Here is a 288,358-nt window from a genome sequence, read left to right on the forward strand (position 1 = left end):
AAAGCATCTCACATTACTACTAGTTTAATTTAATTATATTTTTTTAAAGTTCTTTTTTTTTTACTTTATTTTTTTAATGGGGCGACATCAATAAATCAGGATAAATATATTCAAAGATAACAAGTCCAGGTTATCTTGTCGTTCAATTATGTTGCATACCCATCACCCAAAGTCAGATTGTCCTCTGTCACCTTCTATCTAGTTTTCTTTGTGCCCCTGCCCCTCCCCCCTTTCCCTCTCCCTTTTCCCCCATAACCACCACACTCTTATCAATGTCTCTTAATTTCACTTTTATGTCCCACCTACGTATGGAATAATGCAGTTACTGGTTTTTTTATGATTTACTTATTTCACTTCGTATCATGTTATCAAGATCCCAACATTTTGCTGTAAATGATCCGATGTCATAATTTCTTATGGCTGAGTAGTATTCCATAGTATATATGTGCCACATCTTCTTTATCCAGTCATCTATTGACGGGCTTTTTGGTTGTTTCCATGTCCTGGCCACTGTGAACAATGCTGCAATGAACATGGGGCTGCATGTGTCTTTACGTATCAATGTTTCTGAGTTTTGAGGGTATATACCCAGTAGAGGGATTGCTGGGTCATAAGGTAGTTCTATTTTCAGTTTTTTGAGGAACCACCATACTTTCTGCCATAATGGTTATACTACTTTACATTCCCACCAACAGTGTATGAGGGTTCCTTTTTCTCCACAGCCTCTCCAACATTTGCTATTAACTGTCTTGTTAATAATAGCTAATCTAACAGGTGTGAGGTGGTATCTCATTGCAGTTTTGACTTGCATTTCTCTAATAACTAAAGAAGATGAGCATCTTTTCATATATCTGTTGGCCACTTGTATTTCTTCCTGGGAGAAGTGTCTGTCCATGTCCTCTTCCCATTTTTTTATTGGATTGTTTGTTTGTTTGTTGTTGAGTTTTATGAGTTCTTTGTATATTTTGGATATTAGGCCCTTATCTGAGCTGTTGTTTGAAAATATCATTTCCCATTTAGTTGGCTGTCTGTTTATTTTGTTATCAGTTTCTCTTGCTGAGCAAAAACTTCTTAGTCTGATGTAGTCCCATTCATTAATTTTTGCCTTCACTTCTCTTGCTTTTGGAGTCAAATTCATAAAATACTCTTTAAAACCCAGGTCCATGAGTTGAGTACCTATGTCTTCTTCTATGTACTTTATTGTTTCAGGTCTTATGTTTAGATCTTTGATCCATTTTGAGTTAATTTTAGTACAGGGGGACAAACTGTAGTCTAGTTTCATTCTTTTGCATGTGGCTTTCCAGTTTTCCCAGCACAATTTATTGAAGAGGCTTTCTTTTCTCCATTGTGTGTTGTTGGCCCCTTTATCAAAAATTATTTGACTATATATATGTGGTTTTATTTCTGGGCTTTCTATTCTGTTCCATTGGTCTGAGTGTCTATTTTTCTGCCAATACCATGCTGTTTTGATTGTCGTGGCCCTATAATATAGTTTGAAGGAAGGTATTGTAATGCCCCCAGCTTCATTCTTTTTCTTTAGGATTGCTTTGGCTATTCAGGGTTTTTTATAGTTCCATATAAATCTGATGTTTTTTGCTCTATTTCTTTAAAAAATGTCATTGGAATTTTGATGGGAATTGCATTAAATTTGTATATTGCTTTGGGTAATATGGCCATCTTGATTATATTTATTCTTCCTAACCAAGAACAAGGTATATTCTTCCATCTCATTATATCTTTTTCGATTTCCCTTAACAATAGTTTATAGTTTTTATTATATAAGTCCTTTACATTCTTTGTTTTCTTTATTCCTAAGTACTTTATTTTTTTGTTGCAATCGTGAAGGGGATTATTCTTTTGAGTTCTTTCTCAATTGTTTCATTGTTGGCATATAAAAAGGCTATTAACTTCTGAATGTTAATTTTGTATCCTGCGACCTTACTGTATTGGCTTATTGTTTCTATTAGTCTTTTTGTGGATTCTTTGGGGTCTTCGATATATAGGATCATATCATCTGCAAAAAGTGATACCTTTACTTCTTCTTTTCCGATATGGATGCCTTTTATTTCTTTGTCTTGTCTGATTGCTCTGGCTAGAACCTCTAGTACCACATTAAATAAGAGTGGAGAGAGTGGACAACCCTGTCTTGTTCCTGATTTAAGGGGGGAAAGACTTCAGTTTAGTGCCATTTAATATGATGTTAGCTGATGGTTTATCATATATGGCCTTTATCATGTTGAGATATTTTCCTTCTATACCCATTTTGTTGAGAGTCTTAAACATAAAATTGTGTTGTATTTTATCGAAAGCCTTTTCTGCGTCTATTGATAAGATCATGTGGTTTTTGTTCTTTTTTTTGTTGATATGGTGTATTACGTTAACCGTTTTACGTATGTTGACCCAGCCTTGAGATTCTGGGATGAATCCCACTTGATCATGATGTATTATTTTTTAATATGTTGTTGTATTCGATTTGCTAGTATTTTGTTTAGTATTTTAGCATCTGTATTCATTAGAGATATTGTTCTGTAGTTTTCTTTTTTTGTGCCATCCTTTCCTGGTTTTGGTATGAGGGTTATGTTGGCCTCATAAAATGTGTTAGGAAGTATTGCTTCTTCTTCAATTTTTTGGAAGACTTTGAGTAGAATAGGAACCAAGTCTTCTTTGAATGTTTGATAAAATTCGCTGGTATAGCCGTCAGGGCCTGGACTTTTATTTTGGGGGAGGTTTTAATGTTTTTTTTTATTTCTTCTCTACTAATAGGTCTGTTTAGGCTTTCTGCTTCTTCTTGACTCAGTCTAGAAGGTTGTATTGTTCTAGGAATTTATGCATTTCTTCTAGGTTGTTGAATTTAGTGGCATAAAGTTTTTCATAGTATTCTACAATAATTCTTTGTATATCTGCGATGTCCGTGGTGATTTCTCCTCTTTCATTTTGGATTTTGTTTAGATGACTTCTTTCTCTTTTTTCCTTGGTAAGTCTTGCCAAGGGTTTGTCAATTTTGTTGATCTTTTCAAAGAACCAGCTCCTTGTTCTATTAATTTTTTCTATAGTTTTTCTGTTCTCTATTTCATTTATTTCTGCTCTGATTTTTATTATCTCCTTTCTTTGGCTGGTTTTGGGTTGTCTTTGTTTTTCTTTTTCTAGTACCTTAAGGTGTGAGGTTAAGTGGTTCATTTGGGCTCTCTCTTGTTTGTTCATATATGCCTGAAGTGATATGTACTTCCCTCTTATCACTGCTTTTGCTGCATCCCATAGATTCTGATATGTCGTATTGTCATTTTCATTAGTCTGTATATATCTTTTGATCTCTGCACTTATTTCTTCTTTGACCCATTCATTTTTTTAAAGTATGTTGTTTAGTTTCCACATCTCTGTCGGATTTTTTCCCTCTTTTTTGCAGTTGAATTCTAGTTTCAAGGCTTTATGATCAGAAAATATGCTTGGTACAACTTCAATTTTTCTGAATTTGCTGATGTTGTTTTTGTGGTCCAACATATGGTCAATTCTTGAGAATGATGCATGTACACTGGAGAAAAAAGTATACTCAATCACTTTGGGATGAAATGTCCTGTAGATGTCTATCATATCCAGGTGCTCTAGTGTTTTGTTTAAGGCCACTATATCTTTATTGATTCTCTGTTTGGATGACCAATCTAGAGCCGTCAGCGGTGTATTGAGGTCTCCAAGTATGATTGTATCTTTGTCAGTTTTTGTTTTAAGGTCAATAAGTAGCTGTCTTATATATTTTGGTGCTCCTTGGTTTGGTGCATATATATTAAGAATTGTTATGTCTTCTTGATTCAGTGTCCCCTTAGCCATTATGAAATGGCCATTTTTGTCTCTGAGTACTTTTGCTGTCTTGTAGTCAGCATTATCAGATATGAGTATTGCTACGCCTGCTTTTTTTTGGATGTTATTTGCTTGGAGTATTGTTTTCCAGCCTTTCACTTTGAATTTGTTTTTATCCTTGTTACTTAGATGAGTTTCCTGTAGGCAGCATACAGTTGGATTTTCTTTTTTAATCCATTCTGCTACTCTGTGCCTTTTTAATGGTGAGTTTAATTCGTTTACATTTAGTGTAATTACTGACACTTGTGAGTTCCCTATTGCCATTTTATATATTGCTTTCTGTTATTTTTGTGTCTTGTTTGATACTTCTCTTTCGTTTTTCTATCTTTTGTTTTATTTGGTTGTATTCCATACATCTTTCCTCTGTTACTATCTTTTTTATCTCATGTGCTTCTGTGGTGGTTTTTACAATGGTGGATACCTTTAAGAAATGAAAAGGGTTCCTACCCTGTTCATTGTAGCACACTATTTTGTGAGTACTTTTGCAATCCATCGTCCTTTGCTACTGTTAATCTCCATCCTCTCCCCCCCCCCTTTCTTTTTGTTGTTGTCACAGTTTAAATTTGGTTTTATTGTGTTGTTCTTGGAGCTTTTACTTATGGCTTTCTTTTTGTTGTTGTTGTTCTTTGTATCTGATTGGAGAACCCCCTTTAGTAATTCCTGGAGTGGGGGTTTTTTGATGATAAATTCCCTCATCTTTTCTGTATCTGTGAATGTTTTTATTTCTCCTTCATATTTAAAGGATAGCTTTGATGGGTATAGTATTTGTGGCTGAACGTTCCTCTCTTTCAGGACTTTAAATATTGGGGTCCACTCTCTTCTAGCTTGTAGAGTTTCTGCTGAGAAATCTGATGATAATCTAATGGGCCTTCCTTTATATGTTGTATTCTTCTTTTCCCTGGCTGCCTTGAGAATTTTTTCTTTGCTGCTGGTTTGTGCCAATTTCATTATGATGTTCCTTGGAGTAGGTTTGTTGGGGTTAAGAAAACTCGGAGTTCTGTTTGCTTCTTGAATTTGAAGCTTTAGTTCTTTCCACAGGCTTGGGAAGTTCTCTTCTATTATTTGTTTGAGTATGTTCTCCATTCCATTTTCTCTCTCTTCTCCCTCTGATATACCTATTATTCTTATGTTATTCTTTTTGATGGAGTCAGATAATTCTTGTAGGGCTATCTCATTTTTTTTATTTTTGAGTCTCTTTCTTCTTCTCTCTGTTGTGCCTCAAGTTTCTTGTCTTCTATTTCACTAATCCTCTCTTCTATCTGGCCTGTTCTATAAGCTAAGCTTGTTACCTTGTTTTTCAGTTCGTGAATTGAGTTTTTTATCTCTGTTTGATTTGTTTTTATAGTTTCAATTTCCTTGGAAATATATTCTTTGTGTTCATTGAGTTGTTTTCTGAGCTCCCTAAATTGCCTTTCTGTGTTTTATTGTATATCTTGGAGGATTTTTAGGATTTCTATCTTGAATTCTCTGTCATTTAGCTCCAAGGTTTTCAATATATTAAATTTTTTCTCCATAGATTTTTCCTCATCTAGCTGTGTTACCTCTCATTCTTTTGTATCCATGATATTCGATTTTCTCTTCCTTAATGGCATCTGAGGGTGGTTTTGTTGATAGTATTAATGGGATTTAATAAAGAATAAAGAGTTAAAAAATAAAAAATTGAAAAGAGTTGTTTTTTTTTAAAAAAATTAATAATGAAATAAAGAAAACTAAAATAAATTTAAAATTTAAAAAAGGAAATTATTCCCCCCCTCCTTTTTTCCTCTCCTCTCCTCTTCCCTCTTTCTTGAGAAAATCTTGTAGTGAACTGTGAATTATATTGTATTAAATAGAAAAACAATGCCTGTAATGGAGGGCTTGAATTGGGGAAAAGTAATAAAGGGGCAAAAAAGAAAAAAGAAGGGGGTATGTACCCACAAAAAGCAAATAAGGACAAAATTTGGGTCAAGATTTAAATGATTTGTTTTTAGTTGCTGGTTGACTAAGAGTTATGATGAGAGGAATAAGAGGGAAACAGGAAAATGGGGGGACAAATTAAAAAAATTACTATTGTATTTAGTGGAACAAGAACTAGATAAAATGGAGAGACAGGGATGGGAGCACTGCTAGTGAGTTAAAAAGGTGAAGTAAAACCCCCCAAAATGCCACAAACATAAGTTTGAGTCCCAGACAATATAATTTGTTCATTATTGAGGTTTGATTGAGAGGAGACATAAAGGAGAAAGGAAGAAACTAATATAGAGGGAGAAAAGAAAGAGAGAGAGAGAACAAAAAGGGAACCACTAAAAGAAGAAAAAAGAAAAAAGAGGAGAGAGAGAGAGATAGAGAGTTAAGGGTTTTGGAATGCAACCCTCATAGAGAGAAAGGAAGAGGAAAGAAAAGATAACAGGAGATGTAACACTTATGGGTAGTGTAGTTCAAGGAGAGGAGAGAGTAAGACCGGCAGAGAGTTAAACGACCAAATTAGAGGAGGAAAAAAAAAAATCAAGAATGAAGATAAGAGAAACAAACGATCAAATAGAATAAAATGGGATAGGTTATAAAGTCTGCAGATTATTCTTGATTTTGAGAGGTTATCTTCTTGCTTTTTCTTTTCTCTCCCTCTTCCTGATCGGTGACTCTGTACTTCGGGTTCTGCCCCTTTGGCACGCTCAGGTAGAGGTTTGCAGTTGATAAGTCTCTATGGCAATGTCATGTATTGTGCTTTCGTCTCGTTGGCAGTTGAGGCTCATTAGCATTTATAGGCTCCGCCAGTGAGAGAGTCTGTGTTCCTGGAGCCTTTCTCCTAGTCTTTCCTTCCTCAATTAGTAGCCTGATAATCCAGTTATGGGGTTGCTGCTGCCTCTGCCTGGATAGTAAGAGGCTCAAAGAGCTGGCAACTCCCCACTCTATTCCCACTCAGCACAGGGCTCTGGGTAAGGCTCAGTCAGTCAGAGCTGCTAGCATAATCAGGCAGGGCTTCCGCCCACTCAAAGACCTCTGGCTCTGCCACTCTGTTTGGTAACATGGGCGGGAGCCCACTCCCGGGGCGCTTGGAGGAAACTCTTGCTCATTATCTGCCTGCACGGACCAGGATATCAGGCCGGCAGTCTCACACTCTGAGTGAAACCCCCACCTGCATGGAAAAGTTCCAGCATTGGAATTGGCTCTTGCTCTGTCCCCATGCGTGGCTTTTTCAAGGCGCTGGGGTGGCCCGAGATTCCACTTTTGGCCCACACAAAGGCCTTTGACTCTCCACCTCTGTGGGATAACACGGGCGCGCCCTGCCGAGGCACTCGGAGGAATCTCTCGCTCACTCTCTGCGCGCGCAGACCAGGATATCAGGCCGGCCGCCTCACCCTCTGAGTGAAACCCCCACCTGCACAGAAAAGTTTCAGCGTTGGAATTAGTTCTCACTCCCTCCCTGTGCGTGGCTTTCCCAGGGCACTGGGGCGGTCTGGAGATTCAGCTTTCGGCCTACACAAAGGCCTCTGACTCTGCCTCTCTGTGGGATAACACAGGCGCCCACTCCCAGGGTTTGGAAGGAATCTCTCGCCCACTATCTGTGCACGCCGACCCAGAGATTGGGGGAAATGGCTGCCCCACTTGTCTTTCTTTGTCTGGGTTTGGCGCGAGTGTTAGCTTGTATTGCCCGGGTTGCCACAGGAACAGTTTTTCCTCGGCTTGGATCTCTGTGCCACAGCCTGGTTCGGCCGTTTGTGCCACGGCCTGGATCTATTCACCCCCTTTGCCTGCCTTAGTTTCTATATTCTCAGTTCCCAGTGAACGCTGCCCTGTTTAGGTTAGTGAGAAGGCGGAGCATTTCTTGCTCCATATTTCCTTTGGGGTTTGATTATATATTTAGCCAATTTTTCGCTCGACCATACCTTCGGGTGTATTGAGAAACATCTGGAGGCTCCAAGGATAGGTTTTTCTGTTTCTGGTTGAATATCTTGTTGAGTTTTGGGGGAGATTTATCAGTATCACTTCCTACCCCGCCATTACTCTGACATCATCTCCTTTTTTAAAGTTCTTTTTTTTTTTAAATTTATTTATTAAATTTAATACAGTGACATTGATAAATCAGGGTACATATGTTGAGAGAAAATATCTCTAGATTATTTTGACATTTGATTGTGCTGTATACCCCTCCCCCAAAGTTAAGTTGTCTTGTCACCTTCTATCTGGTTTTCTTTGTGCCCCTCCCCTCCCCTAACCCCTCTCTCCTTCTTCACCCCATACCCCCTCCCCCCACCCCCCACCCCTGTTGCCATCACACTCCTGTTCATGTCTCTGAGTCTCATTTTTATGTCCCTTCTATGTATGGATTCATCTTAGTTTTTTTTCTGATTTACTTATTTCACTCCGTATAATGTTGTCAAGGTCCATCCATGTTATTGTAAATGATCCAATGTCATCATTTCTTATGGCTGAGTACTATTCCATAGTATATATGTACCAAAGCTTTTTAATCCACTCGTCCTCTGACGGACACTTGGGTTGTTTCCAGATCTTCGCTATTGTGAACAATGCTGCCACAAACATGCGGGTGCATTTCTCCTTTTGGAGCCTTTCTATGGTGTCCTTGGGGTATATTCCTAAAAGTGGGATAGCTGGGTCAAAAGGCAGTTCGATTTTCAGTTTTTTGAGGAATCTCCATACTGTTTTCCACAGTGGCTGCACCAGTCTGCATTCCCACCAGCAGTGCAGGAGGGTTCCCTTTTCTCCACATCCTCGCCAGCACTTATTCTGTGTTGTTTTGTTGATAAGCGCCATTCTGACTGGTGTGAGGTGATATCTCATTGTGGTTTTAATTTGCATTTCTCTAATGATTAGTGATGTTGAGCATTTTTTCATATGCCTATTGGCCATCTGTATGTCCTCTTTGGAGAAGTGTCTATTCATCTCTTTTGCCCATTTTTGGATTGGGTCGTTTGTCTTCCTGGTGTTGAGTTTTACAAGTTCTTTATAAATTTTGGTTATTAACCCCTTATCAGACATATTGTCAAATATATTCTCCCATTGTGTAGTTTGTATTTTTATTCTGTTCTTGTTGTCTTTAGCTGTGCAAAAGCTTTTTAGTTTGATATAGTCCCATTTGTTTATCCTGTCTTTTATTTCACTTCCCCGTGGAGATAAATCAGTAAATATATTGCTCCGAGAGATGTCCAAGAGCTTACTGCCTATGTTTTCTCCTAAGATGCTTATGGTTTCACGGCCTACATTTAAGTCTTTTATCCATTTTGAGTTTATTTTTGTGAGTGGTGTAAGCTGGTGATCTAGTTTCATTTTTTTGCAGGTAGCTGTCCAATTTTCCCAACACCATTTGTTAAAGAGGCTGTCCTTACTCCATTGTATTTCCTTACCTCCTTTGTCAAATATCAGTTGTCCATAGAACTGTGGGTTTATTTCTGGGTTCTCTGTTCTGTTCCATTGATCTATATGCCTGTTCTTATGCCAGTACCAGGCTGTTTTGAGTACAACGGCCTTGTAGTATAACTTGATATCAGGAAGTGTGATACCTCCCACTTTATTCTTCTTTTTTAAGATTGCTGTGGCTATTCATGTTCTCTTTTGGTTCCAGATAAATTTGTGGAATATGTGGTCTATATCTTTGAAGTATGTCATTGGTATTTTAATTGGTATTGCATTGAACTTATAGATTGCTTTGGGTAATATAGACATTTTAATGATGTTTATTCTTCCTAACCATGAGCACGGTATATGCTTCCACTTGTTTGTATCTTCCTTGATTTCTTTTATCAATGCTTTGTAATTTTTTGAGTACAAGTCTTTAGTCTCCTTGGTTAAGTTTACTCCTAGGTACTTTATTTTTTTGGTTGTAATTGTGAAGGGGATTGTTTCTTTAATTTCTCTTTCTGACTGTTCATTGTTGGTGTATAAAAATGCCTCTGATTTGTGAGTATTGATTTTATATCCTGCCACCTTGCCAAATTCATTTATCAGGTCCAGGGTTTTCTATATACAATATCATATCATCTGCAATTAATGATAGTTTTACTTCTTCTTTTTCAACTTGAATGCTTTTATTTCTTCTTCTTGTCTGATTGCTGTGGCTAGGACTTCCAGGACTATGTTAAATAAGAGTGGTGAAAGGGGGCACCCCTGCCTTGTTCCTGATCTTAAGGGTATTGCTTTTAATTTTTTCCCATTGAGTATGATGTTGGCTGTGGGTTTCTCATAGATGGCTTTTATCATGTTGAGGTATGTTCCCTGTATTCCCACTTTGCTGAGAGTTTTCATCATGAATGGGTGCTAGATTTTATCAAATGCTATTTCTGCATCTATTGAAATTATCATATGGTTTTTCTCCTTCTTTTTGTTTATGTGATGAATCACATTGATTGATTTACGAATATTGTACCAGCCTTGCCTTCCCAGAATAAATCCCACTTGATCATGGTGTATGATTTTTTCCATATATTGTTGGATCTGGTTTGCTAATATTTTGTTGAGGATTTTAGCATCTATATTCATCAGAGATATTGGCCTATAATTTTCTTTCTTTGTGTTGTCTTTGCCTAGTTTTGGAATCAGAATTATGCTCGCCTCATAAAAGGAGCTTGGAAGTCTTCCTTCCTCTTGAATTTTTTGAAATAGTTTGAGAAGGATAGAAGTTAGTTTTTCTTTGAATATTTGGTAGAATTCTGTTGTGAAGCCATTGGGCCCCGGACTTTTCTTTGTTGGGAGTTTTTTGATAACTGTTTCAATCTCATTTGGTGTAATCGGTCTGTTTAGGTTTTCTGATCCTTCCAGATTGATTTTTGGAAGATTGTATGTTTCAAGGAATTTTTCCATTTCATCTAGGTTGTCTAGTTTTTTGGCATACAGTTCTTCATAGTATTTTCTTACACTATTTTGTATTTCTATTGTGTCAGTTGTTATTTCTCCTCTCTCATTTCTAATTTTATTTATTTGAGTCCTCTCTCTCTTTTTCTTGGTGAGTCTACTTAAAGGTTCATCAATCTTGTTTACCTTTTCAAAGAACCAGCTCCTAGTTTCATTGATCCTCTGTATTGTTTCTTTAGCCTCTATGTCATTTATTTCTGCTCTGATCTTTATTATTTCCTTCCTTCTACTACATTTGGGCTTTACTTACTGTTCTTTTTCTAATTCTTTTAGATGCAGGTTTAAGTTGTTTATTTGAGCTTTTTCTAGCTTCTGAAAGTGTGCCTGTAGTGCTATGAACTTCCCTCTCAGCACTGCTTTCGCTGTGTCCCATAAATTTTGAGTTGTATGCTCATTGTCATTTGTTTCTAGGAATTTTTTTATTTCTTCTTTGATCTCATTCTTAATCCATTCATTATTTAACAACCTGCTATTTAGTTTCCATGTGTTTGAGAATTTTTGAGCTTTTCGGCTGTGATTCATTTCTAGTTTCATGCCGTTGTAATCGGAGAAAGTGCTTGATATGATTTCAGTCTTCTTAAATTTGTTGAGAGCAATTTTGTGCCCTAACATGTGGTCTATCCTAGAGAATGTACCATGAGCACTTGAAAAGAATGTATATTCTACTGCTTTAGGGTGAAAGGTTCTGAAGATATCTATTAAATCGAGTTGATCTAGTGTTTCCAAAAAGTCTGCTGTTTCTTTGTTAATTTTCTTTCTTGAGGACCTATCTAGTGATGTTAGTGGGGTATTGAAATCCCCTACTATTATAGTATTGCTGTTGATCTCGCCCTTTCAATCCATCAAAGTCTGTTTTATATATTTGGGTGCTCCTATATTAGGTGCATAGATATTTATAATAGTTATATCTTCCTGTTGGATTACTCCCTTTATCATTATGTAGTGGCCTTCTTTATCTCTTACTATATCCTTTGTTTTAAAGTCCAATTTGTCTGATATAAGTATTGCTACCCCAGCTTTTTTTTCATTTCCGTTTGCATGAAATGTTTTTTTCCATCCTTTTACCTTCAATCTATGTGTGTCTTTTGTTCTAAGGTGTGTCTCTTGTAGACAACATATGTATGGGTCCTGTTTTCTTATCCACACAGCTACCCTATGTCTTTTGATTGGATCATTTATTCCATTTACATTTAAGGTTATTATTGATATGTAGTTGTTTATTGCCATTTTCTTCTTTAAAGGTGTATTCCTTTTTTTTGCTATATTTTTTTCCCACTTTGATCTGTTTACAACAGGCCCCTTAACATTTCCTGCAGTATTGGTTTGGTTGTAATGAATTCCTTGAGTTGTTTTTTGTCTGGGAAGCTTTTTATTTCTCCTTCGATTTTAAACGATAGCCTTGCTGGATAAAGTAGTCTTGGTTGTAGGTTCTTATTCTGCATTACTTTGAATATTTCTTGCCATTCCCTTCTGGCCTCAAGTGTTTCTGTTGAGAAGTCGGATGTCATCCTTATGGGGGCTCCTTTGTAGGTGATAACTTTTTTTTCTCTTGCAGCTTTTAATATTTTCTCTTTATCGCTTAGCTTTGGTATTTTAATTATGATGTGTCTTGGTGTTGGTTTCTTTGGGTTTCTCTTTAATGGAGTCCTCTGTGCTTCTTGGACTTGTGAGAGCTTCTCTTGCATTAATTTAGGGAAATTTTCAGCTATGATATGATTGAACAACATCTCTATTCCTTGTTCCTTTTCTTCTTCTTCAGGAACCCCTATGATGCGGATGTTATTTCTCTTCATGTTGTCATAGAGCTCTCTTAAGAGTTTCCTCTGACTTTTTGAGTCTTTTTTCTCTTTTCTTCTCTTCTTTCATGCCTTCATTCCAGTTGTCCTCTAACTCGCTGATTCAATCCTCTGCTCTATCTATCCTGTTTTTAATTCCTTCCATTGTGTTCTTTATTTCTGATATTGTATTTGTCGTCTCCAACTGATTCTTTTTTATACTTGCTATTTCTTTATTTAGGTTTTCAAACTGCCCCTCCATTGTTGTTCTAAGATCCCTAAGCATCCTTACAATCATTATTTTGAACTCCACATCTGGAAGTTTGATTATTTCCATATCACTCAGTTCATCTCTCGAAGGTGTCTCTTGTGGTTTCATTTGGATTGCACTCCTTTGTCTTCTCATCTTCTTTTTTGTTTGTTTTATTTGTAGAGTTGGTTGAGTCTAGGCTTGGTGTTGTCTGTCTCCAGTTTTCAGTTGTGTTATTTCTAGGTCTTCTTGGGTTGGTATCAGCTATTATTTGTAATCCACTTTCCGATTTGGGCAGCTTTGAAGTCTTGATTTGTTTGTTTTCTTAACAGGTGATAGTCTTGTTAACTGATCTCAGCAGGGGGCTTCCTTTAAACTGTATCCAGGAATGCTGTGGGTGTAACCTGAGACTCTGAAGGTCTCTTCCACCAACTAATCTCACTGGGGGCAGGGTTTTTTCTCTGCTTCAGTAGGGGGAGGTGTATCTCAGATCTCCATGCAGACCTGAGTTACTGCCCCTCCTCCCCACTTCTTGTTTTCAGCTGTGTCTTGTTGCGCTGATTGGAGCTGGATAGATGTCCGGAGATCTCTGATCCGGAAGCACTTCAGCTCTGTTTTGTGAAAGGTTCAGTCCCTCCCCCAGCTATGGCCGCCTCCAGCATGAATGAGTCAGCTTTTTTATTTCATTTCTTGCATTCCTTAGCCCCTCACAGTCTGTCCCTCTCCCTGTCCTTTCCATTTGGGAGATAAGCTGGTCTTTTCAACCCACCTTGCTCCCTGGTCACCAGGTAAGTGGCTGTGAGCAGTAGTTTCTGCTCTTTTTCCTGTGTGAAATCCTCACTGGGCTCTCAGCCTCACCCCCCCCCCCGTTCCTGTAAGCAGAGGAGATTCAGGCACTCCTTACCAGGATTGTGGCTTCCTCTTTGCTCCTTGGTTTTTGAGAGCTGTTCTTGCAGTTCAGAGTTGGTTTTTCATGCTGATTTTTCCTAAATTGATTTGTATTCCAGTTTGGTGGTGAGAGCTGGGTGTCTGTGCATCCACCTACTCCACTGCCATCTTAATCTCTCTTAAAGTTCTTAACAGAAAATATGTTTGTTTTGCCTGGGTTTACAAAAGGTTCCTGTTATCTCTGTTATATCTTTTGAAAATATAAGTTTGTTTGCTAATGAAATACGTTCTGTCAATGTAAAACAACTTCCAAACCTGTAAGAATTTTTTATGAGTTTATTTGAGCCAAACTGTCAATAATTGCTGGGAAGCAAACAGATGGAGAAAGTGCTCTGGAAAGTGGCAGTTTCACTACTTACTTTATTCATCAGAATCAAAGAGGAAGGTGTAAGGGGGTTATGTCAAATGGACTGGTGATAGATTAGGGAGCCAGGAGAAGGCAAAGTGGGGAAGTCTGTGGGATTGGGTAAAAAGTAAAGTGTATATACTGAAACTTCTTTTACATAGGCAGGAACAAGACAGTTAACAGATAATGGTTCACATAACAACAGCAATGAGGGTGTCTGTCAGCTCCTGCTCTGGTGGGAGGTCTGGCCTGATAGAAAATGTAAAGGACTTCTATAACTGACATGATTCAACATCAAGAGTAATCACCAACCTAACAGTTTTGCATTGGGCTGAGCTCAGATGATTTAAAATCCTGAGGAATAGTGTTAAATGGCAGCTGACCCAGGTGCTACAAAGAAGTGGATTCAGTGAAGCTAGGAAGACAGCAACAGACAGTATTCCAGGAGCCAGTGCAATGTGCTGATGTCAGCATGAGATTGGGCTACCATGTGGAGGCAGCTAGCGTCCAGTGTGAAAGGTGGCATGCGGGCAGCCAGTAGTGTGGTAAAAGTCCAGGAGGTTGGCATGTTCAGGTTTTTGGCAACACGAGTATGGTAACCTTTACTAAAGGTAATGGAGGAGCTGTGTCTTAAGCAGCAAGGGCTTTGTTATGGAATATAGGCCTATTTTGGGGTATTGTAGGTTTCTCTTTTTCAGGCTTATTTTCTCATGTATCTTCTCTGAAGCCTTTGAGGGAAGACTTTCAAGACCTGGAGGAATGGTAAATAGCAGGTTTTATGGACTTTATATTTTAACAAATTTGAGAGAAACAAATGAATTTGGGGCCAAATTAAGGCAAGTTTTTGTAAGCAGTCTTTGCTTTTTGCTTGGGGTGATGAAGCATTTTAGTTTTGTGACTAGATGTGAATGTCAGTTTGGGCATCTAATGCTGGAAGGAAAGCTTTTTTCATGGGGTTGGGTGCAAAATATGTTTTGAGTTCTTTAACAATTAGGTCTGTCTAGAAGAGGGGTCGGAATCTTTTTGGCTGAGAGAGCCATGAACGCCACGTACTTTAAAATGTAATTCCATGAGAGCCATACAATGACCCGTGTACATTAAGCATTACCAATAAAAATTTGATGTTGTCCCGGAGAACAGCTGTGATTGGCTTCAGCCACCTGCAACCATGATCATGAGCGGTAGGAAATGAATGGATTGTAATACATGAGAATGTTTTATATTTTAATGTTATTATTTTTTTTATTATAGATTTGTCTGCAAGCCAGATGCAGCCATCAAAAGAGCCACATCTGGCTTGTAAGCCAGGGATCAGGTCAGGTTCCCGATCCCTGATCTAGAATCTCAAAGGCAAATGATTTAAGGTAGAAAAAAAAATTCATTTTTTAAAGACTGATTCACAGATGCTATAGCACTTTGGACAAACTGGGTTAGAGAAGAATTTTACCTATATGCTGTTCACAACAGCACCTTTAGGGATTGGAGTGGCCTTTTTCCTTGGAAGAGTATTTCCAGTCGAAACTGAAATGTACAGCTGTAAGGCCAAAGGCCGCCGCCATCATGGCCATTCATGTGCAAGTTCCCATTGGATTCAGGCAGACGGTAAAGAAACAGTGGAGCCAAAAAATGGTGGAAAATGGTGGGCCATTTCTTTATTCAAGTCTCACACTGGCCGGCAAGCAAACACACAGGGAAAACACACTTCCCTTTCACTCAGGGCTCCCAGAGCCACTGACACATTCTCCAGTTCCACAACCAGGAGAATATTCTCCAGTTTGTCCTAGAATCAAAGGCCCCACCAGTCACAGCGGAGCTTGCAAAAGCCCCTCACCTCTGTTCCCAGTCTCCTTCTTCCTTCTCTCTGCACAAACTCTGCAAAAACATGTCTTCTTCTCTCTCTGCCTCTCCTCCAGCAAACATTAGCAAGACAATGGCCCTTCCCAAGCAGGAAGGTAATTTGCAATTTCACAGATCACATAACTGGCACTGCCCAGCACAATTTTTAACAATTAAAGTGAGCAAACTCAAAAAAATACAAATTTTACAAACTCATTTGCCCAACAACAGCATAGTGCAGCTTTGATTCACATTCAGTCATCTCAGAAGAAACTTCAGAAGAGCTCAACTAGGCCAAATGTTGAAGCTGAATTTTCAAATAATGTGACTTTTAAAATACCTTATATTTAAAGGAAGGGGAAATTTTTGGCAATAAGTCTTTGGCAATGGCCTATTATTGTTGGGATCAGGAGGGTTGAGTTCAGGTAATTTTTTTAGTTTACGATTTGTGATAATTCATACCAGAGAACTTAAATACTTAGGATGGAAAAAACTAAGAAAATGTGACTTCCAAGTTGGCAAGTAACTCCCTGTCCTCAAAAGTTTTTTTTTTCTCAACTTCTGAATTGTGTAGTTGGGAAAGTTCATGAAGATCCACTGGATTCAAAATGTTGCATCTAGAGAAGGAAAGTGTTGGACTGGGGGTTAGACTAGGCAACTGGGCTGACATAGATAACAGCTTGGGAATTTTTTGTTGTTGAAACACTAAAGTTTGTATGCAATGGTGTGTGGTTCTCTTTTAGAATTTTTTTTCAGGTGATTTAGTAAAACTTATTACTACTATAGGAGCTTCAGAGCAAAGGAAGGGGCTTAATGATCCTGAAGGGATTTCTTCTAATGGTAGTTTTTTGTATTATCAGTTTCTCTTGATTATCAGAGGAGGTGCTTCATTTCATCTGGGAGCAAAAAACAGCAGGCAACTGTTAACAGATAAGTTTAACTTACACCAGCAGTATTGCATGTTTGGGATAAGTGCTTATTTTTATTAAGAGCAATGAAAGTCTTAAGTATTGAATATGGCCACCTTCCTGATTTCTGCCCTAAGGGATTCAGGATTGTGAAGAATTTTCCCATTCAGCGTTTTTAAGATTAGAACTAGGGCTCCAAATTGAAAGGGAGCCTTCCAGGCCTCCCTCTGTCTAGTAACCATAGTAGAAGTGAAGGATTTAAAATAGACCCTAGCAATAGAAACAGGATACCAAGATGCAAATGCCTGGGTAGAATGGACCAAATATTCTGTTAGCACTCTAAAAACAAAACAAAACAAAAAACCCAACTGTTATGCTTGTGTTACAGGGAGACTGGAGATGCAGATAGTCCCATTTCCACTTGGGTGGCCCTCAGACTCTGATGGGATGAAATGTATGGTAGCCCTGTTCCAGCATGCCACTGCCTGGCAAAACAAGTCATGTAGGTCATTATCACTGCTGTTTCCCGAGGTCAATGGCCCTAAGGGTCAGCTCCTGAGGGCTATTAAATATTAAAGTGCCTGATCCTACTGCCAATTTCTCTTCATGCCCCTCAAGGTGGGGGGACAATTAGGCCTCTGTAGGAAACCTAACTCAGTGCAGTGAAAGCCGACAGTTTATAGGGCTGACAAATCAATCTTCCCTTATCATCCCCAGAGCTGATGTTTGGTAATACAATATAGTGGGGCAAGTATCTATGAGACTCTACCAGTCAACTGGGGTGGCACTTGCCCCCTAATACAATTGGCCATCCCTTTTACCCTGGCATTTGCCTCCCTTGCCTCTCCTCTTAGCTTGTCATGAGATGGGTGAAACAAGAGGAGTGTCATAACTTCCCACAGGTCATTTGACTCTTTATATATATCTATTATAATCAACAAAGATTCATCAATTACACTAGGGATGTGATTAAGGGAATCACAGAACAGCTTGGTCCTACCAGCCAAATGGCCTGGGAAAATAGACCATATCTAGATATGATGCTAACAGAGCAAGGTAGAGTGTGTGTTATGATTGGAACCCAATGTTGTATCTGTATCTCCAGTAACACAGCCTGGATGGTAGCATTATCAAAGCCCTGCACAGACTGAACACCCTAGCAGATGAATTAGCTGAAAACTCAGGTATAGATAACCTCTTCACTAATTTAATGGAACAATGATTTGGAAACTAGAAAGGATTAATGACTTCTGTACTCCTCCCCCCAATAATTATTATTGGAATCTTGATTCTTATAGGATGCTGTCATCCCATGTGCTCGAGTCCTAATTTAGAGACTGATCGAGACAGCCACAACCAAGCAGAGCCTTCCCCCTTACTCTAACCAGGTGATAGTAATGAATGCCAATAACCAGAGCCAAGTTCTGCTTACCAAGTTTAAGAAAAGAATAAAAATATAAAGAATAGGGGGGACCAAAAGAAAAGAACTTGTTTACCTCATGTTCTTTTCTTCAATGGGAATTTCCCCAGCCCCCTTCATCACATTTCAGGCGATCCCCAGCCCCCTTCATCCAGTTTCATGAAGTTAATACTATCCCCACCCTCTCCCTTCCCCCTTCACATGGCCATTTAAACTAGTTAATCAGAAAAGAATAAGATTGTATAGTCACCACCCCAGTCAATGGGGAAAGACCCAGCCTAGGGCTCATGTTAGGAACAAAAACAGAATTCAACCCCCTGCCCGTGCACTTGCTGGCCAAATTTCACTAGCAGCAGCATGCCCTTCTGCAGAAGTGTTAAAGTTGCCTTGCTGAGGTATTTTGTCTCCACCAGTCTTGCTTAATTGCAACTCTAACACCTGTATATAAGACCCAAGACCTTGCATGATGTGCTCTGAGAAAGCCTCATAGGGAGCAGCAAGATGGTGATGGAGTAGGTGGACATACTAACTTCCACCTCCCAGAACCAAAGTGGATTACAACTTAATTTTAAGAACCATCATCTGGAAAATCCAAACTAAGAGGACTCTTCAACCAAGGAACACCAAAGAAGCCACACTGAGACTGGTAGGAAAAGCAGAAACATGGATAGGGCAGCCCAGCTCCTGGGAGCAAACAGCATCTCAGAGAGACTCGTGTGGTGGGAAGGGAGTTTAGTGGAGAAAGGAGGGTCCTGGGCCACAGGAACAAAGCCCCAAACTGCAGCCCCAGAGACTAAAAGAGGTGTATGGACACTATTTAGCTTCAAAACAAGTCAGGACACTGTTTGTGAGAAAGAAACAGATTTCTCAGACCCAGGATTCTTCTTAAAGGGAGAGCACAGAAAACCTCTTTCACAACGACTCACCTGGGGCTCTGGGGGATGGGGAGAGTGGAGAGGACCAGAGTAGCAGAAAGAGAGTGTAATCCAGGAGGCACAGGCAGAAACTCTTTGAGGGACAGCCACCCTAATCCCTGGGCTGAGTCACTCCCCAAATCTGAAGTGAATACTTCCCCTGGAAACAGCAATACCAGCAAAGGGAAGCAGGACACCAGCCAAATAAGGTCTTTTGTGGTACTCAGAACAGAGTCGCTTAGAAGGAGAAAACCTTAAAGAATACAGTATTGAGTGCTAGGGTCTGAGGTGCCATGCCCCCCTCCACACTGCTGAGAGCTAGCCAGAGGGTGGGTGGCGGCAGGAGCAGAAGCCTGGCTGGACACAACTGAGGTCCCAGCATGAGCTGTCTCGCCTAGCGGGGGCAGAAGGGGTGCACAAAAGCAGTCCGGGCGGCTGCAGGCCTGCCTGAAATCCTGCCCACAGAGAAAAGGAGAAAGCCTGGGATCTGCAGAGACCCACAACTGAGTGTGAGCACACAGCCCTGCCCAGCCTGCATAGCCAGGGCTTGTGGCCTGCTGTGAGCACAACTTCGCCGGCCGGCGGGGGCAGGATGAAAGCCCGGGAACAGAGAACTGTGGCTGAGCACAGGTGTGCAGCCCTGCCTGGCACACAGAGCCCAGCGCTTGTGGCCTGACTCATGAGTGCAGCTCCACCCGTGGGGGCAAGGTGTAAGCCTGGGAATAGGCTGAGACCCGCGGCTGAGCAAAGGTGCTCACCCTTGCCTGCGGTACCGAGGCTAGTGGCCCTGGGTACAGCATAGCCCCACACGTGGTGACAGGGCGAAGGCCAAGGCTTGTAGACCCTGGCATGTGAACACAGTCCCTCGTGTGGAGGAGAGGCGGAAACTGCAGCAATAGACGTAGCCAGCCGACACTGGCAATGCACATACCCCAACGCCTGAACGCCCGAGGCAGTGGCAGAGGGGGTGATGGGCTTGCAGACAGACCACACCTAGGGAACACAGAGGCCACACCCACTGGACTACAGTAGCCATACCCTTCTTATACACAGACAAATTAGGAAGGCAGAAAAATGCAACCCAATTAAATCAAGAAAAATCCCCAGAAAAGGACTTGAATGAGTCAGATATAACCAAATTACCAGATGCAGAGTTTAAAATAATGATTGTTAGGATGCTCAAAGATCTTAGAACAATAGATGATCATAATGAACAACTAAATAAAGAGATAGCAAGTATAAAAAGGACATTGAAATAATAAAAAAGAATCAGTCAGAAATGACAAATACAATATCAGAAATGAAGATCACAATGGAAGGAATTAAAAGCAGGATGAATGAAGCTCAGGATTGAATCAGCGAGTTAGAAGACAAGATAAACGAAGGCACAGAAGCAGAGCAGAAAAAAAGGAAAAGAGACTCCAAAAGACTGAGGAAACTCTAAGAGAGCTCTGTGACAACATGAAGAGAAATAACATTTGCATCATAGGGGTTCCTGAAGAAGAAGAGAAAGAACAAGGGATAGAGACTTTATTCAATCAAATCATAGCTGAAAACTTTCCTATATTGATGCAGGAAAAAGTCACACAAGTTTAAAAAGCACAGAAAATTCCATTAAAGAGAAACCCAAAGAAATCTACATCAAGACACATTATAATTAAAATACCAAAGCTAAGTGATAAAGAGAAAATATTAAAAGCTGCTAGAGAAAAAATTGCTATCACCTACAAAGGAGCCCCCATAAGGATGACATCCTACTTCTCAACAGAAACACTTAAGGCCAGGAAGGAATGGCAAGAAATATTCAAAGTAATGCAGAACAAGACCCTACAACCAAGACTACTTTATCCAGCAAGGCTATTGTTAAAATTGAATGAGAAATAAAAAGCTTTTCAGACAAAAAAAAAAAAAAACCCTCAAGGAATTCATTACGACCAAACTGATGCTGCAAGAAATATTAAGGGACCTGTTGTAAATAGATCAAAGAGGGAAAAATATAGCAAAAAAGGAATACAGTTTTAAAGAATAAAATGGCAATAAACAACTCCATATCAATAATAACATTAAATGTAAATGGATTAAATGATCCAATCAAAAGACATAGGGTAGCTGCGTGGATAAGAAAACAGGACCCATACATATGCTGTCTACAAGAGACACACCTTAAAACAAAAGTTGCACATAGACTGAAGATAAAAGGATAGGAGAAAATATTTCATGCAAATGAAAAAAAAAAAAAAGCTGGGGTAGCAATAGTTATATCAGACAAAATGGACTTTAAAACAAAGGCTATAGTAAGGATAAAAAAGGTCATGGCATAATGATAAAGGGAGCAATCCAACAGGAAGATATAACCATTATAAATATCTATGCACCTAACATAGGAGCACCTAAATATATAAAGCAGACTTTGATGGATATAAAGGGCAAGATCAACAGTAATACTATAATAGTAGGGGATTTCAATACCCCTCTAACATCACTAGATAGATCCTCTAGAAAGAAAATTAACAAAGAAATAGCAGGCTTAAAGGACACACTAGATTAATTCGATTTAATAGACATCTTCAGAACCTTCCACCCTAAAGATGCAGAATATACATTCTTTTCAAGTGCTCATGGTACATTCTCTAGGATAGACCACATGTTAGGGCACAAAAGCAATCTCAACAAATTTAAGATTGAAATCATATCAACCATTTTCTCTGATCACAATGGCATGAAGCTAGAAATCAACCACAACAGAAAAACTGAAACATACTTGGAAACTAAATAGCATGTTATTAAATAACAAATGGATTAACAATGAGATCAAAGAAGAATTTTTAAAATTCCTAGAAACTAATGATAATGAGCATACAACAACTCAAAATTTATGGGACACAGCAAAAACAGTACTGAGAGGGAAATTCACAGAATTACAGGCATACATTAAGAAGCTCAAAAAAGCTCAAATAAACAACTTAACCTTGAATCTAAAAGAACTGAAAAAAGAACAGCAAGTAAAGCCCAGAGGTTATAGAAGGAAAGAAATAATAAGATCAGAGTGGAAATAAATGACATAAAGGCTGAAGAAACAATACAGAGGATAATGAAACAAGAAGCTGGTTCTTTGAAAGGGAAACAAGATCGATGAACCTTTAACCAGACTCACCAGGAAAAAAAGAGAGAGGACTTAAATAAATAAAATTAGAAATCAGAGTGGAGAAATAACAACTGACACAACAGAAATACAAAATATTGTAAGAAAATACTATGAAGAACTGTATGCCAAAAAATTAGACAACCTAGATGAAATGGACAAATTCCTTGAAACATATAATATTTTAAAAATCAATTGGGAAGAATTAGAAAACCTAAACAGACTGATTACAACAAATGAGATTGAAACAGTTATCAAAAAACTCCCAACAAAGAAAAGTCCGGGGCCCAATGGCTTCACAACAGAATTCTACCAAATATTCAAGAAGAACTAACTCCTATCCTTCTCAAGCTATTTAAAAAAATTCAAGAGGAAGGAAGACTTCCAAGCTCCTTTTATGAGGCAAGCATAATTCTGATTCCAAAACCAGGCAAAGACAACACAAAGAAAGAAAATTATACGCCAATATTCCTGATGAATCTAGATGCTAAAATCCTCAACAAAATATTAGCAAACCAGATCCAGCAATATATGAAAAAGATCATACACCATGATCAAGTGGGATTTATTCTGGGAAGGCAAGGCTGGTACCATATTCGCAAATCAATCAATGTGATTCATCACATAAACAAAAAGAAGAAGAAAAACCACATGATAATTTTAATAGATGCAGAAAAAGCATTTGATAAAATCCAGCACCCATTCATGATCAAAACTCTCAGCAAAGTGGGAATACAGGGAACATATCTCAACATGACAAAGGCCATCTATGACAAACCCACAGCCAACATCATACTCAATGGGCAAAAATTAAAAGCAATCCCCTTAAGATCAGAAACAAGACAGGGGTGCCCCCTTTCACCACTCTTATTCAACATATTCCTGAAAGTCCTAGCCACAGCAATCAGATAAGAAGAAGAAACAAAAGGCATCCAAATTGGAAAAGAAAAAGTAAAACTATCATTATTTGCAGATGATATGATATTCTATATAGAAAACCCTAAAGTCTTAGTTAAAAGCTACTGGACCTGATAAATAAATTCAGCAAGATTGTAGGATATAAAATTAATACTCAGAAATCAGAGGCATTTTTATACACCAACAATGCACTATCAGAAACAGAACTTAAGGAAACAATCCCCTTCACTATTGCAACCAAAAAAAATAAAGTACCTAGGAGTAAATTTAACCAGGGAGATTAAAGACTTGTATTCAGAAAATTAGAAAACATTGATAAAAGAATCTAGGAAGATACAAACAAGTGGAAGTATATACCATGCTCATGGTTAGGAAGAATAAACATCATTAAAATGTCAATATTACCCATAGCAATTTATAAATTCAATGGAATACCAATTAAACTACCAATAACATACTTCAAAAATATACAGTGTGTCCATAAAGTCATGGTGCACTTTTGACCAGTCACAGGAAAGCTACAAAAGAAGACAGAAATGTGAAATCTGCACCAAATAAAAAAAAACTCTCCAAGTTTCAAACCTATTCAGTGCAGTTCAGTGTGGGCTCACGCACAGATTTTTTAGGGCTCCTTAGGTAGCTATCCCGTATAGGCTCTACAGACTCATCATTGACTGATGGCCTACCAGAATGAGGTTTCTTCACCAAACTGCCGGTTTCCTTCAACTGCTTATCCCACCGAGTAATGTTATTCCTATGTGGTGGTGCTTCATTATAAAGGTGCCAATATTCACGTTGCACTTTGGTCACGGATTCGAATTTAGCGAGCCACAGAACACACTGAACTTTCCTCTGTACTGTCCATATCTCGACTGGCATGGCCGTGGGCTGCTCCGCTCGTATACATGGTGTTACGTCACCATCTGCGCATGTGCACATCCTGCCACATCATCCTATAGAAACTGAGAGGGTTTTTCTTTTATTTGGTGCAGATTTCACATTTCTATTGTCTTTTCTTGCTTTCCTGTGACCAGTCAAAAGCGCACCATGACTTTACGGACACACTGTAGAACACATATTCCAAAAATTTATATGAAACCAAAAAAAAAAAAAAACACAAATAGCCCCAGCAATCTTGAAAATAAAGAATAAAGTGGGAGGTATCACACTTCCTGATATCGAGTTATACTACAAGACCATTGTACTCAAAACAACTTGGTGCTGGCATAAGAACAGGCATATAGATCAATGGAACAGAACAGAGAACACAGAAATAAACCCAGACCTTAATGGACAACTGATATTTGACAAAGGAGGTAACAGCATACAATGGAGTAAAGACAGCCTCTTCAACAAATGGTGTTGGGAAAATTGGACAGCTACCTGCAAAAAAAATGAAACTAGACCACTAACTTACACCATTCACAAAAATAAACTCAAAATGGATAAAAGAATTAAATGTAAGCAGTGAAACCATAAGCATCTTAGAAGAAAAGATAGGCTGTAAGCTCTTAGACATCTCTCACAGCAATATATTTGCCGATTTATCTCCACGGGCAAGTGAAATAAAAGACAGGATAAACAAATGGGACTGTATCAAACTAAAAAGCTTTTGCACAGCTAAAGACAATAAGAACAGAATAAAAAGACAAACTACACAATGGGAGAATATATTCGACAATATGTCTGATAAGGTGTTAATAACCAAAATTTATAAAGAACTTGTAAAACTCAACACCAGGAAGATAAACAATCCAATCAAAAAATAGGCAAAAGAAATTAAGACACTTCTCCAAAGAGGACATACAGATGGCCAATAGGCATATGAAAAAATGCTCAACATCACTAATCATTAGAAAAATGCAAATTAAAACCACAATGAGATATCACCTCACACCAGTCAGAATGGCGCTTATCAACAAAACAACACAAAATAACTGCTGGCAAGGATGTGGAGAAAAGGGGACCCTCCTGCACTGCTGGTGGGAATGCAGACTGGTGCAGCCTCTGTGGAAAACAGTATGGAGATTCCTCAAAAAATTAGAAATGAAACTGCCTTTTTACCTAGCTATCCCACTTTTAGGAATATACCCCAAGAACACCATAGCACTGTTTCAAAAAGAGAAGTGCACCCGCATGTTTGTGGCAGCATTGTTCACAATAGCGAAGATCTGGGAACAGCCCAAGTGTCCGTCAGTGGACGAGTGGATTAAAAAGCAGTGGTATGTATATACAATGGAATAATATGGGACCATGAAAAAGAAGGAAATCTTACCTTTTGCGACAACGTGGATGGACATGGAAACTATTATGTTAAGTGAAATAAGCCAGGCAGAAAAAGAAAAATATCATATGACCTCACTCATTTGAGGAATCCAATGAACAATATGAACTGAGGAACGGAATTGAGACAGAGGAGGGATCAAAGGGACCAGAGGGAAAGGGGATGATAGGATGGGATAAACCTGAAGGGAAGGGGGGAGGGCGCTATGGGGAAGGGGGCATGGGATTTGTTGAAGGAATATGGGGGAGGGGGGATGCATTCAGGGCAACACTAGAATCTATGTAAACACAATAAATTAAAATCAATAAAAAAAAGAACGCCTCATAGGCTCTCCTGCCCTTCAATATTGATTCCACATTTGTGTTGGGCACAGTCCCCAAGAAATTTATGTCAGATTATACTTAAATGGCGAGAAAGAGATGTTGGCCTATGATCACTAATTACCACCTTTGTACTGCCAGTCCCCCTAATTAGAAGAGAGCTCCACTAGGACAAAAACACTGTTTGATCAAATAGGAGAGTCAAAAAAAGATACCAGAAATGGGCCTCTGCCTGAGGTCACTAGGTCTTGGTGGGACAATGGACGACACCTTCGTCTCCCCCAGTCAGACAGCCCTGATTTCAAAGCCAGCTCCTCCATTCACCTACAAGCTCTGTGATATTGAAAAGATTACTCAAGTTCTCTAAAAAAAATCTGTAAAACACAGATACTTCACACCTGGTGGTGCTGTGAGGATTGAAGAGGCTCACGGAGACAAGTACTCGAACAGTGCCTTTCTTCCGTGCGTAGCACTGCAGAGGCATCCTCTTGCTTGTAGTCTTTTTTGTTTTTGTTTGTTTGTTTGTTTGTTTGTTTTAGTGAGTGAGACAGACAGACAGGAAGGGTTGCGACACTTTAGTTGTTCATTGATTGCTTTCTCATTTGTGCCTTGACCAGGGGGCTCCAGCTGAGCCAGTGACCTCGTTCTCAAGCCAGCGACCTTGGGCTTCACACTAGTGACCTTGGGCTTCAAGCCAGTGACCTTTAAGCTCAAACCAGAGAACATGGGTCATGTCTTTGATCCCATGCTCAGGCCAGCAACCTTGTGCTCAAGCTGGTAAGCACATGCTCAAGCTGGCAACCATGGGGTTATGAAGCTGGAAACTCAGCATCCGAGTCAACACTCTATCCACTGTGCCACCACCTGGTCAGGTGCTCATAGGCTTATAGTCTTGTGAGTTCTTCAACGTGGTAACTTCTCCCAGATCCCCCAATCTGCCTTGCTCTTCATCAATGACAGATCAGGTCCATTCACTGAACGGTCCATTCACCAGCAACAGCGCTGAGCTAAAGTTGACTCTGGGTGCCACCTTGCCAGTAGCCCTGTGCTACACACTGGGGACACTAACAAAAACATATATGATGACCTTTTACCCCCAAGGACCATCTAGAAGGGCCACTAAGAAAGCTACATTTTTTTTTTTAGGGAGAGAGAGACAGGAAGGGAAAGAAAGAAGAAGGAGAAAGATGAGAAGCATCAACTCATATTTGCATAACTTTAGTTGTTCATTGATTGCTTCTTATATATGCTTTGACTGGGGTGGGGCTTTACCTGAGCCTGTGACCCTTTGTTCAAGCCAGAGAGCTTGAGCTCAAGCCAGCAACATTGAGATCATAACAATGATCCCACACTCAAGCCAATGACCCATGCTCAGGCTGACAAGCCTGAGCTCAAGCCAGTGACCTTGGAGTTTTAAACCAGGGACCTCAGCATCCCGTGTCAATGCTCTATCCACTGTGCCACCACCAGTTAGGACTACTTTTTAAACTGTTAGGTTTAATTGCAAAACTTAAAATTTTAACTTCTACAGACATAGTGAGCAGTCAATTCTCTACTTCATGTGAAGATATGAAAAGTTATAATATCAACCATCTATGAAGACCCTGCTGTTCTCAAGAACCAGGTTTGGCACTAGGAAAACAAAGTTTAAACTAATTTATGCTGTTTGGGTATTCACAGCCTAGGTGAGGAAAGACAAATTACATATAAGAAGAATGAAAAGTGCATCAAAGAGAAAAGTGTTAAGTGACAAACGGAAAGTCTCGTGGTGAGCCTGACAAGAAACCAACTTGTCTTCACAGACTCAGAACTGAAGGAAATCCAATTACTGAGGTAAACTACAGATTGACAAAGTCTCCATAAAAACAGAATGGTCCCAAGGAAAGGAGAGTTGACTGTGATCTGATACCAGGGATTCATATCTCAGGAATGAGTGTGTCAATCTAGAGTAAAGTGGGTTCCCAGAGGAAGCCTTGAAAAACTAAGAAGCAGAGAGATAGACATGGTAACTTCCAAGTCAGTGTTCCCCCCAAAGCAGGCACCTACATCCCAGGACATGCCCAAATGGTCCACTGAGCAATGCAACAAAAAATAGAACTTCTATTTGTGTCTTGTTTATACTTTAAATTTCTTATATTTGAGCATGCTTTATATTGTGCAAAAGATATCATTAGTTCAGTTAAATATTATTTATAAATAATTAAATAGATTTATTTGTATATTCATGCTCAAAATGTTTTCTTTTTCCCTGTGGGACCACATGATAAAATTAATCTGGAGATCACTGAAAATCATTGTGATGGGCTGAATATTTTGTCCTCCACATACATATGTTGAAGTCCTAACTCCTAGAACCTCAGAATTATGACTGTATTTTGAGACAGGGTCTTTAAAGTGGTGATTAAGGTAAAATGAGGTTATTGCAGTTGGCCCTAATTCAATCTGACCAGTGTCTTTATAAAAAGAGGAAATTTAGACAGAAACACAAAGGCAAGACCGTATAAAGACACAGGGAGTAGGTGGCCATCTGCAATAGGAAGGGATGTTGGCCTATGATCACTAATAACCACCTTTGTACTGCCAGGAGAGAGGCCTCTGAGAAAACCAACCCTGCTGACATCTTCATCTTTGACTTGTAGCCTCCAAAACCATGAGAAAATAAATTTCTGTTGTTGAAATCCCCCAGCTCATGGAACTTCATAGTGGCAGCCCAGCTGACTAATACAGCAGCCCTACTACTGACCCCTGCTGGAAAGAGGATGACAATCTCTCATGTCTGAATTACTTCCTTCCCTCTCTGTAGAATCCACGGAGTCCCCAACTCCTAGCCTGACTACCCAGTCTACCTTGCAGTAGAGTCCTCTATAAGCAGCAAAGACTACATCAGGAACTGCCTCTACTGCCTAGTCCCAAAATGCCCCATCCAGCATTTCGTTTGCCCTTCCTTTCATACACCTGACTGTGGAGACCTGTTCTAGCCCTTACCAGGACTGAGGTCATCGCTGGGTCAGTGACCTGTCCTATTTCACTAAAAGAGTTGGCCACTCAGTCAGGAATAGGGTCAAAATCCATCCTTAATTATTCAATCTATAACCTTAGCCAGCACATCTGCCCAGTGACTTGAAAACATTTTTGACTAACTTCACTTCTCCTAGAATTAAGAACCTATGAGAAGTCTGAAAAAACCCTAAGATTTCATTGAAATGTCACATGCCAGTGTGAAGTTCTTTCTTTCACCTGAGCTCCCTTAGCTGGAGTTTATTTATCTGCTACTATAGCCCACATTGTATAATTAGTTGATTGTTATACAGTCAAAACTTACAAGTTGTACAGCATGTCTGCTCTAAATTCAGGTAACAGTTCTGAAAAAGAAATCATTGAAAAGAAGTCATAGGTTTAGCTATACTACATTACCCTGTTTCTTTTCGTGTAATTACTCACGTGCATATGAACAGTATTTTTAATTGTTGACACGCCCTGTATTAAAATATTTGGCAATAAAGAAGCATGAGATATATTTATCTAAATTTTGTTTCCTGTATAAAATGCACAAACTTAAAAATTCTTCCTGGGAGGTGAGATTGATCACATAAGGGGCAGCAGACACTGCTGTGCAGAATGCTGACTGGCTGGGTTGTGTGGGGCGGTAAGAAAAATATTTAAGTTTTGTGGGGGGGGTTTTACCTCAGTTGCCTCATCAATAAAATGGGTGGTGTAAGCATTGTCTTTGGTACATAGTTTAAGCTCAGGAACAGTAAAGAAATAACTTTGAAAGAAATTGAAAGTTGCATGATACATAGGCATGATCCATGTCACTAATATCTTCTTACAAGTGAGGTGCAGAAATAAATGAAAGATACAATAGCAGCTGATTTTTCATTGAGATAGAAAAAGCTGTGTGTTTGTTTTTTTCCGTCACAGAATTATGCGTTGGTTAGAAGAAAGAATGGGGGCGATTTCGGCAAATAATAATTCAAATGTCTGAATAAAATTTGCAAAAAAAAAATTATTTTTTTGCTCAAGGACTGAAAGTGGCGTGGGCAGTTGGGCATTAGGGAGCAACCTTGATTTTCTGCTCCATTACTACAACAGCAACAAAAACGTGATGGTGGAAAGCACCGCCAAGTGATCATCTTCATTTTCTTCCTTGGGGGATACAAAAACACATCCATTTATTAAGTTTTTACAAACTGTAACCACAAATTGCAGCAATAAGACACTACAGAGAAAAGATTTGCTGAGTTGAGCCAACCGTATGTGGCAACCCAGTGAAAGATGGCTCCCGTCTGGCCAAAGCAGCGGGTCAGGCCTAGGGAAGAGTGCTCTCATTTACATCGGAAATGCTGACATGAGTGCGTTCTCCTCAGCCGACTGGCTAGTGCCCTCAAAGGGGATGATTAATGCAAGTGGGGAATATGAACCCTCTCTAGCAAACTGTGTCCATTTTCTGCCTGGGAAGAGCTCTGAGTAATGGCTGGCCAATGACCTTGTATTAGGAGGACTAGGAAGAGTTCTGCCCCAGTCCCATCCCCTGCTTCCCAATTCCTTCCATCTCGACTTAACACGAAATGAAGTCTCTTTGGTGCAACATCCGTGGACGAGAGCTAGTCCGCCTAAATTTATTTTACTAAAAACTGAGCCTTGCCCATTTAAATTTCAAGCATTTATTGATGTCAAGTTTAACCTTTATTTATTTATTTTTTTAAGAAATGCTTTTAAAATGAATATCTGATTCCCTGCCTTCTCAGGGTGTACACAGGCACACGGTGGCACACAGGGGCAACTGCAGCATCCCATGCTTGTTGCTTTACTCACTCATTTCTGTTTGTCGCTCGCGGTCCTCGATGGGACTATCACGGACAAAGAGATGACTCTGTGAAGCAAACAAGGTGGGAGATAAGGTTGGGGAGAGACCAAGGGCTCTGCATTTTGAGCATCTGCGGCTGTGATTTCTATCCTCTGTTCCCTTTCGCCTTTGGGCTTTCAGTGGCCTTTCCTGGTCCTGTTCTTTACAATACTTTGCTCCCTCAGGCTCCACATGCTCCTGCAGTTGTTCATGCAACTGCCTACTAGAAATCTCCATAAGGATGTTGCATCAGTAACTCAACTAAACACTCCCAGACATGGCACCAGCTCTAGTTCCAAACCTCCTCTCCCACTTGGCCCCATCTCAGCAAAGAAAACTCCATCCTTCCATTGTGACCACTTTCCTCACTCCCACCTCCAGGCTGTCAGCTATCTTACAGGCTCTCCCTTCCAATTTATACAGAAGCTAGCCACTTCTCACCTCCACTGCTACCCCTGGGTCCACTCCATGCTCCTCCATCCTAGATGACTGCAGAGCTTCCTATCTGGCTGCCCGTTTCCATCCTTGTCTCCTTGCTCTCAACCCATAAGCTGGAGCAACCCTTTAAATCATGTCACTCTTCACAGTCAAACTCCCCTCAGTGGCCCGTAAAACCCAGGACATCTGGATCCCCACGACCTCTCTGACCTTGTCTCCTTATATTCTCCTTCCTGGTTCGTTCAGTCTCACACACCACCCCAGGCCCCTTGCTGTTCCTCATACAAGTCACATACATTCCTGCCTTGAGGCCTTTGCACTTGCCCTTTCTTTTTCTTTTCTTTTCTTTCTTTTTTTTTTTTTTTAGGAAAAGAAAGACAGACAGACAAGGATAGACAGAAAGAAAGGGAGAGAGATGAAAAGCATCAACTTGTAGTTGCATCATTTTAGTTGTTCACTGATTGCTTCTCATATGTGCCTTAACCGGGGGGTTCCCACTGAGCCAGTGACCCCTTGCTCAAGCCAGCAACCTTACACTCAAGCCACTGACAATGGGTCTTATCTATAATCCTGTGCTCAAGCCAGCGGCCCCTTGCTCAAGCTGGTGAGCCTGCACTCAAGCCAGCGACCTTGGGCTTTCAAACCTGGGTCCTGAGTGTCCCAGGTTGACTCTCTGTCCACTGCACCACCACCTGGTCAGGCTACACTCACTCTTTCTTTTGTCTAGGATGCTGTTCACCTAGATAGGCACAGACCCTTACTCAGATCCTCAGCTTCAGGTGCTCACTCAGATGCGACATCCTTGCAAGGTCTTTTCTCTTTCTCTCCTTCATTGGATTTATTTTAAATTTATTGCTATCTAGCATAAGATATAGTTTGCATCTATATTTTATTCATACCAATTAGAATGTTAGCTCTGTGAGAACAGAAATTTTTTTTCCTACCTTTTTCACTAGCTGCCCCCAAGTACCTTGTACAGAGTTAATCATTAATAAATATTTGTTAAATGAAGATTTTTTTTCCTGTAGTATTGAGCTGACTTTTAGGTAGATAACACAGTGATTATGAGCATAGATTTTAAAGTCAAACTAACAAAGATTTAGGACTCTGCTTTAAACCTATTTTAGCTCCATGACCTTGGGCAAGGTATTAAATGTGGTGTAGATAAAAAGTATTCTAAATATAGTTTTGTCATCTTTAAGATAGGTATTTACAAAGGAGTATGTAACATAGTATGCCAGAAATGAGCAAACTGTAATCATTCAACACATACAAGTTACCAGTGCTATCCCCACTGCCTCCTTCATACAGGCACCTGTCATCTGTCACCTGTTGACAATCCAGCCACCTCTCTGACTTCAGTCTTCCCCAAACCTCAGGGTCCTCACACACTCGGGCCAGAGCGGTCTTCAGGACACAAATCTGATGGGTAAGAAGAACTTCCAAAAAGTCTCTCCTCTAAAATGGTAACAAGAAAACTCAACTTTGCCAGAATCTGGAAATTTACCCCAGGCTTGCAGTAATCCAGGAAGCTCTCATTCAATATAAAAGACTAAATTTTGGTCAGAACAGTGAGTCTGTGGTGTTCTACTTGCTTTTTTCCAATCTCCCCACTTCCAGGTTCACAGTTGCTTTCTGCGTCGAGCACTGCAGAGCGCTCTAGTTGTACTGGCTCATGTCCCTCATACCCACTGACTAAGGTATAAATCTTATTTTACCTTGCTGAAGATGGGACACAGCCTGGAGGTGGCAGCAACACAGGCCCTGGCCCGGGGATTCGGACTCGAACACTCTTCCCCATTAGGTAGGTCTGTGTGGGTTCCATGGGCATGTGTGCCTTTGAAATATTTGTGAACTGTTTGAAGTACTCATTAGTTACATAAATGTCTTTTCAGCAAAGGATAAGAATTACCTTAATTATAATAATAATAGGTGTTTTCATGTACTTATGTGCTACGTATGTCTCCATCCTTTTTACACACCCACTGTTGCACAGGGGTGGGCAAAGTGGGCTTACAGTTGTGAGTATGTAAAACAAAGTTTATTCTTGTATTATTATTTATTAATTATTGTATTATTTATTTGTGTTACCACTATAAACCTACTTCTGCCCATCCTTGTGTAATAGTCTTCCAGCCACACTGAGGATTCATAAAAGCTTATCCAACAGAAAAATCCTGTGGGCCTGTGAGAAGTCACTAGAGTAATGTTATGGAGGTTCATGTTCTGTCACGCATCATTTCCATGATTCTCTGTGGGGGGCCCCATGACTTTTACATCATCCCATCCTTCATTCACCAACTGACCACAGGTAGCTTTTAAAGGACCTGGTTAATGACATACTGGTAGGTGGCACCCAAGTGGCCATTTCAAAAATGGTTCAACTGTGAGTGGGCAAATTTGTCTTGTGCTCAATAATTTTTTAAAAACTTGGCTATGTTGTATAAACACATCCCTGTAGCCATACAGGGGCTGAGAGGTACCTGCCTTACTGAGAAGTACTATAGTTTCACAGTCCATTGTGTGTCCTAACCTTGGGATGGCATTCTGACCCGGCTTTGGAACAGACCAAGAACAGTATTTCATAAGAAGAAACAATTCTATTATAGCCTAAATTTTGAGAGCTTTTAACTTTGCCTTTTTTCCCCTCCTATAACAGTGTCATTTGCACATGGAATTAACTTGGGGGAGGGGTGAAGAACAGTGTCCTTTGTTTGCTAATTTTTTTTTCCTTTTAGTCATTATTGTGAAATGTAATTCTTTAATAGATGCTGTTTAATGTTCTATGGTAACCTCTCTTGAGGCTACATTGAGTGTGACAAATGTGTGGATGAGGACTTTTCCAGTTTTCATTGAGAAGATAAAACATTTGTATATTAAGTTTGTATTCTAATCAAGTCTTTCCACATGAGGCCTTTCATCTTTTAGTGTTGTCAGTGACAAATACGAGTTTCCCGTGGTCCGGCCGGCGCTGCTTCCTGTCCGCGCTGTCACGCGGAGCAGCACTGGCTACTGGGCAGTCCTGGTGTGCGCTGGCGTCTAACTCAGAGCCACGGAGCAGGGTCCTTCCCAGTTCGGGAGAGTGAGGGGCTCCTTTTGCATCAGACTCCTCTAGAAGGAACCCCTCAGGACTCACCAATGATTGCAAATGCACTTCCTGCTTCAGTAACATGTCACGGAAAGTTCTCGGCTGTGAAACAGACTTTCCTTTAATCTTCAAAGCTGGAAAGCTCTTGGATCTAAGAAGGAAGTAGCTTATTTGGGTTGAAAAAGACAATTTGATTTTGGGATGATTAAACAAGGGGTTACCAAAAATTAAAACCAAACAACTTATTTTTTTAACTAAACAACTTTTAAGTCTAATAAGAAACCCATATGTTTATAAATCTGTTTGATAACTATAAGGGCAGTGGCCATGGCCATTAGGATTCACATTAAATTCAGGCAGACAGTATTTACAATCTGCTGCCCGAGAGCAAGCACCGGCAGCCTTACATAGACTATACACACACACGTGGGGCTGTCCCGTGCTCGTGTACCAATCAGGCAAAGTACAAGTGAGCAAGCCTAACACACTTGTTTGCCCAACATTCCACCCCTTTAGGGTTGCTTGCTTTACAATCTACACGGCAGGTATCTTCCATAATAGTCCCTGTGTGAGGAGTGAGGTACATTACATAAACAAACAGACTACAGCAACAGCACAAGTTATACACTAATTACAAAGGTTCCCTTCACAGTGTTTCCCTGAGCACTCTGCCCAAGGCACTAACTAGAGGCCCATCTCTGGCCCCCTACCCCACAGTAGGTAGGAGGGCTTGTATAGTCCAGAGCTGTGTCCATGGAAACCATAAAGTGTCCTTGGTGCATCTCAGCAACTGGATGAGAGCAGCTTCCTCGTGCAGGAGGGCGTCCACCTGAGCTTCTGCCCCCCATTAGAGTCTCTCATACTGTCCAAAAGAGGCATGTCCATCCAACAAGGAAGCTGGTGCCACACTCTGGTTGCAGTCTAACAGTCCATTACACCGCTCAATGGTCAGTCCACAATAGACAGCCCAGCTGTCTGTGCAAATCACCAAGGTAAAGGTCCATTGCAGGCAACTAGGAATACAGCTTTATTAACAGACCTCAGCGTCATTCCATAAATACTCTGTCCATTGCCGCAAGCCCCATCCAAACCCTCAGCAAGCTCACAGGCCTGGCAGGGACAAACATATTCAAGGCCTGTGCTGCCTTGACAGTTCTCTTAACTGTTGCCACTGCTGCTGCAAAAAGCACTTATTATCTTCTAATGACAACACCTGTTACACATTAGAAGGGGACCAGTGGATTGCCAATTTCACCTGGGGCCTCAGGCCTCCCTGCCCATCCTTGTTAGGCAGGTTTTTCAGCCTTCCCCCTATTCAAACTGGAACAGTGGGTCTTGGGGGGGGATCCTCCTCTCCCACTACTGTCTCCAGCAAGTAATCCTGCAACCACGCAACCTGAATGCCAACCATTTTCTTGGCAGCTGCCAGGGCCGCTAATTTCCCCCACTTTTTCAGTAGCCAGAACTTCTGTTCAGGCTCAAGCTACCGCCAAAGCTCTAACTGGACTTTATTAGATCTGCCATCCAATTTCTCCCTATCTTCCCCAGGCACAATCAAATTTACCCACATCTGTGTTTGAGTAACCTTTACAGACCCATTTCCTTTGTTAGTTGGGGGGCAGGGGGAACCAGGGGAGCAGCCCTCACAGCTTTATGATCCTGTGCTACTTCCAGCTCCCCTAAATCTGCTACCATCTGCATAACTGCATTGATGGGCTGCCCCACATAGGGGCCCAAGATAGCCACTAGTGACCCAAAAATGGCAGATGTGGCACTGCAGAGAATCAGGTCCCTCATCCCTGTCATAAACACTTCCTCATCTGAACCACAGGGCCTTGCGTTGAAAGCAGTATTCTCCATACCTAGTTCCTGAAGGACCTTTACTAACTCACTATAGCACTGTCACCTACTCACTGCTCCTGGCAAGTCTCCAGCATTCTGCCAGACCTTACAAATGGCGTCCATCACCCACTCTAATAGGGTATGGTTTCCTGGGTTGTCATGGCAGTTCTGAAGATGCTGCCTTAAGATGGAGTGCATGGTAATGGTGGCCAATTTCTCCATCTTTGTTCCGGAGAGCATGATGCCATCCACCCCCTGTGTCCCACAACTGCAACAACCAGGCTACCAGGGGCTCTCTGGGTTTCTGCCTGAATTTTGTCCCCAACTCCATCAGCTCTGCCTGAGTGTAAGGATGGACCACAGAGTGCTCGACTACCTACAAAGGTGGCTGTGCCTGCCCTTGAGGGACTCTTGGCTGCTGGGTTTTTACCTTCTAGGCGACTGCTGGCCAGGCTCTGAGTCTGCAGATAGCAGCTTCAGCCTGAGCCTCCTCATCCTCAGAAGAGGAGGCATTGGAAACATCTGCTCCCACTGGCTCAGAGCCACTCTGTTAGCTTGAATGCAGCTTCATCTTCAGTGCCTGCTTTGGTTCCTGCAGCTGCCAGCTCTCGGACTGAAGCTGAGATTTCAGCTCTTGAACCCACAGTTGTTTCTCCACCAGTTGCTGGTACCAGTATTCCACTTCCTAGAGCTCACAAACCTGTAACTCCTTCTCTAGAGATTGCTCCTATTCCAGGCACCATTGGTGCTCAGTCTGCATCTCACACTGCAGCTTCAATGGCAGTCAGCCTCCATCTCCAGCGCTTGCTCCAGTTCAAGCCCTCACAGGTTCTCAGCCTGTAGCCTGATCTGCAGTTTTTGGACCTGTAGCTCTTTCTCCAGTGAATGTTCCAGCTCGTGCAGTCATTGCCACTCGGTCAGCAGCTCATACTGGAGTTTTAGACCTTGGGCAGCTTTTCACACAGAGCTCTTGGTTTCCTCTCGCAGGGTTGTAAAAATCACCCAGCTCATGGTCCCTGAAAGGAGAGCCATAGGGAACAATACACTAGAGAGCAACAACCACTCTTTCCTACACTTTAAGAGTGTTTGTGGCTCTATACCAATCTCATCCAAATCCTGCCAGCTGCACCATATGTAAGGCTAGTGGCTTTGGCCATGAAGATTCACATTGAATTCAGGCAGATGGTAAAGGAACTGTGGAGCCAGAAGATTGTGGGCCATTCTGTTTATTAGAGTCTTGCAACAGCGGATGAGCAAGCAGGCAGGAAAACCGCTTTTCTCTCTCTCTCTCTCTCTCTCTCTCTCTCTCTCTGGACTTACAAGCAAACAGGCCTGGGAAGAGAAAACCTCTTCTCTGGCAGACAATAGTAAAAATGGCCCCTCCCAATGGCAGCAGGCAATCTGCAATTTATAATCTGCCACCCTGAGGGCAAGCACCCACAACCTTACATAGACTGTACACACGTGGTGCTGCCCCGTGCTCATGCACCAATCAGGCAAAGTACAAGTGAGCAAGCCTAACACACTTGTTTGCCTAACAGTACACTATTTCAGTGTCTTTTGAAATTGCACATTTAAAGGGAAGGATAGCACTGCTGACTTCCTGCTCCAAGTGTAAGAAGTTTAGAAGTCACCACTCCATCCTGACAGCAAGGAAAATGCCGGAAAGACTGAAAATTGATAATTCTTCTTGTATCCATGGGAGGGGGAGGACACAGGGAAACTGCTGCCCCCATGACTGCAGAGAGACAGGCAGGTACCGGGGCATCATGGGGACCAGAGGAGAGACTTGAGAGAAGGAACCTGACCATGACTGATGAATGCTGGGGACTCAGTGCAGACAAGTCTGCAAGTGAAAAGTCCAGGGGGCCCACTGGGGCCCCCCACAGTATAATGAGATGTACCTCCAGGGACTTGACCAGGTTCTCACAATAAACATTGAAAAACTTCCCTTGGGCTTCCAGTGGGGAGGGAGAAAGAAACTATTGTGAAATACTCCACAGTACTCTGCTCTTCTTAATAAGACTGCCCTCGGGGAAAACTACCTACCAGAGCCTGACTGACCTGGGGAAAGGAAACCCCAACCCCAGCAAACTCTTGCCATCCTGTGCCACCTAAAGGAAGAAGAAACAACTGAAAAACATTTGTGATGTTCACTCTTAAGAGGCACAGCTCATTAAAGGCTGCCACTTTGTCATGGGACAATGGGCTGCTCCCCCCTCCCAGACCTCACAGACACATCACTAGAGGCCTGCTGACTGCAGTTCCTCTTAACCAGTACATTCTGTTTAGCTCTCAAGAAAAATTTCCAAGGCACACTGAAAGGCTCAAACACAATTTGAGGAAACAGAGCAAGCATCAGAACAGTCATGGCAGGAATGTTAGAATCATCAGAATGATAATTTAAAACAATTAGGATTAATATGCTAATAGATAAAGTAGACAGCATATAGGAATAGATGGGTAATGTCAGCTAAGGGAACAAAATGTTGAGAAAGAACCAAAAAGAAATGCTATGGGTCAAAAACACTGTATCAGAAATGAACAGTGGCCTGACCTGTGGTGGCACAGTGGACAGAGTGTCAACCTGGAACACTGAGGTCACTCATTCAAAACCCTGGGCTTGCCTGGTCAAGGCACATATGACAAGCAATCAGTGAACAAATAAAGTGAAGCAACTATGAGTTGATACTTCTTGCCCCCCCCCCCCCGTCCCTTCTCCTCTCAATAAATAAATCAATAAATAAAATCTTAAAAGAAATGAAGAGTGCCTTTGATAGGCTTATTAGTTGGCTGGACATGGCTGTGGACATATCAATAAAGGCCTCTAAAACTGAAAAGCAAAGAGAGCAAAGGCTGAAAAAAGAAATAAAGGACTGTGGGACAACTTTAAAAGGAGGAACGTACATGTTAATAGAAATACCAAAAGGAGAAGAAGAGAGAAACAGAAGAAAGAATTGAAATAATAATGACTTATAATTTCCCAAAATTAATGTCAGACACCAAATCACAGATCCAGGAAGCTCAGAGAACACCAAGCAGGATAAATACCCAGAAAAACTAGACCTCGGTATATCATTTTCAAATTACAGAAAATCAAAGATAAGTCCTGCAAGAAGCTTGAAATCTTAAAAGAGGGAAAAACACGTTACCTCTCAAGAAACAAAGAATGACACCAAACTTTTCATACCCATGCAGGCAAGAAGAGAGTTGGGTGAAATATCAATATTTAAAGTGTTGAAAGAAAGACCCATCAGAATTCAAATGGTGCAGGCAGCTAGGAAAACAGTTTGGTGATTTCAAACAAAACATAAAATCTGGCAATCCCACTCCTTGGTATTTACCCAAATGAGTTGAAAACTTATGTCCACACGGAATCCTGCACATGGATATTTATAGCAGCTTATTCATAGTTGCCAGAATTTGGAAGCAACTAAGATGTCCTTCGGGAAGTGAATGGATAAATACAGTGTGTCTGTAAAGTCATGGTGCACTTTTGACCGGTCACAGGAAAGCAACAAAAGACAATAGAAATGTGAAGTCTGCACCAAATAAAAGGAAAACCCTCCCAGTTTCTGTAGGATGATGTGGCAGCACGTGCGCATGCGCAGATGATGACGTAACACCGTGTATACAGCAGAGCAGCCCACGGCCATGCCAATCGAGATATGGACAGTACAGAGGAAAGTTCAATGTGTTCTGTGGCTCCCTAAATTCAAATCCGTGACCAAAGTGCAACGTGAATACCGGCACGTTTATAACGAAGCGCCACCACATAGGAATAACATTACTCGGTGGGATAAGCAGTTGAAGGAAACCGGCAGTTTGGTGGAGAAACCCCGTTCTGGTAGGCCATCAGTCAGTGACAAGTCTGTAGAGGCTATACGGGATAGCTACCTAAGGAGCCCTAAAAAATCTGTGCGTGAGCCCACATCGAACTGCACTGAATAGGTATGAAACTGGGAGAGTTTTCCTTTTATTTGGTGCAGATTTCACATTTCTATCGTCTTTTGTTGCTTTCCTGTGACCGGTCAAAAGTGCACCATGACTTTACGGACACACTGTAAATGTGGTCCATCCAGACCATAAAAGATTATTCAGCGCTGAAAAGAAATGGGCCATGAAAAAACAAGAAGGAAACTTAAATGCGTATTACTAAGTGAAAGAAGCCAATATGAAAATGCTACATACTGTACTGACTCCAAGTACATGACATTCTGGAAAAGAGGTAAACAGGCAGAGCACAGAGGACTTTGAGGGCAGTGAGAATACTCTGTCTGATCCTGTATGATGGAAACATGTCATTACTCATGGATATACAACACCAAGAGTGAGTCGTACGGTAAACTCTGGATTTGGGGTGATGACAATGTGCCAATGTAAGTTCACCTCTAGTAAAAAAATAAAAAATAAAAATGCGCCCTCTGATGAATGATGTTGATCATAGGGGAGCTGTCTATGAGGGGGAGGGAGAAAGGGTGATTTGTGTTCTTCCCTCTCAATTTTATTGTAAAACTAAAACTGCTCTAACTTTTTAAAATAAATAAAAATACATTTTAAAAAAGGAAAGAATACCTTTAAATAAAATAGCTTATAATCAAAGCCACTGTGTGAAATTATTTTTAGAGAACTGTTAACATGGTAACACGATATACCACCTATTTCTAACATAAAAGACACAGGCAGTGAAAATGAATAGTCAAAATATATATATAAGAATTCTTTTCTAAAAGTTTAAAAATAACAATTACAAAGCAAGAAAGACAGGAAGAGTGGTTGGTCCAAAACACTAGACCAATACATGTTCTGTGACTGAGCATGGTACTTAGCTGAGAACTAACGCAACACGAAAAACACACACAAACTGCATAGCTGTTATTATTTAGTGAAAGGAAGTCCATCAATGTGTAAGAACTGAGCTTAAAAAGGAACCAATCATATACAGGTTTTTATAGAATAGTGATTTGATATGATTTTTTTTTTTGCATGGGCCATCTTTTTTTATTATTATTATTGTGTGTTTTTTATTGAATTTAGTGGGGTGACACTGGTTAACAAAATCATACAGGTTTCGGGTACACAATTCCACAACACATCATCTGTACACTGTATTGTGTGTTCATCACCCCCAAGTCAAGTCTCCTTCCATCACCATTTATCCCCCTACACACTCCTTCACCTCCCTGCACACGCCCTACCCCGTCAACCACCACACTGTTGTCTGTGGCATGGACCATCTTTAAAAGTCAAGGGGATAACAGAGTTGTAGTTCTTTGATGAGATTTCTGGAAGCAGCTAATGCAATGTGGTCTGGAGTCATTGGCTTTCTGGAGATCAAGTTGACATGGTATGTGAGATGTCTATAAAAAAGGTTAATCAAATGAGAAGTGAAGTTCTCAACTGGCTTGTCTTCCGTGAGCTCAGGAAGTGAGGAACTGCTTGACATACTATGAATTAATGCGTCTCTAGTAGACAAGCCCCAAGCATACCACGGTTTTCCTAACTTTATGCTTTTGAAAATGCTGTTGCAACTGCATAGAAGGTTCTTTCCCACTCTGTCCTCCAATTAAACTTACGGTCTTCCTTAAGACTTCAGACCTTGCTAGTCTAGTTAGTGTCTTCCTTCCTAGGTGGCTGTAGCTGTGGTTATATGCACATATCAGGGCATATCTGTGGTACGTGTTTATAAACCCATTTCTCTACCATGTTTCACTCTTCTTTACAACCCCTGTGGGATGTACAGTGCCTGTCATATAGACACCATTCAATAAATGCTTGAGTAATTAATTAAATGAATGTCTAACTAGCTAATTAATCATAATGGAAAATTGTTCATTACTAGAAGATCTATCCAGGATGCTTCTCTAGAATTCCTGCCCTGAGGGAGGATGAAATTAGTTTAGTCTGACTCATCCTAGAGGTGGGTCAGCATGATTTATAGACACTTGTTATGCCTCCTTCCAACACCTGTCTCCAGTCAGAAGTTTCCCCTGAGAGTTCTCCAGATTATTTCTCAGCACTGAGGCCACCAACCTAGCAGAGCTGGCCAGTGTCAGGCAGTGAATGTGTCAGAGAAAGGGGGACTTCATAACCTTTCACAGGCAAAATCTTTGGCTGTTGGACCAGCCAGCACAGCTTATTTTCAGTATGAAGCTGAGCTGACTTCCTGGCCGCGGCATCATCCAGAGTGAGCCCAGGAGTCCTGGGTGTGCTCTGTCATCTCACCTTGCCCTGCAACCTCCCCTGCACAGAGCCCCATGCCTCTCCACTGAGCTCCCAGAGTTTCCTCTCCCTGGGACTCTCCATTTAACCCGGGGCATCACCTTCCTGAGGAAGCCTCTTCTGATCCCAGCCCTCCCACACTCCCAGGCCCCAGGAAACACTGACTCCTCCACCCTTCTATCACAGCACCTGTCATTCCATCATGGTATCTGTGGGATGTCTGCAGAGATCTTTGCTGTGAGGCCAGGACAATCAGGGACAAAGAGCTAGGTCCTCCCCTCGATCACAGAGGATGATCTTGGGCCACACCTGAGACACCAGTCCTAGATGAAGTCCAGACGGGCAGCCCACACACAGCAAATGGGGTTCCAAAGGTGCTCTGTGTGGCCCCGCTGAGCACGGGCCCTCAGAGGCCCGCGTGAGAACCAATGCAGGCCGGCAGCAGGAAAGCAGGGCCCTCTGGGGGACAGTGCAGCCAGGCCAGTGGCTCTCAGGCCTCGCTCAGGAGTCTGTCTGCTCTCAACCGCACATGCAGCTTTGAAGTACTTCTTTCTCCTCTCTTCTGCCAGAGACAGGAAGCAAACTTGGAGCATGAGAGCACTGCAAAAGAAACTGTCTTCCTTGCAAATAATGCAAACACATCCTTGGCAGGGTGTAGAGGCCACCCATGGTGAAGAAAGAGCAATGATGGCTCAGCCCTGAGAGACAGGGAGCCCCCAAGCCACAACAGGGGCCAGCCTGGGGCCCTGGGATACTCTTCAGAGCATTGAGATCCTGAGCCAGTTGACAAAGGAGATGAAGAATTAGAGAAAATGGTACCAACTGTTTTTAGGCATTTTTTCTATTAAAACTTGTTCTTCAAGAGCCAATCATCTGCATCAGGAGTTGATACCAAGTTCCACATTCTTAGAGACGAGAATTCTTTTCAAAAATTAGTCAGAAAAGCCTCTGGCATTCCTTCCCTGTCCCTGAAAGCTGGTTTTGATTTCAGCTTTTCCGCTTGGGCTGGGTGGCCAGGCACACTAAGTACAACACAACACAACAGCCCACTCCTAAAATGACAGAACCCAGTTTTTAAAAGCTGGCTTAGCTTTTAGAGATTAACCTAGCAAAATAATAATTACAGAGCGCTTACTAAGGGCTAGGCCCTGTTCTAAATGCTTTATATAAATTAATTCATTTAATCTTCTCAGTGACCCTGGAAGGACTCTTGTAGTGTCCACTGTATGGGTCAGGGCCTGAGGCTGAGCAGGGTCTCCACTTGCCCCAGGTCCCACGGCCAGAGAGACTGAAAGCTGGGGTGTGCAGCCTGGCAGGCACTGGGCTCCAGGATGTGCATTCTCACCACAAGGCTGTCCCACCCTCAGCCTAAAGGCCACACAGTGAGGTGTGTGGACGTAAAGGATGGTCAGCTGATGATAGCGGGCTTGCAGGAGGCTAGACTGGATTCTGGAGAGACGGTGCATGGTAAGGATGAATGAGGGAGAGTGAAAAGCTGGAACGTCCAGTGGGGACTCTGGTTCCAGAGGCTGCTGCCTGGGCCGGCAGTGACAGAAGCAGCCAGGCGGCCAGTGTGGGCAGGTCCAGAGAATGTCAAGGGTCAAAGCTAAAGAGAGTCATAAGGCCAGCAAAAACCTAGTTGCGTCCTAAAACTGAGGTAACAGACACATGCAGAAGCCAGTGAGGGCGAGAGAACAGCGTGACAAGGAGCGAGGACCAGGGCCCCACGTGGACAGGTGGCAGGGTGGCCCAGGTGAGCCTCTGGCGTGGTTGATGCCGACATCCGAAGCCCACAGGGTCAGGCCAGCTGTAAGGAGGAGGCCTGAGTTAGGGAGTGTCCTGGTAGGATGACCACAGACGTCTGAAGTCAGGTCACCAGCCATGGCACTGCAGGCAGATGAATCAGTATCCACTCCTCAGGAAACGTTTGGGCTGGATGCTTGAGCTCCTTTGAATGGGAGGCCACGATTTCATGCTTCTCCCTGAAAGGCTGCAGGGGAGAATATCCCTGCAGCAGCCACAGCCTTACTCCCGGGAGCCTTCCTTGCTGCGCGTACTCATAGCTTAGAGCAAACCTTCTGTCATGGCACGTCTTATACATTTTGGACACTAAGTAAAAACTAAGCTACAGAGGTCATCAGCAAAGTACCAATGTCACTATAGAGATTTCTCAAGTAAATAATTTCCTTTCCATCCACCAAGTATCATAATGATACAACTGAGAAAGGTTTTGATTTCTCCCCGACCGGTTTCTCGGATTTGCATTCAATCATGAGATTTCCCCCCTCCACTGCACTTCTATTCAGCGCTTAATCAAGGGGCGTGCGGGATGACCCCAATGTGTTTTCAAGGGAGGGTTTATGGCCATGATTGCTGGTAGAGGGTCGTCGTGGGGCCTGGTCTGCACACATCTCTCAGGAAAGAAGCTGAGAGTGATTTGCACAAGAGCCCTCAGGTTCCTTGGGAAGGGCTCTAAGAGGACTGTGGAGCAGCTGAAGGGAAGATTCCTCACATTTAAGGTCCAGCTAACCATGAAGAGACTCTAATCAAACCCCAAAAAAGAGCACTCTGGGAAAGCAAGTAACCACTCCCCCCACCCCAGACCAGGAGTGAGCCAGTCAGCACATGGTCTGCTTCACAGGGCAACTGTGCTGATGCCATGAGCCACCACTAAACCCCAGCTTCTCCGAGGCACTCCCTAGAGGAGAGGTGTACTGTGAGCCACACTGCAACTCCAACGGACTTACAAAACGTCTCGTAAGCCCTTCTTGGGGTCAGCACATGCCCTGGCCCTAGAGCTAGAGAGACAGAAAGCCGGGGCTTATAGCCAGGCAGCAACTGGGCTCCAGGATGTGCACTCTTAGATTTTTAAAACATAATTTTCTTAGGTATTTCTTTCACATAGATTGAACACTATATCATATGGTGTTGTAATTTTTGTTTCAACCATCAAAAATGTTTTAAGAAACTCATGAGAAGTAGGATAGTCTGTTTGCCCCATTTTTATCCATTCTGATGTTTCTTTTTCTTTTTTAAAGTTCCAAGCCTCTGTTATCATTTCTTTTATTTATAGAGAACTTTATTTAGCCATGCTGAAAAGGATAGGTGTACTAACAATAAAATCTCTTAGTTTTTCTATATTTCCTCTTCATTGAAAGATATTTTTGCTGGATACAGAATTGGTGGTTGACAGTTCTATTCTTTTAAAATGTGAAAAATGATGTGTCATGTCCCTCTGGCCTCCATGGTTTCAGATGAGAAATCTGCTGTCATTTAAATTGGTGTTCCCCAATAAATACTGTGTTATTTCTCTCTGGTTGCTTTCACTTTTTTTTTTTTTTTTTTTTGGGGGGAGGGGGAAGGGCAGTTCTTGTTAGTTTTTAAAAGTTTAATTATGATATGTCTTGGCATGGATTTCACACCATTTGGGTGTATCCATGTTGGGTTTCTTTAGCCTAAAGATTTAGGGCTCGACCCCACTGATACTTTCCCAGCAAAACTAGGCACCACTTCCCACTGCCCCATTGCCGCCAAGGATGAGTGTGAGCTCAGATTCCCCCAGTGGGGAGGTGGGGACTGACTGACACTGCTTTGTTGTTGCAGGCTTGAGGCAGAAGCTCGGACCCTTGTTGGGCCGAGCTAGAACCAGGGACAGGGAGGAGAGGAGCCAGCAAGCTAGTCAGCCCTGCCTCTCACACCGTTCTGCCTCTTTGCTCCTTAAGTGAGGTCAGCTAGCTACTGGACTCCACTGTCACCACCCTGAAAGGAAAATTGGAGCACAGCCTACTTCTACTGAGCAGAGGCTAGGAGATCAACTACCCCCTTGGCCCATGGGCAGCACCAGTGGGGGACTTAGAGCACCACCTGCCTCCACCAAGTTGGCAAGGGAAGATGGGTCTGAGCCCTACTGAACAGCAGATCTGAGTGCTCCCTCCGGCTTCTGCATGGCCTGGGGTTGTGGTAGGGGATTGCCTCCTGTTTCTTCCTGCTAAAACTCTAGGGATTGGGGGGTTGTAGTTTGTTCACTGGTGTTTGGCTGCAGTAGGGTATTGCCAAAAATATTTTTGTTGTTAGAGCACCTCTTTCTTAGTCTTTTTGGCTATAGAGAGCAGGCTTTTCTTGAAGATTCTTTTGGGGTCTATGTCTGCTGGCGGTTCTGGGTTGGAGGCTCACATAGAGCCCTGTCTGGAGTACACAGAGGCAAGGAGAACCCTGGGGGATCACCACCGCGTCGTGTGACAGCCAAGGACCCTGGAGGTCTGCCTCCTCCTTCCCACCTTTCAGAGTCTTTGCTGCAACACAAGGATGCAGCAGAATCCTTGCATGCATCCATGGTCCTTTTGTTGTCAGAGGGAAGAGCTGGGAGGAATGGACCTACCTCATCTTCACTGGAACTGGAAGTCTGACTGTATCTGGCATGTTTAGGAACGGTCAGATATATTCCAAAAGACCTATAGTTCCTTCCGGGGTGACAGGTAAGGTCAAGGTTCCCGCACTATAAACTGGGTGGAAAAGCTGCTGAGAGACAACAAGGAGCTTGCCAGAAGCTTACAGTGACAGGGAAGAGAAAGCTTTTATTGCTTTGAATACAATGCCTTTCCCACTGATTCAAACTGAGCCGTGATCCAGGAACCCCACATGCCAAGGCAGCTTCACCATGTTAACTATGCTTTACAGGGCACAGCTCACGTCCCACATTGGACAGACAGGTTTGCTTATTATTATTTATTACTCAGAAGGCTGTCCAAGGTATACTTTAAAAAAACACCACCACCATAAGCACCATACGTAAGCCAACATTTCTAGAACCTAAATTCTAACTTTTCTTAACAGTGGCTTTTAAAAACACTGTCTTCAAAGGCCCTTTGTGAAGCATCCCGCACACGCAGCACCGCGGCTGCACCCAAGCAGGCTGGGGCAGCACGCGTGTTTAATTTAAACAGACTTTGCAGGGGATGTGGCATGAAGACACCAAATCAATAAGATGCCTATTGAAAAGGAAGGCTTTGATATGCTGCAAGGAACAGTGACTTTTATCCCCAATTTCTGACATCTCTTTTGACATGAAGTTTTTCAACATCTGTTTCTGAAGCCAGAGCAGGAAATCACTAAGCAGCCATAATTCTTTGGTCGTGTCACATGGCAACTACAGGCTGTCTGCACTCTTTTTAATCCTACCAGGAAATTTTTCTTTTTCCTTTTAAACTAGTTCAAAGCAGAGCACTTAATGGGCATTTGTATGTAGGGAGAGTTTGAAAGGCCACTCTTTCAAATGGTGTCATGAGATGAGTCATGGTCAAGGAAATGATTCTGCTTTTGCCAGGGTTATGAATGAGCTGCTTTATTAGCAAGCTCAAGATGGGGGTGGGGAGCCACCTGATTCTGCATCATTCTGAAAGGAAAAAGCGAGTTGCAAATGCATTTGTCAGGTACCTTCCTTCTAGGTACCTCTTTGAAGTAAGCATAACTGTTCTGGCCCTTTGTTTGATTGAATGGCTTTGGGAACTGTTTCCAATGGCTTTCACAGAGGCTTGTGTGCTTCAGTGTTCAGTGGCAGAGGATTAGACAGAGAAAGAGAGAGAGAGAGAGAGGGAGTGTGTGTGTGTGTGTGTGTGTGTGTGTGCCTATGCAATAGAGAGAGGTCAAGGTAGGCTTTTTTCCTTGATGAAATATATGAGGTACCATATGGTGAAGCAACCTGAGAATACCAGGTGTGCCCCTATCAGAGGCTAATGTGCTGTTACCATGGAAACCAGAGCTCCCTCAGCAATGTAAGGCCTCTATTTCCCTTTCTGAAGAGCTCACTTTTCTAATAGGAGCAAGTGCTGTGATTTGACATATAAAAGAAGCAAGTCTTAAAGGCAAGACTTGAGCAATTTCTAATTTCTTTCGCCTTCGTTCCTCCTGGAGAGTTTTTCTCCCCCTCTGCTCATGGCTCTTATCTGAGTTAAAGCCTTAGTGAGCTAGCCATAATAATAACAACATTTATTCAGATGATACTTCATGTTAAATACACACTGCATTCACTCTATGGAGTGTTTTATCTACACTTTACAGATGAGGAAAAACAAGGCTTCCAGCCAATAGGATGTTTTCCCAAAGTCATAAATCTCATAAATAGCTGCCAGGTTGGAGCCTGAACCCGGGCCCATCTGACTTCAGCCTGTACACTTAATTCCTGCCAAAGGGCGATGAGCGTACTACATCTGGAGTCATCTTTTCAAAGGAGCATCAAAGGGTTCTGCCCTATCTGGGCTTTTCTGAGTAAACCCACAATGAAATCAGAGATGGGAATGGAGAGAGCTGAGAAGGGAAAAGGATGAGAAGCTCCCGCTCTAAAATAGCCAAGTAGTGACCATCTGACAGGACGTGCTGGCCACAGAAGAAATGAATGGCTGAGGCTTAATAAGCATCTGTAGGTGTCCTTCATTCTTTCATCAAATGTGTGTTGAGACCTGCCATAGGCCAAGCACTGTGGTAAGTCTTCTGGATGAACAGAACAAACCAAGCAGAGGAAAGCTCCTGTCTGCAGGGACTCCCTGGACTTCCCAGTTTGTGCCTGTGTCAGGTTCTTGGCCCTGTGAACTCAGAAAGGAATAAACATGGTCCTTACCCTAGAGTTTACAATTGAGGCACAAAAACAGATGCACAAATACCCTAACAGGAATGCTGTGGTGAGTACTTGACTCCAGGGCGGCATGAAGTGCTATGGGCAGTAGATTATTATGTGAACACACGGTTCCAAGGTTTTTCTCACTAGCTGTAGATGACTATAACCCCCTCAAGGCATCTCAGATACATTGGCCTGACTAGTGGTCCACTGGGAGCCTCATGACAAACTTCTGAGAAGCTGGAACCCCTCGGGTAGCACATATGTCACAGGCCTGTGTTACATAGTGACTCTCATACCAGGGTTCCCTAACTTGTACATTAAGCATTTGGTATTAAGTACAAGACTTTACATCTGTCCTGACCTCATGTTACTTTTTTACATTTCATTTTGCTCCTTCCAGCTTTTCCTTCTACCTACTGTGCTCTTTTTAAATGTTGTTTCAATAATCTTAAATACAACCTGTCCTCTCCAGCTTTGGGTCACCAAGAAATTTGTTACCTTTATCTTCACATTCTATTAAAACACTTGGAGACCAGGGTCAAGTACAGGGTGGTATAGCACAGTATTAAAGCCTTCTTTCCAGTCCAGCATTAATTAATTAACACCCTCAGTGACTAATACGTGATATACCATATTTTCCCATGTATAAGACACTCCAATGTATAAGATGCATCTTAATTTTGGAGCCTGAAATTTGAAAAAGAATGTATTACATAAAGTTATTGAACTCAAGTTTTATTCATCATAAGATTCATACAACCTCTCATCTGTGTCTGATGATGAATCTCTGTCTTTATATATTGTCTCGTCCTCAGTTTCATCTATGGCATTTGAAATTCCACACTTCTTAAATGACTTGACAACGATCTTAATCTTGATAGTATCCCAGGATCTTTTCACCCAGGTACAAACTTCTCCTATAATTGGTTTCTTCACTCTTTCTACTGGTGTCAAATTGTCCCCAGAAGACTTCATTTATTGATTCCATTCATCTCTCATGGCAGCTTTGAAGGGTTTGTTAATGCTGACATCAAGTGGTTGGAGCTGGGATGTCAAGCCTCCAGGTATGATGGCAAGTTTTGTTTTTTGCTCTGCAGCAATCTTCTTTGTGTTTTTTGTTATGTGTGCCCTAAACTCATCAAGCAGATTTGCATAGGAGCCCACATGGTCTCCTTCTCCAGACTTTCTCAAACCAGATCTTCATTGCATCCTCATCCATCCAACTCTTGTCATGAACGTGACAATCATTCCTCGAGGAATGTCTTCTTTTGGCATTGTTTTGCGTTTCAAAATCAGCATAGGAGGCAGCTTGGTTCCATCAGCACAACAAACTAAAACAACTGTATAATGGCTCTTTTCATGTCCACTTATCTTCAAAGCTACAATTTTTACCCCCTTCTTATCAACAGTTCTGTTACTTGGGACATCAAATTAAAGGGTTGCAACCTGTCCCAACTCAAACTAATGTGTCTTCCGACATTGAATAACAAAACGATAAAATTCAAGGACCTTCTGCTTGTAGCTTTCAGGCGTCTTTTGGGCAAGTCTGGTGCGTGTACTCATGCTTAGTTTATTCTGTTTCATGAACCTGAAGCACCAACTATGTCCTCTTTGAAATCAGTAACTACTTTTTCATCAGCAATTCTTTTTGTCTCATGTTGAAACATCTTTGTGGACACAGGAATTCCCATTGCCCTCTGCTCTTCAACTTCTATCTTCAATTCCTTCTTGAAATCAGGCCATTTAGCTGACTTGCCTCTCATGGCCTCCCTCTGCTGTGGCATTTTCAGTAGGGTTTCTTCTTCTCATAGCCAGTGTCGGATTGATTTCTCAGTTGGACGAGGACCAAACTTATGTTCAGCAGCATGATTTCTGTTCACTTTTGCAAACTGCATCACTTCTAACTTGAATTCAGCACTGTATGAAAATCTTTTCTTAGCCATTTCTAGGCAGAATGTGGCAAAACGTAACCTATCATAATATACCTATAACCAGTGCGAAACGACAAGCACAAAGACATCAAGCATGACAAAGCAGGAAATGATAGTAAAAAAATCTACAACCACTGTATAAGACGCACCCAGGTTTTAGACCCCAAATGTTTCTAAAAAATAGTGCGTCTTATAGATGGGGAAATATGGTAGTCACTCAACCAGCCAAGGACCCACATAATAACCATCCAGGTTATATTCCTCTACTTTGTCCATCAGGGCATCATGGCAGATGTTGCCAAAGGCCTTGGAAAAGATCCTTCTTTCATCCTGAAGACGGATGGATAGACACTTGTGTATACCCACATGCACGTACACACACACACACACACCTCCATCTTAGTAGCAGGTTGGGGTGACTGCAATTGCTTTGAAATTCAACATGTGAGATGAGAATATTGAACTGTCTGACTGTAGCCACACCAGTAAGCTCAAGCCTGCCATCTACACCTGGATCATGCTGCAGTGGTGCCAAACTGTCAGGCAGACACAGATGAAATGGTACAGCTGTCCCACTTTGCTTTATTACTTTTTGAGTTGATGTGCATGGTATCGGAGCAATACATAAACAGAATTCAGTTCCAGCATTAAATAAAACTTATAGCAAAGTAAATCTAATACATTTTAATAAAAAGCATGGCCATAATTGTACTGTATGGTAATAACTAAATAGAAATAAATGAGATTAATTTATTCACAATTAAAATAACTTTCTTACACAGTAAAAAAATTCCTGGGGGTGAAAACTAGGTGAAGAGAGATCCTAAAATAAGGAAGAAGGGATATGGGGGAGGGAAATAGGGCCATCTAATAGGATTGGGTTTAGGGATGAGGTTTGCTCTCCTTTAAGTCAAGAATTTCCAAGGACTACAGTGTTTCCAATCCCTGCTTGAGGCTGAATTTATGAGCTAGGAATTTGGGCAGGGAGAAGAGAGTCTAAGAATATTTGTTCAGTTCTTCTAACAGAATAGGCACTAAAGAATTCTAAAAATCAACTAAATCTGTCCTGGGAGTATTGTCAGTTAGAGGTGGGGCCTCCCTCTCACATGGCAAGCAACAGGAGGAAAGCAGGCCTTCCACATGGGTGTTCCTTACCAGGAGGCCAAAAACTAGACAATGCGATCTGAATTATAGATAGCTTATTGAAAATTCAAACACCCAGAGCACTTCAAAATCTACCAAATAATGGGTCTCAAGGGAGGGTTTTAGGCATGCGTATTTTTAAAAGGTCTCTACGTGTTTTCCTAATCACTCTAGATTATTATTCAGAAACTTTATGTATATAAATTCTTGTACCTTAGGATTATTAGAAATTGCAGCCAAAGAGAAAGGAAAGATTGGAAAAAGCAAGCTGAAGAAGTAGAATCTGCAAAATGCTGCAGTGTCTGTGTGTATCAAGTTTAATCAGATTGCTTTCCTAATGCCTATCACTTGGGGAGCAGGCACTCTGAGTTGGTAGATGGGAGATTATTTTGATGCAATATGGAGAAGGCTTAGTGAGATATTAAAACATGACACTTTAGAAATCCTAAGGGGTCCTGGCCAGTTGACTCAGTGGACAGAGCGTCTGCCAGGCATATGAATGTTTTGGGTTCAATTCCTGGTCAGGGCATAGAGGAGAAGTTACCATCTATTTCTACCCCTTTTCTCTCCCTCTTTTCTTCCTCTTCCCCTCTGGCAGCCAATGGCTTGATTGGTTTGAGTGTATGGCCTCAGGCACTGAAAATAGCTTGGTATTTGAGTGGCCCCAGACGGGGTTGCTGGGTGAATCTCAGTTGGGGCACATGCGGGAGTCTGTCTATCTCCCCTCCTCTCAAGGGGAAAAAAAAACAAACTAGGGAACTGGGCACTTCCTGTGAAGGAAGATGTTTTAGGAGGTGAGAGAAAGTGAAAAAACAAAACAAAACAGAAAAAGGCCTTTTCAAAGTTTATTTGGACTGATCTTGCCCCCAGTCTCCAGCTGCAAAGCAGTTTTTAATACAGTCCTCTGAGGTGTGTCCTTTCCATCTCTCCCTCCCTTTCACTGCCAGAGGCTCAATAAAAACTGCATCCCATCCCAGGAGGGGTGCTCTCTCTCCCCCATGGCACATTTATACATGCCACCTATGAGAAATCCCCTATTGTGTGACGGAGGTTATCTAAGACGCTGACAAATGCAAACAAGTATATAAGTTATAGTGCACACAGATGTCAGAGCTTGTGCACATGAAGTCTGACTGTCCACCATGCAGTGCCATGACCCATTAGCGGCCACGTGCCTGGCAGCACCCCTGGGAGAAGAGAGCACACTGCACGTCTGCAGCTCAGCAGGGCACAGCTGCCAGCCCACCGCTGTCCTTTTGAATCTTCTTTGTTAGCCTCTTGTGCCCTGAGTGCCTTAAGCTGCCTCCTCCCTAAGGTACAGGCAGCATCGATTTGGCCTCTTCCTGTTGACCCCCAACCATAGTTCTCCACATGGGGGCTCCATCAGTAAATTCCATCTATTTTATCACTTTTCGATTGGCCACGGACCTTGGAATTTGAAATCTCTGAAAAGCAGGAGTGAAGTGCTGGTGAAGTCAGTGGCTGAGTGAAGGTTGCCCGCATTTCCAGCGGGAGTGCTGGTTGGGGGTGTTTTGTTTTTTTTATCAGTGGAACACAGTGCGGACATCAGAAGCCTGTGGAACTCCCACTGAATAGCTCTCACCCAGTTTAATGTCTCTAGTATTAAGAGTTGTCTACCTACTGACCTAGTGTCCCCACACAAAGGCCGAAAGAAAGCACACCACATATTACATATAGGTATTTTTAAAATCAAATCAGCACAGCTGCAGACTGTTTGTAAAACAGGGATGTAGTGTGCCTTGGCAAGGACTGTGACTTACTTTAGTGCTAACCATGGAAGTTACATGATGAACTTACATGAGTTGCCTCTAATGCAAATGTGGCTGGGAAAAAAACAATAAAAAATTGAGCTTAGGTTTGCTCCCAAGACTGATCACTCAGATTCTGCCTTATTTCTGTCTCTCAGAAGGGGTGTTACTTCACAAACAATGAAAGTGTTTTTGCCTGGTCTGTGGTGGCACAGTGGATAGAGCATCGACCTGGAATGTTGGAATTGTCTGTTCAAAACCTTGGATTTGTCCAGTCAAGATACATACAACAAGCAACCACTATGAGTTGATGCTTCCTGCTCCCCTTTCTCTCTCTCTAAAATCAATCAATAAAACCCCAAAAAATAAAAGTGTTTTCTTTTAGTTAAGTAAAGCAGTAATTCTGCTCTAACAACTTCACAAGTGGGTGTTGTGACGAGAGTACCTGAGTAGAATTCTGTTTTGTGACTTTGGGCACATAACCTCACGAGGCTCAGTTCCTCTACTAGAAAAGTAAGATTCCTAAATGTTCACCCAGCCTGAAAGCTTTCTCTGGCCTTCCAATTATAAAACTTCTAAGTAAGAAAAAAATTAAAATTAAAAACAGAAAGCCAAACACAATAGTCCTGTCGGCCAGAGTGGTGAGTGACTATGAGACATGCCGCTGCCTGGTGGACGTCACCTGTGGGAGTGTATTACTGTCTCCAACTATTTAAACCCTCCTGGGAGAGGGTTATACCTCTCTGCACACTGTCATGTGACATCCTGCAGAGAGAATAATATGTCCCAGTTCCACTGACAATGGGTTTGGCCAATGGAATGCAGCAGAAACGTGTGTGGCATCTGGAGAGAAGAGGTAAGACCCTGTGAATGCTCCTGCGCCCTCCAGCTTTTTTCCCTCTGCCATGAGGACAGGGGCTGCTGGAGGTATCAGGAACCTCAAACAGACAGAGCGCAGGCAGGATCCCAGTCAGAGCAGGCCTGCAGGTGACATGTGAACCACAAATTCACCTTTGCTAGTGCAAGGCACTGAAATTTGGGGTTATCATCCTACTCTTACCTAGAGAAAGCTGACTAATCCACTGTCCTCTATATGTCATTAAAACTCAAAGAATGACAAGGATGGCTTGGTTAACATGTGCTCCTAGAGTGAAAGCTTCCAGTGGCAGCAGCCTTGTAATTCAGATAGTACCATGAACACCGGAAATATGCAACTACTCAAATATGTGGCACCAGCCGCCTCCCACAGGAATTTGGAGCTGACATGACACTGTCACTATGGTCATGCCTTTAATACACCATATGTTTAATTGGAGTCTCAGGCTGTGAAGGGGGGACCTTGGAGTTGTCATCCAGAGGCCCCAGCCTGCACCCTGAGTGCTGCAGGAAACTTTGATCCTATCCCTGAAGCCAAGTCATGTGATCTTACAGACTTCATAGTTCTCCATATGGAGAGGTTGTTCATCTAAATGAAAACATAGAATTTAAAAATTCCTCATAGAACATATGGACTCTTTAGCTCAAAATGAGAAACACTGGATTACATGATCTGTAAGGTCCCTTTCAGCTCTAAAATACATTTGTCTTAAAGCGTTACCTAATCTGGGTACAAATTTCTTCACCATTTCACAGAGGGATATCATATCTATTAGGTGGCACATATCAACTCAATGCAATAAATTAGGGCAGAAAAACAGCTAAATTTTCCAAGGGATGTGACAGGATAATTTAAGATGAACACAGCTATAAGGCAGACCTGCCCCTACTTACCAGTCTTTGTTCAGGTGATATATGTGTCACTCTAAGAGAAAATAAATCAGAGATTAGATTTACAGTCTGTGAACATAGTCAAAATAAAGAGCTCAGATCTGTTTTTTTTTTCATTCTTCTATTGCCCAAGGGCAATAGCTAAAATAAATTACTATTAAGTGTAATGCAAATAGGTTGCACCTACAAATTTCAATCTGAAATGTGTGAACTTAATATTCAACTGCAAATGGAGAGAGCCTTTGATTTATGGAGTAGCTTGTTTATTCATGGAAAAACTCGGTCCTGTGGACTACTCTAGGGTGGGCTAACAGACTGCACAGCGGTCACACACATCAGCCACGGCATGTGGACATGACACTACCAAGGGCAGCAGGACCGCCGAGTCTGGGCAGCCACATCCCCATTGAGGAAGCCGGCAGAGCAGTTTATCAACTGTTCAATAACCAGCTATCACAATGAGGTGGCTTTAACCTACAAAAAAAGGAAAAGAAAACGGAAGCAAGGCTTTGCATTTATTTAGCCCATGGCCACAGACCAAACATCTAATTTTGCTACGGGCTTTCTGTTGAGGAGCTGATTTCAGTCCCAAGCTTGGCCATCTTCCTGCAGGGACATGCCATCCTTCAGAACAGTTTCGCTTACAGGGTCACAAAGAAGAAAGGAGAGCTTGTATGATCACAGAATCTCATGCTCACTGGGCATGTGAGCGCCCACAGCGTGCAAAGCCCTAGGGAGAAGGCTCTGAGCAGAGTGTGAAGGAAAAGCTGTAAAAGAACGTGTTCCAGTAAAAGGCAACCACAACTCTATGACAAGTCACCAGAAAGGTGGTGACAGTTCCCTCTATCTGAACCAGTATTCCCTCCCTAGCCACCTGGTAAGCTCCTCTTCATACTGCAGAACACAGCCAACATCACCTCCTCTGTGAAGCCCTCTTTGCCCTTTTCTCCTCCACCACTTCTCAGCCACATACCCACTGTTACCAACGCACAGGGTGGGCAAAAGTAGGTTTATACTATAATTGCTCACATTGAAAATAATACAATAATTAATAATACAAGAATAAACTGTGTCTCGCTTGCTCACAACAGTAAACCTACTTTTGCCCCACCCTGGAGTGATCTGTGGTGGCTTGTTTCCAGGCTCACTGCACTAGGACAAGGTCTGCAAGGAAGGGCCTCTGCCTAGAATCTGCTAAGCAGTCAATGAGCTATTCTGACTTTATAAAGGTCTGAATAATAAACCTACATAAATAAATATTTGTAAAAGAGTCAAATTAGACTAGATGGAAAACAAATCCTGGCTAGTCCTTCCAAACCCCCTTCCTGCACAATGTGCCAAGGATTACACAGAAAACCTCTTTACCTTGGGAACCTCTCCTTTATGGAACCTGAGACGCTGGGCATATGCAATGCTTTCTCTTTCTTGTGAAAAATAAATGGGACCAACCACTGTAACCCTATTCTGTGCTTCTTAAAGAAGGTACACAAAGCCATGTAGCCTTCCCAAGAAGATGTGCACATATCTGCAGTAAGGAAAGACAGCATGCAGTTTGTGAATTCCCTATTTAAAGTGCTTCTTTTTCGAGAAATTATGCTTGCTTTCTTGTTACTATTGCAAAAAGTGAAAATTTGATCTTTGGTGTGCTAGATGAGGCAAGAGAGTTCTAATTGGGTGCTACCACCAACCTCCATTTCTTGGTTCAGGGAAGGTACTAAAGGAAATGAGATGAGAGCCCCCTCCCACTCCGGCCCCTCGGTCTCTGCTGAAATAGCGGCTGCAGAACTCCCACCAGCACTTGTAACAATACTTCTGTGTGTACATGTCCACCACGACCACTAGGGAAGCCATGCCAGCTCTGAACTTCAGAATCTTCTGGACAATTGAAGAGCCTTACTTTGGCAAAAGGCTGAATGCTGTACGGGAATTGCCTAGATACAGCTCAGGCTGTATTTGTATGGACACTTCAGTCTGTTTCTGGTGTCCTAAGATGTATTCCATTGCAGTGAAGGAGAAGAGTGGTCCCTAATTTTGGCAGATCCAAAGCTGCTCTAGTAAAAAATGGCTCACTGCAGCGCTGGCCAGCTGGCTCAGTGGTAGTGTGTCGGCCTGGCTTGTGGAAGTCCCTGGTTTGATTCCTGGCCAAGGCACACAATAGAAGCGCTCATCTGCTTCTCCACCCTTCCCCCTCTCCCTTCTGTCTCTCTATCTCTTCCCGCAGCCAAGGCTCCATTGGAGCAAAGTTGGCTCAGGCGCTGAGGATGGCTCCATGACCTCCGTCTCCGGCACTAGAATGGCTCGGTTGCAATGGAGAGATGGCCCAGAGGGGCCGAGCATCGCCCCCTGGTAGGTGTGCTGGGTGGATCCCGACTGGGTACATGTGAGAGTCTGTCTCTTTGCCTCCCCGCTTCTCATTTCAGAAAAAGAAAAAAAAAAGCCTCACTACAAATCAAACTGACCCTATTTACAATGCGTGGCAAGGGTTAGGACTTTACGCATCATTGCATCTAACCAATTTCAGAGGGGCTGACAAGGAGCTGGGATGGACACCCAGAGCTGTTTATTTGCAGAAGGAAAGAGGGAAAATCCCACTCAAAACTAAAATAGCTAACCTGTGATGAGCTGATAAACTGGCTCTGTAATGGGGCTATGCGCAGGAGGAAGCCTTGACATGTCGTGTGTGCTGATTCCAGGGTGTGCATACTCTCCCGTGACCAATTTCAGGCTGTCCGCGGCTCAAAGACTGGCAACATTCCTGAGTATTCAAGACCTGGCTGTAGGCAGGCCCGTTAGGGGCCTGCTCTAATGCACTGCTGCAGCTACCACCATTTACTAAGGTTCATTATGGAACCCCAAAGTGATGAGCACTCTCAACTCAGGATCTCATTTCATCTTCACAAAGTTCTACAAGAAAGGCACTATTATTATCCTCTCCATTTTAAGGTGAGGCAACAGACGCATAAAGTCACCCACCTTGAAGCAGTAGAACTGCAACTAGAATCCAGGCTTCTGACCACAGAGCTGAAGTGCTCACAAAACCATAATGCCTCTTATGACAGACCCCTTGCCTAAACAGCTAACAGATCTCAAGCCAAAGAGAGGGAACGATGATTTAACCAAAGTACACACAGTCCAAATAAGACCAGGTATTGTGGTTCATGTCCATCCTCCCCCATCAATCACACACTACCCGCTCCAGGCTCTCTCACACCTGGTAATCACTGCTAGTACAGTCTCTGTTCCACTCTTTGTCCTCCCTTCAACAGTCCCACTCATCTAATTAAAGGACTCTACTCCTCTATGAACAAGGAGACATCAGCAAGCACAGTACTGCCTGCCTTAGGTGGCTGACAGCTATCTGAATGTCCCACCCAATGCCCGGGGAACCACACGCTTGGTACCTCCCTAAGGGACATTCTGAACATAAGCTGCAGAGACAACTGTGACACTGGCACAGGGATCACTGAACACTGAAGAGGAAGAAACGGACAGTGACATATTCCTATCACATCTAGAAGTCAGGATCTTAAGACTGAGGAGAAATAAAAACTCACCAGAGGAATTCAGCTAGTTCTATGTCATTCAAGCCTAGAGTGTCCAGACTCCGCAGAGCTGGGACACAGTCAGGATGAGCTGGCATTGGACCACGGGGCATATGGGGCGCAGGGAGGTAGGTGGAGGGCAGGCTCTCAGTCCCTAACGCAAAGATTCGTTTCCTTTTCCCCCACATTTTGTTGCCAAAAACAGTGAGTCTTTTCTTAAAAACTCTAATATGTGCAATTTAAACTTGAAACCATTTTTCTGTGTCTATAAAATCCTTCAGATGAAGAGGTTCAGCGGGTGTTAAAACTACTCATATTAAATGCACCTTCCAATTAATCTGTAAGAACTAACTGACATCAGGGAAGATGCAGATTTAACAAAATTAAATGAAAACTTCTGAAGTATTAGTGGGAATGAGTGCAAATGAATTGTAATTGCAGCCAGTGACTTCTTTCTTCCTCTTGGATCTTCATAGCTTTATGAAGTAATATTTTTACACCAACAACAGTTATTACAACTAAACACAGATATATACTAAATCACTATACCTAGTTAGTCGAAGGTGGTTTAAAAGCATATTTAATCTCAATACAAATATTCATAATTTTTCAAAGGCATTTTGTACCCATGAAATTATATTTCAGTGTTTTCATATTTCATTTAAATCTTCTAATTTTGTGAATATTTTTATAAATGACATACAAATACTGTAAATTATAAATATTCTATAAGTTATCAATATAGTAAGAGAGTAAAACTCACAAACATCTCAGCACAGGTTTGTGGAGCACTGTTCCAGGCTGCAGTGACAGGGACTAGCACAGTCCTGCCCTGTCGGTGAAATGACATGAGGGCAAGAGCCATGGTGGACTGTTAGGACAAGAGCTTCTAGGAGACAGACTTAAGAGCAGGTATTGGTTTAATTTCTATAAATACTGCTTTTTAAAAATGACCTTAATAATTTTGTGAGCATATCTCCTTTGTAAATAAAGTAATTATATGGGAAAATACAAAGTAAAAGGTTAATAAAAGTCTCTTCTTGGAAGAGATTTTTCCATTTGGTTTGAATAAAGAAAAATTTATCTGTTAATTTTTAAAAGAAATTCATCTACCATAAAAGTTCTTTCTAAGATATTGAGTTAATTTATAGCACTGAAATAATATATAAATGAATTGGTATACCTTGAAAAATACAGAAAAGATAATTTTCATTGCTTAATAATCCCACACTCAAAAATTCAAGGAAAAAAATAATAGTTTCCATTAAGAACAGGAACTGAAAAGGTTATTCTTATAATTAGCAAATAAGTATTTCACACACTTCCCTAATGAGAACCCAAGAAAAATGTTCACATTCATTTAATGTGAACATTTCTGAGTGCAGTTTCTAGCTGCCTTGAGCAAAGTCCATTCTTTTGTTGTTGTTTCTGCAAATCTTTCCCAGCATCTCTGTGGTGTGTGACATTCTGTCCAATTAGTTGTCAGCATATTTCCTTTTACCTCCACTACAGTAACCTTATTTTGTCTAAGAAGATTTCATACAATCAACCTGTTCAATTTAACTATACAAAACGCTGTTCTCAAAACCTACTGCTGAGCAACAGAAACCTTCTGAACTAAATCTCAGGTTAAAAAAGAAACAAAACAGTTCTGAAAAGAGAAGACAACAATTATAGTAATTTCAACAATGAATTATTAATTTATTCAGAATACATTAGGTCTTATTTGAATTTATAAGTAGAGGTAAAAACAAAAAGATAACCTGTAAGAATTTAAACATTTTTTTTATTGATTTTACTAGGGTGACATCAATAAATCAGGGTACATATGTTCAAAGAAAACATGTCCAGGTTATCTTGTTAATCAATTATGTTGCATACCCATCACCCAAAGTCAGATTGTCCTCTGTCACCTTCTATCTAGTTTTCTTTGTGCCCCTCCCCTTCCCCCTTTTACTCTCCCCTCCCCCCCCCCCGGAACCACCACACTCTTATCAATGTCTCTTAGTCTTGTTTTTACGTCCCACGTATGTATGGAATAAATGCAGTTCCTGGATTTTTTCTGATTTCCTTATTTCACTTCGTATAATGTTATCAAGATCCCACCATTTTGTTGTAAATGATCCGATGTCATCATTTCTTATGCCTGAGTAGTATTCCATAGTATATATGTGCCACATCTTCTTTATCCAGTCTTCTATTGAAGGGCTTTTTGGTTGTTTCCATGTCTTGGCCACTGTGAACAATGCTGCAATGAACATGAGGCTGCATGTGTCTTTACATATCAATGTTTCTGAGTTTTGGGGGTATATACCCAGTAGAGGGATTGCTGGGTCATAAGGTAGTTCTATTTTCAGTTTTTTGAGGAACCACCATACTTTCTTCCATAATGGTTGGACTACTTTACATTCCCACCAACATTGAATGAGAGTTCCTTTTTCTCCACAGCCTCTCCAACATTTGCTATTACCTGTCTTGTTAATAATAGCTAATCTAACAGGTGTGAGGTGGTATCTCATTGCAGTTTTGACTTGCATTTCTCTAATAACTAATGAAGATGAGCATCTTTTCATATATCTGTTGGCCATTTGTATTTCTTCCTGGGAGAAGTGTCTGTCCATATCCTCTTCTCATTTTTTTATTGGATTGTTTGTTTGTTTGTTGTTGAGTTTTATTAGTTCTTTGTATATTTTGGATATTAGGCCCTTATCTGAGCTGTTGTTTGAAAATATCATTTCCCATTTAGTTGGCTGTCTGTTTATTTTGTTATCAGTTTCTCTTGCTGAGCAAAAACTTCTTAGTCTGATGTAGTCCCATTCATTAATTTTTGCCTTCACTTCTCTTGCCTTTGGAGTCAAATTCATAAAATGCTCTTTAAAACCAAGGTCCATGAGTTTAAAACGTATGTCTTCTTCTATGTACTTTATTGTTTCATGTCTTATATTTAGGTCTTTGATCCATTTTGAATTAATTTTAATACAAAGGGACAAACTGTAGTCGAGTTTCATTCTTTTACATGTGGCTTTCCAGTTTTTCCAGCACCATTTGTTGAAGAGGCTTTCTTTTCTCCATTGTGTGTTGTTGGCCCCTTTATCAAAAATTATTTGACCATATATATGTGGTTTTATTTCGGGACTTTCTATTCTGTTCCATTAGTCTGAATGTCTATTTTTCTGCCAATACCATGCTGTTTTGATTGTCGTGGCACTATAATATAGTTTGAAGTCAGGTATTGTAATGCCCCCAGCTTCGTTCTTTTTCTTTAGGATTGCTTTGGCTATTCGGGGTTTTTTATAGTTACATATAAATCTGATGATTTTTTGTTCCATTTCTTTAAAAAATGTCATTGGAATTTTGATGGGAATTGCAATAAATTTGTGTATTGCTTTGGGTAATATGGCCACCTTGATTATATTTATTCTTCCTATCCAAAAACAAGGAATATTCTTCCATCTCATTGTATCTTTTTCGATTTCCCTTAACAATGGTTTGTAGTTTTCATTATATTAGTCCTTTACATTCTTTGTTATGTTTATTCCTAGGTATTTTATTTTTTTTGTTGCAGTCGTGAAGGGGATTATTTTTTTTACTTCATTCTCAAATGTTTCATTGTTGGCATATAGAAAGGCTATGTACTTTTGTATGTTAATTTTGTATCCTGCGACCTTACTGTATTGGCTTATTGTTTCTAGTAGTCTTTTTGTAGATCCTTTGGGGTTTTCGACGTATACGATCATATCATCTGCAAAAAAGTGATACCTTTACTTCTTCTTTTCCGATATGGATGCCTTTTATTTCTTTGTCTTGTCTGATTGCTCTGGCTAGAACCTCTAGCACCACATTAAATAAGAGTGGAGAGAGTGGACAACCCTATATTGTTCCTGATTTAAGGGGGAAAGCCTTCAGTTTAGTGCCATTTAATATAATGTTAGCTGATGGTTTATCATATATGGCCTTTATCATGTTGAGATATTTTCCTTCTATTCCCATTTTGTTGAGAGTCTTAAACATAAATTGTGTTGTATTTTATTGAATGCCTTTTCTGCATCTATTGATAGGATCATGTGGTTTCTGTTCTTTGTTTTGTTGATATGGTGTACTACATTAACCGTTTTACGTATGTTGAACCATCCTTGAGATTCTGGGATGAATCCCACTTGATCATGATGTATTATTTTTTTAATATGTTGTTGTATTCTATTTGCGAGTATCTTGTTTAGTATTTTAGCATCTGTATTCATTAGAGGTATTGGTCTGTAGTTTTCTTTTTTTGTGCTGTCCTTGCCCGGTTTCGGTATGAGGGTGATGTTGGCCTCATAAAATGTGTTTGGAAGTATTGCTTCTTCTTCAATTTTTTGGAAGACTTTGAGTAGAATAGGAAACAAGTCTTCTTTGAATGTTTGATAGAATTCACTAGTATAACCATCTGGGCCTGGACTTTTATTTTGGGGGAGGTTTTTAATAGATTTTTTCTATTTCTTCCCTACTAATTAGTCTGTTTAGGCTTTCTGCTTCTTCTTGACTCAGTCTAGGAAGGTTGTATTGTTCTAGGAATTTATCCATTTCTTCTAGATTGTTGAATTTAGTGGCATAAAGTTTTTCATAGTATTCTATAATAATTCTTTGTATATCTATGATGTCCATGGTGATTTCTCCTCTTTTATTTTGGATTTTGTTTAGATGAGTTCTTTCTCTTTTTTCCTTGGTAAGTCTTGCCAAGGGTTTGTCAATTTTGTTGATCTTTTCAAAGAACCAGCTCCTTGTTCTATTAATTTTTTCTATAGTTTTTCTGTTCTCTATTTCATTTATTTCTGCTCTGATTTTTATTATCTCCTTTCTTCGGCTGGTTTTGGGTTGTCTTTGTTTTTATTTTTCCAGTTCCTTAAGGTGTGAAGTTAAGTGGTTCACTTGGGCTCTCTCTTGTTTGTTCATATAGGCCTGAGGATATGAACTTCCCTCTTATCACTGCTTTTGCTGCATCCCATAGATTCTGATATGTCGTATTGTCATTTTCATTTGTCTATATATATCTTTTGATCTCTGCGCTTATTTCTTCTTTGACCCATTCATTTTTTAAAAGTATGTTGTTTAGTTTCCACATTTTTGTGGGGGTTTTTTCCTCTTTTTTGCAGTTGAATTCTAGTTTCAAGGCTTTATGATCAGAAAATATGCTTGGTACAACTTTGATTTTTCTGAATTTGCTGATGTTGTTTTTGTGGCCCAACATATGGTCAATTCTTGAGAATGATCCATGTACACTGGAGAAAAATGTATACTCTGTCACTTTGGGATGAAATGTCCTGTAGATGTCTATCATATCCAGGTGCCCTAGTGTTTTGTTTAAGACCAATATATCTTTATTGATTCTCTGTTTGGATGACCGATCTAGAGCCATCAGCGGTGTATTGAGGTCTCCAAGTATGATTGTATTTATGTCAGGTTTTGTTTTTAGGTCAGTCAGTAGCTGTCTTATATATTTTGGTGCTCCTTGGTTGGTGCATATATATTAAGAATTGTTATGTCTTCTTGATTCAGCATCCCGTTAATCATTATGAAATGACCATTTTTGTCTCTGAGTACTTTTGCTGTCTTGTGGTCAGTATGATCAGATATAAGTATTGCTACGCCTGCTTTTTTTTTTGATGTTATTTGCTTGGAGTATTGTTTTCCAGCCTTTCACTTTGAATTTGTTTTTATCCTTGTTACTTAGATGAGTTTCTTGTAGGCAGCATACAGTTGGATTTTCTTTTTTAATGCATTCTGCTACTCTGTGCCTTTTTATTGGTGAGTTTAATCCATTTACATTTAGTGTAATTATTGACACTTGTGAGTTCCCTATTGCCATTTATACATTGCTTTCTGTTAATTTTGTATCTTGTTTGATTCTTCTCTTTCCTTTTTCTATCTTTTGTTTTTGTTTGGTTGTATTTTATACATCTTTCCTCTGTTGCTATCTTTTTAAAATCATGTGCTTCTGTGGTGGCTTTTTCAATGGTGGTTACCATTAAGTAATGAAAAGGGCTCCTACCCTGTTCATTGTAGTATACTATCTTATGAGTGCTTCTGCACTCCATCATCCTTTGCTACTGTTAATCTCCATCCTCTCCCCTTTTTTTGTTGTTGTTGTCACAGTTTAAATTTGGTTTTATTGTGTTTTTGGTGGAGCTTTTACTTGTAGTTTTGTTTTGTTTTGTTCTTTGTATCTAGTTGGAAAACCCCCTTTAGTATTTCCTGGAGTGGGGGTTTTCTGATGATAAATTCCCTCATCTTTTCTGTATCTGTGAATGTTTTTATTTCTTCTTTTATTTGAAGGATAGCTTTGATGGGTATATTATTCTTGGCTGAAAGTTTCTCTCTTTCAGGACTTTAAATATTGGGGTCCACTCTCTTCTAGCTTGTAGAGTTTCTGCTGAGAAATCTGATGATAATCTAATGGGCCTTCCTTTATAAGTTGTATTCTTCTTTTTTTTTTTTTTTTTTTTTTTTTTGCATTTTTCTGAAGCTGGAAACAGGGAGAGACAGTCAGACAGACTCCCGCATGCGCCCGACCGGGATCCACCCGGCACGCCCACCATGGGGCGATGCTCTGCCCACCAGGGGGCGATGCTCTGCCCATCCTGGGCATCGCCATGTTGCGACCAGAGCCACTCTAGCACCTCGGGCAGAGGCCACAGAGCCATCCCCAGCGCCCGGGCCATCCTTGCTCCAATGGAGCCTTGGCTGCAGGAGGGGAAGAGAGAGACAGAGAGGAAGGCGCGGCGGAAGGGTGGAGAAGCAAATGGACGCTTCTCCTATGTGCCCTGGCCGGGAATCGAACCCGGGTCCTCCGCACGCTAGGCCGACGCTCTACCGCTGAGCCAACCGGCCAGGGCTATTCTTCTTTTCCCTGGCTGCCTTGAGAATTTTTTCTTTGTTGATGGTTTGTGCCAATTTCATTATGATGTGCCTTGGAATAGGTTTGTTGGGGTTAAGAAAACTCGGTGTTCTGTTTGCTTCTTGAATTTGAGGCTTTAGTTCTTTCCGCAGGCTTGGGAAGTTCTCATCTATTATTTGTTTGAATATGTTCTCCATTCCATTTTCTCTCTCTTCTCCCTCTGATATACCTATTATTCTTATGTTAGTCTTTTTGATGGAGTTAGACAATTCCTGTAGGGCTTTCTCATTTTTTTTAATTTTTGAGTCTCTTTCTTCTTCTCTCTGTTGTGCCTCAAGTTGCTTGTCTTCTATTTCACTAATCCTACTTTCTATCTGGCCTGTTCTATTAGCTAAGCTTGTTACCTCATTTTTCAGCTCGTGAATTGAGTTTTTCATCTCTGTTTGATTTGTTTTTATAGTTTCAATTTCCTTGGTAATATATTCTTTGTGTTCATTGAGTTGTTTTCTGAGCTCCCTAAATTGCCTTTCTGTGTTTTCTTGTATATCTCTGAGTATTTTTAGGATTTCTATTTTAAATTCTCTGTCATTTAGCTCCAAGGTTTCCAATGAATTAAATTTTTTCTCCATAGATTTTTCCTCATCTATCTGTGCTACCTCTCTGTCTTTTGTATCCATGATATTCAATTTCCTTTTCCTTAATGGCATTTGTGGGTCGTTTTGTTGAATGTATTAATGAGAATTAATAAAGAATAAAAGGTTAAAAAATAAAAATAAAAAAGAATAAAAAAATTATTCCCCCCCCCTTTTTTTTCTCTCCTCTCCTCTCCCCTCCTACTTGAGAAAATCTTGTGGTGAACTGTGAATTATATTGTGCTAAATAGTACAAAAACTACCTATAATGGAGGACCTGAGTTGGGGAGAAGTAATAAAGGGGCAAAAAAGGGGGTATGGACCCACAAAATGCAAAAAAGAAAAAAAATTGAGTCAAGAATAAAATGATTTGCTTTTAGGTGATGGTTGACTAAGAGATATGATGAGAGGAATAAGAGGGAAACAGGGAAAAGGGGGGAAAAATTTAAAAATTACTATTGTATTTAGTGGAGCAAGAACTAGATAAAATGGAGAGCCCGTGTTGGGAGCACTGTTAGTGAGTTAAAAAAGCGAATTAAAAAACCCCAAAGCACCACAAAGAAAAATTTGAGTCCCAGATAAAATAATTTGTTCGTGATTGAGGATTGAATGAGAGGAAAAGTAAAGGAGAAAAGAAGAAACTGATATAGAGGGAGAAGAAAAAAAAGAAAGAGGAAAACACAAAAAGAAGAAAAAAGAAGAAAAGGAGAGAGAGAGAAAGAGTTAAGGGTTTTGGAGTGCAACCCTCATAGAGAGAAAGGAAGAAGAAAGAAAAGATAATTGGAGATGTAACACTTATGGGTAGTGTAGTTTAAGGAGAGGAGAGAGTAAGACCAGCAGATAATTAAATGACCAAATTGGAAGAGGAAGAAAATAATCAAGACAAGAAGATAAGAGAAACAAACGAGCAAATATAATAAAATGGGATAGGTTATAAAGTGTGTGGATTATTCTTGATTTTGAGAGGTTATCTTCTTGCTTTTTCTTTTCTCTCCCTCTTCTTGGTCGGTGACTCTGTAAGCTGGGTTCTGCCCCTGTGGCATGCTTAGGTAGAAGTTTGCAGTTGATAAGTCTCTATGGCAATATCATATATTGGGCTTCAGTCTCGTTGGCAGTTGAGGCTCATTAGCATTTGCAGGCTCCGCCAATGAGAGAGTCCGTGTTCCTGGAGCCTCTCTCCTAGTCTTTTCTTCCTGAATTAGTAGCCTGATGATCCAGCTATGGGGTTGCTGCTGCCTCTGCCTTCGTGTTTAGTGAGGAACTTCTGGAGGCTCCAAGGATAGATTTTTCTGTCTCTGGTTCAAGATCTTGTTGAATTTTTGAGGAGATTTATCAGTATCACTCCTTACGGCGCCATTTCTCTGATGTCACTCCCTCAAGAATTTAAACATTTTTATGAGTGTATGCATCTATCTATATGTGACTGTGGAGAAAATATGTACACATATTCAGCATACATGACACATCCCTGATAAGTAGTTAATTTACTTTGACATATTTGATCAACCTACATTTGTCACCTGTGCTGTGAATTTGGGAAGACAGTGCAGTGTTACCTTGACACACGAGTTTAATTCGTTTCATGGCCTAGCTCATGACTCAATTTGGCTCATGTGTCAAATCTAGTGGAGGGTGGTGGATGCTCGTGATTCAAATATTCGCTCGTGACATAAAGCAAAATTCCCACAAGTGACTGATCCTCTCTCAAATTGCTCATGATTTAAAGAGCTCGTGTGTCAAGATACCACTATATAGAGCAGGGGTCTCAAACTCGCGGCCCACGGGCCGCATGCGGCCCGCCGAACAATTTTGTGTGGCCCGCAGACTAATCCACAAAGTTCAAAATATTTTGGATAAAATTAAGTAAGCCTAGGGGCCTACTTGTATTTTTCATTTCTCTAGCATCCTAGCTAGATATTAGCTTAGTTAACAGCAGTTGTGATGCGAACTACAGTTTCTGGTCGTTTTGTGACACTGAGTAAACTGCATGTACGATTGTGCTTGTTGTACTGATTTTTTTTTGTTTTCAACTGTAGTGAGAAAAGTGTTGCGTAACAGTTGCCTTTTGTAGACCTAGTGCGGCCCGCCGAACGGCTGTGATCTTGCTCTGCGGCCCACATGCTGAGTTGAGTTTGAGACCCCTGATATAGAGCATGTTAGTGCACTGTTTTCAAGAGAGCACACTTATTACAAGCTCTTCACATAGAAGAAAAACAAATGAAACCAATTCTTACAGGAAATGTGCAATAATTTATTACAGCACATTCAGAACTAGCTTAGATTTTGAAATAGGGGTTCTGCATTGTAGCCTAAACTAAAACATCATCCACATTTATCTTTGGGTAGGGGAATTTTGATTGGGAAAAAGGTTTTTAAAGGCTGGCAAAGTTCATGAGAAGAGTTCCTAATGCTTCTTGGAAACCAAATTGTTCTTAAAAAAAAGACTGATAAGTTCAGTGCAAATGAGTCAGAAACATATGGATTAAATTTTCCTTAAAATGCACAAGGTTTTTAAAATTAAAGAAAATATGCTTAGTAAAGAATGTTTGGAAAAATGTTACAAAATACATTTCAAAATGTTTTAAAAATAACTTGAGGTATTTTGCAAATCCCGAATGAAGCTTGATTCACTCATCTTTAATTACATAATAATCACTAACACTGTAGAATTTATGTTACAGCATACAGTAGCCATCCCATGATTGTTTGTTTAAAGAAGTTAAGATGTTCTCATTGAAAGCATTCTGATACTGTAAACCAGGGGTCCCCAAACTTTTTACACAGGGGGGGGGCAGTTCACTGTCCCTTAGATCGTTGGAGGGCCGGACTATAAAAAAAACTATGAACAAATCCCTATGCACACTGCACATATCTTATTTTAAAGTAAAAAAACAAAATGGGAACAAATACAATATTTAAAATAAAGAACAAGTAAATTTAAATCAACAAACTGACCAGTATTTCAATGGGAACTATGGGCCTGCTTTTGGCTAATGAGATGGTCAATGTTCAGTTCCATATTTGTTACTGCTAGCCATAACAAGTGATATGACGCGCTTCCAGAGCTGTGATGTGTGCATCCTGCATCACCGGAAGTAGTACTGTACGTGAGCGACGCTGCCCTTTGCGGTGCCGCCACACACAGTACTCCAGGACCTCTCACTGACCACCAATGAAAGAGGTGCCCCTTCCGGAAGTGCGGTGGGGGCCGGATAAATGGCCTCAGGGGGCCGCATGCAGCCCACAGGCCATAGTTTGGGGACCCCTGCTGTGAACCATACTGAGCTCTGGGAGTACTTCAAATATGGACCACTAGCCCAGGGCCAAGAATGCTGGGGCTGCTTTCCAGGTAACTGATGGCAACAGCACACTGCTCAGAACCTATCACCAGTGGGCAGAGACTGTAGGGAATCTTATTAATAAAAAGAACTGTGAGAACTCTATAACATCTAAGTTGGTGGTTTTTATAAAATTCGTAGAAACTCTTAGAATGATTGGCTCGTTTCATAAAGCCTGGCCTGCAAACAAGACATGTATTCACACTTGGATACAGCAAATGGCAGCGATAATCCAATTTCACTTTAATCTCACAATACGAGACAGTATTTGTTCCCTATCATTATAAGCATAAATACTATAATTGGGTATATCACAGTTGCCTGCTAAAAGATTCCTGGTAATATAGCATTTCAGGAAAGGGAAGGTAGAGTGATTAATATGCTCAGAAAAATGAGTGAATATAACATACTCATTTTACAAATTGAGTATTTTTGCACTTAACATTGTTGAAAGTAATCTTGGAATATGGCAAAGGAATAGGCTCTGGAACAACACTGACCTAGTTTCCTTCCTCCCTCCATCTCTTAAGAGAAAATGACTCTACAAGTCACTCTACAAACCTGTTTCCTCTTCTGCAAAAGGAGGACAATAGTGAATACATCTTAGAGCTAACACATGGATCTAATAAAATAATAAAAGTAAAGTCTCTAGCACAGCAAACATAAATGTTAGTTCCAATCCTATGATGTCAATTTAGCCTACATTTCTTATTCTTAACTATCATCAACTTGGGTAACTAGTCTATATCATCAGTGGTGGGATTCGAATAATTTAACAACTGATTCTCTGTCCTAATGACCATTTTAAGTATAAAAAAACCAATATACCAAAAGGTAGTTTATTATTTCATGCATTTAATACTTACATAAGAACAATAAAAGAGGTACACAAAACTAGATTCTGTTATGAGTTCTAAAATATTAATGAAAAAATACTAAATAATTTCTGACAAAAAAACAATAAAACTGTTATTTAAGATATTTCCATATTACTTTTTTTTTTTTACAGAGACAGAGAGAGAGAGTCAGAGAGAGGGATAGGTAGGAACAGACAGACAGTAACAGAGAGAGATGAGAAGTATCAATTACCAGTTTTTCATTGCGACACCTTAGTTGTTCATTGATTGCTTTCTCATATGTGCCTCGACCGCAGGCCTTCAGCAGACCAAGTAACCCCTTGCTCAAGCCAGCGACCTTGGGTCCAAGCTGGTGAGCTTTGCTCAAACCAGATGATCCCATGCTCAAGCTGGCGACCTCGGGATCTTGAACCTGGGTCCTCCACATCCCAGTCCGACGCTCTATCCACTGCGCCACTGCCTGGTCAGGTTCCATATTGCTTCTTAATTTTTTTTTTTTATTTTTTTTTTAGTTTATTCATTTTTAGAGAGAAGAGATAGAAGAGAGAGAGAGACTGGGGGGAGGAGCTGGAAGCATCAACTCCCATATGTGCCTTGACCAGGCAAGCCCAGGGTTTCGAACCGGCGACCTCAGCATTTCCAGGTCGATGCTTTATCCACTGCGCCACCACAGGTCAGCATATTGCTTCTTGATTGGCATCCTCACTTGCAATTTTTTTCACCTATGGACTGAATGAACATTACTACGGGTGCCTAGAATATGCTATTGCACAGATGAACATTAAAAAAAAGAGTAATAAATGTAAATCTGTGATTTCCACATTGGGCGGCTACCCAGGCTTCCACTTTGGAGAGAACTCTGATTACAAGTGGCATTTTATAAACTGGTTTGCCAAACTCAACAAAAAATTAGGTATCAGTTCTGCCGAACTAGTGTGAACAGCCTGAATCCCACCACTGTGTATCATGTACCAGAGGCTTAAACTTCCTTACAAGCTTTTTTGCTGCCTGGCTTGCTCTCCTTACCCTCCTCTGCAGCTTTCTTCAAGGTCAGGAATAGGCATCAGTCATTTCCCAGTTCAGAATGTGATATTGAACACATATCTTAAAATCTGCCTGGGCTCAGTTCCTTCACCTATGAAATGATGGGATTGGACCAAGTCACTCCCAAATTCAGGTCTCAATGCCCTGAACCTCTCAAAACTTACACAAAATGTCCTGAGAAGATCTTAGGAAATTTAAAGTTTGGAAAGAGTTGGCCACAAACCCTTCCTGATCCTAAAGAGGGCAGAAAGTGGGCACTGCACACGTGCTCCACTTCCTTCCTGCTCTTTCCCACCTGTTCTAGTGTTGTTGGCATGATGCTGTGAACAAGAAGCTGGGAAGTCCTGGGTGAATCCTCATGCCTACCTGAGCCAGGTGCAGTTGATGGCAACAGATAGAGAAAAAATACCATTGGCACCAGCTTCCAGCATCTGAACCTGCAGTGATTGAATCAGCCAGGTGGGATGTGAGTCTATTCTGCCTCTCTGCCTAGCCATTTGAAAGACAGCAATGGACTCTGGCCAGGTAAAGTTCCTTTCTTTTAAATTTAATTAATATTATTTTTAAAATTTTTTTAATTTAATTTTTTAATTGAATCTGTTGCAGTGACATTGGTTAACCTAATCATGCAGGTTTCAGGTGCCCAATTCTACAACACATCTCAGTACACTATATTGTGTATTCACACCTCAAAGTCAAGTCTTGTCCATCTCCATTTATTTCCCCCACACTACCTTCCCCTGCCCCTAGCAATCACCATACTGTTGTCCATGTCCATGAAGGGGTTTTATTTGTTCTGTTTTGCTCTATCTCTCCACTGCCCTCACCCAACACTCATCCCTGACAGCTGTCAGCCAGCTCTCTATGTATGAGACTGTCTATATTTTGCCTGTTAGTCCATTTTTTTTCATTAGATTCCACATATAAGTATTTTATGTAGCATAATAATGTCCAGGTTTATCCACGCTGTTACAAAAAAAGTAAGAGTTCCTTCTTTTTATGGCTGCATAATATTCCATTGTGTAAATATACCACAGGTTTTTTATCCACTCATCTACTGATGGACACTTGGGTTGTTTCTGAATCTTGGCTATTGTAAATAATGCTGCAATGAACATAGGAGTGCATATATTCTTTGAAATTAGTGTTTCAAAATCCTAAAAGTAAAAGCACTATGTCATAAAGCAGTTCCATTATCAATTTTTTAGATAACTCCATACTGCTTTCTATAGTGGCTACACCAGTTTGCATTCCTACCAACAATGCATGAGGATTCCCTTTCCTCCACACCCTCACCAACACTTGTTAATTTGTTGATGATAGCCACTCTGACAGGTGTGAGGTGATATCATATTGTGGGTTTAATCTACATTTTTCTGATGATCAGTGACACTGAGCATCTTTGCATATGTCAGTTAGCCATCAGTCCTCTTTAGAAAAGTTTTTATTTGAGTCTTTTGCCCATTTTTTAGTTGGATTGTTTTCTGATACTGATTTTTGTAAGTTCTTTATAAATTTTGGATATTAATCCCTTATCAGATGTACCAGTGAATATGTTACCCCATTCAGTGGGTTGTCTTTTCATTTTGCTGATGGTTTCCTTTGCTTGCAACGACTGTTTAGTTTGATGTAGTCCTATTTGTTTATTTTTGTTGTTGTTTCCCTTGACTGAGGGGATATATCAGAAAAAATACTGTAGCCCTGGCAGGTTAGCTCAGAGTATCATCCTAAAACACCAAGTTTGTGGGTTTGATCCCTGGTCAGGGCACATGTGGGAAGCAACCAATGATCAAACAACTAAGTGGAACAACAAAATAAGTGCTTCCCTCTCTCACACTCCCTGTGTCTCTCCCTTCCTTCCTCTGTCTCTCTAAAATCAATCAATAAAAAAAAGAAAGAAAATTTATTGCTATGAGAAATAGTCAAGATTTTACTGCTTATGTTTTCTTCTAGGATTTTGATGGTTTCCAGTCTTAATACTTAAGCCTTTCATTCATTTTGAGTTTATTCTTGTGTATACCAAGCTGTTTGGGTTACTATGGCCTCGTAGCATAGTTTGATATTAGGTAGCATGATGCCTCCAACTTTGTTCTTCTTTCTCAAGATTACTGTGACTATTCAGGGTCTTTTTTGGTTCCATATAAATTTTTTAAATATATGTTCTAGTTCTTTGAAATATAGCATTGGTATTTTGATAGAAATCATATGAATCTATAGATTGCTTTGGGTAATATGGACATTTTAATGATATTAATTCTCCCAATTCATGAACACAGTATATGCTCCCACTTGTTGTATCTTCTTCAATTTATTTCTTCAGTGTCTTATAATTTTCCGAGTACAGGTACCAGTCTTTTACATCTTTGGTTAAATTTATGCCTAGGTAGTTGTTTTTGAAGCAACTGTGAATGAATATCCTGTTTTCTTGGTTTTCCTTTCTGATAGATCATTATTGGTGTATAAAAGTGCAACTGATTTCTGGATATTTACTTTACACTTTTATGTATCTTATTACTTTACTGATTTCATTTATCAGTTGTAGTATTTTTTTTAAGTGAGAAGAAGCAAGACAAAGAGACAGACTCCAGCATGTGCCCCGACCAGGATCACCTGAAAACCCTCATCTGGGACTGATGTTCTAATCAACCAAGCTATCCTCAGTGCTTTAACCAACAGAGCTATTCTCAGTGTCTGGTGCCAATGCTCAAACCTACTGAGCCACTGGCTGTGAAAGGGGAAGAAAGAGAGAAGGGGGAGAGGAAAAGGAAGAGAAGCCAAATGGTTGCTTTTCATGTGTGCCCTGACTGGGGATCAAACCCAGGACATCCTCTTGCCAGGCTGATGCTCTATCCACTGGGCAAACTGGCCAGGGCCCAATTGTAGTAGTTTTTTAGTGGAATCTTTAGGGCTCTCCATATATAGTATCATGTCATCTGCAAATAATGAGTTTTACTTCTTCCTTTCCAATTTGAATGACTTTTATTGCTTCTTCTTGTCTGATTGCTGTGGCTCGTGTTTCTAGTACTATATTGAATAAGAGTGGTAATAGCGGACATCCCTGTCTCGTTCCTGATCCTAAGGGAAATGCTTGAAGTTTTTGCCCTTTGAGTATAAGGTTGGCTGTGGGTTTGTCATATAAGGCCTTTATTACATTGAGATATGTTTCCATTTTCCATTTTGCCGAGTGCCAGATTTTATCAAATGCTTTTTCTTCATCTATTGATATGATCATGGGATTTCTGTCCTTTAATTTGTTTATGTGGTGTATCACACTTATTGATATATAGTTGTTGTACCAACCTTGCACCCTAGAATAAATCCCACTTGATCATGATGTATAACCTTTTCAATGTATTGCTGATACAGTTAATATTTTGTTGAGAATTTTAACATCTACATGCATCAGGGATATTGGCCTATTATTTTCTTTCCTTGTAGTGTATTTATGTGGTTTTAGAATTAGGATAATGCAGGCCTTACAAAATGAGCTAGAGTCTTCCTTCCTGTGAATTTTTTGGAATACTGTAGTTTGAGGATAGGTGTCAAATCTTCTTTGAATATCTGGTAAAATTCCCCAGCAGGACCATCCAGTCCAAGACTTATTGAGAATTTTTTGATTACTATTTCAATTTCACTGGCTGTAATCTATCTATTCAGATTCTCTAATTCTTCCTGGTTCAGTTTTGGGAGATTATATGTTTGCTGGAATTGATCCACTTTGTTCAGATTGCCCCAAATTTTGGCAAATAGTTGTTCATAATATTTTCTTACAATGCTTTGTATTTCTTTGATATCTGTTATTTCTCTTCTTTCATCTCTGATTTTATTTGGGTCCTCTCTCTTTTTTTCTTGATGAGTCTAGTTAAAGGTTTGTCAATCTTGTTTTTCTCTTCAAAGAAGTAGCTCTTGGTTTTACTGATCTTTTGTATTGTTTTTTTAGAGTCTATTCCATTTATTTCTGCTCTGCTCTTTATTATTTTCTTCCTCTACCTACTTTGGGCTTTGTTCGCTGTTCAAGTTCCTTTAAGTGTAAAGTTAGATTGTTATTTCTTGTTTCTTTTTTTTTTTTTCTGAAGCTGGAAACGGGGAGAGACAGTCAGACAGACTCCCGCATGCGCCCGACCGGGATCCACCTGGCACACCCACCAGGGGCGACGCTCTGCCCACCAGGGGGCGATGCTCTGTCCCTTCGGGGTGTCACTCTGCCACGACCAGAGCCACTCTAGCACCTGGGCAGAGGCCAAGGAGCCATCCCCAGCGCCTGGGCCATCTTTGCTCCAATGGAGCCTTGGCTGCGGGAGGGGAAGAGAGAGACAGAGAGGAGGGGGGGGGGAGAAGCAAATGGGCGCTTCTCCTAGGTGCCCTGGCCGGGAATTGAACCCGGGTCCCCCGCACGCCAGGCCGACGCTCTAACACTGAGCCAACCGGCCAGGGCTATTTCTTGTTTCTTGAGGTAGGCCTGTAATGCTATAAACTTCAGCTTCAGGATTGCTTTCACTGTGTCCCACAGATTTGGGTCATTGCATTCTCATTTTCATTTGTTTCTAGGTATCTTTTGATTTGTTCCTTGATTTCATTTTCAACCCATTCATTATTTGGTAACATGTTATTTAGCCTCTATGTCTTTGTGTGTTTTTCAGTTTTTTTCTTGTGAATGATTTCGTTTTACACCATTAGAGTCAGAAAAAATGCTGATATGATTTCAATCTTCTTCAATTTATTGAGACTTGTTTTGTGTCCTAACATGTGGTCTATGCTAGAATATGTTCCATATACACTTAAAAAATGTATATTATGTTGCTTTGGGGTCAAATGCTCTGAAGATACCAATTAAATCCAGCTGATCTAATGTGTCCTTAAGGTCCTTATTAATTTTCTGTATAAAGGATCTACCCATTGACATCAATGGGGTGTTTAAATCCTCTACTGTGACTGCATTACCATTGATCTCTCCCTTTATGTCCATCAAGATTTGCTTTACATATTTAGGTGCTCCTACATTGAGTGTGTAAATGTTTACAAGGGTTATACCTTCTTGTTGAATTGCTCCCTTTATTGTTACAGTGTCCTTTGTCTCTTACTATACCCTTTGTTTTAGTCTATTTTGTCAGATATTAAGTATTGCTACCCCAGCTTCCTTCTCTTTGTTTCCATTTGCATGGAATATCTTTTTCTATCATTTTTTTTTGACAGACAGGAAGGAAGAAGGGGGAGGGGAGAGATGAGAAGCATCAACTCATAGTTGCTTCACTTTAGTTGTTTATTGATTGCTTCTCATATGTGCCTTGACTAGGAGGCTCAAGTTGAGTCAGTGATACCTTGCTCAAGCCAGCAGCCTTGGGCTCTAGCCAGCAACCTTGGGATCATGTCAATGATCCTGCACTCAAGCTAGCAACCCCATGTTCAAGCTGGCAAGCTCACACGCTAGACAGCAACCTTGGGGTTTCAAACCAGCACCTTCAGCATCCCAGCATCCCTGATGCTCAATCCACTGTGCCACCACCGGTCAGGCTCCATCCCTTTAATTCTATTGTGTGCATCTTTCCTTCTGACATGGGTCTCTTATAGACAGCATATATGAGTCTTGCTTTCTTAGCCATTCAGCTCAGCTACCCTATGTCTTTTGATTGGAGCATTTAAACCATTTACATGTAAAGTAATTATGATAGGTATGAATTTATTGCCATTTTATTCTCAACTGTTTTGTTTCTTCTTTTTCTACCTTGTCCTTCTTCCTCCTTCTCTTTCCTCTTTCTCCTCCTCCTCCTCCTCTTCCTTCTCATCCTCCACCTCCTTATTTTTATTCCTTTTCCTTCTCCTCATTCTTTTTCTTCTAGCAGGCCCTTTAACATTTATTACAATACTGGTTTGGTGGTAACAAACTCCTTTAGCTTCTTCTTGTCTGAGAAGCTCTTTATCTCTCCTTTATTTTAGTTGGTAGCCTTGCTAGGTAATGCAGTCTTGGTGGTAGGTCTTTACTTTTCATCATTTTAAATTTTTCATGCCAATCCCTTCTGGCTTGAAATGTTTCCGTTCAGAAATCAGCTGACAGTAGTTAAATAACTACCGTTTTCCTGCTGCTTTTAAGATTCTTTGTCTTTAACCTTTGCCATTTCAATTATGATGTGTCTTGGTGTAGGCTTTTTTGGGTCCATCTTGTTTGGGACTCTGCTTCCTGCCCTTGTGTGCCTTTTTCCTTCATCAGGTTAGGGAAAATTTTGATCATTACTTCTTTATTTATTTATTTTTGTATTTTTCTGAAGCTGGAAACGGGGAGAGACAGTCAGACAGACTCCCGCATGCGCCCGACCGGGATCCACCTGGCACACCCACCAGGGGTGATGCTCTGCCCACCAGGGGGCGATGCTCTGCCTCTCCGGGGCGTCGCTCTGCCGCGACCAGAGCCACTCTAGCACCTGGGGCAGAGGCCAAGGAGCCATCCCCAGCGCCCGGGCCATCTTTGCTCCAATGGAGCCTTGGCTGCGGGAGGGGAAGAGAGAGACAGAGAGGAAGGAGGGGGGGTGAATAAGCAAATGGGCGCTTCTCCTATGTGCCCTGGCTGGGAATCAAACCTGAGTCCCCCGCACGCCAGGCTGATGCTCTACTGCTGAGCCAACCGGCCAGGGCAATCACTACTTCTTTAGATAGGTTCTCAATCCCTTACTCTCTTCTCTTCTCCTTCTGGTTTCCCTATGATACGAATGTTTTTACACTTCATGTTATCCCTAAGGTCCCTTAAATTCTCCTCATTCTTATTCTTTTTTCTCTTTGCTACTCTGATTGGGTATTTTTCCTACCTTGTCTTCCAAATCACTGATTCAACCCTCTGCTTCATTCAACCTAATGTTTATTCCTTCCAGGGTATTCTTGATGTTGGCTATTGTATTCTTCATTTCTGACTGGTTCCTTTTTTATGGTTTTGTGATTTCCATGCCATTTTTTATATTTTCTATATCTTTGTTGAAGTTCTTTGTTACTTTAGTTTCCAGATAACCATTACTTTGAACTTTATATCTGATAAATTGCTTATCTTCATTTCAGTTAGCTCTTTTTCTGGAGATTTCTCCTATTCTGTTATTTGGGGCCTGTTTCTTTATCTCCCCATTTTGGTTGCCTCTTTGTGTTTGTTTCTATGTATTAGGTAGGTTTGCTATGATTCCCAGTCTTCATGGGGTGGCCTTCAGTAGGGGGTGTTCTGTTGAATCCAGTGGTGCAGATCACCGGAGCTGTATGCTCCAAGAATGTCCCTTGTGAGATTTACATGGGCCCCCCCTATTATAATTGAGTTTTGATTTGCTATTGGCCCATGTGTGTGGGGTTGACCCTAAGGTTGGCTGACTGTGAGGCTCTACCTTAGCCAAAGCATGCAAGCTGCTGTGCATGTGCAACCACAGAAGTGGCATTTGCCTCAATAGGTTTGGCACCTGAAGAAATGTCCCATCGGATATGCTGCTTGTAAGGCTAATTGGATCCTGCTCTGATGTTGTCTGAATGAAGCTAGTCACTGGGTGTGTTGGTTCTGGGCCTCTGGGGAGGAAACCTGGTGCAGGCCAATGTAAGACACTGCTGTGACTAGCTCTCAGCAACTTGTTGGAAGCTACACATTATCCTCAGTTTGTGGCTGCCTCTGTGGGGCTTAGGTGACTACAGGAAGGACCAAGCTGCACACCAAAGCCAGCTTTTATCAGTAACAGGCCTGGGGGCAGATCGGCAAAAGTCCCAAGGTACTCCAAGATCCATCTCCAGCTGTCTCTGCCTGCTGGCTGCCTGTTAGGCTTGTCTCTGAAAGAGCCTCTGGTGGGGCTGGGAGGATGCGCAAGTGGATCTCCCTCCCCTTCAGGGGATGTACCTATCAGGCTTCAAGGAATGTGGTAGTTGTGACCCCCACCCAAGAGCCACAGCCTCAGTCTGTACAGATTTTGCCCTAATCTCAGTAAGGTGGAGCCACTAGGAGTCTGCAATTGGGGCCTTAAAACCTGGAGGGTGGGTCTGCCAGAAGCCAGGAGAGTGGTTTTATTGAAACTCCCATGAGGAAGAACTGCCAGTCAGATTCACAGGAAAGTGGGAGAAATGGCTTCTGTCTCAAAGCCAGACAACTCCGAGTCTGTCCAGACCTCTACTGTGGCCAAACTTCTTATCTCAGTTTCCAACTAAATTCCTGGATTTGCTAAGCAAAAAATATCAATACTCAAGTGTGCCCTGCTATGTGAGCCAGTGACCATGTCACATTACTAGGACGCACTGGCCATTTACACTGGAGAAAGCACTGGAAATGACTGAAGGGAGAGTAAAAAGGCTCTAGCCCCAAATGTTTCCTATTTTTGTACTTAATTAATTTTGTCCTAATTCTTTTCCATTATACCTTTAAGAGATCTAATTGTCATTAATGGTCACAGCAAGGAAAAAGGGTAGGGCTATGAAATTGTTGCTTCCAGCTATAAACATAATTATGCATAAGTATCTACTTCATACTTAGTCTACTTAGAAGTGTAACTATTCCAGAAACCAAAAACAAAGCTCACAGATCATAGACAGCCTAGAGAAATGATACAAAGAACTAAGCTCAAACAATAAACCTCTCTGCCACTCCTCATCCCCAAACAGTTATACTCTTAATTTACCCATAATTCTAGAAACTGTTTCACTAGGTCCCTGGTCGGCCACATGCAGCTCTTTAGCCCCTTGAGTGTTGCTCTTCCACAAAATACTATGTGCGGGTGCTACCTCGATAAGGAATGTGACTACCTATATAGTTTAAATTAAAAAAAAATTGGCTCTCAAAAGAAATTTCAATCGTTGTACTGTTGATATTTGGCTCTGTTGACTAATGAGTTTGCCAACCACTGCTAGGTTTCACCAGACTGGAGGTAGGGAACTGGAAGAGTAGAGGTTGACAGCCTGATTACAGAGGAGTAAACCACTTAGTGATGGGCTGAAAAGCCTTGTAACCATCCACTATCTGCTGAGGGTAACATATCATGTGGATAACTCTGAAACAGAAAGAAAAGTTTAGGTTCATATTGTCTATTTTAAAAAGTCAGAGAAAAAGTGTGATACATTTTAGGAGGGTTTCCATAAAAATTAATTAGGAAGAGATAAGCACATGAGAAGATACTCAGCATCAGGTCATTAGAGAACTGGAAGTGAACACAGCACGAGATGCCACTGCACACCCATCAGAACGGAAGAATCAGAGCACCGACAACACGAAGTGCTGGTGAGGACGTGCACTCTCTCATTACTGCTGGGAATGCAAACGGTGCAGTCACTGTGGAGATGGTTTGGCATTTTCTTAGAAAATTTTACACACTCTTATCCTACATTCCAGCAACTGCACCTCCTATTTACTGAAATAGGCAGGTCCACACAAAAACCTGCACATGAATGTTGATTGCACTTTTATTTCTAAATGCTAAAACTTGAAGGCAACTACAATGTCCTTCAGTAGGTACACAAATAAACAAATTGGTACACCCTTGTGATGGAATATTTTCCATAGTAAACAGAAAAATAGTCTATCAGGCCGCTAAAATGCATATTGCTAAGCAAAAGAAGCATGTCTAAAAAGGCTATTTACCATATTATTCCAACCATAAGACATTCTGGAAAAGGCAAACTATAGAGACACTAAAAGATCGATGGTTGCCAAAGGTTAGGGAGAGGGGGAGGAATGACAGGTGAGCACAGAGGACTTTAAGGCAATGAAACTTCTGCGTGATACTGTAATGGTGTGTACATGACATTATGCTTTGGCAAAGCCCACTGAACTGTACAATGCAGAATGAACCCTAATGTAAACTATGAACTTTAGTAATAATCATGTGTCACATGAATTTCATTATAACATATATACCACACCAAAGCAAAATATTAATGAAAAGGGACTAGAGGAGTGGAGGGAGAAAGTATATGAGAACTCTCCTCACCGTCTAATTTTTCTATAAACCTAAAAGTGCTAAAAAAAAATAATAAAATCTGTTATTTTAAAAACAATTTGGGGGCCTCTTAAAATCAGATACAGTCATTTGGAAAATGCATCATATGGAGCATCCATTTTGCATGATGCTCCACAGATGACACAAGTGCATTTGTTACCAGTTCAAATAGCTGAAAAGTCACTCACCTCACCTGCATCAACCTTGCAAGTATTTGTATAACACGTGACAAACACAAATGTCATTTATGACATGTGATTCTGTCAGAACTAAAATCCTGTGAAAGCCACTTCTTACTAGTGTATGATTTGTTACTCCCAGTAGTGACAGTGAGTGGACCAGTGACTGTACATCAATATGCACCACAAAGAAAACACCAACAAATAACACTCTAGAAATTTATTATCAAACACAACTAAGCTCATGAAACTAGCAAAGTAGCAGCACAAAATGTAAAGAAAATCACAATTAATAAATACAATTTAGAAACATCTCTTTCTTTAAATTAAGTTCAAAATACTGGGAGACAAACACAAACAAAAATCTCAACAGCACACTTACAAACCATCATAACACGCAGTGACGTGATCTCGCTGGACACAGTCCACACCATGAGAGTGAAGGCAGCTTTGCTGCCGACCACCTGCTGGACAATGTGGGACCATTCCTGTGCATTTTCATGTGGTACTCAGGTTCTCCGAGAATGGAAACTAGTTCTTTCCCAGACTTCAATGTTGCACATTAGCATGTATTCATGAAGTTGTGAGAAACTAGGAAGCTGGTCATAACAAAGACGGGAAGAATAATTCAGACATTTCACAGAAGCTTGATTTGGAATATGTGGCTTTGCCAAAGAAAGACAGACAAATATTTTAAATAAAAATTTCAGGGTTAAAAAGAAAAGGAAAAAGATCAGTGGGAGGAGGTAAGAGAAGAAAGAAGGAAACAATCTGCATGGACTATGAACTGAGTTTAGGTACAGTTTCAACTCCTTCCCGCCTAACATGACGTAAGCCTGGTTAACTGAGGTAGACTCTGGAAACCATGTGCAAAGCTGCAGGTTTTTCAGAGGGCAGTCGTCATTTCAGAGGTTGTAAAACAAAAGTGCATTTTATAGTTTTGAGCATAAAATCAAATGAGATCCCTTTTACTGGAGGAAAACCTCTATGTTAATTTCCTATTTGTTGTGCTAAATTTACAAATGTACCAACTATACACTGCTGGTGACAAGGCAGTGTCCAAGTTATTTATATATACATATAAAATAAGGTCAGTCAAGGAATGAGAAAGGTAAAATAAAAAGAATTAATTTTATGACATTAATATTTTTTTTCTATTTTATTAATGAGTCACCTAGACATTTAGAAATATTTAAGCTAGAGTTGTCTGGAACCTAAAAATCAATTAAAAATTCAAAGAATTATTGTTAATTTGTGAATGTTTACAAATATAACTATTATCTTAGGGATTTTATTTTTTAAATATATATACAGTTTCCACATTAAGAAATAATATTAAAAGCAATGTCTAAAAAATTAACTAAGTATAAAAAAATCTAATTAAAAGTACAAATAAGTAAACACAATCATTATAACAGAGTTTTTAGCTTTTTCTGCAAAAGTAATTAATAGAGATGAGAATGAAACATTTGAAGTTTATCTTTATCCCCTAACATTCCCTCCAACTGTAATTCTTACTTTTCTATTGTGACAGATTCTGAGATTCACATAAATATTATGTGTATCACAAATTAAGTAGTATGTAAAGAATATTATACAACCAGAAAGTTAAGAAATTAAAAATATTAAAATAATTACTATTGTTACAAGTTAAAGTGGCCGTTTCTTGGAAAAAGCAAGCAAATATCCTTAATGCTTTCAGTAAGGTCAAAGGAAGAGTGGGAATCTACTATTACACAAAAAAGACTCAATAGTCAAGACAATACTGAAGGAGCCAGAGCCCACACAGTATGAAATGCCTGCCTAAGTCCTTCACTGCATCTCAAGTTGGGGTTGGGGAGACAGAAACATAACCATGTCACATGATTCATTTTATGATGTACATAATGAATTCAACACAGAAACTCCTTGGCAAAAATTCATATAAACACAAGCTGCTCCAAACCTAAAAACTACCAATAATTTCATATTCAATAGTCAGGCTACATGTAACGAAGTGGAAGAGTGACAATAATATTGTATATCTGGGTTGTACACACACATTTTTCCTGAGGTATCTGTATGTTTGTTCATAGTAGATTCACAAGACACTTGCCTGCTCACTTTTTGAGTAATTACTGATTTCAGCCTATTTTTTGACAGTCAAATATATCCTAAAAACTTCAATCTTGGGAGTACAAATGTGCAGCTAGACCACATATGTGTCCTCTTCCAAGCTATCCTGGCATTTCTAGAGACCACAGTCCGAGCCCAAGTAGGTTTGTCACTCTGCAATACCTACATAGAGACTGACCAGAAGACAAAGTCTGTGATTCCACTGTCTACTGTCAACCTGCATTACTAGAAGGTTTCAGCCTACATTAAAGGACTACTTGTCTAATATATTTCATCAATATTAATTCCCTTAAAAATGAAGAAATATTGAGAGCAAAATACTTATAAACAACATGTAACATGTTTACATGTTTATCATAATTACATGTGGACATGTTTATAATAAACATAGCTTAGGAAATGACAAAAATGATTCAAAAAATAGCCTGATCTGTAAGTTATATTGTTCTAATAAATAGCTATCAGTTCTAACTTAAGAACAGATTTAAAGAGACAAAAAGAGAAAACCTCTTAACTATTATCTTTCTAAAACATACCCAGATTACTGTGCCTCCCCATTTATGACCTGAATTCATTTAATTAGTTGGAGCCAAAGCTATACTGTGCAATATGGAAAGTACCCAGTCGGATCTGTGCTGTCTGGTCCAACTCTGTAAGCACAGAACCCCCACCCAGGCTCTTTTACACAGTAAGCTCCCAAAGCAAGTCTGCTGAATGCACTATCTGATCAGATGTCTGCAAGACAGAACTGCAAAACCTTAATCCTACACTGTAGTGTTGCAGAACCCAAAATACTCATGCTTTCAGATGAATTAGAGAAACCAAACTTCTCTAATTTGATAATGCAGCATAGGAAAAAGAAATAAAACACAACACTTTAATTCTAAGTAAAGCAACACACTGGCAATGAAGATGGTTTACATACAATACACTGCCAAGGCTAGACAGAACACCTGAGGGGTCTCCACAAGGTGGTTCTAGGGGCTGAAGATACACAGAGCAGTCACCATGCACTAACAGAGCAAAGCAGTAAACAAAAAATTTAAAAAGCACATTGACTCACTTTACTTGGTAAGATAAGCTTTCAGGAAGCTTGTGTATCCAAATACTGCTTAACTAATAATGTTTTAAATCACAATTACCATATCATTATCCATCAAGAATTTAAAAAAATTAAATGCATGCCGAGACAAGTAACACAAAACCTAGATAAATGGTCTAACTAATCAGCTAAAGTACACAAACAAGGTATAGCAATCAAAGTACTAATGTTTTAGGACTTCAGGAAAATATGTTATTGGATGCAATAGTTTGCAAGATTATCTTAATGGGATTATTTCTTTAGTTGAAAATGAAAGAAACACGTCCCATATGAAAGAACAGAAGAAAACTCCAGAAAAAGAACTAAACAAAATGGAGACAAACAATCTACTAGATGCAGAGTTCAAAACACTGGTCATAAAGATGCTCAGTGAAATTAGGGGAGGAGTAGATGAACTTAATGAAAACTTCAACAAAGAGAACATAGAAACCATAGAAAAGAGCCAGTCAAAACTGAAGGATACACCAAATGAAATAGAGAATATTTTTACAGGGAATCAACAGTGGAGTAGTAAAGCCAAGAATCAAATCAGCAATTTGGAATATAAGGAAGCAAAAACACCCAATCATAACCCCAAAAAGAAAACAGAATCCAAAAAAAAAATGAAAACAGTGTAAGGAGTCTTTGGGACAACTTCAAGCATACCAACATTCACATCCATGAGGGTGCCAGAAGGGGAAGACAGGAGCAAGAAATTGAAAACCCATTTGAAAAAATAATGACAGAAAACTCCCCTAACCTGGTGAAAGAAATAGATATACAAATCCAAGAAATGCAGAGTCCCAAACAAGATGAACCAAGAGGTCCACACCAAGACACATCACAATTAAAACGCAAAAGGTTAAAGACCAAGAGAGAATCTTAAAAGCAGCAAGAGAAAAGCAGTTAATTACCTATATAGGAGCTCCCATAAGACTGTCAATGGATTTCTCAATAGAAACTTTGCAGATCAGAAGGGATTGGCAATAAATATTCAAAGTGACAAAAGCAAGAACCTACAACCAAGATCACTCTACCTAGAAAAACTATTATTAGAATTAAAGGACATATCAAGAGCTTCCCAGAGAAGAAAAAGCTAAAGGAATTCATTACCACCAAACCAGTATTACATGAAATGTTAAAGAAGAAGATAAAACCAGGTAAAAAATATGAACAATAAAATGGCAATAAATACGTATCTGGCAGCAATCAAATCTAAAAAACAAATAAATGAGCAGAAGAGAAACAGGCTCAAAGATACAGAGACCATTTTGATGGCTGCCAGACAGGAGGGAGGTTAAGGGGGTGTTGAAAAGGTGAAGAAATTAAGTAGTACAGATTAGTAATTAAATTATAATCATGGGGATATAAAGTACAGCATGGGGAATACAGTCAATAATATCCTAATAACTATGTAAGGTGTCAGATGGGTATCATATTTATTGGGATGATCACTTAGCAGATTATACAATGTCTAATCACTGGGTTGTACACCTGAAACTAATATAATATTGTATGTCAACTGTAATAGAAAAATAAAAAATAATTTAAAAGTAAAAAATATATAAAAATAAAAATGGACAGAAGAAAATGAATAAAAGGAACCCCTCATCTCAATTTTTATGATGGAGTAATTTAACTAAAATAAAATCATGATTTTAAAATCTAAAAATAATTATGATTTAAACTTTTATAATCTATGCATCAGAGAAAAGGAGGGTAATTATAGCATTAGATGAATACTGGAGTTTATAGTCACACTTAAATTATCTGAAAATTACATAGTTCTTAGTAACAAAAAAATCTCTTAAAATACTAAGAGGTTTTTTGTTTTGTTTTGTTTTTAATGTCTAATGAGTTATCTTATTTTAAGTTTTAAACTAGTAGATATTCTCCAAAATTGAGAATTCAGGATATCATCAAATACAAATTTAAAAGTTTGACCACTAAAGCATAGGTTGCCCAATCAAAACAGGATAAATGTAATTTTAAACAAATGTAATTTCTATCACAAGAAGGCTCACTCTACTTGTAATTAGATACATGCCATCTACTTTTTCTGGCCTCTTTGTCTAATTCCTGCTGAACTTAATGAGCATGGCAGATTTCTATCTAATCTTCTTACCATGTGTAAAAGTTCTCAACCTTGACAAAGAAAAATTTAAAATTTTTAAAATGAACATCATGCATTATGTACCATGTTATTTTGTTAAACAAGCTGTCTGGAAAACTATAAATTGTATTGTCTGTTTTGCATTAGCTACAAAAGAGTAGACTTGTTCAGAATATTAAAGTACTTATTTAGTTATTGACTTTAGAGAGAGAGTGAGAAACATCAATTTGCTGTTCCACTTAATTATGCACTCATTGGTTGATTCTTGTAAGTGCCCTGATTGGGGATCGAACCCACAACCTTGGTGTATCAGGACAACACTCTAACCAAGTGAGCTACCCAGACAGGGCAAAGTATTTATTTAGAATATAAAAGTCAAATTCAACCAAAATCAAACAATGTTACAGCTGAAAAAAATAACGAGTTTATCTGTTTGACCATATTGAAACAAACTTAAGAGGTCTAGAATGAAGAAGTGCTTTTTATCATAATATTCTCTCCACCCTTCTAATATGAAATATGAGAATAGGTAAAAAATATGAATACTAAATACCAGAGAAACAACCTGGCAAAATGGCTTTAAAAAAAGCATGAGGATATTCTTACCTAGAGCTCAATACATGACTAAGTAACTAATAGAAGAAATGGTGGGGGAAGGAAAGGTAAAAATTCAAATCATAAGATAGACTCTAACAATAAATAGCTAAATTCTAGAGTTTGAACTAGCAAATTCATTATTTAATCCAAAAGTATTATTCTTAACAAATAATAAATCTGACACAAACTCAGTTTTGATGTTAAAAGTCAACATATATCAATCCCTCACATTTAGAGCAAAGAATAGAAAAACACAACAAATGTAAGTGAGAAATAGAGGTCCTTCTGAATCTTTTGTAAACAGGTTTAAGCAATAGCACACTGATCCCTTCCCCCACCGCCCTGACACCAGGTTCCAGGTGTAACACTAGGCAGGAACGTGTGGGACATCAGCACAGCCAGGTGACGGGAACCTTTGGCTCTCTATATAAGCCTCTCTTCTCTTTCAGCTACATTTATATTTTGTCGATTTAGGTTGTTTGCCTTTAAGTGAAAATCTCTCCAATGACAAGTTTCAAACCTATTTTCTTTAAATGCAGAAATTTCTTCACATTTAATAAACAAAAATACCAAAAATGGAGGAGCTGAAAGAAATTCAAGCAGATCCAAATTCAACCATCCATTTTTCATACTTCTCCAAATCTGCAGCAGAGACAGACTTGGCAATTTTCTTAAGAGCCAACTCAAAGTCTCCTCTGGTAACAGGCATCTGAAGCTCCTCCTTAGAAAGTGCACGGATCTCTTCTGGACTTAAGCCGTTGATGCGCCGTCTCATTGCCATTAAGGATGCATCCCTAAAAACATACCAAAGTTGCTGAATACAGATCGTTGCAAATGCTATAAACACTTTCAGTTGTAACAAAGGGAAAACATTCAAAAGATCATATTATATGTTTTGATGCTGCTGCATAGACTTTTCTAGCTCAGAGACATTTTGAGGGTTCAGAAAGGTTAAAACAGAAGGCAGAAGACAACATAAAATGTCTTGTTAATGAATTCTAAGAGTCCATGCTGGGTTCAGAAAATACTGAATTTTTCCCACTTGTTCCCCAAAGACAGCCAAAAAGTTTAGAAAACTGAAGTCAAATTCTGAAATACTGAATTGTACACTTGGAAATGAACATATGGCTAAATGTTAAGATAACTCAAATCTTATACCGGTTTGTCTACAACCTAATTAGAGGAAAAGCCAGGAACCTCTCCCTCTAGAACATGAATTTATCTGTACATACTGAATTTGAAATTCCTTATACAGAGAATTTATAGGCAACTAAAGGGATAAAAAAATCTGACCTCCCCAGATCCTCTTTTCAGATCCATTCTGATCACTTGTAAATCACTATGAAGGTTTCAAAAAAAATGGACAATTAGTGCTCATGAAAAAGCTATTAGGCCCTGGTTGGGTAACTCAGTTAGTTAGTATCCTCTTGATACGCCAAGGTTGTGGGTTTGATCCCCAATTAGGGCCATATAAGAATCAATCAAGAATGTATAAGTAAGTGAAAGAACAAATCGCTATTTTTCTCTCTCATGCTCCAGCCCCCCTTTCTTCTCTAAAATCAATAAATTAAAAAAAATGTTTTTAAAGCTATTAGGACAAGTCAATCAAAACTTAAAATTTTTATATATATTACTATAGTGATAGTAGAAACTATTATGGGCTAATTGTACGTCACTAAACTTAGATGCCCACAGAAAGAATACCAGTAGAAAAAGTCAGAAAAATAGATGTTGAGGTTTTAAAGAAAGGCCACTGATGTCAATTTAAGTATTATTAGAAAAGTAAGAACTGAAAAAAGAGAGTCCTTTTCACTGAGTGATATAAACTGTCTAAAAATTACGGTATCATTAAATTGAAAGGGAAATTTATATATTTATATATATATATAATACATATGAGTGATATTATTTTGTGTTGATGTGGCTAGGCTCCAATTAGGACTAAATAAACCTGAGGTTGTCAAAGTTATTATAAAGTTAGACACAATTTTTAAAAATAATTTTTATTAATTTTTTTTTTAGAGAGGAAGAGGGAGAGAGAAAGAGAAACATTAACTTTTTGTTCCACTTATTTATGCATTGATTGCTTACTCTTTGTATGCTCCCTGACCTGGGATTGAACCCACAACCTTGGCATGGTGGGACAATGCTCTCACCAACTGAGCTACCTGGCCAGGGCTTCAACAATTTCTTAAAAATCACAGGATACAAAGGTGTCCATATTGTTATGTAATTATTCATCGAACAATGGACAATGAAGTTATATGTAGAAAAAAACGAGACAAATGGGAGATCATTACAAGGAAATGGGTGGCTGCTCTCACATTGAGGGCTAATAACTACACTAACTTTCAGACCAGTCCTCCTGCCAAATCGATGACTAAACTCTAAGGTCACAAATCATTTTTAAAGATACCTGCAAACATTAGTTATATCAGCACCAGAATAGCCCTCGATCTTCTCTGCTATATCCTCTAGTTGAATATCAGGATCCAATTCAACCTCACGAAGATTGATCTTTAGAAGCTCCGTTCTTCCTTTTGCTGTTAGAAAATTGTTGATATTGTTAGATTTTTTTTAAAATAAATTATTCTGATGAAAAATCACATATTAACATTAAGGAGAAGAAAGAGAGTCAGTAACTGTTAGTCCGCTAGTATTACCAATTCACTGCATGGCTCCTGGAATCACTTACCTCACTATGTGCCTTGGCTGAAATAACTAAAAACTGAAAGAAACAGAGTTTTCCTTAAAGACTGTGAAGACACTTGCTATGAGAACAATGACTCTGAGATCTTTTTATTAAAAAAAAATTAGTATTCAATAACCATAAATGATTTTAGTTTAAAAAAAAAAGCCTAAGTTTTATAAAACTTAATTGCACGGAGTGTGATTCCTATGAATTACTTTGCTCCCTTCTTCAATATGACACAGAAAAAACATTAGTTTTTTTAAAACTCCAATTTTCTTTTTCTGAAAAGTAGCAACTGTCACAAAATGCTTATAAATGTATATTTTACGTGAAGAGACAGCCCACAGACATTTGCTGTCCCAGTATGATTGAAATGATAAATGCATATAAACCACAGAATTTTAAAATAACCGGTCATGCTTGCTCTTTTATTATCAGGCTTAGTGGTAAGTTTGCTTAATGCAGTACACTTTAAGATAATGCATAATTAGTTTGGATCTGGCTCTCTACTATTTCCTGATATATAAAATGAAATTTAATTTTCCCCAAGTTTTATTTTGAAAAATTTTAAATCTATAAGTAAAAAACTCAACAAATACCTATTTAATTTTCATCTAGATACCCCAAGTGTCATCATTTTGTTATCACTCCCTCTCCTCTCCTCTCTACCCTTTTTTGAAATGAAAGCTAACTGTGGGCATCACAACATTTCACCTTAAATATGTATTTCCTAAGAACAGAGGCAATTATCACACCTGTCAGTAAATTTAACAATTATATTCATATCATCTAATACACAATCCAGGTTAAAACGTCCCCATTTGTTCTAGACCTTTATAACTTTCTTAAAAACTATCACATGTTGCACCTAGTCATCACATCTCTTTACTCTTCTTGAATCTAAAACAGTTCCACAGTGTTGATTTTTGTTTTGTCTTTCATGACATTGACAATTCTCTCTCAGATAATCTTATAGAGTCAAGGCATTCCAATAAAGATCTCAACATGTCTGTTTGTGGAACCAGGCGGCAGATACTAAAATTTATTAAAATGAAAGAACCAAGACACTGGAAGAACATCAGCAAGGTGCAGGGAAAAATGAAGCTGGCTTCTATCTCACACATAAGTAAAAATCAGTGCCAGATATATTACTGCTCTAAAACTTAAGATGCAAAATTAGCATTTTAGAAGATAAATCAGGAGGATATCTTAATGATCTCAGAGAAGTATTCTTAAAATATATATTTAAAAAATAGACTACAAAGGAAAAGACTGATGTCTGACTGGTGCAGGAGATAGAGCAGGGGTCGGTAATCTTTTTGGCTGAGAGAGCCATGAACACCGCATATTTTAAAATGGAATTCCGTGAGAGCCATACAATGACCCATGTACGTTACGCATTATCCAATAAAAATTTGGTGTTGTCCTGGAGGACAGCTGTGATTGACTCCAGCCACCCGCAACCATGAACATGAGCGGTAGAAAATAAATGGATTGTAATACATGAGAATATTTTATATTTTTAACATTTTTTTATTAAAGATTTGTCTGTGAGCCAGATGCAGCTATCAAAAAAGCCACATCTGGCTCGCGAGCCATAGGTTCCAGACCCCTGAGATAGAGGGTCGACCTGGGATGCTGAGGTCCCAGGTTCAAAACACAGAGGTTAATGGCTTGAGCGTGGACTCATCCAGCTTGAGCATGGAGTCGCCAGTGTGAACATGGGATCATCAACTTCATCCTATGATCACTGGCTTGAACCCAAAGTTTGTTCGCTTGAGCAAGGGGTCACACTGGCTTAGCTTGAACTCCCCGGTCAAGGCACATAGAAGCAGCAATCAATGAACAAGTAAAATGACTCAACTATAAGTTGATGCTTCTCATCTCTCTTCCTTCCTATATCTCTGTCTTTGTCTCTCTCATGTGTGTGCACACGTGCATGCATACACGATTAAAAGAGGACAGAAGGAAAGGGGATGATGGGATGAGATCAGAGAAAGGAAAGAGATTGGTGAAATTATATACATATAACAGTGTTATAGAGAGCAGAAAAGCAAATCCAGGAGGGAAGGGGGGAGGGTGTTGGGGGCAGGGAGGCAAGGGGAAGACACAGGGGAGGGGGAGGATGTATTCGGGGGGACATTAGAATCTATGTAAACACAATAAATTAAAATCAGTAAAAAATTAATAAGCTGACCACATTAAAATTAGGATGTTATTTATCAAAACACACTGTAAATACAGTAAATGTACAAAATTCAAATGGCCAGTAAGTAAAGGAAAAGATATTTCTTTAACAATAAAGGAAATTCAAACTAAACCAGAATAGTTTACACCAAGACAATGGTATAAATGAAACAGCCTGTCAAAACCAACTGTTGGAAAAATATGAAACAACAGGACTTCTCACACAGTGCTGGCAGGGGTGAAACTGGCATGCCAGTGAAGAGACAGACTGGGTTATCTACTGATGCTCCAGCAATACGACATGCCCTAGCGATCACTCCTAGGATGGAATGCTCCATCCTGGCCTAGGGAAGCTTACACATTTGCACCATTGTACAGTATAAAAATGTTCACAGCTGAATTGTTTGTAACAGTATAAAACCAAAGACAGTCAAAACGTCCATCAAAGTAACAGGACCATAACTGTGGTACAATCACATAATGGGTCTTGGGGGCTGAACTGTATCCTCCCCAAAATTCCTGTGTCCCCAAAGTCCTAACCTCCAGCACCACAGATTGTGACTGTATTTGGAGATGGGGCCTTTAAAGAGGTGACAAAGGCAAAGTGAGGTCAATGATAGGCCCTAATCTAATATGACTGGTGTTTTTATAAGAAAAAATTAGACATTTAAGGGGAAGACTACATGAACACAATGGGGAAAAATGGCTGTTTATAAGCCAAGAGGCCCCAGAATAAAACCAATCCTGCTGACACCTTGATCTTGGACTCTAGCCTCAAGAACTGTAAGAAAATAATTATCTCCTGTTTAGCCCGTCTGTGGTACTTTGTTATAGCAGCTGCAGAAGACCACACAGCAAATATTGTAAATAAATAAATAAATATCTGCATCTACATGTCAAAACATGGAGGAATCTCAAAAATACACTGAGCAAAAGCAGCAAGACACAAATAAATACAATTAGTACAATTAGTGTGATTTTATCTATGTAAAGTTTCAAAGGAGGTTAAAGTATTTGTTTGAGGATACATTAGGTAATAAAATTATAAGGAAAAATGAAAAATTTTTTCCATAAAAGGAATAATTGCCAAGGAGCAGAAAAGGAGTTGTGTTAGGGAAGGAACATACTAGGAGCTTCTGAGGTCTGACATGCTCCATCCATTTCTTGTCCTAGAGGTGGATATACGGTTGTTTGCTTTGCCAACTACTAAATAACTAATATATGTTTTGTATCTTAGTAATATTTCTTACACACTCGTGTGCACACAAAGTAAGACAAAGCAAAGAGCAGTCACAGTGGAAAGAGAAGCAATCAGGCATTATCTTTTTTTGGAAGGGGGAGTTGCCAAAAAAAGGAGTGTGACTAGAAAACCTTTATTTCTAGAATTCCTTACCCTTGGGAGCTCCCAATCATCGGCTCTCCCTAGCCAATAAGCATAGCTTGAAGTTCACAGGAAACTGCACGCAGTGTAGGGCCAAAGAACTGCACTCAGGCGGCCAGCAGGGCTGTGGGAATAAAGAAGGAAGGGGAAACCCGTGGGTCCCCCGCTACACAGGTGGCTGTGCTCCTGATGCCCCAGTAGAAAGTCCAAATTTAAAAGAACTTGTGGCACAGTGCTCCACAGAGCTAGTGTTAGTGAGCGAGGATCACATTGCTCATTCAGTCCGTGATAGAACACCACTGTCTTTGTAGAGCAAATGTTTTGCTGTGGCCTGCCCTACAAACTTACACACCAAGTTTAATGTACTGTGTTCCCCCTAGAAAGGAAGTTTTATACAGCAAGCTTGGATGAACTCTGGAGCATCAACCTGTTCATAAGTGAGGGCCCAGTGATCTGAAGCTTAGTTGGAAGTGTCCTCCTTTTACCTAATAACTGTGATAACTATGATTTTATCAGTGATTTGTTAGATCTTAAGTAGGATTTATCAGCTCTACAAAGCTGAATTAATGATATGGATGATATGTAATAACCTTGTGAAAGGGTTTAATGCGGAGATAATCTACTAATAATAGCACAAAGACCTGCCACTGCTACACAGCCAAGTTAACACACATTCTGAATATGACTGGTCCTAGTGTTAACAATTCTCCTTCAGCACACCAGGCAGCTCAGATCAGCAGATAACACGTGTGCACTGGGGCCATCTGCGTGCTCACACCCCTGCTCTGCTGTCCTGGGCAGAACCTCTCAGTGCTCCAGCTTCCTCATAAGTAAAATAAAGATAAGAACAGAATCTATCTCATAAAACTGTTGTGACAGTTACATAAGCTAATACACTGAAAACCTGGCCTAGTCAGCACTCGGTAAATGTTCATTGTCCCATCACCACCACCATTAACCAGTTAACAAACAGGAGTAGAGGGAGACTGAGAAAACCCAGGTCCCTTCTCTGAAGGGATGTCTGGGAGACAGATAATGCAGATGAAACACCCAGGGTGTGGAGTCTACACAGGGAGATAGGCCTGGGTAAAGAAGACCTCGGAATTGAAGTGCTTTAATGTCAACTTTGAAAACAGTAAAATTTAAATGGAAGGAAAGAAAAAGAACAATCTAGGAAATGGGAGCATCATAAATAATGACCTGGAAGTAGAAAGAAGCACAAATATACCAGAGTGAAAAGAGGTCAGTAGTAAAGTTAACAGCACTACCAAAGGCAAATGACAGAACAGGGGAAGGTGTGAACCTGTAGTGAGAAAGAAAACACTCTGCCCCCCATGTGATGGGAAAGGAAAGTCGCCCAGCATCCACGAGACTGTATGATGCCTTGGTGGTTAGGGGGGGTCAGTCTGAAAGCAAGTTAGAATGAAATGAAGGGGTCTGAGAAAGGAGCCCACAAGGCTGACCAGGTGGATTCTGCCATATTTGGATGCAAGGACTAAGAAGAGAGTGAAAGGCCAAGCTTCTCTTGTCCTGTTACTTGACTTCTTGCCTTGCATTGACCACGGACGACTGAATTTACCAAGGTGACTACAAGAGTCTCTCTTTCCCACAGATGCTCCCACAATGGGGCATTGCCACTCTCCCACCCAAAGGCAGTCTAATTCCCCTCCTCTGAAAACACCTGGACTTGTAAATGCTTCCACCCACAGTAAGGCAAGAAGTGACAATATATGGCCTCCAACATTAGGTCATAATAATGCACCTTGTACCTTTTCCAGTGGAACAATCACACTTGGAGCCCTGAGCTACCATGTATAATATTTGATTGTCTTAAAGCTACATGAAATGGCCACAGATAACACAGAGATGTCCCAGCTGAGGCCCCTAGCCCTCAACCAACAGGTATATGAGTGAAGACATTCCAGATGATCCTAGGTTCCAGATGTGGGGTCATCCTCAGACGCTGAACCTTCCCTTCCCATTCATGAGCCCAGACATTATGAAGGAGAAAACTTTTGCCTACTTGGGGTAAGCAAAGACTTCTTAAGACACAAAAAGCACTATCCATAAAGGAAAACTTGACAAGAGGACTGCATCAAATTAAAACTTCTGCTTATCAAACGATACCATAAAGAAAATTGAAAGGGGCCTGACCAGGCAGTGGCGCAGTGGATAAAGCATTGGACTGGGATGCAGAGGACTCAGGTTCAAAACCCAGAGGTTGCCGGCTTGGGCCGTTGCAGGTTTGGGCGCGGGCTCATCTGGTTTGAGCAAAGCTCACCAGCTTGAACCCAAGGTCACTGGCTTAAGCAAGGGGACACTTGCTCTGCTGTAGCCCCCCTGGTAAAGGCACATATGAGAAAGCAATCAATGAACAACTAAGGAGTTGCAACAAAGAATTGATGCTTCTCATCTCTATCCCTTCCTGTTTGTCCCTATCTGTCCCTCTCTCTGTCACACACACACACACAAAAAGAAAACTGAAAGGGAAACCACAAACCAGAAGAAAATATTGACAGTGCATGCATATGATAAAGAACTATACAGAATTAATAAAACAACAAGTAAACCAATTAACAACTGAACAAATGACTAGAAAAGGCACTGCACAAAAGACATGACCAATAGGCACATGGGAAGGTGCTCTATATATCATTAGTCACCAGAGAACTGCAATGACAACCATAATAAGATGACAGCTCACATTTAACTAGAATAGCTAAAATTAAAATACCAACAATACCAAATGTTGACAAGCATGAGAAAGCACTGGAATCTCATTTATTGATGAAAATAAAAATAATGCAACCACCTAGAAGCACAGTTTGGGCATTATAAAGTTAAACTAATACCTACACTATGATCCACATATTCTCTTCTTATCTATGTTACTCAAAAGAATTGAAAACATTCATACATAAAAAGATCTGAATGAGAATATTCAGTTTCATTCATAATAGCCAAAATCTAGAAATAACTCAAATATCCACCAAAAAGAGAATAAACAAATTATAGTATAATGATCCTGAATAAACTTACTGATACATGTAAACCACATGGATAAATCACAAAAACATTATGTTGAGTGACAATAACCACAAACATAGGTACGTATGTCATGATTCCATTTATATGCAGTTTAATAAAATGTAAAACTAAAATCAGGAAAATAAAGGGGGCTTGAATTGGTAGGAGGCACACAAGACAGAAATTTGCTACATCTTGAATAGGATAATAATTAAACAGGAGTATTCATTTGTCTAAATCTCAAATTACACACTAGAGATTTATACATTTCACTGTATAAAATGAAAATTTCACTTATGAAAATTTCAACATTCATCAATAGGATAAGAATATATTTTTATGATTATCGTGGCTCTCTAGTATAGTTTGAAGTCGGGTATTATAATGCCTCCAGCTTCATTTTTTTTTTTTCCTTAGGATTACTTTGGTTATTCGAAGTTTTTTATGGTTCCATATAAACCTGATGATTTTTTGTTCCATTTCTTTAAAAAATGACATTGAAATTTTGATGGGAATTGCATTAAATTGGTATATTGTTTTGGGTAGTATGGCCATTTTAACTATATTTATTCTTCCTATCCACGAACAAGGAATATTTTTCCATTTCATTATGTCTTTTTCAATTTCCTTTAATACTGCTTTGTAGTTTTCAGTATATAGGTCCTTTACATTCTTTGTTATGTTTATTCCTAGGTATTTTATTTTTTTGTTGCTACTATAAAAGGAATTATTTTTTTGAGTTCTTTTTCTGAGGTTTCATTGTTGGCATATAAGAAAGCAATAGACTTCTGTATATTAATTTTGTATCCTGTGACCTTACTGTATTGGTTTATTGTTTTTGATAGCTTTTCTGTAGCCTTTGGGATTTTCTATATACAGGATCATATCATCTGCAAAAAGTGAAACCTTTACTTCTTCTTTCCCAATATAAATGCCTTTTATTTCTTTGTCTGATTTCTCTGCCTAAAACTTCCAGCACTACATTGAATAGGAGTGGAGAGAGTGGACAACCTTGTCTTGTTCCTGATTTTAGAGGAAAAGTTTTCAGTTTTTTACCATTTAGTATGATGTTAGTTGATGGTTTGTCATAAATGGCCTTTATTATATTGAGATATTTTCCTTCTATACCCACTTTGTTGAGTGTTTTAAACATAAAAGGATGTTGTACTTTATCAAATGCCTTTTCTGCATCTATTGATAGAATCATATGGTTTTTGTTCTTTGTTTTGTTGAGATGATTTATTATGTGAATGTTTTACGTATGTTGAACCATTGTTGTTTCTAGGATGAATCCCACTTGATCATGTTGAATTATTTTTTTGATGTGTTGTTGTATTCAATTTACTAGTATTTTGTTTAGGATTTTTGCATCTGTATTCATTAGAGATATTGGTCTGTAGTTCAAACTATACTACAGAGCCACAATAACCAAAACAGCATGGTACTAGCAGAAAAATAGACACACAGACCAATGGAAGAGAATAGAGCCCAAAAATAAAACCACATATATATGGTCAAATCATCTTTGATAAAGGGGTCAACAACACGCAATGGAGAAAAGAAAGCCTCTTCAACAAATGGTGCTGGGAAAACTGGAAAGCCACATGCAAAAGAATGAAACTTGACTACAGTTTATCTCCTTGCACAAAAATTAATTCAAAATGGATCAAAGACATAAATATAAAACATGAAACAATAAATTACATAGAAGAAAACATAGGTACTAAACTCATGGACCTTGGCCATAAAGAGCACTTTATGAATTTGACCCCAAAGGCAAGGGAAGTGAAGGCAAAGATAAATGAATGGGACCATATCAGACTAAGAAGCTTCTGCACAGCAAAAGAAATTGTCAACAAAACAAATAGGCAGCTAACTAAATGGGAGATGGTATTTTCAAACAACAGCACAGATAAGGGCCTAATATTCAAAATATATAAAGAACTCACAAAACTCAACAACAAACAAACAATCCAATAAAAAAAATGGGAAGAGGACATGAACAGACAGTTCTCTCAGAAAGAAATACAAATGGCCAACAGATACATGAAAAAATGCTCATCATCACTAGCTATTTGAGAAACGCAAATCAAAACTACAATGAGATACCACCTCACACTTGTTAGATTGGCTCTTATCAACAAGACATGTAATAAAAAGTGTTGAAGAGGCTGTGGAGAAAAAGGAACCCTCATTCACTATTGGTGGGAATGTAAAGTAGTCCAACCACTATGGAAGAAAGTATGGTGGTTCCTCAAAAAATTAAGAATGGAACTACCATATGACCCAGCAATCCCTTTACTGGGTATCTACCCCCAAAACTCAAAAACATGAGTACGAAAAGACACGTGTACCCCCATGTTCATCTAGCCTTGTTCACAGTGGCCAAGACATGGAAATAGCCGAAATGCCTTTCAATAGAGGACTGGATAAAGAAGATGTGGCACATATATATACAGTGGATTACTACTCAGCCATAAGAAATGACAGTATCATTTATGACAACATGGATAGACCTTATAACATTATACTGAGTGAAATAACTAAATCAGAAAAAGCTACAAACTATTATGATTCCATACATAAATGGGACACAAAATTGAGACTCAGGGACATAGACAAAAGTGCAGTGGTTATCAGGGGGAGGGAAAGGGAAGAGAGAGAGGGGAGTGGAGGGAAGGGGAGGGGCTTAAAGAGAAACAAAATATAGGGTGACAGAAGATGATGTGACTTTGGTTGATGGGTATCAACTGTCCGAATGATGTGGAGATGTTTTCTCGAAATCTATGTACTCTGGTTGACCAATGTCACCCTGTTAAATTTAATTGTCTAAATAAAAAAATAAAAAGAATATCTTTTTTCAAAGCATGTTGTGAAAAAGATCTCAGAAAAACTTTATTCTTAATGAAGATTCTTCAAATTTAAAAGAAAAAACTTAGATGTCCTACTCAATTTATTAACATGAATACTGCTCGAAAGCTGCTCTGAAATGTAAGAAAGTTCAATAGAGTACTGCAGCCTCTAAACCAGGGGTCTCAAACTCAACTCAGCCTGTGGGCCGCAGAGCAAGATCACAGCCATTCGGCGGGCCACACTAGGTCTACAAAAGGCAACTGTTACGCAACACTTTTCTCACTGCAGTTGAAAACAAAAAAAAATCAGTACAAGCACAATCGTACATGCAGTTTACTCAGTGTCACAAAACGACCAGAAACTGTAGTTCGCGTCACAACTGCTGTTAATTAAGCTAATATCTAGCTAGGATGCTAGAGAAATGAAAAATACAAGTAGGCCCCTAGGCTTACTTAATTTTATCCAAAATATTTTGAACTTCGTGGATTAGTCTGCGGGCCGCACAAAATTGTTCGGCGGGCCGCATGCGGCCCGCGGGCCGCGAGTTTGAGACCCCTGCTCTATACCATCTACTACAAATAGATTTTGTGATGCTATTAACTTCTTTAAACAGAATGTCAATGGAATAAAGACAATAGGGAAAAACAAGGTAACTGGAAGCAAAAAATAAACTTTCAAAACACAGTAAAGGGAAAGCATTATACCTGTTGGTAGAGGTATATAAATCCTTTTTTCTAATCTCCTTCGCAAGGCTTCATCAATATCCCATGGAAAATTAGTAGCAGCCAATACCATAACCATTTTTGAAGGATCATCATTCTCTAATGCTCCTCCAACTCCTACACATAGTAAGAGGAAAAAGTCCATTATTCTTTCATCAATTAACATTTTTAAGCATCAGTAACAGGCTTGGTGATAGGCTCAATGATAAAAATAACAGTCCTTTTGACCTCTGGATAATGGCAGAACCAAGCACATCAACAGATACCTATTAAAAAAAAGAAGGGAGAAGAATTCACAATCTAATATACAGTATTCTAATCCATTAAGGAAACTTTTTTTTTTCTGTAAGAAAATGAATGTATATTCCTCTGGAAAGAAAAGGATTGAAAAATTCTGCTATGTTATTCCTCTCCATTTTTTTAATTCATGAAGTTCCTCAAACATTTTTGTTTTCTTTTAAAGTTATTTCTTGATTACAGTTTATATTCACTATTATTACAATATTATTAACTATATTTCCTATGCCCCTGGTTGGCAAACCACGTCTCACGAGCCACATGTGGCTCTTTGGCCCCTTGAGTGTGGCTCTTCCACAAAATACTATGTGCGGGCGCTACCTTGATAAAGACTATACCTGCCTATATAGTTTAAGTTTAAAAAATTTGGCTCTCAAAAGAAGTTTCAATTGTTGTACTGTTGCTATTTAGCACTGTTGACTAATGAATTTGCCGACCACTGACGTATGCTATACCTCAAATGCCCTGGACTATTTTGTGACTATCAATTTGTACTTTTTATCACCCAGTTCCCCCAAAGTCCCTCCCCTCTAGCAACCAACAGTCTGTTCTCTGTATCTGTTTCTATTTTGTTTGTTCATTTATTTTGCTTTTTAATCATATGGCATTTGACTTACTTCATTTAGCATAATACCTTCTAGGTTGTCACAAGTGGTAAAATTTCATTGTTTTTTTTTATTATTATTATTTTATTTTATTTTTTGTATTTTTCTGAAGCCGGAAACGGGGAGGCAGTCAGATAGACTCCCGCATGCGCCCGACTGGGATCCACCCGGCACGCCCACCAGGGGGCGATGCTCTGCCCATCCAGGGTGTCGCTCTGTTGCGACCAGAGCCACTCTAGCGCCTGGGGCAGAGGCCAAGGAGCCATCCCCAGCGCCCGGGCCATCTTTTGCTCCAATGGAGCCTCGGCTGCGGGAGGAGAGACAGAGAGGAAGGAGAGGGAGGGGGGGGAGGGGCGGAGAAGCAGATGGGCGCCTCTCCTGTGTGCCCTGGGCGGGAATCGAACCCGGGACTTCTGCACGCCAGGCTGATGCTCCACCACTGAGCCAACTGGCCAGGGCCTCATTCTTTTTATAGCTTTATAACATTCTAGTATGTATATATAGCACCATTTTTTTATCCCTCGTCTACTGATGGACACTTGGGTTGCTTAATATTTTGACTATTGTAAAGAATGCTGTAAAGAACACAGAGGTGCATATATCTCTATTTATTGATTTTAGTGATAGAGGAAGTGAGACGCAGAGAGAGAAATAGAGACAGGAACATTGATCTGTTCCTGTATGTGCCCTGACCAGAGATCAAACCGGCAACCTCTGTGTTTTGGCATAATGCTCCAACCAACCGAGCCATCCAACTAGGCCATATTGTTTAGGGTGTCTTTTTTTTACTACATACCCAGAAATGAAATTGGTGGGTTATAAGGCAGTTTCATTTTTAATTTAAGAGCCTCCATACTGTTTTCCATAATGATTGTACCAATAGGCATTCCTACCAACAATGCATAAGGGTTTCCTTTTTTCCACATTCTTGTAAACACTTGTTTGTTGATTTATTAATGACAGTCATTCTGACAGATGTGAAGTGGTATTTCATTGTGGTTTTAATTTGCATTTCTCTGATGATTAGTGACATTGAGCATCTTTTCATATTCTACCGGCCATTGTCTGCTTTGAAGAAGTGACTTATTAAGTCCTTGGCCCATTTTTAAATTAGATTGTTTTGTTTTTGGGGGGGGGTTTGTTTTGTTTTTTGGTGTTGAGTTATATGAGTTCTTTATAATTTTTGGATATTAACCCCTAATCAGATGTGTCATTGGTAATGTCTTCTCCCATTTTAGTAAGGCTGGCTTTTTATTTTGTTGATGAATTCTTCTGCTGTGCAAAACCTTTTTATTTTGATGAAGTTCCATTTCTTTTTTTGTTTTCCTTGCCCAAGAATATATATCAGAAAAATATTGCTAAGAGAAATATCAGAGAATTTACTACCTATGTTTTCTTCTAGGGATTTTATGATTTTTTTTTTTTTCTGAAGCTGAAAACGGGGAGAGACTGTCAGACAGACTCCCGCATGCGGCCGACCGGGATCCATCCAGCACGCCCACCAGGGGGCGACGCTCTGCCCACCAGGGGGCGATGCTCTGCCCCTCCGGGGCATCGCTCTTTTGCAACCAGAGCCACTCCAGCGTCTGAGGCAGAGGCCAAGGAGCCATCCCCAGCGCCCGGGCCATCCTTGCTCCAATGGAGCCTCGCTGGGGGAGGGGAAGAAAGAGACAGAGAGGAAGGAGAGGGGGAGGGGTGGAGAAGCAGATGGGCGCCTCTCCTGTGTGCCGTGGCCGGGAATCGAACCCGGGACCTCTGCACACCAGGCCGACGCTCTACTACTGAGCCAACCGGCCAGGGCCGGGATTTTATGATTTTAAGACCTACATTTAAGTCTTTAAATATTTTGAGTTTTTTCTTACAGTCTAAGAAGGTGGTCTAGTTTCATTTTTTTGCATGTGTCTGTCCAATTTCCCCAACTCCATTTATTGGATAGACTGTCCAATTGTATATTCTTGCCTCCTTTATCATATATTAATTGACTATATAGGTATGGGTTTATTTCTGGGCAGTCTATTCTGTTCCATTGATTTATGTGTCTGTTTTTATGCCAGTACCATGCTGTTTTGATTACCACAGCCTTTCAGTATAGTATGGTATGGTATGAGGTGGCATGATACCTCTAACTCTGTTGTTCTTTTTCCAGGTTACTGTGTCTGTTCAACCTGTTTTGTGGCTCCATATAAATTTTTGGACTTTTTGTTCTAGTTCTATGAAAAACGCCATTGGTATTTTGATAGGATTGCATTGAATCTATAGGTTGTTTTGGGTTGTAGGGATATTTTAATGATGTTAATTCTTTCTACCACGAGCACAGATATGCTCCCATTTATTTGTATCTTCTTCAAGTTCTTTCTTCAGTGTCTTACTCTTTTCTGAGTACAGGTCTTTTACCTCCTTGGTATTCTTTATTATGCAATTGCAAATGGGATTGTTTTCTTGGTTTCCCTTTTTGATATTTCATTATTGGTGTATAAAAATAACTAATTTCTGAATACTTATTTTGCATTCTGCTAATTTACTGAATTCATTCATCACTTCTAGTAGATTTTTGGTGGAATCTTTAGTGTTCTCTGTATACAGTATCATGTCATCAGCAAATAATGACTTTTTATTTCTTCCATTCTAATTTGGATGCCTTTTATTTCTCCTTGTCTGATTGCTTCAAATACTATGTTGAATAAAAGTGGTGAAAGTGAACATTCCTGTCTTGTACCTGATCTTAAGAAAAACGCTTTTTGTTTTGCCCCATTGAGTATGTTAGCAGTTGGTTTGTCATATATTTATATTGGCCTTTATATTTATATGGCCTTTATATTGAGGTATGTTCCCTTTATTCCTTCATATGTTCCCTCTATTTGCTGAAAGTTTTGATCATAAATGGGTGCTGGATTTTATTAAATGCTTTTTTGCATCTATTGATATGATCATATGATTTTTATCCTTCGTTTATGTATATTACATTAATTGATTTGCAAATATTGTACCAAACTTGCATCTGAAGAATAAATTCGTTAATAATGATGTATAATTTTTAATGCATTGCTGAATTTGGTTTGCTAATATTCTGTTGAAATTTTTGCATCTGCATATCAAGGATATTAGGTTGTAATTTTCTTTCTTTATAGTGTCTTTATCTGGATTTGAAATTAGGATAATGCTGGCCTTATAAAACGAATTTGGAAATCTTCCTTCCACTTGAATTTTATGGAACAGTTCAAGGATAGATGTTGTTTGGTAGAATTCACTGTGAAGCCTTCCAGTCCAGCCCGTTTGTTTGCTGGGGCTTCTGAGTTACTGCTTTGATTTTGCTGGTTGTAATCGGTTTGTTCAGATTTTCTATTTCTTCTTCATTCAGTCTTACAGGATTTTATGTTTCTAGGAATTTATTCCTTTCTTCCAGATAGTCAAATTAGTTAGCACACAGTTATATGTAATATTTTCTTATCTTTTGTTTCTGAGGGTACAGTTGTTAATTCCCCTTTCATTTCTAATTTCATTTGTTTTGATTCTTTCTTGTTTTTTCTTGATAAATCTGGGTAAAGGTTTATCAATCATGTTTATTCAAAGAAGCAGCGCCTGGTTTCAATGATCTTTTGCATTTTTTTAGACTCTACTTCATTTTTTCTTCTCTCATCTTATTTCCTTTTGTTTATTCATTTGGGACTTCGTTTGTTTTTCTTTTTCTAGTTCCCTGAATGTAAGGTTTGATTTTTTTTTTTTGAGACTTTTCTTGTTGTTGGGCGGATAAAATGTATTATGCTCACTTTGTTAAAGATGCCATCGCCCAGGTGATATTAATGTGTGTTGGAGATCGTTGTAACCTGGGGCTTGGTTTTGGGATTAAGCCTTTCCCACCCTTTTTGCTGTAGGGCGGTACAATCCAATCATGCCTCAGAGAAGTGACTTTGTATTAGAGACTACCCTATTTTGTATATTGGATTAAAGGTTGTGAAGCTACACTATAAAATAGGGGTAGAACGGGAACTTGCCGCTTGGTTCCTGAGATTAGCAAGAGAGAGCAGAGGAGAGCAGAAGGAGGCCACGTGGAGTAGGCCAGGAGAAGCAGCCAAGATGGCGGAGTACTGAGTGAGATGCCAGTCTGTGTAGAGTTTGTATCTGGGATAAGGAAGGAGATGGGGAAATGAGGAGAATAAGGTTGGTGAGCTAGAAACCTTTGATTCTAGGAAACTCGGATAAGTCAGTGGCTTTGTGAGCACTGAGTGTGACTGGGTTTTGGAGCCCAGTGTGTATTTTTACTTGCCCGCCGGGTGCAAGGTAGGATTAAAGGCTATGGCCCACCAGTTTTTGGCTCCATGGTTTCTTTACCGACTGTCCAAATCCAATGCGAACCTGCATGGGCCAAGCTGCTGTGATAGTTGCCCAGTCCGTGGCTCCTGGCTTTACACTTGTTTCTCGGGTTAAGACTGTGATGCTATAAATTTCCAGCTTAGGACTGCTTTTGCTGTGTCCCATAGATTTTGGGTCATTGTGTTTTCATTTTCATTTGTCTCAAGGTGTCTTTTGATTTCTTCCTTGATCTTATTGCTAAGCCACTCTGGTTTAGCAACGTTATTTAACCTCCATGTGTTTGTCTTTTTTTCTTAGGATTGATTTCCAGTTTTATACCATTAGGGTCAGAAAAGATGCTTGATATGATTTCAATCTTCCTAAATGTTGGGCAGATAAAATATATTTTGCTCACTTTGTTAAATATGGCGCTGCCCACATGGAAGCCCACTGCCCAGGTGATATTAATGTGTGTTGGGAGAGGGCTGTGGGCAGGCAAGATGCTTGTAGCCTGGGGCTTGGTTTTAGGACTAAGCCTTTCCCACCCTTTTTGATGTGGAGTGGTGCAATCCCATTATGCCCCAGATAAGTGACTTTGTATTAGAAACTTCCCTATTTTGTATATTGGATTAAAGGTTTTGATTTCTACCCTATAAAATGGGGGCAGAACAGGAGCTTGCTCTCTCGGTTTCTGAGATTAGCATTGGAGAGCAGAGAGCAGAGAAAGGCCATGTTGAGGAGGCCTGGAGAAGCAGCCAATATGGCGGAGTGCTGAAGGAAAAGCCAGTTTGTGCAGAGTTTGTGCAGGGAGAAGGAAGGAGATGGAGAACAGAGGTGTATAAGTCTAGTGAGCTAGAAACCTTTGATTCTAGGAAACTCGGATAAGTCAGTAGCTTTGTGAGCATTGAATGAGTGGGTTTTGGAGCCCAGTGTGTGCTTTTACTTGCCCGCCAGGTGCAAGCTGGGATTAAAGATGATGGCCCATCAGTTTTTGGCTCCATTGTTTCTTTACTGACTGTCCAAATCCAATGCGAACCTGCATGGGCCAGGCGGCTGTGATGGTGGCCCTGGCTACTGACTTTACACTAAATTTATTGAGACTTGTTTTGTGTCCTAACATGTGGTCTATCCTAGAAAATGTTCTATGTGCACTTAAAAAGAATATATATTCTGCTGCTTTAGGGTAAAATACTCTGAAAATATTAAATCCAGCTTATCCAATGTGTCATTTAAGGCAGCAGTCTCATTGATATTTTTGTCTGGAAAATCTAGCCATTGATGTCAATAGGATGTTAAAGTCTCCTACTATGACTTTATTGCTGTCTATCTCTCCCTTTAAGTCCATTAAGAATTGATTTCCATATTTTTATCACTATATTGTATCCTTCTTTATCTCTTACTATAGCCTTTGTTTTTGTGTGTGTGTGTGTGTTTGTTTATTTTTATTTATTGATTTTAGCAAGAGAGGAAGAGAGAGAGAGAAACAGGAACATAGATCCATTCCTGTATGTGCCCTGATCTGAGATTGAACCAGTAATCTCTGCACTTTGGGATGATGCTCCAACCAACCAAGACACCAACCAGAACTATAACCTTTGTTTTAAAATCTATTTTGCCATACATAAGTATTGCTACTCCAGCTTTTTCTTTTATTTCCATTTGCATGAAATCTCTTTTTCATTCTTTTATTTTTAGTCTGTGTGTATCTTTTGTTCTGAGGCATCTCTTGTAGACAGCATATCTATGGGTCTTGCTTTCTTATCCATTCAGCTATCCCATGTCTTTTGATTTGAGTATTTAAGCTATTTACATTTAAAGTGATTACTGATAGGCATGTATTTACCATTTTATTCTTTTAACCATGTTCCTGTGTTTCTTCCTCCTTTCTCCTCTCCTCCTTCTTCTTCTTAAAACAGGCCCATTTACATTTCTTGTAATACTGGTTTGGTGGTAACAAACTCCTTTAGCTTTTTCTTCTTTGGGAAGCTCTTTATTTCTCCTTTAATTTTAATTGATAGCCTTGCTGAGTAAAGTCTTGGTTATAGGTCCTTGCTTTTATCACTTTGAATATTTCATGTCAATCTCTTCTGGCCTGAAATGTTTCTGTCCAGAAATAAGCTCAGAGACTTATGGGAGCTTCCTTATAAGTAACTACATAATTGCTTTTCTCTTTCTTTTAAGATTCTCTCTCTGTCTTTAACCTTTGCCATTTTAATTATAATGTGTCTTGGTATAGGTCTCTTTGGGTCCATCTTGTTTGGGACTCTCTGTGCTTCATGGACTTGTGTGCTTTTTTCTTTACCAGTTTAGGGAAATTTTTGTTCATTATTTCTTCAAATAGGTTCTCAATCTCTTGCTCTCTCCTCTCCTTCTGGTACCCCTATAATACAAATGTAGTATTTCATGTCCCAAAGGTCCCCTACTAAACTATCCTCGTTATTTTTTTGTTTTGCTTTTCTGATTGGGTGTTTTCTTCTTACCTTGCCTTCCAAATCACTGATTCAATCCTCTGCTTCATCCAACCCGTTTATTCCTTCCAATGTATTCCTGATGTTGGCTATTATATTCTTCATTTATTTTTTTAAATTTATTTTTATTTATTTATTCATTTTAGAGAAGAGAGACAGAGAGAGACAAAGAGAAGGGAGGGGAGCAGGAAGCATTAACTCCCATATGTGCCTTGACTGGGCAAGCCCAGGGTTTTGAACCAGCAACCTCAGCATTCTAGGTCGATGCTTGATCCACTGTTCCACCACAGGTCAGGCTATATTCTTCATTTCTAACAGGTTCCTTTTTACAGTTTTTATGCTATTTTATGCTTGTTATCTCTTTGTCAAAGTTCTCACTTTGTTCCTTGAGCATTTGTATAACCATTACTTTGAACTTCATGTCTGATAAGTTGTTTATCTCCATTTTAGTTTGCTTTTTTCCTGGAGATTTCTCCTGTTCTGTCATTTGGGGTCTGTTTCTTTATCTCCCCATTTTGGCTACCTCATTGTGTTTTTTCTATGTATTAGATAGATCCACTATGATTCCAAGTCTTTGTGGGCTGGCTTTATGTTGTAGGTGTTCTTTTGAGTCCAGTGTGCAGACTCCTTGATCACCTGAGCTATGTGATCCAGGAATGTCCCTAGTGTGGTTTACATGGCCCTCCTATTAAAAAATTGAATCTTAATTGCTATTGGCCCATTGTATGTGGGATCAACTCTCAAGCTGGCTGATTTTGAGGCTCTACCTTGACCAATGTGTATGAGCTGCTGTGCAGGTACAACCAAAGGAAACAAAATTTGCCTCAGCTGGGTTTGGTGCCTGATGAGCTTTCCCTCTATATGCTATTTGTAAAGCTAATTGTAACCTGCTCTGATGTTATCTGAAGCTGGCCACTGGGTGTGTTGGTTGTGGGTCCCCTGGGAGGAGACCTAATGCAGGCCAGTGTTAAGAAACTGCCTGTGACTGGTCCTCAGCAAACAGTTTGGAGCTACAAGCAATCCACAGTTTGTGACTGCCTCTGCTGGGCTTAGGAGTGCACAGAAGGACTAAACTGCACACTAAGACCAGGTTTCACCAGCATTAGGCCTCAGGGAAGGTCAGCAAAAGACCCAAGGCACCCTGATATCTGCCTCTGGCTATCTCCATCTTCTGGCTACCTGTTTGGCTTAGCCACTGAAAGAGCCTCTGGTAGGGTCAGGATGATGGGGCTAGTGGATCTCCCCTGTCAGGGAAGTGCCCATCACTTCCCATGGTGGTGAGTGTGGCCCCTACTCCAGAGCCCAGGTCTCATTCCATCCCAGATATTTCCTTAGACCTCAGCAGGGCAGAGTCTCTGGAGCCCAAAGAGTTGGTCTGCTAACAACCAGGAGAGTAGTTCTACTGAATCTTCCGTGAGGGAGAAGCACCAGTCTGATTCTTGGAAAAGTGGGGAGAATAGCTCCTGCCTCAAAGCCACACAATCAAGTTGCTGTCACTCCCTGAGTCTGTCTAGACCTCTACTCCCTGCTAAGGCCACTGACTCTTCAACAGGGTCTAATCACTGCAGAGTAGGGCAAGAGAGATTCCTGAGGTTAGGGCTGTTGCTTTGCTCCAGGCTGATGCCAAATGAATGGGAGTATTTCTCCCAAAAAATATGGTAAATACTGTATTGGAGAATGGCTCAGCACAGGGGTCCTGATGGCTATCCCCTACTATGTCTCTCCCAAGGACTACAAACCTCAGAGACTCTTCATGTGCCTTTAGTCTGCTCAGTCCTCCCTCAACCAGAGCCCAGGGTAAGTAGTGTGAATGATATTTTGGAAATTGGTCCTTTGAGAAGGTGCCTGTGTCTCTGTGGACTCCTGTCTTCTCTGGCAGACAGAAATCTTGCTGCATTTCACAGCTGAATGCTATATGGGCACCTCTTCTAAGCTCTGGTGCTCTAGGCTGAGGAGCCAGTTTAGGGTTTAGGCCCCACACTTCTCAGGGTTAACCGCCGCCCACACAAGCTGAGATATCCTTCCAGAACCTTGGCTGCTGCTTGTGGGAGTGGGGCCAGCTGTTTTCGCATCTCTGCTCTTCCTGCCAGACTCAGTGTTGCTTCTTCTGTGAATCCCTGGTTATAAGATTCCTCTTCATTTAGTCTTGCATTGGTTTTTCAGGATGACTGTTCTCAAATTTAGTCATAATTCCAGTTTGGTCCTGGGAAGAGAACCTACTCTGCCACCATCCTGGATCTCTCATCCAAACTGCTGATCTGATCCTCTGATTTATCTAGTCTGTTACTGATTCCTTACTGTGTATGCATTTCTGATATATTCTACATTTCTGACCAATTCTTCTTAATGGTTTCTGTGTTCTTTTTTATACTTGCTATCTCTTTATTAAAGTTCTAAGTTCCTGAGCATCCTTATAACCATAATTTTAAACTCTCTATCTGGTAGATTGCCTGCCTCCATTTCACTTAGTTCTTTTTCTGAAAATTTCCCCGGTTATTTCATTTGGGATAGGTTTGTCTCCTCATTTGGAGTTTTGGGTTTTTTTTTATTTTGGGGGGGGGTATTAGGTAAAACTGCTATGTTTGACAGTCTCAGTCAAGTGGCTTTATGTAGTAGGTGTACTGTGGGCTCAGTGGTAGTCCCTAATCACCCGAGTTAGGTACTCCAGGAATGTCACTTTTGTGGGTTATGTGAGCCTTCCTGTTGTAGTTTAGTCTTGACTGCTGTGTGCTGTCTATTGGTTCTTAAGCTGGCCAACTGTGAGGACTGACCCCAACCACAATGTATAAGCTGCTGTGCAGAGCTGACCCCACAAAACTGAATTTGCCCCAGCATATCTGTGCCTGTCAAGATCTTCCTTTGGATGTGCCACTTGTGTAATTAATCAAGTCATGGTCTAAAGCCAAGCACTGTATGTGCTGGTCCTGGGGTATCTTGAAATTTCAAATACAGGTCAATGTGAGGCACTATGTCCAGCCACAGGCCACCTGTTAGGAGCCACAGAGCAATCCACAGTTGGTGGATGACTCTGCTGGGCCTGGGTGTGCATGGGAAGAGCCAAGTTGCATACCAAGGGCAGCATCCACCAGCATGAAGCCTGGGGCAGGTCAGCAAAAGACCCAAGGCACCCTGAGATCTACCTCCACCTGCCAGCTGCCCTTTGGGCTCAGCCCATGGGAGAGCCTCTGGCAGCACACAAGTTTATAAGACAAGTTCTGCATCACCAGGTAAGGGTAACTGGTGCTCACCAGTTGATACAGATTCAAACTCAGTGCCAGTGCTGGTTCTCAGTCCACTCAGCAAAAGTCTCAGGGCATGGCCTGACCTGTGGTGGCACAGTGGATAAAGCGTCGACCTGGAAATGCTGAGGTCGCTGGTTCGAAACCCTGGGCTTGCCTGGTCAAGGCACATATGGGAGTTGATGCTTCCAGCTCCTCCCCACCTTCTCTCTCTGTCTCTCTCTCCTCTCTCTCTCCCTCTCTGTCTCTCTCTCTTCCTTTCTCTCTCCTCTCTAAAATGAATAAAATAAATAAATAAAAATAAAAAGTCTCAGGGCACACCAAAGCCAGCCTCCACCCACTTGAGGCCTGCGACCCTTTGTGGAGGTATGTGGTCTTAGGGAGTCATCAGGGTGGGGCCAGTAGAGTTCATTAGGCTAAAATAGATTAAGATTTGTTTATATGGAGGGGAGGCTCTGCATAGGAAGAAACAGTGGCACCAGTCGGGGCGTGTGGAAAAAATGTCCTCACCCCAAAAGACAAACAACTCAGTTTTTTACTGTGCATCTCTGACACCCAAATCTGCCCAGACCTTCTTGAGAGCCTTTTAAGAAAGACTACAATGCAGGCCCAGGCTGGCAATAGCCAGTGGAATTCCCTATAGGATGCAAGCCTGGCAGTGTAGGGCCAGAATGAGTCAGGAGCCTCGGCTAGTGATCTCCTCAAGCCAGTGGGGGGTGGGGGTGATGCCAGTTGAACAATCCACTCAGTCTTCCCCGTTTAACATCTCATCTCTGACACCCCAAGTTTGCCTGGACCTCCTCACAAGCCTTCTAAGAAAGTCAATAACACAAGCCCAGGCTGGCTGCTGCTAGTTAATTCCTCTGCAGGGCGAGTGCTCAGCAGAGTAGGGCCAAAGAGAGGCAGCAAGGTGGGGCTAGTACATTCCCCCAGGCTGATGCCATATGGAGGGGAATGCTCAAGACTCAGGAAAGACGGTATCTATGAGCAGTGTAGGAGAGGGACTCAGCACAGGGACACTGGTAGCTGTCCCTCCAGCCTTCACTCCGAAACCACACAACCACACACTCCCTATATAACACCAGTCTGCTCTAAGCTACCATCCCTCTGCCAGAGCCTAGGGTGAGTGGTCGCAGACAAGATTTTGTGCACTGGTCCTTTAAGAGGGTGCCTGGGTTTCTAACAAACTCCTGTCTTTTCCTGGCTTATAGTATTTTCACAGCCAGATGTTATGTGGGCTCCTCTTCCCAGGATCTATGCCCTAGCCTGGGGAGCCAGGCATCGGATTGAGAGCTCCCACTCCTCAGGGGGAACCTTTGCAGCTGAGATATCCCGCCAGATCCTCAACTGTATGTGGGTGCAGGGTCAGCCCATTTCGCACCTCTGCCTTTCCTATCAGTCTCAGTGTGGCTTCTTATGTAGATCCATAGTTATAAGACTAGTCTTCAGTTGATTATTCAGGTTTATTGTTCTATAATTTAGTTGTAATTCCAATGTGGACCTGGAGGAGGTGAGTGCAACTTCTACCTACTCTGTCGCATCTTGAACCTCCCTCCTCAAAAAAGTCATTTTTGTTATTACTATAATTTATTTGATTTTTCTTGAGGGAACACAAGGGGGTTCATATTTACTTCATATACTAGCATGCAATCATAATTTTGAAAGGTAGGTTATATTGTAATAGTTTTGTCCTTCAAGCTTCTAAGTGACTCATAAAAATTAAACATGAAATTTAAAAATGAACCTAATAATTACTGAAAACACCATTTCTTTTTATACCCAACCAAGCATATGTACCTAGAATCTACTTTTTCTAGAATTAAAATTTTAAAATAAAAATCTTCCGGTTACATAATGAAAACTCTGAAAAATATACAGTGAAAAGGTATATGTCAAAAACCCACCAACTATCAGAGTGTCTAGCCTGTCATGATAAAGTAATTGATTTAAAGAACCCCAGATCAGTATGATATTTTCTTAATAAATTATTACTAAACCACTATTTGAATTATTGTCACAAAGTATCAGGTAGACCAATTCATAATCAGTAACAGTCACAAATACCCCTAAATGAAATTCAACTAACTAAATTAGTATTCATTGATATTTTTAAATATAATGTGTTTTCCTCTATATCCATCCCCTAACATATAACACAGCCACTCCTTCCTCTCATACTTCAATATAAGTTAAAATGGCAAAATCTTTGAGAAACAGGACTTGTAGTATATTTTTATATTTATCTTACAGCATCTGGCACTGTATACAATACCCACTATAAGTATTCAATATATATCCATGGTTGGTGGAGAATCATAGCTGTTTTAAAACATTCTGTATATGTGTTACCAGATTTTATTTTTTCTCATTGTTTGCTTAAATAGCCTATTGTTTACCACACAAGTACCAGAATAATATGTCTCTAAAGAGCAGCTCCGAGCTCAAAACTTTCTTCTTTCAATGGTTCCCCATTGCCTTTTCTTCTCTGTCTGAATAACTTAGACTAATGCTTCAAAGTCCAATTTGGCTATTCCCTGCCATGACTCCTTTCGTCTGGGTGGTACCTCTCCTATGTTTTCACTATGCCCAGAGTTTAGTTAACACAGAAATTATAATGATTTGTAATTGTCTGTTAAGTTGCCTACTTCCCATCTAGGTTAGTGGTTCTCAAACTTTTTGGTTTCAGGATCTTGATATATCCTTAAAAATTATTTAACTAAAAAAAAAAAAATATTTAACTATTTTTAATTTTTAAAATTATTTTTTAAAATATAAGTATGAGGAAGGGAGATAGTGAGATAGACTCCCACAGGCACACTGACTGGGATCCACCTGGCAACACCCATCTGGGCCGATGCTTGAATTTACTGAGCTATTTTTAGTGCCTGAGGCTGATGCCCAGACCAACGAGCCATCCTCAGCATCCGGGGCTGACACTTGAACCAATTGAGCCACTGGTTGTGGGAAGAGAAGAGGGGGAGGGGAAAGGGGAGGGAGAGGGAAGCAAATGGTCACTTCTCCTGTGTGTCCTAACTGGGAATCAAACCCAGGATGTCCATATGCTGGGCCAATGGTTTATTCATTGAGCCAATCAGCCAGGGCCAAAATTTATTTAATTCTAAGAAACTTTTGTGTGTGTGAAGTACATCTATCAATATTTATCATCAGAAATTGAAACTGAGACTTTTCAAAAATATTAATTCATTTTAAAATGACAATAATTCATTATTTGTTCATGTAAATCAGATATTATTATTAAAAATAACTATAATTTTTCCAAGCCAAAAAAATTAGTAAGAGTGCTTTTGTTTTTACATTTTTGCAAATCTCTGCAATGTCTGACTCTGATTTTCATGTCTGCTTCTGCTTTCTACCTATTTTTTTTTTTTTTTTGTATTTTTCCGAAGCTGGAAACGGGAAGGCAGTCAGGCAGACTCCCGCATGCGCCCAATCGGGATCCACCCGGCACGCCCCACGCCCACCAGGGGGCCATGCTCTGCCCATCTGGGCCGTTGCTCTCTCGCGACCAGAGCCACTCTATCTAGCGCCTGGGGCAGAGGCCAAGGAGCCATCCCCAGCGCCCCGGCCATCTTTTGCTCCAATGGAGCCTCGGCTGTGGCTGCGGGAGGGGAAGAGAGAGACAGAGAGGAAGGAGGGGGGGGGGGGAGAAGCAGATGGGCGCCTCTCCTGTGTGCCCGGGCCGGGAATCGAACCCGGGACTTCTGCATGCCAGGCCAACGCTCTACCACTGAGCCAACCGGCCAGGGCTCTACCTATTATATCCCACATGTTTTGTAGCCTCTGAAAAACCCCACTGTACACTTGTAAGACAATGAGAGTAAAAAAGATAAATCATGTCTTGATACCATTGTGAAAATAGTTTTGTCTGGCCTGTGGTGGCACAGTGGACAGAGTACTGACGTGGAACACTGAGGTCACTGGTTTGAAACCCTGGCTTTCCCTGTCAGGCACATACGACAAGTAACCAATGAACAGCTAGAGTGAAGCAAGTACTATACTTCTCATTCCCCTCCTCCCCCCATAAAATCAATAAATAAAATCTTTAAAAAAATGAAAAATAAAATAGTTTAGCCCTTGCAGACTGCTGAAAGGATCTCAAAGACCCCTGGGACTCCAGACCACATCTCTAGAACCTTTGCTCTAAGTAGTAAATTCCTCAAAGGCCATGGCATTCATTTTCTTTGTACCCTCACAACCTGAAATTCATAACAAGTATACAATAAGTGCTTTCTGAGTGCACGAACAAATAAACAAATAACTGGGTAGACAGATGGTTACGGATACCTTCAGGCTGCCTTCCAGTCCATTCACTGATAAGTTCCAAATTATTAATCTACACAAAGCTCAAAAAAGAAACAGAACAGTTTTGAGACAGTAATTAAATATCAATTACCATCCATCTGAATAAGTAGCTCAGACTTGAGTCTGCGACTCCCTTCATGCTCATCAGAGGTCCCTCTTCGGCTGCAGATAGAATCTATTTCATCAATGAAGATTGTGGTGGGGGCGTAAAATCTAGCCTTTGGGAAAATATTTTAAAAGAATCATTCAATTATCTCATAAAACAGTCTGAATTTTTCTAAAGGCCATTTCATCCTCCTAAAATCATGATTAAGGAAGAATAGAAGTTTCTCACTGCTTTAAAGTCACCATTTGGTTATTGACAGAGCTCAAATCAATCATTTGTATCAAAAAGAAAATTTCTAAAAATAAAAGCTAAGTTATATATGGTTGGCGAAGTTCAGGCACAGATATAGGGATTCACAGTACTATTCTTCTACTATTGTGTTTGAAAATTTCCATAATAAAAAACATATTTTTAAAAGATAAATCATTAATCTCTTTCCTCTAAAATACATACTTAAGTAATTATTACTAATTCCTTGTAAAACAGAACCAGCTTTAAGGATAGATAAATTTCTAACTGATTTTTAAAATACATATGAAAATAGACTTCTGCTCAACCAGTTCATCAGAGATCCAGAAATGTCAGTCACATCTCACACTTCCAAAGTCTTTCCTATCCTCAGTGGACAGTATGCCACAGGGCCTTCTTTTTCCCCAGAAAGGAAGATACATTAAAGACACATCGACGACTCCCTCTTCTATCTCACTAGCGTGTCAAGAGCTATTAAATTACAATGACACTTGTCCAGGATGAATTAAGCTACATTATAGGGATATCATGGCTTACACCAACAGTATTTTGAAATCTAAATACATCACCACTCACCATTTCAAACAACAGACGGACTAACTTCTCAGATTCACCTCTATATTTAGATGTTAGTGTAGAAGAGGAAACGTTGAAAAAGGTTGTGCCACATTCAGTGGCAACAGCTTTAGCTAGCATCGTCTTACCAGTGCCTGGGGGTCCAACCATCAGCACACCCTGAAATTTCAAAAGATATAGTAAATGATTTATCAGATTAAAACGCTTTCAGCTATTAACACACAAGAAAATTTTCCTTTATCATTTTTTAGATAGAAAAAAATGAGTGATTTTACAAAATGTCTCAAATCAGGAACTCAGAGATGGGCTAACAAAGGGCCTTGACAACAAGCAATCTTCTGAAACATTTTGAAACAACCTACCCCATTTTCCCACTTTCGTAAACCTGGCAGAAGATAAATATGCATAGTCTTACAATACCGCTTAAGCATGACACTCTGTGTAAACAAAATGAAAGAACAAATCTATCTTCCACAACACACTTATAATAAACAGCTTTTAATCAAAAATGAAGATCCATTTATCAGTTAATACAGAAACTAAAATCTAGTGGTGATTCTGGCATAATCAAATTAGTATTTTATCAGTATAATGTGCTAGATAATAGTTTACATAAAATATTGTTGCTAATGAAAGAGTGACTAAAAACTAAATTGTGGTTACTTCTCACCTTTGAAAATAAATAAGCAGAAAGTTATTCTAAAAAATAAATCAATAAGGAGTAAAAAATTATTTGAGAACACTAATCCTCTAGTCTTGAAGACTAATGAATACTTAAATACTGACTTCAGTAGCCACTTCTAATGGGAGCTCAGATGCATAGTTAACACCGTATTTTTTTGCAATTCTGTCTTTTCCCTTTAAAAACTCCTCGAACAATTTCATCCATGCACATATTATCAACCATCACTTATATCTCACTATTTTAACTTAAACTAAACTCCAGACTTCTATTTCCAATTACCCACTGAACATTTACCTAAAACATATTTTGTTTCTATTTAAACCTGTTCCTTTTCTCAGTTCACTGTACCCTATATAATAAGTAATTTGGGCTGCCCTTTTTTACCCCAGTTTTTGAAAGGAAGACTCTAAATCATTGGACTCTCCCAACTGCCAGGAGTGTCTTTGTTATCCATGTTGAGCCCTGAAATTTTATGCTAATGAGATGACTCATGGTGGGCCCTATATCAGTTATGCTAATAGGAAGACTCAGAAAGGGGGCTGGCCTTGCTTGAAAAAACCAACCATGTGATTAGAGCAGGGGTCCCCAAACTTTTTACACAGGGGGCCAGTTCACTGTCCCTCAGACCGTTGGAGGGCCGGACTATAAAAAAAACTATGAACAAATCCCTATGCACACTGCACATATCTTATTTTAAAGTAAAAAAACAAAACGGGAACAAATACAATATTTAAAATAAAGAACAAGTAAATTTAAATCAACAAACTGACCAATATTTCAATGGGAACTATGCTCCTCTCACTGACCACCAATGAAAGAGGTGCCCTTCCAGAAGTGCGGCAGGGGCCGGATAAATGGCCTCAGGGGGCCGCATGTGGCCCGCGGGCCGTAGTTTGGGGACCCCTGGATTAGAGGATTGGGGCTCTGGGGAAAGGAAGGTGGTACTGGAAATTGAGACACCTGGACAATGATCCAGTCAATAATGACTATGAAATAAAACCCAAATCAAAACTGGACAGTGAAGCATGGGTGAGCTTCCCTGCTGGCAACACTCCCTGGACTAAGAGCAAAGAGCATCCCAACTCCAGGGGGGAGGACACAGACATTTTACTGTCAGCATTCTCCAGAGCTTGCCCTACGCGTTTCTTCCTTTGGCTAATTCTGAGTGACTTCCTTTTACTGTAGTAAAACTGCAATCTTAAGTATACTACTTTCTTAAATTTTGTGAGCCATTCTAGAGAATTACTGAACTTGAGCAGTAATGAGAAGCCCTAAATTTATAGCCAGCTGATCAGATGTGAGAGTGACTTGGGGACCCCAAAGTTTGCAGCTAGGATCTCAAGTTGGGCAGTCTTGTGGAAAACTGACATTAACTTATATAAAGTTTGGCCCAATTTTGTGTAATCAGTGTCAGAAGTAACTGTATACTTCTTCAATTCAAGCCTGGAATTGGCGAGTCATAAAACTTGTCCATCTCCCTTGTCCCTTTAAACTACCAGCCATAATGCTATCATGCCCCTCTTAATCATCTCTCAAAAATCCACCCATTTGTTCACTAGCCAAATAACAAATGCCTTAGTGCAGGTCCTCATCATTTGGCTAGACAACTGCAACAGCCTCCTGGTCAGACTCCTCATCTACCTGCAATCTATGCCCATCTCCAATCTGTCCTCCCTTCTGCTGCCACAGGGACTTCCACATTTGCAAATCAACCTCCTGATAAAAAGTTACAGGGCTCTTCATAAAGGAAGATACCATTCCAGCTATTTTAAAACTCCTTTAAATACCTATTTTAAGACCTTACTCTCTCTTTTAAATATTTTTAGAAGTTATAAAGTTGAAATGTATGGTAATATCAGAGGCGGATTTAATGGCAGGCACACTGGGCAAGCGCCCTTGGCCCCGACTTCTAAAGGGCCCGCAAAACCCCAACTTTACACTTTTTTCTAATGTAAGGAACCCCCTCCCCCCAAAAAAAGGAGCCCAACCAATATTTTCTTCTGTGCCTGGGGCCTCAACCGACCTTAATCCACCTCTGGGTAATATGTTCCCCAAATGAGGCAAATCTGTAACAGTCTTTATAAGTATTTAAGCTGTGAGAGGTGATCAAAACACCATGGCTATCCCAGGTACCTGTGTAAACAAACAGAAGCAGGGGTGAGAAGAGAAACAGACCTTCCCATCTAGTTTAGGAGTGCACAGTAAAGTCACACTTTGCACACTACCAGTAAGAGTAAAGGAAGACTCTGTCTATGCAAAGACCAAAGCACAGCAGGTGGTGGAAGGGTTTTTTTTTTTTTTTTTTTTGGGGGGGGGGGTAGATTGTTTTTTATTAATTGATTTTACAAGGGGATAGAGGGAGAGAAAGAAAAAGAGAGAGGGGGAAAAAACATTGATTTGTTGTACTACACATTCATTGATTGATTCTTGTATGTGCCCTGACGGGGGACTGAACCCATAACCTGGGTGTATCGGGACAATGCTCTAACCAACTGAGCTATCTGGCCAGGGCCTGGAAGCATTTTTCAATATGTTCACAAAGATCACTGGACTTAGGGGGAACTAATCTGGTCAGGCTTTAAACTCTAAAGTAGAGGATCAGTTATAAAGAAAAACACATTCTGATTAATGTCTGAAATTTACACCAAGGGTAGATAAAGTGATCAAAATAATTAGTGAGAAATATGTCAGCTTTTAGAAAGGTATTTGATCAAACTCTTATTCTATAACACTATGTACTATTACTGTTTAATGTGCTTATTAATTTTTTATTTACAGAAAGACCTATAGAAAATTCTTAAAACTAATCTCTGGATGAGCAAACCTGAAGGAGATGATATAACTAAAGTTTCAAAACTCCAAGTCCCTCACTGCCCTGCAGAGGCTGCACAACTCAACTCTAAGTTCAAATCCAGGAATCTGGGTATATACAACCTTTACAAATGGTATTAACACACACATATAGATACTACAATGTTATCTTTCAGGCAAGACATCAGGCAAGCAGCATTTTTATATATTATTTTAATAAATTCTTACCTTCCAGGGCCTTCTAATACCTTTGAAGAAGTCAGGCATCCACATTGGAAGAACAACAGCTTCCCTTAGCAACTTCTTAGCTTCTTCCAGATCTGCTATGTCATCCCTTTGCAAGAACGGCAAAGTTTCATGTTTATTCAAAGACTCTTTTGACTGCTGGTCAATACTAATTCTTTGAATTTTTTTACTTATGAAATTATTTTTATATTAAGAACATTATTCTAATTCTTACTGCATAAAATTTAATCAGTGATAACATTCTAGTTATTAATTAGAACATGTTACTCAATTAACAACCTCTGTCAGTGATGTCAACATCAAATTAACATGCAAAGTATCTTGGTTATATTATGAAAATACTGTCCTGTCAATTCTATATGCTCATATTATAGGTGAAATTATAAATAGGAGATTAATGGTTAAAAGAGAAGACTCACACCAAGCCAACCTGTAACTGTTCTCCACTACTTTAATTCAAGAACTTAAAAGACACTAACCAATGAATGCTAGGATTCCTGGACACAATGTCTCTCTCAAGGGCTTCCACCAGATCCTTATCATACCCAGCACCATCAAATTTTGGAATTTCACCATCACCCACACCATCTTGCATATTTTTCCTTCCCTAGAGACAGGTATAAATAAAAAGTACTTGTCAATAACAACATAATTTTAATTAGCATCATTAAGCTATAAAAAATGTAACCATTTTAAAAATCTTTGGTTATTTTAAGATATTGTTTTCTGATTACTCAAATACCATCCTCCCCTTTCTTAATTCATCATTAACAGATGAACTGGCCTGCTTCACTATACACCTCTCCAAATTTACATTCTTAGGGGAGAGTTGAGGTAAGACTAAAATGATCCTTGCAAAACACCTCTGAATGGATGGGTGCAAGATATTTCCACAACTGCCAGAAAATATTGAGAATATAAATACAGAGGAAGAAAGAAAATTCATTTACTGAAAACCTACTAAACAGAAAGATCTCAAATATATTACCTCATTTGATATAACTACAAGTTCGGTAATATTAACCTTATTTTTACAGATAAGGAACTTGTTAAATAGATTAATCAAGTCCATAGTTATTCAATATCAGAGTAGAGATTTTTAATTCAGGTCTTCCTGACTCCCAGAACCCATGCCCTACCACAGCATCAGACCATTTCATGTGTGGCTGGGCCGGCTTAAAGCTTAAGAGCAGGTTCCGTATGGCCAAACTATTACATCCTCCAAAGCATCCACGAAAGAGGCTGTAGACAAGGAAAGAGTGGGTTGGGATTATATCTCACAGAGACTTTTCCCTGCTGATGTAAGTGCCCCCTCAGGATTAAGTCTCTTCCTAGCAAAGTCCTTGGGCCACATCATAAAGTTAATGTAATGATAGTGGTAAAAGGATCTCTTTAAATAGTATTAAGACCATTAAAGCAATGCACCTATCCCAAATTCTGTATCTAATAATATGGTGACTTTAAAGAAGAATTACATGCTATAGTTTCTATGGGGTTCTACCAAGATTACTGAACTTTGAAGAGCTTTAAATGAAACATGCTCAGTTGCCAGAGATAATTCAACCACTGAAACTGCTCTGGCAGATAGGACCAAGCACCTCCCAGTGCTTCACCCTTACTGTTACAAAAATAAACGGCGGAAATGCTCAAAAAACTGAGTTCACTCCCTAAACTTCATCTGAAGACAGAATGGGATGAACCCCCTCTACCATACATACTTCCTCAGAAATATACCACAGCTGAGAGGGACTAAAGGGCTCCCTTTGGCAAATGCACTCATTCTTTAAGATCACCTTAGTGAGCTGACCAAAAAACTTACTATTTCTGGGTAGGATCATGGCTACAGAATAAAACCAAATTTTCAGAAAGATTCTTATATTTCCGATGACGGATAAACAATATGGACACTATTAAAAGGAGTAAATTTCTGGCATAGCTACAGAACAAATATAACATCAACAAACTGAAAATAATCTCAGCCAAGAATCATATTTTATAAGACACACTGGCCAAGACTATAAAGTCACATTCAAACAAATCACTGGGAACACTCTGTAATCATTTTAAAGCTTTCTAGAAATAAATCAACTAAAGAATGCAACAGAAACTGATAAATGTGGGACTTAACCAGCCTTCATATGGCACTATAATTTGAGACTTACCAAAAAAACTAGTATTAAAAAGATGTAATCACACAGCCATTTTGATATGAATATTCAAGTGGCTGGGGAGATCTGTAACCACTGCCACGGGAAAGGAACAGCTGGACACTTCTCTGAAAGTAGTAGGAATCATAGGATTTTAAGAATAATCTGCCTGGCACATTTTATTGAACATTAAGTTTTAAATCAGTGAATGCAAATACCTTATCTGCCCTCATCAAGTGCCCATCTAGTGGGGGAAACAAGTAACAAGTAAATAAACCCAAATTACTCAGAACTATAAACTGTGAAGTGTAATGAAAACACTGAGTGGTCAGTGTGACTAAAAGGAATAGGTTGGAAAGATGGGCAGAGGCAAGCTCACTTGGGCCCTGCAGGCCATGGGAAGGGCTGTACAGTTAGTCTGAGTGCATGGGCCAACTTCTGAAACATGACAAGCAGGGGAATGACAGGATCTGCTTTACATTTTCACATGACCCTCTGGCTGCTATGTGGAAATATGGGTAGACTGAAGAGCAGAGCAAAGAAGAAAAAGCCTGCTGCTGTACTAAAGCCAGGCCTCTCCACCCACAGAGGAAACGCAGGAATCAGCCAGTCAACTGACCAGCCCGAGAACCCAAAGTTCCTCAGCAGTATAGATGACATGAGAATACAAATTAAGTCCAAAGAAGATTCAAGGGACTTTTTCAAATCAAAATGGTAATATTAAAAAAAGAAATAAAAACAAATTTAGCAAAACTAAAAATAATTAATTTGCTTGCATTGGAAAAAAAATGGGTGACAATTATCTTTCATAACAAATACTTAGATAAACTGGAAGAGGGTTTCAAACACAAGTACCAAGGTGGCAGTTAGCCAGCTGGAGTGATGGCAACATCTAAAAGAAACATTTTTCAGGCAATAAAGCTAACCTCACCCAATATATTACCTGTACAGTTTATACTAATAGTACTTACCTACTTTGATTTTTACATTAATTGACACTAAGGTCAACATTGCCAAGAATTTGATATTTAGCATGAAGGCTGGTGTACCTTTTTCTTGTTAAAGCAAAATATTTTAGCTTCTTTATATTAATATCTAAATTATCCATATCAAGAAAGATTTGTTAATGATCTACTAGTATTTTAATTATTCTATTTGAGGAAATGACACTAAAGTCAGTGACTGACCCAATATTATAGAGTCAATTAATGACAAGCTAGCCTACAATGTGAATGGCTTTTGCATTTTATTGTGACTTTAACCGTTGGCAGATGAATAAAACATGGCCAATCAGTGCTCTTACATTTCAAGAGAAATATTGACAAGTGTATTATACCCAGAGAAGGATAAAGGATGACAAAGGTTCAAAGCCATGTCACATGCTGAAGGACCACAGACATTAAGCTGAAGAAGAAAATGCTAAGGAAGCAACACAACCAACTAACCTATTTACCTCTATTTATTCTATATTCCTCCAAAGGAAGAAACCAGGACTTATATAAAATCACAGAAGAGGTAAATGTCAGCTCAACAAAAGAAATCATTTTCTAACAATGAGTTCTGTCCAACAAAAGAGTCATCTCTCTTGTTAGGTAGTGAACTACCCACCATCTGAATTTCAGGCTAACTTAATAGGGACAAATAGCCTTAATTATTGCTGACCTTTGGGTCTTTCTATAAAGCCACTGCCTCCACTTGCCCACTTGTTCATCTGTTTCCTGAATTCAGTAGCCTAAAGCACAAGTAAAATTTCATGAAAATTTCATCATTTCTCTGTCTTTTTTAAGTAATCTGTAGTCTGTATTCTGTCTATGTTAGTGCCCCACTTTCCTGTTACCTTATACACTTATAACTACACTTGTGCATTGCTACTCTGTGCCAGGCTCTGTTCTCAGCACCTGACTATGACCATCTTAAAGGTCCTATGAGGTACTCTTATTACTTTCATCTCTTAGCTGAGAAAACTGAGGTACAGAGAGGTTATGTAAATTGCTCCAGGATACTAGCTAGATCCTAGGCAGTCTGGCTCTAGGATTAGTGCTTTCAACCACCTGGTACACAATGACACCCTGATGCACAGTCAGTTACATCCCTCACAATGTAAGAAGCAGATCTCTAAAGTACAACTCATCTAAGACTTTATTATTTTTCAAAGAAAAGTAGGTTGATAAATGCAAAATGGTGCTTTCTAATTTCAGTATTGTACCCTGCACTGGTGTTAACACAAAATACATTTACACTGAAATGATGAATCCATAGCATTCTGCATACTTATCGATATGTCTCTTTTCAAGAATATTAATGAATACATATTATGTGCCAGGCACTACTCCAAGTACTGGGGAATAACTATGAACCAGACAGACAAAAATCCCTGCCCTCATGAGGCACACACTCATGTTAGGGAACACAATACATAAATAAGTAAAACAATTAGGAACAGAACAGCAAGTAACTACTACTATAATCTAATGAAGGTAGGGCAAAAAAAAACCAAAGTAAAAGCAAAAACACTATAAATTAATTGCCATCAGAGAAAGAATTTCTGGAGTGATTTAATATTCAAAATACAGAACAAGGTATTTCTTAAAAATGAGTCATAGATAATATAAATGGCCAGTAATTATATGAAACAAACTTCAATCTCTTTAGTGCTCAGGTAAATACACAGTAACAGTTAATATGCTGGTAAGATCACAATGAGATATGATTACACCCACTAGAGACAGACAATATCAAGTGTTGATGAGGATGTAGAGCAACTAGAAGTTTCATACTCTGCAGGTAGGAGTGGAAATTTGTATAATGACTTTGCAAAACTATTTGGTGTTTTCTACCAAAGTTTAACATATACATATCCTATGAGCCATCTATCCACTCCTAGGTATATGCTCACTAGAAATGCTTGCACATATTCACCAAAGAAGTATAAAACTATCCAAAGCAACATTACTAATAATAGTTCCAAACTAAAAGCAATTCAAATATCCATTAACAGTGGCATAATACTGTATATTAATAAAAATAAACTTCAGATATATACAACAGCATGGATTAATCTCTTCAACATATATTGCACAAAAATGCCAGACCAAAAAAAAAATACTGTACAAAAAGATTCAAAACAGGCACAACTAATTTATGGTATCAGAAATCAGAACAAAAGTTACCTTTGGGAAGGAAGTAGAAGAGTGGTTACTTTGGGGAAGGAAGTGGCAGGGATCAGGAGGGATCATGACTATGGCATCTGAGAAGCTAAGCACTCTGTCCTTGACCCCTGACTTATAGTTACATGGATTAGACATCAGCATACTCTGGTGTGCTCAAGTTGTCTCTTACTGATTTGTAAGAGCCGATTATTAAGTATTCAGGAATTTTGTGAGCCAGCTGTGAAACATAGCTATTAATAAAAATTAAATTACACAAACTTAGACTATTAAAAATTTAGGTAATAAATACTCAAATCTCTTCACTTCTCACTAGTTAACTATTACCTATGCATGTGAGGTTACTTTGGTCTTGCATCATAATGGTAGAAACACTATAGAGTGGCAGGCTACTGTAAGTTCAGTGAACCATGTGGGTAACCACAAACGCATCACAGTATAAGTATTTATACTGTAGAAATGAGCAAATGCTACAAAGTAAGGCTTGATCTATAGTTTATTAACTCTCTAGATTTAAGAAAGTAATAAGAAAAATGTTAACAGTGTAGATGAAACTTAGTGTGTCATTTGTTTAGTTGTTACATTTGAATAGCACAAAATAAGTAAGGAAATATTTTTCCAGTATTTGAAAATTATCTGATTCATTAAATCTGTTGAAGTGACTGATGTATGAGTCAAGTTCCAACATGTTTCTGTTGTTTCACTTTTATTTTACTCATTAACAAAAACAAATTATCAATAACATTCAGTCAAAACTACATTTCTATTCATCTATCTGCCTATTGTAGCCACAGGTTGGCTACAGATACAACAGTCGAGAGCAAAGGCATTCTGTGAGAATGACTGACTCTATAAAATTTACAATAAAGAGTATTGTATATTTTATTATTTGTAAATTACACGCTACACATCCTTTGTATCCATTAAATTTATAATAAACTTGTGTATGAAGATGTATTTGTGTTGCTTACATCCACACAACTTTTTTCCCAGAAAAAGTTTTTAAACATTTCCCAGTACACTAATGGTTGGATGATCATCATTCATCAGACATTACCCTCATAATTTATGCACTTTCCTTTAATTAAAAAAAAATTGAAGACAGAGAAGCATCAACTCATAGTTGCTTTCACGGTTTCTTGTGCATTGATTGATTCTCATACATGCCTTGACCAGGAATCAGAGGGGGTCAAGTCAAGCCAGTGTCCCCTTTCGGGCTCAAGCCAGCAACCTTGGGCATTTCATGCCAGTGACCTTTAGGCTCAAACTGGCGACCTTTGCAATCACATGGACAATCCCCAACTCAAGCCAGAAATCCCCTGCTCAAGCTAAGAGACTGTACTCAAGTGGGGTCTTGAACCCAGAGACCTCAGTGTTCAGGGTCAATGCTTATCCACTGTGCCAACATCGGTCAGGCTATATTAAAAAATATATATTTAAGTAACTATTCATGTATATAATCACCAACCAACAGCTCACAAAGAATATTCCAATTGAAGCTACAGCACCCGTCCATTTCAGACATCCCTAGACTTAGACATGATTATTCCAAAATGGTCATGTTACATGTAATTCAATGAAATGAAGTCCTATAAGTTGAATAACTTTAAATTAATTATATGAATATAATTTACCATACTCTAATCTGAATTCTATTTAAAAACACTTCCAGCTTTATACTGACCTGTGATGATGCAGTGAATAAAGTGTTGACCTGAAATGCTAAGGTCGCCTGTCCAAAACCCCAGTCTTGCCCAGTCAAGGCACATATGAGAAGCAACCACTATGAGTTGATGCTTCCTGCTCCTCCCTCCCTTTCTCTCTCTCCTCTCTCTAAAATCAATAAGTAAAATCTTTAAAAAAATAAAAAAAAAATAAAAAGACATACAGCTTTAATTATAGGATCATAATGGAGAGAGTCCAAGATGGTGATGAAGTAAGGCGGACGTTCCATCTGCTATCTCCCAGGACCAAATTGGATTACAACTTAATTTAAGAACAATCATCTTGAAAAACCAACATTGGACTATAGTAAGAAGACTCCATAACCAAGGATCACAGAAGAAGCCACACTGAGACTGGTAGGAAGGGCAGAGATGCAGAAAGGGCTGTCCCACTCCCAGAAGCGATGGGCAGCTGAGGGTCCGAAGGGACTATCACTGTGGGGTGGGTCATCCTGAGAGGTGTGGGTGCTCAGCCCCAGGCCCAGAGACCCAGCCTAGAGCCCCCAAGCCTAGAAGAGGTACCCAGACAGCATTTGGTGGTGAAAAGACCTACGTTTCTGTCTGTGAAAAAGAGATTGCGCTTTTGGAGATGCAGGCTCTGTCTTAAAGGTCCTGTGCAGAAAATCTCGTTCACAATCACTTACCCAAGGCTCAGGTGGATGGAGAGCTGAGAGGACTGGAGTAGCGTGAGGAAAGTATAAGGCTGAAGGCCCATTTAGAGACACTGTTGGGGAGAGCCACCAGAACCCCTGTGCTGAGTCATTTGCCAGTACTGCAGTCTCCATCTTTCTTGGGCAAAGCATCCCCTTTGTATGGTATCAGCCTGGGGAAAAGCAGCTGCTCGCCCTTGGGAGCCTCTCCTACCCCAGTCATGGTGACTGGTCATTCTGAAAGGCCAGGAAGCAGGAGGTGGGTCAGTGGCTCAGATTTCTGGTGTTGAGATCAGAGTGTTGCCCCACACGCTTCCGACTCTAGGACTGGTGCTTCCACCTCATGGGAGACTCAGTAGAAACTGTCTGGAGAGTGAGCAGATCACACCTCTGGGTCTCAGAGGCCACACTCACCGGACTCCTGGGGCCACAGCCTACTGAGGTCTGAAAAAAGTCTAGACAAAGTGACACCTGGGGCTGAGGGGCGGAGCCACACCCACTACCCTTCTAATCCCCGAATTGCTGCAGGCCCTAGAATCTAGCACAGGTTTTTTCAGCAGCTGAGCCCAACAAGCAGCCAGCAGACAGAGGATGGAGGAGACAGGACTCAGGGAAACTTGGCCTTTTAAGCAGACATTGCCCCAGGCCCAGTGTGAGTAAAAGCCAGCCTAGGAGTGCAGCTTGGTATTTCCATGTACACCTGGGCCCAGCAGAAGCAGCCACAAACTCTGGATTACTTGTAGCTCCAAGAAGGTTGATTAGGGCCAGTCACGAGCAGTGTCTCCCACTGGTTGGTGCTGGGTTCCTGCTAGGGAGCCCCAGGGCTGGCACATCCAGGGGCCAGCTGCAGAAAGCACTGGTTCAGGACCTAACAACTCTTGCTAGAGTGGTATTCAAAGGAAGGACTCCTCACATCTGGCCCAGCTAAGGCAAATTCCACTCTCTGTGATCAGCACCAGCACAGCAGTTCATGTGCATTGGAGAGGGTGGAGCTTCAGTCAGCCGGCCTGGATGCTAGATATGCTACCCTGCTGGGCTAGATTCCACAGGGGGAAGGGAAAGAGGCTTGGAGCATGGACATTTAATGTGAGGGTCCCTGTGAGTCTATTGTTGGATCTGGTACAGGGGCTTAGCCACTTTTTTTGGGAGGGGGGCACAGTCAGCCCCAGGAGACAACTCTCTCAGTATTCCTCCCTGAGACCAGGGTCTCACCAGCTATAAGAACTTCTGTGGAGGGGATTGTCAGCCACACTTGGTCTGAACCTGCTGCTCACCTTGTTGGGGAGAAATAAAATTTCAGTATCCATCAGTGGCTGAGAGATTAAGCTCTGCAGTAGTGGCCACATTCCCTGTACTGAGCTTCTGATTGAGAGACTCCTGAAGTTGGGGGTGCCACTAACATTGTATTCACAACCTCAGCTACCCTAACCCACCAAGAGTGCAAACTGTAGAGGGGTCAGTTTGGTAAGGCTTGTCTGAGCCCACACTAGTCTTAATACAGAAGACTCTGTGGGAAGACCAGGCAGCTGAAAGAGGAGGAGGAGCAGCTGAAAAGTGGAGACAAATATCACAGACCTTGAGGCTTATAGGGAGCTGCTGTCATCTCTAAGCAGGAGGAAGATGATCCTTATACAAAGGCTGGCCCCTCCCATAGTACACAGACACAGAAAACAGAGATACAAACAGGGAAAAGTACAGTAGATGCTGACAGGTAGCCCACAGCAGGTCACAAACAACAGCTGACACCAACACAAGAAGATCTAGAGCCAACACAACTGGTAGTGTGTGGCAGACAGGACCAACCCTAGACTCAGCTACTTACACAAGCAGCACACCCAAAGGTGGAGTTTCACAGGCACCAGACACTGTGGAAAATAATTATGCCCAACAGGACAGACATTGCACAATGTGTAACACACATGATCAAGGTTGACCCTTAGAGCCAGCCAGCCTGAAGAGATAACCGTATCCATGAAAGAACCAACTGCATTTAACACTCAAATACGAGGAAAACAGGTGGCCTAGAGGTCAGTACCACTGAACCTATCTTCTTCATAAAGACACCACAAAAATTTCAGACAGCGCTACCTAATGCACAGACAAAATGGGCAGACAGAAAATTGCAACCCAAAAGAATCAACAAGAGCCTGACCTGTGGTGGCGCAGTGGATAAAGCGTCAACCTGGAAATGCTGAGGTTGCCGGTTCGAAACCCTGGGCTTGCCTGGTCAAGGAACATATGGGAGTTGATGCTTCCAGCTCCTCCCCCCCTTCTCTCTCTCTCTCTCCTCTCAAAATAAAAAAATAAAAAAAAAGAATCAACAAGAGAAATCCCCAGAAAAAGAACTGAATGAGGTGGAAGTAACCAAACTACCAGATTCAGAGTGTAAAATAATGATTTTTAGGATGCTCAAGGATCTTAGGGCAACAATGGATGAACATAAGGAGCACCTAAATAAAGAGATAGCAAGCATCAAAAAGGACTTTGAAATAATAAAAAAAGAACCAGTCAGAAATGACAAATACAATATCAGAAATAAAGACTGCACTAGAAGGAATCAATAGCAGGCTGAATGAAGCAGAGGATCGAATCAGCGATTTTAGAGGACAAGATAAACGAAAGCACAGAAGCAGAGCAGCAAAAAGAAAAGAGGCTAAAAAAGACAGAGGAAACTCTAAGAGAGCTCTGTGACAACATGAAGAGAAACAACATCCACATCATAGGGATTCCTGAAGGAGAAGAGAAAGAACAAGGGATAGAGAACCTATATGAAAAATTATAGCTTAAAACTTCCCTAAATTGATGAAGGAAAAAGTCAAACAAGTTCAAGAAGCACAGAGAGTCCCATTAAAGAGAAATCCAAGAAGGCCTACACCATAATTAAAATGCCAAAGTTAAGAGACAAAGAAAGAATACTAAAAGCTGCAAGTGAAAAGCAGTTAATTACCTACAGAGGAGCCCCCATAAGGATGACATCCAACTTCTCAACAGAAACACTTGAAGCCAGAAGGGATTGGCAAGAAATATTCAAAGTGATGCGATATAAGAACCTATAACCAAGACTTCTTTATCCAGCAAGGCTACTCTTTAAAATTGAAGGAGAAATAAAGAGCTTCCCAAACAAACAAAAAAAAACCCTCAAGGAATTCAATATAACCAAACCAGTACTGCAAGAAATATTAAGGGGCCTACTGTAAAAAGAGCAAAGGGGGGGGGGGGAATGTAGAAAAAGAGGAGTGTATATTAAAAGAATAAAATGGCAATAAATAAGTACAAGTCAAAAATAACCTTAAATGTAAATGGATTAAATGCTGCAATTAAGAGACATACAGTAGCTGCGTGGATAAGATAAGAGGGCCCGTACATATGTTGTCTACAAGAGACTCACCTCAGAACAAAAGATACACATAGACTGAAAGTGAATGAATGGAAAAAGTATTTCATGCAACTGTAAATGAAAAAAAAAAAAAAAGCTGGGGTAGCAATACTTATATCTGACAAAATAGACTTTAAAACAAGACTATAGGCCCTGGCCAGTTGGCTCAGCAGTAGAATGTCAGTCTGGCGTGTGAAAGTCCTGGGTTTGATTCCCAGTCAGGACACACAGGAGAAGCGCTCATCTGCTTCTCCACCATTCCCCCCTCCCTCCCCTCTCTCTCTCCCCCTCCCGAAACCAAGGCTCCATTGGAAGCAAAGTTGGCCTGGGAGCTGAGGATGGCTCCATGGCCTCCCCCTCAGGCACTAGAACAGCTCCAGCTGCAACGGAGCAACAACCCAGATGGGCAGAGCATCATCCCCTGGTAAGCATGCTGGGTGAATCCCGGTCAGGCACATGTGGGAATCTGTCTGACTGCCTCCCTGCTTCTAATTTTGGAAAAAAAACAACCCCCTCCCCCCAAAAAAAGGCTATAGTAAGAGATAAAGAAGGTCACTACATAACGATAAAGGGAGCAATCCAACAGGAGGATATAACCATTGTAAAAATTTATGCACCATATATAGGAGCATCTAAATATATAAAGCAGATTTTGATAGATACAAAGGGCGAGATCAACAGTAATACTATAATAGTAGGGGATTTTAATACCCCACTAACATCAATGTATAGATCCTCCAGACAGAAAATTAACAAAGACACAGCTGCCTTGAATGACAATCTAGATCAGCGGTTCTCAACCTGTGGGTCGCGACCCCGGCAGGGGTCGAACGACCAAAACACTGGGGTCGCCTAAAGCCATCGGAAAATACATATTTATTATACAATACATTTTTAAATACATATTTATTATACATATTTATTATACAATACATTTTTAAATACATATTTATTATACAATACATTTTTAAATAAAATATGTATTTCCGATGGCTTTAGGCGACCCCTGTGTTTTGGTCATATGACCCCCGCCAGGGTCGCGACCCACAGGTTGAGAACCCCTGATCTAGATCAACTGGATTTAATACATATCTTCAGAACCTTTCACCCCAAAGCAGCAGACTATACATTCTTTCCAAGTGCTCATGGTACATTTTCTAGGACAGACCACATATTACGACACAAAATAAGGTCAATAAATTTAAGAAGAATGAAATCATATCAAGCGTCTTCTCAGATTACAATGGCATGAAACTAGAAATCAATTACAATAGAAAAACCGAAAAACATTCAAACACTTGGAGGCTAAATAGCATGGGTTAATGAGATCAAGGAAGAAATAAAAAATTTACTTGAAGCAAATGAAAATAAACATACAACAACTAAAAATTTATGGGACACAGCAAAAGAAATCCTGAGAGGGAAGTTCATAGCACTACAGGCATACCTTAAGAAACAAGAAAAAGCTCAAATAAACAACTTAACTCTGCACCTAAAAAGAACTAGAAGAAGAATAACAAAGCCCAGAGGAAGTAGAACAAAGGAAATAATAAATATCAGAGCAGAAATAAATAAAATAAAGGCTAAAAAACAATACAAAAGATCAATGAAACCAACAGCTGGTTCTTTATCAAGGTAAACAAGATTGACAAACATTTAGCCAGAATCATCAAAAAGAAGAGAAGGAGGGAAGACAAGATGGCGCTGGAGTAGGCGGATGTACCAACATCCATCTCCCAGAACCAAGGTGGATTACAGAATAATTTTAAGAACTATCATCTGGAAAAACCAACGTTGGACTAAACTAAGAGGACTCTTCAACCAAGGAACACTGAAGAAGCCACACCGAGACTGGCAGAGGAGAACAGAAGCTCCATCTCCACACATGCTGCAGATGGCTTTTCCAGTCTACCTGAATCATTACCAGCTAGAAGCAGTGGTCATTGGGACTTGGACGTGAGCTGCAAAGTATAGAATTGTGACAACAATTCCAGTGCCATGCGGACTTTTCCTGGAGGTGGACTTGTCCTGGACTCCTGCTCCTAGTGACAGCTCCTAACAGACTGAACTGGAGTTGGGTTGCATTTTTCAGGGATGTGGCATGGTGTTGGAGCCAACTTGGACTTAGTGAACATGTTAAGGACACTACTCTTTTATGGATTCTTGCTGTATTGGCCAAGAGTTTGCTTAAAGGCTTTAATAACTATATAAAAAAAAAAGAAGACTGGATAAAGAAGATGTGGCACATATATACCATGGTATACTATTCATCCATAAGAAATGATGACATCGGATCACTTACAACAAAATGGTGGGATCTTGATAACATTATACGGAGTGAAATAAGTAAATCAGAAAAAAAAACAAGAACTGCAGGATTCCATACATTGGTGGGACATAAAAATGAGACTAAGAGACATGGACAAGAGAGTGGTGGTTACGGGGGGCAGGGGGAGAGAAGGAGGAAGAGGGGGAGGGGAAGGGGAGGGGCACAAAGAAAACTAGATAGAAGGTGACAGAGGACAATCTGACTTTGGGTGATGGGTATGCAACATAATTGAATGACAAGATAACCTGGACATGTTTTCTTTGAATATATGTACCCTGATTTATTGATGTCACCCTATTAAAATTAATAAAAATTTATAAAAAGAAAAAGAAAAAGAGAGGACTCAAATAAAATTAGAAATGAAAAAGAAGAAATAAATGAAACCGCAGAAATACAAAAAATTGTAAGAAAATACTACGAAGATCTATATGTCAAAAAATTGTACAACCTAGGTGAAATAGGTAAATTCCTAGAAAGATACAATCTTCCAAGACTCAATCTGGAAGAATCAGAAAACCTAAATAGACCAATTACAACAAATGAGATTAAAACAGTTATCAAAAAACTCTCAAGGAACAAAAATCCTGGACTTGATGGCTTCACAGGCAAATTTTACCAAACATTCAAAGAAGATCTAACACCTATCCTTCTCAAGCTTTTTCAAAAAATTCAAGAGAAGAATTCCAAGCTGTTTTTATGAGGCAAGCATTATCCTCTTTCGAAAACCAGGTAAAGACACTACAAAGAAAGAAAACTATAGACCAATATCCCTGATAAACATAGATGCTAAAAATTCTCAACGAAATATTAGCAAACCGGATCCAGCAAACATTCAAAAAGTCATACATCGCCTGACCAGGCGGTGGCGCAATGGATAGAGCGTCGGACTGGGATGCAGAGGACCCAGGTTTGAGACCCAGATGTCGCCAGCTTGAGCGCAGGCTCATCTGGTGTGAGCAAAGCTCACCAGCTTGGACCCAAGGTCATTGGCTTGAGCAGGGGGTTGCTCGGTCTGCTGAAGGCCCACAGTCAAGGCACATACGGGAAAGCAGTCAATAAACAACTAAGGCAGGGGTCCCCAAACTTTTTTACACAGGGGGCCAGTTCACTGTCCCTCAGACCGTTAGATGGCCGGACTATAAAAAAAACTATGAACAAATCCCTATGCACACTGCACATATCTTATTTTAAATTAAAAAACAAAATGGGAACAAATATAATATTTAAAATAAAGAACAAGTAAATTTAAATCAACAAACTGACCAGTATTTCGATGGGAACTATGGGCCTGCTTTTGGCTAATGAGATGGTCAATGTCTGGTTCCATATTTGTCACTGCTAGCTTAACAAGTGATATGACGTGCTTCCAAAGCCGTGACACGTGTGTCCCGCGTCACTGTAAGTAGTACTGTACATGAGCGCTGCCGTGCTTTGCTCTCACTGACCACCCATGAAAGAGGTGCCCCTTCTGGAAGTGTGGTGGGGCTGGATAAATGGCCTCAGGGGGCCGCATGTGGCTCACGGGCCATAGTTTGGGGACCCCTAAACTAAGGTGTCGCAACGAAAAACTATAATTGATGCTTCTCATTCCTCTCCGTTCCTGTCTCTCTGTCCCTGTCTATCCCTCTGACTCTCGCTCTGTCTCTGTAAACAAACAAACAAACGAAAAAGTCATACATCATGATCAAGTGGGATTTATTCTGGGGAGGCAAGGATGGTACAATATTTGCAAACCAATCAATACGATGCATCACGTAAACAAAAGGAAGGATAAAAATCACATGATTATATCAATAGATGCAGAAAAAAAGCATTTAATAAAATCCAGCACCCATTTATGATCAAAACTCTCACAAAGTGGGAATACAGGGAACATACCTTAACTTAATAAAGCCATCTATGACAAACCCATAGTCAACATCATAGTCAATGGACAAAAATTAAAAGTAATCCCCTTAAGATCAGGAATAAGGCAGAGGTACCCCCTCTCACCACTCTTATTCAACAAAGTTCTGGAAGTCCTACCACAGCAATCAGACAAGAAAAAGAAATAAAAGGCACCCAAATTGGAAAAGAAGAAGTAAAACTATCATTATTTGCTGATGACATGATACTGTACATAGAAAACTCTATGTCTCATTCAAAAAACTAGTAGATCTGATAAATGAATTCAGCAAGGTGGCAGGATATAAAATTAACATTCAGAAATCAGTGGCATTTTTATACACCAACAAAAAACTGTGTGAAAGAGAAATTAAGGAAACAATACCTTTCACTATTGAAACAAAAGAAAGAAAGTACCTAGGAGTAAATTTAACCAAAGAGGTAAAAGACTTGTACTTAGAAAATAATAAGACATTGAAAAAAGAAATCAAGGAAGATACAAACAAGTGGAAGCATATACTGTGGTATTCATGGATAGGAAGAATAAACATCATTAAAATGTCTATTTAACCCAAAGCAATCTATAGATTCAATTAAATTCCTATTTAAATACCAATGTCATACTTTAAAGGTATAGAACAAATATTCCAAAAACTTATCTGGAACCAAAAAAGAATACAAATAGCCTCAGCAATCTTAAAAATGAAGAATAAAGTGGTAAATATCACAACTTCCTGATCTCAAGTTATACTACAAGGCCATCGTAATAAAAACAGGTTGGTACTGGCATGAGAAGAGGCATACAGATCAATGGAACAGAACAGAAAACCCAGAAAATAAACCCACATCTTTATGGTCAATTGATATTTGACAATGAAGGTAAGAACATACAGTGGAGCCCTGGCCGGCTGGCTCAGCGGTAGAGCGTCGGCCTGGCGTGCGGAGGACCCGGGTTCGATTTCCGGCCAGGGCACATAGGAGAAGCACCCATTTGCTTCTCCACTCCCCCCCCCCCTCCTTCCTTTCTGTCTCTCTCTTCTCCTCCCGCAGCCAAGGCTCCATTGGAGCAAAGATGGCCCGGGCGCTGGGGATGGCTCCTTGGCCTCTGCCCCAGGCGCTAGAGTGGCTCTGGTCGCGGCAGAGCGACGCTCCAGAGGGGCAGAGCATCGCCCCCTGGTGGGCAGAGCTTCGCCCCTGGTGGGCGTGCCGGGTGGATCCCGGTCAGGTGCATGCGGAGTCTGTCTGACTGCCTCTCCCCGTTTCCAGCTTCAGAAAAATACCAAAAAAAAAAAAAAAAGTACAGTGCAGTAAAGACAGTCTCTTTAATAAATGGTGTTGGGAAAATTGGACAGCTACCTGCAAAAAAATGAAACTAGACCACCAATTTATACCACTCACAAAAATAAACTCAAAATGGATAAAAGGCTTAAATATAAGTTGTGAAACTATAAACATCTTGGAAGAAAATATAGGCAGTAAACTCTCCAATATCTCTCGTAGCAACATTTTTGCTGATTTATCTCCACAGGCAAGTGAAATAAAGAACAAAATAAACAAATAAGACTATCTCAAATTAAAAAGCTTTTGCACAGCAAAAGACACTATGAACAAAATAAAAAGACAACCAACACAATGGGAGAACATATTCACCAATATGTTTGATAAGGGGTTAATGACCAAAATTTATAAAGAACTTGTAAAACTCAACTCCAGGAAGGTAAACAATCCAATTTAAAAATGGGCAAAAGAACTGAATAGACACAACTCCAAAAAGGATATACAGCTGGCCAACAGGCATATGAAAAAATGTTCAACGTCATTCATCATCAGAGAAATGCTAATTAAAACTACAATGAGATACCACCTCACTACCAGTCAGAATGGCACTCATCAACAAAACAACACAGAATAAGTGCTGGTGACGATGTGGAGAAAAGGGAACCCTCCTGCACTGCTGGTGGGAATATAGACTGGTGCAGCCACTGTGGAAAACAGTACCAAGTTTCTTCAAAAAATTAAAAATGGAACTGCCTTTTGACCCAGCTATCCCACTTTTGGGAATATATCCTAAGAATACCAAATCACTGATTCAAAAGAAGAAATGCACCCCCATGTTTATTGCAGCATTGTTTACAATAGCTAAGATCTGGAAACAGCCCAAGTGTCCATTAGTAGACGAGTGGTTTAAAAAGCCGAGGTACAAATACACAATGGAATACGATGGGGCCATGAAAAAGAAGGAAATCTTACCTTTCATGACGGCATGGATGGACCTGGAGATTATTATGGTAAGTGAAATAAGCCAGGCAGAGAAAGACAAATATCATATGATCTCACTTATCTACGAAATCTAATGAACAAAGTGAACTGAGGAACAGAACAGAGGCAGAGGCAGGGTCACAGGGAGCAGAGGGACAGCTATCAGAGGGAAGAGGGATGAGTGGAAGGAATCAGAGAAGGTGAAGGGATTAGTGAAAATATATATAGATAACACAGAGATACAGATAACAGGACAGCAAATCCCAAAGGGAAGGGGGGGGGGCAATGGGGAACAAGGGGGTCAGACATACTTGAATTCATGTTAACACAAAAAATTAAAATTAGGCCCTGGCCGGTTGGCTCAGCAGTAGAGCGTCGGCCTGGTGTGCGGGAGACCCGGGTTCGATTCCCGGCCAGGGCACATAGGAGAGGCGCCCATTTGCTTCTCCACCACCCCCCCTCCTTCCTCTCTGTCTCTCTCTTCCCCTCTCGCAGCCGAGGCTCCATTGGAGCAAGGATGGCCTGGGCGCTGGGGATGGCTCCTTGGCCTCTGCCCCAGGCGCTAGAGTGGCTCTGGTCACGGCAGAGCAAAGCCCCGGAGGGGCAGAGCATCGCCCCCTGGTGGGCAGAGCTTCGCCCCTGGTGGGCGTGCCGGGTGGATCCCAGTCGGGCGCATGCGGGAGTCTGTCTGACTGTCTCTCCCCGTTTCCAGCTTCAGGGAAAAAAAAGAAAGATAGAAAAAAAAAATTAAAATTAAAAGAAAAAATCATAATGGAAGCATGGCCCATTTCACTGAGTTACTTAACCATAAACTATAGTCTTAAAAAACCTTGAGAATCAGAGTTGAATAAATTAATTTTTAGTAATAATATAAAAACATTTCTTCTGTTATTTGATATTTTATAGACTATCTTTGTTAAATAAAAATGCATGTGGCCTGGCCTGTGGTGGCGTAGTGGATTAAACCTCAAGCTGGAGTGCTGAGGTCACAGGTTCAAAGCCCTGGGCTCGCCAGGTCAAGGTACATACAACAAGCAATCAATGAACAACTAAAGTGAAGCAACTATGAGTTGATACTTATTGTTCCCCTGCCCCACCTCCTCTCTCTGTAAAATCAATAAATAAAATCTTTCTTTACAAATGCATGTTATTTCTATGTACATTTCTATACCAACTCTAGGCTTAAATAGTAAAATATATAATTATATATCAAATTTTCTCAGGTACATTCAAATAAGACTGAAAAATATAGCTGTAAAGGTTAATTTATTCATCTGACTCCCTCTTATCAATAATAATCATCAGCTTGTGGCCAGGAGTCACACTTTACTAAAGTTTATATTCCTATATCCTAGAAGTATAACTTACACAAAGTATGCACTTAATGTGTGTGAAGTAAATGGGGTAACAGACTGGCCTATAATGACTCTGTGGACATCAAGGGGTGAAACTGTAAGGAGAGAAAAACAAAGCACTATACAAAGTGATTCTTACTTATTGAGAAACAGTATTTTTAAGCTTGGACCTAACTTTAAGCCTGTCAACAGTTAAAAAAAAAAGAAAGAAAGAAAGCCTGAGCAGGCAGTGGCACAGTGGATAGAGCATCAGACTGGGACGTGGAGAACCCAGGTTCAAAACCCTGAGGTCACCAGCTTGAGCATAGGCTCATCTGGCTTGAGCGTGGGATCAGGCTTGAGCCCAAAGGTTGCTGGCTTGAGCAAGGGGTCACTCACTCTGCTGCAGCTCCCCCTCCCAACCCCCGCTCAAAGTACATATGAGAAAGCAATCAATGAACAACTAAGGAGACTAAGGAGCTGCAATGAGGAACTGATGCTTCTCATTCTCTCTTTCCTGTCTTTCTGTCCCTCTGTGGAAAGAAAAAAAAGAAGGGAGGGAGGGAGGGAGGGAGGGAGGAAGGAAGGAAGGAAGGAAGGAAGGAAGGAAGGAAGGAAGGAAGGAAGGAAGGAAGGAAGGAAGGAAGGAAAAAACCAATATAATCACTCTCAGAAAATGAACTGGTGTTCATAAATATTTGTGAGACATGAAAATATGATAGTAAGCCTTTTCAAATACAAGGCTATATATAGCACAAGGATTAAAAATTCAGATTTAGAGTTAATAGTTCAAATCCTAGTTCCACCACATACTTCAGTTATAACTTTAGTGCTTCAATTTCTTTACACATAGGACAAGGAAAATAAAGCTGAGTTCACAGAATTTTACTGGAATCAAATAAGCCAATGTATGTAAAAAGCTTCAAAAAGGGCCTGGCACAAATTCAGTGTGCTCAAGGAAGGATGCATCTGTTGCTACTGGTCCAACAGACAGCTTGCAACACTAGACTAAAAATCCAGACACTGAGAATCTTGGGCAAGATCTATACTTTCTGCTGCCCTCACTTACTTACATTCTATAAAGGTAAGTGATGGGGTACAGCAGCATCTTTTGGACTTTGGACCATGACACAAAGTAATAAATTCATTCTAAATCACGAGCAAATAATTATATAACTACAGTTTTATATATTCATAGAACTAATTTTTTCTCAAAATTATACTGTCTTTACTATGAACAATGCACTCTAAATTTTCTAGTCTATTCTATTTCATTTTTTTTTTAATTCATTGCAACACACAAAACTGATTTTGAAAAACCAAGAACACTGGGAACTACAATATCTCTGAGGATCCTTCCAATACTGATTTTTCAAGGTAGCTTTCAGAAACCTCTATAATTTTACTAACTGATGTCACCTCAATAAGTTTAATAAAATTTTTTTTTTAAATTAGCTTTCAATGGCAGTGGGTATCTGTCAGATTCACCCAAATTGCTCTAAACTCTCTCATACCCTTCAGTGAGTTTTAGGGACTCAACAATTCTAATGACTATTTTAGTGCTTACTAAAATGTAACTGAACCAAGTATACCTCTCTAATTCTAATAACGTTTCCATGTTTTTAAAAATTGTAGTTGTTACAGTAATATAATGTTATAGTGATTAAATATATAGAAATATAGAAAATATGGAAGATATTTAGAAATAAGTTAGGATATAATATTAAAAGCCATTAAGACAAGTGAATAAGGCTATAACGTCTGGACAGGAATTAATCTAGTGTGTACAGATAGGATAGGCAGACTCGGCTTTTCCAGCAGGGCCCAGGTAGTGTGTGTGTGAAGTTATATATAAATAAAAAGTGGCTTGATGTGATAACTCTGTAGGTTAACATAAACAAGAAGCTTCCCTTAGGAATACCTTAAAAGTAGCTTGATGGAGATTTCAGTAAATTAACATAAAAAGGGCTCCCTTAGAGGAACTCCCAAAAGGGTGGTTTGAGGTGATAATCCTGCAGATTGACATCTGTTAGAATGCATAGGCCAGAAAGGATACTAAAGCAAAGTCCCCCCACCATGCTGTGGTAGCTGCCCAGACTCCAATGTTGAACTGTCTCCATGCCCTCTGACCAAGGACAACCAAGAAGAGGAGAGGAGCACACAGATGGGGTCCCCTTACGCTGTACCCAGGCACGCCAAAAGGATTTGTGAGTAATAAACTGCCTGTGTGATTCTTTTTTTTTTTTATGTTCTTTTTTTTTAATTTAGATTTTATTTATTCAATTTTAGAGAGGGGGGGAGGAGCAGGAAGCATCAACTCCCATACGTGCCTTGACTGGGCAAGTCCAGGGTTTCAAACTGGTAACCTCAGCATTCCAGGTCGACGCTCTATCCACTGCGCCACCACAGGTCAGGCGCCTGTGTGATTCTTGCAAATAACTTGTGTGTGGTTGTGTCTTTCCTCCGGTGGCAGTTGGTGTCAGTACTGACAAATAGAATCCTCATAGCTGCCTCAAGAGTAGTCTGGAAGAGGCTGCCAGCCCTGCTGGCAAGCAGGAGTGTTCCACTGTGCGGGGAAGTTGAATCAGGGACGCCTGATCCCCTGATCGTAGAGCTTGGCTCTACTGGGACAGTAGTCCCTTTTCCAGAGTGACTCAGAAAGTTTCTTTTATCTTCAAACAACTGTAGTTTATATTAATATATATGTAATAAAGGGTTTATTTTCCATTGACATTTGAAGTACTTGCATGTTTATGAAAAAAATAGCTAAGATTTAGAAAATTATTTGGAATTTTTATGGAAAAGACAATTTAAAATGTCCAAAAATATTTATTTGACATTCAACAAATGCTGCTTGATTGTTTTGTTCTTTGCTTAAGAATCACATTTCAAAATCAACATTTACTTAATTGTTCTGGGACTCTTTCAAATCCAACCCAGATTTTTAATCTAATTTGGTAGGGATACTACATAATATGAAAAGTCTCAAAATTAAGAGGAAAAAATCTGTGACTTCACAAATTCCACTCTATGCTCCATTCCCTTCTGTATGGCCCTGGGCAAGTTACTGAACTCTCTCAACCTCAGTCTCTTCATGAGCAAAACTTCAATGGGCTGTTTTCATGAATTATTGTCTAATTGCTCTGAATGGCACCTAGCAGGGAAGCACCCACAACCAAGGTTCTTCTCTTGTATTATATCAAATTAAGGTGAAGACTGACAGTTCCTCACCTAGTTCTAAAAGTTTACCTAAAAGCCACTAGCAGAGTCAGGGACAGCCTTCAGCCCTTACTTGACTCTCGGTAAGGCCAGTAGCCGTGGCCACCATCACAGCTGCCTGGCCCGTGCAGGTTCACATTTGACTCAGACAGACGGTAATGAAACAATGGAGCCAAGAACTGGTGGGTCATTACCTTTAATCCTAGCTCACAACCGGCGGGCAAGAAATACACACACAGTGGGAAATACTTTCCTTTCCATTCAGTGCTCACAAAGCCACTAACTCATCCAAGTTTCCTAGACTCAAAGGTTTCTTCTACCTCTCCAGTCTTATTCACCTCTATTCCCCATTCCTTCTCCTAATCCACCATTCCGGCTGCCTTCTCCACTTGGCTTCCCTGCCCTGCCTTCATGGGCTCTTCCTAGAACATAATCACTCTTCCCCGGAACATGATCTCTCCTCCTTTTAAAATCTTTTTGCATAAAAGCCCTCCCCCAATACACATTAGTATAATCACACCCATCCCAAGCAAGAAGGGCAACTAATATTATCACCTGGGCGATGGGCATCCACATGGGCAGCGCCATCTTTAACAAAGTGAGCATAATATACTTTATCTGCCCAACACTCTGCAAAATGCAAACCAAGGTTAGCTGCACAAAAATAAAGAACAGAGGAAGAAACAACGATGAAACATAAGATACAGATTTTTAAGTATCCATTTTTATGTGGGTTTTGATAACGAGGGAGAACAAATTTAATTTCATCAGCAGGAAAATTTATTTATCAGTATCCCTCACCAATCCCAAAAAAGATCTGAGATGGAATTACTCACTGTTTTATGGCATAATAACTCCAACAAATTACAAACACAAAATTTAATTCATTTTCAGTGTCCTAATGAGGCATAGTGGTAGTATATGTCTTGGCTCTATTTCATGAATAGAAATACTCAGAAAACATCAGTTTTATTCTATCATGGTTTAAACATCCATGATAGATGACAGGCTATATAGACTCCTTATCTACTGGTTGAAAGTGTGTGTGTGTGTGTGTGCATATATGTGTGTGTGTGTGTGTGTGTATATATATATATATATATATGCATGCACCAAGGGATCTAGCAGAGACTACCTCACAATCCCCTATACAGGTTTCATGAGATGACCCTGACTCCCAGTCCTTACAGGTATCTATTGATACACACAAAACAGAAGCAGGTACAAGAATGAGGAAGTCAGGAAACAGTGAAAAGAATGAGGAGAAGAGAATGAGAAAGTCAGGAAGGGGGAGGAGACAGAAGATGGCAGCAGAGTAGGCGGACACACAGACGCCCAGCTCTCACCACCAAACTGGAATACAAATCAATTTAGGAAAAATCAGCGTGAAAAACCAACTCTGGACTACAAGAACAGCTCTCAAACACCAAGGAGCAAAGAAGAAGCCACAACAAACCTGGTAGGGAGCGCCTGAATTTCCCCTGCTTACAGGAACAGAGGGGGGGTGAGGCTGAGAGCCCAGAGGGGATCTCACTCCAAGGAAAAGAGCAGAAAATACTGCTCACAGCCACTTGCCTGGCGACCAGGGAGCGAGGTGTGTTGAAAAGACCAGCTTATCTCCCAAGTGGAAAGGAAAGAGAGAGGGACAGACTGTGAGGGGCTAAGGAATGCAGGAGACGACCTAAAAGAAAGCTGACTCATCTGTGCTGGAGGTGGCCATAGCTGGGGGAGGGACTGATCCTTCCCCACAAAACAGTACTGAATTGCTTCCGGATCAGAGATCTCCAGACATCTCTCCAGCTCCAATCAGCGCAACAAGACACAGCTGAAAACAAGAAGTGGGGAGGAGGGGCAGTAACTCAGGTCTGCATGGAGATCTGAGATACACCTCCCCCTACTGAAGCTGAGAAAACACCCTGCCCCAGAGAGATTAGTTGGTGGAAGAGGCCTTCAGAGTCTCAGGTTACACCCATCGCATTCCTGGATACAGTTTCAAGGAAGCCCCCTGCTGAGATCAGTAAACAAGACTATCACCTGTTAAGAAAACAAACAAATCAAGACTTCAAAGCTGCCCAAATCTGAAAGTGGATTACAAATAATAGCTGATACCAACCCAAGAAGACCTAGAAATAACACAACAGAAAGTCAGGAAGGGGAACTTCTTTAGAGCAGAGTAAAGAACAAGCGAAGTTGCTCAAATGTCCCCACCTATTGATTTATCAGAATTGCTAATTCTATCCCTATTGTACTGTGTTCAGTACTTTTGTCAGTAAACCCACTGTGGCCTTTGCCTCAGGGCACTGAACTCTGTCCCTGTGCTATGTTCCTATTCAGGGCCTCCACATCTCCCCCTTTTCTGTCTGAGCTGTTTATTATGGGTTCAAATCTTCAATAGGTTCAGAATAATAAGGACATTATTCTACAGGTGGCAGTGGTTGCAGTGGAAGGTGAAGGGCAAGCATAGAGAGAAACACGTTTTCAGAGATCACAGACATGCCTGTTGTTGGGCAGATAAAATATATTATGCTCACTTTGTTAAAGATGGCGCTGCCCACGTGGAGGCCATCACCCAGGTGATATTAATGTGTGTTGGGGGCTGGCTGTGGGCAGGCAGAATCCTTGTAGCCTGAGGCTTGGTTTTGGGATTAAGCCTTTCCCACTCTTTTTGATGTGGTGTGGTACAATCCCATCATGTCTCTGATAAGTGACTTTGTATCAGAGACTTCCCTATTTTGTATATTGGATTAAAGGTTTTTATTTCTACACTATAAAATGGGGGCAGAACGGGAGCTTGCTCTCTTGGTTCCTGAGATTAGCATTAGAGAGCAGAGAGCAGAGAAAGGCCACTTGGAAGAGGCCAGGAGAAGCAGCCAAGATGGCGGAGTGTTGAGTGAGAAGCCAGTTTGTGCAGAGTTTGTGCAGGGAGAAGGAAGGAGATGGGGAACAGAGGTGAATAAGTCTAGTGAGCTAGAAACCTTTGATTCTAGGAAACTCGGATAAGTCAGTAGCTTTGTGAGCACTGAATGTGAGAGGGTTTTGGAGCCCAGTGTGTGTTTTTTGCTTGCCCGCCGGGTGCAAGCTAGGATTAAAGACTATGGCCCACCAGTTTTTGGCTCCGTTGTTTCTTTACCAACTGTCCGAATCCAATGCGAACCTGCACTGGCCAGGCGGCTGTGATAGTGGCCCTGGCTACTGGCTTTACACCTGTATTTTGCAAAACTTCAGCACGGCTAGTTAGAATCTTCAAAGAAACCCAGGTGATGTCAGGCACTTCCTGAGTGCTCGGAAGCGAGTTAGGTGTCCTCCTCTTTTTCAAGTTCATTCCTGGAGGTGAATTCACTATCAGACTCTGGATCTCTGGAACCGGGTTACTACCTAGGGGGCTGATGTGAACTCATAACAAGGCTTCACATTCCTTGCTGGTATCCAAAGAGGACCTGTTGATGAGAAAATTGCAACATACCCTCACCCCCAGGTTAGCAATTCGACCAGACTCTGCCAATCAGGGCCAGGTAATACATCCCAGTACAATACAAGAGGCTTAGGCCATTGCTCAGCTAATATAAAATGCCTCTCGGCTGCAGTAAATCCAAATGAGGAAATGCTCAAAAAATTAAGAATAAAAAGAGTCTTATACAGTTGTTCTTATAGGGTGAGTGTCTCCTCCTGATTCCCCCCGTTTTGATTGTGCAGCTGGTGCTTAAGAAGGCCATTGGCTCTTTCTGCAATACTTGTAAGTTTGGGTAAATTCCTCAAGCTCCTGAGGACCCCAAAGAATGTCCCAAGATTCCTTTTTATTTTCCCTCCAAATGTACCTCCATACTCTATATCTTTTTTTTTTTTTTTTTTTTTTTTTTTTTTTTCATTTTTCTGAAGCTGGAAACGGGGAGAGACAGTCAGACAGACTCCCGCATGCGCCCGACCGGGATCCACCCGGCACGCCCACCATGGGGCGACGCTCTGCCCACCAGGGGGCGATGCTCTGCCCATCCTGGGCGTCGCCATATTGCGACCAGAGCCACTCTAGCGCCTGGGGCAGAGGCCACAGAGCCATCCCCAGCGCCCGGGCCATCTTTGCTCCAATGGAGCCTTGGCTGCGGGAGGGGAAGAGAGAGACAGAGAGGAAAGTGCGGCGGAGGGGTGGAGAAGCAAATGGGCGCTTCTCCTGTGTGCCCTGGCCGGGAATCGAACCCGGGTCCTCCGCACGCTAGGCCGACGCTCTACCGCTGCATACTCTATATCTTTTATCATTAAAACCATACAATTTCTTTCCAATTAGTGAGAATTCTCAATTTCCAAAACCCTTAACTTTCAGTGAGGACTAAGTTAGTAATTAGCAATTTTAGAATGATATTTTTAGGCCTATATTTCACGACCTTTAGAAACAGGTTCTTTCATTGGCAAACAAACATATTTTCAAAAGATATAACAGAAATAACAGGAACCTTTTGTAAATTCAAGCAAAACATATTTTCTGTTAAGAACTTTAAAAGACATTAATTAAATTAAACTAGTAGTAATATCAAAAGCTTTTCTAGACCACCTGGTTAAAAAAATTGGAAAACTTATATATTTTATAGTATTAATAATTTCAGAGAAAGCAAGACTCTTTATTTGTCCTGGGCAGCTTTCCAGGATGACTGAAGAGAAGGGAGGGGATAGGCTACTGAGCCGCTTGGATTTTAAAATTTTCCTTTACATTGAGGTCGTGGTATGACCCTTCCCATTTTTATAGCCTGCACAGGGCCTGGAGAGTTGTTCGTTCCCACCCCTCTTTTTTTTCTTTTTTTTTTTTTTTCTGAATTTTATTGTCTAGAAAGGAGGTGAATAGACAGACGGATAGATGAGACAAACAAGAGCTTTCAAACTGAAACTGATTCCTCCTATTTCATAGACCTGAGTACAATTTGACATACAAACAAGACAATTACAGTTACAGAGCCACAGGCATGACACATAAATGAAACCTGATTAAACCTAATAACAGAGTTGCTACTTGGCCATTAACTCTGAAGACAATGAACACAGAGCACAGCAATTAGTATAGCAAGACCTTACAAAGTACAAAAAAACAAGTTTAGGATCCAAAATTCCATTCTACTTAAGTTTAAATGAGCACTCTTAATGTACTTCAATTTTAAAGCAACAATGCCCAGAGCATTTAAATACAGAAACAAAACTATTTTATTTAATTCAATATTAGAGTTGGCATTTTCAATTTTTGCATTAAAGAACTTAATCTAAGCCTCAAAAGAGCCACATCTTGGCTACCCTAAATTGATATCATTTCATACATTTATAAGCATAGGTTGACTAAGTATCCAGAATTGACCCTATGGGGCCACCCTTAGGAATGGATGGTGTGTTACCCATTCTGTTACAATTATCAGACAAAAACTGAAACAGAAACCAAAATCACAAAAACCTGAGAGAAACATCATCTAACCTGTTGTGCAATACTGCAAACCATGATTTCAGCGCAACCAGACCAGGAAGACACCTGCCCAATCTCAGTCAGAGCATTTCGTGACAGGGGCACTGGAGGATAAAACTAGTAGAACTCCCCCAGGTAAATACACACTTGGCAGCTGCTTGGGAAGTACCGTGGTCAGATCCTCCAGGGTCCCCTAGTCTGGGAACAATTTGAAGGCAAAGAATGGGGAAGAAACAAAACAATAGCTCAAAAGGTTGTAACCCAAACATTCAAGAAAATCAGAAAAGTTCAGGATCCGTCTAGGTTCTGATAGTCATAACTGTTAATGGATTTAATGGATTTTACTGAAATATAATTTTTCTCCCTAAAATTACCCTTAGTTTTTTGGGGGGTTTTTTTGTTTTTTTTTTTCTTTCTGAAGCTGGAAACGGGGAGAGACAGTCAGACAGACTCCCGCATGCGCCCGACCGGGATTCACCCGGCACGCCCACCAAGGGGCGATGCTCTGCCCACCAGGTGGCAATGCTCTGCCCCTCTGGGGCATCGCTCTGTTGCGACCAGAGCCACTCTAGCGCCTGGGGCAGAGGCCAAGGAGCCATCCCCAGCGCCCAGGCCATCTTTGCTCCAATGGAGCCTTGGCTGCGGGAGGGGAAGAAAGAGACAGAGAGGAAGGAGAGGGGGAGGGGTGGAGAAGCAGATGGGCGCTTCTCCTGTGTGCCCTGGCCTGGAATCGAACCCGGGACCTCCGCACACCAGGCCAAAGCTCTACCACTGAGCCAACCGGCCAGGGCCTACCCTTAGTTTTTTTAAGGAGCCAAATTAAGATTAACCTAGTTACAGTATTAAATGCAGTTTTTTTTGTTTGTTTGTGTTTTTTTATATATATATATATATTTTTTTTTTTTTTTGTATTTTTCTGAAGCTGGAAACGGGGAGAGACAGTCAGACAGACTCCCGCATGTGCCCGACCAGGATCCACCCGGCACGCCCACCAGGGGCGACGCTCTGCCCACCAGGGGGCGATGCTCTGCCCCTCCGGGGCGTCGCTCTGCCGTGACCAGAGACACTCCAGCGCCTGGGGCAGAGGCCAAGGAGCCATCCCCAGCGCCCGGGCCATCTTTGCTCCAATGGAGCCTTGGCTGCGGGAGGGGAAGAGAGAGACAGAGAGGAAGGAGGGGTGGAGAAGCAAATGGGCGCTTCTCCTATGTGCCCTGGCCGGGAATCGAACCTGGGTCCTCCGCACGCCAGGCCGACGCTCTACTGCTGAGCCAACCGGCCAGGGCTCTAGTATTAAATGCAGTTTTAACTTGGCCTGGTAATTTGCATAAACATCAATTTATATCATATTGGCTTTTCACAATCTGCTTTGCTGGAACTTTTTAGGAATTTTCTGATAGAGTTTTAATTAGCCTCTCAGGGCACACACAGAAGCCAAGCTACACAGTTGCCATTACGCTCTGCCTGCAATCTTTCTGAAAATGTCCTTCTTTGCCAGAGTTATAACAAGTTTGTGGCTGCAATGTGGCAGCAAGTACCTGGGCTCAACGTTATTTGGTACCTACATTTTTGACAAGCTCTAATCATTTCTGCTAATTAGGATGGTGCCCCTTAAAAGGATCCAATACCTTTTGGCAAACAGCACTTGCGTTCTCATAAGCCAGCTGAAGGGTCAGCACCTTTGCTGCTTGTTCTACCTGTAGTGAGATGGCAGTTTGCAGACAATTAACGAAATCAATATAGGGTTTGTTCAGTCTCTGATGGATGCTTGCAAAAGAGCCCATAGGGGTCTTGGTATCTGGAATCCAAACCCAAGCCTTAAAAGCTGCCATAAAAACGTGAGAAAGGGATGTGCAGTTCATGCAGGCCTGAGTCTAGGGAGTGTCATAAGCCCTGACTCCTGTGAACATATCAACCCAACTGGAAGTGCCGCATTCAGACTCTCTATAGCTTGTGTCTGAGCTGCATCCTGGTATTCTTGTAGCCAGACACTGTATTGAGCAGTGGTGGTTACTGCTTTCACTAGCCTCGTCCAGTCCCAGGGGCTCATTTCATATCCGGTGCCAACTGCTTCAACTATTCCTTTGGTAAATGTGCTTTGTACCCCATTTCCAGAAATACTTTTCCTGAATTCCTTACAGACATGAAAAGGGAGACTCTCATGTCTAACAGGCTGTTTGGGCAGGCAGATTACTAGGAATGCCTGAAAACAATCTTAGCCATGCTACAAACCCTCACGCAAACATTGATCAACCATATTTTTGGTTTGCAGTGGAGACAGCAGTGATGGTAATTCGGGCTCAGAGGGCGAATAGGGTGGTGGCCAGTGAGGCTGGGGCTCATCAGAGGGGAATCTGGTGATTTCGTCACTGAATCGGAAATAGTGCCAATCGACAATGACTCCATGTTCTTAGATGTTGTACAGTCACTGGCCCTAATGAGTTGCAGAGCCAGTGCCCCACTCGTTCCCAGTCTTCAATGTCTAGGCTCCCTTCTTTCAGATACCAGGGAACTGTTGACAGACTACAATAAGCAACTTTATGAGTTGCCTACCAGGGACCTTACACCCCACACTGAGGAGAAGGCCATGACGTTGAAGCTTATAGTTGCACTGCTCCGGGATCAGGGACTCCCCCATGATGGTCAGGGGAAAGAAATGGGGAAAGGGAGAGGAAAAATGGGGAGTCCCTGGTCTGATCCCTATTTGACGTCACCGCAGATTCTGGAGGCTATTCCTCTGTCATCTGTGTCCCACTTACCAGGATGTGTTGAATGTCCCTTTCCTCTGCCAGGCTTTCAGAGGTTGTTTCTCTGTTCCTCACACAGGGCACTACTTGTCATGGAGACAATGACTACTTGAAGACTACATGGTGCACTGAGGGAAAACACCTCACAATCCCCTATACAGGTTTCATGAGATGACCCTGACCCCCAGTCCTTACAGGTTATCTATTGATACACACAAAACAGAAGCAGGGACAAGAATGAGGAAGTCAGGAAGAGGAACTTCTTTAGAGCAGATTAAAGGGCAAGCAAGTAGCTCAAATGTCCCCACCTATTAATTAATCAGAATTGCTAATTCTATCCCTATTGTGCTGCATTTAGCACAGTACTGCATCCAGTACTTTTGTCAGTAAAGTCACTGTGACCTTTGCCTCAGGACACTGAACTCTGTCCCTGTTTTATGTTCCTATTCAGGGTCTCTCTCTCTCTCTCTCTCTCTCTCTATATATATATATATATATATATATATGTATGTATGTATTTTTTTTTTACCATATATATATATGGTAAAAATGTTCAAATACAGTATATCATTTTAAGGAAACCCACTTCTTATTGGTTATATTTTCTTTATAAATATCATGGCATAAATGTGATTACATAACCTGAAACCCTAGCTAACAAAACTTCTTTGTGGCAGTTCAATATCATTATTTATTTATGACATCACAATGAAAATGGGAAATACGATTGTTAGGTAGGATATATAGTTATCAGAGCAGGAAAAGGGGAAGGGAAAAAAAGGGGGTTCATCGCACCCACTGAAGGAGGGAGTCAGCAGTCATAAGTTCTGCCAAAACAAAATCACCAGATGTTCAAATAGCCTTTAAACTCTGTATGTTAGTTTCAAAATAACCAAAGGGAAGCCTTGGAACCCCATATGTTAGACCCAATAACCAGGAAACAAATCCATGAAACTAAGAGTATGTAACTCCTAAGACCCCAACAGGCAGGGTGCTCAGGCTAGCTGAGTTGCCTGCATGTGCCTCATGCACAGGCTCTGCTTAATACACTGCTTGTTTTGCTTGAATGCTGCACCCAGTTCCTCACCTGAATTCTTTCTCACGAGTGAGCTAAGGAAGAAGCCCCAGGGACTCAGGTCCTCTCTGGTGATACAATCACTAAAGATTTATTTTTGTCTTTTCATTAAAATTAAGTCTAAGAGATGTGTCAGGACATCCTGGCTCACTTTTTACTCTGTAGGTTTATCTTCAAACCGTTTTTTTCTAAAGTCCATTTTAAGGGCAATACCGAATTTGCACCTAGTAGTGTATTTACTAGTGAATCCTAACCAAGGGGAATTTTCTCATTAAAAAAATATTTACAGTTAAATCAAAGATTTTTCTTTTTAGCCATAGCAAATCACATCTATTACCTTATTCTGTGAATACAGAATGAGGCAAAAGTAGGTTTACAGTTGTGAGTATGCAAAACAGAAATTATTATTAATTATTGTATTATTTTCCATATGAAAACTGTAAATCTACTTTGTCCCAACCTGTTTACACATCCACTTTCTTATAGTCTTTCCCCTACAACTGTTTTCATTTATTGTTCATTTTAATTCAGAATAATTGTTAAAATACATTTATTTGTTTTATTTATTTACTTACTTATATTATTAAGTGAGAGGTGGGGAAGTACAGAGACAGATTCCACATGCAGCTCCACCAGGATCCACCCAGCAAGCCCCTTATGGGGCGATGTTCTGCCCATCTGAGGCCATTGCTCAATTGCTCAGCAACTTTAGCGCCTGAGGCAAGACCATGGTGCCACTCTCAGTGCCCCCAGCCAACTTTCTCGAATGAACCATGGCTGCAGGAGGGGTGGAGAGAGAAGAGGGAGAGGGAGGGTGGAGAAGCAGATGGTCCCCTCTCCTGTGTGCCCCGACTGGGAATTGAACCTGGGACTTCCACATGCCAGGCAGATGCTCTACCGCTGAGCCAACTGGCTAGGGTCTAAATACATATTTTTAAGTTTTAAAACTTTATTTTGTGTATTTCTACAAAAGATATATTTTACTAAATATTTATGAGTACATGTGTGTGTTCTGAGATTACTGGCATTGAAGAATGGCCTTAGAAGTACACAGGTTTCTAATTCAGACCTTTTATAAACCTCTTCTATCTCAAAACCAGGGTACTCTGAAATGCTAACAAAAATTATGTATGTACCAAGCATATATAATTGCTTAATAATAAAGTCATGCACTTCAAGCAAGTGAGCCACAAAGAGACAGTCTTGCCTTGTCATCTCGCCCTCGGGCTCTACAATCCTTGTCCCTGCTTGTGGATGATTTCTCGCTCTTCGAAATAGGGTATGCTCGGCCGACAAGACCCCGGGCACCTGCTCCTGGCATTTCTTTTCTCAGAGGTTTTACTTCTCGGTTGGGGCGCCTTATCTGAGGTGGAGCTCTGATAAGAAAAATTGAAATTAATCAAAAGCAAAAGTATTTCAATATGACCACAGTCAATAAAACTACTGAATCAAGAAAGCCAAAATATTCACTTTTCCCCCTTTTGCCAATTCATGGCCATATCAATTATGTCAGTTTTTAAAAGTACTTTTATTTAAAACATACTGGTTGATACAATTATTAAATACATATAAATGACATATATAGCAGCAATTATTTTGTCAAAAATAACTATCAATCACCAACAGAGCAATACAGACTATTCCTATTTATGGTAATAATCTTAATAGTGTAATAGAAATCCCATTACTTTATTCATCATTGTCCTAAACCAAGAATAAGTAACTTAAAAAAAAAAAAAAGAAACAGCACAAAAGCTGAAAGGACAAGAATTCAAAATATGCCTCTTTGAGGTTTACTAATTTATTTTTTTATAACATTTCATTCATAAATTACAAATATCAGGGCTCAACAATTAAATCTTATAAACAAAGTAATTTAAGTTTTAAAATATTATGCTCTCAGGGGTCAAAAATCACAGGATCCTTTATTATACAGGCTCCCAAATGTGAATCAAGAATTTTTGATAACTATGAATGGTAAGAGATGTTAATGACACTTATTGTGGTCATTTTATACTATATATAAATACTGAATCATTATGTTATATACCTGAAACTAATATAATGTCAGTTACTCCTCATTCTTTAAAAAAAAAAAGAAGTTTGATAACTATTTAAATGTAAAAATGCACACAAAGTGGCATATTTTGTTTCATGTAATGTGAAACATATCTTCTTCAAATAGCAAAATTTTGAGATTACTCAGCACAGTGTTTACTTGTCTCTCTGGGTGTGAGGGGCTCTATCACTAGTGTGTAATCTCTTCTTCTTTAAGCTGTCTCTGCCTCTGTTTCCCTACCTTCTCTTTCTACAGATCTGCCAGTACTTGTGTAGCCCTTCAGATCCCATGTGTATAGTCCTTTTTCGCCAATATACCATATCTATTATTAGCCCCTTTTCAGCTTCATGATTTAATTTATCTAACTCATCATGGAGCTTCTTTCTCTTCCCGGTATCAGAAAAAGTGGCACGTGTATATAACTCAATGAACCCAGAAAAACAAAAAATTAGATAAAAAGCCAAGAAGGTTCCAAACTCCAGACAAAAAAAAAGAAAAAAAAAAGGGTAAAAACTGACAACATATTGCATATCTAATGTAGCATCTTCAGCTTTTTGGAATTAGACAACTACATGAACCTGCCAAGGATAGAGAGCCTGGTGGAAACTACCAATACCTACGAGGTTCCCACACACTGACAGCCAAGCCCTTGGAGTTCAGTCACAGTTGTGTACTGAACACCCATCAGAAGGCATCTGGCCTCTGCTATGCTGGGTCCTCAGAGCAGACAAAGATGAATATGCAGTCATGTGGAAGAAATCCACAGGGAGAAAACTAGAAAATGGTGTACAGTAAACTAGTTATAAGGCACTTTTAAACTTAAAGGTATTATTATATTATTGGTTCTAGTGTGTTGTTAGTCTTGTAAGCCAATGAAAGGAAATGTGATGAGACTGGTAAAGAATACAAAACTAAAAAATGCTACATTGCTTTATTCTCCATATTTCATTGTGACCACTGCTTTTTGACTGAATTTTGTTTTAATGAGGGATAGATTACTCATATAAATTAGCATATATATAAGTGCCTTTCTGGAATAGGTTCATGAGTGTAATCAAAGACAATAGGAGACAACCATCTCCTCCTCACAGAACACAGGGGTTTGCCCAATCAGCAGCCATGCCTCCCTTCAGTCTTTCACTGTTCAGGGTCCTGCTCACGGGATACAGCCAGTCTGAACACATGCTCACCAGCAGCAGGGCCAGCCACACTCTGCACCCAGTCTCGAGCTCAGGGGTTAGCAGCAGCGCACCCTGAAGCGTGGCTGCCCCCCCCCCCCAGCCTGTGCTCCCCTCGGTGTGCTCTGTCAGGGCTGTGGAGGAGAAACAGGTATCCACTGTGCACACCACCAGCTCAGGGAGCCTGTGTTGTCAGAAGACACATTTCAAAGCTTGTGTACAGGCTGCATGCCCAGGGTGCGCAGTTGCTGACCTGCCCTGCCTCACTCAGTCCTCTTGTGGGCTCATACACGGTCTGAATGAAACTGTTCAAGAAGCCATATGTGCCATTTGTGGCCTGTCCTTGTCTCACAGAAAATGAGTCTGGGCCTGGCAGGTCTTCAGTTCCATCTCACTGCAGCTGGATGCTACATTTGTAACAGACTGTCAACTTCCCAAAGGACATCCTTGATGCTGTTCTGTACTGCCCCTCCAGGAGCACACCACTGCATGACATCATGCTTCGCATTAAGGGCTCAGTGACAGCTTCCCGGCTGTGTGACACATACATCTCAAGTCTTCTTTTACTAATCTCTTTTTAAAAAGAGACATCAGTGTGGTTACAGAACATCATCAACCTCCGTCCGAATGGTCAGAGACTGACACTGTACCAGTCAACACTATTTCAAATACAGAGAATAACTTGTAAATCTACAGATAAAAGACTAGTTTGTCTATACTGCGTTTACCTCTCCTGCTTGAGGACATCTCCTGATAGGAATGGAAAAAATATGCCTTATTCTATCATATGCAAATAAGCTTGATTTCCTCCAAAAACCAATACTTCCTCTTGCAAAGATGTACTATTAAATATCAATATAATATTTAAAGCCTGACTGGAGGTGGGAGAGTGGTTAGAGTGTCGACCCAATTGCCAAGGTTGCTGGTTCAAGAACCAAGGTCACCAGCTTCTCAATTCAGAGTTGCAAGCTCCTCAATCCAAGGGTTGCAATTTTGAGTCCAGGGTCCCAGGGTGGGGGTCAAGGAATGTATGAGAAGAATCAATGGATGCAAAACTATGGGGAACAATGAGTTGACACTTCTCTCTCTCCCTTTCTTTTTCCCTCCCTCCCTCAACCCTCTCTCCCCTCCTTCTCTCTCTCTCCCCTCCTTCCTCTATATAAAAAAATAACCAAAGTTAAAGAAATTTTAAATATTATAGGTAAATGTTCTTATCAGCATTGCTTATAATAGCTATCTCCTGGAAATAACCCAAATGCTCAGTATCAGAATGGATACATAAATTACTGCATGTTCACATGATGGGATCTTATATTCACATGAATATGGATTACAGCTACACACAATGATAAAGCATGAATCTCAGGACCATCATATTGAGTGAAAACACAGGTTCAAAGAATACGTACTATAATTCCAAGTAAAACAGGACACTGTTTGTAGATACAAATAGACATATTAGAGCATAAAGAAAGGTGAGAGAATGATAAACTCCAAACTCAGGACAGTATCCAACTATGAATGGTGAGGGGTGGGGAAGGAATTGGATGCAGAGGAGCCCATAGGGGGACGTCAGAAGTATCAGGAGTCCTTTATCTTAAACTCTGTGGTGAGTATACAGATGCTACTGTATTGTGATTCCTTACGCCTTTCATAAATTTTAATTGCTCCTATTATCTACTCAGTAGTTAATATAATAATACTGCAACACTAATGAAAAATCTGAGCACCTAAAAATGAAATTATAGGGTTGATACAAAGTTTCTGGCATGTTCTAGAAACATACATGTTCTAGAGATAAAGGTGCAGAGTACCCTGCCTCAGTTGAATCTACTGCCTGGCAATTCTCCAGAGAAGACTGGGTTACAGAAATAGAACTGCCAGTATCAGCACCACTCCACCATAATTCCTGAAGTCAAAGTAAAAAGGACTTCTGTAAGGATGTCTACATTCTATGCCATGTTAATAAATAGAATATAAAATGCCTGACCAGTGGTGGCACAGTGGATAAAGTGTCAACCTAGGACACTGAAGACCCAGATTAGAAACCCCAAAGTCACTGGCTTGAGCACAGCTCATCCAGCTTGAGTGCAGGGTCAGTGTCTTGAGCACAGAGTTGTCGGCTTGAGCTTGGGATCCTAAACATGATCCCATGGCCACTAGCTTAAGCAAGGGGTCACTGGCTTAGCTGGAGCACCCCCCCCCCCATTCATTGAAAGCAATCATTGAACAACTAAAGTGCCACAAGTACAAGTTAATGCTTCTCATCTCTCTCCCTTCTTGTCTGGAGGGAGGGAGGAAAGGAGGGAGAGGGGGGATGGAGAAAGGGAGGGAGAGAAGGAGGGAAGGAGGAAAAGAGGGAGAGGAGGAGGAAAGGAGGGAGGGAGGGAAGAAGGGAGGGAGAGAGAAACAGGGAGGGAGGAATAGGGTCTAAGATATATCAGAATATTCTCTATTTTCTATATAAACTCCTTCCTAAAATCTTCATCTATTGAGCTTTTCTATTTATTCTAACTTTCTGCTTAATGATTACTCTAAATTCTTTTATGTTACCTATCTGTTTATATACTTTAGAATTCTGGTATAAGAATAACTTATTTCAAACAGGTCCTCTATATGCCTAAGAACATAAGCCAAGATTACTTAAAGTTAACTTCTGGAAAATAAAGAAAAATAATCTTACTTTGCTATTACTGTACATTAATCTAAACAACTTTAGGATTAAATAAACAGGAAAACATCTCTCTCCATAGCTAATAAAAAGATATAAAAAAATAAGTTCCAAATAATTCATACTGATATTTTTACTAGAGGCAATTAAGTCAATTTATCAGATTTCTGAGTCTAAGAAATAATATTAAGTAAGAAATCAGAGGCAAAAAACAAAGCTTAAATAGAAATTATAAGAACCTATGATTTGAAATTAGACATTAATGACTAAGATTTTTAGCATCCACTCTCACCAAATACATATATAAATGTTATTTTTTTAAATCAGTAAATATTTACGGTTTACTGAATTAGTACAACTATGCTGGATGTTATATTGACATAAAAGTGTTGCAAACACTAGCCTACCTTCACAGAAAAAGAGCACGGAGACCTGGAGCCAGCATTAGATTTAGAACCCTAAGACCTGAGGGCCATCAATTACCATCAAGATAATACTTCATAGAATTTTTAAATTTATTTTTCATTAAAATATATATAGTAAAATGCATATATATTAAGTATACTACTCAATAAATTTTCATACCATATAACCATGAGTAGATCAAAATGGGACACTTCCCAATATCCCAGAAGGCTTTTCATAACACTCTTAGTCAATTATAAGCCCTTAAAGATAATCACTATCCTGACCTTAGTATCACAGATTAGGTTTGCCTAAACTAGTTTCATTTAAGTGTAATTCTATAGTATATACTCTGTGTCTGGTTTCTTTCTTTAAACATTAACCTGTGAAATTCATCCATGTCCCTGTAGATAGCACTAGGTTATCTTCTCTCATTGCTGTGTGGTATTCTATTGCATAAATATATACTACAAATTATCTAGTCTGCTGTTGAAGGACACTTTAATTGTTTTCTCTTTGACATCATTTTTAAAGCTTCTATGAATATGAGGATTATGTTAATGATAAACATAAAACATTCATTTCTTTGTGGTATGTACACAGGACTGGAATTGCTAGATCACAGAGTATATGGAAAATTAGCTTTCATTTTCCAAAGTGCTGAAGACATTTTACACTGCCATCAACAATGTCTGAGTTCCACCTGTTCCATCCTAGCCATTTTGGTGGGAAGGTAATGGCATCTTATTGTGGTGTTGCTTTGCCTTTCCTGAATTGCTATAGATGTTGAACATCCTCCAACAATATGCTTACTGGCCATCTGAATATCTTCTTTTGTGGAGGATCTATTCCAGTCCTTAGTATATTTCTTTTTCAATCAGATTGTCTGATTTGTTTTTTTATTGATTTATTGATTCTTGTTCCTTACAAGCATACCTCAAAGATATTTCAGGTTTGATTCTAGACCACTACAATAAAGTGAGTATCATAATAAAGCAAGTCACAAGAATTTTTTGGTTTACTAGTGCACATAAAAGTTATGTTTAGACTGTACTATAGTCTATTAAGTGTGCAATGGCATTACGTCCAAACAATGTATATAACATATCTTAATTTAGAAACACTTTATTGTTAAAAAGTGCCAACCATTATGTGAGCCTTCAGTGAGTCATAACCTTTTTGCTGGTGGAAGCTCTTCCCTTGATACTGATGGCTGCTGACTGATCAGGGTGATGGTTGCTGAAAGTCAGGGTGGGTGTGAAAATTTCTTAAAATAAGACAACAATGAAGTCTGCTACTTTGAAGTTCTCTTCCTTTCATGAACAATCTCTCTGTAGCATTAGACGCTGTTTGATGGCATTTTACCCACAGTAAATCCCTTAAGACCCTGCTGCTGCTTCAACTAAGCTGATGCAATAATCTAATTCCTTTGTGAAATTCCAACATCTTCACCAGGAATAGTTTCCATCTCAAGAAACTATTCTCTTTGCTCATCCTTAAGAAGCAACTTCTGCCCTGGCCAGTTGGCTCAGTGGTAGAGCGTTGGCCCAGCCTGTGGATGTTCCACGTTCGATTCTTGGTCAGGGCACACAGGAGAAGTGCCCATCTGCTTCTCTACTCCTCCCCCTCTCACTTCTATCTGTTTCCATCTCTCTCTTCTCCTCTCCTCCTGCAGCCATGGCTCAATTGGAGTGAGTTGGCCCCAGGCGCTGAGGATGGCTCCATGGCCTCCACCTCAGATGCTTAAAAAAAAAAAAAAAAAGGCTCCAGCTGCAATGGAGCTAGGGCCCCAGATTGGCAGAGCAGTGTCCCTTAGTGGGCTTGCCAAGTGAACCCCAGTTGGAGTGCATGCAGGAATCTGTTTCTGCCTCCCCTCCTCTCACTAAAATAAAAAACAAAAAACGAAACAAACAAAAAAAAGAAGCAACTCCTCATCCATTAAAGTTTTCACATGGAAGTGAAGCAATTCAGTCCCATCTTCGGGCTCTACTTCTAACCCTAGTTCTCTTGCTATTTTCACATCTGCAGTTATTTCCTCTACTGAAGTCCAGAACTCCTCAAAGTCATCCATGAGGGTTGGAATGAACTTCTTCCAAACTCCTGTTAACATTGATATCTTGACCTCTTCCCATGAATCAAAAATGTTCTGAGTGCACTTCCCATCAAAGACTGAAGACTGCATTTCCCCAGCTGAAGCTGAAGCACCGAAGATGTCTGTGGGAACAGAGTAGACTGGTGTGAAGCTGACCAGACTACGGAATGGGACTGCCTAGTTGAAGAGGGGCCTAGCCTCAGGGCCACCTGCCTCTGGGCAGCCTCACGGCCATGAACATTCACAGCCAGGCTTTAAACCTTTGAGTAATATGAACATTCATTCATGTACGTCCTCACTCAAAGGGTTAACAAAAAACTCACTACTGAAAGGGTTAACACTACTGAGCTGTTCCAGGCAGTGCTGTTTTCACAGCCCTGCTGTATTACAGTTGAGCTGTTTGCACTAAATAAATTTTCCTTCTTTATCACATCCCAAACTGGGGATTCCTGTTGGCACTGAATTGGTGCCAGGGACCATCAGTTGACACTGTCAACTACCTTATTATATCTTACCAACAGAGAATTATATTAGTTTCCACTTAGTTCAAGGTTCAAGGAATGCAAAGTGCTATTTTTATCAAGTTTCTTAAAATCTACCATCTTCCTATTTTTGAAGTCACATAACAGCTATTTGATTTTTTTAAGCCTAACTTTCCTTCCCTGTAAAATGAAGACAATAATTCAAAAAAAAAGTATTCTTAATGGCATGGTGAATCCTTTCCATAAGGTTTTTAATTTACTACTAGGCCCAGCTCCATATGAAGAGTCACTATCTATGCCAACTATAGTTTTACAAAACTTATTTTTTAAATACATAGTAAGACTTGAAAGGTGAAGTCACTCCTTGATCCAGAGGCAAAATATATGTGTGTTAGCAGGCATGAAAACGACATTCCCATTGTACATCTCCATCAGAGTTCTTCGGTGACCAAGTGCATGGCAACAAGCAGTAATATTTTGAAAGAAATATTTTTCTGAGCAGCAGTCTCAACAGTGGGCTTAAAATACTCAGTAAACTATGTTGTAAACAGTTGTGCTGTCACTCAGGCCCTGCTGTTCCATTTATAGAGCACAGGCAGAGTAGATTTAGCATGATTCTTAAAGGCTCTGGGATTTTTGGAATGGTAAATGGGCACTGTCTTCAACTTAAAGTCACCAGCTGAATTAGCTCCTAACAGGAGAGTCAGCCTGTCCTTTGAAGCTCTGAAGCCAGAAACTGACTTCTCCTCTCTAGCTATTGGAAGTCCTAGATGGCATCTTCTTGCAATGAGGATGTTTCATCTACACTGAATATTTATTGCTGATGAAGCTACTTTCATTAATTATCTCAGCCAGATCTTCTGGATAATTTGTTGATGCTTCTACATCAGCACTTGCTGCTTTACCTTGCACTGTTATTGAGATGGCTTTTTTCCTTAAACTTCATGAACCCACCTCTGTTAGCTTCAAACTTTCCCTTTGCTGCTTTTTCACCTATACTAGACTTCACAGAATTGAATAGAGTTAGGGCCTTGCTGTGGATTAGGTTCTTGCTTAAAGAAATGTTGTGGCTGGTTTGATCTTCTATCCACACTCCTGAAACAGTCTTTACATCAGCAGTAGGCTGTTTCATATTCTTGTCATTGGTGTGTTCAGTGGAGTATCACTTTTACTTTCCTTCAAGAAACTTCCCTTTGTCTTCACAACTTGGCTGTTCGGCACAAGAAGACTAGCTTTTGGTTTATCTCAACTCTTAACATGCCTTCGCCACTAAGCTTAGTCATTTCTGGCTTTTGGTTTAAAGCAGGGGTAGTCAACTTTTTTATACCTACCACCCACTTTTGTATCTCTGTTAGTAGTAAAATTTTCTAACCACCCACTGGTTCCACAGTAATAGTGATTTATAAAGTAGGGAAGTAACTTTACTTTATAAAATTTATAAAGCAGAGTTATAGCAAGTTAAAGCATATAATAATTACTTACCAAGTACTTTATGTCAGATTTTTGCTAAGTTTGGCAGAATAAATCTTTATAAAACAACTTACTATAGTTAAATCTATCTTTTTATTTATACTTTGGTTGCTCTGATACCACCCACCATGAAAGCTGGAATGCCCACTAGTGGGCGGTAGGAACCAGGTTGACTACTACTGGTTTATTTTTTTTATTTATTTTTATTTATTTTTATTTTTTTTGTCTTTTTCCGAAGTTGGAACAGGGAGGCAGTTAGACAGACTCCCGCATGTGCCCGACCGGGATCCACCCAGCACGCCCACCAGGGGGCAATGCTCTGCCCATCTAGGGCGTCGCTCTGTTGCAACCAGAACCACTCTAGTGCTTGAGGCAGAGGCCATGGAGCCATCCTCAGCGTCCGGGCCAACTTTGCTCCAATGGAGCCTTGGCTGCGGGAAGGGAAGAGAGAGACAGAGAGGAAGGAGAGGGGGAAGGGTGGAGAAGCAGATGGGCACTTATCCTGTGTGCCCTGGCCGGGAATCGAACTTGGGACTCCTGCATGCCAGGCCGACACTCTACCACTGAACCAACCGGCCAGGACCTGACTACTATTGGTGACAGATGTGCGACTCTTCTTTTCACTAGAACACTTACAGGCCATTGTAGGGTTACTAACTGGCCTAATTTCAATATTGTGTGTCTCGGGGAATGGGGAGGCCCAAAAGAGGTACAAGGATGGGGCTTGGTGGACCACTCAGAACACACACATTTATAGATTATATTTGCTGTCGATATGGGCACAGTTCATGGAGCCCCAAAACAATTACAATAGTAACATCAAAGATCACTGATCACAGATCACAATAATAAACATAGTAATAATAAAAGTTTAAAGCACTACGAAAATTACCGAAATGTGACACAGAGACCTGAAGTGAGCAAATGTTGCTGGAAAAATGGCACCAATATGTTCGACACAGGGTTGCCTCAAACCTTGAATTTATAAAAAAATGCAATAAGCACAATAAAATGAGAGGTGCCTGTGTATATTCTGGATACCAGTCCTTTGTGAGACACACAAATTGCAAGTATCTTTTCCCAGTATTGACTTGCCTTCTTACTCCTATGATGTCTCCTGATAAAGAGAAGTTCATAAATTTAGAATTCTGACTTACCAATCTTTTTTTTTTTTGAGAGGGAGAGACAGGAAGGGAAGGAGATGAGAAGCATCAATTCATAGTTGCAGCACTTTAATTGTTCATTGATTGTTTCTCATCCATGCCTTGATCAGGGGCTCTAGTTGAGCCAGTGACCCCTTGCTAAAAGGCTCAAACCAGTGACCTTGGGCTTCAAGCTTGTGATCTTTGAGCTCAAACCAGAGACCCTGGAGTCATGTCTATAATCCCACGCTGAAGCCAGTAACCATGCGCTCAAACAGGATAAGCCCACGCTCAAATCAGAAACCTCAGTGTTTCAAATTTGGGTCCTCAGAGTTTCAGGTCAATGCTCTATCCTCTGAGCTACCACCTGGTCAGGTCAGACTTACCAATCTTCTATCTTTAATACTTTAGTGTCCAGTTTTTAATAAATCTTTGCAACCTCAAGATTATGATGACATTCTTCTGTTACTTTCCGGAAGATATATTTTATTACCTTTTACATTTTAGATAGTGATCTATTTCAAATTAATTTTTCTATACTGTGTGAGGTACAGGTTCAAGATTCCCCCCCTCCTCAGCCACATGGATATTCAGTTAACCCAGAAGCCTTTACTGATAAGACCCATCTTTCCCATGGAACTTCAGTGACTTCACAGAATTTCATAGATCATGTGACTTCACAGAATTTAATCTTTAATGATAAATTCCAGTTCTAAAAAGAACTTTAGAAATTTTAGTTGTTCACTATCAGAAGATTAGAAACAAATATTTTATTATGATATATTTAGGAATCAGTCTGTTCAAAATATTAACTTTTTCAACAAATATCTGAACTCTGAATGCAAGATACTACACTAATAATACGAAAGGCTATATTAGGTTAAGTCTTCTCTCTTTATCTAACAAGCAAATCAATCACATTCAGAAATACTTTTAAGTACGAAAGGCCATGCCAATATAAGTTGTTTTGTGTTTTGAAGGGTGCTATTGTGCAGAAAATACTCTTCAAAGGTTTACTTTCCTTTTTCTTTAACGTTTTAAAAGGTAATTTTATTAATCTATTTTTTTAATTAACTTTAATTTACTGTGTTAACATGGATTCAAGTGTCCCACTCAATATAATATCCTTACCCCCACCCACGTGCCCTCCATTATACCGCTTTTATCTCCCTCCTCCTAATTCCCTCCCCCCTTCCCTCTGGGATTTGCTGTCCTGTTATCTGTATGTTATGTATATATAATTTCACTAATCCTTTCACCTTCTTTGATCCGTCTCCTGATCCCTCTTCCCTCTAACAGCTGTCCCTCTGCTCCCTGTGACCCCGCCTCTGCTTCTATTCTGTTCCTCAGTTCACTTTGTTCATTAGATTCCACATGTAAGATTATATAATATATATTTTCTTTCTCTGCCTGGCTTATTTCACTTTGCATAATAATCTCCAGGTCCATCCATGCCATCGCAAAAGAAAAGATTTCCTTCTTTTTAGCTGCGTAGTATTCCATTGTGTATATGTACCACAGCTATTTTTTTGTGTGTGACAAACAGGAAGGGAGAGAGATGAGAAATATCAATTCTTCATTGCAGCACCTTAGTTGTTCATTGATTGCTTTCTCATATGTGTCTTGACCAGGGGGCTACAGCATAGCTAGTGACCCCTTGCTCAAGCCAGTGACCTTGGGTTCAAGCTGGTGAGCCTAGCTCAAACCAGATGAGCCCACGCTCAAGCCGGCGACCTCAGGGTTTCAAACCCGGATCCTCTACGTCCCAGTTTGACGCTCTCTCCACTGCACCACTGCCTGGTCAGGCTACCACAGCTTTTTAATCCATTCGTCTCAGAAGTGGGATAGCTGGGTCATAAGGCAGTTCCATTTTTAATTTTTTTTAGATAACTCCATATTGCTTTCCACAGTGGCTGCACCAATCTGCATTCCCACCAACAGTGCATGAGGATTCCCTTTTTTCCACTCCCTCACCAACACTTGTTGTTTGTTGATTTATTGATGATAGCCATTCTGACAGGTGTGAGGTGATATCTCATTGTGGTTTTAATATGCATCTTTCTGATGATTAGTGACATTGAGCATCTTCGTATATGTTAGTTAGCAATCTATACATCCTCTTTAGAAAAGTGTCTATTCAGGGCTTTTGCCCATTTTTTAATTGTTTGTGTGGTTTTTTTGGTGTTGAGTTTTATAAGTTCTTTATAAACTTTGGGTATTAGTCCCTTATCAGATGTATCAGCTAATATGTTCTCCCATTCAGTGGGATATCTTTTCATTTTGTTGATGTGCAAAAACTTTTTAGTTTGATGTAGTCCTATCTGTTTATCTTCTCTCTTGTTTCCCTTGTCCAAGGAGATATACCTGAAAAAATATTGCTATTGGAACTGTCCAATATTTTACTACCTATGTTTTCTTCTAGGATTTGTATAGGTTTGTGTCTAGTATTTAAGACTTTAACCCATTTTTAGTTTATTCTTGTGTATTGTGTAGGAAGGTGGTCTAGTTTCATTTTATTATATATAGCTGTCCAACTTTCTCAACTCATTCATTGAATAAACTATCTTTACCCCATTGTATGTTATTGCCTCCTTTGTCAAATACTAATTGACCATACAGGCCTGGATTGATAACTGGGCTCTCTCTATTCTGTTCCATTGATCTATATCTCTGTTTTCATGCCAGTACCATGCTGTTTTGGTTACTATGTCCTTGTGGAATACTTTGATATCAGGTAGCATGATTTGTCCAATTTTGTTCTTCTTTTCAAAAGTGCTGAGGTTATTTGGGGTCTTTTGTGGTTCCACTGAAATTTTGGGAATACTTGTTCTAGTTCTGTGAAATACACCACTGATATCTTGATAGGAGTCATATGAATCTATAAATTGCTTTTGATAATGTGAACATTTTAATGATGTTAATTCTTACTATCCATGAACATGGTATATGCTTTCATTTGTATATACCATTTCTTTGATTTCTTTCTGCAGTGTCTTATAATTTTCCAAGTACAGATCTTTTACATCCTTGGTTAAATTTATTCCTAGGTATTTTGTATTTTATTCTTTTTGAAGCATTTTTTTTTTTTACAGAGAGATAGGGACAGGTAGGGACAAACAGGAAGGAGATGAGTAGCATCAATTCTTTGCTGCAGCTCCTTAGGTGTTCATTAATTACTTTCTCATATGTGCTTTGACTGTGGTGCTACAGCAGGCACATACTGTTTTCTTGTATTCCCTTTCTGATAGATCATTATTGGTGTATAAAAATGCAACTGATTTCTGAATATTTACTTTGTATCTTATATTCATTGTTTTCAATTCCTCTCATCCTATTCACTGAACTCACTCTGTTATTCTCCACCATTCCACCCAAAATACTCATCAAAGTGACCAGTGAGCTCCATGTTGCTAAATCCATTTCAATTCTCAATCCTACCTTATTTGACCTAGACACAGAATTTGATAGTTACTTAAAATCTTTAAACCTCAATGTTGTCTAAAAAACAGGCATGATAATAATAGTACCTATTTTAAAGGGTTGTTGTGAAGATTAAGAAATAAACCATGTAGCCTAACGAGGTGGTGGCACAGTGGATAGAGCATAAAACTGGGACAGGGAGGACCCAGGTTCAAAACTCTGAAGTTGCTAGCTTGAGCACAGGCTCATCCAGCCTGAGTGCAAGCTCACCAGCTTGAGTGTGGGGCCACTAGCTTGAGTGTGGGATCATAGACCTGACACCATGGTCGCTGTCTTGAGCCCAAAGGTCTCTGGCTTGAAGCCCAATGTTGCTGGCTTGAGCCCAAGGTCACTGGCTTGAACAAGGGGCCACTCGCTCTGCTGTAGCCCCTCCAGGTCAAGGCACATATGAGAAAGCAATCGATGAACAAATAAGGTGCCACAACAAAGAATTGAATCTTCTCATCTCTCTCTTCCTGTCTGTCCCTATTTGTCCCTCTCTCTGTCTCTCTGTCTCTCTCTGTCACAAAAAAGAAAGTAAGAAAGAAAGAAAAAAAGAAAGGGAGGTCAGGAGGGAAGGAAGGAAGGAAGGAGGGAGGGAAGGAAGGAAGGAAGGAAGGAAGGAAGGAAGGAAGGAAGGAAGGAAGGAAGGAAGGAAGGAAGGAAGGAAGGAAGGAAGGAAGGAAGGAAGGAAGGAATCATTTAAGAGCTGATTAGCACAGTAGCTGGTTCACAGTCAAAAACTCAATAATTGTCAGTTATAGTGGTTAATCAGCACTGCTACCTACAGTCTACCCAGAGTCTAAAAACAGAGTTCATCCCATTCTCCACAAACAGGATTTTAAAAGAGACTATGACTTCAGAATATTAAGAAAATAAGAATAATACCAACCTGTGAATCATATTAGGCAAATAACTTACTCTACCATATAAAGGATGACCTTAAATTTTCTTTCTTAAAATTCCCTGATTGCTGATGATTCCTAATCACTGCCATTAATCTCAATCTCTCTTAAACTCTGGTTCTCATTTCCAATTCCTATTCAACAGCTTGGTCTAGAAATGTCATTATCTATCTTCAGTTTTTCTCTCATTCTCTGTATCTCATTATCCACTAAATCCAGCCCATTCTACCTCAGTAATGGCTCTCACATCCATTTTACTCTAAGACTGTATGCTTAAAAGGGCAGGGATGGTGACTGTTTCTGTAGCCCAGCATAGTACTGGCACAGTACTTGGCATATTACAGGTGCCAGCATCCCAGCTTAAGCTTCCCAAGATGTCTGAATTGTTTTCTCTTATTCGTTTCTTGAGGCCAAGGTAGGTGTGTGTGTGTGTGTGTGTGTGTGTGTGTGTGTGTGTGTAGGGGGGGAGGTACTTCCTTTGTACTTTCCACAAGGCCAAAGATAATGTCGAGCACATGATGAATGTTCATAAAATATATGTTGGATAGATCAATGATACAGTGTTTTTCTTCCTAAGACTTCAAAACAATTTTAAAAATATACATTTTACACAGAAAAGTAAAGTTAATTTGGAGGACCAATCAGTGGTGGAACAGACAGAAAAACTTGCTCTTCTTACCTCCTAATCCCAGGAAAATAAGAGAACCATAGCATGGGTGAAATACTGAAAAGATGAGATGGTAGTTCCCTGTTTACTGGTACCTGACCTTGGCCTTAACTGATCTTTTCCCACTGCAAATTTGACTTTTAAATGCTAGAAGTTACTTAATCTATGTGGGTACATAAAGAAATATAAAGCAATAATTTTAATACCAAGTCAGTGAGAATTTCTTCTAGGCTAAAATTCTGTATAATACAAATTTGATAAAAAGCAATCTTCTATCTTTATGTGCACAAAAACAAATTACACTATTTTTCCTGATTCCAGAGGAAAACATTAGAGGGCCTATTAGAGTTCTAGTTACCTATACAGAATAAGCCAAACAATTAACTTCAGGCCTGTGTAGCCTATTCTTACCACCATATCTCACAAAATACATAACTTTAAAAGATCTAACATTTATGTTTTTAAGTTGAATAAAGAATAGTTTATTGAGTATATGCTATGTCAAATAGTGCCCTAGTAGAGAAAATCTTAGTTTTATGGCTTCAGGTCTCATGGGAGAAACTATTTTAAAATGGTTTCATTAAAAATAATGTGTTTAATAAACATATGAAAAATATTATAACATAATTTAATTACTACAAGGCACCTTTTAATTCAGGACACGAAGAATGACCTGCAGGCTTTATCTCTCTGGAGTGTAATTCTAATATTTCCACTACCTCCCATCATAACCTACTTTTGTTAACTCAGTTTCCTCAGGTTTAAGGCAATGAGTCTACTCATTTTAAAAGATTTTTTTGATTTATCCAAGCAGCTGCTGGTGACTGAAAATAGGATCATGATTGAACTCAGCAGAAACATAACATATAAGATGTAATTTCCAAAAATATGGCACACCACTGCTGGAACCCACAATATACAAGTGCCCTGGTGTGCAGTAACAGTGATAAAGGAGTTGTTTTGTGTTAAAAATCCAAAAGGACAGGGCCACAAACAGAGCTACTAAATCAGTGCTGGACACATCCGTGCCTGAATGGCAAACACATGAGATGCATCCCAGAAATACTTTGTGTGAAACAAGGTAAAGTCAATTCTATCTTCCTATGGACTCCCACTATAATTTCAGTGTGATGTTCCCATAAGGAAAATTTATCAATATTTTAAATATCAATATTTATTTAAATTAGCATTTTCAGCTTCTTTATTCTCATACCACCGCTTTTAAGAATTGAATCAAGTGGATGTATTAGGATATACAGACGATATCAAACACATACCCACAGACACCACTGTTTGTGTATAGGAAAGTAACACAGCAGAATGGATGCAAAGAAGACTTCTGAACTTGAAGAGATCTGGGTTCAAATCCTGATTTTCCCACTTTCTTGTTCAGATAACTTTGGGAAACTTACAAACTCTATAAGCTTCAACTTTCCTCAGCTATAACTGGGGTTCATAATAATAACTGGTAAAAGTAATATGAGTATACAACAATAGATACTTCATGGGATCATTGGAGGCTTCAAGAAGATAATGCTTGTAAAACATTCTATAAGTGACCAAAAATTAGTTATCATCCTTTCCCTGAAAATGATCAACAATTTCATGAGACTTTGACATTTAATAAACCAAATCCTCTCTGCCAGAGTTACTCAAAATATTTCAGAAAATTAAGGATTTGTGTTGACTGTTCAAGGAAAAAATAAATTTCCATTAGGAATATTTATGAATAAAGCTATCATTTTTTAATTCTCTAATTTGCTTATTTATCTGAAAGAACACTTGTACTTTCTTTCAAAATTGACCATTCATTCTAATTACTCATTAATTGCCAGTTACTAAGACATTAAATTACCTTAATTAATTCCATAAGGTAGAGATCACAATTTTATAGATAGTGAAGCTAACATTTAGAGAGGCTAAATAACCAGCTCAAGGTCATAGAGCAAGAGAGTGTCAGCACTAGATTTCAAACTCAGATCTCATGAATTCAAGTCAAGTGTTTTCCCATCAAACCAAGAATGTCTAATAACTATACCCATTATTCACTATCTCTAAGCAAAAATTGCATTATCTTTTGTTTTACATGACCAATAGAAAGAAAAATTGTAAAAGGAGAAAAATACTACATATCTCTAACTTCCCATAACTTCTAACCTTAAATTTACAATCTTAATATTTAGTTATTTTACCAGCCTGTGAAGACATTCTGTTCTACAAACCCATATAAATTTTACCTCATTAACATCTGCCTTACATCTATGTCACTAACGATATTCTTATTTGATGAAGTATCTGTGGCTTTGCTTATGTAAAGACTTTATTCATACTCTATCCCATGCTATCATTCAAAGTATTAAAATTTCTTCACTAGCAGAACTTTGTGAAGTTGGTGGGTCTCTTTCTTTTTTATTTTTTTAAAGACTTTATTTATTCATTTTAGAGAGAAGAGAAAGAGAAAGGGGGAGGAACAGGAAGCATCAACTCCCATATGTGCCTTGACCGGACAAGCCCAGGGTTTTGAACCAGCAACCTCAGTATTCCAGATCGACGCTTTATCCACTGTGCTACCATAGGTCAGGTAGTATTTTTCTATTGTTATTGAAGATATATGTGGGAATAAAAAAATTTCACCTGTGCACCTGACCAGGTGGTGGCGCAGTGGATAGAACGTCAGACTGGGATGCGGAAGACCCAGGTTCGAGACCCCGAGGTCGCCAGCTTGAGCACAGGCTCATCTGGTTTAAGCAAAGCTCACCAGCTTGGACCCAAGGTTACTGACTCGAGTAAGGTGTTACTCGGTCTGCTGAAGGCCCGCAGTCAAGGCACGTATGAAAAAGCAATCAATGAACAACTAAGGTGTCACAATGAAAAACTGATGATTGATGCTTCTCATCTCTCTCCATTCCTGTCTGTACCTATCTATCCCTCTCTCTGACTCTCTCTCTCTGTAAAAAAAAAAAAAAAAATTTCCCCCATGCAATATACAGTCTTAGATTTGTTTTTATTAAGGGTTTCTAACCCATAGAGGAAGAAAATACACACAACGGGTACATAAAGGGACACTTTTTTAAAAATTTAGTATGGAGAATGGAGGTTCAGAAAATACATTCTGATCAATTCATCTTTCATTTTTATAAAAAGTAAAGATTAAAGCACAAGTATAAAAATCAATCAGATCTGTATTATAGGCAATTTAAGGGAGGACAAAGAAAAGGAAATACCTGGGCTACTGTTTCTCTAATGAGGAGAAGTTTTCAGGTATGTGTTCATCAAGGGGAAAATGCCAGCCACACTTTTTATTCAGTTTGAGCCACAAATATTAGAGTTAGTATCTGTGGCCACTGCTTTCTGAAATACATCATGGTGCTCTAGCAATTCAGAATAGGTATTTCTTATACTGAAAATTATTCCCAGGACCAAATGGGTACACTGATGAATTCTACATTCTTCAAATGTTTGAAGAAGAGTTAACACCAATCCTCCAACTCTTCCAAAAAACTGAAGAAGAGGAAACACTTCCAAACTCATTTTGAGGCCAGCATTACCTTGATACCAAGCCAGATAAGGGTAGTACAATAAAAGAAAATCATATACTAATATCCTTAATGAACACAGAGGCAAAACTCTTAAAAAATATTAGTAAACCAAATTCAACAACATATTAAAAGGATTATACACCATTATCATGTGAGATTTATCCCTGGCATGCCAAGGTGGCTCAACATATGCAAATCAGTAAATGTATCCACCACATTAATATGATGAAAAATACAAATCATATGAGCATCTCAATAGATGCAGGAAAAGTAGAGGACAAAATACAACATTCTTTCATGATTAAATACCCTCAACAAACTGGATACAAAAAGAACATAACTCTATATAATAAAGGCCATATATGACAAACCCACAGCTAACATATTTAATAGTGAAAAATTAAGAGCTTCTAGGCCCTGGCCGGTTGGCTCAGCGGTAGAGTGTCGGCCTGGCGTGCGGGGGACCCGGGTTCGATTCCCGGCCAGGGCATATAGGAGAAGCGCCCATTTGCTTCTCCACCCCCACCCCCTCCTTCCTCTCTGTCTCTCTCTTCCCCTCCTGCAGCCAAGGCTCCATTGGAGCAAAGATGGCCCAGGCACTGGGGATGGCTCCTTGGCCTCTGCCCCAGGCGCTAGAGTGGCTCTGGTCGCGGCAGAGCGACGCCCCGCATCGCCCCCTGGTGGGCAGAGCGTCGCCCCTGGTGGGCGTGCCGGGTGGATCCCGGTCGGGCGCATGCGGGAGTCTGTCTGACTGTCTCTCCCCGTTTCCAGCTTCAGAAAAGTACAAAAAAAAAAAAAACTAAGAGCTTCTTCTCTAAGATCAGGAAAAGCACAAGGATGCCTACTGTCACCACTTTTATTCAACATTGTACTTGAAGTCCTAGCCAGAGCTACTAGGCAAGACAAAAACCTAAAAGGCATTCAAATTTCAAAGGAAGAAGTAAAAACTGGCATTATTTGCTGGTGATATGATCTTAAAATTCAAAGACTCAACCAAAAAACTGATGGAACTAATTAATAAATTCACTAAAATTGCAGGATATAAAATCAACATACAGAAATCAGTGGGTTCCTATATACTAACAACAAGATATCTGAAAAAAATAAAGAATATTATCCCATTCACAAAAGCATCAAAACAATAAAGTAGTTAGGAAGTGAAAGATATGTACAATGAAAACTATAAAACTTTAATGAAAGAAATTAAAGAAAACACAAACAAATGGAAATATAACCTGTGTTCATGGATCAAAGATTAATATCATTAAAATGCCCATTCTACCCAAAGCCATTTACAGAATCAGCACAATCCCTATCAAAACTCCAAAGGCATTTTTCACAGAAATAGAAAAAAAAATCCTAAAATTTGTAGGAAACTGCAAAAGACCCTAAATTATCAAAGCAATCATGAAAAAAAGAACTGCCAGAGGTATCACATCATATTCTTGATGTCTAACTACACCACAGCCGTAGGTGGGTAGCTCAGCTGGTAAGAGCTTCATACTGATATGCCAAAGTTGCAGGTTCAATCCCTGATCAGGGCACATATAAGAATCAATTAATGAATACAACAATAAGTGGAACAACAAATATATCTCTCTCTTTTGGCCCCCCGTCCCTTCCTCTCTAAAATCAATAAACAAAATTTTAAAAAATATATATATTATAAAGCTATAGTAATTAAAATAGTATAGTACTGACATAAAAGTAGACAGATACATAGACCACTGGAACAAAATAGCCCAGAAATAAACCCTGTTAATTAATATTTGACAACAGCAAAGAATACTCAGTGGGGGAAAGAGTAGTCTCAACAAATGGTGTTGAGAAAACTGAATAACTACTAGCAGAAAAATAAAATTGGACCCCTTAAACTACTCACAAAAATAAACTCAAAATGGATTTAAAAGACTTTAAACATAAGACCTGATACTGTAGAACTCCTAAAAGAAAACATAGTAAAAAAGTTCCTTGACATTAATCTTGGCAATGATTTTTGTCTATGACACCAAAGCAAAAACAACAAAAGTGAAAATCAACAAATGGGACTACAACAAACTGAAAAAGCTTAATCACAGAAAAAGAATCCTAAAAATGAAAAGACAACCTACCAAATGGGAGAAAATATTTATAAATTATATAACAAATAAGGGGTTCATCTCCTAAATATATAAAAAATTCATATAACTCAGTAAAAAAGAAAAAGAAAAAGAAAATCTGATTTAAAAACAAGAAGAGGAACTAAAAACACATTTTTTCCAAAGAAGACATCTAAATGACCAAGAGTTATGTGAAAAGATGCTAAACATCACTAATCACCAGGGAAATGCAAATGAAAACCCCAATGAGATACTATCTCACACCTGTCAGAATGGCTATAATCCAGAATATGACGCCTGACCTGTGGTGGCACAGTGGATCAAGTGTCAACCTGGAACGCTGAGGTTGCCAGTTCAAAACCCTGGGCTTGCCTGGTCAAGGCACACAAGGCAGTTGATGCTTCCTGCTCCTCCTCCTTTCTCTCTCTCTCTCTCCTCTCTAAAATGAATAAAATCTTATATTAAAAAAATGAATATGAGATAAGTGTTGGCAAGGATGTGGATAAAAAGGAAATCCTTCTACACTGATAGTGGGAATGCAAAATGGTTCAACATTATGGAAAATAGTGTGGAGGTCCCTCAATAATTTAAAAATAGAACTACCATATAATCCAACAATTCCACTCCTGAGTCTATATCCAAAGGAAATGAAAACAGGATACTGAAGAGCTCTCTGCACCCCCATGTTCACTGCAACATTATTTACAAGAGCCAAAATATGGAAACAACCTAAGCATCCACGAACAGATGAATGGAAAAAGAAGATGTGATACACATGTACAATGGAATATTATTCAGCAGAAAGAAAATCCTGCCATTTGCAACACCACAGATGAAACTTGTGGGCATTATACTAAGTGAATAAGTCAAAGAAAGACAAATGCTACATGATATCACTTATGTGTGCAATCTAAAAAAGCCAAACTTGTAAAAACAGAGTAGAATGTTGGCTACCAGGGGCTGGGGGAGAACTAGGAAGATGTTATTTAAGAGTACAAACTTGCAACCAATAGATAAATAAATCCCGGAGACCTAATGCACAACTTAGTGATTAAGGTCAACAATACAGCATTATAAACTTCAAAGTTGCTAAGAGACTAGATCTTAATTGTTCCCACCACAAAAAAGAAATGATAATTCTGTGATGTAACAGAGGTGTCTACTAATGCTACGGTAGTAATCATATTGCAATATATAAATGTATGAAATCAACACATTCTATACCTTAAATTAAACAATGTTTATGTCACTTACTGTTATCTTTTAGTTTCAAAGTATATTTCTAAATTAATTACTTTCAGGAAAAAAAGTATTTTATTATACATATATACACAAAATTTTCACATTATGATAGATCAAAATGACATTATTTCTTTTTTCAGTATTTATGTTGGGATTTGCATGATAACAATCCTATGATTCTTGAAAAACTGCCTTTTGAGGAGTAACAGTCACCTGAATCCAAAACACCTGAAGGTGGTTACACATGAGGAAAGAACCTTATTGTTGTAGACCTTAGAAAAAGATCATCTTCTTGTATTTTTATAATGGAAATCATAAAATTATCTGTAACACAGGGGTGTAGGAAAAACATGAAGGAATAAATTACCCATACTTCCCCATGTATAAGATACTCTCATGTATAAGACGTACCTTAGTTTTGGGCCTGAAATTTGAAAAAAAAAAAGTATTACATAGAGTTATTGAACTCAAGATGTATTTATCATAAAATTCATACAACTCCTCATCACTGTCAAAACTCCCATCCATTAGCTTGTCCTCATCTGTGTCTAATGACGAATCACTCTCTTCAACAATGAGCACAAAAACAAGCACGAAAAAGCGAGAAATGCAAGTAAAAAAAAAAATCTGCAACCACTGTATAAGACACACCCAGTTTTTAGACCCCAAATTTTTCTAAAAAAAGGTGCATCTTAAAAATGGGGAAATCTGGTAACCGTTTTTCACAATTCTTTAAAGACTTTTAGAGAAACGTTAAGAGATCCACAAGTTATACACAGGATCACAGCTACTGACCAATGGGAAACTTATTTTCTGTGCTATAACATCTGGCCACAACACCACTTCACAATCTAGGGAATGAAAGCCAGACACCTAAACTCAGATGCTGATCGAGCCTAACTTACAGGTCAGGGTTTCTCAGGCCTTACTTTCCTCACTGTGGAATCATTGTTGATGAATACTTATGTGCCAAATCCTGTGTTAGCAATAAAAGTTTGTTATTTTTGCTCCAAATAAGTAAAACCACAGTCCTGCTCTTGCAAAACTTATCTTGTGGAAAGACAAAAAATGCAACCTAACTGGTATGAACAAACCATCTTGTCTAGGCAAACTTAAAAGGCTGCAGAAAGGAAACACAGCTGAGCTGAGACTTGATAAATGTGAACTGCTTAGATGGGGACTATGGGTATTCCTTGAAGAAAGAACAGGTTGCAAGGACAAGATGGCAGGAAAGAATAAGAAGAGAGAGGTTTATGTAGATCAGAGGTCCCCAATCTTTTTACACAGGGGGCCAGTTCACTGTCCCTCAGACCGTTGGAGGGCTGAACTATAAAAAAACTATGAACAAATCCCTATGCACACTGCACATATCTTATTTTAAAGTAAAAAAACAAAACGGGAACAAATACAATATTTAAAATAAAGAACAAGTAAATTTAAATCAACAAACTGACCAGTATTTCAATGGGAACTATGGGCCTGCTTTTGGCTAATGAGATGGTCAATGTGCTCCTCTCACTGACCACCAATGAAAGAGGTGCCCCTTCCGGAAGTGCGGTGGGGGCCGGATAAATGGCGTGAGGGGGCCGCATGCGGCCCACGGGCCGTAGTTTGGGGACCCCTGATGTAGATGATGCACCCATGCACAGGCGGGGCATCTGGGAGATAAACTTAGAGCTTTATATGCCACATTAGGGAATATGACCTTTAACCTTCAAGAAACAGTCAGTAAGATCCCTTTTGCACTAAGAGTCTGGAAATTGGCTCTAGGCCCAACCAAATGAATCCAATTTGTCTACCATTTCATCTAACGTTGTTAGTCTTTAAAAGCAAAAATGTCTTAAAGCAAAAAAGCCATCTATGTTTTGATGTTGATATTCTGAAATCTAAAAGACCTCACTTAACTGATAAATTTTAGGACTAGTAGATTTCTATTGTTATAAGTACAGAAGTAAAACATTTTAAAAGCAAGATGTATGACAAGTGTTTGGCATCTGTTCTTTAACACATACAAACTCTGTAAACCTACAGGTGAGAAAATTATACACAGATATTATATTTACATGCCCCCCAGAAAAACTGTTTCATCTTGTTCAAATAAAGCTTTACTCCCTTCACTCTGGCTGTTGATCAGCTACAGAAGCACCTAAAGAACATGAAGTCCTGTTTACCTGTGTTCTGCAGGAACAGGGGGCGGCCAAACAGCAGGGTCTCTAAATGGTTCATCTTGACAGGACACAGGGAAATCTGGGGGCCTGTCAATTTTAAAACTTTCCAAAGTGTTGACAATACTTTTAACTTGTTCATATTCTTCCAATAATTCCTGCCGAACCTTTAAAAAATATATATATGTATATATATAGCCTTTATGCCAGAAACTGTTTAAAGTTTAAATTGCAAATAATAAATTGCTATAGAATGCAAGTTTTCTTATTATTTTCAAAATATACAAAATGAAACATTAAAACATATTTAAAAACAAAGAACTATTTTAAGTAATATAGACAGGAGGGCAGGATTTGGTTTGAAAAAAGACATAATTAAATATCTTTTCATAGGGGAAGTAGTTATATATCTTTCATAATGGAACTTTATTTCTACCAAGAAATGTAATGACCATGAACACAATTTAAAACAAGCAACTAGGTCAGTAACAAGCCTATCATTCCCAGAAAGCTATATATAATATTAATGCTAAATCTTTTTAATATGCTTGGAAATAACTTCCAAAAAATCATTGCCCTGGCCAATAGAGCATCAGCCTGGCATGTGGATGTGCTAGGTTTGATTCCCAGTCAGGGCACACAGGAGAAGTGACCATCTGCTTCTCTACCCTCCCTGGCCCTCTACCCTCTATCTCTCTCTTTTCCTCCCACAGCCATGGCTCAGTTGGAGCAAGTTGGCCCTTTACGCTAAGAATGGCTCCATGGCCTCCCCTCAGATGTAAAATAGCTCGGTTGCAGAGCAATGGAGCAATGGTCCCAGATGGGCAGAGTATCGCCCCATAGGGGGCTTGCCGGGTGGATCCTGGTCAAGGTACATACAGGTGTCTATCTCTTTGCCTCTCCACTTCTTACTTAAGAAAAATTTAAAAATAAAAAATAAAAAAATCAGCCAAAATTTTGACCAGTGTTTCCAGTACCCAACACCATTAAGTATGACATGGCTGCCTGTCACAGCATCTGAAAACCTGATGTGACAAAATACTTTCAATATCCAATTCTAATTTTTATTTAAATTCTCCTTTACCTAAAATCATAATTCTTTTGGCCTTGTTAAATTATTTTAAGACCTGAGTAAAGTTTATTTTAAGCATAAAGGCAAGATTTTTCCTACATTTAAAAAACTTTATTGAGGCCCTGGCCATTGGCTCAGTGGATAGAGAACTAGCCCAGCATGCAGACATCCAGGTTCAATCCCTGGTCAGGGCACACATAAGAAGCAACCATATGCTTCTCTTCCCCTCCCTCTCTCTCTTCTCTCACTCCTCCTTTCTCACAGCCAGTGACTCAGTTAGTTTGAGTGTCAGCCCCCCGGAACTGAGAATAGCTAAGTTGGTCCAAGCATTAGCCTTAGGCACTAAGAGTAGCTCAATTGGTCTTCATGTGCTAAAAATAGCTGAATTGATTCCAGCATTGGCCCCAGACAGGGGTTGCCAGGTGGATCCTGGTCAGGTACATGCGAGAGTCTGCCTCACTGTCACCCCTACTCTCACTTTAAAAAAACCAAAACCCTCATTGAGCACCTATTATGTGGAAATTCTTCTATTTTGAAACTCATAGCCCAAACTAATTTTCAGAGGCAAATAGAAAAAAAACTGAAAATTACATTTATAAATTCAGTTTAACAATTCTAATTTTTTAATCATTAAGTAAAGTGTGCTTAATGATAAAAAGCATTTACAGTAAAGTAAAGCAAAACATAAAAAACTTTCCCTTAAGAAAGTATCTTAAAGTAAGAAACTTTATCTTGAATAATATATAGAAAGGAACATATAAAGGAGATGCAGAACCAAAGAAAAACCTTGATAAAATTTAACTGCTCACATATACAATTATATGATATACTTGGAAAAATGAAATTTCAGAACCTAATGGAAAGAAACATAGTAGAAATATCTGAATAGAAATGGTAATTATTTAACACAATTAAGAACATGTCAAAAATATTTTCCATGCTAGATTAATAAACCACTCTTATCTATGGCTAGTATGCAGGATAGACGAAAACAACCAAAAATTTCAACCTGAGTTAGAGCAAGTGTATTGTTCTCATTCAGTATAACCCGGTAACACTTAGATTGGAAAATGAGCCAAATTTACCCTGAAAATTTAGTAAACATCAATTTCTGACCCTTAGTGGAAAAATTAGAACACTTAAAGGCATTTAGTACATAAAATGGAAATTTCAAAGAAATGCTTGACTTTGTACTTTAAATATTAAAAGGATTTTAATTTTTAGAAATAAGTGGGGAAATTATAATTCGTTTTTATTAACTGTACTATTATATAATCAAGTTTTATAGTCAAGAGACAGCAAATATATTAGTGTTTTTTTATTAGATTACTGATTCCTTTGTATTTGTAAGGAGTCTTTCAAAAGAAGAGGAAACTTTCTTAAATGAAAAGTTTTATGAAAAGGGTCAAAAAGAACTGAAAGAGTATAGGGCAAGTAGTAATAACTTATTTCAAAAATTAGTACTCACCATTAGGCAAGTAATGAAAATTTTTTTAAATTAAGAATAGATTCAATCAGAATTAAGTATCTTTTAAGTATGTCTCATGAAATAATAAAAAATATACAAAGTATTAACTGGGCAAGATAGAAAATTATTCAGAGTACATTTTAGACGTAGTTCATAGCTCAGTCTTCAGACAAATAAGAACTATTTACATCTAATCTTGCAAGTACAACAGACTACTGACCTGACTCACTGAATAAGGTGGTCTTACCTGTTGCCATTTGCCTTTGACAGCTGGGTCTCTGACTGACTGACAATGTCTCTGAATCTGCTGGATTACTCCTTGGTAATATACCATTGATGAGTCATAATTTCCAAGAAGTGCATATTCTCTTCCTTTCTTTGCATTGTCACAAATCTCAGCCAAGTTCATCTTCTTTCAGAGACCTAAACATTAAATATAATGACCTTTTATCAAGTTTTCAGCATCAATTCTAAAATTTCTTTTTTATTCTTTAAAATATCAGCTTAAAACCACTTGGAAAGTCTAAATAGTTCTTTCTTTGAAGTTACCTGAATGCATCTTGTAATACTGAACAAAGTTTCTAATTTTGGCAGCACAAAGGAAATCACAAAAGAACACCCAAGGAGATAATGAGAAATCGCACAGTTCTGAACTACTGATTCATGTTACAGGTACTGGTTTTCCTTGCTCACTTATAATGCTTATAAGCTGCAATGAGAGTAAAGATAATATTTTTCAATTTATTCTTGACAATGCAGAAATATATGAATATCACATATTTTCCACTGACATCAATTAAAACTGCAGAAACTAATTCTCAATAAAACTTTCTGGCTCAAGAACAGAAAGTCATTCTGAAGAAACACATTTTAAAGGAACAACCAACTGTTGCCCATGCATCACTTATATCCATTTAACATCTCATACAGCTTCAATTTAAGCAAAATCCTGTGAATTAAACTACCTGAGCCCTTTTTGTTCCTCAACTGTAACCGCCCATGAGCCTGTCATTCTCTGTAGCGTTTTGTCTGTGAAAACAACTAGCAGTAATTTTTTTCATTCTACAGGATGCTAAGATGACCATCTGAAAATACCCATAGTAGAGAGAATCACAGTATTTTTCCATGCCTTCTTGAGGGAATTAGAATTTGGAGTAGTTAGGAGTCAGAGAGGAAGAGCCAAGCTGTCTATTCTTAAGGGGCTCTAACACTCTTCCTCTAAATTAACCACATCTAGTTCTAGGCATTTTAAGTGACTCAATTACATTCTTGAAAATAAAGCTGTTTCCTTTATGCATTTTGGCATGTTATTTTTGTCCCTTCTCCCAGCAGAGGTTCACTAAAGGCAGCACCCATGTTACTCAAGAATCACATTGCAGCAACTTGTACACTACTTTTATGTGGTAAAAAATTCCAATGTTCCGTACATCTATCACAGGATATAGAACATGGAAAGCTTCTCCTTCAAATCAGAATATTAACACAAAGCTGTGAGGTCTTTTTACAGGGAATAATCTGTAATTAATAAATCCAGTAGGAACAAAGATGTTCCATACATTTTTTTGAAATCACTGTGAGACCAAGTATTAATTCTGCTAATATGTGCAGGAGTCAGCAAACTTTTTCTGTAAAAGACAAGATAGCAAATATTTTAGGTTTTGAAGACCAGTGGTCAATATTTTTGGTTTTGAAGACCAGTGCTCAATATTTGAAGACCAGTGGTCAATATATAATGAGACAAAATTTTCCACAATTTTTGATGAAATTCAAAATATTATAGTAATAATAGTTGAGCACTTCTTCTAAAACAGGTCTACTATTCTCTTCAGGTTATCTCTCCCTTCCTATCCCGCTTGCTCTCCCCCTACCCTCATGCTAAAAAAAATAAAATAAATTCTGAATTATATCATTGGTGATTTATCTCCATTATTTCTGTTCTCTCATTCTGGACCACTTTGTATTCAGATATTGGACTTCTTAGTTTGGCCCTCTGATTTTCTTACATTTTCTCTCCTATTTTCCATCTCTTTATCCTTTTGCTCTACTTTCTTCAAGATTTTATCAACTTTACATTCTAACACTTCTGTAGAGTATTTTTCTTTTTATATTTTATTATTGTAATAGACACAACGTACAGTGCACAGGAAGTGTATGACTTTTTTACTTTGGATACACCCAGGTTACACTACATCAAGATACAGAACATTTCCATGCCCCAGAAGGACCCTTCATGTCCCTCACAGTTAGCATTTCTCCTCTAGGACAATTACTATTCTACTTATGTTATCATTCATAAGTTTTGCATGTTTGTTTAAATCAGCTTTATTGAAATATAATTTTTATACAATTAAATTCACTAATTTTAGGTATACAATTTGATTTCTTTTGAAAAGTGTATACAATTGCCTTTCCGCCACTAAAGTCAATATACAGAACATTTCCATTACCCCAGAAAATTCCCTCTTTATCCTTTGCAGTCAGTACCCACCCGATCAGGCATTCTCTCACTGACTTATCATTATAGTTTTGTCTTTTATAGAAAATGACTTAAATAGAACCATATAGTATGTATTCTGTTATTTGACTTCTTTCATTTAGCATGATGCATTTCAGATTCACCCATGTTGCTAAATATATTAGTAACTCAATGCTTTTTATTGTTGATTACTATTTCATTATATGGATATAATAAAATTTGTTTTAAATTCACCTGTTCTCCATAAGGCATTTGGCAGAAACAAACACAAAAGTACAGTATATTTTTGACCAGGCCTCAGAGTATATCCACTGAGGTGACATTCAAAATTTCAAGATACAAAAAACTACAATCCACTCTAAAGGAGAGGCAAATGATACAACATAAAGCAGAATTAATGCTGTTATGTAAAGCTCTTGATAATCTATTAATTACTATGAAATAAGTATACTTAAACACATAAAGACAAGACATTTTTAAACAAATAGGCAGATGTAAAAAATGAAAAAACTTCTAGCATTAAAAAAATACCAGTTAAATTTAAAACTCAGTGGATGTCAGAGTGCCTGCGCTGTCCACAGAGGGCTGAGGCAGCCGAGGGCCACAGCAGCAGGGCACCAGGACAGCATGGGTGTCGGCTTTGGACCACTTTCGGGGCTGTAAGCAAGAAGAAGCTGCAGCCCACCAGGGCCACCCTCACCCTGACACCCTCAGCAGTAAACAAGGTAAAACAACTTCTTAAAGACAAGCCTGAACATGTAGTGTGGAAGTTAGTGTCTAAACCAGGGATTGTAATAGTTTTTTTTGTTTTGTTTTTTGCGAGAGAGAGAGGGAGATGAGAAGCATTAACTCACATAGTTGTGCCACTTCAGTTGTTCACTGATAGCTTATACGTGCCTTGACCGGGGGCTCAAGCCAAGCTAGTGACCCCTTCCTCAAGCAACATCCTAGTGCCTCAAGCCAGTGTCCTTTGGGCTCAAGCCCGGGACCTCTGGATCACGTTGATGATCTCACGCTGAAGAGGGTGACCTTTGGGTCTCAAAACTGGGACCTCAGCATCCCAGGTTGATGCTCTATCTACTGTGCCACCAGCAGTCAGGCATATAATGGCCTTTCTTATAGTCTAGAATACATGAAGACAAAAGGAGATTCTGATAAAGGAGTTGTTCAAGAGGGAGTCAGTGTTCATCGGAAAGAAAGCACAGCTAACACTTTCAGGAACAGAAATGGACCCTGTTGAAGAAAGATTTTCCAGTGAGTTTGTGTCCAATAATCCACACGTCAGAGGAACATGTGGCTGTGGAGAAAGCTGTGATACCTGACTCCTAGGACCACTCTGGCTGTCGTTTCAGGAAAGCCTGTGGAAGCCCTGGCCTTAGGGAAGAAATCATGAGACTGTCACGTGTTTATAATGTATGGCTGCCTTATGAGGAAAATAAAGGGATGCATTTTGAAAATGAAGCCTGTGTGTTAGATTTTTTTTTAAATTTTATTTATTCATTTTTAAAGAGAGAGAGACAGAGACAGAGAGAGAGAGACAGAGACAGAGAAGGGGGAGGAGCCGGAAGCATCAACTCCCATATGTGCCTTGACCAGGCAAGCCCAGGGTTTCGAACCGGCGACCTCAGCATTTCCAGGTCGACACTTTATCCACTGCGCCACCACAGGTCAGGCCTGTGTTAGATTTCAGTACTGATATTTGTATTCTTTCTAAGGGACAGACTATGAGAAGCCATCACTCTCTTTAGGTCATTTTTCTGATCTGTAAAGAAAAAAACAATCCCACCCTGCACTTAATTATCTTGTATCCTTTATGTTAGAACCAGTTTTACAGAATTTGCCTGCCTGGAGGATTTCAGTAAACACATTTTTAATAGATGTGCACTCTACAGATCTCTGTTGAATGGCTTAATTGATGGTTCTTAAAATTCAGAGGCAGAAAGTCCTGACCGCTATGTTGACATGGTAGTGCACTTTTTCTACCCAAACTTGGCACAGCCTTTCTACATATTTGTCCAAAATTTCATTGTCAGATGCATCATTTGCTTACCCTTTAGCAGAATCAGCCACTTGATGAAAGTATCAAAGATTTCCTTGAACTGCAGTGCAGAAGGGTTTGAGTGATGGCATCAAAAGGTCAGAGAAACATTTGGTCCATCATTTTTCATCCATTTTTTTTGCCACTTTATGCATCTGCTGAAGGTGGGGTCTCAATCTCAGATCCATTTAATTGAAAAGTCTATTACAAGCCTTCTGGCCCACCCATCAATTCTACTACCAAAGAAGCACAACCCTGGGGAAGGACAGGGCTGATGTCCACCCACACAATATAGAGCAGGGACCGCTCACAGCTCCCCTTCCATATAGGTGATACACCAGCACAGCACTCTGACATAGGTAGTGGGTGGTCTGGCTTCTCTATCTGATTGATATTTCAATAAGATTTCTGTGTAATTTGATAAAGATCATATTTTTTATTTGAGAAAAATCTTTTTATTTTATTAAATTGATTTTAGAGGAAAAAAGGAGAAAGAGAAACATTGAGCTTCTGTTCCACTTATTTATACATTCACTGGTTGATTCTTGTATGTTCCCTGACTTGGGGTTGAACCTGCAACTTTGGCATACGGGCACAATGCTCTGAGCTACCAGGTCAGGGCAAGAAAAATCTTATTTTAAAACCCCTTTATGTGAATTACTATGTTGTTTCCTTTGAAGTATGAAGGAGTGGTTTATATTAACAAGGGAGACACTGTAGCAACCCAGAAATACCCTTCTGGAAAGCAGCAGTAATTATGAAGCAGAATATAGAGGTCTTTTCCTAAAATTCCCAATATGCATATACTTTCTGGGTCCTAAGTCCAATTGCTAAAACTTTTAAATCCAGTATTTTAACCTTACATTTCTATTACCAATTTTTCTTTTTAACAGTATTCCTTTTGTAATTTAATTTTCTTAGGTTTGATATTTTAATTGTTTTACTAAATGACCTTCAATTTTTTAAAAACATTTTTTATTGGTTGATTTTAGACAGAAAGAGGAAAGGGGAGTGAGGGAGAGAAGGAGGGAGAGGAAGGGAGAGAGGGAAAAAGACAGAGAGAGGGAGAGAGGTATTCATTTGTTGTTCCACTTAGTTGTACATCTAATGGTTGCTTCCTGTGTGTGCCCTGACCAGGATCAAACCCACAACCTTGGCATTTCGGGAGGATGCTCTACCCAACTGAGCTACCTGACCAGGGCCAACATGCTTTTTTTGAAAGGTGAGTCTTATAAATTGAAATAGCTGAGTTCCTTGATGGTTGTCATATTTATACTAAAGTACCTGTCACAAAATGCACCAAAACCTAGAGCATTAGCTTTACTTGCGTTTGTATTAATATAATTGTTAACTCATTCACAATTTCTGCAATACTGAAAGTAAGTACTTAGTGACTGAGACTGAGTTGTCAATAAAAAAATATAGTCTAAAAAAAAACTAAATGGACTGAGGAAACGGCGGATTTGACACAGATGAAAGAATCAAGAAATCAGAAGATAGAGCTGTAGAAATTTGCCAAAATGCAGCATGAAGATGAAGTAAGCAAAAATAAGAAATGGAGAAAGTAGAAAGAGATGGTCCATCATATATATATAAAGGTCTACCGGAAAGTTCTGTTCGTTTTTGGAATAAAACAAAATACAAATTTTTCTTACCGTCAGTAAACTTTATTAAATAATATAATTGCCGGCCTGACCTGTGGTGGCGCAGTGGATAAAGGTCAACCTGGAAATGCTGAGGTTGCCGGCCCGAAACCCTGGGCTTGCCTGGTCAAGGCACATATGGGAGTTGATGCTTCCAGGTCCTCCCCCCTTCTTTTTCTCTGTCTCTCTCTCCTCTCTCTCCCTCTCTGTCTCTCTCTCTCCTCTCTAAGAAATGAATAAATAAAATAAAATAATAAAAAATAATAATAAAATTGCCATTATTATTAATGATTTCTTGCCAGCATGAGGGCAATTTGTATATCCCATTTTTGAAAAATGTTTTATCTTTTGATGCGAAAAATTGAACTAGTGCTTGTTTGATATCTTCTTCATTTTTGAATTTTTTGCCCTTCAAAAAATTTTGTAAGGACAAAAACAAGTGATAGTCGGAGGGTGCTAAGTCCAGGGAATATGGTAGATGCGACAGACATGCTTCTGTAGCATTTCTTCCTTATTGAAATTCGTAAAAATTACAGTGGCGTAAATGAACTTTATCAGTAGCCATGGGTACACTATCGCTTCACACATAAGACTAACGTGAATCAACTTTGTTTTAGTTAATTTGCTACGTCAGTATGTATACATTAAGTGATAAAAAATAGAGAGGCACACATGCGCCAAATAAACGTGCTTACGGGGCAAAACTTGTGATAGAAACGGACAGAACTTTCCGGTAGACCACATATATATATATATATATATAAAATGAATTCTAGAAGGAAAAAGGAGAAGCAATATTCGAGTATATAGTGGTAAAGGAACTTCGAAAATCTATAAAGACATATTATTCTCTATTCCAAAATAAATAAAAATAAGTCTATACCTAGAGATAATGTAGTAAAACTGAAGAATGCTAAGAGCAAGAAAGAAATAATATACTGACTACAAAGGAAAGATAATATATTGAGAGTTAACTCTTCAAAAGAACATGGGAAACCTGAAGATAGTGGAGTATTTCCCAAGTGCTAAGGGATGGGACAGGGGGAGAATGCCAACCTAGAATTTTATACTAAGCTAAGCTATTCAAGTGTGAAAGCAACATAAAAAATTCAAACAGAAAAACATAGGTGTGAGTCCAGGCACCACAAACTTTTAGTTGTGATTACAGACAAATCATGTAATTTCGCTAGTCCTCAGTTCCACATCTATAAAATAGGAAAAATAATATTTACTATCATAAGGTTATTGTAAAAATTGAATGTGATAACACTTTAACATCATTCCTAGCACATAATGAACACTAAATCAATGTAAGCCATTATTTTACCCTACATTCAACACTAACATAGACATTTGAGACAACTTAAATTTTTCCTCAAAAAGACACCAAATAAACTAACCCAGTTTTCACTATAAATTCCAGATGCTATACCATAGCTTTAATTACTTTCAACCATAATCTTGAAATATAGACGGTTTTTAAAATCTCATTTAATAAAAATAAAAAGAGTTTCTAGGATGTTTAAAAGCTCAGGTTTATTTTGAGTTTATCATATATTCAAGATTGATTCAAGTACAGTAGTATCTTTTCTTTGAGTTCTAGACTCAAAAGAAAAAGAACAACTCAGTTCAAGTTTATAGTCAGATCAAAAACTACTGCTTAATTTGGTCCTAAATAATTCTGACTTCTTTTTTCCAAGACTCAGATCTAAATAAAGCCCTGGTTCCAACCTATTTCTCCAGCTATATCTCCAACCACACTCTTTTCTCCTTTAAATCTACTACCCCCCCACAGCACACACACAGGTTTATCTCCCAACCTACTTGGATTTTTAATCCCATATCAATACTAAGGCACAGCCCTGGTGGGCAGCTCTGTTGGTTCAAGCATCAACCCAATACACCAAGGCTGCAGATTCAACCCCCAGTCAGGGTGCAGACAGACATATCGGTGTGTCTCTCTCTCACAGTAGGCTAATTTATTGCTGTTAAAACATATTTCAAGATGCAATAATTTGAGCAGTTGTGGTTATATATATTTTAAACTGCTTGTATCATATTTATAGTAGTCATTGTGTGAAACAATCTGGACCACCAATAAATAATTTTTTAAATACTAATTAAAATATTTAAGACAATATTAAAGAAAACTAAAATATATCCAGAACCCAAAACTGCTTAAGATGTCATTAATAATTTTTAATGAAATAGCATTATTTCATTATTTATAAAATTCTTTTGTCTCCAGAGTCTAATGGTTTTTAAATAGCAAAGAAACCATTTTTTCAAGCTAAATTTTTGTTAGAGATGTTCAATTCAGTTATAATACATATGAGGCTTAAGAAAAGATTTCTGCTTTATTTTCAGTCTCACACTTTCATATTCCTCTCATATTGCTTCTTTTACTTCTATGAATTGTAAATTCCTAAAACTAGATATTTATTCTAGAAATAATGAAGCAGCCACTACTATAGCAAATGAATAAAACACAACAAATTAAGCCTGGTTTTCATCATTTTGTTCCACATTTAATTCTACCAATGTTGAGGCTCTACACATATACTTATTATTATTGATTTTAGAGAAAGAGGAAAAGAGAGAGAGAAACATCAACATGTCATTCCAGGTTGCACTCACCAAATGACTCTTGTTTGTGCCCTAACCAAGGACCAAACCTGCTACCTTGGCATATCAGGACAAAGCTCTAATGACTAAGCTACCAGGCTAGGGCTATTCACATTTCTTTTAATGCTTATGCAAATCACCAAAGTCCACTTTATTTCACACAATGACTATTATAAATACAAGCAATTTAAACACATAACCACAACTACTCAAATTATTGCATCTTGAAATATGTTTTAACAGCAATAAATTAGCCTATTGTGTGAATACTCATCACCAAAATAGTCAGCTCCCAATGCCTCCCATCTCTTTGTGTTGGCTGATATTTTCAAGGACTGCAGCTTACCATGAATAATGGAGAATATGACTTAATCACAAACCCAGACATGACAGGAGAATGTCTGTAGCAATGAAGCCTTTTCATTTGTTTCCTTACCTGAGCTCATATCTCAAATACTTGAGAAACAGAAAAATAACTGTCCATGCAACATAAAAGAATCTAGATCAGTGTTTCCCAACATGGGGCCCACGCCCCACAGGGGGGCAATTCGATAGTTAAGGGGGGCAATTTGAAAATGGAGTCGACACGACTTTAACTCTTTCGCCCCGGGCCATTTAAATGCAATGCTAGATATCGGTGCCAAATTTAACAAAAAATGCAATTCTCAAATAATTGCGGTAAATAATTATTAAGTATAATTTCGTTTGACGAGACCAAAATATCAACTGGGTGATTGGCGTCGTCAAGTAAACTTCGTCCTGGGTTCACCGCAGAGCGTGCCGTCTGCCGCAGGGAACCCCGGACGTTTTAAAAACTCGCTAAACAACGCAGTTATTCTCACCTAATTGGCCCATCGCAACTTCTGTAGTGTTTCACATCATTCAGTTGGTGTTAATTTGAAATAAGTGTCAGTCAAAACTGTTGTAAAAGCTCGTTGATTTAATAAATATACATATATATATTGTATAAATATAATTGGTAAGTATTTGATTTTATTTTTATCAATATTAAAATCAATATTATCAATATCTTTATTAAGTACTTCTTGCATCGGGGCTAGAAAGCACTAATATTTTATAAATATTATTGGGGCTATAATAGTGCATGCATGACAATTTTAATTTTAGAAGCATAACTTTCCAGAAAATTTTGTCAAGTGGAAAAAATATACATACCTTTTGATTTGCGGTGGTAGTGTATTAAATGTGTTATATACATTTAAATAAACATGAATTTTTAGTATACGTTTACTCTATGTCACATTGAATATATTTTAACACATATTTTAATATTAGTTTTTAATTGATCTTATTTTTATTTCTTATAGCCCATAGTAAAATGAGTGGTGCAAGCAAGAAAAAAACTCGTCAATATTCGGAGGAATATTTAAAATTTGGGTTCATACCCGCTGTTCACGATGAGCGGATTCCTTTTTGTCTTTTATGCCAGCAATGCTTGACCAACATATCAATGAAATGAGGTCGTCTTGAGGCGCATTTGAAGGTGAAACATAGTGCTCATATTAATTCAGATTTGAGTTACTTTAAATCTTTAAAGAAAATTTTTGAAAAAAGAACAACATTAAAGTCTCTATTTACTGTTCATACTTCAACTAATCGTGTTCTTGAGGCTAGTTATCAAATTTCTTTATTCATCGCTAAAACTGGAGAAAATCACACTATAGGAGAGAATTTAATAAAACCGTCAATATCAGCATTTCTTAAAATGGTTCTTGAAAAAGATGACAAAGATGTAAAAGCTATGCCACTCAGTAACAATTCTGTTAGCAGAAGAATAGACGAAATGAGTGAGGATATTGAAAAACAACTTATTGAAAAGCTGAAAACAAGAAAATTCTCCATGCAAATGGATGAATCAACTTTGAGAGACAGTGAGGCAGTATTGATAACTTACGTAAGATATATTGATAAAGGACATTTTGCTGAAGAAATGTTGTTCTGTAAAAGATTAGAAAGCACCACTACCTCCAAAGATATATATAATAAGCTAAAAAACTACTTAGATGTCAATGATATACCAATGAAAAATATAACATCTTGTGCTGCAGATGGTGCTCCCAATATGATGGGCAAGAAAAATGGCTGCTTAAAATTGATGAAAGATGCAAATCCAGAAATGATTCTTGTGCATTGTGTTATTCATAGGGAAAACTTGGTAGCTAAAAACATCTCGCCTGTTCTGAATGATTACATACAGTAATAAAGTGTGTTAATGCTATTAAAGCTAGTGCCAAATGTGAGCGTCTTTTCAAGCTATTTTGTGAAGAACAAAATGAAGACCATGTGAGACTTTTACTTCATACTGAAATAAGATGGCTATCTAAAGGAAACTGTTTGAAAAGATTTATGGAACTGTTTGATACTCTTAGTGATTTTTTAAGCGACAAACCTGAAATGAAGTATCTGTTAACAATAGATGGTAAAGCATTTGAGAGTTATTTAGCCGATATCTTTGAAAAACTAAATATATTAAATAAGCAACTTCAAGGAACAAATAAAACTCTTGTCGATGCAAAAGCAAAGATATTTGGTTTCATTACCAATATTGAGTTATGTCAGAAACATAATAACAACAAAAACTTTAAACAGTTTCATTAGCTCCAAAAATGTGAAGTAACTGATACCGCTTTACTTGTTATTGTCAATCATTTGAATATTCTATTGGCTGATTTAAAAGAAAGATTTTCTGATTTAAAACAAATTGATTTCCCAACATGGATGATGCAGCCAATGTTAGTGGATTTGTCTGATATATCAAATATGCAGTATCAAGAAGAACTCACAGAATTGCAAAATGATGAGTCAGTTAAAGCTTTATTTAATATCAAAGGAGCGATGGCATGGCTTTGTGAGGAAACAGAAATCAAATACCCAAATTCAACCAAATGTGCAAGAAAACTATTGCTACTGTTTCCATCTTCATTTTTAGCTGAATGTGGATTTAGTGCTGTAAATGATTTACTGGTAAAAAAAAAAAGAAATCGGCTGGATATAACACAACGTGGAGACTTGAGACTAAAGCTAACCAAATTGGAACCTAATATAAAATCTCTGTGCAGCAAGCATCAAGCGCAAGGATCACACTAAATTAAAATAATAAATTAATATAGAAAAATCTGTATTAAAATTATTTGGAATTTAAATTTCTGTTTCTCATTATATGTTTTGAAATTTTACTTACTGTGTTTTGTTAACAATTTCATAGTGATTTCTTCCTGGAACCTATCATTTATGTTTATTAAGTGAACAAATCAATTTTTTAATGTTAAAAATTATGTATGTTACATAGGGGGGGACATAAAAATTTTAGAAAGGTTAAGGTGGGGCATGGCAAAAAAAAGGTTGGGAAACACTGATCTAGATAGATAATTCTAAGACCTTAAATGTTTCTCAGAAGTAACCATCACAATAATTTCTGCCCATGTACTAAAGTCCACTGGTATTTTAAAACATTAGAGAAGATGAAAAAGTGTTTATCATCTACCACTTTGTCTCAAGATGGCATCTCAAACTAGAAATCTGAAGTGTATAAAATACCCTTTTAGCAAGAAAATAATAGTGACAGAATTTACCGAATGCTTACTCCACATAAGGCAATGTGATAAAAATGGCTTACTAGTCATTATCTCATTTAACTCTCACTCATCACATTACTAATTAAAATGGTTATACCCCCATTTAATAAAAGAGGAGGCTGAGGCTTCAAAGACTCTCTACACTTGCCCAGAGCCCAGATTTGCATCAATATGTCTAACATAAAGCTTGACCCTACTGCCCATTATGCTCTACTGCCCCAAATGTCTTCAAAGTATATCAACTCCTTCAGTTGTACATCAAATCAGAAAAAAAATTAAGCTAATTAGTAGAGACAAAATAATGTATTTTGTTCAAGGTGTCTATATAATTAAATAGTATTGCTCCTTAATTTCATAGTTATTTGAATAATATAACACAAAACCTTTCAAAACCATCAGCTTCATATTACTTTATCAAGTATTCTTGAAACAAGTAATTTTCTTATCGTATGTATGAACTCATACATTCTTCATCCAATCTACACTATTTGGTATGCACCTATCCCATTTACCAAATACCTATGGTTATATAAGAAACTATGTAAGGCCATGTGGAGTTACCAACCCAGTTCTTGACTTCAAAGAATATAAGCCGGTAATAATGGAGGAAATAAGAGGAATATTTTCAAAAACCTATAATCACATCAAGAAGTATGAGTTCAATACCTCTCCAATCAATATTCTCCCATAAGTAAATAAAAAATGAAATACAGTTGTGATCAGGTAACTCAGTTGGTCGGAGCACCATCCCAATACACAAAGGTTGCTGGGTTTGATCCTCGGTCAGCACACATACAGAAACAGACTGATGTTTCTATCTCTCTCTCCCATTCTTTCCCCCTAAAATCAATAAATAAACATTTTTTTAAAATAAAAATTAAAAAAAGAAAATACAACCTCATTTACTTCCTCTTCCTACCTCCTAATGCCAAAGAAAAAATGAAAAGAAGGGGAAACCATCAGAACAAAAAGGACACAAATATAAAGACACTGATGGGAACAGAGAAATAGAAAATAACAAGATACTGAAATACAACAAATAAAATTATGTTGTTTGTTCTTGAAACATGTCAAAGTTATGAAAGTTAGAAATAAAATAATTATACCACAACTAAGTATTTACTGAGCACTGATAGCTAGTGAGCTAGTGACATCACAGTATAAATCAGCCAAGAAATGAGATATAGACAGAAAACTGAAGAATTTGAGAGCTCGAATCACATAGTAGAACTTTGTTTTTTTGAAGATGAACCCAAGACAAAGACATTACTACTTTTCAGTTTGTTTGTGTTTTGTATTTTTCCGAAGTTAGAAGTAGGGAGGAAGACTCCCGCATGCACCAGACCAGGATCCACCCAGCATGACCACCAGGGGGCGATGCTCTGCCCATCTACAGCGTTGCTCCCTCGCCAACAGAGCCATTCTAGCGCCTGAGGCAGAGGCCATGGAGTCATCCTCATCTCCCGGGACAACTTTGCTCCAACGGAGCCTTGGCTGCAGAATTGGAAGAGAGAGACAAAGAGGAAGAAGAGGGAGAAGGGTGGAGAAGCAGATGGGCGCCTCTCCTGTGTGCCCTGGCGAGGAATCAAACCCAGGACTTATGCACACAGGGTCGACGCTCTACCACTGAGAAAACTGGCCAGGGCCAACATTACTACTCTTAATGGCTTGTAAAATAAACATTTTATAGTGTTTAAGGAAGCCCTATTTAAAAGAATAATTGATGAATCCTTTTATAGAGAAGATATCATTGTTATAGAACTACTATCGGATCTACCTGCCTTATATGGTCAAGTAAAGTCCCAGAATGTGGCCTTCTGCCCAACAGAAATGACAGTCCTGTCACATTGTTGGTAAGGAGAGGGAGATGGGGAAGACAAGGTGTTCAGTTATTGAGTACTGAGGGTTTACTTCCATAAAACTGTCTAATCTTCCCAACAATCTTATAAAATAGACAGTTTTAACATCTTTTTGAGTATGGAAACAGGTTTGGAAACTTTCCTGTGATCACAGAATAGGGCAACAGATCTATCTGACCCTTCCTACTACACCACTCACTAACTGACCCCTGGAAAATGTTCTCTATAAAAGAATATAATTACACATGTTGAGAAAATAAAGTACAAAGTATTAATCCAAATGATCTGTAAGGGCCTACCTGGCTTTGCTGTGATATTAACACAAAATAGACAATAATGATCTAGTTAAGTGAATAAATCCAAAACTGTTGAGGAACGTCCCGATCGTAAGTTCCTGGCCTGGGTTCTCTTCACCTCAGTGGCACAACAGGTTTCCTCAAGACGCTAAGCTCTCCCTTAGGAGATCAATAAATCAAAATTTAAGGAAAATAATCACACAGCCTCATGGTTTGCTGTCATTGAAAATCACTGAATTCTAGCCCTGGCAGGATAGCTTGGTTGGTTAAATCATCATCCCGAAGTGCAGAGGTTGCCAGTTCAATCCCCAGTCAGGGCAAACACAGAACAGTTCAATGTTCCTGTCTTCCTGTCTCTCTCTCTCTCTCTCTCTCTCTCTCTCTCTCCCTTCTGCTCTCTCTAAAATCAATAAAGTGAACATTTTTTTTAAATTACTAAATTCTAAGCTCAGTTCCCTTTCCACCATGACTAAACCAAATTCCCACTACTCCTTTCCTAACCCGAATCTCTTCCTCACCAGTTGACCTTATTCCCACCTACCTCTTAGAAACCATAAGGTTTGTACTAGCTCATCTTTCATGACCCAACCTATAAACATCCCTGTCTATTCTCACTTCTTCTCTTTCTCAGTGTATCTCTTCTCCTATCAATACTAGCACTCTGCCTAGGAACACAGCTAGCACTTAGTTGATATTTATGAAATGCAACCAATTCTTTCACCCTGCTCATCCCACCCTTTCCCACATATATAGATGAAACAAAATTGGTTATATTTATTCTTCAACCTAGGTGATGGCTACATGGGGGCTCATTCTACTTCCTTTTGATATTAAAATATTATAGACAATTTTAAACTTTTTTTCTCAAATAGCCAATGCTCAGATTCTTCCTATTTGCAAAGTTTAGAAGTGATTTGGAGCCATCAAACCCACTAGACACCCTGCAATCTTCACCTTACTTGCCCTTTCTGAAACATCGGATACTCTAACCAACTCCCTGCTTATTCACCTTCTCCTTTGTCCTTTGTTATGTGTGCTCTCTGGGGTTCTTCTCTGCCTCCTAACCTTCCGTATCCTGTGTCAGCTCTTCTCCCCTTTCCTCTCACAAATGCCCCAGCACACGCACACACAATGGTAAGTGCACACACCATAAACGCTGCTGCTTTTTAAGAGTTCCATATTTAAACTTTTCCCTTTTTCATTTCTATACATCCTTTGTGAGCTGGTCCATTCCCTCCTATAACTTCACTATACTGATATTAATGCAAACTCTGACCTCCCTCCAGCCCTGAGTTCTCTCCTGAACTCCAGATCCAAATGCATCCTTACCTGAATACCCCACAGGAACCTTGAACAAATACTCAAAACTGAACTGATTTATCTTTCATCTCCACAAAAACCTGTTCCTCTTCACCCCAATCAATGGTTTCATGATCCTGTCACTCATTCTAGCCAGAAAACTAGGAATCAGTTGTCATAGGATTCCAAATCTTTCTAGCCTCCAATATCCAAACTCTTAAGCCACATCAATTTAACCTCTTAAATATTTTTACAATCCAATCCATCTCTTTCTATAACTTCAACTGCTTAATTCAGACTCTCTTTATTTCTCTACTGGACTTTATTGTTGCTATTGTTCTAAAAGTGGTTTCTCTAACCAGTCTAACCTATTCTCCCCTAGGGTCATTTTCCACAGTGGAGCTGGAGTTTTCTTTCTAAAACACAAACCCAATAACCCTACTACGCTTCAACTTTTTCAGTGGTCACCCTGTGTTTAAGAGAAATTATAAACTCTGTACCAGGGTACCAAGCACTTCAAGATCTGGCCTCTCCAACTACCCTTGCATATATTTTGAGATTTGGTTATCAAAATGACCTTGAGTTTCCCAAATACAAAGCCCTCAAAATCTATCCAAAAAGCATGTTGTCCCATTTGCCCAGAATGACTTTTCTCATCCTCTCTCCAGTGAAAATTAACTCAGCATTTTTTATTGAATTTATTGGGCTGGTTAATAGAATTATTATATATAGGTTTCAAGCATACACGTCTGTGATAATCTGTACATTGCATTGTGTGCCCACCACCCACAGTCAAACCGTCCTCACCACATCATACTGGAGACTTGCCCTGATATCCTTAGACAGAGTCAGGATCTTTCTACCAATGTGTATAGAGAATGGCACTAGTGGTTGAAATCCTGACTTACAGAAGACCCATGTGGGTTAAAATCCCAGGTTCACATCTTATCAGCTATGACTTTGGGCAAGGTCTCTGAAGTTTGTTTCCTCATCTCTAAATTACAGTAGCTACTTCACAAGATTGTGAAGATTCAGTAAGGGGCTGTATACAAAATATGTTTAGTCTGACCTGTGGTGGCGCAGTGGATAAAGTGTCAACCTGGAAACGCTGAGGGTCAAAACCCTGGGCTTGCCTGGTCAAGGCACATATGGGAGTTGATGCTTCCTGCTCCTCCCCCTTCTCTCTCTCTCTCCCCTCTCTCTATAATGAATAAATAAAATAAAATATATATATATATGTTTAACAGTGGCTCACACAGAGGAAGTAGGCAATAAATGTTAGTGTTATATTACCATTTATTCCCACTTGGAGCTTCCACAGCAACTTGCACCCATCTCTATCACACTACTGTGATGACGTCACTCTTCCCCATGCAGGACACACTTCTATTATCTCTATATTACCACGACCTGTCATAATGACTGGCACATAATGGTTTTTTAATAAATCTTGAATGAATAAAATACTTCAAATCCCTACACTAAACAACAGAAGGCTTCACTTTCTTCAAATGGTCTTACTAAACCTCCTTCCATTCCCTCCTACAAAATTGCAACTTTAAGTAAAATTCAGAGACCAGCTTCATTTTAATTGAGAGAAAAGGAATTTCATATTGGCTTTATGCTGTTTTATTGTTTAAACACACATATGTTAAAATAAGCACACAATTCTACCAACAATTTCCCAACATACGACATAAAATACAAAATTTCTAGGATGGTTATATGCCTACTGAAAACATGTTAAAGGGTCATCAAGGAAGGTTGCCTGAACCCATGTCAGTGTCCTTACCACCAATGCCCAAGCCAACTCTAGGGACTAAACTGTACTCCAGAGCATTAATAAAAATAATAATAATAGAAGATGGCGTTTTTCATTCTGAAAACATACTTCTGGAAAATTCTAAAAAACGCTGGAATAATCAAAGAAAATATTACTACTCACTGCTAACAAACAAAAAAGATAAGTCAGTGTTTTAAAAATTACTAGTACTGTAATTTAAAGTTGAACTAATCTTCAAAATAGAATTAAAATATGTGTAGGCACTGTTCAAGCTAGGATTGGGCGTAACTCATTTTGCAATTCTGACCCTCAATAAATAGAATACAAAAATACCTAAAACCTATATAAGTTTATAAACTAATGTAACCTCAATAAAGTCGACAAAAAATAATTTTAAAAATGTTTAAATAAAATGCAAAACGGCAAAAACTTTAGATACTACTATATAATGGTTATCTTTTATCCTCTTCTACAGTTAACCTTGACATCAATGCCCTTTGAGTCATTATTAATCAATGGGTTTAAATACGCAAACACCTCTGAGCAACTGCAGAAGAACCATGACTATCTAAAAATAAATGCAAGAGGGAGAAAACAGCCTGATGAACAGAACTCGCGGGTCTCACAATAAGCGTGTGCCGTCCATCCGTACGGTCCTGCATCAGGAGGCAGCGACCGGGGCGGGTCCGGTTCCGCAGGCCCACCGCCCCCTGCGGGCTGGCGGCTCCTCCCTGAGCCGACGCAAGGCGCCGGCCCCCGGAGAAGGCAGAGCCGGCAGCCGGGGCGGGCCCTAAGGCCGGGCGAGAAGTCAGATCTCACCTCCACTTCCCTTTCCTAGCGCACTGAGGTCGGTTCCGCGACCACTCAAGAGCCTCCCACCACAAAGAGGTTTTTCTTTCGACGTCCGCTCAAACTTCAAGTCTCTGCCAACCATCGGGGCCGCTGGGCTTTGTAGTTCACCCGGCCAGGCCGCCCAGCCAAAGCCGCGCGCCTGAAGAGCCACTAAACTACAATCCCCATAATGCCCCGCGAGCTCCGCGGCTCTCCCACTCCTCTGGCGGCGGCCGGCGGTCGAAAACCAGCTGTAGGGGCCGGTTGCGACTGTCACCCTGAGCGCCGCACGGCCTGCTTTCTCGCTCCCGCCCCATCCCCCGCCCTTCTCTCTCAGACGCATTACCCAGATGCCGCACGTCAGTCGAGTTTTGGTGCTGCGGGCTAGGTTGGTTGTGGGTGGGGCCTGGCCGCCGCCGCCGCCGAGTCCGTTAGTTCACGACGTGCGTGAAAGGCGGTGGCGCGGCGTGCGGTTGCCATGGCAGTGCGGGCTGCGCGGCGGCGGCGCTGAGGGGGCTCGAGTCAGCTCGAAGGAGGAGCCTGGGAATCCGGCACGCCGGCTGTCGGGCTGGGAGGGAAGGATGCCAGAGGGTACGTCTGGGCGGCAGGGAGCCGGTGACATGGAAGAGGATGCGTGACTAATTGAGCTCTTCGGCTACCCAAAGAGCCCTGCCAACGACCTTCCCCGAGGCAGGCACGCGTGCCCTGATCCCACGACTGAGCTCGTGGAGGCTGCTGGATTCCGAGAGGGTGTCTGCGTCATCAAAGGAGGGAGCCGGGCCGCCCTACCTGCCGCCCACTGGGGCTCCAGCCAGGCTCAGCCCGAGGCCCGTTTGCAGCCTGGGCCACCTAAATGAGGCTGCTCACCCGTATAATCGCATTTGCGACCTTTCATGCCTTCTTCCTGCCCTGTTTTGAGCAGGGGGAGAGAAAGGAATCTTAGTAAGGTGTAATGCATACGACCTTTAGGGTGATTCAGATTTGAGAAATTGCAGATGGCATGAGTTGCTGTTGCATTTTGATCTGTAATGTTTGTGGACTTCCCAACCCAGCTCAGAGATGCTATAGGGCAGGGGTCCGGAACCTATGGCTCACGAGCCAGATGTGGCTCTTTTGATGGCTGCATCAGGCTCGCAGACAAATCTTTAATAAAAAAAAAAAATGTTAAAAATATAAAACAGGCCTGACCTGTGGTGGCGCAGTGGATAAAGCGTCAACCTGGAAACGCTGAGGTTGCCGGTTCAAAACCCTGGGCTTGCCTGGTCAAGGCACATATGGGAGTTGATGCTTCCTGCTCCTCCCCCCTTCTTTCTCTCTCTCTCTCTTCCCTCTCTATAATGAATAAATAAAATCTTAAAAAAATATATATATATAAAACATTCTAATTTTTACAATCCATTCATTTCCTACTGCTCATGTTCATGGTTGCAGGTGGTTGGAGCCAGTCACAGCTGTCCTCCGGGACGACACAAAATTCTTATTGGATAATGCATTGTTGGGCAGATAAAATATATTATGCTCACTTTGTTAAAGATGGCGTTGCCCACGTGGAGGCCGTCACCCAGGTGATATTAATGTGTTGGGGGCGGGCTGTGGGCAGGCAGAATCCTTGTAGCGTGGGGCTTGGTTTTGGGATTAAGCCTTTCCCACCCTTTTTGATGTGGGGTGGTATAATCCCATCATGTCTCTGATAAGTGACTTTGTATTAGAGACTTCCCTATTTTGTATATTGGATTAAAGGTTTTGATTTCTACACTAAAATGGGGGCAGAACGGGAGCTTGCTCTCTTGGTTCCTGAGATTAGCATTAGAGAGCAGAGAGCAGAGAAAGGCCACGTGGAAGAGGCCAGGAGAAGCAGCCAAGATGGCAGAGTGTTGAGTGAGAAGCCAGTTTGTGCAGAGTTTGTGCAGATGAGATGGGGAACAGAGGTGAATAAGTCTGGTAGGCTAGAAACCTTTGATTCTAGGAAACTCAGATAAGTCAGTAGCTTTGTGAGCACTGAATGTGAGTGGGTTTTGGAGCCCAGTGTGTGTTTTTACTTGCCTGCCGGGTGCAAGCTAGGATTAAAATGATGGCTCACCAGCTTTTGGCTCCATTGTTTCTTTACCGACTGTCCGAATCCAATGCGAACCTGCATGGGCCAGGCTGCTGTGATGGTGGCCCTGGCTACTGGCTTTACATGCATAATATACACGGGTCATTGTATGGCTCTCACGGAATTACATTTTAAGATATGTGGCATTTATGGCTCTCTCAGCCAAAAAGTTTCCCGACCCCTGCTGTAGGGAGAGCCAGGCAAACTTCCCTGTACTCTCAAGGTGCTTTCTGCACAGCTAATAAATAGGCGTGAGACAGATTAGCAAGAGAAAATGACCAAATTTAATACAAAAGAGAGACAGAAAGGAGAAAATAAGTGTATAATACATGCTGAGCTGGGGATGAGGTAATGTACCTTAGGGCTTCAAAGGTACATTGCAAGAGGATAAGAAGACCAGATGCTTAGCAAATAAATTTATCTCACCATGTAGATAGGTCAAAAGGGATAAAATAATCTCTTAATATGGGCAAGGCTTCTAATTCAAGTTCTTCTAGGTAGCTAAGGAAGATGCAGAAGTTTTAGCTCAAAACAATCTGCATGCCAGAGGCACATTTTGGGATGACTTGTTCTGAATTCTGAACCCCCACAACCAGGACAATTTAGCAACTCTGTTGCTCAACATTTAATCTTTAATATATCCAGATAATAACCATCGCACAGTGCTTGTGAGAAATAAAAGCATTGATGCCAAATAAGCATTGTGAAAAGCTTGACATTTAACAATAACTTTCTGTTTAGTCCCTCATGGTAAGAGGCAGAAGAGGGGTAGCCTGGAGGCAAGGGTGGGTTTGACTTAAGAGGGAATTTTCTGTAGTTTTGGAAAAGCTCTGTAACTAACTCACTTGGGGTTTGGGTTATAGAGGTATATGTGCTTGTCAAGTATCATGGAATGGTACACCTAAGATTTATACATTTCGCTGTAAATTTACATTTAAAAAAAGCAAAACTATTAGTTGCTTTTTTTAAAAGAACTAAGCAACTTTCAAATATGCAATATATTAACTATTGTTGGGCAGATAAAATATATTATGCTCACTTTATTAAAGATGGCGCTGCCCACATGGAAGCCGTCACCCAGGTGATATTTTTTTTTAATTAATTTATTTTTACAGGGACAGAGAGAGTCAGATAGAGGGCTAGATAGGGACAGACAGACAGGAAGGGAGAGAGATGAGAATCATCAATCATCAGTTTTTCGTTGCAACACCTTAGTTGATTGCCTTCTCATATGTGCCATGACCGCGGGCCTTTAGCAGATTGAGTAACCCCTTGCTCAAGCCAGTGACCTTGGGTCTAAACTGGTGAGCTTTTTGCTCAAGCCAGATGAGCCCACACTCAAGCTAGCAACCTTGGGGTCTCGAACCTGGTTCCTTCAGCATCCCAGTCTGACGCTCAATCTACTGCGCCACTGCCTGGTCAGGCCACCCAGGTGATATTAATGTGTGTTGGGGGCGGGCTGTGGGCAGGCAAAATCCTTGTAGCCTGGGTCTTGGTTTTGGGATTAAGCCTTCCCCACTCTTTTTGATGTGGGGTGGTGCAATCCCATTGTGCCCCAGATAAGTGACTTTGTATCGGGGACTTCCTTGTTTGTATATTGGATTAAAGGTTTTGATTTCTATACTATAAAATGGAGGCAAACTAGGAGCTTGCGCTCTTGGTTCCTGAGATTATATTAGAGGAAAGAGCAGAGAGGAGAGCAGAGAAAGGACATGTGGAGGAGGCCAGAGAAGCAGCCAAGATGGCAGAGTGCTGAAGGAAAAGCTAGTTAGTGCAGAGTTTGTGCAGAGAGAAGGAAGGAGATGGGGAACAGAGGTGAATAAGTCTGGTGAGTTAGAAACCTTTGATTCTAGGAAACTCAGATAAATCAGTAGCTTTGTGAGCACTGAATGAGTGGGTTTTGGAGCCCAGTGTGTGTTTTTACTTGCCCGCCAGGTGCAAGCTAGGATTAAAGTTGATGGCTGTTGGGCAGATAAAATGTATTATGCTCACTTTGTTAAAGATAACACGAGGGGCCCTGGCCGGTTGGCTCAGCGGTAGAGCGTTGGCCTGGCGTGCGGGGGACCCGGGTTTGATTCCCGGCCAGGGCACATAGGAGAAGCGCCCATTTGCTTCTCCACCACCCCCCCTCCTTCCTCTCTGTCTCTCTCTTCCCCTCCCGCAGTCGAGGCTCCATTGGAGCAAAGATGGCCCGGGCGCTGGGGATGGCTCCTTGGCCTCTGCCCCAGGCGCTAGAGTGGCTCTGGTCGTGGCAGAGCGACGCCCCAGACGGGCGGAGCATCGCCCCCTGGTGGGCAGAGCCTCGCCCCTGGTGGGTGTGCCGGGTGGATCCTGGTCGGGCGCATGCGGGAGTCTGTCTGACTGTCTCTCCCCGTTTCCAGCTTCAGAAAAATACAAAAAAAAAAAAAAAAAAAAAAAAAAAAAAAAAAAAGATAACACGAGGAAGCCGTCGCCCAGGTGATATTAATGTGTGTTGGGGTGGGCTAAAGGCAGGCGGAATCCTTGTAGCCTGGGGCTTGGTTTTGGGATTAAGCCTTTCCTACCCTTTTTGATGTGGGGTGGTGCAATCCAATCATGCCTCAGAAGGTGACTTTGGGTTGGAGACTTCCCTACTTTGTATATTGGATTAAAGGTTGTGAAGCTACACTATAAAATGGGGGCAAAACGGGACTTGGCTCTTGGTTCCTGAGGTTAGCATGAGAGAGCGGAGAGAGTAGAGCCAGCAGCTAAAGGAGGCCACGTGGAGGAGGCCAGGAGAAGCAGCCAAGATGGCGGAGTGCTGAGTGAGATGCCAGTTTGTGTAGAGTTTGTATCTGGGATGAGGGAGAAGATGGGGAACTGAGGAGAAGAAGGCTGGTGAGCTAGAAACCTTTGATTCTAGGAAACTCGGATAAGTCAGTGGCTTTGTGAGCACTGAGTGTGACTGGGTTTTGGAGCCCAGTGTGTATTTTTACTTGCCTGCCGGGTGCAAGGTAGGATTAAAGACTATGGCCCACCAGTTTTTGGCTCCATGGTTTCTTTACCGACTGTCCGAATCCAATGCGAACCTGCATGGGCCGGGCGGCTGCTGTGATAGTGGCCCTGGCCGTGCCTGCTGGCTTTACAATGGCCCACCAGCTTTTGGCTCTGCTGTTTCTTTGCCAACTGTCCTAATCCAATGCGAACCTGCATGGGCCAGGCGGCTGTGATGGTGGCCTTGGCCTTGTATACTGGCTTTACCATTATAGTCACCATGTTGTGTTGTAAAGTGCCAAAAGCTACAGAATTAATATTAATATTTTAGGAAATTTAAAGAACATTTTATTAATTTGGGCTAGGCATGCAGAAAGATTTTGTAAATGTAATTTCTATGCTTGTGTAATTAGCATAAGAGAGAGATGGCATTGTGTTGTAAATACAGAAAAGGAGACTTGGATTCCCTGGTGTAGGGAATGGCTAGCCAGGGGTAGGGAGAAAAGAATTAAATCTTTTCATGGGCTGATGAATCATTTGCAGACATTTGTTCCCATGGAAACCACACCTCCCCTCCTGAAAACATGTAATTAATATATATATAAACAAAAGTTATAAACTTATGCCGTAATGTCAGCTTTTCTCCCCTCCCATGTATAATTCTCCCCTCCATGTATAAGTATATAAACAACCCTGAACTGTTTTTGGAATCTGCATAATTTGGGTCTGTTACCCTATGTCAGCCTTATGCGGCCAGCATATTTAATAAATTTCCTCCTTTAATAAAACTTTTCGTCTGACCAGGCGGTGGCGCAGTGGATAGATAGAGCGTCGGACTGAGATGTGGAGGACCCAGGTTCGAGACCCCAAGGTCAGCAGCTTGAGCACAGGCTCATCTGGTTTGAGCAAAGCTCACCAGCTTGGACCCAAGGTCGCTGGCTCAAGCAAGGGGTTACTCAGTCTGCTGAAAGCCCATGGTCAAGACACATATGAGAAAGCAATCAATGAACAACTAAGGTGTCGCAATGAAAAACTGTTAATTGATGCTTCTCAACTCTCTCTGTTCCTGTCTGTCTGTCCCTATCTATCCCTCTCTCTGACTCCCTCTCTGTCTCTATAAAAAAATAAAATAAAATAAATAAAACTTTTCAAAAACTTATTTGGACTACATGCCTCTACAAATACCCACAGAGTTGTGGATTTAGTTACTTTACAACAGTTGTACATTACATCCCCAGCACTTACTTACCTTGTAACTGGAAGTTGTACCTTTTTACCTCCTTCACCAACTTCACCCAGCCTCCACTCCCACCTCTAACAACCACCATTCTGTTCTTTGAGGAAAATAAGGCCAGGGATTTAAGAAATGTGGGAAGGGGGTGAAGGGGAGTATGAGAATTATCGATTGTCATTTTCTAGCAATAAATGTCTCGAAAAATTTTGATTGAAAATAGCAAGCTACTCTTACTGGACAGGAGTCCTGGCTCTTCAGGTCTGCCTAGTGCCAGCCTGTGCATATAGGTTCTTGACTTCCTGCAGGAAAAATTTCACAACACAAATCTAGGTGATTTTTAAAGTTTATTAGAGCTGGGAAGAGTGAAACAAGGAAGGGCCTAGAATAGAAGAAATCTATGGGAAGGAAATGAGCCTGCCCTGGGAAGTTGGGGAGAGGGGGTGCTTGGAGACAAGTTCAGGGTGTTAGGCCAGGACTAGCTGCCACGCCCCCTGCTCCCCTAGTGGCAAATCTAGAGACCCTCTCAATTTAGGAAATACATGGGGGGGCGGGGGGCTACTGCAGTGCTCCCTGTAGGGAGAGTGCACTGGGTCTTTTGTTTTGAGATTTTTTTTAAAGACTGGAAGCTTAGGGATGGTCTTAGGGGAGGATCCTAATAGAATATTCATCACCTGATGCATCAAAATGAGGTTTATTCCCTCAGTTTTATCTATCCTTGGCTGTGGTTGGCACAAATGACACTGGATTTCTGCTACCTATCTGCCTGAGCAGGGTGGTTTAAGCTACTTACTTTTTGGTTGGGGAAGAGAAGTATAAACCACTTATACTCGTTACAAAAAATCGTGTGATTTACTAGGTGGCCATAAACTGCTTGGCCATTTAGCTGGCTCAGTTTCCCTATCCCACTTGTCCTGGCTTCCTGGCCTGACTCACTACTGTGTATATCATCCCATTCCAGTCAGGGTCACCTTGTCCACAGAGATGTTGTGGAGATTGAGTCAAGTCCCTTTTCCACCTCCTGTGGAGAGGACAGTGTTCTCTCCAACACTAGGGAGACCTGCAGTCACTCTGGCTCTAAGTTTCACTTTCTCTGAACATGCAGATGCTCTCACATCCCACCTCCTGCAACTGTTCTCTCCTGCTCACACACAATTTGGAAATCACACCCTTTTCTATTATTGTTTGTATAGCAGACTCTTCTGAAGGTTTAAAGCAACAGAGGGGTTTTAAATTAGAATTCCCTGTGCTTAAGGTTCTGTATCCCAATGGCATTGGTATCCACCAACTTCATCCTCTTTCCATGTAAACTAGAACTTCCCACTCTCCTCCCTCTCTGGTCCCATGTCTTCCATTCTCCTCCCTCTCTTTATATAGTATTTTTAGTTATCTCTGTCTCCTAATTCTACCTTTAGGGCTACTTCCCATTCCTAAAGTGTTTATCAAAGTGTTTTTCTACACAAAGAAAATACCTGCCTAGCCAGGAATTATAGTGCCAGCTATTAAAATAATATTCTTCACACCAGAATATATCTGCATGTTCAATCTGACTCAGCCCACAATGTAGTTAATAAATATTAGGTAGCTACCTACATAGTGGGTTCGATTATTAAAACTATTCTGTACAATTGAGGAAGCAGTTGATAGTAGCTGGAATCTGATGCCTAAGAGAAAATAAATCAAAGTCTACGTGACCATAGCTCACATTGTGCAGAGGAAATGAAAGCATGCATGTAATAAAATTCAGCACAAAATCTGAGTATTAAGCATTGTAAGGCCAGTAGCCACGGCCACTATCACAGCTGCCTGGCCCATGCAGATTCAGCCAGCCTATGGTTCCCAAAAGGACAGCCATGGGGAACCATAATAGCAGCCAGTCCTCTACTCCTCTGCTCAAAGGTTGTGGTGGCTCCATACTGATCTGATTCGAATCCTGCCATAGACTATGCCAAATATATGGCCAGTTGCAGCGACCACCATCACAGCCACCTGGTCCGTGCAAATTCGCATTTGATTGAGACAGACAATAATGAAACAACAGAGCCAAGAACTGGTGGGCCATTACTTTTAATCCTAGCTCGCACCCAGCAGGAGAGAAATACATATAGTAGGCCTGACCAGGTGGTAGCGCAGTGGCTAGAGTGTCGGACTGAGATGTAGAGGACCCAGGTTTGAGACCCTGAGGTTGCCAGCTTGAGTGTGGGCTCATCTGGTTTGAGCAAAGCTCACCAGCTTGGACCCAAGATCGCTGGCTCGAGCAAGGGGTTACTCTGTCTGCCAAAAGCCCACGGTCAAGACACATATGAGAAAGCAATCAATGAACAACTAAGATGTTGCAACGAAAAACTGATGATTGATGCTTCTCATTTCTCTCTATTCCTGTCTGTCTGTCCCTATCTATCCCTCTCTCTGACTCTCTCTTCTGTAAAAAAAAAAAAAAAAATACACACAGTGGGAAAAGACTTCCCTTTCCATTCAGGGCTCCCAAAGCCACTGACTTATCCAAGTTTCCTATAATCAAAGGTATTTACCTCACCAGCCTTATTCACCTCTGTTCGCCATCTCCTTGTCTCTGCTCAAACTCTGCACAAACTAACTTCTCCTTCAGCACTCCACCATCTTGGCTGCCTGTAAAGCCAGTAGCCACGACCACCATCACAGCCATCTGGCCCGTGCAGGTTCACATTAGATTCGGACAGGTGGTAATGAAACAATGGAGCAAGAACTGGTGGGCCATTAGTTTTAATCCTAGCTTGCATTGCGGGCAAGAAATACACACAGTGGGAAAACACTTTCCTTTCCATTCAGGGCTCCCAAAGCCACTGACTTCTCCGAGTTTCCTAGAATCAAAGGTTTCTAGCTTACCAGCCTTATTCACCTCTGTTTCCCATCTCCTTCTCTCTACACAAACTCTGCACAAACTGGCTTCTCCCTCAGCACTCCACCATCTTGGCTGCTTCTCCTGGCCTCCTCCATGTGGCCTTTCTCTGCTCTCCTCTCTAATGCTGATCTCAGGAACTGAGAGAGAGCAAGCCCCCGGTCTGTCCCCATTTTATAGTGTAGAAATAAAAAACTTTAATCCAATATACAAATAAGGAAGTCTCTGATACAAAGTCACCTATCTGAGGCATAATGGGATTCCTCATGAGAGTGTACCACCCCATGTCAAAAAGGGTGGGAAAGGCTTAGTTTTAAAACTAAGCCTTAGATTATAAGGATGCTGCCTGCTTACAGCCTGTCCCCCACACCCAATGCAAACTATAAGCAGCAAACATATATATCATATTTACAAATTTATTGGACCAACAGCTGAGAAGGAACTGAGAACTGATAATGAACTTCATTGTTTTCACTGGAGATTTTGGACCAGTTCATATGATAGCTAAATACAGTGTGCAGATCCAAATGATGGAGCTGAAAATGATAACATCCCAAATAGACAATGTGGTCAAGAGCCACCACCCTTGTAAGAGACTTGGCACAGCTGATTCAAAGCAAGAGGTTTTTACTCAGGGCTCAGTTGTCTGGGCCTGTGTAGCATTTGACTTTGCTGGCCACATTCCTTAATGGTCCATGACTTTGATCCTTGTCAAAGTGTGCTTCATTGTGTTATTCACTAGCTCTTTTATGATAAGGTGCCAATAAACTATAAAACTTAGCATTAGCAATGCCATTTTAAAGAGGAAAAGTCAGGCCTCTCACCCCCTCCTTTCTCTGGAGAAAGGAAAGAGAAGAATGCAGGAGGAAGGGCTTTCAAGGGCAACTGGGTCAGCTAAATCATAACTTAACTACAGAGCAAGTAAGATAGAACTTATCTGAGAATCCCTTCACTTCTTTCTTAAAAGCCTTTAGGGTGTAGCAATGTTCTCCTTTTGATAAATCCTATAGATAAAAACGTTGTAAAAAGGCAACAACCTTCAATGAGCTTGTTAATGAGATTAATGACTTTTGTGCCATGCTCCCCCTCCTCCCAAACCCAGCCAGTGTATAATTTCATCTTTATAAAGGAGTTTCAGAGCTGTGTTAGGGGCTGCAGGATTTGGGTTTGCTCTAGTCCCCTGTAGTTGCCAGCCAATAAAGTCCTCAAAAATTCATCTGGACTTGGTGTCTTGGTAGAGCTTGCTGGTCAGTTTACAACACTTTGACCTGCTCCTTAAATGTGGGACCAGTTCCCTATTTTGAGCCCTTACCTCTCCAAGTCCAAGATTCCATACCTCAGATCTTGTTGGTGCTCTGGTCTTCCTTGCTAGTTCTGATGCTCAAGTTTCAGGACTGTACTGAGCATTCCATGTGCTCTTTACTTGTTCTGTTGCTCCTGCTATTCTCTTCACTGGGAACACTACCCCATGCTAAATTTTACCTATTCTGTGAGAACTAATATAGGCTGTTGGTCAAATAAGTTTTTAAATATGATATATAGGTTTGCTCACTTATAGTTTGCATTGGGTGTGGGGGACAGGTTGTAAGCAGGCTGGGTAGTTGTAGCCTAAGGCTTAGTTTTAAAACTAAGCTTTTCTCCACACCCTTGACTGATTGTATGATGTGGGTGGTACACTCTTATGAAGAATCCCATTATGCCTCAGATAAGTGACTTTATATCAGAGACTTCCTTGTTTCTATATTGGATTAAGGGGTTTTGTTTGTTTGTTTGTTTGTTTTACAGAGGCAGAGATAGACAGGGACAGACAGACAGGAATGGAGAGAGATGAGAAGCATCAATCATCAGTTTCTCGTTGTGCGTTGAGACTTCTTAGTTGTTCATTGATTGCTTTCTCACATGTGCCTTGACCGCGGGTCTTCAGTAGACCGAGTAACCCCCTGCTGGAGCCAGGGGCCTAGGGTCTAAGCTGGTGAGCTCTTTGCTCAAGCCAGATGAGCCCACGCTCAAGCTGGCGACCTCGGGGTCTCGAACCTGGGTCCTTCCGCATCCCAGTCCAACGCTGTATCCACTGCGCCACCACCTGGTCAGGCTGGATTAAGGGTTTTGATTTCTACACTATAAAGTGGGCAGACCAGGAACTTGCTCTCTCTCAGTTCCTGAGATTAGCATTAGAGAGGAGAGCAGAGAAAGGTCACATGGAAGAGAGGAGAAACAGCCAAGATGGCAGAGTGCTGAAGGAGAAGCCAGTTTGTGCAGAGAGAAGAAGATAGAGAACAGAGGTAAATGAGGCTAGTGAGCTAGAAACCTTTGATTCTAGGAAACTCGGATAAGTCAGTACCTTTGAGAGCACTGAATGAGTGGGTTTTGGAGCCCAGTGTGTGTGTGTTTACTTGCCCGCCAGGTGCAAGCTAGGATTAAAGGTAATAGCCCACCAGTTCTTGGCTTCGTTGTTTCATTACTACCTTTCCGAATCCAGTACAAATCTGAACTGCCCAGGCAGCTGTGATGGTGGCCGTGGCTACTAGCTTTACATTTGGCATAGTCTGTGGCAGGATTTGATACAGTTCCGTATGGAGCCACCACCAACTTTGAGCAGTGGAGTAGAGGACTGGCTGCTGTTATGGTTCCCCATGGCTGTCCTTTTGGGGACCGTAGGCTGGCTGACTTTTACAGCCATGTGTGAGAAAGCCAAGAGCTCTGTTGTTGGGCAGGTAAAATATATTATGCTCACTTTGTAAAAGATAACGCTGCCCACGTGGAGGCTGTTGCCCAGGTGATATAAATGTGTGTTGGGGGCAGGCAGGATCATTGTAGCCTGCGGCTTGGTTTTGGGATTAAGCCTTTCCCACCCTTTTTGATGTGGGGCAGTACAATCCAATCATGCCTCAGAGAAGTGACTTTGTATTAGAGACTTCCCTATTTTGTATATTGGATTAAAGGTTTTGAATCTACACTATAAAATGGGGGCAGAACGGGAGCTTGCTCTCTTGGTTCCTGAGATTATCATTAGAGGAGAGAGCAGAGCAGAGAGCAGAAGGAGGCCACGTGGAGTAGGCCAGGAAAAGCAGCCAAGATGGCAGAGTGCTGAGTGAGATGCCAGTTTGTGTAGAGTTTGTACCTGGGATAAGGAAGGAGATGGGGAACTGAGGAGAATAAGGCTGGTGAGCTAGAAACCTTTGATTCTAGGAAACTCGGATAAGTCAGTGGCTTTGTGAGCACTGAATGTGAGTGGGTTTTGGAGCCCAGTGTGTGTTTTTACTTGCCCACTGGGTGCAAGCTAGGATTAAAGACTATGGCCCATCAGTTTTTGGCTCCATTGTTTCTTTACCGACTGTCCGAATCTAATGCGAACCTGCATGGACCGGGCTTCTGTGATAGTAGCCCTAGCTTCTGGCTTTACATCTGTGGAAGAGGCTGCCCAGGACCTGAAACCAAGCCATGGAAGGAGCTGGAGCAAACGTGAGAGAAAGAAATGCCGACCCTAGAGCTGGAGCAAGCACCGGAGAAGGAGGCCGACCAGATTCGTGAGATTCGCTTGGAAATGGAGCACTCGCTGGAGAAGGAATCACAGGTTTGTGAGTTCCAGATTTCCCTGGACGTTGTAGAGAGCCAGCAGTGGTGAGAGGCTAGGGCTGAGGCCCGGCCCGGGCTACAAGGCGGGCAGCAGGAGCTGATATTTTTAGTTCCTCTTTGGAGGATGAGGAAAATCAGGCTGGAGTTGCCATCTGCAGTCTCCAGAAGGTGAGAGCCCAGCAGCAAGGAGTACCTACTATGCCCCTGGTAGGTCTGCAATTTTGGGACTTACAGGTGAATGCCATCATGCTCTCCAAAGCAGAGATGGAAATGCTGACTGCCATTGCCATGTGCTTCTCTTTAGGACACTGTAAGACCTGCCAGGATGGCAGGGATGAGGGCGGTGGTTGAGGCCACATGTGCATGGAGTGATTCCTGGACTATGACCAGAGTGGGCACTGGCTCCTTTGTTGGATGGACTTACGGATTCTGGACAATGTGAAAGACCCTGATGGGGGGAGGGGACAGCTTTGCTGGAGGCCCATCCCCTGCCCCGGGAAGCTTTTCCCATGGTGTAAAGCCAGCAGGCAGGGCCGGGGCCACTATCACAGCAGCCCGGCCCATGCAGGTTCGCATTGGATTCGGACAGTCGGTAAAGAAACCATGGAGCCAAAAACTGGTGGGCCATAGTCTTTAATCTAGCTTGCACCCGGCGGGCAAGTAAAAATACACACTGGGCTCCAAAACCCAGTCACATTCAGTGCTCACAAAGCTACTGATTTATCCGAGTTTCCTAGAATCAAAGGTTTCTAGCTCACCAGCCTTATTTCCCTCAGTTCCCCATCTTCTTCCTTATCCCAGATACAAACTCTGTACAAACTGGCATCTCACTCAGCACTCCGCCATCTTGGCTGCTTCTCCTGGCCTCCTCCACGTGGCCTCCTTTAGCTGCTGGCTCTACTCTCTCCGCTCTCTCATGCTAACCTCAGGAACCAAGAGCCAAGTCCCGTTCTGCCCCCATTTTATAGTGTAGCTTCACAACCTTTAATCCAATATACAAAATAGGGTAGTCTCTAATACAAAGTCACTTCTCTGAGGCATGATTGGATTGTACCACCCTACATCAAAAAGGGTAGGAAAGGCTTAATCCCAAAACCAAGCCTCAGGCTACAACAATTCTCAACACACATTAATATCACCTGGGCAACGGCCTCTTTAACAAAGTGAGCATAATACATTTTATCTGCCCAACACATGGCTAGAAAGAAGTCAGAGGACATTTTTCACTTTTGGCAAAGTGCTCAGAGACTGGTGAAGTGTATCTTTGTAATTTGTGTATGATTTGTGCTGTTGTAATTTGTGTAATGTGCTTAATTTCCTTGTTCAGGTATACCTGTGCTTTAGCTTGTGAAGCACGCAAAAGGGGTGAAATATTGGTCCAATAAGTTGTGAGGGGGGGTTTTGTTTTTTACAAGGACAGAGAGTCAGAGAGAGGGATAGATAGGGACAGACAAACAGGAACAGAGAGAGATGAGAAGCATCAATCATCAGTTTTTCGTTTCGACACCTTAGTTGTTCATTGATTGCTTTCTCATATGTGCCTTGACTGCGGGCTTTCAGCAGACCAAGTAACCCCTAGCTTGAGCCAGCAACCTTGGGTTCTTGGGTCCAAGCTGGTGAGCTTTTTGCTCAAACTAGATGAGCCTGCGCTCAAGCTGGCAACCTCGCGGTCTTGAACCTGGTTCCTCCGCATCCCAGTCTGACACTTTATCCACTGCGCTACCACCTGGTCAGGCCCAATGTTGGTGTAAAGCCAGGAGGCACGGCCAGGGCCAGCATCAGAGCAGCCTGGCCCATGCAGGTTCGCATTGGATTCGGACAGTCGGCAAAGAAACCATGGAGCCAAAAACTGGTGGGCCATAACCTTTAATCCTACCTTGTACCTGGCAGGCAAGTAAAAATACACACTGGGCTCCAAAACCCAGTCACACTCAGTGCTCACAAAGCCACTGACTTATCCGAGTTTCCTAGAATCAAAGGTTTCTAGCTCACCAACCTTATTCTTCTCAGTTCCCCATCTCCTTCCTTATCCCAGATACAAACTCTACACAGACTGGTATCTCACTCAGTACTCCGCCATCTTGGCTGCTTCTCCTGACCTCCTCCACGTGGCCTCCTTTAGCTGCTGGCTCTACTCTCTCTGCTCTCTCATGCTAACCTCAGGAACCAAAAGCCAAGTCCCGTTTTGCCCCCATTTTATAGTGTAGCTTCACAACCTTTAATCCAATATACAAAGTAGGGAAGTCTCCAACCCAAAGTCACCTTCTGAGGCATGATTGGATTGCACCACCCCACATCAAAAAGGGTAGGAAAGGCTTAATCCCAAAACCAAGCCCCAGGCTACAAGGATTCCGCCTGCCTTTAGCCCACCCCAACACACATTAATATCACCTGCGCGACGGCTTCCTCGTGTTATCTTTAACAAAGTGAGCATAATACATTTTATCTGCCCAACAGTTGGGAAGATAAAATATATTATGCTCACTTTGTTAAAGATGACGCTGCCCACGTGGAAGCCATTGCCCAGGTGATGCTAATGTGTGTTGGGGGCGGGCTGTGGGCAAGCAGGATCCTTGTAGCCTGGGGCTTGGTTTTAGGACTAAGCCTTTTCCACCCTTTTTGATGTGGAGTGGTGCAATCCCATCATGTCTCTGATTAAGTGACTTTGTATTAGAGACTTCCCTACTTTGTATATTGGATTAAAGGTTTTGATTTCTACACTATAAAATGGGGACAGACCGGGGGCTTGCTCTCTCTCAGTTCCTGAGATCAGCATTAAAGAGGAGAGCAGAGAAAGGCCACATGGAGGAGGCCAGGAGAAGCAGCCAAGATGGTGGAGTGCTGAGGGAGAAGCCAGTTTGTGCAGAGTTTGTGTAGAGAGAAGGACATGGGAAACAGAGGTGAATAAGGCTGGTGAGCTAGAAACCTTTGATTCTAGGAAACTCGGATAAGTCAATAGCTTTGTGAGCACTGAATGTGAGTGGGTTTTGGAGCCCAGTGTGTGTTTTTACTTGCCTGCCGGGTGTAAGCTAGGATTAAAGATGATGGCCCACCAGTTTTTGGCTCCGTTGTTTCTTTACCGACTGTCCGAATCCAATGCGAACCTGCATGGGCCAGGCAGCTGTGATGGTGGCCCTGGCTACTGGCTTTACACCCAATAAGTTTTTAAATATGATATATAGGTTTGCTCGCTTATAGTTTGCATTGGGTGCATGGGACAGGCTGTAACCAGGCAAGGTGTTTATAGCCTAAGGCTTAGTTTTAAGACTAAGCTTTTCCCCACCCCCTTGACTGTTGCATGATGTGGGTGGTGCATAATGAGGAATCCCCATTATGCCTCAGATAAGTGACTTTGTATCAGAGACTTCCTTGTTTCTATATTGGATTAAAGGTTTTGATTTCTATACTATAAAGTGGGCAGACCAGGAACTTGCTCTCTCTCAGTTCCTGAGATTAGCATTAGAGAGGAGAGCAGAGAAAGGCCACATGGAGGAGAGGAGAAGCAGCCAAGATGGCAGAATGCTAAAAGGAAGCCAGTTTGTGCAGAGAGAAGGAGATGGGGAACAGAGGTGAATAAGGCTAGTGAACTAGAAACCTTTGATTCTAGGAAACTCGGTTAAGTCAGTACCTTTGAGAGCACTGAATGAGTGGGTTTTGGAGCCCAGTGTGTTTTTATTTGCCCGCTGGGTGCGAGCTAGGATTAAAGGTAATGGCCCACCAGTTCTTGGCTCCATTGTTTCATTACTATCTGTCTGAATCTCATGCGAACCTGCACTGGCCAGGCAGCTTTGATGGTGGCCGTAGCTACTGGCTTTACATAGGCCTTACAAGAAAATTTCTAGATTGTTCTTGCTCGCAACCATATCACCCTGCCAACATCACCCACTCTCTAACTAATCATCCTGCTCAGTGGCAGACTCCTTGGCTTTTGTCTTCTCCTTATTGGGTTTCAAGCTCCTCTGATGAACATTTCTACGTGTTCCCCAAAACATACACTTTTGATTGGTGGGGGTTTTTTCTCCTTAATAAGACTTCCACTCTGGTGAGTAAGGAGGGGCAGGCCCCTTCTTCCCTGAGAAGGAAGAAATGAAAAGAATACAAGCAAATGGAGCCAGCAGGAGTAACCAAGTCAGCCAGTGATAAATTAACTACATCCCATAGTTCTCTAAACAGGTGCATAGAGTCACAATACAAAGCAAAATAGCACAATCTATATGTAGCTATGACCCGTGATCTGAAAACCCCTTCTCCCTTGCTGACCCCACCGAAACTTCCCCTCCCCTCTCCTGGAGTCCTGGGAAATGTTAAACAGAGAAATCATGCACCCATTGCTTGGATACTGTAAAGCAGGGGTCTCAAACTTGTGGCCCGCAGACTAATCAAACTTCGTGGATTAGTCTGCGGGCCAGTCTGCGGGCCGCACAAAATTGGTGGGCAGGCCGCATGCAGCCCGCGGGTCCGAGTTTGAGACCCCTGCTGTAAAGATATATAACCTGTAAGAAAATCTAATGTGGAGAGCCCGTGTTTTGGAGCTACAAGCCCCATGTGCTCTGCTGGCTTATTAAAAATTTATTAAATTCTCCTTCCTTTATTAATTAAGATATCTGAGTGTCTTACCTCCATTGGGTCTCTTCCTGATTGTTTGTCAAATAAGTTTGTAAATATGATATATAGGTTTGCTCACTTATAGTTTGCATTGGGTGTGGGGGACAGGCTGTAAGCAGGCAGGGTTGTTATAGCCTAAGGCTTAGTTTTAAGACTAAACCTTTCCTACCTTAAGTGACTTTGTATCAGAGACTTTCTTGTTTGTATATTGGATTAAAGGTTTTGATTTCTACACTATAAAATGGGGCAGACCGGGAACTTGCTCTCTCTTGGTTCCTGAGATTAGCATTAGAGGAGAGAGCAGAGAAAGGCCACGTGGAGGAGAGGAGAAGCAGCCAAGATGGCAGAGTGCTGAAGGAGAATCCAGTTTGTGCAGAGAGAAGGAGATGGGAAACAGAGGTGAATAAGGCTGGTGAGCTAGAAACCTTTGATTCTAGGAAACTCGGATAAGTCAGTGCTTTGGGAGCACTGAATGGAAAGGGAAGTGTTTTCCCACTGTGTGTATTTCTTGCCCGCCTGGAGCGAGCTAGAATTAAAACTAATGGCCCACCAGTTCTTGGCCCCATTGTTTCATTACCGTCTGTCCAAATCAAATGTGAACCTGCATGGGCCAGGTGGCTGTGATGGTGGCCATGGCTACTGGCTTTACACTGATACACTGGGAGCTATTCCTCCTTTTGGTACAATGCAAGACATTTTCAGCCTCTTAATAGAAATATTCTGAAGCCTGTAAAAACATGTTGGCTCCCCTGTGTTTTCGGTGAATGGCTACCTTGGGAGGCAATGCCTTTAAGTCACTTCTGGTATGGAAGGAAGGAGGTCAGGAGGTAAATAGCACTGAATTTCAATACTCAAAGCCACCGCTATCCTTGAAAATGTTCTAGAGCAGCATTTAGTGTGTCATGGAATAAATTTAATGAGTCCCATCTAGCTTTTTTGTTTTTTGGGGTTTTTTATAAATTTTTTTTAATTTTTTATTTATTCATTTTAGAGAGGAGAGGGAGAGACAGAGAGAGAAAGAGAGAGAGGAGAGACAGAGAGAAGGGGGAGGAGCTGGAAGCATCAACTCCCATATGTGCCTTGACCAGGCAAGCCCAGGGTTTCAAACAGGTGACCTCAGCATTTCCAGGTCAATGCTGTATCCCAGGGGTCCCCAAACTATGGCCTGCGGGCTGCATGCGGCCCCCTGAGGCCATTTATCTGGCCCCCGCCACACCTCTGGAGGGGGCACCTCTTTTATTGGTGGTCAGTAAGAGGAGCACATTGACCATCTCATTAGCCAAAAGCAGGCCCATAGTTTCCATTGAAATACTGGTCAGTTTGTTGATTTAAATTTACTTGTTCTTTATTTTTAAATATTGTATTTGTTCCCGTTTTGTTTTTTTACTCTAAAATAGGATATGTGCAGTGTGCATAGGGATTTGTTCATAGTTTTTTTTATAGTCCGGCCCTCCAACAGTCTGAGGGACAGTGAACTGGCCCCCTGAGTAAAAAGTTTGGGGACCTCTGCTTTATCCACTGTGCCACCACAGGTCAGGCCCCATCTAGCTTTTTAATATTTAAAATGGGAGAGAGTTAGGTTGAGTAGGGTAAAGTAACTTAGAACAGAAAGCGATAAAAAATGAAGTGTAGAGTGTGCTTTCCTAGTTCTGGTAAAGTATTGCATGGCCATGTCAAGGTGAGAAACATCCAAACCTATAGAGAACATCTGTGAGCTTACTTAAGCCAAACTGACAAATATGCTTGGAGCAAGATCTCAAATGCTCCAAGGAATGACAATTGTAGCTGCTTTTATGCATTTTCAATTAAGTGAGGAACAGAATATTACATGGAGGTAGGAGAAAACAAAGTGGGGATTGGATTACAGAACAGTTAACGAGATTACGTGCTCTCTTGAAGCTGGTTAAGCTTATTTCAAAGACAGAAACAAGGGATGGGCTGGTTTAAACAAAGATAAATATTTTACTAAAAAGTTTTGTGCTTGTGGCAGTAAGACCCACCAGGACCTGCCCAGTTAGGGATTTAGGACCCGATCATCCACAGAAGTTACTTTCCATAGAACCCCTCTTTTCTTCCATAACAGTTATTGGACTTTCAGTCTTAGATCCGCTCTATCTACTGCTTTGTGTTGGTGGAGCTGAAACTGGGCAAAGCCAATTCTCCACTGTCACCTGGCTCCCAGGGGCTCTACAGGAAGAGCACAAGCCTGGAGGAGGGGAAGCCACTTGCTCACGTGCTTGCTTCCTGTTGGTGTACTATGCAGTCAGCATCACTTCAGCAGTGCTCATAAAATTTCCCAATCAACAGTGTTTTAACAGAGGTGGCCTTGGGCAGGGGCAAGTCAGATGGATGTATTCCAGATTGTATGGCAAGCACTACAGAATTACATGGAACAGGGCAGGATGGACAGGGTTACTGGTGTGTGACTCACCCCAGAAAAGGGGAAAACGCTTTACATGCTTGTCCAGGGCAGGACAATGGCCATTCCAGGAACCAGCATGCCTGGGCATAGGGGAGGGGTCAATCAGACAGCCTCTGAGGGTTCACAGGAAGCACTCTCTGTTCTGGCCATGATCTAGCTTCTAGGTCTGGCAACCTGGTAGCAGTATTTCCTGTCTCCAATTTTTTTTAATTGATTTTAGAGAGGAAGGAGAGAGAGAGAGAGAGAGAGAGAGAGAGAGAGAGGCAGAAACATAGATCTGTTTCTATATGTGCCATGACCAAGGATCAAACGAACAACTTCTGTGCACCAGGACGACACTCTGACCAACCAAGCTATCTGGCCAGGTCGTCCTGTCTTCACTTCTTATTGGACTTTTCAGAACACCAAACTGCCAGCATCTGCCAGCCATCCCTTTCTTCAGAAGTCTGGGTGCTGACTCCATGGCACTTTTAGAAGCCACTGGGTCCTAATAACCCAAACAGCTCTCTTCTGTTTGACCTCAGGTCCCAGGGGCAATATCTTCTTATCGCAGTGTTTCTTTTAAATTTTTTAGCCCTGGCTGGGTAGCTCAGTTCATCATCCCAATATGCCAGGGTTGAGGGTTCATTCCCCAGTCAGGACACACTCAAGAATCAACCAATGAATGCATAAATAAGTGGGACAAGAAATCAATGTTTCTCTCTTTCTCTCTCCCTCTAAAATCAATCAATAAATGAGTAGTGTAAAAAAATAAAAGAAAAATTTTCAGTTCACCAACATGTTTCATCAGTTTCTTATGCTAAATTCTCTCTGTTGAAATACTCTGGTTTCTTTTTTCCTGACTGCTGGACCCTGAAAAATATGGATTGTGGGCCCTGGCCGGTTGGCTCAGTGGTAGAGCATTGGCCTGGCGTGCAGGAGTCCCGGGTTTGATTCCTGGCCAGGGTACACAAGAGAAGCACCCATCTGCTTCTCCACCTCTCCCCCTCTTCTTCCTCTCTGTCTCTCTCTTCCCCTCCTGCAGCCAAGGCTCCATTGGAGCAAAGTTGGCCTGGGCTCTGAGGATGGCTCCATGGCCTCTGTCTCAGGTGCTAGAATGGCCCTGGTTGCAACAGAGCAATGCCCCAGATGGGCAGAGCATCGCCCCCTGGTGGGCATGCCGGGTGGATCCTGGTCGGGAGCATGCAGGAGTCTGTCTGACTGCCTCCCCGTTTCCAACTTCAGAAAAATACAAAAAAGAAAGAAAGAAAGAAAGAAAGAAAGAAAGAAAGAAAGAAAGAAAGAAAGAAAGAAAGAAAGAAAGAAAGAAAGAAAGAAAGAAAGAAAGAAGAAAGAAAGATGGATTGTGAAGTAAAATGTTTTCTATCACGATGTCAGTCAAAAAGATTTAAGAAGCACTACCTGAGAGCAGTTGGGGTGTTCTGAAATGGGCAGATACTCTAGGTGCCCGGGCCCAGTGCCAACGTGGAAGACTCTGCAGTTCAGGTCTGTGAAGGGTTCAATGTCACCAGAAGAGTGCAGAAGGGGCCTGCAGGAATGACTGGCTCAACCAGTTAAAGATTAGCCACATCTTTAACTCTAACAGGAGATGCCTAACTGGTCTCCTAGAGACTCTTACAATACTTACAAGATAAATAAGATCTGTAAATTGATAGGGCCCGGGGTCTGGAAACCCCTTCCCCCTTGCTGCACCCCCAAAACTCCCCTGCCCCACCCTGAGTCATGAGGTGCACGTAGGACCTCAGACAAAGGAATCACGTGCCCCTTGCATGGACATTGTAAAAGGTTTATAAGATGTAAAACATCTAACTTTGGGGAGCTTGGGCTTTGTTGATACTAGTCCCATGTTTTCTGCTGGCTACTAATAAATTCTTCTTCCTCTATTAAGTTGTCTGAGCATCTGTTATCCTCTATTTGCATGACATTTCTTGCTACAACGACAGCTACTGTCCCTGCAGACCCAGGCTTAACCTGGCCTGTGGAGATCAATGCCTGTGAACCTATGGTGTTCTCCCAGAGTGGCAGAAACCCCAAGCTGTGCCTGCAATCTGAGCTCTTTCAGACAGGTGGAAACTCAGTTTCTTAACTTGCCATTGGTCTACCCCTTATTAACAAGTGGGAGGAAGCAAAAAGTTAAAGATGACAAAAGCTAGGCAGTGGTACCATTAACCTTATAAAATGAAATGGAACTTGGTGAGTGAAAGGAAAGGATTAAAGAAATAAATTTTTGCCTGACCAGGCGGTGGCGCAGTGGATAGAGCATCGGACTGGGATGCGGAGGACCCAGGTTTGAGACTCAGAGGTTGCCGGCTTGAGCGCAGGCTCATCTGGTTTGAGCATAGCTCACCAGCTTGGACCCAAGGCTGCTGGCTCGAGTGGGGGGTTACTTTAGAAGTCTGCTGTGGCCCCCTGGTCAAGGCACATATGAGAAAGCAATCAGTGAACAACTAAGGTGTCGCAACGAAAAACTAATAATTGATGCTTCTCATCTCTCTCCATTCCTGTCTGTCTGTCCCTGTCTATCCCTCTCTCTGACTCTCTTTGTCTCTGTAAAAAATAAATAAATAAAATTTCAAGGGTGGAAAGTTTTTTCTATTCAATGCTGCCTTTTCTTACAGGTAATATGAGGAGATAATAGAAAAAAGAAGAAAATGAAGAACCATATACTTAATGCTTTATTCAGTAAAAATGAGGCTTTTGCTTTGTTTTATTTATGAACTTACTATGCTTCAGCTTCAGTGCTCCTATTAGAACTGAGACTTTCCTTAAAGACCAAAACTAGGAGGCCAGCTTCACCTTATCATGTATTCTCAATGAAAAGAACTCTGCGTTTTAGGAATTCAAAACATTTCCTATGTATGCTAAAATAAACACAAAACCTCTTGGCAGTAGCCTATGGGGATTCCCCTTGATTTTGGTTTTGTATTTCTTGAAGCTAATTTAGAAACATGAATAGAAAACCCAAGACTCAAAGCTGTTGAGTGGATCTGTGATGCCTGGGGAGCACTGTGGGCATGTCGCTCTGAGTGAGTGCCTAGTCAGTGATATAGCAGGAGGCAGCGTTTTCACTGAGGCCTGCAGTAAGTCGTTGTGTATACTCTGCACGATGCTAATACATTTACACCATGTCTTTCTCCTAACTGTTTTAGGATCTTACATTTAGTAAAGAGCTACTCAGGAAAATGTTGGCAGGAGTTCCTCCATTTGTGACACACAGAGTCTCTTCTAGTGAATTGAAAAGCATGTCACCTTCTGATTCAGCCACTAAAGCATGTTACAATGTAGGTGGAAAAAGGCAAAGGAAAAGCAGCGTGTGATCAGGTTTTCTATTTGTAGAAGGCAGTGTTGTGCCAGGCAACCCAACCACAAAACATTCAAGTCTGAATAAAAGAGCCAGCCAGCTGGGATCCCATGTGCCCTTTTTTTTTCCTTCTTTTTGACAGACAATTGTTTAGTTTTTATTTCATTATCATAAACTTAACTCTGCAATCCAGCTAGACTTGGAAGGGGTAAGGAAAGGATGGAACCCAATGGACTGTGGTGATAGCATGAAGATTAGAGAACATTCCAAGCAGATGGGGGTGAAGGGGTGTTCTCCTGAGCTACAGAAGGAATGGTCTGGTGGTTGATAGAACACAAGAGAATTTATTAGAGTTGTCCACAGTCGGCAATGGTGATCTTCTTGCTGGTCTTGCCATTCCTGGACCCACAGCACTCCACGGCCGCCACAATATCCATGCCATCTTTCACCTGGCCGAAGACCACATGCTTGCCATCCAACCACTCAGTCTTGGCAGTGCAGATAAAAAACTGGGAACCATTTGCGTTGGGCCCAGCACTCGCCATGGACAAGATGCCAGGTCCCATGTGCTTCAGGATGAAATTCTCATCATCAAATTTCTCCCCATAAATGGACTTGCCGCCTGTGCCATTATGGTGTGTAAAGTCACCATCCTGGCACATAAATCCCGGAATAATTCTGTGAAAGCAGGAACCTTTTTAACCAAATCCTTTCTCCCCAGTACTCAGAACATGAAAATTTTCTGCCGTCTTTGGAACTTTGTCTGCAAACAGCTCGAACAAGACGCGCCCCAAGGGCTCGCCGTTGACAGTGATGTCAAAGAACACCGTGGGGTTCACCATGGCTGATGGTGCACAACTCCGGGGCAATGGCGTCTGCAAGCCCATGTGCCCTTTTAAGAAGATACAGCCACCCTGGACAGCCACTCCCATTCCATTTGTGGACTCTTCTACTGCAACTATAGAAAATTGGGAGTGATGGCTTGGGGGGTGGTAAATTTAATTTCCTTTCTTCCCTCTTGTTTTTCTGCTACATTTTAGGTTTTCTTTGTGAGTTATGTGCATAAATGATGTTGCCTTATACAAATCTATCCTAAATGGATAACTATTCAAGCAAGTTGTTCATCATCCCATTCCTCCTTGTTTCTCCTTGTGTTTGCTGGGCTGCCTGGCTCCTTTTTCAAATCACACCTCAAATTTCATGTTTCCCAAACCCTCACTGACAGCTGTAATAAAGAGGGCTAGGAGCCCTTACTCAGCCTCTTCTCTGTCTCTTTTCCCCAGCTCACCAATTACCAATTACCTGTTCTGAAATTTCCTATCTGAAAGTGAAGTTACGATGAAGTAAGGACAACAAGTACCTATGTTTTGCAATATTTCTTCCTACTTTTCTGTGCCAGGATTTGCCGTATTTTTCATTCCTTAAAACGCACTTTTTTCCCCTGAAAAGTGGAGGGGAAAATGCCCGTGCATCTTATAGAGCGAATGTTCTTTTTTTTTTAGCTGCTGCGGGTTCCAGGCGACTAGAAGAGTATTTGCACATTAAAGTCTCTTCTCATTTGTTAATAACGGCTAATGGTTGTTAATACTGCTGTTGAGTTTACATTGTTGAAATATTATTGTGGTACATTTTATTAAATATTTTAACACACCATTTGGTTCAGAATATATTTTTTCTTATTTTTCTCCTTAAAACCCTAAGTGCATCTTATGGTCAGGTGTGTCTTATGGAGCGAAAAATATGGTATGCCTCCATGACAGATAAGCGTTTCAATTTTTTTTTCTTTTTTTTTTTTTTTTTTTTTTGTATTTTTCTGAAGCCGGAAACGGGATAGACAGTCAGACAGACTCCCGCATGCGCCCAACCGGGATCCACCCAGCACGCCCACCAGGGGGCAATGCTCTGCCCCTCCGTGGCATAGCTCCATCACGACCAGAGCCACTCTAGCGCCTGGGGCAGAGGCCAAGGAGCCATCCCCAGCGCCCGGGCCGTCTTTGCTCCAATGGAGCCTCGCTGCGGGAGGGGAAGAGAGAGACAGAGAGGAAGGAGAGGGGGAGGGGTGGAGAAGCAGATGGGTGCTTCTCCTGTGTGCCCTGGCCGGGAATCGAACCCAGAACCTCTGCACGCCAGGCCGACACTCTACCACTGAGCCAACCGGCCAGGGCGCGTTTCAATTTTTTGTAACCTTTAAAACATGCATAAAAATTATAGAGTTGTATAACAAAAACAAACAAACAAAACCTGATACTCATCACATCCTGATTTTTATGTTATTTTTAGATTCATGTTTTTACTATTATTTGGTATCTATCTTATAAGCATGATATATTATATTGCTTTGCATGCTTTCAAGCTTTATATAAATGTTATATTGTACTTTCTTGAAATTTTCTTTTTCTATTTAAAGTTGTATTTCTGAGATTTATCCATGTTTATGAACTTAGAGTTAGTTTATTCATTTTAATTGTTGTAACCATGTAATATAACTCATCCATATCCTATTAATGGATATTTAGTTTCTTTCCAATTTTCATGTCTTAGTGCATTTGGGCAGCTATCACAAAAATACCAATGGATAGCTTATAAGTAATGGAAATTTTTTCCTCATATTTCTGGAGTCCGGGAATTTCAAGATCAAGTTGCTAGCAGATTCAGTGTCAAGTGAGAGCCCACTTCAGTTCATAGACAGCAGCTTTCTTGCTATGTCCTCATATGGCAGAAGGGGAGAAGAAGCTCTCTCCTATAAGGGCCATAATTCTATTACCGAGGGCTCCATCCTAATGACCAAATCACCTCCCAAAAGCCCCACCTCCAAATACCATCACATGGGGATGGGTATGATTTCAACATGTAAATTTGGGTGACAACACCTTCAATCTATAACATTCTACTCTTAGCCCTCCCCCCCAAAATTAATGTCCTTCTCAAAAGGACATGTCTCAGCTCAAAAGTATAATGTTCAAAATCTCATCCAAATATTATCTAAATCAGATATGAGTAAGATTCATTCTGAAGCAAATTCCTCTCCTGCTGTGAGCCAGTGACACTGAACTTGCCAGGTGCTTACAAATGGTGGGACAAGCACAAGATAGACATTCTCATTCCAAAGGGTGAAACAGGGAAGAAGAAAGGAGTGACAAGTCTCACAAGTCCAAAACCCAGTGGTTCAAATTCCATTAGACCTTAAAGCTGGACAAAAATTCTCTTTAGTTTATGCTCTGCCCTCCAGGCCCCCTGGGGCTGGGATCCAGTCCTCCAGTGGTGGTCCTGCCCTCCCGGGTTTGCAAGACAAGGTTTGCCCCCCTTGCCCCCAGATCCTGAGGGGTCCTCACTTCTATGGCTTTAGGTCTCTGCCTCAAGGTTCTGCTGGGTATTGTCCTGAGTCTGGGGTGGGGTGGGGATGGGGTCTGAGGGAAGCCACCTGCAATGTGAAGTTGTCCTCCCCAGCTCACACTGTCCTACAATCCAGCAGCTTCTTGTTTGAAACTGCTCTCCCTGCCCTAGCACTCTGGGTCTGTGGTGGCGGTGGGACCCCTGAGACTCTCAGTCACCTTGCTGGGAGTGGGGCATGGTGCTGGGAGGGGTATCTTTCTTCCATCATCTTGAAGAATGGCTCCTGCCTTGGCGGAGCTGGCCAATCAGGTACTAATAATCCCTTTGACAGAGTCAGTCCCTCAGTGTTCACTCCCAGACTTTCTCATCCTTTTCAATGTGGAAAGACTGAGCACTTTCCAATCTTTTAATGCCATTTTCTTTCCAATAAAAATTTCAGTCTTTGAGTTACGCTTCTCCTCCTGATTTTACCCTTAGGAGTCAGGAAGAACCAGCTGCTCCTGAAATGCTTCACTTAGAAACTGCTTCAGCTGAATATCCAATGTCATTTATTTCATATTCTAACTTCCACGAAATGGTAGAACATGAACACAGTTCAGTTCTTTGCCACTTTATAAAAAAGGATGGCAATTCCTCCATTGTCCAGTGAAATGTTCCTCATTTCCAAGGCCTCATGAGAGTGGCCTTTACTGTCCCTGTTCCTACTGCCATCTGGATCAGGACCACTCAAGAAGATAAAGGCTGCCCTCTCACTAAGCTCTCACCAGCATCTCTCTCAGGGGCCGATCCCTGGCAACGTAAGCTTTCTCCAGTGGGCACCTACACCAGGGGTGGGATTCAAACAATTTAACAACCAGTTCTCTGCCCTCATGACGGTCTAAGTATAAAAAAAGATATATCAAAAGGTAGTTTGTTATTTCATGTATTTAATACTTAACAACAATAAAAGAGGTACACAAAACCAGATTATAAGAATTAGTTTTAAAATATTAATGATGAAATATTAAATAATATCTGACAAAAAACAATAAAACTGTTACTTAAGATATTTCCAGTGACAGCTTGTCACCCCTGGTTGTTTGGCACTTTTTCTCTTTATGTTATATGTTTGTTCACCAAAGTAACAAATGTGAGGGAATTAAAATGTAGTGTTTCATCAAAGATATAATGAATATTATGAAATGAATAAATAAATATCATAAGCATCGTTCCATCAAATTTTTTTCACCTATGGATGGAAAGAACATTACTACGGGTGCTTAGAATACACTGTTGCACAGACGAACATTTAAAAAGAGTAAGAAATGTAAATTTGTGATTTCCACATGGGGCAGCTGCCCAGGTGCCCACCTTAAAGAGAACCCTGATTACAAGTGCCATTTTGTTTTTTGGGGGTATTTTTTGTTTCATTGTTTTTTGTTTTTTGTGACAGAGACAGAGAGAGAGGGACAGATAGGGACAGACAGACAGGAAGGAGAGAGACGAGAAGCATCAATTTTTCATTGCAACTCCTTAGTTGTTCATTGACTGCTTTTTCATATGTGCCTTGACTGGGGGGCTACAGCAGAGCGAGAGACCTTTTGCTTAAGCCAGCGACATTAGGCTCAAGCCAGTGACTTTTGGGCTCAAGCCAGATGAGCCCATGCTCAAGTCAGTGACCTCAAGTTTTCGAAATGGGTCCTTTGCATCCTAGTCCAATGCTCTATCCACTGTGCCACTACCTGGTCAGGAATAAATGCCATTTTAACAACCGGTTTGCCGAACTCAACGAAAAATTAGGTATAAGTTCTGCCAAACCCGTGCGAACCAGCTGAATCCCACTGCTGCCTAGACCTCTTCCCACCTCTGCCCATTACCCAGTTCCCAGGCTATGTCACATTTTTAAGTATTTGTTAGAGCAGCACCTCACTCCTGGTACTTCACTAATATTAAAGATTAATCAATGAGTATTCTTTTATAGGGTTTATGCCAAGAAGTAGAAACATGTATAGCAAAGCACATTCATCTTCAGTTTTCCTAGATTTTACCAACTATTTCCTACAGTGGTGTATCTACTACCACTCACAACAATAGCAGGAGAGAATTCCTACTTCACCATATCTTGGAATAATCCAACATTTTTATTTTTACTAGTCTGATGAGTGTGAAAGTATGAAGGTGTATTTGGGTTTGATATGGGTGACGCCTTATGAGTGTTGTCAAGTCAGGAGGCAGAAGCAGGGAAGCAGAAGAACTGTATTATAAATTGAGCAGTATATTAGTTACCTACTATTGCTTAACAAATCACCACAACCTTATAGGCTTACCCCACATTTATTACCTCGGTTTCTGTGGGTCTGAAATCCAAGCACATTTTAGCTTGGGCTTGGCTTCAGCGTGTCTCCCAAGACTGTAATCAAGGAGCTAGGCTGTCACCTGAAGGCTTGACTGCGGAAGAACCCTCTCCCCAGCTCACAGCTATTGGCAGGATTCAGCTCTTGGCAAGCAATTGGATGGAGGGCCTTGGTTTCCGCTGGCTGTTGGCAGAGGCTGCCTTCAGTTCTCTGCCATCTGAGCCTCTTCATTAGATAACTTGCTTCATCGAGGCAAAGGGGAGACTTGCTAGCAAGATAGAGGCCAAAATCTTAAGTAGTCTATTCATAGAAATGCCATCCTCTGCACAACTGAATAAGTCACAGGTCCCACCCATACTTAAGGAAAGGGGATTACCTAGACGTGTAAATACATACTAGGAGTTGATCATTATGGGCCAGCTTAGAGCCCATCTGCCACAGGTAGTTATAATAGTTAAGGATATTGGCTAGCCTGTTTATAGACCCAAATAATAGTGGTTAACCAAGACTAGAGATTTATTTCTCTCCCCTTTAGAAGTCTGGGCAGGTATGGCAGTGCCATCATCATCAGGGACCCATGCTCCTTTTATCTTGTTGATCTACCATTCACAACATATGGCTCCTACCTCACTGCACAAAATAGCTGTTCAAGCATTGCCACCATGCTGCATTCCAACCATTCAAATCCCTTCTACATCCTGGGAACAGAATAATTACGTTAAAATGCAAATCTAACCATGCCACTTCTCTGGGTCAAAACCCTTGCAGGCACTTTCAGTCAAGAGCAGAGTATCTCAATCAGACAGGGAGGGCAAAAGTAGGTGTACAGTTGTGAGTACACAAAAAAGAGTCTTGTATTATTATTTATTAATTATTATATTATTTTCCATACAAACTGTACACCTACCTACTTTTGCCTCACCCTTTATTTTACCATTAAACACTGTATTTAGTACATACATACATGTATATGTGTACACTGACACACTCAAACATATAACTATACTGAAACATGTTTTATGAAACAAAACTCACCCTCACAACATATCATGCATATTCCCTATTCTAGTTCATTGCCATTTAAATCATGAACTGCTAATGAATGCAGAGACACTGGCCTACAGGATGCCGTGCAGAGTACACAGAAACCAGCTGTGTGTGCTTCTGTCCTGCAGTCCCTCATGCTGTCTGCCCACTGTGCCTACGTACCTTCTCCTTCTGCTACACCACAACCCCTGTTCCCCTTTGCTCTTCTAGAACCAGCTCCAGCATTCCCTCTGGAACCCCTTCCCAGCACCCCCCGCCCCCAACTTCTTCCTTGTGCCCCATAGAACTCTGTGCCCCCCCATCACAGCCCTTATGCTGACTCTCATCAGCTGTCATGCTCTGCTCCCCCACTGAATATCAGTCCCACGAGAATGGGTATTGTGTCTTTACAGCTATGTGTCCCCAGCCCTTGCAGAGTGCCTGACATAAAGTCAAAAGTTAATAACCATTTCTTCTATGAATAAATAAGTGAATTAATGTCATAGAGTAAGAAGCTACTGACAACACTTATGAAAATTTATTGTATGTAGAGTGTTGTGCTGAAAAGAATTATGAAAATAATAGTAGAACTTGACAGTGATAAATTTAAAAAATGGTAGAGAATGACCAGCTTTCATAAATAAGGAATGTCTTGGTATCTGCAGCTAAGCACTATCAGATGTCTCACTGAGAGTGGACTGGATGCTGAACATGGGATTGAAAGAATTCATTTCTCTTATCCGTTCTCTGAACCGATCCCATTTCCGTCTCTTAGGAAAGAAATCTCAGACGTTCCTCAGACATTTCGCTCCTAACCCAGGTCTGCTTTCTAACCGGGAGGCCTAGTGTTGAGCCAAAGAACAGAGCTGCTCGCAAATATTTGATTAAGCATCCTACACGACTAATTCAGAGCCTTCCAAACAGGCCCAGGAAGCCCAAATGAGGTACTATGATGTTTAGACTTCAAGAGCGGTTAAAGACACCTGTAGCAGCTGCTTCCAATGCTGTCACAAGTCAGAAATCCTGGGAATTTTGGAGGAAGGCTGAATTCAAAATGATTCAGGGTCTCCCTTTCAGAGACTTCTTTGACCCTGCGAAGCCCAGTCTATTCAGGTGAATTCTGCGATCTTCGCCAGTGAATTAATGAAGAAACCAGACCTAGAAAACACGCAGGCCATTTTAGAAAAAAATAAAATATTGTAACTCACACTTTAAGGTTAGTTTAAAATCCCAGGCACAGGAAAATAGTATTAAAATACCGGACCTTGCTCTAACCACTGCTTTCTCCCTTTAGTTAAATTAATAATAATAGCAACAGCTTATATTTGTACTGAGTTTTACATTCTCCAAGCTTTAGCTCATGTGATCCTGAGGAGCCTGTGAGGTAGGTCTAAGTATCATATTATCCCCATTTTATAGATGAGGGAACAGAGAGGTTAAACAGCCCATGGATCACACAGCAAGTGTATAACTAGAACCAAATGAGATTCCAATTTATAAAAGCACCAACTTGTTTCAAGGGAACGGCAATCAGAAACCTGGACTCTAACCCCAGGGTGGCTGGCTGCAGAGTGGTGTGGTCTGGGGCATGACATCTGGCCTTTTGGAGCTTCATTTCCTCACCTGTAAAAAGTGTGCATAATACCTTCCCTATCTACATCCCAGGTGCTTATGAGGACAAAATATGTGGAAGTGCTTCTTTTTTGTTTATTATTATTGATTGATTAATTGATTGTTTTTAGAAAGAGCAGAAGGGAGAGACAGACAAACAGGAACATCAATCTGTTTCTGTATGTGCCCTGACCGGGGGTCGAACGGGCAAGCTCTGCGTAGCCGAATGATGTTTCTAACCAGCCGAGCTATCTGGCCAGGGCTGTAACCACTTTCTAACTGGGAGGGTAACATCAGGCCTTAGCAATCATTTCTGATAAAATGATAAGAGTAATACTTGTTACAATCTTTTCACTTTGACAGTGCCTTTCACTGTAGTATTTCCAGCCTATTGTTGCCTACATAACAACCCTGTTGCTACCATGCCCACAGATGCACCAGTAGCAGGCCAGTAAGGAATGAGAAAGCTCCCTCCTCAGTGACTTTGTAGCAATGGCTCTCAATGTTGTTGCAAACTGGCATCACCTGGAGAACTTCAAACATTGAGGGGGGGGGGGGGGCAAAGAACTGGGCATCAGTATTTTTTAAAGTTCCCTAAGTGGTTCTGATTGGCAGGTAAGGCTGGGAACCCCTTCTGTTCAGGCTGCAAATCCCTCAATTGTTCCAGAGATGGAAGTCCATGAGCTGAATGTACCTGAGGTCCCTTGGGAAAGAGATCCAGGAGCTAGAGCTTGAACCACAGATCCTAAAATACCACAGGCAATGTGTGGATGCTGGACAAGACAGTGAGACGGCAGAGAAGGAAGACTGAGCTGCCCTGAACCCCTCTCCGCATGCTGTCCTTGGCACTGTTTCTCTCTTAAGCTCTGCTTCTCAAAAATGTTCTGTAGCAACTTCCCTAAGTCATAGGTATTTGAAAATTTAATACCTTTATTTAAAAAAAACAACTCAGAGAATGAAGATACAATCTACAAGTGGCCAATCCTACAATTTTTCCCACTGTTATAAGGAAATAATCATGCATCATTCAATATTAGCTTCTTGCATTCAATTCCAATGCACTTGTGAATTACCGCATGCTATATGTTTCATTTTAGGGTTAACCAAATAAGCATAAATTTACTGTATAAAGCAATATATTTTGTATTTATTGAGTGTATTTAGCTTCTAGTAAAAACAGCTTTAGCTATATGGCTCAATTTCTTTTTTTCTTTTTCTTTCTTTCTTTCTTTCTTTCTTTTTTTTTTTACAGAGAAAGAGAGAGAGACACACACACAGAAAGAGACAGGACGGAAGAGAGATGAGAAACATGAATTATCCATTGCAACTCTCCTTAGTTGTTCATTGATTGCTTTCTCATATGTGCCCTGACCGGGGGGCTACAGCAGAGTGAGTGGCCCCTTGCTCAAGCCAGAGATCTTGGGCTTAAGACAGGGACCTTGCACTTCAAGCCAGCAGCCATGGGGTCATGTCTATGATCTCTCGCTCAAGCCCTGCGCTCAAGCTGGTGAGCCTGTGCTCAAGCCAGATGAGCCCACACTCAAAATGGTGACCTTCAAACCTGGGTCCTCCGCATCCCAGTCCAATGCTCTATCCACTGCGCCACCACCTGGTCAGGCAAGATCAATTTCTTATAGAAGCCACTATTGAAAAACATATCCAGTGGAAGTCCAGAGTAAAACTATAATTAGAACTTTGAGTCTTTTTTTTTTTTTTTTGTATTTTTCTGAAGTTGGAAACGGGGAGGCAGACAGACTCCTGCATGCGCCCGACCGGGATCCACCCGGCACACCCACCAGGGGGCGATGCTCTGCCCCTCCGGGGCGTTGCTCTGTTGCGACCAGAGCCACTCTAGCGCCTGAGGCAGAGGCCATGGAGCCATCCTCAGCGCCCGGGCCATCTTTTGCTCCAATGGAGCCTCGGCTGCAGGAGGGGAAGAGAGAGACAGAGACAAAGGAGAGGGGGAGGGGTGGAGAAGCAGATGGGCGCTTCTCCTGTGTGCCCTGGCCGGGAATCGAACCCGGGACTTCCGCACGCCAGGCCGATGCTCTACCACTGAGCCAACCAGCCAGGGCCTGACTTTGAGTCTTTATAGAACAGGGGTCCCCAAACTTTTTACACAGGGGGCCAGTTCACTGTCCCTCAGACCATTGGAGGGCCAGACTATAAAAAAAACTATGAACAAATCTCTATGCACACTGCACAGATCTTATTTTAAAGTAAAAAAAACAAACAAAACAGGAACAAATACAATATTTAAAATAAAGAACAAGTAAATTTAAATCAACCAACTGACCAGTATTTCAATGGGAACTATGCTCTTCTCACTGACCACCAATGAAAGAGGTGCCCCTTCCGGAAGTGCGGCGGGGGCCGGATAAATGGCCTCAGGGGGCCACATGTGGCCCGCGGGCCGTAGTTTGGGGACCCCTGTTATAGAAGATGAAGTAACACTTCCTCAACTTCTCACTGCTGAATTCCCTTCGCAAACCACAAATGAAGATACAAAGTAAATAAGATGAATCCACTTTTAGTTCTGAAAAGAAACATTCCCTTAAACTGGTCCCATTAGAAATATCTCAAGATGAATTACATAGTCTCATTTGATCACTTCTGTCAAAGACTGGAGACAATTTGGTTGGAGCAGGCTCCTGTTACAAGATCTAGAGATTTAAATAATAAAGAGGTTTATAACTTATCTGAGAAGAGTTTGTAGTCCATAGACAAATACTTATACTTCTGGGACCCCACAGCGGCAGTAATCAGGCCACATTTTATTGTGATGGACTGAGTGTGCAGAGGATGGAGCTAGGCCACTCTCAGAGGCTTAGGGACAAAATAGACTTCCTAGAGAGCCAATAGAAGAAATCTGGCAACCTAAAAATATTTAAAGAGCTTAGGATCCCCACAGGAGAATTTTCAATTAGTAAAATAGAAAAGATTAACCATTGGCTAAGTCTAAAAAGGAGATTTTAATGAAAAACTCAGCAACTTGCATAGACATTGGGTAGGGCATCTTTAAAATAATTTAAATCATCCCTGTGGTATACAGAGTAACCAAACTGGGAACTATATTTTCTTATAATGACATAAGAAAAAGGATCTAAAAAGAGACTCTACAGATAAAGAACTCTTCTTTTTCTCAAGTTCATGAGAGTACCACGTCTTTGTTATACAGAAGGTGTGTCCATCTCCCCACCTGCAGGCATAAATCTAGACATAGTCGATAAGATCTTTTTCTCTGGCCTCTAATTACAATTCTGCTACTTGTTCCTCAACACAGCCTATATTTTATACACTCCTTATATGAATGAGATGCAGTATGTGCTGTGGTTTAGCTTTTGGGCACCAGGCCCAGCTTCCTGGCCAAAGCTGTCTGACCTTAGCAATGACATCACCTCTTTGTGCCTTGATTGCCTTGGCTGTATAATGGGAATAACAATAGTACCAGCCTCATTGGGTCTTCAGAAGGATTAAAGCAGTCATTCCATAGAAAAGCACTTGGAAAAGTGCCTGATACACAGTAAGAACTCAATAAATATTCACTACTATCACTGTACTTTGCATTTCCCTAAATGCCTATACAAGTATTTAGCATATTTTAAAAATAAGACACAAGACACATGTTGTAGCAGCAAAGGATTGTTTCCAGATTTGTGGATATATTCATACTGAAAATCTCAAAACGCCTGGGGGTACACATTTAAGGTATCGTTTTAGAGGATCCTAAATTTCAGGAAGAACTCCACAACATGGTGGTCCCTGATTTCAACCAGTTTATCCTGCACTTGACAGAATATGCTCACGAGTCATTAATTCAAAATCCAAAGCACTTCATCATTTTGTATAAGTAAGCAGTTCAACCACAGAGCTACAGAAATATGAAAAGAGAAAGAATTCTGGGGGAATCAAGTCTTCACACATAGAGAACAACTGATAGGGAACTGCATGTAGACTGAAATACAGGTAGGGAGAATGAAGGCATCCAGCAGGCTGGAAGGCATGAAGCCAAGGCAGGTAGAACCCTGGGTTCTGGGTGATTGGTGTTTGAACTTAGACTAAAGAGATGGGCAAAGACACTCGGCACAGTTTACGTGACTGCCAGACTGCAGAGCTTGATTTTACCCTGGAAGGCCATAAAGTGTTGTTAGTTGGAAAGTAGCATGAATACAGATAAATGCAGGATAGATTTATGTTGGGAGAGACTAGAAGCAAAGAGAAAAGTTGAATGGCTTTTCATAAACAGTTAGGTATGAGGTGATGAGGTCCCCGCCCAAAGTAGGGACACTAAGAACAAAGGGAAGAGACAGCCATGAAGGTATGACAAAGATTTGTCTCCTTCACTCCAGTCTCACAGCCAAACTGCACCCTAGCCCACACCTTTGTTATTTGAGCACAGAAGGCCAACTTCAAGAGGGCAGGTGCATTTCCAAGGTTTCTGGGGGTGTCTGGGCTCTGGGCTGTAGGTGCTAGAGAACGGAAACCCTCTGACCTCCAGGAAACTTCTCTAGTGTCCTGCTGGACTGTCACTTCCTAATTCCCATTTTCCTCCTCTTGCCTTTTTATCATGTGAGTGTCCAATAGAAGCCAGACTGTACAATGAAACCATATTCGCATCTTGCTCTCTCTGAAGATCACCTAGTACTTTCCAAGTATGAAGAGTTTTAAGTTATTTTTTATTTGTATTGAATAATTCTAAGTTAATGTCATTAGTAAATTAGTAGTTTAAAGGTGAGACTAGTTTATACTTTAAATGGATATAGTTTATTGCACCTTAATTATTCCTAAAGTTAATTTAAAAAAAAACAGATCTGATGGTTGCAGATACAGAGAGGTGACAATTACAGCTTGAAGGTCAAGTGAAAAAGCTGAAGTGACAAGCAACCTTAGTCTCAGGCATTAGCTGTCCTGGTTTAGAAAGCCATGTCGTTTGTTACGTGTAAGGTAATGTACCCCATGGTACATCATGAGATCATTTCTTATGCTAGATTAATAGTATATAACAACCAGAACAGTCAGCTTCAATTTCTGTGAGTATCTGAACTTAAAACTGCAGTCACCCACTTTGATGTAATGCATTATTAGAGTGAACACAGCTGTGCCTTGGATAGTAGTTTAAAGTGGTAACTTAGCCTGACCTGTGGTGGCGCAGTGGATAAAGCGTCGACCTGGAAATGCTGAGGTCGCCGGTTCGAAACCCTGGGCTTGCCTGGTCAAGGCACATATGGGAGTTGATGCTTCCAGCTTCTCCCCCTTCTCTCTCTCTCTCTCTCTCTCTCCTCTCTCGCCCTCTCTATCTCTCTCCCTCCCTCTCTCTGTCCTCTCTAAAAAATGAATAAATAAAATAAAAAAATTAAAAATTAAAGTGGTGACTTACCTAGATAACCTTTTCAAATGCCTTTCCGTTCAGCGAGTAATGTATGGATTAGTGTTTTCTGTGATGAATTTAGTGATGGAGATGGCGGCATATAAAGCAGCATTCCTCAGAGCAGTCCCTTAGAAACAGACTAGAAATGCAGGTGCTGGAGTCCTGCCCAACATCTTCTGCATCATGGGGTGGGGCCCAGGAATCCAGCAATCATGTTTTATATCAGGACTGGAGAGCTGTGTGTATCTGTACGTCATGGTCCACACAACAATGAGAAGCAGAAACATAATGAAGAGCCAAACAGTTAAAAATGCAATAAATTTAGCTCTTTTATACATATGTATTTTATATAGTAATGTAAAATAAATAGATACATGTTTTATAGTGACATCACTCTAGAAATAGAATATCCTCCTATTTTTAAATTTTAGAACGTACTATTTCTAGTAAGCTCCTAACACATGACAATACATTCAGAGGTTGAGAGAATTAATGTTTCTTATACTCACCAAATACACAAAAAAGAAAGATATCCTGACAATGTCCTCTTTTTCAGAAACTCTGTTTTTCTTAAATCCTTAGCATGTTTTTCAGTCACAAATGGATTCACAATTGTTGTAGACTGCAAAATGGCAAAAAGCCCTTTGTAAAATTTGAGGCTTAGCGCCTGACCTGTGGTGGCACAGTGGATAAAGCGTCGACCTGGAAATGCTGAGGTCGCCGGCTCGAAACCCTGGGCTTGCCTGGTCAAGGCACATATGGGAGTTGATGCTTCCAGCTCCTCCCCCCTTCTCTCTCTCCTCTCTCTCTCCTCTCTAAAATGAATAAATAAAATAAACTAAAATTTGAGGCTTAGCAAAAGGCTAAGTTCTCCCCCTTGTATCCCCATATTGACTGTGATGCTGATATTTGCACCCACTTCACTTGCTTGCTTAAGTTGCTGGAAGCAATTTACATGCCCTTCCTTTTACTATTTTTTTGTTCAGATGTTGGTTGATTTGGCTTATGCATGGTAGGGGGATTCCTGTTTATGCCTTGGGAGAGTTCCTGTTTTTGCCTCAGATGTGTAACTTTGTATCAAGGACTTCCTTGATTTGCATATGGCTATATAATAAAGCAAACTGGGGCTATGGGGCACTCAGATATTGTCATCAGCATTGAAGAGGCCTTCTGATCTCATCCTTTTTTCTTAATGAGTCTGTTTTCTTAATTCTGCACCGTTCTCACTCAAGACTCAGAATTATGAATGGCGCTGGTCTGCAGCAAGTGGTGCCTGAACAGGGACTTTAGTAAGAGAAAACTAAACTGAAGGTAGGTGACGGAACTCCCCAAGTGTGCACAGTGAGTAAAGAAAGTTTTTGGGGAAAGTATAATCGGGAGTAATAAATTATGGGGCAGTTAGGGTAAAAAATAAGAGACTTTTTCATAGAAATGTTTTCATATGAGGACAAATTGTTGCCTGAAGCGTATCAGGGTGAGCCGGAAACAGAGGGATGTGAATACGAGGACAACTTGGAGTCTGAGGATGACTCAGGGCATAAAAAAATCCACGGCTATGTCTGCCTTAGCCGCAGGGCCTCCGCTGCCTTCAGCTCCTTCCTACATTCAACCCTCTGCTCCTCTGTTCCCTTATTGGGCTGATTGCGGAGTCTATAGCTCAAAATCTGGGAAATCCCCTCTCCAACAATCTATAGACCAGGCTTGAAATGTAGGGGAAACAATAAATGGCTTCACCTGTTTTCCTGTTGTAGAAAGACAGGACAATACAGGGAGACTAGTGTGAGAACATGAACCTGTACCTTTTAGAACTCTGAAAGAGCTTAAGCTTGCTTGTGTTCAGTATGGGCCTTTTTCACTTGGTTTGTTAGGTACTATTAGTGCAAAGGCTCTTCCCCCAAATGACTGGAACGCGATTGCTTATGCTTGTCTCTCCACGGGTGATTATTTGCTGTAGAAGTTAGACTTTCATTAAAAGGCCATTGAGGTAGGGGAGAAATCTCAGCATAGTCAACCTGAGCTGCCAGTTACAGCAACTATAGAATTTGAGAATGGATAGGAGACTCAGGAAAGTTACAGCTTTTCCTGTTATGGTCTGATTTTCTTTAATGTTTTAACTACAATCTTCTGAACTATCATTTTGTTTCTTTCTTATTCTTTGCCTGGAAGTTGAGGAAGGGGACCTGTGTTGGATCTGACTATAGAAAATATCCCAGCAGCTGCCAAGAACAAATTTTCTTGGGGAGATTTTGTTTAGTCCCATCCTTCAGTCCTTCTGTCAGAAAATGCCCTGACTAAAATCAGACAGGCATCTTTCTAATCTGGATGTGCTCTGAAATCCCAGATTTCTCTCTGGTTTGTCTGATTAATCTCATTCTTGTTTCTGTGAAGTCTTTGTTTAATGTCTAACTATGTCTGTTTTTGAGGCCTGAATTGATTTCTTGCATGCAAAGATTGGAAATGCTGGCTCTAATATTTAAAAATTAAAATGATTTTAGAAATTGTAAGGAGCGCTCATTTAAATTAGAATAGAATATAGATCTTAATTTACGACTTACTAATTTGGTTAGTGCATTGTGAGATGTGTTCAGAGTTAGGAGCCAAATAGCAATTCAAGTATTAGGATTAATCAAAGTTATATGTTATTCTTGTGTTTTTGTGCATAAATTGTCTTGTTTATGTATAAGGTTATATACTCAGGTAGGCAAAACAAAGGAATTGAGCAAAATTAAGCAGGGCCCTAATAAGTCATTTCAAGAATTTGTCTCAAGCTGCTTCAGGCAGTTAGAAGAATAGTATAAGGATGCTAATTCTGCTTCTCAGGCCACATCCTGCAAAAGGGGCCCCAGAGAAATCGAGGATTCATTTCCTCTGATTTTGCCTATTTGATTCAAAAGATAGGTCAGGAATGCCCTGAAATGGAATTAACAATACAAGGGCATAAATTTAAAGGACTTTTAGATAATGGAGCTGATGTATCTGTTGTTGCTAAGCTACATTGGCCTCATTCCTGGCCTACTTATGCAGCAGCCACAGAATTACAAGGTATAGGGCAGAGTAAATCCCCTCAACAAAGCTCTAGTTTTTTACAATGGGAAGATAAAGAAGGTCATTCTGGACTTTTTCAGCCTTATGTGCTCCCTGGATTGACAGTTAATTTGTGGGGTAGAGATGTTTTGAAAAATATGGGAGCATTGCTTGTCAGTCCTAATGGTTTAGTCAGTACTCAAATGGTTGATCAGGGATTTTTGCCCACCAAGGGACTAGGGAAAGAACAGCAGGGAACTCTCACCCCCATAGAAGTGGCACCCAATACCAGAAGGCATGGATACAGGCATCCCCAAACTACGGCCCACAGGCCACATGAGGCCCCCTGAGGCCATTTATCTGGCCCCCCGCCACACTTCCGGTAGGGGCACCTCTTTCATTGGTGGTCAGTGAGAGGAGCACTGTATGTGGCGGCCCTCCAATAGTCTGAGGGACAGTGAACTGGCCCTCTGTGTTATCAAAATTTATAGTAGGGGCCTTGGTAGGTCCTGCTACCCTAATAATGCATTGTACTGACCCAATTACTTGGAAATCAGATAATCCTGTATGGGTAGACCAATGGCACCTTTCTCGGGAGAAACTTAAGGCAGCTGCTCGATTGGTACAAGAGCAGTTACAGTTTGGGCACATTGAACCATCTAATAGCCCATGGAATACGCCTATATTTGTTATTAAAAAGAAATCAGGAAACTGGAGGCTATTACAAGATTTGAGAGCAATAAATAAGACTGTGGAAATTATGGGTCCTCTCCAGTTAGGACTCCCTTTTCCTACTGCCATTCCATGCAATTTTTATCCTGTAATTATTGACTTGAAGGATTGCTTTTTTACTATTCCTTTAAGCCCTCATGATTGCAAGCATTTTGCATTCAGTGTTCCTTTACTTAATTTCCAGGCTCCAATGGAGCAATCGCAGTGGAGAGTTTTGCCTTAAGGTATGGCTAACAGTCCTACCTTGTGCCAAAAATATGTTGCTCAAACTATCTCTCCAGTATGAAGGCAGCAACCTAAGGCATACATAATTTATTATATGGATGATATTCTTATGCTCATTTAGATAAAGACACTGTGTTGACCATTTTGCAACAACTATAATATTCTTTGAAAAAATCAGGACTTTATATAGCTCCTCAAAAGGTACAACAATCTTTACCTTTCTCTTATTTAGGACAAATTATTGAAGGACAACAAATTCGTCTACAAAAATTAGAAATCAGGACAGATTATTTGTAAACTTTAAATGATTTCCAGAAATTATTAGGAGACATTAATTGGCTTAGACCATCCTTGAAATTAACTACCAGGGAACTGAAGCCACTTTTTGATATTCTTAGAGGCTTGGCTGAACCAGCTTCTCCTCGGTTACTTACAGTTGCGGGACAGCAAGCTTTAAAAAGCTTGTAGAAAAAGCCTTGAAGCAAGCACAACTAAAATACATAAATCCTGAAGAATCAATTGCCCTACTAATTTGTCCCTTGAGTTACACTCCAATGGGACTATTATGACAAGCTTCAGGTCCTATTGAATAGATGCATTTAGCTGTTACTCTTAAGAAAGTTTTATCTCCATATTTTGATCTTGTCACCTCCTTGATTATCAGTATAGGTGACTCTTACAGTTTATAGGTTTTGAGCCTCAAATTGTTTCTTTTTCAAAGGATCAACCACAATGGCTCTGGGAAACTTCCACTAAATAGCAAATTGCTTTTGCAAATTTTACAGGCCAAACTGATTCTCACTACTCAGCTGATAATATAGTTCAATTTTCATTAATTACTACATTTGTATTTCCTAAGACAATTGTTAATAAGCCCATTTCTGAAGCACCTACAGTCTTTACTGATGGGTCCAGCTCAGGAATAGCAGGCTTAATAATCAATGGACAAGTTTATACTGAAACAGTTGCCTTAAATCAGCTCAAAGAGTAGAATTACATGCCATTATCATGGCTTTTCAGCATTTTCCATGTTCCTCCCTTAATCTGTATACAGAGAGCAAATATTTACTTATGGTTGTTTCCACTATAGAGGCTGCTGTCTTAGGGACAACTGCTGATGAGGAATTATTTCAGCAATTTCTCCTTCTTCAAAGACTTGCATGTCAACATAGAGCTTCATGTTTTATAGGACATATTCAAGCTCACTCATGCTCCCTGGAGCTTTAGCACAAAGGAATGCCCTTGTTGATCAAACTACCCAAAAGAAAATTATTGAAGCAACCATGACAGATCAAGCAATCCAGTCTCATACTATTCATCACCAGAATGCTGCAGCCCTGCATAAACAATTTCAACTTTCTCGGGAAGCAGCACGACAGATTGTTAAATCCTGTCCAAGGTGTCCTATACTACAATCTGTCCCTTCGTTTGGAGTTAACTCTCAAGGACTCCTACCAGGACAACTTTGGCAAATGAATGTTACTCATATACCTTCATTTGGCAAACAGTCCTTTGTCCACATTACAGTGGATACATATTCTGTATTTATAGTAGCCTCTGCCAGAACAGGAGAGGCTGCTAAGCATGTTATAGCTTATTGTCTATGCATTTTCTATTATTGGATTTCCTAAACTGGTTAAAACTGACAATGTTCCTGCATATGTAGGAAGAGCATTTATTATATTTTGTCAAACCTTTTGAATTATGGGTATTTCTTACAATCTTTAAAATCAAGGTATTACTAAAGTGTACCCAGCAAATATTTAAGATCAATTTTAAAAAACATAAAAGAAGTCATATTCTGGAATCATGCTTTTTACTTTAAAAAATTTCTTTTGAATGCTGATGTAGAGGAGATGCCAAACCTCTTTCGCCTGCAAACTTCTACCCTTTTTTATTTGATCCAGCTAATAACACTGTTTTGTCTTTTTCCAAATAGCTCCAGATATGTGGGGAAATTTTATATAGGTGAATGGGAATCCTCAAACCCCTCAGTGAGATCTTCTGAGCATGGCTTTTAAGGTCTATAATAACCAAGAGGCAGAAAAAGCCCAAAAGAGATCAGGTGAAATACCAGCTCTTGGCATACATCCTTAAAGGCTCCAACACCCCGAGGGGGATTTATAAGATTCCTTCTGGGCCCTGCTTCAATAGTGGAAATGAAGGTCATTGAGCTAAAGCCTGCCAGGCTTCTCAGCCCCCACCAGGGCCATGCCTTTCCTGTGGGGAAAAAGGGACACTAGAAGGTAAGCTGCTCCCTCACTACTCTAAGGGAGGGTTCAGTCTCTTCCAGCCCTGCTCCAGCCACCTGTGATCTAACCTTGCCCAGCCTGCTGGGACTTGCCACTGAAGACTAAAGGTGCCCAGGGCCGTTGGCCCCCATCTACATCACTGTGGTGGATGAGCCTAGGGTATTTCTTCCAAGTAGCAGGTAAACTGATCTCATTTCTTATGGATGCAAGGGCCACTTATTGTGTCTTGCCTGACTATTTGGGGTTTTATTCATCCCTCGAAGATCTCTATTGTGGGTGTTGATAGTCCTATTTTCTGCAGCTTTGTTTAATATATAGTGACTCCTTTATTCCTCTTGCCTCAATGCCCCATGCATATTTTAGGCTGGGACCTACTCCTAATTTAGAACTCTTTCTTCTTTTTTCCAACTTCTGTTATGAATTTACCTCTGCCACTCAGCTTAGTGTATCCCAATGTTCTCCTCACCACCCCACGGCTATAAAGCTCCAGGGAAAGGCCCCCTGGGTTCATCTCTCCAGTTTTGAAGAAAACGGAAACTCCATCTCCACATATGCTTGCAGATGGCTTTTCCAGTCTACCTGAATCATTACCAGCCAGAAGCAGCAGTCACTGGGACTTGGACACTAGCTGCAAAGTGTAGAAATGTGACAACAATTCCAGTGCCATGTGGACTTTTCCTGGACTCTTGCTCTTTGTGACAGCTCTTAATGGACTGAACTGGGGTGGGTTGCATTTGCAGGTAATTTGGAATGGTGATGATGGCAACATGGACTTGGTGAAATTACATTAACATATTAAAGACATTTAACTATTATAGATCCTGCTGTATTGGCTAAAAGTTTGCTTGATAATAAAAAAGGCTTTAATCTCTTTAATGTATTGGAATACTTGTTTGGGTATCTGTTAGCATTGGCTCTACTAATTTTGTGTTTCTTCTATATTTTTTCAGTCTGCCTCCAAATTAGAATCTGGGAAACTAGGAAATCATATGAGTGCAAATCTCAATACACAAATTAAAAATAAAAAAGAAAAGGGGGATATGTTGTAAACTGCAAGTGGCAAAAAGCCTTTGTAGATTCGAGGCTTAGCAAAAGGCTAAGTTCTCCCCCCTCTACCTCCATATTGGCTATGATGCTGAGTATTTGCACCCACTTCAGTTGCTTCCTTAAGTTGCTAGAAGCAATTTACCTGCCCTTCCTCTTACTCTTTGTTTATTCAGATGTTGGTTGATTTCACTTATGCATGGTAGGGGGATTCCTGTTTATGCCTTGGGAGAGTTCCTTTTTTTGCCTCAGATGTGTAACTTTGTATCAAGGACTTCCTTGATTTGCATATGGCTATATAATAAAGCAAACTGGGGCTATGGGGTACTCGGATATTGCCATAAGCATTGAAGAGGCCTTCTGATCCCATCCTTTTTTCTTAATGAGTCTGTTTTCTTAATTCCGCACTGTTCTCACTCAAGACCCGGAATTATTAGCCACGCTGGTCCGTGGCACACAACCACTTCAGCTATGTCTTTCTGGCCTGTCACTGCACGAAGAGAATCTCTCTCTCTCTCTGTTTTTTTGTTTCTGTTTTTGTTTTGAGAAAGACAGGAGCTTCAAACTGCTCCTGAATGTGCCCTGACCAGGGAATTGAGCCGGCAACCTTTGAGCTTCAGAATGATGCTCCAACCACCTGAGCTATCCGGCCAGGCCACAAACAGAATCTCTTTTAAGATTGTGTGTGGTGAGGGACAACAAGCAAGTGGTTGGAATTTAACGTTTTTGGAGGGTAGACTGTAATAAGTTTCAGGCCTCTGAAAATGAATCCAAAACAATAAAACAAGCAGAATGTGTTTCTCTAGTAGAGAAAAGAGAAAGCAAACCTCCTACAGGTAAATTGAAATCCTCAAATGGACCCATAACACATTGCTGAGACATTCTTGAGATAATGGGTTTCGTTAGACTGGGGCCACAAATCTTAACATTTCTTCATTCACCTGCCAGGACTAATGAGACTTCACGGTGGCCAAGCTGTTTATTCCTTGGGTGACATTGGCAAGACCAACTGTATATTTATCAATCAAGAGTTTTCTACACTGAGCTTTACCCCTACATATGACCACCCCGCCTGGATCAGAATCTTCATGTGTGAGAACCTTATTTCTTCATATACTGCACAAAAATTAGGGGATATTTCAAAATGAATATGAAGTGATAAGAAAAAGAAGCATTTGATTTTTTTTTTATTAAACAAGAACATCAAAAAAGCAAATGACAAGTCAAAGAAAGTTGTTCAATTATGCAAATGAGATGCAAAACCAACTTCTATTTCATTGGTGAAAATGCATTATACAAAAGTCTGAAAGTACTGGAGTATCTGCATGTTCCCTGATTCCCTAATTTTTGTGAGCAGTAACACTCTACCCACCTCCTCTGTTGTCTGTATCTATTCTTTCCTAAAGTCACATTGATCCATAAAATGGCTGACAGAAGAAATGAATAAAAGGAAAAGAGATAGAGAGAAATTTTCAAAAGCAGCCTGCAAAGAAATGCAGGACCGACAGCTCCTCATTAGAATATTATATATGTCCACTAGCTATTCGGAACAGAGCTGCAGATCAGCAGCTGCTGCAGGACCACAGTTGCAGGACAGGTCAAGGAGGCTGTGTCCAATCAAGGGTGGCTAGGAATAAGGACGTGTTGACCACCACTTCAGCCTGAGACAAGGACTTGGCTCCCCCTTAGAGCTTTCATACAACCTATAATATGTCTTTTCTCTCTCTCTTTTTTAATGCTTTTATTTTTTTTAATTGATTTTACAGAGGGAAGAGAGCAAGAAGTATCAACTCACAGTTGCTTCACTTTAGTTGTTCAGTGATTGTCTGTCATATGTGCCTTGACCAGGCAAGCCCAGGGTTTTAAACCAGTGACCTCAGCATTCCAGGTCGACACTCTATCCACTGTGCCACCACAGGTCAGGCTTTTTGTTTTGTTTTAAATTTTAGAGTTAGGAACATTGATTTGTTTGTATATGTGCCCAAGCTATCTGGTTTGGCCATTTTTTATTTTTTATCACCTTGTGTTTGTCCCTCTTTACTCCTCTTCCCCACCCAACTCTCCTCCCTCTGGTAACCACTTCATTTTTGTTTATGTCCATGAGTCTCAGTTTTATATCCCACCTATGTGTGAAACCATATAGTGTATTTTTAACATTTAATTAGCACTCATGTACAAACAAATATATTGATACAAACTCACATATTTGACAAAGGCCATTGTGAACTCCTATGATGACATGTCCATTCTACCTTTATAATTAGGAAAGTGTCCCCAGTTGTTGTTTTTTTAAATAAGGTGACATTGATAAATCAGGGTACATATGTTCAGAGAAAACATCTTCAGGTTATTTTGACATTTGATTATGTTGCATACCCATCACCCAAAGTCCAATTGTCTTCTGTCACCTTCTAACTGGTTTTTTTTGTGCCCTTCCCCCAACACTCTCCCTCTCCTCCCTTGATACTGTCGTCACAGCCGAATCTACACCCCATAACCCCCACACTCTTGTCCATGTCTATGAGTCTCATTTTTATGTCCCACCTATGTATGGGATCATATAGTTCTTAGTTTTTTCTGATTTACTTATTTCACTCAGTATAATGTTATCAAGGTCCATCCATGTTGTTGTAAATGATCTGATGTTGTCATTTCTTTGGCTGAGTAGTATTCCATAGTATGATATATATGTACCAAAGTTTTTTAATTCACTGGTCCACTGACGAACACTTGGGCTGTTTCCAGATCTTTGCTATTGTGAACAATCCTGCCATAAACATGGGGGTTCAAATTTCTTCTTTTGAAACAGTGCTATGGTGTTCTTGGGGTATATTCCTAAAAGTGGGATAGCTGGGTCAAAAGGCAGTTCGATTTTTAATTTTTTGAGGAATCTCTATGCTGTTTTCCACAGTGGCTGCACCAGTGTGCATTCCCACCAGCAGTGCAGGAGGGTTCCCTTTTCTCCACATCCTCGTCAGCACTTATTGTGTGTTGTTTTGTTGATGAGCACCATTCTGACTGGTGTGAGGTAATATCTCATTGTGGTTTTAATTTTTTTTTTTTAATTTGTACTCAAACACAGGTTTTAATGGGATTTTACTACATTTAAAATCATTACTAGGGGAAGGGTTCATAAGCTTCACAGAACTGCCAGGTGTCCCCAGCAGATGAAAGGTCAAGAATGCCTCTATCTGGTGTGTTCCAGGTGAGGCTGCTCTGCCCCCTGGGCCTGGAGGGAAGCCCGCAGCACCGAGGTGGGACTGATGAGGGGCTGCAAGAGGAGCACAGCAGCCTTGAGTTGCTACTAAGATTGATACTGTCGTCACAGCCGAATCTACACCGCCTCTCCATCCTCCGTTTGGATTCGTAGATTGCGGTCCAAATCTTTCATGCCATGAACAGTTTTGAAGTGGCAACCTGGATAGCAACAGTTGAATGTCCTTTCTGCAAGGGTGGCCATTGGTTCCTTTGACTCGGAGGGAAGAGCCGCAGGCCCGGGCTTTCTGGGCGTCACTGCTGTAGGTGGAGGGACAGCTTGGTTTTGGAGCATCCTGATCTAATTCTGAAGCCAGTTCCCCACCACCTCGCGGGCAGCCACCGCCAACTGGGTGTGCGCAGGCTGTGGCTCCCCGCAGTGGAAGTGCTGGGGCTTAGTCTGCTTGCACGGCGACATGGCGTAACAATCCGGACCCCTTGCGAGTCCCTTCAAGTGGCCTACTTCTTACAACCAGTTCTCAGAGTTCAGAAATTACACCCCCTCCACCAGAGCGCGCATGTCCCGGCAATTCTCTAATTTGCATTTCTCTAATGATTAGCAATGTTGAGCATTTTTTCATACGCCTATTGGCCATCTGTATGTCCTCTTTGGAGAAGTGTCTATTCATTTCTTTGGCCCATTTTTTGATTGGATTTTTGGCTTTCTGGTACTGAGATTTACAAGTTCTTTATAAATTTTGGTTATTAACCCCTTATCAAAAGTATTGTCAAATGTGTTCTCCCATTGTGTAGTTTATCTTTTTATTCTGTTCTTATTGTCTTTAGCTGTGCTAAATCTTTTTAGTTTGATATAGTCCCATTTATTTATCCTGTCCTTTTTTTTTTTTTTTTTGTATTTTTCTGAAGTTGGAAATGAGGAGGCAGTCAGACAGACTCCCGCATGTGCCCGACCAGGATCCACCCGGCATGCCCACCAGAGGGCGATGCTCTGTCGCAACCAGAGCCATTCTAGCGCCTGAGGCAGAGGCCGTGGAGCCATCCTCAGTGCCTGGGCCAACTTTGCTCTAATGGAGCCTTGGCTGTGGGAGGGGAAGAGAGAAACAGAGAGGAAGGAGAGGGGGAGAGGTGGAGAAGCAGATGGGCACCTCTCCTGTGTGCCCTGGCCAGGAATCGAACCCAGGACCCCTGCACGCCAGGCCGACGCTCTACCACTGAGCCAACTGGCCAGGGCCATTTATCCTGTCTTTTATTTCACTTGCCCGTGGAGATAAATCGGCAAATATATTGCTGCGAGAGATGTCAGAGAGCTTACTGCCTATCTTTTCTTCAAAGATGCTTATGGTTTTACAGCTTACATTTAAGTCTTTTATCCATTTTGAGTTTTTTGTGAATGGTGTAAGTTGGTGGTCTAGTTTCATTTTTTTGCAGGTAGCTGTCCAGTTTTCCCAACACCATTTGTTGAAGAGGCTGTCTTTACTCCATTGTATGCTCTTACCTTCTTTGTCAAATATCAGTTGTCCATAAAGGTGTGGGTTTATTTCTGGGTTCTCTGCTCTGTTCCAATGATCTATATGCCTGTTCTCATGCCAGTACCAGGCTGTTTTGAGTACAATGGTCTTGTAGTATCACTTGATATCTGGAAGTGTGATACCTCCCACTTTATTCTTCCTTTTCAAGATTGCTGAGGCTATTTGTGTTCTCTTTTGGTTCCATATAAATTTTTGGAATATGTGTTCTATATTTTTGAAGTATGTCATTGGTATTTTAATTGGTATTGCATTGAATTTATAAATTTCTTTGGGTAATAGAGACATTTTAATGATGTTTATTCTTCCTAACCATGAGCACGGTATATGCTTCCACTTGTTTGTATCTTCCCTGATTTCTTTTATCAATGTTTTATAATTTTCTGAGTACAAGTCTTTAATCTTCCTGGTTAAATTTATTCCTAGGTACTTTATTTTTTTGGTTGCAATGGTAAAGGGGATTGCTTCCTTAATTTCTCTTTCTGACAGTTTATTGTTAGTGTATAAAAATACCTCTGATTTCTGAGTATTAATTTTATATCCTGCTACCTTGCTGAATTCATTTATCAGGTCCAATAGTTTTTGGACTGAGACTTTAAGGTTTTCTATATACAATATCATATTATATGCAAATAATGATAGTTTTACTTCTTCTTTTCCAATTTGGATGCCTTTTATTTCTTTTTCTTGTCTGATTGCTGTGGCTAGGACTTCCAGAACTATGTTGAATAAGAGTGGTGAAAGGGGGAACCTCTGCCTTGTTCCTGATCTTAAGGGGGATTGTTTTTGTTTTTTAATAATTTTGTTTATTTATTTTTTGTGGCAGATACAGAGAGAGTCAGAGAGAGGGACAGATAGTGACAGACAGACAGGAAGTGAGAGAGATGAGAAACATCAATTCTTCATTGTAGTTCCTTAGTTGTTCATTGATTGATTTCTCATTTGTGCCTTGACCAGGGTGCTACAGCAGACTGAGTGACCCCTTGCTTGATCCAGCAACTTGGGCTCAAGCTGGTAAGCTTTGCTCAAACCAGATGAGCCTACGTTCAAGCTGGTGACCTCAGGGTCTTGAACCTGGGTCCTCCACATTCCAGTTCAATGCTCTATCCACTGCGCCACTGACTGGTCAGGCTTAAGGGGATTGTTTTTAATTTTTGCCCATTGAGTATGATGTTGGCTATGGGTTTGTCATAGATGGCCTTTATCATGTTGAGGTATGTACCCTGTATTTCCACTTTGCTCAGAGTTTTGATCATGAATGGGTGCTGGATTTTATCAAATGCTTTTTCTGCATCTATTGAAATTATCATGTGGTTTTTCTCCTTCCTTTTGTTTATGTGATGAATCACATTGATTGATTTGAGATTATTGTACCAGTCTTGCCTCCCAAGAATAAATTCCACTTGATCATGATGTATGATATTTTTCGTATATTGCTGGATCTGGTTTGCTAATATTTTGTTGAGGATTTTAGCATCTAAATTCATCAAGGATATTGGCCTATGATTTTCTTTCTTTGTGTTGTCTTTGCCTGGTTTTTGGAATCCGAATTAAGCTTGCCTCATAAAAGGAGCTTGGAAGTCTTCCTTCCTCTTGAATTTTTTTAAATAGCTTGAGAAGGATAGGAGTTAGTCTTCTTTGAATACTTGTGAAGCCATCAGGCCCAGGACTTTTCATTTTGGGAGTTTTTTGATAACTGTTTCAATCTCATTTGTTGTAATCGGTCTGTTTAGGTTTCTGATTCTTCTAGATTAATTTTTGGAAGATTATATGTTTCAAGGAATTTGTCAATTTCATCTAGGTTGTCTAGTCTTTTGGCATACAGTTCTTCATAGTATTTTCTTACAATATTTTGTATTTCTGTTGTGTCAGTTGTTGTTTCTCCACTCTCATTTCTAATTTTATTTATTTGAGTCCTCTTTCTTTTTTTCTTGGTGAGTCGGGTTAAAGGTTCATCGATCCTGTTTACTTTTTCAGAGAACTAGCTCCTGGTTTCATTGATCCTCTGTATTGTTTCTTTAGCCTCTATGTCACTTATTTCCTCTCTGATCTTTATTATTTACTTCTTTCTACTACCTCTGGGTTTTACTTGCTGTCTTTTTCTAGTTCTTTTAGATGCAGGGTCAAGTTGTTTATTTAAGCTTTTTCTAGCTTCTTAAGGTATGCCTGTAATGCTATGAACTTCCCTCTCAGGACTGCTTTTGTTGTGTCCCATAAATTTTGAGTTGATGCATGCTCATTATCATTCGTTTCTAGGAATTTTTTAATTTCTTTTTTGATCTCATTTGTTAACCCATTCATTATTTAATAACATGCTATTTAGTTTCCATGTGTTTGAGTATTTTTCAGTTTTTCTGTTGTGGTTGATTTCTAGTTCCATGCCATTGTGATCAGAGAAAGTGCTCGATATTATTTCAATCTTCTTAAATTTGTTGCGACTGCTTTTATGCCCTAACATGTGGTCTATCCTAGAGAATGTACAATGGGCACTTGAAAAGAATGTACATTCTGTTGCTTTAGGGCAGGGGTCCCCAAACTACGGCCCGCGGGCCACATGCGGCCCCCTGAGGCCATTTATCTGGCCCCCACCACACTTCCAGAAAGAGCACCTCTTTCATTGGTGGTCAGTGAGAGGAGCACATTGACCATCTCATTAGCCAAAAGCAGGCCCATAGTTCCCATTGAAATACTGGTCAGTTTGTTGATTTAAATTTACTTTTCTTTATTGTAAATATTGTATTTGTTCCCATTTTGTTTTTTTACTTTAAAATAAGATATGTGCAGTGTGCATAGGTTTTGTTCATAGTTTTTTTTATAGTCTGGCCCTCCAACGGTCTGAAGGACAGTGAACTGGCCCCCTGTGTAAAAAGTTTGGGGACCCCTTCTTTAGGGTAAAAGGTTCTAAAGATATCTGTTAAATCGAGTTGATCTAGTGTGTCCTTTAAGTCTGCTGTTTCTTTGTTAATTTTCTTTCTTGAGGATCTATCTAGTGATGTTAGTGGGGTATTGAAATCCCCTACTATTATAGTGTTGCTGTTGATCTTGCCCTTTAAATCCATCAAAGTCTGCTTTATATATTTAGGTGCTCCTATATTAGGTGAGTAGATATTTATGATGGTTTTATCTTCCTGTTGGATTGCTCCCTTTATCATTTTGTAGTGATCTTCTTTATCTCTTTCTATAGCCTTTGTTTTAAAGTCCATTTTGTCTGTTATAAGTATTGCTACCCCAGCTTTTTTTAAAATTCCATTTGCATGATATATTTTTTCCATCCTTTTATCTTCAGTATATATGCATCTTTTGTTTTAAGGTGTGTCTCTTGTAGACAGCATATGTATGGGTCCTGTTTTATTATCCACACAGCTACCCTATGCTTTTTATTGGATCATTTAATTCATTTACATTTAAGGTTATTGATATGTAATTGTTTATTGCCATTTTATTCTTTAAAACTGTATTTCTTTTTTGCTATATTCTTTTCCCCCTTTGATCTGTTTACAATAGGCCCCTTAGCATTTCTTGCAGCATTGGTTTGGTTGTAGTGAGTTCGTTGAGTTTTCTTTTGTCTGGAAAGCTTTTTATTTCTCTTTCAATTTTAAATGATAGCCTTGCTGGTTAAAGTAGTCTTGGTTGTAAGCTCTTGTTTTGCAGTATTTGAATATGTCTTGCCATTCCCTTCTGGCCTCAAGTGTTTCTGTTGAGAAATCAGAAGACATCCTTATGGAGGCTCCTTTGTAGGTGATAGCCTTTTTTTCTCTCCAGCAGCTTTTAATATAAATATTTTCTCTTGATCACTTATCTTTGATATTTTAATTATGATGTATCTTGGTGTAGGTTTCTTTGGGTTTCTTTTTAATGGAGTTCTCTGTGCTTCTTGAACTTGTGAGATGTTTTCCTGCCTTAATTTAGGGAAGTTTTCAGCTATGATATGTATGAGCAAAGTCTCTGTCCCTTGTTCTTTCTCTTCTTCTTCAGGAGCTTCCTATGATGTGGATGTTATTTCTCTTCATGTTGTCACAGAGCTCTCTTAGAGTTTCCTCAGACTTTTTGAGTCTCTTTTCTTTTTCTGCTCTGCTTCTGGGCCTTCATTTATCTTGTCCTCTAACTCACTGATTTGATTCTCAGCTTCATCCATCCTACTTTTAATTCCTTCCATTGTGTTCTTCATTTCTGATATTGTATTTGTCATTTCTAACTGATTCTTTTTTATTATTTCAATGTCCTTTTTTATATTTGCTATCTCTTTACTTAGGTGTTTGTAATGATTATCTATTGTTGTTTTAAGATCTTTGAGCATCCTAACAATCATTATTTTAAACTCTGCATCTGGTAATTTGGTTATATCTGACTCATTCAAGTCCTTTTCTGGGGATTTCTCTTGATTCATTTGTGTTGCATTTCTCTGCCTTCTCATTTTGTCTGTGTTAAAGAAGGTTTTAGCCACTGAGGTCCACTGAGTGTGGCCTCTGTGTTCCCTAGGTGTGGTCTGTCTGCAAGCCCGCCATCCCCTCTGCTGCTGCTTCCTATGGCATTTGGGTATGGGCGTTGCTGGTGCCAGCCCACTGGGGCTGTTGCTGTGGTTTCCGCCTCTCCTTCACAAGAGGGGCTGTGATCACATGCTCCAGTGTACAAGCCTCGGTGGCCTCGGCCTTGGCCGCGCCCCTGCGGGTGGGGTTATGTGCCTGCCCGGGCTGCAAGCCTCGGCCCTGAGGGCAGGGTGAGCACCTTTGCTCAGCTGCGGGGTCTCCACCTCATTCTGGGCTTTCACCCCGCTCCTGCAGGAGGAGCCTGCTTGCCGGCAGCTGCAAGCCTTGGCTCCACAGTTCAGGCGGGGCTGTATGCCCATGATCAGTCGCGGGACTCCCTCCCCAGTTCTTTAGACCAAAGGAATATTGGAGAAATGACTCAGCAAAATCCCATGGACAGGTTCTTGTTCTGGCTAAGGTGCAGTAAGCACTCTCCACCTATTTCTCAGTGAATACAGCTATAGTACCCAGACAGAACATATGAGCAGCTATTTGAGGACTCTTTTAAAAAGCAGAGTAGCAGGTAAATTGGGGAAGATAACAAGAATTTAAAGTGCCACCAGACTGGCTGTGGATTTACCTTTGGTATTCCCTGGACGGTCTCAGGATAGCCTGAAAGTCAGAAGTGGGCGTCAGTGTGGACAGAGTTCCAGCAAAAATCTTCTAGTTCAGACTCCAGCTGTGAGAAAGGAGTCTTCTGAAAGTGTCAGCAGCCACATGGAAGGTTCACAGCATGGAAAATGTCAAGGAAAGGGAGCTTTTCTCTCCAATTAAAGGAGGGATAGTCCTGAGAGCAGGATTTCCCCTCTCCCTGTGCTCCCACCACTTGGCCAGAGTTGTGGAAATTGTACAGAAGAGCAGAGTAAATAAAAACCCAGCTTTTTGGACAGATGAACAAAAAGGAGAAGCCCCAGGAAACCGGAAATAATGAGGGATGTCATGGAGAGAAAGGAGTTGGGGAAAAAACTCCGTAAGTTATTTGCTAACTTTGGGCCTCCACTCTGAGCTAGACATGCTTGAGTTTGATCACAAAAGCATAATAAAGAGAACTGAGCTAACAGACACACCACCACCCAGGTCCCAGCCCAACCATGAGATAGTGAACATTCAGGAGAAATCTGGATAGCACTGCAAAGACTCTGCAAATGAAACGGACATAGGAGGGAAAGAGAATTCACTGGTCCATAGGGAAGGAATGAGATAAACTCAAGGTCTTCAGCACCTCCCCAATACTGCCGTCCTATGTTGTTTCCAAGTTGTTTTTGTGCGACTCTCTCCCTCTAAGGCAGGAATTGTGCTTTACTTGGTCCTGTGTCTCTGGAGACTCATACAGTGACAGACACATAAAAGGACTCACACACATGTAGGTTGTAGTTGGAGGCAAATGTGACTAAATAAATGACTGTGTGACTGACAGAGGCAAAGTCCTGCTAACACCTAGCTGGCCACTCTCCCTGTCCAACCTTGTCTCTTGCCGCTGGAAACAGCATGCAGTGGAACCAATGGGTTCCAGCTGGAAGTGGCTAGGGGTCTCTAGGAATGTTTTGGGGTGCTTCCCTTTCTTTCTTTTCTTCCGTTAACTTTTTGCATGGAATGTAGAGTTTAGTAGGTAGCAGAGCAGCCATCTTGAGACTATGAAGAAACTAATGTTAAGATAGAAGCCTTACACTGAGAATCATACAGCAGGAAGAAAGACGCAATCTACCAATGTCACCAAACCTCTCCGAAATGCTTACCACTGGAACTCCTGAGAAATGTGAAAGAAGAAAACCTTACTTTGATAAACACCTCTGTCAGCTTTCTGTTACATACAGCCCAAATGTAATCTATCTGGTAGTTGTTACTATTATGATAACTCTACTAAAGTATTGAAATACTAAAGTTCATGGCCCTAGCCAGTTAGCTCCGTCAGAGCATCAACTCGAAATGCCAAGGTTGTGGATTCAATCCCCTGTCAGGGCACATATGGGAAGCAGTCAATGAATGTACAACTAAATGGAACAACAAATAAATGCTTCTCTCATTCTCCCTCTCTCTCTCTCTTCCTTCATTTCTCTGTCTCTCTAAAACCAACCAATCAAACAAACAAACAAAAAGATACTAAAGTTTAGGTAATAAACACAGGCAAATTTACTCATCCAGAACAAGGCACAGCTGTCCAGCTGGTATTCGACCCTTATACCATCCTCTGCTACCTGATTTCAAAACACATAAGCCTTTTGTAGTTCCATGATTCATTTCAATGAGCTGACCAGAGGCTCTCTCTCAGCACTGGGAAGCTAGGTCGGATAGGTCCGTCATTCCTCTCTCCAGTACTGGGGCCTGTGTGCTTCTGCCAGCCAGAGTCTAGGGTGCTGGAAGTGAAGACGTTGTCCTTCCCCTTCCAGACTAGTCTTCCTGGAAATAAACCAGTGACAGTTGCTGAAAACCCCTTCTCTCCTTAAATGCCTCCTCTACTGCCTGTTCCACCAAGTTGTCTATGTTCCACAACTGGTGCATATCCAGAACACTCTTGTTAAAAAAGAGCTCTTTCCCCAGTGGAGCCCCAGTGGTAGCACTAAACCCAGGTCTCAAAGGAAGTTATATGTATTACTGGATTAAATTAAGACTAAATTGTGCAATCCTCCACACTGGAATGTCTCTGAAATCAGGATATTGGTTACAATCAATGTATCTTATAACCATGCTTGATCATTCTGTCTTGCCTCTACAGCTCTGAAATCATTAGTTTCATTGGAATATGGTGCTTGAAAATAAAAAGGTTTCATGGCCAAATAAGTCTGGAAAACTTATTAGTAATAGAATAAACTGAATTAAATCAAAGTGTTTAAAGAAGCCCTTCTCAGAGCCTTTAACATGCTAAAGTGCATCTCAAGAGATTCATTTGGCCATGGGAGTCTCTCTCTCTCTCTGTCTCACACACACACACACCTTATAGTACTAGTGCTATGTAAAACATAAATTTAAAACACTGCATGAGGTCATTATATATATATATTTTTTTGGTATTTTTCTGAAGCTGGAAATGGGGAGGCAGTCAGACTGACTCCCACATGCGCCCGACCGGGATCCACCCAGAACGCCCATCAGGGGGTGATGCTCTGCCCATCCGGGGCGTCGCTCTGTTGCGACCAGAGCCACTCTAGCGCCTGAGGCGGAGGCCATGAAGCCATCCTCAGCGCCTGGGCCATCTTTGCTCCAATGGAGCCTCAGCTGTGGGAGGGGAAGAGACAGACAGAGAGGAAGGAGAGGGGGAGGGGTGGAGAAGCAGATGGGCGCTTCTCCTGTGTGCCCTGGCCAGGAATCGAACCTGGGACTACCGCTCGCCAGACCGATGCTCTACCACTGAGCCAACCGGCCAGGGCCATATTTTATATTATTTGATCAGATTTGCCAACTAATTGTCCTCTATAGGAGAATTGTGAAAAAGTTGGTCAGAAAATATGTAAACTGTGCCCTGGCTGGAAACCTCAGTTGGTTAGAGCATCATCCTGATATGCCAAGGTTGCAGGTTTGATCCCTCGTCAGGGCTCCTATAAGACTCAACCAATGAATGCATAAATAAGTGGAACAACATGTCAATGTCTCTCTCTCTTTCTTTCTTTCAATATGTCTCCCTCCCTTTTTCTCTCTCTAATCAATAAATAAAAATTTAAAAATAAATAAATAAAAATAAAGATAAGTGGTCTATCCACTCTTCCAGATTAAAAAAAGAAAAGAATAAGTAACTGTAAAACGGGCAACCCTGAAGCATGGCCTTTGGTGGGAGGATCAAAGACTTCATAGAGTCACCATTTCCCTGAGTCAGTCACTGGAAACAGAGCAGAGAGCTTCAGAGGGAATTTTGAAAAGTGGAGAGTGCAAGGATACTAAATTTTACTACTTCTGGCCTGTGGTGGCTCAGTGGTTAAATCGTCGACCTGGAATGCTAAATTTTACTACTTGACTCTTTTTATTGGAAGTCACGCTGGCTTGCCTTCACCCAGGCCAAAAAGACCAGACTATGGTTAGAATCACACCTCCTTAATGCCTGGGGACTGTGTCTGAGCACCAGAACTTAAGACAATATCTGTTGTCACAGAGACACAAATAATGCTGATGTGGCCCTTGAAATGCTGAAAAGAACCCACGTGTTAGATAATTCTTGGTCCTTTTTAAATTTCCCAAGTGATTTCAACACGCAGACAAAATTGAAGACCATAATCTGAAGAAACTGATTTGATGAAGCAGTGTTTCAATGGTGATGGGTTGGCAAGAGATGGATTTAGCTATTGCAGCAATATAAGCCCTTGGAGTGGTGGAAATGAAAATGAGAGGTGGAAGCAAGAAACATTTTAGAGAAAGAATCCCCAGGAAGGGGCTTGAATGAACTCAGATTGTCAGGAGGTTGGAAGATGTGCCATTGAGGACATGGGCACTGAGAGGAGGTGGCAAGGTGCTGGACTGGAAAGGGAGGAGCACTGTTTGACCTCACACATTGAGCTATAGCTTTGAGAAAGATGTCCAAGTAGAAATGTCCAGGAGGCAGGAGGAAATGAGGACTGAATCTTTGGGGGCAGAGTTATAAATTTTGAAGTTATTTGTTTGTACCCACCTAGGTGTTTTTGAAGACTCAGAAGCTTAAGAGTTTTTGTTCTCACAATGGGATACAGTTGAGGATACCACATTCATAATGGCTAGGAGTCAACGTGAAAGACTTGAAATTCAAGTTCCACTTCTGTCACTGACCAGCTATATGGCCTTGTACAAAATCCTGAATACCTTCTTAGCCTCAGTTTCCTTAACTGGACAACAGGAATAATAATACCTACCTCTGTGGGAGGTTGTAAATATTAAACAAGCAAATCCTTGTAAAACACGTGGCATATGGCCTGGTGTAAAGCATGGTCAGGAGCCTTGGTAGGTCTTTCTGGGTTCCCTTGCCCCACACCACGCATCTTCCAAGCAGGCTCAAGACAAGTCTACTTCTCTTCAGTGTCAAGAGTGAGTCTAGTAACAACAAGCAATCAGTTTGAACTCGCCTCAGTGGTACATGCAGATCAAATCTTGACAGATGAATCAAATTTTCTTTGGTGATAGATATGCCATATAGACAAGGAATGAGCAGGAAATGTAATCTCTCTGTGCTGGAGTCTGACCTTAGAGTGCATTACCAATGGCTTTTCATCGGCAAGATAGATAGAAATCAGAGATCCTTTCCTTTCTAAGATGCTAGTGCCAAAAGCTGAATAATGTTGTCCAAAAGATGACTTACTGATGACTCTGCCCCAACCTGGGAGCATCCGGTGTGGTCAAAATCAGGGCAGAGCTGGATTTATGTGGGACATGCCTGTTTTTACCTCAGTGAGATAACTGAGAACTTCCTAATTAAGATCGCAGATGACACTGAGTTGTGAGGCATCAGCCAGAAGGTAGGCATTGAAGTCCAAATAACATTAACTGACTTAAAGAAACAATTCTTAAAGAGGGGAAGCATCAACAGGAACAAGTGAGACATATTTCAAAACAACCTGTAGAAGCAAAAAGGAGGATATCTCTCAACTAGTTCACTGAATAATCCACCGGTCCCAGCCATAGATGTAGCCCAGTAAGAGATACTCAAGCATGGCCAGGGTGCTTGGGTGCCACGATGGTTTATCATGTAACAGAAAAGAAGGCAAAAGATAGGGAAAAGGGGAAGGAGAGGCAAAATGAAACAGAAAGAGGGAGAGAGAGGAAGAAGTGATAGAGAAGTGTGGTGCTGGAATCGTGAAATGTGTTCAGAGTGGAAGATTCTACTTGATTGAGATTTTAGTTCACTTATGCAGTCAGTAAATAATTTATTGAGCTAATCCTGGCCAGTTAGCACAGTTGGTTAGAATGTCATCCTGATACATTAAGGTTCTGGGTTCAACCTCTAGTCAGGGCACATATAAGAATCAACAAAGGATCCATAAATAAGTGCAACAACAAATCAATGTATTTTTCTTTCTCTCTCCCTTTCTTTCCCTAAAGTCAATCAATAAAAATAATTTTAAAAAATAATGTATAGAACAAATAGTGCATACCAGGCTAGGGAATCTATCAATGAACAAGACATTTATTTTTATTTTTATTTTTTGAACAAGACATTTAGAATCCTGTCCTCGTGGATTATTACTCTGCATGACTTCTAAATGGTAAAGGCCTATTACAAGAACTCATACCTCTTCACTCCTGTGGCGACATCATGTACTACCAAAGTTTTCCATCCCATTTGTCTGCTGATAACTCATAAACTCAGACTTCCACCCCAGATTCTGGTGGCCACTTGTCTACTTGTCCTCTCAATGAATCACATATCTAACATTCCCTGCTCAAACCTGTTCGTCCTCCAAACTTTCTCACTTTCATATGTGGCATCAAACATGGCTAAAAGAGAGGTGTTGTCTTTGTTTCCTATACCCCATATCCTGTGGGTTCTAACTTCCCAGAGTGAGAATTAGACCCCACAGCTGGAAACCAGAAAGTTCTAGTTATGTCATATTCTAAAGGTGACTGCAAACAACTGGAACCAGAGCAGACCCCTCTCTCCTTCTGACCCCATGCCCTCTCCTCGTCCTCACCCCTGGCTCCCAAATAGGACCTTAGCTGAACCAGCCCTACTATGTCAACCTAACCAGAGGATCGGGGAGGCAGAGACTGTTTGGAGGGTTTCTTGCCTTGGGAGCAAGGGGTGAGGAGCAAGTGTTCTTGAGGAAGGGTACTGCCCTCCCTGTGGGGAAAGTGAGAAGATGGAGTCCACGGTGAGGGGAGGTTCTAAGACAGAGGGCAGAAAACTTTCTCTGTGAAGGGCCAAATGGTCAATACTGTAGAAGGTGCTGTCTGTGCAGTCACTGTCACAATGACTCAACACAGCCACTGTAACATAAAAGCTGCCATAAACAGCAGTGAATTGAGATGGATAGGAATAAGCAAGGCTGTGTCTCAATAAAACTACTTATGGACACTTACATTTAAATTTCATACACTTTCACATATCACAAAATGGTATTCTTTTCATGTTTTTTCTCAGCCACTTACAAAAGTAAAAGACAGACATTCCTGGCCTACAGGCTATTCAAAAACAGAGAGTAAGTCGGGTTTGGTTCCTGGTCCCTAGGTTGCTCACCCTTAATTCAGGGGAGTCACTGGCAGACACTGTGGGGGCCCCTGCCAGAGGGCACGGTGACATCTCACTCCCATCCTGGAGCAGAGCAAAGTGTGACAGAGTATGGTGTGGGTACCTGTCTTCTGGAGGCTGGGGACACATGTGAGCTTAAGGCCAGGGTCAGCTTCTTAGGCAAAACCCTGGGTGAAGCAGCCCCTGCCCTGGAGGTACAGGACTGGTTTGAACTTGTAACTAGCTCCCCAAAATACTCTTTTTATAAAACTGTGTCTCCTGCCTGCCTTCAGCGCTCTGCAGTAAGGTAAACTGTAGCAACATGCTTACTGCGATTTGGGGGCGGCAATTGTGTGTGGTTTTCTTGGAAGGGGTTCATTTTAAAATTTCTACTATTATTGGTATAAAAAAGAGAAAAGGTTATTGAGATGAAAGATGGTTAAGTGCTGATGCCAGCTCAGAAGAAAGGCTTCCGGGTGTCTATCCTGGGATCTTTCACATTTTTTCATTGTCTCAGGTACTATAACTCTGCAGGTGTGTGTGTGTGTGTGTGTGTGTGTGTGTGTGTGTGTGTGTGTGTGTGTGTGTGTGTGTAAAGGCCAGTTTATTAAAAGTTTAATTGTGCAAAATTCATATGATTGAAAATTACTAAATAATTGAGTAGTAATATGCCTTAAAAATAAAAATTGATAATATAAAAAAATACAATTCTCACTATTTGGTCTGGAGGTTTTTAAGGAGGGTCCCGCTTGCCTCAGGAGCCCATCTCCTGGGCTCTGTCTCTCCAGGAAACAAAAGGAGACTTGCCACAGGGAAGAGGCGCTCTCTTCCTCCCTCCCACAGCAGAGGGAAGAGAGATGAGCTCCTCAAGACCCCGTGTAACACTGACTCCCCAGCCAAAGAACTTTCCTTTGAAATGGCGTCTGTCTGAATAAAGGACCACCAGACCTGCGCGCTCATGCTGCCATGATGCCAGCTACTGGAGCTGCGGTCACTGCAAAAGAATTTTTGAAGAGGAAAAAGGAAAAAGCTTCTCAATAGGATGAGGAATTTATTGGAAAGGACACAGGATAAACAAGGTGCTTTTTTTCCCTATAAAAGGGGTGGATGTAGTTGGGAAATTGTCCAGGGTTTCTTAGCCTGCGGTCCCAGAAACACAGGAGGACTTCTGCAGGTCACAGCTTTCTTTTGCCTTGGGTGGCCGCTGGTTCTTTCTGTAAATCCTGCCATTTTCTCTTCACTCTCTGAGTTTTCCTGGTGCAAAGATATTCTAGAAATTCTAATGTAATTGGCAAATTCTGTTGACATCAGAGAGCAAATTTCAGTGTGAGTTGCTTTTCCAGGCTGATTTCAAACACTGCATTTAAAAGAGCAAACATCGGCTCTGGCTGGTTAGCTCAGTTGGTTATGAGCGTCTGGAAACGACAAAGTTGCATGTTTGATCCCCAGTCAGGGCACACATGGGCAGCAACCAAAGAATGCACGACCAAGTGGAACAACAGATGGATGCTTTCCTTTCCCCCTTCCCTCTCTCTTTTTTCCTCTCTCTGTGTCTCTAAAAACCAATAAAAATTAAGCTCTGTCTGGATGGCTCAAATGGTTGTGTTGTCCCAGAGCATGGAGGTTGCTGGTTCGATATCCTGGTCAGGGCACATATAGGAGCAGCTCAATGTCACTCTCTCCCTGTCTCTCTCTCTAAAAAAATTAAAAAGCAACATTAAACTAAACTTTGCCCTCCCCAAATTAGACTGTATACCTGGTTTTTACAAAAAAACCACAGAAACAGGGTTTATGGAAGACTTTCTGTTTTCCAAAATATTTTTCTGGCCATCACCTCTTCATGACTAATTTTTCTTCTGCGGTACCCAGTGGAAGTGTGCAGTTTTGCGATACTTTTTCTGTTGTGTCATTGTCTGTCAAGGTGTACAGAGACTGCCTAACAGAGAGGCAGTGCTGTGCTGCCAGCCTGCGCAGGAGCCCACCTGCTGGGACGGCACCTTCATTCCCTCACCCCTTTCTGTCTTAGATGGATGTGTGATTTACATTTGTCAGAAATAGACTAGTAAATATTTTCCTTTCACTGGGTTTCCTTCTCCCTGAGGGTAGTATTGATAATGAGGGAAAGGCCACAGGAAAAGATCAGAATCACTGTTTACAGTCACAGCAAGAGCATACTGCATACCTGGCTCAGTGGATCCTGCCTCCTTCCCCAACTCGGCCCCAGGAGGCCTAGTGGTCCAGGTTTGCAGCTCCATAAACTAAGCTGCAGGAAGTGAAGTCCCCAGTCTAGGCTTAGTCTTCTGGCATGAAGTGGAGTGGCCCCAATGCCAGGCCCCCGTGGCCCCCAGTACCTAGCTTGCTCTCTCCAACACTCAGCCAGGCTGCCCTCAGGAACGCAACCCTGAGCGACCCTGTTTCCCACCAACCCCCCTCTGCCACACTCACTTGCCTCTTCATGCAAACCTCTTTCCCCGCTTTCCAAACTGTTACTCTCTATTGTAACGGCGGCGTGATGGCCTTCAAGAAAAATTTCAGACGTGGGTGTTACTCTCCCTCATAATGTTTCCAGCTTCTATTGTACTTCCTTCCAGTCTTCATCTATGTGGATTTAACCACATGTCATTTTAAGTGCTAAAATATTGTATATTCTACTTTTTGCACTCAACATTATATCATGAACACATTCCAAAGTTTCTACATAATCTTTATAATTACCAATTTAACAACTGCATAAAATTCTATCAGGTTGTTACACTTCAGTTTTTTAAACCACATTCCATATGTTGAATTGTTTATAACGTTTCTCTAATATGAAAAATGTTACAATAAACTTTTTTTTCACCCATATATGTTTTTTCTTTTCACTGGGATTTTTCTTTAGGCTAAGTTCTCCAAAGTATAGTTCTAAGACCAAAGAGTGAGAACATTTTCTGTTTGATTGTCTCTGTTACATCCTGAACACATGCATATGAATTTGAACATTCTTCTTATCTTCCCTGTGTAATCGGGGCAATGCCAATCCAGCAAGCTCTTCGATTCCCTTACTCCTGATGACTAGGCATTGGGTTGGAAGGACTTCTTCGAAAGTCCTTGTGTTTCCCACTTAAATACCCAGTTCAAAAGAGAAAGAATAATTACTCAGTACTGGTAAGGGTATGAGGAAATAGACATATTTGGAAATGTGTCTATCAGCATATAAACTGAAAGGACCTCTCTCAAAGGCAATTTGGGAATTTGTAGGAAAAACTCAAAAAATGTACATGTGCTATACTCTAACCATTCTACTTTAATAATTTATCTCAAAGGGGGAAAGTCAAGGATCAGTACAACAATTTAGCTACAAGCATACTCTTCATAGCATTTCTTACAATAACAAAACAGAAATAAATTTATGTCCAAAAAAAAAAAAAAAAGGAATTGGCTTAAAAATTATGACACATCGAAGTTCAGTCTGCCACTTTGCATCCACTTCCATCGCTTCTTACTGTCGTTCGTCAGACCTCAGTCACCAAAATGGTGAAACAGATCGAGAACAAGTATGTTTTTCAGGAAGCCTTGAGCAGCACAGGCGATAAACTGGTAGTAGTCGACTTCTCCGCCACGTGGTGTGGGCCGTGCAAAATGATCAAGCCTTTCTTCCATACCCTCTCTGAGAAGTATTCCAATGTGGTGTTCCTGGAAGTGGATGTGGATGACTGTCAGGATGTCGCTGCAGAGTGTGAAGTCAAATGCATGCCTACCTTCCAGTTTTTCAAAAAAGGACAAAAGGTGGGTGAATTTTCTGGAGCTAATAAGGAGAAACTTGAAGCCACCATTAATGAATTAGTTTAATCATGTTTTCTGAAAACATAACTAGCCATCGGCTCTTGTAATTTTTTTTCTATTTACAAAGAAGAAGGATCAAGTATAGAGACTATATACTCAACTACCATCTGATTATAAATGACAATAAAATATTAATTTTACCCTTTTTAAAAAAATTATGACACATCTTTATAGTGGGACACTGTGCAGTCATTTAAAATGATAATTATGGATAATATGTTAATAATATAAGCACAGGCTCACAATATATTTAACAAAGAAACAAGTCACAAAATAGCACTTATTTCCTGTAAGAATGAGACGGCACTCGAACACCAGGTGTGCAGGCTTTATTAGAGGAGAAAGACCTGCCGGGGTGCCTCTCCAAAAGAAGTGCACCAGTACAAGCGAGGGGGACAAGTTATATAGGGTAAGGAAGAATTTCGAGCATGTGGGTATTGAATCAAAAGTCCTGGTATGTCCAGAATGCTCCTCCTTGGGGCAGCTTGCCAGCTTCTTGGAATTCCTCTGTCTCAGGGGTGATAGTCCAGTAAGGGTGAAGTCTGACAGATAAGCGGAACATCAAGAGGGCAGTTTGGAATTCACGTATCCATCATTACCTACTTTTGAAAAATGGATAGACAGTGGTAGAGCGTCGGCCTGGCGTGTGGAAGTCCAGGTTCGATTCCCAGCCAGGGCACACAGGAGAAGCGTCCATCTGCTTCTCCACCCCTCCCCCTCTCCTTCCTCTCTGTCTCTCTCTTACCCTCCCGCAGCCGAGGCTCCATTGGAGCAAAGATGGCCCAGGCACTGGGGATGGCTCCTTGGCCTCTGCCTCAGGCACTAGAGTGGCTCTGGTCACAACAGAGCGAAGCCCCAGATGGGCAGAGCATCGCCCCCTGGTGGGCATGCCGGGTGGATCCTGGTCCGGCGCATGCGGGATTCTGTCTGACTGCCTCCCCATTTCCAGCTTCAGAAAAATACACAAAAAAAAGATAAAAAGAAAAAGAAAAATGGATAGAAATAGTTATAGAAACACTTCAGTTGCTAACAGTATTTATATGTAGATAGTGGAAATATGGGTGTTTAATGGTTTTGCCTTTTTATTTTTTACAACACAGATTGGCTCAGTGGTAGAGTGTTGGCCCTGTGTGTGGATGTCCTGGGTTGGATTCCTGGTCAGGGCACACAGGAGAAGCTACCATCTGCTTCTCCACCCCTCTCCCTTCTTTCTCTGTCTCTCTCTCTCTTCCTCTCATGCAGCCATGGCTCAATTGGTTTGAGCGCATCAGCCCCAGGAACTGAGGATGGTTCCGTGGAGCCTCCACCTCAGGTGCTAAAAACAGCTCAGTTGCAAGCATGGCCCCAGATGGGGGTTGCCAGGTATATCCTGGTTAGGGGTGCGTGTGCGAGTCTGTCTCTCTATCTCCCCTCCATTCACTTAAAACACACACACACACTCACACACACACACCACTGTTTTTATTGTAAGTAAAACACAGGTTTTTTTCCCCTTTAGATCAGTTTCTAAAGCAGGTACACAAAAGATTTTTCTATATACCATCCAACTGGGACAGGGACAAAAAGAACTGCTTGCACTTTTTTCTAGATTCTATGCATACTTATCATCCCTATATCCAACAACAAGGGTGCAGCTAAGGGATTACAGATGTGTGATGACAAGTGTAAGGAAAATACCCTTCTATGTGTATAATCTCATTCAAAATACCAGAACCTCAGTGCAGCAAAGGAAGTACAATGTCCCTCTCCTAGTCAGAAACTTGGACATCTCTCCCTGCAGAAGTAATGAGGGGGAGAGTAAGGCCCGCAGGGAGTAAAGATGATCTTCCCTCCATAGATCAGTTATCTATTGCTGCATAACAAACATCCCTCAGACTCTCGGTAGCTTAAAACAACAAACGTGATTATTCACAATTTCTGTGGTTCAGGAATCTGGGACTAAGTTCACTGAATGGATCTGGCTTGGATCTCTCATGAGATTACAGTCAAGAGTCACCTGGAGGCCCTGGCCGGTTTGCTCAGTGGTAGAGTGTCACCCTGGCGTGTGTAAGTCCTGGGTTCGATTTCCCACCAGGGCACACAGGAGAAGCACCCATCTGCTTCTCCACCCTTTTCCCTCTCCTTCCTCTTTATCTCTCTCTTCCCCTCCTGCAACCAAGGTCCACTGGGGCAAAGTTGGCCCGGGCGCTGAGGATGGCTCCATGGCCTCCACCTCATGCACTAGAATGGCTCCAGTTGCAACAGAGCAACACCCCAGATGAGCCGAGCATTGCCCCCTAGTGGGCATGCCAGGTGGATCCCAGTCGGGCGCATGTGGGAGTCTCTCTGCCTCCCTGCTTCTCACTTCAGAAGAATACAGAAAAAAAAAAAAGAGTCACCTGGAGGCTCGACTGGGGACAAAACATCTATTCCCAGGTGCACTCACTTCATTATTAGCAGTCTCATTCAGCTATTGGCTAGAGGCCTCAGTGCCTTGTCTCACGGGCCTCCCTGCTGACTGTCTGCATGTCCTGTGACAGCTAGCTTACTGAATGAGTGACTCAAGAGAAATGGAGAGATAAAGCACCTGGCCTGGAAACCACAGTGAAATAAAACAACAGAAAACACAGTAAATAAAAAGCTTACCAGTGGCATTTGATTAAAAGTACTGGGGTCCTGTACAGTAAATTTTCATTTCATTATGCTTTGCTTTACTAGAAACATTTTCAGATTTTCTTGCCAGCTGTTTAAAAAAGATTGTTATCAATGTATTTGTCTTAGAGGCAGATACTACATACCTCAAAAGGGTTTTGTTTTGTTTTGTTTTCATATGTCTGGTCCTATGTGTATTGTAAGTACCCCTGTCACTGATCAGTACTGAGTCTTGCTCTGGCTATAATCTTGAAGGCACCTTTGGCCAAATGTAGTTTACCACTCAGTCACCTGGAGGTAGAGCAAACTGCTGTCTCAAGCCCACATCAATATCCCCTGCTTCACCCCAGAGCACACCGGACGGCAGCTCCTAGGCAGCTGGCCCTGCGGGCAGACCATGCCCTCGGTCCACCAGGCTCCCCACGCCTGTCCTAAGGCAGCATGACTTCTCCCTTCCCTGCCTCAAACTCATTTCTTAAATTATTGCCAACATATATGGCTATCTCCATATACTCTGCCCTAAATTCTGGAAGGTCATCCAAGGTATCAAGTGCAATGAAGAGCAGAATTTTATAATGAATAATTAGTGTGACTCTTTATAGTCTTCTATATTGACTGGACTGTAAGCTTGCTTTATTCTCTCAGGGCTAACAGAAGAGTATTTCCAAGACTCGTGAATAAATGAATGACGAGTTGGAGGAGGATGTTTTAAGCCTACTAGCCCTACTAGGCAAAATTCCCCCCAACCCTTGCCACATCAAAAAAAAAAAAAACTGGCCTGTGAAATGGTGTAGTCCGGAGACCCACACACAGCTAAGGCCAGCAGAGTCTCTGTGGTGTTTGTATTGCTAGAATCATAACTTCTCTCCTGCCTCTTGAAGTTAGAAGACCAAGTAATGTGCATCAACCCTAAGATGTCCACAATCATGACATACTGTATTTGCATTTGGAGCCAAGTAATAAGAGATAGAGAAGAACTTTAGAGACGAGATGCAGCACATATTTAGAAGGATAAGAAGGCCTATATTGTGAGGAAACTACCTGCTTATGGAGTTGACATAGGTCAGGGTGAGTCCAGGAGCTCAGTGGTGGGCTCTCTACTCCATTAACTGTGGTAATGCCTACCAGCAGGACAGCACGGTGTGTCAGGACTTCCCCAGGGCCCAAGTGAAAAAGCTGACTTCAAACTAGCTTAGATAGGGGAGGCAGGGACTTGGAATTCTTTCTACTTGTCCTTGTCCCTGCTTTTCTTTGTGTGTGGGTTTCACTTTCTCTTATGGAGAGCTTTCTTCACACGACAGTGGACCTGGGAGCCTACCACACTGGTTTTGCAATCAAGTGATTCTGTTGCCAGACAAGAAATGGTTCTTCTGCTGGGAATATCCTGGGTTAGGACTCTGTTGGGTGTCAGGTCTATCTATAATCACCTTAGCCAAGCTTCACTTTTTACTACTGTAAAATAAGGATACTATTAATACCAACCATAAATTGTTGTTGTGGCCTGACCAGACAGTGGTGCAGTGGATAGAGCATCAGACTGGGATGTGGAAGGACCCAGGTTCGAAATCCCGAGGTCACCAGTTTGAACGTGGGCTCATATGGTTTGAGCAAAGCTCACCAGCGTGGACCCAAGGTCGCTGGCTTGAGCAAGGGGTTACTCGGTCTGCTAAAGGCCCAGGGTCAAGGCACATATGAGAAAGTAATCAATGAACAACTAAGGTGTCGCAAGGAAAAACTGATGATTGATGCTTCTCATCTCTCTCCGTTCCTATCTGTCCATATCTATCCCTCTCTCTGTCTCTGTAAAAAAAAAAAAAAAAGTTGTTGTGAAGAGTAAAATAATTTAAGGGAGATAATGCAAATAAAGCATGAAATTTTATAGCTGGCACATATTCAATGTTTAAGAAGACTATTATTTGTTTTGGCAATTATTAATGCTCTATGATCTGTTCAACATAGATCAAGCCACAGTATCTGATTTTCTATTTGTACCCTAATGGCGCTGCCGTCTGTTCTTGTAAACATTCCCCTGTTCTTATAGCCAGAGTTATGTTGAATAATGTTCATAAAATACTATTAAATAATGAGAGCGAGAAGTTGTGGGAGGGTCAACACTGACCCAAACTAGAATCATACAATTTACGACTAAAAGAACTCCTTGGTGTTTCAGGTAATAAAACTGCACATTTACCAGGTTAGGTAGAGGTAGAAAATAGGAATTAGTGCCTAAGAGGTCATTGTCATGAAGAGAAAGCATACTGAATTTGCAGACTGGCAACAGCGAGGTCAGCTCTTGTTGATGCACCTGCGGGCCCCTGTTCCTTCTGTCTGTGAGGCAGGCGTGCTGCCCCCACACCGAGGCGGGGGTGGGAGAGACTTATGAGGCACTGCGGGTCAGTGCTCTGAGCTCAGTTAATGAAAGACTCTGTAGACTCTAGGCTCAGCATTTACACACGGTCCCTTCATGGCATCTGTTTGAGTAAGAAGTTGGTTGGTGTGACTTCAGAGAACTACTAAGAAAAACATTTACATTAAATGGTCTTATTTTTTTTATTAGAGGAAGGGAAATAGAGAGAGGGAGGAGAGACATGAGAAGCATCAACTTGTAGTTGTGGCACCTTAGTTGTGCATTGATTGCTTCTTGTATGTGCTTTGACCAGGGAGCTTATGCTGAGCCAGTGATCCTTTGCTCAAGCCAGCAATCTTGGGCTCAAGCCTGTGACCTTGAGCTTCAAGCCAGCAAGCTTTTGGATTCAAGCCAGTGACCTTGGGATCATGTCAATGACCCTGAGCTCAAGCCAGCGACCCCACCCTCAAGCTAGCAAACCGCACTTAGGCCTATAAACCTGCACTCAAGTCAGTGACCTCAGGGTTTCAAGCCATGGACCTCAGCTCTATCTGCTGCACCAATAGTCAGGCTCTAAATGGTCTTAAAAACTGAGAATTAAATCAGAATAGAAAGGTTGGCCCAGTTACTGCCTTGTCCTAGTAAGACCTTGTGCCCCATCACTTTCTTCTGAGGACCACTTGTGAGTTCTGATTATCTACCCACATCTCATTTCATTTTAACTCTTCCATTTACTCCTCAAATCAAGTATCACCTCCTTCCACTGGTGTGTCATCCTTTCGTCACCACAGATTGAAAGTTAACAGTGAGAGGCCCTGGCCAGTTGGCTCAGTGGTAGAGCATCAGGCTGGTGTGTGGAAGTCCCGGGTTTGATTCCTGGCCAAGGCACACAGGAGAGGTGCCCATCTGCTTCTCCACCCTTTCCCCTCTCCTTTCTCTCTGTCTCTCTCTTCCTCTCCTGCAGCCAAGGTTCCATTGGAGCAAAGTTGGCCCAGGCGCTGAGGACAGCTCCACGACCTCCACCTCAGGTGCTAGAATGGCTCTGGTTGCAATGGAGCAACACCCCAGATGGGCAGAGCATTGCCCCCAAGTGGGCATGCCAGGTGGATCCCGGTCAGGCACATGTGGGAGTCTGTCTCTCTGCCTCCCTGCTTTTCACTTCAGAAAAAAATAATAATAAATAAATAAATAAATAAAAGAAAAGAAAAGAAAAAAAGAAAGTTAACAGTGACAGAATGTGAATGGGAATGGATTAGCATTGTCTTAACAATATATGAGTTATATGTCAATTATATCTCAATAAAACTTCAGGAAAAAAATATCCTAATACATGAAGACAACTAGTTGAATGCTATAGAGCATCCAGTTAAAAATAAGTTTTTAAAAAATATATTCAAATGACATATATTTAAATTATTAAAAAGGCATTAACCCAGAAGTACACTGGGACTAGCTTATACTGGCTTGTGAGAACTGATTGTTAAATTTTAGAAATTTTTTGACCCAGCTGTTATATTTATTTCAAAAATTAATTTATATAAGTTTGTAATTTTTAAAATTATATTAAAAATAAAGCTAACCAACTTTTTTGTGTTTGTGTGACAGAGACAGAGAGAGACAGACAGAGAGAGGGACAGATAGGGACAGACAGGCAGGAAGGGAGAAAGATGAGAAGCATCAATTCTTTGTTGTGGCTCCTTAGTCTCCTTAGTTGTTTATTGATTGCTTTCTCATATGTGCCTTGACCAGGAGTCTGCAGCAGAGCAAGTGACCCCTTGTTCAAGCCAGTGACCTTGGGCTCAAGCTGGCAACCTTGGGGTTTCAAACCTGAGTCCTCCACATCCCAGTCCAACGCTCTATCCACTGTGCCACCTCCTGGTCAGGCGAAAGCTAACCAACTCTTCAAACTTGTCACTTCGTAATAATGTTACAATCAGATATTTTTTGAAGTTATTTATATCTAGTGTTTACGTGTATGGTATCTTTGGGGTGGAAATATTATGTAATGATGTGCTTCTTCTCATCTGTATGTTCAGGATGTCCTTCTGGTAACTTGAATTTAGCCACAGTTGTCCTGGCTGGTTGGCTCAGTGGAAAGAGTGGTGACCTGGCATATGGACGTCCAGGTTCAATCTTGGGTCAGGGCACACAGGAGAAGTGACCATCTGCTTCTCTTCCCCTATCTCTTTCTCTTCTCTCTCTTTCCCCTCTTGCAGCCAGTGGCTCTATTTGTTTGAACATTGGCCTGAGGTGCTAAAAATAGCTCAGTTGATTAGATCATCAGACCCAGATAGGGGTTGAGGCTGGATCCTCGTTTAGGCACATGAGGGAGTCTGTCTCACTATTTCTCTTCCTCTCACTTAAAAAGAAAAAAAGAAGAAAAAGTGAACCACAGTAAGAATATTTGTACCACAGAAATTGGACTGCTATAAATCAGAGCTCCCCTGCTTCCTGCAAAAGCTGATTGTCAAACATTTATCAGCACACCAAAGCTTAGAATCATAAGGACAAAGAGAGAGCAAAAACAAAGACAATAGCAGAGAAAAAATATCAACAATATTATGGAAAGTATAAAAGCAGATGGATTAGAGGTAAATAATTCAACAGAGAAGATAAAGTCAAAACTTGAGCCCATAGGGAGGGAAGCCTGTAAGAGGCAAACCAGCTAGACCACAGAACATTGGAAAGAAACAGAAATTGATTCTATCTGTGCAGAATGTCAGTGCAGGTATGCTGAAAACAAAAGTATTGAAAATTTGTGCCAGGAGTGATGAGACTCCCACAGTTCTATCTGCACCTGTGCAGAGAGGCCACTGCCACTACAAAGCCCTGCGAAAAAAGGTAGAATCTGAGGTGGTCTGGACAGTGAGCACAACTGAAAGCTGGCATGCGACAAGCTGCCAAAACAGGATTAAATGACAGTCTGCATTTTGGACTGAGTCTCCTTCACACTCTTGGCTCCAAGAATTCCAGCAGGAGGCTTATACCCCACAGGCAAAAGATGAGATGACTTCATCTCTAGAGAAGTTGATTGGTCCAAGAGAAGAGACATTCAGAGACTGACTTAGCAGCATTCCCCAGTGAAACATCCAGATCACTGCAGAATCGCCAAAAGGAACCCCATTGATCAACAAGCATCCCCCATGCACATATCACTCCAGCACCCAGCTGTAGATCACCAGACATTGGAAGGAAGTCTCTTAACATACAGAGAAATGATTCCCAAAGTTAAGGTCTCGATCTAGACAAGCTATCATGAGAGAGAGAGAGAGCAGAATAAAGACATTTACAAAGTCTCCAAACACTGATAGACATCAGCCCATTCTCAGGAAGCTACTGGAGGATGTGCTCCAATAAAACCGGAAATTAACCTAGAGAAAAGGTAGGCGCTCCAACCCAGGGGAATTCAGCCCAGGAGAGAAGGAATGAGAATTCCCAGGTGAAGTTGAAGGGATGCTGAGCAGTGAGCTCCGAGAGAACCGGCCCTGCAGTCAGGTCAAGAAGACAGCTCCTGGAGGACATCCCATGGGGAGGGAAACACAACCGAGAGAGAACCAGTGCGTTCCTCACTCTGAGGAGAGCTTGGATAAATTACTCATAAATACTTAAAAACCTACACAGTGAAATAGCAAGGCAGTGATTGACTTTGGTGGAGGGGGACATACAAGACCAGAAATGTAATTATAGTACATTGTGACAAATATTTACATAATGAAAATAATGCAAATACTTACCGGCGATTCAGTCAGAAACCATGATGTCCCCTAATTCATAATATTCTGAATGGTACATATTTTCTGTATGTTGAAAATCAGACTGTCTTATAGTTAGCATGATTAGAAAGTATTGGGCCACAGTCTCACCAGGCGTGCTTTGTTGTTCTGTAGTGACTCATAAGTAATGGTACAGCTTGTAATGGATGGCATCTGGACTAGAAGAAATATAAGAACTCTGTTGGGAAGTGAGGGAGAATGTGAATACTTGTGCCTGGAGGAGGAAATGAAACCCTCATCTTCACTGTAATAAGTCAGTAGATGGTTTTCAAAATTTAAAAGTAAAGATATAGCCTGACCAGTAGTGGCACAGTGGATTGAGCATCAGCCCCGGGCTGCTGAGGGCCCTGGTTTGAAATGCTGAAGTCATTGGCTAGAATGTGGGCATGCCAGCTTGAGCTCAGGGTCTCAGGCTTGACTGTGGATCATTGACGTGATCCCAATGTCATTAGCTTGGGCCCAAAGGTTCCTGACTTGAGCAACAGGGGTCACTGGTTTGGCTTGAGCCACATAGTCAAGGCCCATATGAGAAGTAATCAACCAACAACTAAAGTGAAACAACTATGAGTTGATGCTTCTCATCACAAAAAATAAAAATATAAATAAATAAGTAGATAAAGTAAAAATATACAAATTTCATTATACAAATATCATTTAGATTAACTGCTGCAAATGCCAGAAGCACAACTAAAATAGTAGATTGTGGCTGGTTCTGGGAAGCAGTGGCCAGGAGGTAAGAAGGGGTAGGCTGTGATTTGTATATAAGCATCATAAACATGTAAATGTTTAAATTCGGGTATGCATTAGAAGTAAAATAACATGTATGAAAATAAAAGTTATAAAATGAAGTGCCCCATTTTAAGCCTTCCTGGAACAGAGGTTCTCACACTATGAAGATGAAAGGGGATCTATCCATATGGCCTCCTGTTTCAGATTGAGGCGGATAACTGGCCCCTTGTCCTCCAGGGATGGCTGTCAGATGGCAGGGATATTGCCTGGCATGCTACTTCCCACTTGCAGTCTTAGGAAACTCAATGCTTGATTTCTTACTCTCAGGAGTTCAGATAGCTGGTTTTCTCAAAAGGTGGAAATGCAGCACACAGGCACCTTCAAGGGAAAGGAAGCTGGTGGTTTGGCAAATGTGGAGGCCCTTTCCACAGACACCTGTCAGTGGTGGTGGAAGCTCAGCCCCTCCACTCTCCAGAGGAAGAGCCCTGGGTTCTGGGGGAGACGAGGCATCATCCTGCCAAGTGTGTCCCAGTTGCCGGGCGTCCTGGAAAGAGGGTGGGAAGGGAGACGAGAATCCTTCTGTGAAAGCCGCTGGCTTCTCTGATGTCAGAGCAGCCATGAGCTTCTGCAAGCACAGAGGCACCCAGCTGTGCCCCAGGCAAGCATCTGCAATTCTCTCCTGAGCTGGTGAGGCTACCAAGGTTGAGAGCAATTTGTAGTAAGTAAGCACTTAGGAAGGACCAGGCATTCAGAGGTGACCAAGACCACCAGCTTTTATCCCCACTGGGACCTCTGATCTGCCTCTGTGAAATGCTACAACCACACCATGTGTTCATGTGGAAACTTCTCCACTGGTGGGTAAACAGCCACAATCTCAGCCTCTCTCCTGGGTTCCCCACCACCTACCAGCCTGCAACCAAAGAAGGAACATATGAACCAGCAGGGGGCCACTGGGGAGCTGGCTCAGGTGACAGCTCTGACTGGTCAGGCCACTTGTTGAATATTTTAAATACCCCTTTTTGCCAATAGATCTGTCCATCAGTGAGAGGCTAGAGAGTCAACTTCCTATGGAACCCCACCTCCTACTTTTCTTTCCTGCCCTTTACACAGAAGGGATTGTCTTTTGTCTTTCAAATAAAGTGTCTTTTCTTTATTTTTTTTCTTTAAATGAAAGGAGGGGAGATAGTGAGGCAGAGTCCTGCATGCACCCCAACCAGAAGCCACCTGGCAATGCTCGAGTACAGAGCAATTTTTAGCACCTGAGGCTGATGTGCTCCAACAGAGCTATCCTCAGTGCTCAGGGCCACCCTGGAACCTATCAAGTCACTGGCTGTGGGAGAGGAAGAGGGAAAGAAGGGGGAGAGGTATTGGGAGAGAAGCAGATGGTCGCTTCTCATGTGTGCCCTGACCAGGGACTGAACCTGGAATGTCCACACACCGGGCTGACACTATTTACTGAGCCAACTGGCCAGGGCCTTTTTCACTTGATCTTAGCCAAAAGGCCGAGAAGCGATAGGGCCTTTTTCTATAAGCAGGGAGATCAGCCCTTTTTTCATTCTAATGGAACTTTGGTTCTTCAGGCTACCAGGAAATTGTCCTAGGTGCTTCTCCCTTCTGCTTCCCAAACTTGTTTATCCTGAGGTAATGAGGCTGAGGTGACAGAGAGAGCATTTGAGGTGCAGCCTCAGGGGCAAGTGCGGACTGAGGAAAACCCACTCCCCTTCGCCCCTCTCTTGGCTGCCACTCTGGGTCCAGTCCCTGCAAGAGAGGCATCCCCTAGGCCCTGTGTGTGGCCCAGGTCACAACCTGAGGATATCCCTAGGGCACTCTGGACTTCTAGTATGCAGCCACGGGGAAGGGATGGTCTTTCCCCAAAGTGGGAAGTGTAGCTGGTCTTGCCCTTGGTGGAGGCAGGCTCAGGTCTCAAAAGTCAAGGAAGAAGCCCCCCCACTTTCTGGGCTCGGTAAGGACCTCCTTATCCAAGGCCACCCCACAAATGGCCTTCTGTACCCATGAACATGCACTGTGATCTGGGCACTAGGTCTGTCTACAGACAACATTCTCAATCTGTCAAAATGATAAGACTTGGAATAATTTAGAAAAAAATATAATTTTTTGTCTGTTTTGCTTGGTTTTTTTTTCTGTTTGTTTTTGTGCAATCAAAGGCAGGCTGCAGAGTGGAAGGGGCCACCCAGGGAGGATCCCGAAGATGGAGCCAATCCTTAATCACTCTAGCCTAGGCCTCTCTTTATGAAATGAGAAAAATAGTTGCTGGCTGTCTACCTCAAAGGATTGTGGTGGTGGAAAATTTTATCCAGTTTGAAAAACATTTAATATGTGTAAAGTAGTTGTGCAAACTTAAGGGGTAGCGGTTTTCTCTTATTCCAGCCAAGTCATGACCGTATGTAGGGACAATACTGTCCTACAATCACGGCACCACACAGCTTAGCAAAGCCTGCCTCTACTGAGCCTTGTCCCTTCCTGGTCCACACCCTGCTCTGAGCCCTACCCTTCCCCAAGACCCAGCAGGCACTGGCTACACAGGCAGGGTCTCCCTGGGCAGGCCTGCCTCTGCTTTTCTCCCATGGCGTGTGGGCTCCCGTGTGCCAAGGACACCCACAGTTCAAATGCAGCACCACAGCTCTGGCTCCAGTGGTGGGATTCGCACCGGTTCAGCAGAACCAATAACTAATCTTTCACTGAGTTCAGCAAACTGGTTGTTAAAATGCCACTTTAAATCAGGGTTCTCTCTAAGGTGGGCACCTGGGCAGTCACCCAGTGTGCAAATCACAAATTTACATTCCTTACTCTTTTTTAATGTTTACCTGCGCAATAGCATATTCTGAGCACCCGTAATAATTTCATTCTGTCCATAGGTGGAAAAAAATTGCAAGTGAGGATCCCAATCAAGAAGCAATATAAAAATATCTTAAATAACAGTTTTAATTGTTTTTGTCAGGTATTGTTTAATATTTTTCATTAATATTTTAAAACTCATAAGATAATCTAGTTTTGTGTACCTCTTTAATTGTTCTTATTTAAGTATTAAATGCACAGAATAATAAAGTACCTTTTTTTTTCTTTTTTTACAGAGACAGAGAGAGAGTCAGAGAGAGGGATAGACAGGAACAGATTGATGAGAAGTATCAATCATTAGTTTTTTGTTGCGCGTTATGACACCTTAATTGTTCATTTTCTTTCTCATATGTGCCTTGACTGCGGGCCTTCAGCAGACCGAGTAATCCGTTGCTCAAGCTGGTGAGCTTTTGCTCAAACCAGATGAGCCCGCGCTCAAGCTGGCGACCTCAGGGTCTCGAACCTGGGTCCTCAGCATCCCAGTCCGACGTTCTATCCACTGCACCACCGCCTGGTCAGGCTGAAGTACCTTTGAGTATGTCATTTTTTTTATACTTAAAACAGTCATTAGGGCAGAGCCGGTTGTTAAATTATTTGAATCCCACCATTATCCAGGTGTGCCAGTGACAGGCACCAGATGGCTAGTGGCAACAGAAGCCATTTGAAGAAGAGGGCCTATTTAACTTGGAGAAGAGGCAGCCAGTGTAAGGGCCATGGTAAAAATCTTCAAATGTTTGCTGCTGTTGAAAAAAAATTGAGATGTTTGATACAGTTGTAAGAGGTAGAACCACGTGGGTCCTGTGTTAGAACTTAAGAGGTCAGGGTTTTTCTTGTTTTGTTTTATTTTTTTAACCATTTTAACTATTTTTAAGTGTACAGTTCAGTAGCGTTAAGTATATTCACATTGTTGTACAACAGATCTCCAGAACTTTTAATCCTGCAAGATTGAAGTACTAGCCCTGGCCATTAGCGCAGTGTTTGAAGCCTCTTCCTGGAGTGCTGACAGCACTGTTTTGAACCCTGCTCGAGGCACATCTGAAAAGCAATCAATGGGGACACAACTAAGTGGAACAGCGGGTTGATGCTTCTCTCTCTTTTCTTCCCCCTTTCCTCTTTCTCTCAAAAAAATAAATAATAAAAATTGAAACTGTACATCATTAAACACTAACCCCCTCCCGCAGCCTTTGGCAGCTACCTTTCCACTTTCTGTTTACGTGATTTCAACTATTTTAGATATTTCATGGGAGTGAAATATTACATTAAGTTGTATCTGTATTATAGCATGTGATAAGATTTCTTTCTTCCTTAAGGTTGCACTGTATGTGTACAGCACATTTTCTTTATCTTTTCATCTGTTGATTGATATCTAGGTTGCTTCCACCTGTTGGTATTATGAATAATGCTGCAATAAACTTGGATGTACAATTATCTCTTCAAGATCCTAATTTGAATTCTTAAAGAGTTTTTTTTTAGATTTTATTTATTCATTTTAGAGAGAGGAGAAGAGAGAGAGAGAGAGAGAGAGAGAGAGAGAGAGAGATGGGGGAGGAGGGAACAGAAAGCATCAACTCCCATATGTGCCTTGACCAGGCAGGCCCAGAGTTTTGAACTGGCAACCTCAGTATTCCAGGTTGATGCTTTATCCACTGTGCCACCACAGGCCAGGCTTGGTTTGAATTCTTTTGAATAAATGCCCAGTAGTGGAATTGTTAGATCATACGGTAATTTATTTAATTTAAAATTTTTTGCAAAACCTCTACTCTGTTTTCCATAGTGGCTGCACCAATTTACATTCCCACCAACAGTGCACAAGGATTCCAATTTCTCCACATCCTTGCAACACTTGTTATTTGTTGATTTCTTGATAATAGCCATAATGACTGGTGTGAAGTAGTCTCTCCCTGTGGTTTTGATTTGCATTTCCCTCCTGATTAGTGATGCTGAGCAACTTTTCATATTGGCATTTGTATGTCTTCTTTGGTGAGTTGTCTATTCAGATCCTTTGCCCATTTTTTCATCAGGTTATTGTCTTCTGTTGATCTGTAGAAGTTCTTTATACATTTTAGATAGCAATCTCTTATCATATATATGATTTGAAAATATTTTCTCCCACTCTGTAGGCTGCCATTTCACTCTGTTGATTGTTTCCTTTGATGCACAGAGGTTTTTAACTTTGATATAGTCACATTTGTTTGTTTTTGCTTTTGTTGCCTAAGAGGGCAGATTTTCAAAGAAAATTTTTAACTAATATTGCACAGGGTAAAATAATTCAAAATGAAAAAAGTGACATAAATATAAATACATGTGTTAGTCTACATATACATATTCATATACATATACACATAGAATTCTCCCTTCCACTCCTGACACCCAAACTCACTGTTTCCCTTCCCAGACGCAGTTACTGTTACCACAGTCTTTCCAAATAAGCTTTCTTTTCAGTCACATAAATGTGATATATATTTTCGAGCCACTCTATATTTCTCACAAATCAGCATGAATTAGAAATGGCCAGGGGCAGAAAAACTGATGTAAAAGCTTTTTCCTATCCATGCAAAAGAATGGTTTACTTTTGCCCTGGCCGGTTGGCTCAGCGGTAGAGCGCTGGCCTGGTGTGTGGAAGTCCCAGGTTTGATTCTCGGTCAGGGCACACAGGAGAAGCTCCCATCTGCTTCTCCACCCTCATCCCTCTCCTTTTTCTCTGTTTCTCTCTTCCCCTCCTGCAACCAGGGCTCCATTAGATCAAAGTTGGCCCAGGCGCTGAGGATGGCTCCATGGCCTCTGCCTCAGGTACTAATATGGCTCCAATTGCCGCAGAGCAATGCCCCAGAGGGGCCGAGCATTGCCCTCTGGTGGGCATGCCAGGTGGATCCCGGTGAGGCACATGTGGGAGTCCGTCTGTTTGCCTCCCCTCCTCTCCACCCTGTTTCTCACTTCAGAAAAATACAAAAAAATAAAAAATAAAAAAAAAGAATGGTTTTACTTTTTAAACAGCCACCTGATATTCCATAGAACAGATATTTCATAATTTGTTGAATCAGTGTCCTGGTTAAACATTTAAATTATTTCCAGCCCTTTACTGCAATGAATATCTTTAAACAAATGTCTTTGAGCCTGTGGAGCTTATTTCTGTAGGATAAATTGGTAAAAGTGGACTTGCTGGTCAAGGCTTTGTGCATTTTATATTTTGATAGATATAGCCACATAATGGGTAGATTTTACCCCAAAGTAAGAAAGAATTTTAACAACCAAAACTGGCCCTGGCCAGCAGCTCAGTGGATAGAGTGTCAGCCCAGTCTATGGATGTCCTGGGTTTGATTTTAGGTCAGGGCACACAGGAGAAGTGACCATCTGCTTCTCGTTCCCTCCATCTCCCTTCTCTCCCTTCTCTCCCTCTTCCCCTCCTTCAGCCAGTGACTCAATTGGTTCAAGCATGGCCCAGAGCACTGAGGATAACTCCATCAGAGTGCATCAGCCCCAGGCACTAAAAATAACTTGGTACTCGAGCATCGGCCCCAAACAGGGTTGCCCAGTGGATCCCAATCAAGGTGCATGTGGGAATCTTCCCTCCTCTCACCCTTCCCAAAACCAAAAACTTCCCAAAGTTGTGTGAATTATTCTAGGAGGTGGTGAGTATCCGAAGGAAATCAAGATCATATTACAAATCAACTTGTCAAAAATGCCATTGGATATGTTCAAGCATTGTGAACTCACTGATCACGAAAGTCCCTTCCAACTCTGATATGATAGCTTTCTAATAATAGGTCTAACCCAAGACATCACACATTTTTTGGAATATTGCTCAGTGATAAAGCAACATACTGGCTTGATTTGCACTTGAAGGTTTATGAATGTTGAACATGAATGCGATGTAACCCAAAATTGCATGGGTAAAGCAATACTCTAAATTAAGTACTCTCCCATGGTATGCATATACCATGTAGGCCTGGGCATATGGTTAGAGAGGATATTTAGAGGCCCTTCTTATCCTCTCCATCCATTATCATTCCCCCTGTGCATACCCAGAACCTCACATGTGAAGACAACGTGGCCAGACAGGGGTGCTATCCCACTGAGAATGCTGGTCAAGGTCCTGGCAGGCAGGCATGCTGATCCCAATGTGAGGTGTGAGCACACTGTTCTTGCTCATTACAGACTGAGGTTTCCTGGGGGTGGACAGTTCCTGGCCTCACGACAGCTCATTTAATTTCCAGAGGTTAGTTTTTTGAATGACCTTTCCTATATATACTGGACTGACATCTGTTCCTCTGTCAAGTCTGTTGGAGCCACTGAATATAAAATGAGTGTGTCCTACATTCCAGACCTTCTGCTATCTGAGAGAAGCCATAAGAAGCCCATTCTGTCTTCTCCTCAGGTTCAAACTCCTCAGTCCTTTGAATCATTTCTTGTGTGTTTTATGTTTCTTGTTTTCCAGATGGTTACCATTTTAGTTTTTCTCTTTGAACACCTCCAAAGTTGTCCAAGGCCTCCAAAATTGTGCTGCCCAGAACTGTCCCTGACCAAGGCCTGGGAGGGTGAGGGGGACTGTCTCCAATCCAGGCCTGGAAGGGTGAGATAGAACCATTTTTCTTGTTTTTCATGCCCCGCCCTCCTTTTTTTGAAAAAAACAGTAGAGCCTTAAATCAGCAAGCAGAGATCTCTGGCTTTGGCCTATCAAACATGCCTTTCCACTTTTTGTGGCAAAAGCACCCTGATTCTCTATTAAGGAATTACCTTTCCTTTATTCTGAAAAGTCTTGAGGGCCCTTTAGTCAAGTTTCTCCTGTCCCTCCTACTGGGAGGATGGTGACACATGGAACTCAGCTTAGGCTATTCTGACCCTGGCTCCTTGGGTCTTGAGCTTAGATGAGAAAGAGGTAACTGAACACCATGAAGCAGAGCAGTTCTGATGGGGTAGGGTGGACACAGAGTCTGTCCAGTCCACCTAATGGCCTCTTCCTATTTCTCCTGAGACCTGGCTCTTCTGCATCCAACAACTATTCCAGACCTTCCTAGAAAATTAATTGGAGTTAATTAATTCCAATTCATGTTGTCAGTCCATCTCAGTTGCTTGCCACTGAAGCCCTGTCCTGCCCCAATCCCGAGGCTCACTGTGGGCCCAACTCCTCAGTCTATTTCACAGGTGTGGTCTGTTTTTATTCACAACACTTCTGACTCCAAAGATGTGGGGGGTTCTCCCCATACAACCAGTTTACAGTTCTCTGGATGCTAACTGGGTGTCCTACAACTTCATTCAGTTCTGACACTCGCTCTTCAGAGTGAGCACAGACCCCACAGGTTAAGGGCTCAGTCCTACAAAACTGCTTCTATTTCAGGTGCCAATTCACCTCCGTCCTCAGGTTCAGTGATTCATTAGAACAGCTCACAGAGCTCAGGGGGAGCACATTACCTACCAGGACCCATTCATTATAAAGGCTACGATAAAGGATACAAATGAGCAGTTGAATGGAAGAGATGCACAGGGCAAGGTGTTGGGGGGGGGGGTGGAGCTTCCACACCCACTCTGGGCAGGTCATCCTTTCATGACCTCCGAATATTCACCAACCCAGCAACTCTCCAAAGCTCATAATTTAGGAGTTTTATGGAGGTTTTATTATGTAAGTATAATTGATCAAATCACCAGCCATTGGTGATTAACTCAATCTCTAACCAACTCTCTCTTCCCTAAAGGTCAGGGGCTACAGATTGAAAGTTCCAACCCTCTCTCACATGGTTGGTTCCTCTGGCTGTCAGTCCTCATCCTGAAGCTTCCAAGTCCTACCTCCCCTCCTTCCTCCACCCCAGTCACTTTCAACTCAGGTATGGTTGAAAGGGGCTTATAATAAATGACAAAAGATACTCCTCTCATCCATCACTCAGGCATTCCAAGAGTTTTGGAAGCTCTTGTGCCAGGAACCAGGGATGAAAATCAAATACATGTTTCTTATTTCATCACTGGATCCCACAGGTGCTGCCACTAGCCCATTTACTTCAGTTCTGCACTTAGAGAGCTGATCTGGGATAAAGAAAAAAAAAAAAAGCAGCCTTTGAGGGTCAGAGGTCTCTCTTGTTTGCCCCTGTCCATCAGTTAGAAGATAACTGACTGCCTGCAGGTCTGGCTATCTCACCCTCAGGGTCCATTCAAGTCACTGGCAAAAATGTGAAGCAGCTAATTATAGCTCATGTGTATTGGAGACTTACCTATGCCTTGCCACCTTCAAGGCAAGAAAATCAGAGCTCACAGAGGTTTCCTGGCTGGCTGAAAAGTGATGGATCTGAGCTGCAAATCTGTGTGGGTCAGCTCCAAAGCCAGAGAGAAAGCACTCCCTTAGGACTGACAGCCCACAAATGACTTAGGGGAGAAGTTACATGTTCCACTGTTATCGAGGACCCGGAAGAGGCATGTGGAGCCAGTGCCAGGCTGCGGGAGGCCCAGACTCAGATTCTGCATGCTGATTAATGAAGCAGGACAGCTAGAAACTGAACGCACTGACTGTTGAGGTGTCCAGTGGACAAACACCTGGCTGAGACAGACTTCCCCAACCTGGGCTCCCTTTAGCATCCTGAGCACTGACACCCACATGGAGCCCTTTTTCTGATTCAGAGGTCACAGGAGAGACACCCCTGCTTTCTCATAGTGCCTCTGCACCCTATCTGTTCTCCCCAACTCCCCACATCATCCCATAGGGACAGCTCTTGTTACATGCCACTGAGTCAGCTCTAAGTCTGACCCTGTGAATAAGTGATGTCCACAATGTCCTGTCCTCAACAGCCCTGCTCCGCTCCTGTGGACTTAAGCTATGGCTTTTCTCATGGAGTCAACCCATCTCACATTTGGTCTTCGTCTTTTTCTGCTTTCTTCTATTTTTTCCAGCACTGTAGTCTTTTCCAAAGAGCCCAGCCTTCACCTGACAGAACAGCAGCCACGGTTTGCCATTGTCCTGTGCTGCACAGCGTGGGTCCAAGCCAAGTGTGCTGGGTCACTCATGTCATCACCAAATGCCAGAGACATAAGTGCCTGTGCAAGAGGTCAGCTTTTAGAGGAGAGGACAACACAGAGCTCTGACATGCCCCGAGAAAAAGCAAACACTGGGGGAAAATGTAAACTAAACGAGGGTAACTTTAGATGTCGCTTTTACTGAAGTTGGGTTTTTTTTTTATCCCCTTCACCCAGATTTGGTAGTTTAAGACCTTAGTTTTACAAACTTGGTCACTGGGAGAACCTCCAATGATTCCTATCACTTTGAATGGCCTTTATAGTCACAGTAACTCGAGTACATTTCCTCTTCTTTTCAACATTTCACATTTCTTGGCAGAAAAGCACCAAGATTTTTATAATGAGGAGAAAATTAAAATTTCACTCATCAGATTTCTCTTATAGATTATTTCTTCTTCCTGTTAAACCTTTCCCCATTTTAACTTAATCTTCACGGTTAAGAATTTAAAATTTGATTTCAGCCTGTTCATTCATTCACCTTATAGGATTTTATTGCCAAAGGACATTGGCTCTTTGCTCCAACTTTAAAGTTCCAAAATTCAAAGGCTTTGCCAGTGTCATCACTCAGCATAATGGCATGCAGGCAGTTGTCACCTCCCACTTGAATTCCGAGGGTGAACTCTGGAATGGCCTTCCCACTTGTCCTGTATCCATGTAACTTGGCTTGACTCTAAGATTTTTCATTTTGAAATGTGTGCTGTGCTCTTGATTTCAATGTAAAGCTTGTTTGTGACTGACTTTAGGAGTAAAGAGCAAGTTCAAACCCAGAAAAACATGAGCCGCACTGCAGGAACTTCAGGGAGAATCTTCCACTTCACTGCCAGACCAGACCAGGAGGCCAGTGTGGCCACTGCCACTTCCAGCTGAATCATCATGGTTCCCGAAGCGTTTGCTTTTTCCTCTGAAAATGCTTTCCAGTCTTTGCTCAGTGACTAACTCCATCACAAATGTGACCCAGTTTGTTTGGCAAGATGCAAGTTTTTCTTTTTTTTTTTTAACTCACGCTGCTCCTACTCACGACTCTCTCGCAGGCGTTTCACGACCAACCGCCTGCCGGCCTCTGTCCCTGCACCAGGGCTGATTGATGGCTTTCTCCCCAGCTGTTCCCTGTCTGCACCCCCCGTCTCCCAGCAAATCCATAATCCATTTGCTTTTCAGCAGCATTTTGATATCTCCAGAGTCTCCTTAAAATAGATAGATAAACAGTAATCTCCAAGGGAATTTGCAAGGCAGAGCTGCCAGATTTGCATCAGCTCAATAACCTGCTCTAGGAGGCAGCTGGGTGGAAGCATAAGAACCATGGAGAGGGCCTTTTATTATTTACAAAGCACTTTCGACCCATGTTGTCCTGTTTCATGTTTGTGATCACCCATAGCGCAGGTACAAGTGGTCCTGCCATTTCATAGACAGGAGACCAAGGCTTAAAGAGGGGAGGCACTCGTCTATACAATAAGAGAGAGGGCCAGGACTTGAACTTGCCCTTTTATAAAGGTGCTGTATAATTTACATTCAGTGAAACACACAGATCTTCTGTGTCATTTGATGAATTTTGACAAATGCATATACTTGTGTAACTACCACCTGAAAAGGATATAGAACATTTTCATCACCCAGAAAGTTCTCCTGTGCCCTTTCCTAGTAAAGCCTCCACCTTTAACCTATCTCAGACACCAAACTCCTTATATTACATTTTATTCTTTTTCTATTACACCATGCCAGGTCTTTGAAGTTAACTCAATAGGCACCAGAGGTCCCAACAAGCTGGAGTCCACGGACATAGGACTTTAGGAAGCCCAGCCATAGTCTTTCAGCAACAGAAGTAGGTCAGCCGGTGGAGTGGACCTCAAGGCTTGAGATGTTGGGAATGTATGGGGAACAGTTCCAGAAGTGTACATAGGCTGTGCCTACAGCACACTAGGTAGACTCCGCTCCAGGTCTCAGCAGCCCTCTGGTACATAGGGTCACTGAAGAAAAGTTGTCATAAGGTTTCAAAAAAGAGGGGTCAAAATTCAGCTTGGAAATAAGCACCTGCCTCCAGTCCACACTTCTCGGACCTCCCCCCACACACTGAATGGCCAGCACATTGTCTGGGGCCACCCAGACAGTTGCAGGCAACACCTTGACTTTTTACACCAGACTTTCCATGCCCTTCAGGGATGCGTCATCTGTAAACTGGGAGTTTTGCAACTGGAGGCCTCCATTCTAGGGAGAAAAATAAATAGAAGAATGAAAAAAAATACTGGAAGCCTATTTTATAACGTCCAAGACTATACCGTAAATGCAACTGACACTTGCTGAGGCGGCACTCCTGCCGACTTCATTAATGACGGGTATGCAACAGAGTGGACCTTGTTTGTCTGCCCACAGTTTCTGTGGTAGGAAGTCTCTGTTCACTTGAGGTTAACTGGTTCTCCTCGGGTCTTGTTCGTACACATTGGCGAGCTGGTAAATGTTTAACAGTTGATTCTCAGGGAGGGAAGAAAGCCCGATTTTCTGCGTGTCCTTGAGCGCAGGTTTGGGAGAGCGCCTGCGTGACAGCACATGCTCTGTGCACACTGATACCTGCACCTGGGTGAGCACGCGTCCCTGTAGGTGGCACACAGGAGGGGGGGGGGGCGTGCCCTGTTCCCTCTGCCTGCTCCCCCAGGCAGAGGCAGATTAATGTCAGTTGAGGCCCCAGACGCAGAAGAAAATATTGGGCCCCTTAAAAAAAAAGAGAGACAGGGAAAATAAAAATACATGTTAGCCATATTTTTAAATAAATAAAAAATATTATGTACTATTAATGTTAAAATTGCACATATGAAACCAAACTTGGTGCCATTAGAAAAAAGTGTAATGTTGGAGGTTTGCGGGGCCCTTCAGAAGTCGGGGCCCAGGGCACCTGCTGTTAAATCTGCCTCTGCCCCAGGTGCTCCCAGAACAGTTTTTCCTCCCCAAAACATATGTTGTACAGGTGACAGCCTGCCAGGGTCTCCTCTCCAGGGCTGGAATGTACAAACAAACTTTCAAAGTCACTTTAAAGCACAGAATGAGCACAAACTAGTCCAAAATGAATCCCCACCCACCCCCAGCTCAAAGTATCTGAATGATGCCACCAATTCCTGCTCCCGGAAGAGCACGGCTGTGGCACAGACAGGAAGGCTTTCAGGAGGAGCCATGGCCTCCACAACAGCCAGGGGCAGCTTCTAAGGTTAAGACATGCCAGGGGGTGGCCACTCTGCCATATCGATACAGCTGTGACAGCAGAAGAAAAGGTCTGTGGGAAGGTGGCACACTCATAAAATGATCTGTGTGCTGGAAAGGTTATTCCTTTTGAATGAATGTATATGAGGTCAGCCTAGCAGTCGGCCCCTTGCCTGGCTGATATCACTGCACCGTCCTGTCCTGCTTCACCATGTTAATTAGCTGTCGACCCTCATATTGTTCATTCCTGTTCCCCCAGAATGCTGCCTGATGCTGTATGACCTTCCCCTGTCTCTCCTCCACTTCCTGTTCCAACTAGTCCTTGCTCTTTGCATTCCACTCTGGATCCTGCTTCCTGCGCTGCCATTTCTTTCACCAAAACATTGGCGTTACATCTCTAAGCCTTCTGATGGCTTTAAAGACTTCAAATAATTGTCTCTGTTGTTCAGCCATGTCTCTTTCGTGTTGTGCACTCATTAAATTCCTTGTACAGGCACTTCGCAGACTGCTATGGAGGGATTCAAAGATAGCTAAGAGAAGGTCCTGCCCTCAGTGATTACATAATCTAGGAGAGGGAAGAATAATAATGTAATAAAATTAATAAAATAGTAAGCTAGTTGGCAGGTTTTTATTTGTCAGACCATTTCCATTCATTACTTTAGGCCTCATAAGAATCCCTGAAATAGACACTAATGTTATTCTCACTTTACATATGTGATCATTGAAGTTCAGAGAGGTTAAGTAACTTGCCAAACACACAGCTGGTAAGTAGTAAAGGTAATTATGATTTGGGGTTCTGGCCCAAATGATTCTAATCCTAAGCCCTTACCACTGTTGGACTTGATCGGTATGCAAGTAAAGGATAATATAAGGTGGAAGGGCTAACGGCAATCACTAAGCAGAATGTAAGAGCTGGGTAATTGTAGAAGATGGAGATGGAGACAGAAGGTGCTTCATAAGAACTTTTCTTCAGGAAGTAGTGAGCTCTGGCCCTGAAGGTACATCAGCAGAAACTGGAGCTGTCTGGGATGCTCAGGCTAGTGTCTGGACTTGGTGCCTCTGTAAGTCCCTTGGCCATCTGCTGGTGATTTGGGCAAATGGCCTTGGAACTGAGAGTGGAAGGAAACCGTCTTATCTATGAGGATTGAAGAGAGAAGGTGTTCAGGGTAAAAAGAACCCAGGGACCCAATCTCCATAGCAAGAACACACAGAGGATGCCTTTCATTTTGGGTGGAGTCCTACCATGCCACCCACTGCTTGAGTCAAGAATATAAGAATATATATATAAACACAGCTGCTTTTTGACAGTTAAAGAAGCAATAAATGTGATAAAAAGCCAGTAGTTCTCAAATTACACTCCTGAATTTATTCCATGGCTGGATTCAGGGGCTCTGCAGCTAAAAATTAATATTTGCAATTACAATCAATTTTCAGGGGCAGTGGAATTGTATAAGTGTCCCAAAGGTACCTCATCCTCAATATTTTCAGTTGAAATTCATCTCAAATTTTTCATTAAAAATTTTTTTTCTATTGAGTTGAGAGAGAGGGGAGAAGGAAGAGAGAGATGAGATGCATCAATTCATAGTTGCTTCACTTTAGCTGTGCATTGATTGCTTCTTGTATGTGCCTTGACTGGGGACTCAAGTTGAGTCAGTGACCCCCTGCTCACTCCAGTGGCCTTGGGATCATGTCGATGATCCTGCGTTCAAGCCAGTTATCTTGTGGTTTCAAGTGGGGGACCTCAGCTTTCTGGATCTACACTCTATCCACTGTACCACCACTCATCAACTTGTCTCAAATTTTTCTTAAAACTTTGTTAACTGCTACCACTTGTCTGCCATCAAACACTGATACAATAGAACAAATAAATGAGGGTAGCTAACAAAAATCAGCAGAAAAACACAGAAATAGGCAATTTAGCTTGGTGTGACACCCTGATTTTTTTTTCAAGGATAGTTGGTGGTAATTTTAGATTGCATCCATATATATTACAGCGTCATACTCTCCACCCGTAAAATTGTTCTCAGATCATTTAATAGAAATAAATTCATTGATATTTCACAATGTTCTAAAAAGAATATTCTCCCTCACCTGAGGAAGATATTCCTGATATGTTGCATGACTATGTGACAAAGCTATAATTATTTCACTGCAATGTGAATGAAAGTGTAGAAATTCTGCATGGTGGCTTGTACCATCATTAGGCTGGTGGAGGACATTTTGAAGTGTTGGTGGAAAACAGTTCAGTTCAGAAATACAAAATCCAAGGAGGGTCCCCAGCCTTCACTCCCATTCATCCCATTTCCCCTGTAGGCAGGGGTCCTCTACCCAGTGCGGAGGTATCAGAATCACCCGGAAGCTTTTTCAAAATGGACCCACACTGCCATCTCCCCTGAGGATGGCACCCAAGCCTGTCTCCAGCCTATGGTTTTAAGACTCAGAGCCTTGCAGGAGGAGGAAGGCATGTACAGTTTGAAAGGCCTGATGAGTAATTTTACCCCTTCACCTATTTAAAATCTCTGCCTAAGATCTTTAATAGTACTTCACCATTTTAAAGAGTCCCTTGGCCCCCAGGAGGCTGTGACTCAGGTTTACTAGCTCTAAGCCCACCCTTCCCCAGCCCTGCAATAGAACCAGCTCTGGGACACAATGTCTCAAGCCCCGAGAGCGGCAAGCTGCACCCAACCCTCCGGCAAAGCCAGTGTAGGCCATAGCAGCTCTGCCCCTGGAGCTGACCACATCCCACCTCAGGCTGCCAGCATGACGAAGTCCCCTTCTCAGAGCACTGGTCTGTCCACCTCTCCTGTGAGGTTTTAACGATCCACTAGATGATGACATAAGCATGGGCCTCTGGACCTTCTACCTAAAGAACTATCAGGCACCACAAACTCAGCAGATTTAAGACCAACCTTATCATCTCCTGTCCTGACCCACCTCCTCTCCTACAATTTCCAACACAGTAGCTGCTGACCTGGAAACCTGGGGCTACCCCTGCATTCTCATTCTCTCTTCTCCAGCCCTGCACCTATCAGCAGTCAAACACAGAGCCATGCCCATTTTACAGACCCGGCTCTCCTGCGGTCACAGTCCTTGCTCAGGCCCTCAGCCTCCACCTGGATTTCCCCCAACAGTTCCACTGGGTCTCTCTGGCTCAGACTCTTCCCCCACAAAGTCCATCCTCCATTCTGCTGTCAGCAGGATCTACTGATAGAGCAGCTCACATACCTAATA

At 40.9% G+C, this 288,358-nt stretch overlaps 1 protein-coding gene and 2 pseudogenes across 4 annotated transcripts; 1 reads left to right on the plus strand and 2 right to left on the minus strand.

The window, feature by feature from the left end:
* Positions 1 to 82,027: 82,027 nt before the first annotated feature.
* KATNAL1 (katanin catalytic subunit A1 like 1) lies at positions 82,028 to 198,860 on the minus strand. 4 transcript variants are annotated; one of them, XM_066369289.1, is made up of 12 exons: positions 198,377 to 198,469; positions 184,469 to 184,614; positions 180,190 to 180,365; positions 177,409 to 177,569; positions 153,035 to 153,203; positions 120,965 to 121,092; positions 120,468 to 120,573; positions 116,744 to 116,902; positions 115,904 to 116,030; positions 100,573 to 100,707; positions 90,145 to 90,271; positions 82,028 to 88,522 (listed from the first exon to the last, which is right to left on the minus strand). In XM_066369289.1, exons 3-12 carry the CDS (start codon positions 180,349 to 180,351, stop codon positions 88,324 to 88,326), a joined length of 1,473 nt encoding a protein of 490 aa, XP_066225386.1. In that variant the 5' UTR covers positions 180,352 to 180,365; positions 184,469 to 184,614; positions 198,377 to 198,469; the 3' UTR covers positions 82,028 to 88,323. The 4 variants fall into 4 exon arrangements, with proteins under 4 accessions (XP_066225386.1, XP_066225384.1, XP_066225383.1 ...); XM_066369287.1 differs by lacking the exons at positions 184,469 to 184,614; positions 198,377 to 198,469 and adding an exon at positions 198,735 to 198,860; XM_066369286.1 differs by lacking the exon at positions 184,469 to 184,614.
* A 22,747-nt stretch (positions 198,861 to 221,607) lies between these two features.
* On the minus strand, positions 221,608 to 222,322 carry LOC136393205 (peptidyl-prolyl cis-trans isomerase A pseudogene; annotated as a pseudogene).
* Positions 222,323 to 262,227: 39,905 nt separating this feature from the next.
* On the plus strand, positions 262,228 to 262,764 carry LOC136393206 (thioredoxin pseudogene; annotated as a pseudogene).
* The last annotated feature ends 25,594 nt before the right edge of the window (positions 262,765 to 288,358 follow it).

Source organism: Saccopteryx leptura, chromosome 2 (genome assembly GCF_036850995.1).
Source record: "Saccopteryx leptura isolate mSacLep1 chromosome 2, mSacLep1_pri_phased_curated, whole genome shotgun sequence".
Lineage (NCBI taxonomy): Eukaryota > Metazoa > Chordata > Mammalia > Chiroptera > Emballonuridae > Saccopteryx > Saccopteryx leptura.

Coding starts and splice junctions, on each gene's coding strand:
- KATNAL1 (XM_066369287.1), bottom strand. CDS start 180,351: ATGAACTTGGCTGAGATTTGTGACAATGCAAAGAAAGGAAGAGAATAT. Junction 121,093..153,034: donor CCCGAGGGCGAGATGACAAG/GCAAGACTGTCT, acceptor ACCTGTCTCTAG/GGAAGGAAAAATATGCAAGA. Junction 116,903..120,467: donor GTATTAGAAGGCCCTGGAAG/GTAAGAATTTAT, acceptor TTGAAATTTCAG/GGTGTGCTGATGGTTGGACC.